This window comes from Megalops cyprinoides, chromosome 13 (assembly GCF_013368585.1).
Source record: "Megalops cyprinoides isolate fMegCyp1 chromosome 13, fMegCyp1.pri, whole genome shotgun sequence".
In the NCBI taxonomy this organism is placed as follows: Eukaryota; Metazoa; Chordata; class Actinopteri; order Elopiformes; family Megalopidae; genus Megalops; species Megalops cyprinoides.
Genome location: NC_050595.1, coordinates 9,589,794 through 9,813,489, shown reverse-complemented (window position 1 = coordinate 9,813,489; position 223,696 = coordinate 9,589,794). Strand labels below are relative to the sequence as shown.

Below are 223,696 nucleotides of genomic sequence, written 5' to 3'. Positions count from 1 at the left end.
CAGCCCCTCCCAAAGATTCAGATACAATCTTAAATAAACCTCTTTGTTGTTACACAAGTATTACCGCAATGCATTCGTGAACTTCTGTAGGATGTTGGAGTAGATGAATTTTCAAAACAATGAATTGGCTTGTCGCATCAAAAAGTGCGCAATTATAAAACTCATGAACCGCAAAGTATAGGAACTGTGTGTAAATGCTATGGAAAAAGAACATCCCCATGGGCAGCGCTGCGGTGTTTGTTACAGTAAGAGGTGAAAACATTTTTTCGCGGAGAGAAAAGCAATTGTTCAATCAAGTAAAGTGCCACTTATTTGCAACGTCACGTGCTGGGGTTTGTCATTATGAAATGCGTTCGTCTGGGTCAGATCTGCATTGCTTATGCGCAGGTCTGTAGATTTGTATATTATGTGTCCTGCCTTACTACTGGAGTGAGTGTATACTTTATACTAACACATGATATACATATCAAAGGACCTGCGCAGAACGGACGCAGATCCGCGAACTATGCAATCGCAGGGTTCTTGGAACATAACTGCGAGCGTACGTGCGCATGCGTGGCCAATCGTGCTGCAGTAAGCCCAGTGAATGGAAACAGACTCACTTCGATTCCTGTTGGGAGATTTCGAGTAAGTAATAGTTCGGAAAACAATTGTGTTGTTTCATTGTACACGGTTTGTGCGATCGTACGAAGCTGCTTCCGTCGCTTTCTTACGCAGGTTTGTTCATTTTCTGTTTCGTACATCTACTTAAATTTAGCTTGCTCCTGCTGCCGTTCTGCCAGCTGGAATGATGACCTAACGTTAGCTATAGGCAGGCAGTGGCGTCGCAAATTTCTTTAGGTACACATCGTCTCGTCAGTATACTTTAGAAAGCTACAAAATATTTTTTAAATATCAAATTCCGCCTAAATGCACGCATCGACGCAATTGTTTTAGAGGTTTCGTTTGAATCGTTTCGTGCTGATGCCATTTGTCAGCAGCCATCCTCGCTTGAATCGCCTGCGTATTTGTTTTGAACACGCAGCCTTTTTTAAGCTGCCACGCCTCCTATACCATTATAAATAACAAGTTGCGAGCGTGTTTGGTGTTGTTTAATCTTCTTGTTTGTTTGTTTGTTTATTGTATGAGCCGTGTAGAGAAGCGCAGGTCAACTTGTTAAATACCTTGCTGCCAGCTGACTTTTCGCACCTGATCTTGACCGAAAGGCATAGCGCGCCGTCGAACCAGCTGTCCAGTCTGACGCGTTTGTGTCATCCCCCGCACCGTGCACTCGCCCGCTCGGAGGTCTCTGCCGTGCCCGACCCTGCACGGGCAGCAGCGACACCGAGGAGTCTTCGTCTGTACTGGGTACAGTACAGTGGTATTGATTGCAGAACAAAAAGGAGGGCGTGGATAAATAACAATTGCAATAGTAATTATCATAAGCTTCCCTTCACCGCTTTATTTTTGGGTAATCTGGGTTCAGGTGATTTGGAGATCACCGATTAGTAAAATTCTGTTGGAGCAAGACCGGTGCCTGCTGTCGAGGTAAATTTTAAAACTTGTTTTGAACGAGACCGCGGAGTAATTGCAGTTATATGAGTAGTGCAAATTGCAAGTCACCATCTGAAGCAAGCCACCCTGCCATGAAAGGGTGTGACTGTGTTGAAGTCGAGTTGTTCTGAGATAAATCAGAGACAGATTGTGAGATAGCTCAGTTACGCACACTGGCTTGGTGTGGTATTATAGGTCACCTGTGTTTCCAGTCATGGTTGGAAGTAGGACGCTGTCACCCCAGAATCCAGTTCTCATGGTCCTGAAATGACACTCTAGTTAAGAGGGAGAGTGATGTCCCTGCAGAAGCTGTATCATTACTGCATGGTGCGTCAGTGCCGTAACAGTCATTACTGCAGTCAGAAGGTTAGTTGTATGACTCACCATGCTGTTTTTTCCTGTGGGCTTGCTTTTGGAGGCATGCCCAGTTTTTTTTTTTTTTTTTTTTTTTTAATCGGGAGTCTCTGCTTGGAGTTTACTTCCTCCAGAATGTTATTTGGTCATTTTTCTTTCGGCCAGATCGGCCTTGTCCCTGTCCCGCATACACGCAGAGGCCAGCGGGATCATCTCACAGGCTTATCTTGGGAGTCCGGCCGCTGTGGCAGCGACCACTTCGGTGACAGCATGTGACACGCAGAAGAGGGGGGGAGGAGCAGGCCCACGCTGAGCCCTGCGGAGCGATTGCTGCACTCTTCGGTGCTGTGTGAAGGAAAATTTGATTGACTGACAGGTGCAATGCACAGTAACTGTGAAGCGGGGCGGGGGGGTATTTTTATACAGGGGTGCAAAGAATGGACGAGGAGCTCCCTGCTTCTTCTGTGAAGTGTGTCATTTGTCTGGTGGGGGGTAGAGCGCCAAATAAGATTTCCATCGGAGGGGGGAGGTGGAAAGGGGGGCAAATTACATAACACTACAGTCATGTGTCACACTCGAGCGAGCATCATGGAGGACTGCTTTTAATCCTGAAAAGAGATTCTATTTTAGGAAGCAGAACCGAAGTAAATATTCGCTCACAGGATGGTTGGTCTGACATGCTGAGGGGTCTCCGTGATTTCATCTGTGCACTGCTTTGGTCTTAATCAGCAGGGATTGTTATCACCACTTCTATTAATATCACCGACGGTAACAGTTTGTCATCATCACAAAGCATTTCTGCCAACATTTCCGTCATATGCAGACAAGAACATTTCAGACTTACAGGATATGCGCTCTGCGTAGTCTGGTGAAAAATCTTCAGTATTACTCCTTTTTGCCATTTGGATCTGACTTCGGAAGAGACTGAAATGCTGAAGAAACAATGCTTAATGCGCTGTGATTCTGGAAACCTTGTGGAAAAAATGTCGCTGGTTTCTCAGTTTTCTATTGTGCATAGTCCTGTGTCAGTGTGTGATTCACAGTGACGGGAAGAAGGAATTGCTAGCATTTAGGATTGTTGATAATTTGATGAGCAGGGCTTCAGTTTCTTGTCACTGTTCACTGTAGGAGGCTGGCTGGACTGGCATCATGGACAAACATTAAGATTTGATTACCTGACAATTGTAGACACTAGGTGTCTGGACTGTCTGTCCACAGCCTGCATGTCCACAGGGCATGTTGGTCTGACGTTCGGACATGTTTTTTAGGGACACTACGCACTACACTGCCCTGGTTCATTTGCACCTCTAGCCCAACCCACTTGGCCCTCATTGGTCATGTTTTACTGCTTCTCTCGTCCTGTCCAGTGCTGCATCCCTTGTTGTTGAAAAGAACATGCAAAGAACACCACCAGGAAGTTGCATTTAAAGAGACGGAGAAAATTCCTAACAAATCACTGATCACGCTTGAAACGTGTAGTACAGTGTTGGGGGTCTTTAACAGTTGATTTGAAAAATGTGTTTAAAATCTGAAAAATGTTGCTACAGCCCTTATTAGAAGTTAAAATTACAGTGTTGGTGGTGTTAGAATATATTGTAGACAATTAAATGCAATATCCATCGATTGCACTATCCTTTTCCACCCCAGAATCTAAGATCTGGGGTGTCCGGTGGTGGGTTGGTAAAACAGAATGGTGCACCAAAATATCTCTGATGGACACAAGGCCCACTCTGGTTATCACTGGATATCATCCTGGTGCAGTGCATTCTGGGACTGTGCTCTCTTGTGAGGGTTTGACTGGCTTTCCACACAAATATAGTCCTGTTCATCCAGTCTCTCTGCTGAAGTAGTAGTGTAAGGACCCAGTGATTTTTATTTTTGTCCATCAGCAAAGATACTGGGATAACAAGATATTGATCTCCCTTGTTTTTCAGCAGGACCCGTGACAGCTTTCAGAGATTGGTGTCCGGCAAAGTGCTTTCCGGAATGACAGCTTTGTCTAAGATACTGCTTGCCTGCAGTATCCAGTCGCTCTCCTCTCTGAGAGTGCCTGCGCTGGCCCCAGGCGTGTGATTCAGAAAGCGGGGGTGGACTGGGGAGGGGGGTGTTGCATTTGGGTAGTTCTCCTGCTCAGGGAGGCGGAAATTCTGTGGCTCATGCACTCTGATGTGAACACCGGAGAACGTGGAGATTTACAGAGGGCATCTGAAGGTCTCCCCGGGAGGGGGGTAGCGCATCGGGTGAGGCTGGGATTCCGCAGTGAAGGCAGCGGCGTGAGCGTGTGGTTTTTTTTTGTGAAGCTCAATTTGCAATATGGAAATAACTGTGCGAGTACAACCTGGCGTTCTGCCGGTCTAGTGAGACTCCTCGGGCTAGAGGGGGACGTCATGATGTCACCGCTGATCTCATCGCTCATTAATATATCATCTTTTTTTGGTATTTTTTGGTATACTTTGTTTTTTTCCCCCCTTTTCCCACCCAGCTGGGAATTGGCTGTTGTAGTACACAAGACTCAGCTTGTCAAACATCCTTTGTGCTCACGCAGGAGTGCTGAAGCAAGATAAAGGCAGTCCTCTCATGCACTCACACACAGCCAATGACTGTTACATTGCACAGTGAAGTGCAGTGAAGGGAACACCGATTGGAGGATAGGCCCGTGTCAGCTGACGGGATCTCAGTGATTTGGCAGTGCCAGCAATTTCTGCCACTACTGGCTCACGGGTGTTGGCGGGAAATAACACAACTCGGTCTCCAACAGGGGTCTGAGCTGTAGGACACAGCAGGTGGAATAAGCACTTTAACTAGCCGAGGCTCTTCGGAGCCCATATATGTGTTTTTTTTTTTTTTTTTGTAGGACTTACCTGGATGTCCAATGTGCTGATTAAAAAAAAACGGAATGCAGTTGCAGTTATATTTTTCAGTGCTTGGGAATCCTCAGAGTTCCCTCAGTATTTCTGTCTCCCTTCGGTCTGTGTGTCTGTTCACACACAGCCTCAATGCTGTGTTATATAACTGGCCTTTCATTACCGATTCCATCACCAGAAGTTCATCCACCGCCTTTCATCTGGAAGATAAGGAAACATGCACTTCCACCGTGTGTCCAGAGCGTCTTTGAGATCGCATTGCGAATCTCAGTTGTTGCAGCAAAGTGCACCTTTTTACTGGTGGAGTCTGATTCTTTTGGTGACTCATTCCATGCCAGATGGTCAAAGAGGTTTCGACACCAACCAGAGCCTCTCGGTATCAGATAGTATTAAATGATGAAAGAGGCATCCCCCATTATTGTGAAAATGTTGAATGGTTATGCGGATAAATATAAGTTAGTTTTGATTCAGTCAGCCATCTATGTTTTCTGTAAAAATCATTTCAAAACTGTGGATCAGATTTGGACTTGCAGTGGTTCTAAAAGTATTTAAGGGCCCAAGGAATCCAAGTCAACAGCCAAAACCTTTAATGCACATTTAGAGCCAAAAGCCTCTAAACTAATTTTTAAGCCTCTAAACCACATAATTTTAACATGTAATTGAACAGCATTTAATTTAATTTTTCTGTGTCTGACAAGTAGTACTGAGCTGTACTGCTCAAATATAACTCTAAAGACACGCTTGATGGTTTGCATCTAAAATTGTGAGTCATTTTTTAGTGTCAAGAGATTGCATTCACTAAATCCATTATCTTTCAGATAACCACCCCCAGGCATCGCCATCTAGTGGACAAATGTGGTTACAATATAAGTGGATGTTTTCAAAGAATGAGACCACAAAATCTATTAAATATAATTTACAAGAACATCATAAACAAAAATAACCAACGATGACCAACGATGACCAAATGAAATTACTTTGAGATATGCAACCAATCAAAATTCTCACAAAGGGATGGGGGACACCTTTTTCATCAGGTTGCACCCTCTAATATAGTGGCAGCAAGTTCTGAGATGGTGGGTGTTGGGCCCGAGTTTTCTGAGATGGATTGACCCTGGTGGATTTACAGAGTGAGTAGATCAGGAGTCATCCATTCAAACCATGCACTGAACCAAAGCATTGTGGGATGCCAGGGATTTAATCTTGGTGCTTAACATCTCTGGCATAGGTCAGCAAGATAACCAAGCCTTGGAAAAAATTGTTGCTATTTTTGTACAGCTGAAATAGACACAGCTGGACATGATGAAATCTGTGAAGAAGTGCACACATGACTAGCCAGATTTTTGCAATATGTTTGTGTAAAACAAGAAATGTCGTTGCAACATGTCATTAGAACCAGCGTTTGCCAATCTTCGCTTGTAAAATTGTTGTGGTATTAGCTTTTGTGCATCTGTGTGCCTGTGTGTGTTTCATCTGTCCAGTACGTATTTCATCAGTACCAGTGTTTCGTGTTGTCTCTGTAAACGTTAAGAATATGTTTTTGTTCACCCTTGCCAGGGGTTTAAACCACAGTGCCATTTAATTATGAGCAGCAAATTCATGAAGTAATTCAAGATATGTGCATAGAAAGGCATCCCAAGGTTAGCTTCCCCTCTGCCCCTCTGCACAATACAAAAAGTCAGACCAAAAAGCATTCTGCTTGATAAGGTTGGTGCCATTACAAAGCTCTGGATGTCAGGTAATCATGTGGTTATTTAATTGCATGCAGTGTTTAGTTTGCTGTGGAATGAATCTCTAATATTGAAAGCCTCCAGAATTAGACAAGGCTGTTCAGATCCTTGCCGTACATGGAGGGAAGGTGTTTTTGAGATACTCAGGAATGAGGGGAGTTCCTCAAATGCTGTATTGCACCAATGACAGACTCAGTCCTCAAAGGGAGTTTCATCATTACACATTACTGTCATTGAGATGTGTAATAAGGGAAATAAATGTAAGAATGTAGATGTTTTTGTGGACCTCTGCAGCGTGGGAACAGAAATTGCAGCTGGAAAACAGAGGTGCTGCCTGGAGTGAATTTTCCTATAAGATTTGCAAATGGTGATGGAGACGATGCAACGGCGCCCCCTTGTGTTTCTGGATGCAGATGCGCTCTGGGCAGTGAACCGGGCTGTGCAGCAGTGGACAACTTGAGTGACAGCTCGTCCTTCCCGCTCCTGACGCCAGCATGGAGGTCGAGGCGGTTGCCGTGGGGAACCTGATTGACTTTGATGTGCCGCCATGCGCCGAGGAGACGGGCCCCCCGGCCGTAGCTCCCGGTGGGACGGACTTCCATACAGACTCCGCCCCCCTCCTCCCAGAGCCCATGGCCCCCACCCACAGCTTGGACAACCCCGGCGACGGGGGAGACCGGGGCAACGACAGCGAGGCCACGGAGTCCGCGGACAGCGACAACGAGGGAACCGAGTCGCCCTCCCATCCCAAGAGCTCCTCCCGCCGCTCCTCCTCCTCGTCCAATCACAGCGCGGAGGAGGGCGGGGCCGAAGTGGCGGAGTGTCGGGAATTCATGAAGGCCTATGTGGAGAAGGTGTTCCACGGCAGGTACGGCAGAGCTGAGGACAGCCAGGGCCGCTGGGGAGGGGTCCAATGGGTGTGTTGGGGTCAGGTCCCTGTCTTCCCTCCTCTCTGAGCATTTCCCCTTTCTCTTTCTCACAGGGAGGAGTTTGAACCAGAGGAGAAGGCTCGCTTTGGAGAGCTGTGCAGTGGAGAAAACGCAAAGGGCAGGGAGTGGTTCGCCAAGTACGTCAGCGCACAGGTATGCCCACACTCTGTGCTACTAGCAAGTACCTCTGTGCAGGGGTACTTCAGAGTAGGTGAACCAACACAAAAAAATCACAGTACAGGTACTTCAGAGCAGGTGAATTGGCACAAAGAATCACAGTACAGGTACTCCAGAGCAGGTGAATTGGCACAAAGAATCACAGTACAGGGCACCCCAGAGCAGGTGAACCAGCACAAAGAATCACAGTTCAAGTACAGACTAGATGGGTTCGAGCAAACGGAAGTGAGAGCACAGGTGCAATAACCAGGTAGGTTGGAGCTCAGGTAAATGACAATCTGTTGTTCTTTGCAGCGCTGCAACTCCAAGTGCGTTTCAGAGCAGACCTTCTACAGGCTGGTCCAGTCCTTTGCTGTTGTTCTCTTTGAGTAAGTTTCAAAATTGTATTCCTCTTTTTCCTTCTTCAGTGATTTAGGTTTATTTGAAGGCATCTGTTGGGGAGGAGTGTTAATTTGTACATATTGTGCCCGGCGTCTGATGTATTGCATGGCTGGAACTTACACAATGCTTGAATCTCCATTTCCCGCAGACTTGCACAATCTGTTGCTTGCAGGTTTTTTTGTGGGCTCTAGGCCAGGCCAGGGAATGCATGTCTCTCAGTGATGTGTGGAGCTCAGTCAGTATGGATGGTGGGTGATGTCAGCCCTGTGTTTTTTGTAGGTGTTACCAGATGGACGATTACAGTCCGGCCAAGAACCTCATGACCATGTGCTTCACCTACTACTACATAGGTAGGATCTGTTCCAGTACTGACTATGCAAGAACCGTTTCAGCCCAAACCAGCTGCACTGACTCATCCAGGCATGCAGGGCTTAGGACTGCTGTCATCATTACTATTGCATAATGAAGGCTTTTACTTGTGGGAGCTTGCAAGTCTGTAGTCAAGGTTGGTGTGTGTGCTTCTTATCTGTATGTGTCTGTGTGTGTGTGTGTGTGTGTGTGTGTGTGTGTGTGTGTGTGTGTGTGTGTGTGTGTGTGTGTGTGTGTGCGCGCGTGTGTGTGTGTGGTCCACATGCATGCGCCTGCATGGCCGCATGTTGATAAGCCCCTCCTCTGGACCTCAGGCAGGTCCCAGCTGTCACCCACAGAGCTGCTGGAGCGGCCCACAGGCGGCATCGACTCCTACCTGCGCAGCGCCAACACCTGGCTGTCGGGCAAGAAGGACATCGCCGAGCGCCTGCTGAAGAACACCTCCGCCAAGACCGACGTCAAAGGCTTCTTCGGGGGCCTGGAGAGCAAACTGAGGGGCCCTTCTGCGCGCAAGAGCGGGTGAGCGTCTCACTTCCTCTGCGCTTCCTGTTTCATACCACAGGGTGGAGGCAGGAGTACTTGCCCGACTGTATCTATCAGCAAGCACGCTTTCTTTAGATGCAGCTGTTGTCGCTGATGTTATATTTATTCTTTTGGAACAATAGTAGAGGCTTCTGCCAGGATGATGAAGCTGTTTGTTTATTTGTGTTTGTTCTCTGTTGAAGATAGAAGCTCATCTACCTTTGAGCATCTCTCACGGTCTCTTCTCTCTTTCCCGTTCAGAGATTCGGAGAACCCTGCCGAAGAAAAGCCCAAAACGCCTGGTACATGCCTGCATCTACAGTGTGTCTTGCTCCTCCTGTTAACTCTCATGCATCTGACCTTACCTGTTCGCTCACCTATTCCTGACTCCTGTGCCTGACTACCTGGGCCTGGCACTGTCTGGATACTCTGCCTGTACCTGTACCTGATTTTCTGTGTTTACTCACCCATACACGATCACTCACCTGTACTTAACCTGTACCAGTTCGGTCAACTGTACCTGACTGCATGTGTTTACTCACCTGTACCTAATTGCTTCTGCTTATTCACATGCAGTGTCCCCTGAGTGTCCTGAAGAAAATAAAGGAGAGAAGATCTACCTATACACACACCTGAAGCAGCAGCCTATCTGGTAGGAGACATTCTCTAGATAAAACTTCGGACAATAATATTAACAGATAAAGACATGGTGGCTGTATTTTACCTCTAAAGGGGACATGTTGATCCTCAGTAGTGTCTGATGTCTCTGTGATGTTTCTGTGACAGGCACACCCTGAGGTTTTGGAATGCAGCATTTTTTGACGCTGTCCACTGCGAGAGAAAAAAGAGGTCACCCACAACGAGGTGAGTGTTATGCCAGGTCAGACTCTGCTCTCATGTAGATGCCTATACCTTATGGTTATTGATACGTTACCTTCCCTTTGAGCACAACTCTTTTCATTTTAAAAAAAACACAAGCTTTTTCTGTGTTGTAATCAGAACAAGGAATGAATATTGTCTGTCTGTGAGTGGTAGAGAGCTGTGTTTGTGAATGTGTGTATGTTTGAATGTGTATGTGTTTGAGAGGGGATAGTGTGTGTGTGTGTGTGTGTGTGTGTGTGTGTGTGTGTGTGTGTGTGTGTGTGTGTGTGTGTGTGTGCGTGTGCGTGCGTGCGTGTGTGAGTGTGGGAGCGTGTGACACATGGAGATTAATAATATACAGGCTGTCTCAATGCAGTTTACATGCTCTATTGTTAAACTTCTGCTGCCATCAGCTTCTTTTCCTCGTTCCTGTTCTCCTGATCTCTTCCTCATACTTTGCATGCATCTTTAATCCTTTGTTTCCCTGTGCCCTGCTGCCTCGCAGGCCGACGGCCGAGGAAGAGAAAGATGAGAGGTCTGTCCTTCATTACGTTTGCTCCCCATGATCCCTGATAGAGGGAGGGAGAGAGAGGGGGTTGACAGTTATTTTGTTATGTAATCCATTTTTTGTGCAGTTCCTATCATTGTAAATGATCACTTGTAGCTGTGTATTTGTTCTCTTGTATTATTACTATTGTTCTTCGCCCTATTGCATCTGCAAGACAAATGTGTGTTTGTCATGGCAAAATGCTAATTAAAGAGGTAGTGAGAGAAAAGGAAGGGTGAAAGTGAGACTGAACGTTTGGTGGGGGGGGGGGGGATTTATGGGTTATGGAGGAGTATTTTTTAAATTATGTGTGTAGTGAGTGTACATTGTGTGTAGAGAAGACTGACAGCATGCAGACAGATGGGGAGCTGTTGATTGGGACGGAGCTGTCCTCTGAGCAGAACGGTTCCTTTTCAACATCTGCCTGTTTGTCAGTGTTAGAACAGTCTGCAGCCCTGGAAGCTTGTGCCACATGATGTTGAAATTGAATTTTTGCTCCATGCAGAGAACATTTGGTAGTTCTGCTGCTGCCGACTGAACAGCTGTAGCAGGACCTGGCTCTGCTAAAGCAGTCCTGTCAAACCTGGGCCTTTGCAGTGAACCTAAAAAAAGGTTTCCTTAAAAATACCTTAGTGATCAGACAAACTTGATCTTCCAGAAAAAAATAGTTTTGTCTTCCATAGATATTGGGAATAAAAGTCACTTGTACATCTCTCTATTACCTCATACAAATATGAAGTCGTTCTGGTCACAGTGGCATCCTTTGTAAGCATTGAAATATTTAGGAAAGTATGGGTCCAGTGAACTCAAACAGCAGTACTTACTGAATGAACTTATATCAGTGTGAAAGTCTCGCCTGTGAAAATAGCTAATTGTGGTTCGTTCATTTTGCAACACTTCTGCTGTTGAATACCACTGAATCATAGGCTTAGAAATATTCAGTAATTTCTAATTTTTTGTATGAATATAATTTAAAAATGGTCGGGTCAACTGAATGGCCATGAATGCATATATAATGTAATTCAGCCGAAGGAGGCTTGTAAGAAGGATCTGGCATGGAGGTTGGTTGTTTTTGACAGTCATCACTACAAGCATGACACGATCCAAACCAAGATTTGCTTGCATCAGTTCATTCAGAATAACAGTGGCTGTGGCATTGTTTGTTCATACCAGAATTGCACACAATCTCATGGTGGGTCTGTGGGTTGGTCCATGAGGCTGTTGGTGGATTCCTACCATTACAGAGTGTAAATGGCCAAGATACGCAACAGAAATTAAACCGAGCTGGATCACACACTGCAGGGAGAAAGTTGCATTGCCATTGGTGGTGTATGTAACGCAACTGTGGTTTTTGAACCCAGTCAAAATCGCCATAGGCATGAAAGGCATGTAGGAGTGGAGGGCGAAAGCTAGGAGGTTGCTCTGTGTCTGGGGAAGTCAGTGAGGAGTGGGGATATCAAGACTCTTCATAATCACTATGTTTGTGCATTAAATTGCTGTGCATAACACAGTGATCCAAGGTTGGCCAGGGGACTGGGAAACAATGAGACATCACAGGAAATAATGAAAGAATTAGGCAATTGTGCATTTATTCATCATAACCCTCCTTGCTCAGACAGAGTCATCTGGGGCCTTGAGCTGGTGTTCAGTGACCTGTGGTTAAACTCCTTATAGCTAAGCTGTTGTTTTAGCACAATTACAGTTGCTGAGTTACTGAAGCATTAAAACAGAAAGGACTGCCAGTTGCATGATGGGTATTCCCTCACTACGGCCCAGTGCATGATGGGTTTTCCCTTCTCACAGCCCAGTGCATGATGGTTATAGTCTATTGCATGGTGCTGGATATTAATCATTTATCAAAAGTCAAATGCCCCTTTTGGCATGTATATATTTGTGTTGTTATCACAAAGAGGCAAAAACACCAAGTCTGCTCCAGCACCTTCTTCTGCAACTGTGCATGCATGCATGCACATTTGTGTGCTTAGGTGTTGTACCCCTCAGGTCAGGCTCCTCTTTGGACCCATTTAACTAAGTATCCATGCCTACTGTTCAAATATTCTTTTTATGTTCTGGCTGGCACAGATGCGTCACAGCTTGGGGATTTTGCACTTGCATTCTGTCACCACCAGGTGGCAGTTTCGTACAGGAACAGCTGAAATGTGCGGGCTGCCCTGACCGGCTCTATACTTTGTTTCCATGAATATCCATTTAAAGAGATGGGTTTGTTTTTTGTGCCCTGAATGCACACTGTCTTCTGATTGGTGTAAACTCCTGATGAGGTCTAAATGTGACCCGTTCAGACCAATGGTAGATGCGTACATGTTGTTTGGGAAGAGCAACATGCTTGATCTAGATCAGAATTTCTGTCTGTAGTCTAAACCACACAAAGACATAAGACAAGTAGGATTTGCACATTAAACCTCAAAGAAGAAACGTCATTTATACTGAAATAAAAATGTGTCATTATAATGACTTTGGGTCCAAGGCTGGTCTTCCATCCGAAACCTTTTTGTTGTCCCTATACGTGTTTTGCCTTATGTGGTGAAAAAAAGTGTGTAATACATTTACATAAATGGCACTGTTCTGGTGGTTGTGAACAGTTGCTGATATTTGTTTTAATCCCCATAGACACTGCCATATTTCCAGTCTATGTATGGTATTTCACTCAGTTCCACAGCTGTTCTCTCTCTATCAGCTTTCTGTCTCTATAATAGTAAATGCTGTACTAGTGAATGTACATAACACAGTGTGTACATGCACAGTTTGTTCACTGTATTTGATGTGGGTGATGTGATCCTGCAGTCAAATCAGTGGAGATACCATCTGTGAATGTGTGACTCCGGACAGCTCATTGTTAAGGCTGTTGCTAAGGGAGATAGGACAGCGCTGTTCAGATGCGGTGCTCAGTAGAAACTGTGTGCGTGTAGTAGATCAGGGAGCCTTTGGCTGTCGTGATGGTGGCTGACCACTGACCTCTGGCTTCATTCATTTTTCCCAGGGAGAAATGGTGTCACATGACCCAGGAGGAAAAAGATGACAGTTCTAGATTCAATGAGAACATCACTTTTGGCCAGCTGGGGTGAGTAGGGGAAGCCAGGGTTTCAATTCTGTCTAGTATTAACATATCAAAACACAGATGAGCCAAAACATTATGACCACTCACAGGTGAACCGCATAACATTGATCTCCTAACAAGGGCACATGTCAAGGTCTGGGTAGATTAGATGGTAAGCGAACAACCAGTTCACATAGTCAGCGTGTTGGATGGAGGGGAAATGGGCAGGAGTAAAGACCTGAAAAACTTTGACAAGGGCCAAATTGTGATAGCCAGACGACTGGGTCAGAGCATGTGTGAAACGGCAAGGCTTGTGGGGTGCTCCCGGTCAGCAGCGGAAAGCAACACAATGGGCACGCGAATGTCGGAACTGGACCTTGAAGCAGTGGAAGAAGGTTGTCTGGTCCGATGAGTCCCTCTTTCTTTTAGATCACGTGGATGGCCGTGTACGTGTGCGCCGTTTACCTGGGGGGCTTATGGCACCAGGATGCATTGTGGGAAGACAACAAGCCGGTGGAGGGAGTGTGATTCTCTGGGCAATGTTCTGCTGGGAAACCCTGGGTGCGGCCACTCATGTGAACGTCAGTTTGACATGTGCCACCTACCTAAACATTGTTGCAGACCAGGTATTCCCTGATGGCAGTGGCCTCTTTCAGCAGGATATTGCGCCCTGCCACACTGCACACATTGTTCGGAAATGGTTTGAGGAACATGATGAAGTGTTCACGGTGTTGCCCTGGCCTCCAAATTCTCCAGATCTCAGTCTGATTGAGCATCTGTGGGATGTACTGGACTGACAAGTCCGATCCACAGCAGCTCCACCTCGCAACTTGCATGACTTGAAGGATCTCCTGCTAATGTTTTGGTGCCAGATACCACAGAACACCTTCAGGGGTCTTGTAGAGTCCATGCCTCGGCGCGTTGGCACTGTTTTGGCGGCACACGGAGGACCAAAAGCATATTAGGCAGGTGGTCATAATGTTTTGGCTCATTATTGTGTGTGTGTGTGTACAAATTTATGAATGTTAAAGATCTGTGTATGATTAGTCATGGTGGTCTTTAAAGGTAGTGTTTGTGTGAGAGAGGAAAATAATAGTTTGTTACATTGTGCATGGGCCTGTCTGTCTGTCTGGTGTGTGTGTGTGTGTCTGTGTACTAGTTATTTTAAGAAGAGTTGTCAGTATGTGTGTGCTGGTGTGGCTTTATAGGTTGCTATGGTAAAAAGAATATGTGTCGGTTACTCTTATGTGTGTATGTGTGTTTGCAGGACGTTCACACACAACATGCTGGCCTTTGGACTCAGCAAGAAGCTCTGCAATGATTTCCTGAAGAAGCAGGCAGTCATTGGAAATCTGAATGAAGGTAGCACACCCCTTCTCAATTATAGTCAGATGAAATGACTCCCTTGCATTTATGACCCATGAAATGGCTCATTTACGTTTATAATGGCTTGTTTTTTATGTTGGCTGTGCTAACCTGAATTACTTTAATCTCTTTTACTTTCCCTTCACTTGTTACCCTCATTATGGTTTGAACTTTATATACTTAATTACTGCATGAGAAATGATAAAGGGAGAAGGGAGGCAGGGATACTCATAAGCCTTGTCACTGGTAGATTTTTGATAATGCAGGAAATCAACATTAGGGGGTTACTTGACACCCTAAAATTAATTCTCTGGCATGCATTATTCATATCACTTTTTGATACCATTTACTGATTCTGTACAAGTATGTTAAAAGTATAGCTATGTTGAAAAGGTGTGTTAGATGTAGAGGTTTTTAACCCTTTCTGTTTCTCTTTCCCAGAACAATACAAGCTGCTCAGCGACCACATCGAGCAGATGGCTGCAGAGTGAGGCAGGCCCGGCCCTGCTTGACCTCCCGCAGCCTCCTGACCCGCGTATCCCGCCATGCTCCTCCTCCGCCCACCGTTTCTCTCGCACGTCCTCATCCCCCCAGCAGGCCTCTGTCACAGCCACGCACAGCTCCAGCTCCTGGGGGGGCCCACAGGATCTGCGTGTTTCAGTTCTGTTCCAGCTTTTATCTGTGCTCACGCTTTGGGTGTCGTCTGCCCTGGTGTCGTACATGTCAGTCCGCCGTTGAGTGAAACTGTAAAAGCCGCAGAACCCTGGTGCCCCAAGACTGGGGTTGTGCATCTCTGCTCTATCAGATACCCCCCAATGTCTTTGCACCTTCAAAATGTTACCCCCCCCCCCCCCCCCCCACCCCGACACATCCTTCTTTTGCCTCTGTAATTCCATCCATCACTACTATCTCACCAGTCCCTTGCTCTCTCACAAAGAAGCATCTGTGGGATTCCGGTAACAAATGCATTTTAAAAAAGAGGTTCCAACACAAGCAGCGTGTCCGTCCATTCCCAATAGGGACCTTTGTATTGGTAGAGGGAGGTCATTATCCTCCCGCGCTGTATTGTGCTCTGACAGGCATATTCGAGTCACTTTCAATTTTCACTGATATCAAATATTCTCACCTGTATGCTACCAGGGGATGTGTGAAAATCACTCCATTCTGCTCAAAAGTGCCTTTGAATTGTAAGAAGGTACTTCTACGTGGAGTATTTTAAATGCAAGTCTCAGTGTTAAGGATGGATCAGTTTTTCTATTCCTGTCTGGCAGGTGAAAACACATCTGAAACAGTGGAACAATGAGCCCTGTCTCTTGTGAAGGCAGGCAGTCCCCCTCCATTTGAATGACAGCTAATTCACTCCAGCGGTTAGATCTGGGTGAAGTGCAGGCACTCCAGCATAATTACCCTGGAAGGAAAGCCCCATGCCATCCCGTAGAGTAGTTTTTGTTGTGTATTGTGAAATGTGTATGTGTTTTTGTGTCTGTGGTAGATTTCCTCAGAGTAAAGTGTAATGCTGTGCAAATGGGGCATGATGCTTTGTAGAGCATGGATGTTGTACTTGCAGAAATCAGGCCACCAGGGGGCAGTCACGTCAGTTGCCCATTTCAGTGGGGTTGAACTTTCAAATTAGTCTGTAGCTTTCAATCTGATATCAAATTCATTTTGGCAACACTGTTTGCTTTCCTGTCCATGCAAACTGAAGGCACTTAGACTCTACATATGTATGTTATTTATGTTTTTGTGTGTGAATTTAAATATAATGAATATTTGCCCTGATGGCTTGCTCTGGCAATATTTTGGTGGGTAAAAGGGAACACCAGTTTGTTTACTGGTTAATTTATTATCAATAATGAATTGATTTGTACTAATCTGTTGTACCTGTTCATATATATATATATTTGTATATTATTTATGTGTGCAGGGTCTTGTTCTCGTTGCCTTTTGTTTTCATATCATATTTGTGCTGTGGAATGATTCTGTGACTGTTGATGAATCCTGGGTGTTGATTCTTGTTGTGTTGTGTTGATTTGTCCATTCAAGGTGCCATTTTGGATAGGACTCTGGTGAATCTGATGCACGTTTAATCATACATAACTTAGTTATTCTATCTCTATGGCGTGAACTCAGAATACAGGAAATATAAAACCATAGATGTATCAAATCAATAGGTATGACATTCTGTTCTCCTGACCGCTGTATTAGCAATAGATACTGCCGTGCTGCGGTAATAACCCAAAGTGCCCACAGTTTTCCTGTGTAAACCTTAGTGACGTGCTACAAGAGACTGTAGATGTGTATTATGTGTACAGTGTGTATTTTACAGTAGGTGTTACTCTTAATGTGTTGTAGTGCATAGATGTACACTGTAGCTGTAGCATTAAGCTGTGTGCTCTGTAGTTGTACTGTGTAGATGTGTACTGTGTTGTGTTAATGTGTTGTAGCTGTGGTGTGTTCCATTCCTCTGTACTTGGCCTCAGTATGTGGATCTCTTTCCCTGGGCAGTCCTCTCAACGTTGCCCCTTTGCCTTGTTGTCAAGGGAAGGCCCATTATGTTGTTTCCATCCCCTTGGCCTATCCCCTTGTTGTGTTTGTTTTCTATTGGAAAACCTGTCCTTTGTCTTGTCAAGCAAAGACCCGCCCCCTGGTCTTGTTGCAGTAGGACATCCCACCCTGCAGTGGGCAGTATTGTACTGTTTGGGTTGTAACACTGCAGAGGTAATTTGTCACTGCTCTTTCCTGCATCATGTGATAACTCGGAGTGCTGTAGTGACCTCTGCATGGAGGGTCAGCCAAGTTTAAAGCAAACCATGATCATAAAGATGTATTTTTGTGTGTCAGCATTAAAGCAAGTTTTAGAGACATTCACGTGTTGAAATAAAAATATTTTGTAACATGAGAAGGTCTTTTGAATAGTTATTCTGTGTTATACAAGACCAACTGTGCAAAAGTGTGTGCTCATTTTAGTTTGACTGTTATGTGGTGGTGATTTGTGTGTGTGTTTTTAAATGAGAGTGCTTTGTGAGAGTGTCTATGGCATAATTGTATGTGTGAGACACTGAGTGTGTATTGTGGGAGTGTGAAAAATATTGTGAGAGTGGTGTAACTATTAATGTGTGAGTGCTGGTGTGTTGAGTGTGTGTGTGTGTGTGTGTGTGTGTGTGCGTGCTCGCGCATTTTGAGTGTATTTTAGCATCTCTGTGTATTGTGTGAGAGTGTGTGCTATCTATGTGGTAGCATTATTGTGTGAGCCTGCATGTGTATTATGTGACAGTGTTATTATATGAGTGTGTGTGTTATGTGACAGTCTTATTGTGTGTGCATGTATGAGTCTGTCTGTTATGTGACAGTGTTATTGTACAAGAGTGTGTCCGTTATGTGACAGTGTTGTTGTGCGAGAGTGTGAATGTGTGTTGTGTGACAGTGTTATTGTATGAGGGTGTGAGTGTGTGTCTGTTATGTGACAGTCTTATTGTATGAGAGTGTGAGTTTGTGTTTGTTATGTTCCAGTGTTATGGTATGAGTGTGTGATTGTGTGTGTTATGTGACAGTGTTATTATATGAGAGTGTGTGTGTTGGTATTATTGAGTTAGAATGGTGGGCTCTAGCTGCTTTCTTGGTATCCTCTGAGGGAGGTTGTGGTTGGGGTCATGTTTCCTGTGGTGGATGCAGTCTTGACGCTTACAAGGTAGGTCTGGATGGGAGGCAGCAAGCCAAGAGTAATGGACCCTGGGACACCCTCTTTAACACTCACAGACACTCATTCACTCACACAAATGCACACTCAAACACACGCACGCACACACTTCTGTCTCCCAACCTGCAGCAGACATACTGCAGTGATGGACCCAGAGCTGATTCTCCCAATCTTCCTCAAAACTCTTTGTTTCCACACGCTGTGAACTGTCTGTGTCACAGTTACCTGCTAGAAAGGACAAAGGGAAATAACTGACCACCAGGGGGAGGAGTCTCCGTATTCCACCCTGAGGGTGGCGGAGTGAGAATTCTGTTACTCTAAAGCTCACCATTAATCACACGCAGGGAGAAATGGCGTGACTAATGGGAGCAGGGCAGTGTGGCTAATGGGAGGTCAGGAGTGCAACTGTATGGCAGCGAGAGGACAGCTTGAATTAATTCCCATATTTGCATATGTAGTCGTGTGTTTGCTTGTGTGTGTGTGTGTGTGTGTGTGTGTGTGTGTGTGTGTGCGCACGTATATGGAATGATAATGTCCCCTTCACTCAGAATTGAGCACGGTCTGAGAAGCCAGATATCTCAATACAGTGCACACTAACATGATGAGGAAAAAATAATGCTAAAACCCTCCAAAGCCAGATAGGAGTTCCCTCTCCAGAGACTTGTGCTGTAGGTACGTCCACCTGTATCGAAACTTGGCAAATTGAGATTTAAGCAGGCGAGCGTGGCTGAGCCGTTCATACATTTTAAGCCTGCTTTACACTCCCTGTGTGAAAACTTGTCCATCCCTGTCTGTCTCTCCCAGATAATTCTTTTCCTGTGACAGCACATACTCCTGTGAAACTGGGTCTATTACCTCCCCAGGTAATTTTGGTTACCTGTGCCCAGCCTGCACTTCACTGTTTCGTGGCAGTGGCTTAGTGTCTTACCATGTGGTTGCAGGGTGGTGATAGTGTGGTGCAGTGGTAAAGAGCAGCAGGGCTTGTTACCCAAAGATTGATAGTTCAGTTTCCAGGAGGTCTACTGCCTTTGTAAATTTGAAGAAGGCACTTTACTCAAATTGCCTCTCTAAATATCCAGCTGTTCAAATGGAGAACATGTTAAAATTGTAAGCTGTGCGAGTTGGTCTGGATGAGTGTCTGCTAAGTTAATTTAATAGTCGTGTATGGCTTGTATCAAAGTTAGTACAGGATAGCTGATGTTTTTACTGACCATGATGCCTACCCCTTGCATGCCAAGTTGAATCCATCTAACCCTAACTTATCATAACAAGGATCAGAGTGACTGAGGGAATAGTATTTCACAGTTTATTATTGCAAATTTATATTTTAATATTCTGTCTGTGCTTTGGAGTCCAGGGTGTGGTTTTTGCCTTGGGGGTGTTTGCGTTAGCCAGGGTGTCATTCCTGCCCCTTGCGCTAGTCTGTGTGCCAGAGTGTTTGTCCTCTGACAATGATTATTTAAACAGTTTAATCCACGTCTGTAATCATGTTACAGTCTATTACTGTATGTGTTATTATGACAAATATACTGGAAACCTGTTTGCATAACATTCAGTCCACAGGACAAAAAAGAAAGTTGTGGAAGTCAAGTGCTGCCTACTACATTGTGGTGTTCACGCTGAGTCCAGTCACTTCTAACTATATCGTAATTCCCTGTATAAAAGGAAAAGTCTGGAATGCTGAAGAATGATGCATATAAGGTTTGACGTGGGCATGAATGATTGTGTGTGTGTGCGCATGTGTGCGCGTGTGTGCGCGCGTGTGTGCGTGTCTGTCCCTCTTGGCCGTGTGATGCCAGTGTGATCGGGCTGTACTCTGGCGGATAATGATGTGTTTAAAGCTTAGCGCCAGGAAACACAACCTGATTAGTGGCTAATCTTCCTCACGGCATGGACATCAATCTTCATCACTGCCCCGCCCTGCTCTGCGCTGAGTGCAGATTTGGACAGCCGAGCTCCGTTTATACAGAGGGTGAAAACATATAATAAACATGTAGATTAAATCCTTTTTAACTCGGTGCTTTAAATGACATTATCTGATGATGAAACGTGATTGCTCTTGAAAAGAGAGCGATGGCACCCTCCAGATTTGCTTGGTTTTCTTCACTCTGTGTGAACCTCACTGCACCATTCACAGCTCTTTCACCCAGCTTGAAACCTGAGTATATACGTTTGAGCTCTGGTCTTTACCTGAACGCAACACACCTACCTGACAGCCACCATTTCAGCCATATGATACAACTTACCAGAGATCCTCCAGGTGTGACATCAGAAAGTGACACGCACTTACAGGAGAACATCATGGTTATGTTTTTACACCACAGCAACAACAGGAGCACAAAGTACAGGTTACATTTTACGGTCATGGTGAAGATCGTAGAGCAACACAAGAGCCAGCTGGAGAGTAGGCTTGTCTGGTTGTTATAATTAAAAACTCATGTCAGCTGTTTACAGATCGGTATTGTTCCCTTGCGTTTGAAGTAAAAGGAGCTGTTGGACAGAGAAGACAGCAGCTTGACTGTGTGTTTGTGTGTGTGTGTGTGTGTGTGTGTGTGTTAGAGAGAGAGAGAGAGAGGTAGCGTGTTTTAAGAGGGAAGTCTAGATTTAGGAGTCTGATTCTAAAAAGAAGTTTTGAAGAGAAAATGGCCCCAGAGATTCCATCTATCCTTCATGTGGCAAAGCCACAGAAGATTGTTAGACCGCTTATCTGCAGAGAGATACTGATTGTACGGAAACAATGATTCAAACTTTCCAGCTCCTGGGATAAGTGAGAAGGAAATGGTTTTGATGATGCCCACAAAAAATCCCAAATGTCCCTTGTCTCGCTACTGAGGTACGGCTCTGTGAAGGCGTGAAAGATAGCAATGTAAGAAACAGACATACCACAACTTTAGAAAATATACTTACTATTTTGATGATGATGATGGTGATGATGATGATGATTATGACAATGATAAAGTTTATTTTTCTATTTTTATCTGTTCATAAAATCATATTCCATGTATCACATTTTGCCCTATTCACAGGGGCCTGTCACTGCACTATGACAAAAATCTGAAAAAAGGACGTCAAGTAAAGCCTTGATAAGGATAAATACAAAAGCATTATAATTCCTTGTTAATATAATAATTGGATTTATCTATATCTGTCTTTTCTCACCACCTGAAGAGTAATAAGATTCCTTTTTTTCAGGGTTTGGGTTGTCTATACTTGAATAATCTGCATCTTCAGCCATAATAAACCTTTGTAAAGGGGCGTAAGCATACTGATAACTCTTCTTCTCATTGGTTGCAGAGGTTGAGTTGCTGTATTATGCGTAGACAGGGAGAACTCAGGGGACCACAGATATAGAATTACCAGATCAGATCCATCTGCTGAGTAACAGTCAAGTGTATTCTACAGTAGTAACTATGCATAGTTGTAAAGGTATGTTCAGTCTGATGTCGCTGATTTTGCCTGTGTTCATTTAGCCTATTAGTGAGTGTGTGTAATGGACTCAACGCAATGAGGGCACATCTGTAAAAGCAGCCACCCCCCCTCTTTTTTTCCTCCCAGCTTTTTCGAGGGTGACGTTTTATTTACAGTTCGGACCAAAGGACCGTATACACAGGAAATGCTTGCGACAGAATTCTTCTCCTCAAACGGTGGGAAGTTTATTTATTTTCATACACATTCCTGATTCGCACTCCGTGGGTCACATTTCGGGGCTGAGCGGGGCCCTAGTCCTAAATTTAGCATTCACAGAAAGTCGGGAGGCCTCCCTCTCTTCATAATGAAGAGGGAATTGTATGTAGTATGTTGCGCGTCAAAACGGATCCCTCCAGGATCTATCCAACCAGTTACATGCATTTCTTGGGATACAGGTATTATTTATGACAAAAATGAATTTGTTAATTTAATGTAATAGCCTATAACACGTTTTTCACATAATGCCATGGAAGCTCTCTCGTGATTACAGTGCCTCTCTCTCGTGATTACAGCAGCTGCATTGACCGCTCAGCTATTTGGGGTTGTGGCATCATGAATAATCATTGAGTGAATGTGCAAATGATATGGCATTTTCATTAAAATAATGTCTGTCTGTGACTGATTTAACACAAAATCCTTTGTTGAGCAGAATGCCAGGTACCTTTTAAAGGCACACTATAAAAAACATTTTGCAATGTGTCAGTCAGGGGACTCTGTCCAGTTGCAAAGCAGTACAGCCTCAACCTTTGCAAAACAAAAACCAAGGAAGGGATATTGGGTAAATACACAGTTTGTCATTTATTTCAACTTGTAATAAAAACATACAGTGATGTTATAACATCAGGACGGGGAAGGATCATTAGATTACCTTTTGAGTAGTCTGCCTGCTTTTGGTTTATTTACGTAAATGTCTTGTCTGTATGTTTCCCTCATAATTCATGGTTCAAATATCAAAGGCTCTTCAATGTATATTAGTGCTGTTTCTTTGTCAGTTTCATTTGATTCAACTGATTTGTTGTCTTTAATAACATAAGTACAAATCAAGGAATAATATTTAATATGAGCATTCATATTACTGTTATGAAGACTACACACATTACAATTACACCCATTTGGATACTTGGATGAAGACTAAAACCAGCAATACATCAGGCATTTATTATGACATCAACATCAATATTTGAGTACTTACAAACATATACATATTATCTTTTTATTCTGAGTGTTTATGATTTCATAAATATTATATTTTCTGCCTTGGGTGTTCATGAATACACACATCAACTACCTGTTGGATATTTTATAAGTACACGGGTAAATATAATGCTCAAAGGCAGCCACCTTCCACACACAGTGCCAACTCACAACTAAGGGGATGATTTCACTTCCAGAAATGATACATCTGAATTCACCATATTCATCAGGATTTCAGGATGACCTTTACAGCCCCTTTGCAACATTATTAACAGAAGCAAGATCCATATTTCCTAAAGTTGTGGGCAAGTTCCTGGGAGAGCTGCTGCTGTGTCATCACAACCCTGAATTCACTGCCAATGTACTGTTGGTTGAATCCATTTTCAGTTTTGGTATGTTCTCTCCCTGTTTAATGTACAAATTCTATTTTCCAGGTTAACTTATTATTGTGTTTGGCTTCATTAATTACCCTAATTTCAAAAATTAAGCTTTTTTAACCGAATTTACGGCATTATTTTTGATGTTTTAATATTTTCAAAGTGCTTCTAACATGCTCCTATGTTATTTAAAGGCTCTTTTCATCTCAGATTTTTACCTTTTGCTATAAAGCACATTTAACCATGGAAGATTTCTGTTTTGGACAAGTATATTTCTAGCATTACAAAAACAAAACAAAACTGTTTGGAAACCCACAACTATTTCTTCCAACTACTGAGTTTTGGCAAAACCTTATTCCAGTGTAAAGCCTGCAGTTTTTTAAGCATAGTTTCATGGCAGTTCAGTTCATTTTTATACACTGCATTGTTTTTCCTTTCAGCCACTAAGACACCAGTTTTTGGTGAGATTTATGGTTCCTCATGTTACATTATGATCCATCAGTCCACCAACCATGTGATTTCATAATTGTTTCCAAGCTTGATGTGAAATGTTCAGTTGATTTAAGTTCTGTATGAAGATTTTGTCATTTTTGTGAGTCTTTTTACTAATTGACCCAAATTGAAAACTGCTGTTTTTTGATCTGGCCACTTTATGTTAAATTCACTCCCAAAAGGATGAGTTTACATTCTTTAAGGATATTGCACAGATGTTCATAAAAGATTGTTTAAAGGATCATCACTGATATGATTAAACAACAGTTCAGCTTTATTTATTTTATTGGGGGTGGGGGTGGTGTAACATTCAGCCAATACATTCCAATTCATTCTTCAATGAGAATAGGATTTATTTGCATTTCATATTTTCCTTTTACATTCATAAAGCACCTACTACCTCTACCTTCAGTTCTGTTCTTTTAATAATGATGGACATGTTTATAAACATAATGTTCATGTTTCTGACAGGTCAGAACAACATGTGATGGCACAAGACACACATTCCAAAAATAATTCAAGGATATTAAGTAACATTATGTTGTTTGACTTGAAAACTGTACAAACAAGCTTTTATTTCTGGGGATGTACTTTATTTCTTCTGTATGTGCCCTTTTCAGAACAGCTTACATAGTTTATACGTTTACATATCATCCATGGATACAATTACCGATTAAGCTAACGGTTCAGAACTCAGAATCTACCAAATTAGAGGCTGCTATCTTAAAATTGCTTTGATCAGCCAACGAACCATGCTGTATTGCTGGTAATTTGCTCTGTCTTTATCTGGGCTATACATGGAGCAAAACAATTGCATTATATCTGCATTTCATCTGAAGGACAGTGACGGATTTCTCAGATGCACTGCAACAAAAGCAAAAGTCCAGAGAAAGGCAACGTGTTGCAGTTTGGACCTCGGACCATAACCTGTAATTTAGTGTAAAATCAGGGCTAAAAACATTAACTGATAGCATGAACAATCAGTCATGGCCCAGACCTTTTTATTTATTTTATTACTTTTTTATTTTTATTACACAGCAACTCATCCTTACCCTAAGGATTGGTAATAAGAAATCAGCTCTGATCATGAACGCAACATGACAGCACTCAATACAAGCAAGGTCCGTTATGAACATTATTTAATAATAATGAACATTATTATTCAACGAATCGACTGGGAATTTTTCATCCATTTCCTTTTTCATTTATTGGAGGTGCAGTGCCTTCTCTGGGTATGTGAGCGACAGGTAAGGGCAAAGAGTGAACCCCATTTGACACAGGTGTGGTCCGCATGTGCCTATCATCATTGAAGCATTAAACTCGTAGCTGCCGGTCGCAAAGCCCCGCGCTGAGCTTTGATTACCCCTTTTCGACAAGATGCTCTCTATGCTGAAACGTTTGGAGCTGTCGGTGGCTTTAGCAGTGGCAGCTTCGATAGCCTCCTTTGGTCTTGCTACGCGGATGGGTAAGTTGGCTGTACTACCTGAGACAGTCGAAGAAGGTCCGTCTCCTGCTGTCTCCTCGGCCATGGACCTGCTGCACGGGAAAGGAGAAGCTCCTGAAAGACAGGCAGTGTCTTCACAGGAAACACCAGCCTTCGCCGAGTGGGATCTCGGACCGCAGCGCGCTTCACAGGAGCACGACCTTTGCCTGTTCTGCGCAAAAGCGAGGGGTGGGAGACAAAGGTCCTGAGGAGTCAGAGTCGGGTGTGGAACCGTCACTCGCTGCTCCAGCCAGTTCTCATTCAACTCTGAGAGATTTGGTTTTGCAGTTGTGTCATTTTGTTCATTCTTGCCCGGCTCATCGGATGACTCCCTTCCTGCTTTTGCGTGGAGGTCAGCGGCTGGCTTAGGACTAGGAGAAGGCACAGAGAGGGGGGCTGTGCTCCTCTTGTGGCCGGGTTTGCCCTCAGCAGACTCCTGGGTTTTGGACTTTCTCTTCCTGCGCCTGTAGTTCCCGTTCTCGAACATGTCCAGGCACTTGGTGTCCAATGTCCAGTAGCTGCCTTTCCCTGGCCTGCCCTTCTCTCTGGGCACCTTAATGAAGCAGTCATTGAGGGAGAGGTTGTGGCGGATAGAGTTCTGCCAGCCCTGCTTGTTGTCGTGGTAGAAGGGGAATCGTTCCATGATGAACTGATAGATGCCGCTCAGCGTTACGCGCTGGTCTGGCGCGCTCTTGATGGCCATGGCGATGAGCGCAATGTAGCTGTAGGGCGGCTTCTGCGGGGGCTCCTGTCGACTCGAAGCGAATCCCAAAGCGGGAAGAACGCCCCTGCTGTCACCTCCATACAAGTATATCAGGGAGGAGTTGGAGAGATTCAGAGCCGGCGGAGGTACTCCCAGCTGCTGCGCTTGACTGCTGTAAAGGCTCATTACGGTGAAGTCTCCACTTTGCGCTACGGTTTGGCCGTGAAGCTGGCCGGTTTCAAGCTCAGCCTGCAGCAAAAGAAACGCCACGACTCTCTCGTCCTCTCCGCAGTGTCTGTGTCGGTTCCCACAGTATCACTGCCTCAAGAGTCTAAAAAAGTTAAATATTGTGGGTTTGCAATTTTGTGTTGACTTAGCTCTAGAAAATAAATTGCCCGTGATAAACACTCGTTGTGTTCTCAGCCCACCCACATTAATTAAAATTTCATTGCAGAGCGCCATACTCTCTCTCCGCATGTCCCTGCTCACCAGCCAATGGTGTGCTTGGTTATGCCTTCATTTGTTTATAGAATTAGTCTGTTGATAAGTCTGCCCACCCAAGTCGAATCAAGCTGTGTTTATTTGGAAAAATTTCCGGGCACCCAATACATAAACGCACTGATCTGATGTTTGAAATATCACGTCCACCCCTCACGCTGAAAGTTGCTCGCACAGAGAGAACCAGCAGACGCGGCAGAGTCCCATCTAGGAGTTGCTGCGAGTTACTTGAAAAGAAAACAAAGCATACATAACAAAATAATTTCAATCATTACTTTAGATATATGTTGTGACAATCTCCTCTTGTTACTAAAATTAAGAATTATTAAAAAAATGTGGTCTTTTACCCTAAATGTTATGCTCATCGCGTTTTTATTTGCTGTTATCATTATGTAAACAAGGCAGATAAATACAAACAATTTAACGTGTGGAAGATTTATTTACATAAGATTTTGATCAACATTTATACTTCATTTCATTTTAGGTTAGATTATATTTCGTTACTTTGTGTTGTCCACAAAAATTTGCTTTGCATCAGACATGCATCTCCATTTAGTAGTCTCGCACATTAAAACAACATACAAAAGTGTACACATATAAATGCATATAAAAATTGTAGCTGTCGTCTATATTTCAAAGAAGCTGTTACAGAAATATTCAATTAAGCGTTCAGAATATCTGGATATAATTCGCTTATGCTTTAATACCTATAGACCTCGTAGTTTGGGATTGGTTATAAATGCAGAGTTCAGTTTTATCTCACACATACAGCAAGCATTTCCATAAAGGGGGATTTGGCAGGATGTGAAGATAAATTGTATTATTTGTAATGTGCGCCTGTTGCTTTATATTATGTATTTTCCTGTTTATATAGCAGGGAGGGATTATAACAACTTCACAAGTGCACACAGCTGGCTCGTGCTTACATTACCAGTTTGGAAGGCATAAGCTCATGGGTTTTCTGAATTTGACTTTTTTCCACTGGCTGCGGTTCATTCGGAAATAACCAAACAAAACGAAGAACAAACGTCCACGTCACCCATGCAGCGCGAGGCCACGGAACCATCCAGTTTTATAATTCAGTCTGTTTCGTGCAGAGAGCTCCGCGTGGGCCGGCGTTGCTTCTCGTCCGTAGGTATTCTGCGTGGTAAATGCACTGAGTCATCCAAAAAGGGACTTTTGTACTAACAACCAGCCAGCACACATGCAGGGTCTTGTGTACTAATTGGAATACAGCCTTTTCAGTGAACCAGGGAGGTATTGCCTCCTCAATACCGAGAGAATGAAAGAAAAGACCAACAAAGTGACAGAGGAGCGAAAATAAATCCTCCTGCACTTCAACAAAATATCACAACTGCACAACATGTCAAAGGAAGACCTTACTGCATTTGCCCCGATGTAGGCTAAGGCTGGATCTTTTCCTCCAAGAACACATGGCTTAAAAATGCGACTCACCCTACTTCACTGATATTATTCGAAATTATTAAAAACTAATGCTAAATCTTAAAAGATTACAGCATTGGCCAAAGCTTTTACTTTTCTGCGTAAAGTATGCAATCAGCTGTTGCAATGTTTAGCTAGCATAATGGCGTAAAAGGAATACTTGCAGTATATCAGTGTAGGCCTATATTCACATGATGATAATAATAAATTGTAGAATATATTGTAGAATTAATCCCTACAGCCAGGACATAGTTGAATGACTATTTCCTTCAGACCTTAAGAAGTCGGTAATTTGTGTAATTATTTGTTATTATTTTCCTATATTACTTTTACGTCATTCATCCCCGCTAATAGTTGCGTTGCCCTTACGTTGCCGCAACGTAATTTAATGACCAAACATACGTTGCTACAAAAGTGAAAGGTGCCATTTCGTAACGGCAACGTAATTTTGTGACGTTGCCAGCCCGTAACCTCGACGTCCTAGCGACCATATAATAGGCCTGCCCAGCTAACACAGTCACGTTGCCCTTACGTTGCTGCAACGTATTTTAATGACCATAACCTCGACGTCCTGGCGACCATATTTCATCCTGGCAACATTCTTAATTACATCTGCTTGTACTGGGGCGGATCTGCATGCTCTGCAGACCTCATTTGCCCAAAAGGCTATGCTACCTTAGGAGGACAAATATTTTTGTCTGATGCATACCCTACGCTAATCATAAAAGAGGCATTATCTCCACCATGTCACAGTCAACAATTTTATTTTCAATAAATTTCAATATTGGACATAGGCTTTTTGTTCAGGCCCTGCTCCAGCTCCTTGCTGTCAATGAAGCACAAAAAATAGGTGAGTGTCATTTCCTATGAACATCAATGGGCTTAACCAGTAGGCTATGTTAATTTCAGTCTGAGAAAACAACTGGACATTTTAAGTGAACAAAGTAAGCACAATATTAGGCCTACAATAAAATGCTTAATTGCTTACTAGTATCAAAATGAAGCTGCACGCGTGCATGTGTAAGATATAGTTTATGGCTTAAGTTTACTTTAGTATTATGCAGACACCTACCACTCTTTTCCGGAACTCCAGCACCTTAAGGCGCTCCTCAAGTTCTTGAGTTCTTCTGAGTAGAAAGAGAGCCCAATTTTGAAACACTAATACTAGACAGATGTTCATTGCATTTTCCTGTTGTGGTTTTTGTTGAGTTGTACACTACCCGTTCATAATTCCAATAAAACAGCCATTTAGACAGATGTATGACATGCCTCGAGTTGCAAATGAATGACGTGACATTGCCTGTGTTTATAAGGGCTGGGATGCAACATTTAATATAAAAGCTAGATTGAAATTCATGTAGCCTACATGTAGGTGTCCCCTGCACCTTCCGTCATTTCCGGAAATTTACTCCGACCAGGGTACGAAGTCGCGGCAACGTTATTCGCAGTACCAAATGATAACGTTTGCAAGTGATCAAGGGACGACGTCACGGCAACGTAATCCAGGGTACCATGAAATAACGTCTGCAACTGATCAATGTACTGCGTCCCGACGACGTTATTCGCGGGACCAAATGGCTTATTTTTTAAGGCCATATATTACCGAATATCATCAATAATGAATGTCTGACATGTATGTAAGCAATAGTTTAACACTCCACTTCTGTTAGCCTAGTTGGAAAATGTAGTTATGTTGTCAGATTTGCTTGGCATTTGGCAGCTGATCGGTTGGCAAATCAAAACACTGATAGTTAGGATTTCTGATGCCTCATGTTATAGAAAATCAACATTTGGTGTCAAGAACGTTTCCATGGCATATATTGCATACCCCAAACATCAAATCTACATTAAAATTTTATCATCGCATTTGCCAAACCTGGTGACCCGGTGTCCTGAAATGTGGGTGCACACTGGATAATGGTATAGCTAGTTAATGTGAGAGCCGTATTGTAGATATAAAGAGTCTAGATATAGAAAAAGAAAACTGTTGAGCCCCTGTCACCTGGAGGTACCAGTTAAAATTCTGAATTAGGCTATAGTACGATCATTTCATAAATGTGAAAGTAGCCTACAACTAATGTGAATTTAACCGTTTAAAGCTGTGGCTAAAATCTATAGCTCTATATCAATTAAAAGGACATTGTGAAACTTGAACGTCGGTAGCAGATCAACCTTGTTGATGACATTTGCAATTGTATAGCAATGTCTCCCTCTCGTGGACAAGCCTAAGCTCGGTTTGGGGTGGTAATGAAACTTAAAATGTATATGTACTGCTGTGCATTACGTCTGTACGTCTCAACATCTGAATGTTTTATTTATATGTATGAATGTATACAACTGCCACTGACAATGAGTAGGCTCTGCATCAGTGCTGAAACCACATTGTCTAACTGCTGTACATTCTGCCAAATTTAAACCATTGTTGATATTTGTCTCTATAGAAATATATTCTCAAAGCACGGACTCGGTATCGGTTTAAAATTGTCTGCCAGAGTGGTCGGATTCAACATAAGGACCGGTTAAACTGATACTGGACCGTCACCTGAGAAAAGTGCAAACGTTGGCGAGTCGTGATGAATTCAACGTCATCAACAGTTTATTTACATCCTCCCTTAGCATGTGGTGCTTCTGGTCGCTGAAAAATGACGTCTGAACTGGAGAAGCGGGCGGGGCCAGTACATTGAAAAGGAGTGCTGCCTATATGCCATGTTTTCTGTCCACGCCTGACATTCCTGTTCTTTCGGGGTGACAGTCATGTTCATTGGAGCAGTGGAATGAAGAAGCATAATGCCTTGTCTGTAATTTGTGAGATCGATAGTCAGTTGTAGCTAAATTTCTTGATGATATGCAAGAACCAATAGCTTGACAGCGAAAACAAGCCAGCCTGGCAGGGAATGTGAATTAAAACACGTTGATGCCGCTTGCAAGTTAGCTTGATAGCATACCGGCGTAAACAATAGCTCAGCTGATGTTATCTAACATTAGCTAGTCATCTTAATAGTTGTTTGCTGTCCATTTATTGCTAATAGTTTGGCAGGGGACAGACAGATCTTCACATCTATATTCTTCATTTGTATATATCTACATATCTCACTGGTTTGGCCGATGACATCTGCATTTTCCCAGATTTAACGACATAGCTTGCGAACTAGTCCGTTGTAGCTATGATGTCAGGTTCTGGGCCAGCAGCAGCTAACGCAGGTTCCGTGGTTTCGGACCCTCAGCATTCACGGAAATTGCTCCGTGCCCTTCGTTCTTTCTGGCAAGAGCAGTGTTTCCAAGATGCGGTTCTTGTTGTCGATGGTGAAGAGATTCCTGTCCAGAAAAACGTACTGGCTGCGGCCAGCCCATACATCAGGTAAGTGCTTGTCTGGAGTTTGTTATGTTGACAGCTAATGAACAAAACCTGAGTAGTTTCACACATGTATTGTCCGAATGTTAATGGGTCACCCAACTGAACACCTTACTGTTTCGTTGGTAACTAGATTGTGATATTTCAGTAGACTTTGAACTTGTCTTTAACCCCTGGTAAATCGCGAACGGTGTATTTGTCAATCTAGACTTGGGCTGAGTGTTGGAACAATTACACATATAAACAAACAGAAGAACTGTTTCCATCTTATCTGGCTAGCTTGATGACGCTTAACGTTCACACTGAACCGTTTGCCAACATGCCGGGTTTCTCAGGTCTTCGACAAGTTCCTGCTCGTACACGGGCCCTTTAGCAGTACTCTGGAGGCACTTTGTGGGTGTGGTTCCGGCTCCCGCCCTGCTGTCTCACCTAGTTGTCTGCCTCTGTAGCTGTTTTGCAGCCTGTAAACCAATAGCATACACACCTGTGACAGGGTTCACAGGGTGTCTGGAACATGCAGATCTTGACGTTTCTGCTTCTGGCCTGGGTTCACCTGTAGATAGGTGTGTGTTTGGATGTGTGTTCTCCAGCACCTATAAAGCTCCTCCAAAGTCGTATATATTTTTTTCTGACAGATATTATGGGTGCGCTGCCCCCCAGGGAGCTCAGCGGAGCACTTTTGTCACTCTCCCATTACTGGAGAAACAGCCCCAGTCTGTATGATGTTATGCTCAGACATCTGACTGGTTCATGGGTTTGGAATCCCCCCCCCCCCCAACTGAAATCACTGGATGATCAGCTTGAGCTCCCAGTGCTGAGAGTGGGTCGTAACGTCAGGATATAGGCACCAGTGTTCTATTTTACATCACTGACACACCATGCAAAAGTGATTCTAGGGTGATCAGACCACAATGGGCAAAAATTCAGATGGATGCAAAAGATTGTGGTGTTTTTGGGAGGTAGGGATGTCAGAGCAATCATATTTATAGTCCCTAATTACTAATGACTTATTAGTAATTACTAAGTAATTGATATTTTTCAAAAATATTTGATTGTACAATAAACTGTATGGACTATAAATACTCTTAAAAGGTATTGTAATAAAACAAGCAGAAAAAATTGTAAGAAGAGGGATAATATGAACCATCAAATGAATAAAAGCATTGTGCTCAGTTTGTATCCTAAAAAGGAAAAACATGCAACATATTTACATATTGAAGGAGTACTTGAGTCCTACCTAAAAGGGTAGCAAAGGCATTGCTGAAAATACACTACAGTCTTTACAGAGTGAAGTAGGCTAAAAAGAATATGCTTTGAGGGTTTCATCCTAATGTAAACAGCAGCACAAAATGCATTCCAATTACACCTCTGCCAGTACATGGAACAGATGCACTTAAATCACAATTGTCCTGATTTTATTGGGACATCCGGGCACCATAGCTGTTTCTTCGAGTATCTCTAGCACAACCTAGCAGCACTAACTCCCTGTATTCTTTAGACCACTCCCCCTAGTGGCCACCTCTTACATCTACAATCTTAAATCTGATACAGTGTGGAAAAACTAATGTTCCATGTTGTAGTTAGTTTAAATGACCTGTGAATAAAGATTGTGACCATTCTTAATTAGCTATCTGTCTGTTTGAAGGACAAAACTCAACTACAACCCCCCGAAGGAAGATGGCTCTGTCTACACTATCGAACTGCAGGGAATCTCTGTCCCCATAATGAAGCAGATCGTGGACTATATCTTCAGTGGAGAGGTGTGGGTGTGTGAGAGAGAGAGTGTCTGTGTTAGAGCAGTGATGTTTTTGTTTACCTGAATGCCTTTAAAATGTCCGTCACCCTTCACCATTAATTATGTAACTGATTCAATATAACTGAATGTAATGTAATGTAAATGATTCATTGATAGCAGCTTTGAGGATCATACTACCATGGTTCCACTGCCCTCAGCTTATAAATGGTTTTCTTTAATCCTTGAACATTGTGGAAAAATAGTCCATTTACATCATTTATCCATTTATCATACGCTCTACCTAAAGTGACTTACACAAGTGCATACAAGTTCAGGCTAAGAGCAGAGATGACGCTAAATCAAGTTTCACAATCTGACTGTGTGAATCATAACATGATGTCATATTCTACTGTGTAGGTGCAAGAGCAAGTGATAGGATATAGCAATTGTGTTTGAGGATATAGCTTGAATCCATAGAGTTCAGTGTTAATTGAGCTCTAAACATTCATGTTAATATACAAGAGTATTAGCAAAAATATATAGCTGTTTACACAAAACCTTTTTGTATATTTTCCCCCAGAATTGTAACAGATTGATATTAGGAAAGTGAATGGGGAAAAGGAGGGTGCTGGATCCATGGAAGTGTAGTCTTCACATATTGGCTTTGGAGGTGACGTCACGCTTCTTTTAGCATAGTGGCGGCAGTGTAGCACAGGAGCAGGACTCGTAACCAAAAGGCTGCTGGTTCGATTCCCTGCTAGGGTACTGCTGTTGTATCCTTGTGCAAGGTATTTAACCCAGAATTGCCTCGGTAAATATCCAGCTGTATAAATGGGTTACGTGTAAGAAAATCTTAACCTATGTAAGTCACTCTGGATAAGAGTGTCTGCTAAATGCCAATAATGTAATGTAGTTTATGTGTTGTTGTTGGTTAGCAGATGGCCCCACCCCTCTGGAAAGAGGTGGATTGGGGTTATAGAGGCTGGGTTTTCAGAGGCCCGCTGGCCTAGAGCATGTCTGTCTCTGTCTGCGTAGATCACTCTGAGCGAGGACACCATTCAGGATGTGGTGCAGGCTGCCGACCTGCTCCTGATGACGGACCTGAAGTCGCTGTGCTGCCAGTTCCTGGAGAGCTGCATCACGGCGGAGAACTGCATCGGGATCCGCCTCTTCTCGCTGCACTACTGCCTGCACCACGTGCACCACGCCGCCACCGACTTCCTGCAGACGCACTTCCGCGACGTGGCCGCCACCGAGGAGTTCCTGGAGCTGCCCCCCGAGCGGCTGCGCGAGCTGCTGGCCATGGAGAAGCTCAACGTGGGCAACGAGAAGCACGTGCTGGAGGCCGTGGTGCGCTGGCTCGCCCACGACCTGGAGGCGCGGAGGGTGAGAGCCGGGGGACTGCCGGGACAGTCCTACTGTGTCCCGTCATCCCCCTAACAGTGTCTGTCTGCACCCCACCCCTAAACACTTCCATACTGTGTGCCTAACCCTGCCACTGTGTTCCCCCCCCCCCGAGCATCCTAACCTCCCTCCTTGTCCACATATCAGATGCAGTGGTCGTCTTCCTACATGCACTGGAAGTGATGACATGATTGTGGGTGTCATAGTCAGTCAAAGGCCGGTGCACAGTTGTTGTTTTTTGGTTTTTAATTGGTACGCTCACTTTTTCATCTCTTGTGATAACTGTAATTTTGTTATTCTCACCTTGTGTCCTGACATACATGTGCATTACTAACTTATTTAGTATTTTAGAGAGACCACAGACTTGTACTATACAGTGACTCAGTCTTATGCACACTCTGCAGCAGGTGTCTGTTTTTCTTCCAGGTGCACATGAAGGAAGTGATGTCGTCGGTGTGGGTGCAGGGGCTGGACCCAGGGTACCTGCGGGAGCAGATGCTGGGGGACCCCCTGATGAGGGAGGTGATCAGGGAGTGCTGCCACGCCCCACTGGGCGGGGCCCAGCAGCAAGGCGAGGCCCTGCTAGCTTCCTTCAAACCCCGTGGCTACTCCGAGTGCATCGTCACCGTCGGGGGAGAGGACAGGGCGTGAGTGTCATCATGGGGGAAGGGTGTGGGCATTACTTTATAGGGCCTTCACTCCAGCAGCCACAGAGCATGCACTTTACTTGGCAGACAAATGCATAGCATTGTAGCCCCATTTATGTCTTGGTCTGAAAATGGTAGCATTATTTTGGTTTTGGCCTGCTACTACACAGAGAAGGTATTTGTGATTCAGCTTCAGGCGTTGCCTCCCCATGATAGGATGACCTTTCTGAGAGTGACTGTTAGTGTGTGGGTGTGAGTATTTCTGTGCACGGAGGGGGGATGTAGAGATTAAGGAATTATAAGGCAGCTCTTAAGGGCTTAAGTGAGTGTGGGAAAGTGAAACAGTGGGAATGAGAGAGTGGGGTTAGTTATTCAAATTGCATGCTGGATAATTAAATTTCAGTGTATGACTAATATGATCTCATTAACTTTAATTGAGTTTATTTAATTGCACTGCATTTAACAGACCTGAAATGGATATAAATATCATGGATATGGAATCAAAAGACATCTTCTAAGTTAACTGTAAAGTTGGTGAATGTTTGCGAGGTTTTTTTTAATTTCACTCTGGGTCTCCTGCCTACCTGTTTCTTTGCATACGTGCTAGAACAGGTCTGACAAGCCACGGTAATGCAGATGATGCTGGCATATTAGTAGCACAAGTGAAATATTTCAGGAAGCCAGCCAGATACCTCAAAGAACCCTTATGGTTGCAGCTAAGCCAGGGGAGACAGTAACAACCTGTCCCTGAACTTGATCTAGGTGAAACTGGGTCAAATTTGTATAAATGTATTCACAACCAAGTATCTTCAGACTCAGAGAATTAGAACATGGGAATGTATCTGAATAACATATAGAAATGATCAAAATACATTTGTGAATACATTTAAATGTTTCAAAAAAATATTTGACACACACAGCTTCACAAAGTGTTTGATTTCAGGGATGTACTTGAAAATGCCTTCAGTTATTCTCAATAGCTGGAAACAACTGGAACATTTATCATTCTGAATGGAAAAGATGGAAATCTGTACAATGTTTTCACCATATTCACAGTCATTTGTAAGTCATGTTAGTTGTGTTACGCCTCAAAATCATGAGTTTCAAAGAGATTGTCTGAGTGAGCATATTACAATAATTAATATGTGAAAACTAAATGTGAAAGTATTAGCTTGTTGTTTTGAATTCACCTTTCAAACTAGCCTTAAAGCCCTTGAAATGTAATTGATTTGAAATATATTCTTAAATGTATAGTACCAGTAAAAACTTTGGACACACCTTAATAAGATAATGGGAAACATGCATTCAAAGACATTTTGATCTAAAGAGTTATGCATAAATGGTTGAAATTTGTTTCTAATGCATGAACCTCACTATTGAACTCTGATAAATGTAGAAATGATGTAAATGTACTATTTTTCTACAGTATTTGTCTATGTATGAATTTCTTTCTAGAAAAAAAAACATTCTTTGGCTACTTTGAAGAATCTACTGTATAAAATAGCTTTGAATTGCTTAACATTTTTTTGGTCACTGAATAATTTCAGTTGTGTAAGTACATAAATACTTCAAATTCAAAACTTTTATGTCAGCATTGTATTTGAAAGTGCTTTTAATGAATCTAAAAAAGTTCTTTCAAGTGGCATATGTATTTGACTCAAACCTGGCGTGAGCGGCCGATCACGATGTAGGTCGTGTTCAGATGGGGTGGTCAGCGTGCTTCTCATTTCCTGTTTCCTGCTCAGCACCCGGAAGCCCTCGGCAGTGACACGCTGCATGTGTCCGCTCTACGACCCAAACCGGCAGCTGTGGATCGAGCTGGAGCCCATGAGTGTGGGCCGGACCGGGCATGGGGTGGTGGCGGCGGGTCAGTACCAGAACCATTATTTCACACCCAGCACAGCAGAAAGAGCTGTTCATCCTGGGGGGAGTACTGTCATGTGACTTTGATGTGGAGTTTTTGTATTATTATTATTATTATTATTATTAACCTTTATTTATTTAGGTGAATCCCATTGAGATAGAGATCTCATTTTCAAGAGAGACCTGATGTATATAAATAAAAATAAAAACAAAATAAAAACATTCATGGACAAATAATCTCAAAAGAATTTACAGTATGAATTAGTTAACAAATGACAATAGAAAAATGCAATATTGTGATAAAATGACACATAAAGGAAATTTAAAACACGTAAAATGCCAAATTAAAAGCACATGACATCATTCAAATTCAGACTAATTGGTTGTGATACTCATCCACAAAAAAGACAATAGGATTTACCTATCTTTGATGTGTTTTACTCTGAATTCCACTTGTGCAATTTAAATGTTTGATTTTTCCAGTCCGAATGTTGGTGAAAGAGGCACTTCTTAAAAGGCATCATGGGCCGTATCCAAACGGCCTGGGTCGACCTTCAACTGTTTGACCTGTCTGTGTTTGTTCAAAGCTGAACTTGACTTGGCATTTGTAAGTGAAGCTGTTAATATTTGTGCACATGAATGAGAAAGAGAATCGTGCCAAAAAACTGTAAGTGCAGCACGAGAGTTGCATCAGCTCACAATAACACTCATAACACTCGTAACACTCACACCGTGCATAATTACAACTTTATAAAGACTTGTAATATATGTTTCTGTACTTGGGTAGTATCACGTCTTGCAAACATCACACATATACCAGAAAAAACATCTACAGTGAGGTGCCCTATAGGGCATTTTCCATGCTTTCTAGCCTGACACCCAGCCCATCACCCCCCACCACCCCTCTACATCAGAGCATGAAAGCATACCCCTGAACCAAGTCTTGTTGCACAACAAGAAACAAGAAAATTACAACAATCCTCACAGTAGCCTCAGTGTGATGGTGGAGCTTGCCCTCAGGAGCCTGAAGATGAGGTGGAAAATTTAGCAACAATAGCCAGAGGTTAACCACCAGGTCTTTCCAGTTCATTCTCATTCCACTGTAACAGCTGCCTGCCGTGCTCCCTGTAGTGTCTGTGAAAAGGCAGTCGAGGACAGCTTGTGGAATGCACAAGTTGTCCTTCATATTCACACCCTGGGGGAGAGGCAGTGTAGAATCTACCTGTGCTCACAGTGCCTGGGGGAGCTCTTTGTTCCTGGTACTCAAAAGCAGGTGCCTATAACTTTTATTTCTCTGAACCCGGTGATGTGAAGATTAAGATTTTTACTGAAGATAAGTTTTTTTTCACTGATGTTGACTTGCACAGTGTTGCATGACCAAATTTACTGTCCTGTGATGCAATGATGTTTTGATCTTTCTTTACATTTTATTGCATTTAAAATGAACAACCAGAAAGCTTAGGTTCAAAGATGTAAGGTAGATGTCAGATTGTATATAAAGTTAACACAGCATGTGGCATAGTGGCAAGGAGCAGGACTCATAACGGAAAAGCTACCGGTTCGACTCCCCACAGGGGCACTGCTGCTGTACCCTTGGGCAAGGTACTTAACCCACAATTGCCTCAGTAAATATCCTGCTGTGTAAATGGATAATATTGTAAAAACGTGTAATAGTTGCTCTGGATAAGAACGTCTGCTAAATGCCAATAATGTAATGTAACGTATTTCAGCGTACGAGCTACCTGAGTGGTCACATAATGTAGGTAGTGCATGAAGATGTACACCTCAAACTGTACATTCCACATATAGTTACATCCACCCCCTGCTACCAGGGGAATTTAGTGCATCTCCCAGCACCATACCTTTCCAGCTATCTGCTCTCAGCACAATACAGCCATTTCAGCCCCTGTCCCAAAATGAGTCCCACAGTTTGGATCAACCTTGACCGGCCACATTATCCTCTAATTACTGCTGCATTCAGTTGTCTTTTCCATCTCACATGGACGTCATGCTTTGTTCTTCAGCAATACATGGCAGTCTTGTTTCTTACAGTCTGCTTTTGCATCTATAAGGAGAGTCCATTGGGCTGGAAGTGATGAAGTCATTTGCTCACTAGGTCAAACACAGTGGAGGAAGAAGAAGTATCTGTCTGTGTCAAAAGATGCACATATTCGCTAGGGCCTTAGATACATTTGAAAGGCCTTTTCACACCCTTTGCCAATTTCTTAATTTAGTTAAATTAGCATCATTTCTGTCTTAAAAATCTTTTTTCTTGTAATGTCATGTTAAATCAGTTTCCCATAGCTTATTTCAAATGAATTTTGTCTTGATGTATATTACAGCATATTTAAGATGGATTTACACGGGGCTTGTGATGTTGTGTATCTCCGTGTTTCCCAACCCTGCTCCTGGAGGCACACTGTCCTGCATATCTTCTATGTATCCTTCCTGCTTGACAAAATCAGGTGTGCTCAGCTAATCAAAAGTGCCACTGATGAGTTCAGTCAGGTAGGTAGAGCAGGGATAGATAGAAGATATGCAGGACGGTGTGCCTTCAGGAGCAGGGTTGGGAAACGCTGGTGTATCTGATGTATGTGCACTTACAGAAAAGGCTTTGTATAGTAATAACATAACTTTGTCCACTGGGTGGTACCACTGAGCTCACAGTGCTGCGTTCTTACTGTGGTGGATCTAGGATTTCCTTTCAGTGACCAAAGTCTGGGCTGGGCTCTGGAGTTTGTCTTTTGTTTACTCCTAACCAATCAGACATTTGACATGCTGTCTTCTGTCCAATCAGAGGGTTTCCTCTTTGTTGTGGGCGGAATGGATGAGAACAAGACTATCCTGAGTAGCGGGGAGAGATACGACCCTGACACTAACACCTGGAGCCCTATCCCCCCTATGAGCCAGGTAGAATTTTCCTTTGATGTACTCATCCAGTAAACCAGGTAACAATATATATCCCCCTTTGTAGGCAAATCACCAAACAATCCTAACACAAAGCACACCGGTGGAATAAAGCATACACGCCAACCAGTCCCAATTATTCCTCACTGTCAATCTTATCATTATATTACAATCAGTGAGCAGAAAATAAACACGCCTCCACCCCCTCGCTCTACTTTATTTCCTGTGAGTCAGAGGAGGTCATTAGTCTCTCTGTTTCAGACCTTTAAACCAGTATCAACATTAGCAGTTAGGTAAACTAATATCCACACCAGCAGACAAAGCATTTTTAAATCTGCCTTCCTCTTTAAGTGTGCGACTGCATGGTGTCATAGTGTGGGCGTGATACGTAGGTATGCAGTTTCCTGTAATCGCTAGCTGGTGTCAGTATCATGCAGGTTCATGTGATCACAAGCAGGTGGCAGTATTGTATCATATTCTTGCATTTGCCTGCAGGTGGCAGTGTTCTGTAGGTGCCATGATTGCAAGTAGGAGCAGCGTTCCATTGTTTTGTTTTTGTTTTGTTTTCTTTTTCGTGGGGCAGGCACGGCAGAACTTTGGTATTACAGAACTGGATGGCCTAATCTATGTGCTGGGTGGAGAGGATGGAGAGACAGAGCTACTCACCATGGAAGTGTATGACCCTCACACCAAGACCTGGACCACCCAGGGCAGCATGACCATGGTCCGCAAGGTTAGACACACATACTAGTGCCTGCCACATACACACTGTACACACACCACACATATAAATACACTGGCTCCCTCCACCACGTGTTAATCCCCATTTTTGGTATAGATTGGCTGCTATGCCACCATGAACAAGAAGATCTACGCCATGGGCGGGGGCTCCTACGGGAAGTTGTATGACTCAGTGGAGTGTTATGACCCCAAGACCCAGCAGTGGACAGCACTCTGCCCACTGAAGGAGAGGAGGTATAATTACACTCGCTGTGAATTACTCAAACGGTTCATGTTTAACATCTTTAGCCAGTAACGTATGGAATGACAATAAGGAGAAAGTGGGGCGTTTGGACGAAGGCTGTGGTATTGTTGTCTCAGGTTTGGGGCAGTGGCGTGCGGGGTGGGCCAGGAGCTGTACGTGTTCGGGGGCGTGAGGAGCCGAGACTCGGACAACCCAGAGTCCAGCCAGATGACCACATGCAAGTCGGAGTTCTACCATGACGAGCTGAAAAGGTCAGAGGGCGGTGTGGGCCTGCTTCACGGCATCACTGATATGGCATTATGATACTGTGGTTAGGTACAGTAACAGTGACAGTCATATGAGCACAATCAAGCATGCTCACATGCGGTAACATCGAGAGACTCCACACTTTCCCACGATTAACAGTACAGTCGTATCAGTTTGAAAATGAGGCTTAAAACACTTGCTCTCTATGATTGCACCTTCAGCATACCAGTGGATACCATAATTCTGTTCAGAGGAAATTACCCAAGAAAAATGGGATAGGGGCTGTTGATGTCATAATAAATGGAAGCATAATGATGGGATAGGTTTTTGAGGTGTGATAATGAAATGGAAGGAGGGAATAAAGGCTGATGATGCCACAACTAAAACGGGAGCACAATGATGTAATAGGGGCCTGAGATTCCATAATAAAATGGTAGGATGAAATAGAACCTGATGATTATGTAGTTCAGTGAAGTCAGATGGATGTAATAGCAGCCGTGCTGTGGACATTCTGTCAGTGCCATTGTTTGTTTGTACTGGAAATTGCACAAAATTCTAAATATTTGGTCCACATTCTTAATTTGTCTTTACCTTGCTTAAACATTGTTTCTCTTTACTTCCTGTTGCCCTGTCTTGCCTTTGGCCTTGCCCCCCACTTGTCTTGTCCTCTTTGAGGGTACAGGTGGATGCTCCTGGATGACCAGAACCTCTGTGTTCCAACGAGTTCCTCCTTCGTTTATGGAGCCGTTCCCATCGGAGCCAGTATCTACGTGGTGGGAGATCTGGACACCGGTAAGTAAAAATGACTGTCTCACTGGCTGACTGAACCTCCACAGTGACTCCCCCCTCCCGTTCCACGATCCCTCCACCAGCCCCCATGTCATCCCCATAACCCCCCCATCACATGCCACCAGCCTCCAACAGAAGGACATTTTGCTGCTGTTTTCTTATCAGGAGTTTTGCACCAGTTTGTCCCAGGCACAATGCTGGGAAAGTCTGCCCGTTCCCGTGACATGAATCAGGTGGTAAAAATGCAGTCATTCTCATGTTTTATGCATTGACGTGTGACAGCCATGTGTGCCCTAAATGGTCAGAATGAAGTAACCGTGGGTCTCCTGAATGGGATGTGTGGTGACGAGCGCTTCCTTTTTTATATATATTCACACGCGCTGTGGCACCCGGTCTTGTGTAGTCATGCAGGAACATGAATTTTTCACATCTTTCCTCGTCGTTTCCTCTTGTGTTCATCGGTATTTCAGCAACTTGCGTGTGAGACCCATCGCATCTGGATTATAACAGTTTCGCAAAATTTCCCTGTTGCATCCGGTGAGCTGGTTGCAAGATATTAATAGATGTTGGATGAAAATGACGGCACCGTTGATTTGAAAGTAGCTTTTTACATTACGTTATGTTACATTACATTTATTTAGCAGATGCTCTTATCCAGAGGAACTTACAGCACAATAGAGCTTAAGTGTGTAAGCTAACAACACTACCAGGCCAGTGAGTGTGAGCATAACACTATTCAAGCCCTACCACAAGTTAATTTGTGCAATCTGACTAGACAAGGAAGACCAAGGATACTATCATACATCTGTCATGAGATCACAGAATCCAAAACACATCACAATACTACACATAAAATAAACAGCAAGTACTACAATTAGCAGGTGTTAGGGGGCAGGGATTGAGGTGGACCTGAGATGTAGTCTGAAGAGGTGAGTCTTCAGTCTGCATCGGAAGATGGCCAGTGATTCTGCAGTCCTGACCCCCGTGGGCAATTCATTCCACCACTGCAACTTCACAACTTCAGGCAGGGGTCATGATAGAGATCATGTTTTGATTGTGTTTTTTTGAAGAATTTTTGTGGTTTTTTATTTTTATAAAAAAAAGAAGTCTGGGAATTCGTTTCCTCTTATATGTAGGCCTACTTGCTATGACTCTTCACTCTTGACGCTGTATGTGACTGTCCCAGCTGGTATTGGCCGTGACTGTGACTGACTCTCCCTGCAGGTACCAGCTATGATTATGTGCGAGAGTTCCGGCGCAGCTCGGGAACCTGGCACCGCACCAAGCCTATGCTGCCCTCTGACCTCTGCAGGACTGGCTGCGCAGCGCTGCGCATCGCCAACTGCAAGCTGTTCCGGCTGCAGCTGCAACAGGGCCTGTTTCGAATCCGTGTCCCATCCACGTAAGGAACCCACCCTGTTCCAATCCAGCATCCTCCCCATCTCTAGTGACCCCCCCCCAATCCCCCACAACCCCCACACCCCCCCACACCTTTAAGTTGGTCTTATCCGTTGCCATGGGAACACGTAGAATCATGGGACATGAGGAATTGAATGCTGGACCCGAAGATTGGACCTGCCTATTTAAATGGATCTTGCAGCAGTATAAATAGCTGGCCTTTGAAGATGTGTTTTGGCACTGTCTGTCTTGCTGCTCCCCTGCTGGTGGTTTTGGGTCATGATGTGTAAGGGATTTTATGCCTTTTTAGCAGCAGGTCTCCGATGCCTCATTCCATTATTAACACTAATGTTGTTTTATATTATTGCCTCTCCAGAGGCCCCCAGTGTATCCTCTGTATTTACGGCTCCTGGGGGAACATTATAAGTGGTGGGAGTAAAACAATGTAGCTTTTGGGTGGGAGAAACAGGTTTACACCATTTAGAAGACACATTTTTTTAACATTTATGCAATGCCACACTCAACTATGACTGTTCCTATTAGAGAGTTCAAAGGTCAGCATCTCTAAAGGTTAGAATATCAGGGAGAGAAGACAAGTACATAACATGTGACTTACTTACCAGTCAGTGCACATACGTTCTCACAAACACACACATGCTATGCACACACAGACATTAAAACAGACACAGACATCACATAGTATATAACTCACTCATATTTAAGTGCCCTGACACCACACAGATTACAGTACTCATGCACTCTCTGTAGCACCGCATAGACTGCACCAGTGATGGGAGAGTAGAGTTTCACAAAACTCTAAACCACGGTGCAACCGGTGAAGCCGGTTGTGTCGTTAACGATGAACTCGTTTGAACTGCTGAAATCAGTTCGGTCTCCGCAGTGAACGGCTCCAGATGGCACAGTCAGTCATTAATGAGGTGTTATCTGAGACGGTCAGATCTGGGTTAAACGCTTTGTCAAGCCTCTCTTTGCCCATCACTCGATAATAGCACATGCCACAATCTGCAACACCACAGGCATTACAGCAGACTGACCACCTCTCCCCCAAGGAGCTGATGTGTGTGCTGGACTGTGCCCCCATGGTTGTTTCTGTGCCTCAGTGAGAGTTGGGACTACAGGAGGTGTTGGGGGGGTGGGGGCGGGGGGGGGGGGGGGGGGTAACAGTGACACCTCCGTTGTTGTCCGCTAAAGCAACATTTTAACCTGTGTCTCTGTATGGGACTGAATTAAACAAACTGCTGTATCTCTGCTTATCTGTGTGAACAAAAGAGTGCTTTTAAACAGATCAAAAACAAGAACTTGTTTCGGTTTCCTTCCCTTTGGTCAGTGCTGTATACTCACGTCACCCTCGGGATCGTTGCAACCAAGAGAATCGAAGCCTGCTTCTCTTTGCACAAGATAATTAAGGATGTGGCGGGTTAATGGCCTGAACGCTCTGGGATAAGTCTTTAACCAATGAGGTGTTCATGAAGGATCTGAAGTTAGGGTACTGGGTCTCAAGTGGCTTCACTATATACTACCTGTATCCCATTAACTACTGATCAGTAGGGCCGACACTGTGTGTGTGTGTGCGTGCGCGCGGGTGTATGTTTGTCTGTGTGTGATGAGAATAAGCTGTGTGGGTACAGTTAAACAGCACGGCAGTCGTGGGATTAGAACTACAGGATTACTGTGGATTATCGGGACAGAGTTAATGCTGCTCTCGTGACGGGAGGTAATTCAATCAGTGCTCCGTGGCTGAACATAGATAATCAGCCAGGGATGGGGAACTGGGCAAACTGGGAACTCTGGAAGAGTGCAGAATTTGAAGCACGGGGGAACAGCGTGGAGTCTGAAGAGTTACACTCCAGGGGGGCACCAGAATGATGTTATCTCTTGTCCCTTCACACGTTAACTTGTTCCTGCGGTCAAAAAGAAAGATTGGCTATGTTCCAAGGTACTTGCATGCTAGCTAGCACGTGTAAACTTACGGAAGTTTGTGGCTGCCATGTTATGTTAAATTTTAAACATTTAAAAAATATTTTCTTCCACACCTGCGTATTTGGTGGTACATACGTGGCAGCATGCATGGAAGTACAGGCTACGAAGCACATGATGTGAGAGGAAGCAGTTTGGTACACAGACATGATTTGAAGGAAGCTTGTTTGGACTGCATGGACATGCACTGTCAACAGTGCCCTCAGGTTACTTCTTAAAACAAACTGTTGAAAATCACCATGTGTGGATTTAAACACAAGAAAGACCTGTTCACAAGATCAGCAACAGGGTTCAATGGATCTGTTGGTTGTTAAATTTATTGCCATATTAGAGTGAAGAATTTCAAAACAGAATTGTCTACAGTAGAAATAAAGAAACCCCTGCTTGTGCATTCAAAACAGTTGTGCATTTGAAGACAAGCAACGTTTCTTTGGCTTTTTGCCGGGGGGGTGTGATTGTCAACACAGTTAAGGGTGAAAGAGCCCCCCTGCTCCTGTCATTTTGTAGCCACAGGGTCAGAGGTCATAGTTAAACAGGGTTCAGCAACTTCAGATGCCATAGGTCAGAACAGTTCTGCTCTGCCCGTTCTCTCTCAACCCCCAGTCAAAAGACTGGACCTCGTACTGCAATAAGATAGCACACCAGCTGCAGAAATTGCAAAACCTGTGATTCAAGCTTCACATTTTGTTGGTCGATGGTGGGTTTCTGTACAGGTGAGTGTAAGTGAATGTGTTGGTTGTTGGTGTGTATGTTTGTACATGAACATGTGTTCTGCTCCTTTGACCACGACAGAAGCATAAGACTCTGAGTCTCTCTCTTCAATCACCCAACTTCAGCTGTGGAGAGAGTGTTCCTCCTTTCTTTGTCGACCAAGCAGCCTCTGTATTTAACAACACATAATGTCACCCTTCTCCACACTGCTAGGATTGTGTCAAACCTTTTTGGGGGCAGACACAGGAAAGCAGCAATCCTCCTCACCGGCGACCTGGACCCCCTCACCATACAGTGTGCAAGCAACGCCGATCCTTTTGTCAACAGATAGGGAGAGATATGACACAGTACGAAGACAGTAAACGGTGCGCCCTCACTCTCCCTCTCTCTCTCTCTCTCTCTCTTTGTGTGTTGAGACCGCATTTCCCTATCGCACAGTCAGACAGTACAGCAAGACGCACAGTGCATCCGCTCGGCTCCCCATTGACGTCACTGTGGTATCACATGAACGAGCCAGGACCAATCCGAGACGCGCAACCAAAGTGCCTGGTTTCTTCATGAAGATAGAGGAAAAGAGAAAAGGGAACCGTGCCAATGAGCTGCTAAAGACCAAAAAACGCCACAAAGACACACGTCGGCCTCGGATTCTTTTTAAACATAATACCGCTTTTAATGATCAGAATCCTGGATTAAAACGTCGCGGGGATTGGCGTAAAGGATATCGCAATGGCCCGTTCATATTAAATAGCTCGTGTCGGGGGGAGCGGAGCGCGGAGAGGAAGAGACATTTCTGGGGAAATTGTGCGCAGAGATAGTAGAGCAGCTACCCCATATCCTCTCTCTCATTCCCCATCCCGGAATCCTCTCCATTCGTCACTTCATGGCTTTTCTCGATGTCTCCCCCCGTCCATATATTTTTAACCGTATTGAATAAAACATTTGAGGTCGTGCCGTGCTAACTAGGTTGGGTTTGCATTAGCCGTGGTTCTTTTCTTTTATCTAAAAAAATCCCAACACGCCTGCTTTTGATACATAATTACAACGGCGGCGTTCGTCTCGCTGTCGGTACGGTTAAATATGGATTTCAACAGCAGCGGAGGGGGCAACGATCTCCACAACAATCAGTACCACCAGTCGGAGGAGAGCAAGCCTTTACTGGGGGAGATGTCTACGCCGACGCCGCCGGAGGGGAACAATAATATTAAGATGGGCGCCGGGCCGTGTCGGAGAACCCTGCACCACTCCAGCAGCGGAATGCGCTACAAGCTTCTTCAGGAGGGAGACATTCAGGTGTGCGTGGTCAAGCACCCCCGCACCTTCCTCAGCAAGATCCTCACCTCCAAATTCTTGCGGAGATGGGAGCCCCACCACCTCACCCTGACGGACTGCAGCCTCGCCTCGGCCACGGTGAGCTCCCCCTATCAAGGACTGTTATCTCTGTAGCTAACGTTAGCGACCTAGCCATGTTTGAAATATGGATCACATTGTAAAACGTATTATCCGTTCCCGATGCTGTTGTCTACTCGGGTTATTGTAGTGCGTTTATTGTTATCGTTTCGGTTTGTTAATTTGAGCACACTGTATACAAAAATGTGTCCGTTTTTTTCCCGTTTCTAATTTGGTGAGCTGGCTACGTGTAGCTAGCCAGCTAGCTACAGTGTCGCGCTGTTGTTTCCTTCTGTGTAATTACACCTACACACAGCTGACGGCTGGTTGAAGACACCATTAGCTCGCTGGCTTCATCTCATTAACTTGTATCAAAACGTGGTTTGCATAGCCTCATATCGTTTGTGTTAAAATGGCTTAATATAAATCTAATTGATATTTGGAACTAGAAACAACTACAGACCGCGATTGCGTTGAAAGACTTGGTTTTGGTGTTGTGCGTTGAATCTGTATTGTTTTGTGCGGGGTGCTGAGAAGGAAGACATTTTCTACATCGGTGAGACGTGGTATTGACCAGGCCTGGTCGATTTCACTAGTGGAGAAATTAATTTTAAACGACCGTAGCTCAAAACGCGCAACACATAACAATATTATTCCGAAGGATATCGAAACACACTCAACATGGGTTTATTTAGCCTGCCAATCAAGTGAAATGTGTTGCGCTCACCAGCTACCAATCAAGAATGTCACTCACAAGAACACAGAATTGATAAGGAAAAGGTTCAGAGGTCAAGTGAGACACACCCATGTTAGGTTATTATTTTTTATTTTTGCATTTAGCAAGCTGTGTTATCTGCCACACCTGCCAGTGTCCGTGCACTGTTTTTTTTGGTATGATCTTTGTGCCGGAGACTGCAGCGTGGCCTTTCGAAACAGACCAGTGTAAATTTAAATTGACACGTAAAATATGTTGGTGAACACGTCGCCTACGTGTGGTTCAGGGCCCTGGGTGGGTGACTCGTAGAGGAGAGGTCCGTAGTGGGTATGGTGTGGCCACTGGCGACTTCAGAGGGAACTTCACGGTGGTCACTTGTATGAGCATGCAGTGTTTGTAGTGCTCAATAACTTGGTGTTAAAACGAGTAAGTACGCCTAGTGGGTTGCAGGAAAGGTTCAAATTAACTGAAGAGCAACTGCCGGTGGTTATGCTATATCTCATCTTTAAAATGAAACCTATTTTACTGGACGTGACAGCATTCATTGTCACTCAGATGGTGCATAAATTTGCGTCGCTCACCATTTACTTAATTATCAGTCTTTATTTACAGGTGTCTTTATTCCATTATTTTAAACCAAGAAGGTAACAGGTACGTAAATAAGCAAATTCAGGGGTACCACAAAATACAACAAATGCCCTTTACCTGTAAGTGCATTTTTCATACGTCTTTCAAATGTAACATCCACAGTATAGTCTTTAGCTAACAGTTCAAAGCGATGTCCACTTAAAAATGCAGTCAGTTACATCGATTCTCATAATAGAAAATGGCTAAGTAGCTTACTTCACCAAAAGAAAGTCTTTCAAAAATCATGGCTATATGAGCATAAAAGCTCTCTGCAACCTGATCACATCATTTCTGATCAGAGGTACGCCAACTGAAAGCGAATGACGAGACAAAGTCTTTCCAGAATGTCCAGGACAGGACGCTTACTTTTTGTCATTTCGCAGACGCAGAGAGACTTTCAGAGGAAAGGGGGAAAGCGTGTCTAAAAAGGTATAAAGGCGTCTGTAAATTAAGTTTACCTATTCGTAGTTTAATTCCAATTAGTTTAGGAATAGCAGACCACAGCCGCGGCAACGACTGACAGTGTATTTTTAATGAATATCCATGTGCTACAGAAGGCACCTCTTGGTTCAACGAAGCTTCCTGTTCGCATTGCTCATGTAGCGTTTGGGAGAACCAAAGGAAGGAGTAGCCTGTTGCTTTCTGGGGTCAGTAAAGAAAAGCCAGAAAAGGTAGCCCCTTACATGTGATATTGTGCGCATTACAATTAAAAGATGTATGCATTTTCCATAAAATGGTTAAAATTTTATCTGACTTGCCATATTAATTAACCGAAATGGTAAAGTCCAGCCTTTGCGCCCTCCTGTAGCCAGTCTTGCTGACTGGACAAGCAGACCCAATGATAGTGTTATCAATCAACCAGTCAATAAAATTAAACGTTTTATTTCGCATTTTACCATGGGATTGTCTTACAGAGCATCGTGCGTTTACCAGAGGGAGTCAAAACACCAAAAGACCTTGTATAATTTGCATGGCCATTTAAGAACCTGTGTTTTAGATTTTAATGTGTTAATTTGGTCTGTTAGCTCAGTGAGTGGTGTCACCGGTGCTGTGCTGTGCTCTGCTCGTTATCACACTCACACCTTGTTTAACTAACAATCGAAGTGCGCCGATTTCGGATTGATTCCGATGAAAGGTTAAATGCCCTGTCCGTCCGTGATGCTGGATTTATATTTATACAATGTAGACCTACGTTGTGACATAAGTTGCGACTCAAAAGTAGGTCCGACGTGAGTCGATGAACAATGCATGTGGTGAAACTACGACGCAGAAGACCAAGTCAGTGCAGTCTTAATCGGTGCACCCACAGAGCATATACAGACATTTTGCAAAACTAGACAGATATTGAACAGAATATTTTGTTGTCCAATGTATATTCTAACATGGATCATAAGAACAGGTTGTAATGAGTCCCTTGTGTGATGTGCGGGTGCGATGTCCCAGCGTGAGGCAGTTAATTGCAGTCTTATATCCAGTTTACTAACATACATTTTTTCATTGTTAACAAGTAGGCTACTCATCTAAACAGCCTTTAATTTGATTTCTTTGCTGGTTTGACTTTTGTCTGAAACCCATTTGACAACAGAACAACACCGTGGTGCAAGCTGATCATTTTTTATCTCACCACTTTACAGAGCAAATACTGTTGTAAGCAGTTCCTTACCGGAGTCAGTCTATACCACCACCTGTTTCCTTTGTGGGGCAAGGAATTTTGCTAAAGCTATAAGCATCCACAGTTTCCTTGGTTAATGTTTCAGAAGTGTTTGCACTGTCCACAATGCTGGCAGAAAACAGACCCGGGTAGCTAAATGTTAAATGAATATTTGTGTTTAATGTAGCTACTGTAGCCAGGTGATTGAGTGGACAGTACTGTGCAGTATTCTTCCTAAGTCATTTGTGGGGACATTGGACAGTCTCCAGTCGGTCATGACTGTCAGTGCTATGAGTCAATGGACAGTAACTGACTGCAACTCACTGGTCAAACATACCAAGCAAGGTTTTGACCATGGTTAGGAATATACTTTGAAACAGAAGCAAATGTGGAATGTATTGTCTGCTTATTGGTCAATGATTCTGAAAGGGAAAACAAGACTAGTGTGCAGTCTCTTATCCACAAAATGAGACCGTGTCGAGACTGAATTTACACCCTTTCACCTATAGCTACAGCCATGGTTACTCTTCCGGGCATTCTGACTTCATTTTAAAAAAATAGGTCCATCGAATGTAGTCTATTAGGGTAAACGTACCTGTTAAGCTCACCAAAATCTACATTGAAACATTTTTAGAGCACAAGACATTGATTTCAGCAGAAGTGAAATCAATTGCCTTGTAGACTGTAAAGGGTGGTAGACTTTGACCTGCTGCATTGCCTGTAATACACAGTTATTTGCTTTCTACCACTCCCCCCTTTGTTTTGGTAGACGTTTTTTGTACCTTTTGGGGCAAGGACCCTCTCTGAGGCAGGATCTGTCATGAAGCCTGCTTCATCCACATTTTATACGTTTTGTGGTTTGTCATGTAGTTGTGCGTCATCCAGTGTTTTCCCAAGAACTTCATTGAACCAGTGGTCAAGAATGGCAGTTTCGTTCATCGCCTTGGCCCTTGACTCACGAAATAGCTTAGTTTTTCTGACCGTCAACTTGGGATGGTCTCTCATAAATCTCTGGAACCAGTTGCGACGGGGCCCCCCAAGTGTAAAAGGTGTGTCCAGATCATTCACCTGCACATACTCTTGCACCAGATCTAAAAGATCAGATCTGGTGAATCCCCAGCCCCATTGGGAAAGGACCTACACAGAGAAGAAATTAAATAAATAAATACACTTCAATACACACACAGATATATTCAGGCCTATATATTAGTATCAATGATCAGTACCTATTGTATAAACTGACTTAATAGACCCAGTCTGTCAGTTCAGTTTGTCTTACTTTAACCTAGCCTACCTGAAGACAACCTGAGATCTCCCTTTCTATCTCTGCACTCAGGTAGACACCCTGCCTTTGATGCGCCTCAACACTGATGTGCTCCTTTACTCTCTGGGTCAGAGCTTTTCTGTCTACTCTGAACTTCCTGGACAGATATGACAGGTTTCTGATGGCTCCCTCTTCGTATAGATGACATGCCTCTTTCATCTTTCGGCATGAGCTATAGTTCCGCCTCGATTTTGTCATCTTAAGGCTGCAGAAATAATTCATTAATAATTTTTAAAGATTAACTTAAAGTGACAACCATCAGTGAATGTTTAAAGTCTGTTTATGAAATATTTACATAGACGTTCAATGTAAATGATCTTAAAGGGAGCATATTGAGCTTAATTGGATTAAAAATATAATATGAAATTTTAAGTACAGTATTTTACAACATAAATGATCTAGGTTATAGATCAAGTTTGTACATTACTTTAATATTTTAATATGAATAAACAATATTGATAATGTCTATTAAATGATACTTTTTCTTGTTGATGTCACATTGACGCTCTCTGGTATTTATAGTACTGTACCCTCTAAGCTCACCTTACAATAATATGAATTCTTTAAAAATTACAGCAATCTACAACTATTGACCATCAATAAACTGGAAATTTATGGTATTATGGATTTTAAAATACAAGCCAGTAATACCTGTGATGTAATATATTGGTGTAGCACACAATCTTATATGGCTAGTATGCTAACTATGTACTGTAGCACCTGTGCTATGTCTCTAAAACAGTCTTTTGATTTAACTGTAACTATTTCCCACATCCAAGTTCCAAGTTATACTATGCATAGTTCTAAACATTAATCTCTTAATTTTGCAATAAGTAGTGATACTTGCCCAAAGTAAAGGTTAAAACGTCTAAAAAAAAAATGTGAAAATGTGTGTTTACGGGACTCCTCTTCTGGTCAAAGTTTTCAGACAGCTTTCAAAATGGCCGCCAGCAAGTGTGAACACATGTACCCATATCTGAGTATGCAATTATCTGATTAGTTTAAAATTACAGGAGGTATGTAGTAACAAACACATTAATTGGTTAAGACATCAAATAGGATAATGCATTTTTTTTTAAGTAACTTGAGCTCAAAGATGGTAGTGTACTTAATGGGTACGTGAGCTTAATAAATGTTTACCCTATATTACTGTATGAAGGAAAGGCAAACTGCTATTATTGTAGCATTCTCTGAAATTCTATCTCTCCATTCCAAGGGCAGCAAGAATAATTTGGAACTTAGTAGAGTTCCTCATGAGCTAGGTTAATATTTAATTTGTTCCATTAGGAACAATTTTGAGGGTCTTATCAAATATGTTTTACCCTACTATACAACAGGTTGTTTCTCACTGAATGGTTGCAGAAGTGATAATCGATTGATTATAGATAATAAAAATAAGTTTGTATGATTTTGTACTTTGATACATTTCTTGCATTGTTTCTTTTTAGTGCCATCACTTAGGTGATCACAGCAACATGGTGTTTTGAAAAAAACTATAAAGGAAGCTATAAAGGAAGTTGAATTTTCACAGTAGACACATAAGAAACAAACTCAGAAATATCGGTGTTGGAATCGAAGTGTGTGGAGGTGGTTGTGAAATTATCAGCTGTCAGTATAGCCCATGAAAGTCTCCACTGGTGCAGCACTACCTAAACAGCTTGTATCTGTGGATCTGTTATTCAGCAAACCAAGCAGCACTCCCACAGTAGATTTAATCAGAACATGCATTGAATGCAGGACTTTCTGCAACGCTTCATTTGTGACAATCTTAATGGGGCTTAGAGCACATTCACTTCTGGCATTGGGATTCTAATCTTTTGCCCTCTGTGTGATGTAGCTGTGAACAAGCGATAATTATCAAGTTATATGATACATTTGTTTGGTTTCACATTGGTCAAGTGCTCTCTGTTCGCTGTTCTTTTTGCATGACATGTATCAGGTCTGACCGTACAACTTGTAAAAACAGTTCCTATTACTGCGATAATTTGCATGGTCTCCATTTGCAGGAGCAAAATTCCTAATTACTTACTTGTCAGTTATTCTAACAATTCAAGTGATATGTCAAGGCAGAGATACATGGATGGAAAGGGGGAGCTACCTAGGCAACTTTAATAGCTAGCTAGCCAGCCTAGGTAGCTAGTTAAGTAGCTAACTACATACATGTAGCAGGGTCTGATCATTTAGATAACTAGGCAGCTAGCTGACTCACTATTTATGTGTACCTACCTGAGTTAGTCGCCTAGCTAGCTGCATTTTTGATTTGCCACAAAGTTTCATGAGTTGAATAAATGGTTATGTCTACTTTTGCAGGTTTTTTTTATCGGTGTATTCAGTTGATCTTGCTTAAAGAGCACAAATTCTTTCTTGCCAAGTACAACCCTTTTTTTATACAGAGCTAAAATTATGGAAATTATGGAACTGGTACCTCTTTTCCATTATGGGATTCAAAAAGTCTTGGTTCATGCTGAGCATTTGCTGAGTCTTGTCGCTTACATGGTGCTGTTTCACTGCCAGTTCTGCCCACAGTCTCAGGCCCAAAGGCCATGAGTGGGCACAACTCAGTGACATCACAAATATTTTCAAAATGCTTGTTGTCATCTAAATTTGTCCAGTTATTATCAATATGTGTGCTGACGCCATGGAAATCCTGCAATAAAGCTCTTCTGCACCTTGATTTTTATCAAAGCTTTCTGCAACACTTTTTGCAAGCCACATATGCATCACAATTGTTTAGTTCCCGTTTGCAACCCTATAGCAGTCTGTGCAGAGTAAAGGTGTGAATTCAGGGAAAAGCCCTCCATGTTTACATCGCTCTTTATTATATGTTGTCAGTTTTGTTTTCTCTGTGTCACTATTTCCATTAGTCGGCTAGTAACTCCTCCCAGATCCCTGATCCTTGGTCCCATGGTGGAGATGCATATAGTGATTAACAGGTAGGCTTCTCCCAGTGATGCACACCTTGGGATGGCCAGAGTACACCATGGCAAGCCAATGGAAAAAGAATATTCACTTGTTCATTGGTGTGCAGTTACAAAGATCTGCGTAACTTTTATACATGAATAAAATAGATAGACTATATATGCAAAAATTCTAGCGTTTACGCCTTTATTCTGAGGCTGAACTTCTAAACTAACAAACAGTAACATATCTGTATTGGGGGAAAGTGGAATTGTAGGAGTATCCCCTGCAGCCATTACTTTTTTTCTTGACAGCTTTATTGGAGGATCTGATATGTAACTTGCCACGTACCATGAGGAGTGTGGACTACAATACTTCCTGCCCGGAATGTGTTTGCTACAGAATTTGCTTGCTAATCCACTTCTTCGGGATTTGAATGCCTCCCATTCACTTGGGTTTCACGTCAAACCCCAGCATTCGCACCCACTGGAATTCAGGCGGCATGCGTGAAAGCAATCTTAATGTACCAAAACTAACAGATTTGGACTGTAGTCTTTCCCCCAAAAAAATCAAATCTCATTGTAGGCAAAATCTGTTAAATAAATTTAAAGTGTTTAATGCATATGATAGTGGAATGGTTTAACACAGATACATATACAAAATTTGAGGATATAAAGGCACTTTTCAATTTATATGATCCCTCTGAATGCATTCTGGTCTGTCAAGGTTTGTACTGTACAAAAGCACCCATAAATATGCACATTAACCCCATAATATGTATTTAACAGATTTTTGCTATGAATACATCCTTATTCTTTTGGTCATAATATCTGTTCTATTAAATTTAAGTGTGGAAGATTTTCAGTCCGTATGTGTTAGCTTTGGTACATTAAATCTTGTGAAGTGTTTTTCACAGTAGGCATTTTAGACTGTCCCCTGAGTGCAGATTTCATGATGCTCTTTGCGTTCTGTAGCATTCGATGAAATGTCATTCATTTTAATATGAGTCAGTGAAAACCGCAGTTACTCAAATCATTTTCTAAACTTCTATACCTGTTACCTCCGTTTTGTAGACTTTGTTTTACTGAAGTGCGGTTAAAAATGCAAAGATGTTTTTTTTTGTTTGTTTTTTTTTTTTTGCACTGCTGGTATATGGGAATTGTGTGGAAATGGGCGCTTCCTGGCTTCTCATTCGACAAAGGTTTAAGAAAAAGTAACCTTGGTTAATCCTGGTTTGGTCACACTGAGAATTGGGTTGGAGGGTGAGCCACAGGGACTGCTTTGAGCCCTGGGTGAGATGTACCTGGGAGGTCATGGTAACGCAACAAAAAACCACCATGATGAGGCTTAGCTGAAGCCGAGCTAGTGTAAACATGGCATTTGTGTGCTTGCAGAAGTGCAGTGTTTGATGTCGATTGAGTTACAGGAGCGATACTCCACCTGCTTTGAATTTGTACATATGGTCTTTTCAGGTAAGTCATGCCCACATTAGAGTTCAGATTAATGTAAATTTGCCCTACAGCCCTACAGTGTCACTGTCCAAGAGTGGGAGACATACAGACTTTTTTTTTTTTGGGGGGGGGGGGGGGGGGGGGGTTGGTGGTGGTTAGATTTTAAGACAAGATTTCTTGGTGTAAGATAAGTTTTGGTTTTACTTCCATTTCACACAGAAACATGCCCTAAAAAGTCAAGATTTTTCTAAAACTTGAACAGTTTGCTAGAATGTTTAGCTTGACTTTTTAGTTGGGTATACTTCACTCTTTCCAATTTCTGTACACAAAGGCTCTCGCTGTATGATGTGTATAACAACACAAACCCTGGCTATCCACCACAAAGTAGGCCGATTAGTCAGATAGCTGGTGTCATATTCTGTTGCCGAGCGCGCATTGCCAGTTTCTGTTGCATTTGGACTGTGTGGCTAGGTGATGAAGGGCTGAAAAATGATATGAATGAAAGATAAAAGCTCTGATTCAGCCTTTCCAAAACATAAACCATGGCCCACCCAGTATTGAAAATGTACGTCACGATTGCATAACCCACAGAGCCAGTATGTGAACGTTAAACTTCCTGTTTCTTATCCCCAACAAAGGACACGTGCGACAAAAACCCTGTTTCAGCACGGAGAAGAGATTAGAGCTTGTTATGTGAGGAACAGGGTGCAAAGTTTGGTGTGATCTCTGCTTTTCATCAAATGTCTTCAGCTTTTTTTTTTCTTCTTCAAGAGGTCACACCCGCAAAAAGGGAGTCAGTCATGACTAAGCTGACAGTTTGTTTCGATATTGCTCAGAGTCTACAAAGAGAAGCTGAACAGCTTTACCCCCCCCCCCCAAAAAAAAAACATCAGTTGTTTATACATGTTTAAACCATTTGAAGAAGATATGTCTATCTTTAAAAAAAAAGAGAAAAACGTTTTGTACACAGCTACTTCCATCTAACCTGAGCTAGTTGACCTGATTGTCCAGACCCTTGGTTTTGGGTGTCATTGGCTCAGCACAGTAGAGGTGTTCATTGAGGGCTAAAACATGCCCCTGTGGATGGCTCACAACAGCTGCAGAAACACGGACATGGCCCTCCGCTGTGCCGACGTCACTCTGTCAACACAGATACAAAACAGCAGGTTTCAACTCGCCACGGCCAGCTTTATTGCCCTTACAGGTTTTGTGCTGTGTTGCCGAAAAAGATAAGTGTATTTGGTTCTAGGTATTCTAAAGGAAGTTTCACTTAGATTGGCTGATGAGGCTGGTTTCCCATGGTAACATCCATCTCTAAACCCGCCCCCCCCCCCCCCCCCCCCCCCAAACTCCTCACCCGAGATTGTGTGGTCAGTTAAGGTCTTATTTGTTATTTACTGCTCTCACATACTGGTTCCTCATTGGTTAGGAGGTCAGAGATAGATGATGGTAATATCAGATCGGCCTGGTTCCTCCAGATTTTGTTGCAGCAAGGAGTAACACAAAAAGTCTCTTTCACTAAGTGTATGTAAAGATGACTTGATGAAAATTATCAATACTGTCCTTACAGTTGATCATTTCAAGTCACTTCAGTGGGGGGAAAACCTGCACTGTGGAAAGACTGTGGATAGACTTGTTCTGTCAACAGATGAAGGAAAAGAAAATTTTTAAAACTAGGAAAATCCAGGGCAAGTGCTTGGTTATTTGTACTTGTACTGTACCGAGCTTTTATAGGCCCAAGTCAGCCTTGAAAGGGCTCTTGACTGAATATGTACGTGGTACATCCAGCATAACACTTTCCATAGTTTTTTATTTCCAATGCAAAGTGACCAAAAACTTCATGCATTTTAAGCTTCAGTTCAAAATCCATGGTAAATTATAACTGCATAACAACATAAAGATGTTTTTTTTCCCCAGAGAACAGCTCTAGGGGCCCTTTAGCAATTCATGAAGTGATTGTAATTGTCACTCTTACCTTTTGGTTTGAACAGTGGCATTCATGCCATACGAACTAAAAACACACCTGTTTAAGTAAACTGCCATGGAATTCATGTTTATGTTTACAAATTTGTGCTTGCTGCATATTGTGTATGCTTACCATGAGACGCATTCAATCCAGAGGTGAGTTAGGCCCAGAGAAGAAGTAAGCAGGAGGGTGGAGTTGCACCACACCAGCGTGTGTCTTGAGGTCGAGGTAAGAAAAAGAAACCAACAACAAAGAGTTAAAAAGAGAAGTCCAGCATCTGCTGCCTTGTACTTGTTGATGACGCGACTATCATGTCCGCTGCGGGAAGTGTATGTGGTAACCGCAGGAAAAAGGCTGACGTGCCTTACAGCTAGAATGTTTTTTTTTTTTTTTTTTTTTTTTTTTTTTTCTGCTGAGAATTTCTTTAGTCCTATAACTGGGTCTTACGTGGTGGGTATGAGTGGAACTTTTTCTTGAATTGATATGTTTCTAGACGTTCATTCATTCTCCCCATAGTGCAGTACTGATGACCTGAAACACATCACTTTGCCATGTAACTGACTCAACAGTGTCATTAAGGTTTCAGATGGAACTGGAAAAAAAAACAAAACCCCACCGCACCTCATATGCAACCTGGGCTGTACCGCAGGGACATCTACAGCGGGAAGCTAACGGCCGCGAGCGATCCGTACACAGCGGTAATCATGTGAAACGGCAGGACGAGCTCGTCCGGAGCTTTAATGAGCATGTGCGATGCTGAGATTAGCCGCGTGTGTCTTACGTGGGGTCCCACGGCGCGCCCGCGCCAACATGTTTATCTCCGCTGATTGCTCTCGGTGGCAAAGGGCTTTCTCAGAAACAACGACAGTTGGCGCAGAGTGTCGAAATAGCTGTGGGGAAGATGGGTACTCAGCTGACTGTGCGTTACAGACCATAGGAAGTCGAGGGGCTATGCGTGCTTGCATGTGTTTATGCTGCAGACTCCACACCCTGACTGCAAGTTGAGAACATTTTTCACTCTCTGGCATGTACAGACTGTTTGATTGCACAATAAACAAAATGTTTAATTTATCAGAAAGGGTAAATACACTCTTCCAAACAGACACACACACACTAACCCATGTCTCTTCTCTCTCTCCCCCCCTCGCTCTCTCACTCTCTCTCTGTCTGTGTACACTGGCAAAATGGCACGATCATACAACAGTTTCAGCATTGTGATTCAAAAACGTACTTCTACCGCAGCTCGGCGCACTGTCGTCTCCATCTGTTTGCACACTATGTTATTTGTATTTGTACGGACAGCAAATAGCTCCAAGCACGCGAGCACATGGAGGGCAAACTGGCGGGTAGTTTCCTCATGACCCCGGGGCTCACATGACTCAAGCCCTTCTGTGAGAAAGATGTCTTAAACGCGGGCGTGAATCATTCACGAGCGTCTCCTGTCGCAAGACGTCGTGAGGTCGGTGTGCGAGAGACCGCGTGAAAACGGACGCGCGCGCGGACTCGGCCTCTTTACTTCTCAGAACGTCATGAAACGATTCCACATCCAAACTGCCAGAAGCGTGGCTCTTCGTCCACCGCCCTCGAACCCTCGGACTCTCCCACATTCACAGCCAGTGCAGCCTCCTCCCACCGGCGGGAGGAAGAGAGAGCTCTCTGTGTGTGTCTTGCGTGTGCGCTGGTAAGGGCACCGTTTCGTCCTGTTTGCGCTGGCACACTTGGAGACATTACTTTGCTGCACTGTTTGCGTCCTCTTGCTCATAACCTCGTGTCCGTCTGTCTTGCTCGCTTGAATTTGCGGAATTGTACGCATTCATGACTGGCATATGAACGTGTGCTCAGCTGTCTGAAACGCAGTTTGCGCGTTGCACAGGGTGGCATCTGGTTCAGAGCAGGGGTTTTGTCTTCACAGGTGAAACGGAGGCCTCAAATGTGTTTGTGGTTGCGTCGCGCTTGTGTTGTCAAGGCGTCGTTGGAGACGCCTTTTATCTTGCACAGCTCTACGAAATTTGAGTTTCCATTCCATTCTGAGTTTACCGTTCGTTGCTGTGACGGGGTGCTAGAGCTATATGGAAATGTGAGAATCTTTGTGTTTGTCTTGGTGTGATCAGCTGCACTGAGGTAATGACTTTCCTGAACATGGTGAATTTTCTCATTCAGTCTGGCTGTCTGTCTCTTTGTCTGTCACAAATGAGCATTTGCTCATCTCTTGCTTTCCTTGACAACGAAGCAGCATTGGGGGGAGGGGGGGGCATTGACCAGGGTTACTGTGGTAACTGTGCAGGATGTTGTTTCTATGACAACATGTGGTGGTGTTTTGAATGCTCTCATCTTCTGATATTCACAATTTAGCATTTCTGTTTTGTTTTGTTTTGTTAGGGTTGCAGCATTACTGGTGTGTGTGTGTGTGCGTGCCTGCATGCCTGCCTGCGTGTATGCATACAAGCTTAAGAGAGAGGGAGAGACACTTAAGGTTTACCCTGGTGCTCAATGTTTTAATCCACTTACAATGAGAAATCAAGATGGTGACACTTTTTTTTTTCTCCCCCCTCTTCCCTTCCTCTTGCCTCATCCATATTGTTTACCACAGAGCATCGTGAGCTATGGAGCCATGTGAAGCAAGAGGGAGGGCCAAGTCTGCTGTTTTGTGACAGAGTCAGAGACAGGATGGCTAGTCTGTAGCAGAGGGAGGGACGGGATTGGGTGTTGTGTAGCAGAGGGAGGGACAGGATTGGGTGTTGTGTAGCGGGGGGAGGGACGGGATTGGGTGTTGTGTAGTGGGGGGAGGGACGGGATTGAGTGTTGTGTAGCAGAGGCAGGGACGGAGGGGCTGTTGTCTCACGGGGGGTGACAGTGATGTTGTTGCTGTGTAGTAGGGGGAGAGACAGGGCTCTGCCTGTTTACTGTGGGCTGCATGTGACCTGTAGTAAATCAGCCAATGCTGGAGGTGAAAGCTGCCCATTATTCTTCTCCTTGAGGAGTTTAGACCAAGAATGAAAACTGCCAGAATGATTACAGATTATTTCAGTTAGGTTTTCTTAATCGAAAGAAATGAGCTACAAAGGGCACACACACATACACGTACATATATACGTATGTGTATGAGTGTGTGTATGTATGTATGTATGTCTACATATATACACACACTAACACACAGAGGAAGACAAGACATCTATCACATACAGAAGCTGTCAGATCAATATTATCATGCAGCTCATGGACTGGATAGTGGAAACGCATTGCTCAGGGGTGTAACAGTACCTTACAGTGGAGATAACAGACCCTGTGTGGTGTGTTCTGAATATTTGTTAATTTACTCAACACTGCAGTAATATGGCTCCAGTTTTCTCCACCATGACAGAGAAGTAAAGCAATAATGTTCAGATTTTGTGTATTGTAGGTTTGTCCCGCAGTTGTCTTAAGACTGAAGAGGTGTGTTATTGATCATGGTGTAGGCATTGCAGAGGTCCCTAGTTAATCTTTTTTTTTTTTTTTTTTTAAAGGAAAAAGACACATTGCAACAAAAGGAGTGATGTGCTGTTGTAGCAATTGAGATAGCAGTTTATTTTATTATTACTTCATATCACTGCAAAATCCTAAGCCTAAGTGGTTAGATAGAAGATAGAAGTCAACATCCATAAAAAGTCGTGTTCGGAGTGCTTTGGCTGAGCCAGTCTCATCAGGACCGGTGACACAGTTGGAGGGGTCAGGGGAGTGCTGGCCGAAGCGCTGTGGGGACGAGCAGAGCCGCTCGTGTGTTCTCAGCTTACAGCCACTGGCCGGCAGCTAGCGAGGGGCTCCACTCTCCATTTCGAAATCGGTGCCGCACAGATTCACTGAACCTCAAGTCATCTGGACGGGCCTTCCCGCTCGCCAAGCTCTCCAAATCACAGGCTGCTGTAAAGATCTGTGAATTTGCACAGAATCTGCATACCCATCACTCCAAGTAGTTTTTTTTCCTGGGTCCTATGCCAGGAAAAAGACGTGAGTAATTTTTGCCATGATGGCGTTAACCTAGAAAAAAAAACAGAAAACATAATGATTTATTTGGAACTCGCTGCTTCCAGCTGAACTGATTTTATCGGTAGGAACGCTGCCTTGTTGTAGTTAAAGTACCAGCTTTTTGCCCCCGTCCCAGAATTCATGTGAATTCATTCTTCAGCCCACAAGCCAAGGTTTCAAGACGCCGGTTTCAGTCTGACCAAGGTTCCCAGCGCGATGACGGTTCGGTTTTTATAGATACGCTGCCCAGATTACTTGAGATGCGTCACGGTGGTTTTGCTTTCCACTCCGTCATAACTAATCCCGTCAGTTTGAAAAGCAGCTAAGGGTTCATAGTTCGTCCAAATTTTAAACATTGATCCAAAACAAATGACCACTTGCGGTATTTTGCCTACCAACGCCAGCCTGGCTGTTGGTCACCAATTTTGTTTTACTTCCTGGCTTTTGTGCTGTGTGATGCTCTTAAACATAATATATTTGGAATGCATCCCATTGCGGTAATTCATTGTTTTTATTTCTTCTGAAACAGTTATTACCATGGTTACCCTCACCGAAAACAACTTATTCAATTATTAAAAAATGAAGGAAAAAAATTCATAAAAGTTCAGGAATGTTCTCAAGTTGACATCAGAATTGCTTGTTTTCAGGCTGTGTGTGTATGTGTGTGTGTGTGTGGACATGTAAATGTCAACGTGATTTCTCTCTCCTGTACGCACACGGTGCAGAGTGTGTTTGCTGTATAGCTGATGCGCACATATCATGTGGATACATGTCTATGTCGTCAGTGAGGACATCACTGTAACTGTAACACGTAATGTCTCTCTGTCCCCAGCCCACAGGGTACATGGAGACCGCTCTCTCCTACAGCACCATAGAGGACGTGCAGCTGCTGTCCTGGGACAACGCCCCGAAATACTGTCTGCAGCTCAGCTTTCCTGGGGGGACTGTCCTGCTGCAGGTTTGGGTGCCGCCCGGTTAGACATGCGTACACACAGAGGCTGACCTCACACACACACACACACACACACACACGCACACTCGCACATATGTCCACACACATTTCAACACAGATTCTGTGTGAGTGGTGTACACTTAAGTGACTGACCAACCCTGTATCTTATCTGAAAATCTCTCTTCCTTCCTCTCTCCCTATCTCTTTCTCTCTCCCTCTCCCTCTCTTTCTCACTCTCAGGCAGCCAACAGCTATCTGCGAGACCAGTGGTTTCACTCTCTGCAGTGGAAGGTAATACTTTCGTAATAGCCATTGGGGGCATTGTTTTTGCGTTTATTGTGGTTGAGCTTGTGCCGGGTGTTGACAGAGCAACGTGTGTGTGTGTGGGTTCAATGTGCCCACAGAAAAAGATCTACAAATACCGGAAGGTCCTGAATAACCCGAGCCGTTGGGAGGTGGCCCTGAAGGAGATCCGGGCCCTCGTGGACATGGCACTGACCTCTCCCCTGCAGGACGACTCCATCCACCAGGCCCCACTTCTCATCATCTCCACCCTGTTGGCTGAGGTATTGGGGTGGGAGGGGGTGTCAATGGAGGTGGAAGAAGGGGGTGTGGTCACACCTGTACTTAGGGGGCGGGGGATGGGGGCAGCAGTGTAGCGTAGTGGTAAGGAACAGGACTCGTAAGCAAAAGGTTGCTGGTTCAATTCCCCGCTGAGGCACTGCCGTTGTTCCCTTGGGGAAGGTACTTAATCTAGAATTGCCTCAATTAATATCCAGCTGTATAAATGGGTAACATGTAAAAAAAAAATCACCTGTGTAAGTCACTCTGGATAAGAGTGTTAGCTACATGTCAATAATGTAATGTAATGTAATATCAGTGTCCTTTTGATTGAGGTACAGTGTGGTGTAGCCACATCTGCAAATGACTGGCTTAGATATAGGGTATGTATGATGTCTGACACTGAGCTGTTGAGGGTCTTGTTTTTAATTCATGTATGTTTCACCTTCTTCTCTCTAGAATACCAATCTGAGTGCCCAGGAGCATGAGAACATTATTGTGGTGAGTGTGCATGAGTGTACATACATGTGTGTCTGTGTCAGTGCTCTCTTCTCGTCAGGATGATGGTGAATTTGTGTGAATCATATCCAGTAATCCTCACTTGACCGTGTGTCTGTCTGTCACCAGGCCATCGCCCCCTTGCTGGAGAATAACCACCCTCCCCCTGACCTGTGCGAATTCTTCTGCAAGGTAACCGTGACGAGGCCCACACCCATGTCACCTGCCACCTCAGCATCACCCTTTGTCCATGCGGTGGCAGAAGCAGTAGTAGTATTGACAATCCATTGCGTCATTAATATTGCTCGTATCAAGTGTGAGTAGTATTTGTTGGAAGTGTCGGAAGTTGAGGTTTCGTCATCGATCATTGTTTTCCCAGTTGGCTAACAGTGGGTGAGTCACCACATAGGGTCATACATTGACAGTTACGTCAAGATGATTATGCAATGTTTCGAGAACTGACCCTTCTCAAAATCTGTGATTTGTTCAGTTGCATGTATGACGTACATTTATCCCGTATTTCCATCTGCTCAGACACCAGTTCAGGAGAGTTGCATCGGCTCTAGACATTGTAGGTTTTTCAAAAAGTTCTTTCAAGGGCATTTTTTGTCTCCCTTGACTTATTTTCCAGAGCTATTTTTGGCATTTTGGGGGCATCTATTCCCCTGCCGTGCCATGCAAATAAAATAGGTTATAGCTGCAAATATCAGACAAGAGAACCACAGATATATTTTACCATGTGGCTACGCATATCTACTATGAATGAGCAGAAACATTAAGATTACTTTCAGGGTTAAGACTGACTCATAAAATCTTACACTTCAGTCATTCTCAGTGCTTTAACTGGTTCATCCACGTGCCTGATGTCAGAAAACTCAGTATAAGTACAGCAGGACTGGGACAAAATATTAAACTATCCATAGGTATCAATAACTTTCTGTGACGTGTAGCAAAATACACATATCAATATTTTTAAAAAGTCAAGATCTTAAGAATGTAACAATGACAGGTACCCAAACAGGCTGGTCATTGTATGTGTATACTAGAGTGTATCTAGCCCTGTTTCAAGCCTCATCTTGGGCATTCATAGGGTCTCAGCTTCTGCTATATATCCTGGTAACCATGCATTAAATTTAAAATACTTTTTATAACTAAAGGAACCTGTCAGCTCCAAAAGCTAATGACATTGAGTGTGAAAAAGCTTTTTATTTCAGAGATGTACTTTTTGGTGTGCAAGGGCGTCTCCTGTTGTGCAAGGGCAACGCAGAGTATTTTTCTGAGCTTTTGCCGAGGTTTGTCAACAAAATAAGGTCTTGTCTAAAACCAAAGAATGTGGATTCGCTTCTGTTCCTGCTCAAAAATAACCGTGCGCCAGCTAGCCCGCCTGTTTACGGTTCTGTTTGTTTATGACCCGCGCTTGCCACCGGCTTTTTCATTTCAGCACAGAATAAGTTTGCAGATGGTTAACGTAATGCTGGATTTTGTGACTTTTTACTTACAGCGCATTTCATTTTAATACCTTTTTCAAATATAAAAAATGCATATACCTGCCAATGGAGGTATGTGGAGATAGTTTGTATTATAAAGTTTATTGGACACATTGGATAGCTGGGCTTGGAAAATCACACTGGAACTGAAGTTCCTTTAAGGGTAATGTTACATTAATCTTCATTTAAAAAGAATGGGGAGTATGTACGTAGTTAAAGTTTTATTGACTATCTTCAGTGTTGCGCCATACCCATGCAAATACATACGAGCTAAACCTTGGATAACACTATGAACATTTATTAAAAAGAAATGCAGAAGGAATTGCCCTCCCAGTCTTAACTATTTGTATATAATTTAAATAATCTTACTGGTATAAAAAAAAATCATTAAAATAAAGAATTGCTGGTCCAAAGTTAGTTTAGGACCATAAAGTGTATTTATTGTACCTAATAAAACCTAAGTACTTTTTCTATCAGCAGGTTTCTGTCAAACAGTCTGGTATTGGGCTGTTTCAGTCCGATGAAATAGCCCAGACCATGTCCTCTGTATGTGTTTCCATCACTGGCTCCAGAATCCTTCTCCGCTGACGATTAATGGAATAGTAGATTAGTGGAACTCTAGTCTTCCTCATTACCTAAGGAGCTGAACTTATAACATACCAAATTATTTTTTACATGTTTTTTTTTTTTTATGGTACACAGCTCTGCTTTGAGGTGAGCGCTGCACCCGTTTCTCACCTGTAGATTTTCACGGTGTGTGTGTGTCCGTTTGTGTCCGCAGCACTGCAGAGAGCGTCCGCGCTCCATGGTCGTGATCGAAGTGTTCACCCCTGTGGTCCAGAGAATCCTCAAACACAACATGGTGAGTGTTCTTGCACTGAGCGCTCAGTGTTGAGAGTGAGTGCCCAGCAAGCAATGTTTAGGTTCAGTTTTCAGACCTGGTGTTGAGTCGCTGCTCTTTGGACTTGCTCTCTGTTTTTCATACTGTATCTCTCCATCTCTCTATCTCTCTGTCTCTCAGGATTTTGGGAAATGCCCTCGACTCCGTCTCTTCACCCAGGAGTACATCCTGGCCCTCAACGAGCTCAACGCTGGCATGGAGGTGGTCAAAAAGTTCGTACACAGGTGAGTGACATGGAGGCTAAACGCATTACGTTATATTCACTTAGCAGACGCTCTTATCCAGAGCAACTTCCAGCTCAAGAGAAGAGAAGTGTATGCGTTCAAGTTAAATGAGCAACAGTGTCAGACCAGGTTAACAACACTCCAACAGATGTAGTGAGTGTGAGTATAACAGTATTTAATTTACTACCATACATCAGTCACTAGATCACAGAATCCAAAACACATCATGATGTTGCATATAAAATAAATAGCAAGCAACACACAAACATCCATACCCACACTGTGTGTTACCACAGATATTCTATGATGACCAGATACTCAGCTCCAGCATTCCTTCCCTCCCCTGTCTAGGAGGTTTCCTTTGTCTGCATTCCTTGTTATGGATGAACTGTTTCAGACCACACCCCTTCACTAATGCTCATAACGAACCAGCTATGCATGTATAGTACCAGTCAAAAGTTTAGACACACTTTTCTTTCTGTTTCTTTCTATTTTTACCATTTCCACATTTTAGGATAATAGTAAAGACATCAAAACTATGAAACAACACAAATGGAATTATTATTATTGTAATGGAATTATTACTAGTTTTGATTTGTTTATAACAATAATATCTTATATTTTAGATTTCCTCTGAATAGCCCGAAATATTTTTAATTAATTCTTTGGAAAGGCAAATTCAATTAGGCAATTCATACATAGGCATCAACTTCGCAATTTATATTTGTCTGAGAAACACATTTCAAGCATTCATGCATATGTCTTTAGATCAAAATGTCTTTGAATGCGTGTTTCCCATTGTGTTAATCAGGTGCTTTTGACTGGTACTGAAGCTTCAGCAATGGCAGATACAGAATTTTAAATGTGATACGCATCAGGCTATCCGTACTGTCCAGGCCATGTGTAGAAAATCTGTGGCATCACTCTGGGTTTTCTTGTGCATGTGGGCTACACTGTGCGTCCAATTGCAGGCCACGTAATTCGTATCTTTGTGTCCCAGCATGCATGGGCCAACAGGACAGTGCCCGCACCCCCGCGTCCTTCCCAACCTGGTGGCCGTCTGCCTGGCTGCCATCTACTCCTGCTACGAGGAATTCATCAACAGGTGAGTCTCTCCACGCAGCCTCTGTACACCTGTTTTACAGGTAAAGTCCGCGTACACCTGCTTCACAGGTCTGTGCGGTCCTGCGGCACACTTTGAGTCTCTGTGCATGTGCTGCACAGTTGAGCCGTTTCTTGTCAGGTGAGCTCAGCAGGTAATTCAGGCTCCAGGAGACGACATTAAGGTTGTCAGGACTCTAGTGTGTCAAGTTTAATGGTGCATCATTTACTTATTACATCTTCCCCTGCTTCTCGGTGCCATGGGGCCTGTGCACGACCTGGGAGGAACTTCTAATTTCAGTGTTAATAAAGCCTTCGTCATACCTGCCCCACGGGGGGGGGGGGGGATCTCCCTCTGGGCCCCTGACATCTTGGAAGGATGTATGTGGAAGCACTTCCTGACCTTCTAGAATCACAGCAGATTCTGTTCTACAGAACTCCAGAATTGCTGTTAAATAAGGATGCCGTTTGATCAGTCTCAGGCAAACTTGTGGATGATTACTCCAAATAGGCAATTGTGATTACTCTAAATGGGCATTCATTCTGACTGAGTAATCCTGTAATGAGGGCTTGATGCCATGATGTAATCTCTTTCTTCCACCCGCCCTCCCCAGCCGGGACAACTCCCCCAGTCTGAAGGAGATCAGGAACGGCTGCCAGCAACAGAGTGACAGGAAGCCCCCTCTGCCTCTGCGCCTGCTCCGCCCGGATCCGCCCACGCCCCCACCCCTGCCGCTTTCCCCGCCCCCCTCCTTGCCGGTCTCCCCGCCTCCCTCGCTGCCCCTTTCCCCGCCCCCCTCCATCGTCAACTCCAGCGAGATCCTGGTGGAGCTGGAGCGTAACAACAACACTGCCAACAGCAAGCTGAAGGGCCCAGCGGGGGGCGACAGCGAGCCCAACCTGATCGACTGCCTGCTGGTCAGCCCCAACCTCAGCGCCCTGTCCATCCAGCTGCCGGCCCAGGCTGACCGCGTGCTGGGCTGCTTCGCCCTCATCCTCAAAATGCTGTGAGCGCCCCCTACCGGTCACACCGTCACTGCTTCTCTCTTTTTCCACCCTCTGTCCCTCTCTTTGGGTCAGTGGTTACACAGTGCAGTGCAAGCCAATGCATTTATATTTGTTTTCTGTTTCATTATAGTGATCATAAATAGTATTCTCTGTATGTCTCTCTCTCTCACCTTCTATCTCCCTTCCTCTCTATTTCTCTTCAGGTCTGACTATGATGACTGGAGACCCGCCCTGGCTAGCCTTCTGCAACCAATCCCCTTCCCGAAAGAGTGAGTCCCCTCCCCGCTCCTTCTCCATCCCCGCCTCCTCCCGCAGAGGGAGGGGCCAGGGATCGTGTTGTTTTCATTGTGTCTTTAATTGGCCTAATCAGTGGCTGGCAGAATGGGTTCCAGTGTTTGCTCTGGAGAAGCCGGGATTAGAAAAGGGGGCCTGCTGGGTGTCTGTTTTGCTGGGTGGAGGTCCCCGAGGGGGGGCATGTGTGAGGGAGGCAGGGAGTCTCGGTGACGTGGGTGCGCGGCCGAGGAGCCCTGAGGGTGGGGCATGGGTGGGTGCCGCCGCCCCTCGGGGACAGCGAGTAATTGGCTCTTCAAGCCACGGGGCTCATTACTGCTCACCTGCGGGGCACCGCTGATGTCACGCACCCAGTTCACCTGGAGCTCACCTGCACAACGAGGCCAATCTCGAAAGAGCAACAACAGAAAGACTGAACTCCCACAGCTCCCAGAACAGACGCTGTAATCCGCCTCCCCGGCCATCTGTCTGCGTTCGTGTGTCTGTCTGTGGTTGTTTGCGAGCGTCTGCGTCTGTAATAGTGATTGTGTGTGTCAGAGTGAGAGATGGAATCATGCACTCATCCCTCTCTCTACTCTCTCCCCCCCTTTTCTCTCCAGGGCCCTCGCACATGCCAAATTCACCAAGTAAGTCTCCTCGTTCTCACTACTCTTTATTGGGACAGGGTCAGTGGAGACTGTTTATTGCTAGATAGATCCCTCTAACTCCGCATACCTTCCAGTCCCAAATGGTTCTTCTGACAACCATTCCTCATGAATATTAATGACAATATTAATGGAAACATATTTTGGCTCTAGAATGATGAAACTTCTGCAATAGTTGTGAACAACAGCTGAGAAACAGTTGTTGCAGTAAGTCGGGGCAAAATAAATGACGTTATTGCTGCTTATGAATGCTCATAAGCAGCAATAACTTCTGTCACCAGGGCATTTTAGGCCCAGTAATGCAGGGAGAGAACTTTCAGCATGTGAGGTTAGCCAGTCCTTCATTCACTTAATACTGCTGCAGTTAATCAGTCGTTGCAGTGGAGTCAGTGTGTGGGTTTCAGTACGCAGGGGTCAGGAAAGGGGCTTTACTCCAGCTGCGTCAGCGCTCCACCTCACTCTGCCTCTGTCTCTGTCTGTCTGTCCAGGGAGCTGAAGTACGTCATTCAAAGGTTTGCGGAGGACCCCAGACAAGAGGTGAGCCAGTGAGCGTGTGTGACTGTCTGACAGTGTATGTATACGTGTGTGTGTGTGTGTGTGTGTGTGTGTGTGTGTGTGTGTGTGTGTGTGTGTGTGTGTGTGTGTGTGTGTGTGTGTGTGTGTGTGAAAGAGACTGTCTGGCAATGTATGTGTTTGTGTCTGTGTGACTGTGTGTCTGTGACCGTGTGTATGTGACAATGTGTCTGTGATACTGTGTGTGTGTGTGACTGTGTTTGTGTGCGCACGCCTGTGTGTGAGTGCGTGCGTGCGCACACGCACATGCCTCTGTGTGTGCGTGCCTGTACGACAGCGTGTGACCGTGCGATACGTGCGCGCGTGTCCCGGACAGAGATCCCGGGAATTCCCGCTTTGTCACTGGAACCAGGGAAACGGCGTTGGTGTGTGTCCCGGGACCTCACCACACAGCGGGAGGCAGAACAGGGTGCACAGCAGCACCGAGTCTCGCCCCACTCGAGCTACACAGACCAGAGAGATTTGCTTTTGCGTCTGTGGCTCACAACAGTGGTTTACACTTCCGGCATGAAATCACCCCATGTTTTTTTTTTTTTTTTTTTTCTCCCTGGATTTCTGGGTTTAGCTTAAAAGCAGCTCTGTGACATCATGGGCTATAGTGGATGTCGGAGAATACACGTATATGTATGTAATATAGAGTGCGTTGCTGTGGTGAATGGAGAGACCCTCCCTCCCTGGGTGATTGTGATGTGAGTGCAGATTTTGCCCTTCCTTTTAGAGGGAGTCAATCCAGCTAAATATCACTGGGCTTCTGATGATCTAACTGCGTGCACACAGTGACGTGTTTGTATCGTGCAGTCGGTTCTGAATCATCGCCTCCACTTCCAAGGAATGGGAGTGTCTCCCGAGTGATGCAGTCAGCTCTGACGACGTGCTTTGGCTCTGCGCTGAAGTGTGGGATTTGCGCGATGAAAGATATTACACCAGAAACGAGTCCCATTTTTTTGCATCTGAGTGGAATTCCGCTGAAAGGAGCACTTCCGAAGGCTCCGGGAATCCCCCTGCTTCAGAGAGGGGGCATGAATTTCCCTGGCATTGAAAAGTGCTATGTAGTTGGGAAAATCTGAATCCCTTTTTTTAAAGTAAGGTGACTAAAGTGAGATGACTAATGGGTGCGTACATGTACGTGTAGGGATGTGTAACCCAGGTGTGTTTGTGTCTGTGTCTGTGTGTTACTCAGGTGAGTGAGTGTGTGTAATTCATGTGTCTGTGTGTGGGTGTGTAACTCAGGTATGTGTGTGTGTTTGTGTTACTCGTCTGTGTGTATGGGTGTGTAACTCGGGTATGTGTGTTTGTGTGGGTGTGTAACTCTGGTGTGTGTGTGTGTGTGTGTGGGTATGTAACTCTGGTCTGTGTGTGTGTGTGTGTGTGTGTGTGTGTGTGTGGGTATGTAACTCTGGTGTGTGTGTGTGTGTGTGTGTGTGTGTGTGTGTGGGTATGGGTATGTAACTCTGGTGTGTGTGTTTGTGTTGCAGGTCCACTCCTGTCTCCTAAGCGTGCGCTCGGGGAAGGATGGCTGGTTCCAGCTCTACAGCCCAGGGGGCGTGGCCTGTGATGATGACGGAGAGCTCTTCGCCAGCATGGTGTGGATTACTCCTCCCTCTCCCCTTACCCAGAACGCACCCTGCCCTCCCCCAGGGGGCCAGCATGTGCAGTGTCATGACCCCTCAGCCCCTCTGAGTCCTGCAGCTGCTGATTCAGATGTCTCTCTGCAGGTCTCCTCATGCTCGTCTCTCTTCCTCTCTCCCCAGGTGCACATCCTGATGGGCTCCTGCTACAAGACTAAGAAGTTCCTGCTGTCTTTGGCAGAGAACAAGCTGGGCCCCTGCATGCTGCTGGCACTGCGGGCCAACCAGACCATGGTGGAGGTGTGTGTGTGTGTGTGTTTGGTTGAGTGTTTGTGTCTAAAACAGCGTAACAGTGCTCTTTTGTGAATGGTGTTTTGTGCGAATGATGGATTCTGTAACTATGTGGTCTGCTCTGTGCTTTTAGATCCTGTGCCTGATGCTGGAATATAACATCATCGAGAATAAAGACACGCAGCTGCAGATCATCTCCACTCTCGAGAGCACTCAGGTTGGCCGGAGCATGTACGAGCAGCTGTGTGACCGCCAGAGAGAGCTGAAGGAGCTGGTGAGACCCCAGCTACACAACTCATCTGCACAATCAAAACATTCGCACAACACATCTACACAATCAAAACACTCACACAGCACATCTGCATGATCAAAACATTCGCACAACTCATCTACACAATCAAAACATTCGCACAACACATCTACACAATCAAAACACTCACACAGCACATCTGCATGATCAAAACATTCGCACAACTCATCTGCACAATCAAAACATTCGCACAACACATCTACACAATCAAAACACTCACACAGCACATCTGCATGATCAAAACATTCGCACAACTCATCTACACAATCAAAACATTCGCACAACACATCTACACAATCAAAACACTCACACAGCACATCTGCATGATCAAAACATTCGCACAACTCATCTACACAATCAAAACATTCGCACAACACATCTACACAATCAAAACACTCACACAGCACATCTACACAATCAAAACACTCACACAGCACATCTGTACAATCAAAACATTCACACAACATGTCTACGCATAAGATAATGGTGAGAGAGCAGTGACCAACAGACACATTCACATTTAAAGTGCATCCAAAACCAGGCAAACGAGCAAAGTCACAAGGTCGTGAACATAAAGATTCTGTCTTGTTTAGTATCCTTCTAGTGTGGGTGCCCTTTTAACTTGCATAAGCCACACTGCTGCCACCTGCTGGTTGAATGTGGTGATGTATGGTTCTGAGTCTGTCTCTCTCTTTCTCTCAGCAAAGAAAAGGAGGCCCCACTCGGCTCACACTTCCCTCCAAGTCCACTGTGAGTGTCTTTACCGCCAGCCACCACACTGACTGTTTCTGTGTTGAAAAGTCTGCTTAACCACATCACTCTCCTCTCCACCAAGTACAGGAAATAGAGCTGGCAGGAAAGAAAAGCAGTTGGGCAGGAAAGAAAAGCAGTTGGCTTTTATTAAAGTTGTAAAACTAGAACTTCATTAGGATTCATTAGAGTGGTGGCAATAAACTTTTATTTGCTGTTGTGTTCTCACCATCTCTGATCTGTTCCTTCTCCTTGTCCCTTTTTCACCTTCCTTCCCCCATATTCCTCTGTCCCTTGGACCCTCTGTCCCCTCTCTCTGTCCCCCTCTGGCTTTAGGATGCCGACCTGGCTCGGCTTCTCAGCTCCGGCTCCTTTGGCAATCTGGAGAACCTGAGTCTGGCCTTCACCAACGTTACCAGTGCCTGTGCCGAACAGCTCATCAAACTGCCCTCTCTCAAGCAGCTCAACCTGTGGTCCACTCAGGTAGGTCTGACACCGTGCTCCCCAAACTGGGGCCTCTGCTCCACCCATGCTATGCTACAGTGCAGGTTGTATTATATTTTTAAGCCTTCCTCTAATCACTGATAGCATGCATGCCTTCAAGTTCGTACCTGCTAGTTAGAGACGTTGGCCACGTGGATAGGATGGTATACGGGGCTTGTTAATTAGGCCAAGCCATCCAGATGATGAAAAGATTAGTGGATTTGGCCCATCCAGACAGTAAAAGAAGCTTCAAACCACAACTGGGGAATTCATATTCACCTCAAGCAATGAACACGGAATTCTCTGGGCAAAATGTGTAATGTAATCTGGTCTAATGTAAGTGGGAAGTCAGTGGCTAAGGGCGTACCACCACACATTCAGGGAAGCAGGGCTGGTAATAACACCTGCAGTGTGTACCAATTTGAGTCATTCCAGGTTTCACGAGAATGAACCGTAATCAGTACACTGACCTTCTGATGAGACCAGAAATGACTCAAATCGCTATGCATTTGGAGTGCTGTGCTCATCCCTTCAGGGAAGGGTTCATCACTGTCATCACCAGGGGTTTATGTAGATTGTTTTTTGATTTCTTACAGTAAACCATGAGTCATCATGAGAAGCCATAGTCTGTTCACATGCACATGCACACTCTTGACACACCGGTGCTGACCCATGTTGACTTGCTGTCCTGTTCTCGGTCTCATTCCCCCCTCTTTCTCTCTCTCTCAGTTTGGGGATGCAGGGCTGCGGTTGCTCTCTGAACACCTGGCCTGTCTGCAGGTGTTGAACCTGTGTGAGACGCCCGTCACAGACGCAGGCCTGCTGGCCCTCAGCTGTAAGAGCCGCACACAACATTCTGTTTACAGCACCCCTGCTACACAGCACCCTGACACAACACCCCTGCTACACAACACCCCTGCTACACAACACCCCTGCTACACAACACCCCTGCTACACAACACCCCTGCTACACAACACCCTGACACACAGCACCCTGCTACACAACACCCCTGCTACACAACACCCCTGCTACACAACACCCCTGCTACACAACACCCCTGCTACACAGCACCCTGACACACAGCACCCTGACACACAACACCCCTACTACACAGCACCCTGACACACAGCACCCTGATACAGCACCCCTGCTACACAGCACCCTGACACAACACCCCTGCTACACAGCACCCTGATACAGCACCCCTGCTACACAGCACCCCTGCTACACAGCACCCCTGCTACACAGCACCCCTGCTACACAACACCCCTGCTACACAACACCCCTGCTACACAACACCTCTGCTACACAGCACCCTGACACACAACACCCCTGCTACACAGCACCCTGACACACAGCACCCTGATACAACACCCCTGCTACACAGCACCCTGACACAACACCCCTGCTACACAGCACCCTGACACAACACCCCTGCAACACAACACCGTTTACCACATTCCTGTAACATAACACCCTGCTTGTGACAGCCCTGCAACCCTACACACCATTTACAACTCCCCTTACACAACACTTCTGCCACACAACACCTCTGCAACACAACACCCTCTTTACCACATCCCCATAACACAACACTCTTCCCTTACACAATTCCCCTGCCATGCAACACCTGGTTTAGAATGCCCCCACCGCACATTCCACCTTACACAACCCCCCAATTACTCAATACCCCAATCACGAACATACCTTACACAACTTCCCAACTACCCAATACCCTGTTTACAACACCTCCACCACACAACACCCCCACTATACAAAACCCATTACACAACTCCCCAATCACTCACTACCTTATGTACAACACACCTTACACAACTTCAGCTACCAAATACCCCATTTACAACACCTCCCCATTACATCACTTCCCCACTACACAATACCCTTACCACATAGTATCGCTAACATGAGTCTCCCACAGCACAGCCCCCCTGAAGCATGTCCCCAATTATATAACACTCCTTACAACACAAACTCGCTTAACAACACTGATACACGGCACCTTACTATGTAAAACAAATACACTTCACTGATCCAGAACAGCCACACACAAACACTGCTGCTGATAAATGAGTATATACCCACAGGGTGTGTCTGTGTTTACAGTGTGATTGAGGGTGCGTATATAGTGACAGTTTTTCTAGAAGTGTGTATTGAGGGCGTGCCTTTGTCTGTGTTTTGTAGCAATTTCTGTGCTTGCAGTGCGTCTGTTTGTGTATGTAATGTTGATGTTCTGCTGTGTGTAGTAATAAGATCATTATAATAGTGTTATGGTTCGCGTGTGTAGTGATGGTGTGTTGGCAGTGCGTACATTACCGTGTAATGATGGGCGGTGTGCCTCTCATAGCCATGAAGAGCCTGTGCAGCCTGAACATGAACAGCACCAAACTCTCCGCTGACACCTATGAGGACCTCAAGGTGGGTCTTCCTTCGAGCCCTCCCTCCTGTCAGTCAAACCCTCTTCTTACTGAACCTCTGACCACCTTCCCTCCTGTCACTCAAACATTCACTGCAGTCACTCAAAACCTCCCTAAAGCCATGTAAGGCCTCATGGTTGGACTCTGTAAGGTGGGTATGTGGAGGAAGAGTGTGCAGTTCAAGTGCTAAGCATTTGTTTGTGCCTCTCTTCTCTCTTTTACCTGGACATTTTTGATGTAAACATGTCACCTAAGGTGTAAAGTGAAGAGAGAGCGTTATTTGAATAACTGGCAGAATCCAGTTTTCATTTGCATGATTTTATATGGCTGTCACGGTTTCCTTATATCTCTTTCTATCTCTTGCTCTGGCCTTCCTCTTTTTGTTTTGCCTCAGTCTCCTTCACCTTTTTCCTCTCCCTTTTCCCCCTTACAGGCAAAGCTGCCCAATCTGAAGGAAGTGGATGTTCGCTATACAGAGGCCTGGTAATCTAATAAACCTATGACATCTTACCACCACCAGGACCCTCTGTCATCATCCCCACAATAGGACCTTATGACTTCATACCACAACCAGGACCCTCTGACATCATCCCAGCACCAGTAACCCTATGATATCATCCCGACACCAAGACCTTCTTTCTAGTGAGAACCCCTAAAAGGCGCCTCTGCAGAGAGCAGTTTAAAAAGTACGGTTTTGGGTTTTTTGCGAGTGATCCACTCCTTTCTCACTGACCTTCGAGCTCTGACCTCCAACCCTCACTGCTCTCATAGTGTGGTGGAGCACGCTCGGAACAGGACGACAGACTGTGGATTCTACACGTTCTCTTCCCCCCCCCCCCACGTCATTTTCTGAGGAACGTTTGTGTTAAAAACACACCTCTTTCCCTCATTAAGGGTTCTTATGTCATGAGGAGCACCATATCTGAGGAACCTGGAAAACTGTGATCGAGTCCTGGTACAACATGAATATTGTTTCAAATGAGAGCATTTCACTTTGACATACGGTGAACCATAATGAGTTTAGATTTTTGTCAGGTGTGCGACTTTAGACGTCATCTTTCTCCTGAGTAGGATTTCAGCATTTTCAGATTTTTACCCTCAAGATCCAAGTCCTGTATACAGGTTTTCAGCATGGATGAAGTACTAAAAGTGTACTTACAGTAAAGTTAACTGAGAACATAAAGTGCTTTAGTGCGTTTGAGGTTTCATGGATAAAGTTCCACTTAAGGCATAAGAAGCTTTAGTGACATACTGTGTCCCCCTCCTCTCCCTCTCTCTCTCTCGCCGTCTTTGTCAATTTTTATTGACTTGAATGAACATATTTTTCCAGACATCTCTGCTTTCATATACTGTGTGTTTATATATAGAATATATATTCTCTTTATGACATTTTTCATCTAAAGTCAGACATTCTGCTCAGCAGCCTAACATAAGTGTGAGAGGAAAATGATTTTTATGTTTTGTTTTTGTTTTTGTCCTTTTTTCTAAAAAAATTGTTTCATTTCCCATGTACATAAAGTTACCCCCCCATATTTAAGAAAATGTTTGTGTAGGAGGTGGTCTGGTACTGCCTTGTATTTATGACTTTCTTTCTCCCTCTTTCTTTCTCTCTCATTGGTTACAGTCTGTGGAAACTTTGCCCACAAGCACTGCAGAGTCATGACTTCAATGTATGTCTCTTCTCTGATTGGCCATTTCAGTCTGTGTATCTTTTCTCTGATTGGCTGCCCTGTGACTAACAGGAAAATCACAGGTCTGGGGGAGGGCAGGAAAACGCGCAGACAGAGGAAGTTGTTCCTCTCAGAATTCAGTCAAGACCAAACTTGTTTTTCATCTTTATTGTATACACTTTTTATATACATATATCATGTGTATATAAATGTATAAATATAATGTATATAATTTCCCTCTTTCTCCCTCCGTGGGAGACAGCTGTTGCCTTCATCTTCAGGATGCGTGTGTTTGTGCGCGTGCGTGTCTGTCTACGCGCAAGTGTGTGCATTTTCACAGCAAGTGCACTGTAATTACCTTTCAACTGTTACTGTACTTCAACTGCTCTATCTTTTTTGATCTTTTAACGGTTTGATTTGATCATTTCAGTCAGATATCGTCGCTTGTGTTTTTTGCATGTACATCGGCTTACGTTTTTTTTTTCCTGTTTGTTTGTTTAATTTGAGAATTTTTACTCTAAGGAGAGGAGCGAGGGAAGGGTCAGATCACTAGTTTCGGAAGCAGCCTCTTGTCAGGCTGACCGCGGGTCGCCATGCATTTGGGGTGACACTATGTGTGTGTGCGTGTGTGAGTGTGCGTGCGTGTGTGTGTAACAGAGTACACATGTTCTTTACTGTACACCTGTAATGGAAGAAACTGTGTCTATAATATGAGCGTTGTATATGTGTTACGCACATCAGAAATGGTTACTGTTGTGTGTGTGTATACATACCCACATGCACCCACTAGCGAAATCCTGTTTCGTCAAGAGGAGACTCTTTCCAAGGAATTTGACTGCGTTGGTGTTTTACGCCACAGTCATTTCCAGTGTAATTTGACCACAATAACAGTTATTGGGGGGGAGGGGGGGTCTTAAATTCCTCTGGTTTTTAAGCATTTCAAAGACAGTTTTTATACAGCCAATGTAATGAGGAGAAAGGAGGGATGGGTTTTTTATTACAGTAAATGAAAAGAAATGTAATTGTTAAAAAAAAAATTCTTTAGTCTATCTGCTGTATCTAACCTGTGGAGCTGAAAGTGCAGTCCTTCGGTTTCTCTTTCTCTCTCTCTTCTCTGTCCGTCCTCTCCTCTTTATTGGAGTAAAAACAGCAGAATTCTCGTTTTTTATTATTATTATTATTATTGCTATAATTATTATTATTATAAATATTATTTCTGTTATCTGAAGTGTCACTGAGTGGGTTCAAGTCTTAATGTGGGGCTGTGAGGCCCCCCCTCCCCCCCTCCCCTCCCCGCTGTCTGCTCCCACCCCCCTGCCCGGCGCGACCGTTTGACAGATTTTTCAGAGCGTTCCTAACGTGTGCGTGTGCATTTCCTGCACATATGCTTCTGCGGCCACTCCTCCTGCTGTTCTGTGACTGCAGTCAGAAAAGACAGATTAAGACCTTAAGGAAAAAAAAAGATAACAGGGGAATATAAGAAGACTGCGATGTGAAATAATTTCAAGCGAAATAAATGGTCTGTGAATATGTTTAACATGTGCATCCTTGCATCCTTATTTGGAGTGGACTGTGAGCTTTCTCTTACTCTCTCTCTCCCCCTCTTTTCTTCTGTTCATTAAAACAGGATAGGGCTGCAGACCAAACAAACATGGCATTAAAATGTAGACTGCCTTTGCAGCCATGTTTGAAACTCTGTAAAATAAGATGGTTATAAACATCTGCAGATGGTCAAAATGGATCTTCCCTCCAGAACAGATGTTCTCACTTTGCAAATAACCTTACACAATCATACCAAATATCAAGAGGAAAAAAATCTCTCTAGTTTTTTAGAAAAAAAAAGAAAAAAAAAAACGATTTTGGCTCTTGATTAATAATTCATGACTGGCCTCAAGTGACTCGGACTGTTATGCAAGATTGACATTACCTTCTCTTTATTCAGAGAGGAGAATGTCAAACTTGGTGAAGAATGTAGCCATAGCGTTTATGGACTATGTTGGTGATAATTTCTTGTCAAATTATATATTGCTGGCTATAAACACTGCAGGCAGTGAGTAACTACACCGGCTTAGTTTAGCTCTCAACTTGCCACTGCCACACAGACATTTGCTCCATAAGCAAAGAGAATTGGGCTGTGTTGTGTTTTACTTCCACAGTTGCTGATCACACTTGTGTTCAAACCTGTGCAAAAAAAATTATAAATCTACAAAATTTTCTTTTTTTTTCCTAAATGCATTTATATATAATGGTAATTTGCAGTTGATGCTTAGTACACATTACCATTATCTATGACCCCATTGTAAACATTAACTAAAATTTTACACAGTCATCAACTACAGCTTTATAGAATCATTAACTAAGATTACACAATCATTAACCACGGATGAAAAGGCCATGCACATCCACTTCAATTTTTCTCATGTATTAAAACTCCCCAAGACACGCCTAATGGTCTTACTGACTGATGAAATGTTTTGACCACCATAAATCATTTTCATGAAGATTTAACAATATAAATAAACAATTTTCATGAAATAGAAAATGTTTGATTTTTTTTTAGTTCATAAGAATACACTGCAGTAATCCTTTGCAATATTTCTTGCATATTTTAAGAACATACCAACTCATGAAAATCTTACAAGGTCATATTCTAACCAAACTTATTAAAGTTGCCTAAAAGACAAAATGTTCTTGAAAAATTACGGATCCAGCAATCGCTGTTATGGCATGGGGTTTTTCCTGAGTCAAACTGTTACATGGACCATGGGCCACGGATTCATGTCAAATGAGTGAATGTAATACAGTAGCAAATTGGAGCGCCTGTTCCATGGGGAACCCCTGGATGGGGAGACTGAGGTGAGGAACACGATGGCCTGTTCACCCACTCACTCCCATTTGCAGACTAAAATGTGTCTCCTGAGGTGAGGCGTAACGTTGCTAGGTAACCCACTCACTCCGATTTGTAAGGTAAAATATGTGTTAGCTGGCCTTTTTTGTTTCCATTGGAATTTTTACATGCATTTTTGTTATCCTGTCCTGTGAAGCCATTTCTTGAGGGCATTACAGTGCCTTTAAAGACTACTGATTAACAGAAATAATATATTGCCATGTATTTATGCCTTCTTCCCTTTACACGTTTTTGGGATCACTAATTGTTAGTTAGGCTGGTCTCACTGCCGCAGCTTCTGCGGTCGTGCAGAAGGTCTGAAGCAAGGTAAAGGCCATCCTTTGGTGCACCTGCATGCAGCCAATGGCTATTTTCTGCATCACAATTCACACAGTGCACCACAGTGACATGGGCTCCAACTGGATGACAGGTGCTTCTCTGCTGATGTCATCAATGCAACTCATGGGTGCCTGATGATTCACAGGGTGCCTGAGAGCAGTGACATGAGGAACCCCTGGGGAACCTACTTCCCCCATCCCTTGCGGAACAAACTGCTCCACTGTAAGCCCCAGGTCAGCAAATAACCTGGCTGGTTTTGAACCCAGGCCAAGCCAACACTCAAGACAAGTGCCTTGTCAACTGAACCAGTTGGGAGCCCCATATTTGCTATAGTTTAACCTATTACACACAGACACCACAACTGTATGATAGTTTGATGTCACCTGTAACGCCTTACATTCAAAAACCAACAAAACACACCTTTTAAATGACCACATGTGATTGAGACATATGTGATTAAAACATACCAAATAAGAATATATTTGAATATATTAAGTTTTACTTCAAATACACGACATAAAGGTAAAAAAAAAAAATATCTTGGCAGTAGGGCCCAAATGACTGGGGGTGGGTGGATTTCAGTGGCAGCTCACGTCCCAAATACATTCCGAGTTCATCACATCTTTATTTAATCCAGTTTTGCTTTAACATTCGAAATGGGAGCAATTCTGCAGCAGGAGAGGAGGAACCACCACGAACGTAAAATACAAAATACACGCAAATAACCCAAAAAAAGGTACAGCATGCACATGCGTAAGTCATCCGCCTTAACCGTGATAAGCTACACAGCAGAACTGGTCCTAGATCAGCACTTACAGGCAACTTTTGCCTGAAGCCAGTATCATCAGGAGCAGAGGAGCAGGAGGAAGGGGGGTGTGTAGGGAATGAGGCGTGATAACAGTCGGGCTCACGAGTAGAACTTGCTGTTGTTGATCTTCTTCTCCTTCATCCTGAAAGCAGAGAATACAAGATGACTGCAGCCCTTTTCCACTAATGCATGGATTTCTCTCAGCGTCATCCTACCGCTTTAGCCCCGTACACCTGGTGTTCCGGCCACTCACTTCTGTTTGCAGGTGTCCTGGATCTTGTGCAGCTGCCTCTCGTTGGTGCTGAACTCCCGCATGAGGTCGTCGCGGAGGTGAGGCGGGGCGGAGCGCTGCAGGTTGCTGTGGGTGTCGTACAGGAAGAGCTCGTTGCTCAGCTCCGCCTGCCTCTTGCGCAGCTGGTTGAAGGACGAGTAGAGCTCCTCCTCCGCTTTCTGAGCAAATCAAAACGACATTGGCATCACGCTACTGATATCACCATTCATGCACACTTCAGAGATACAAGCTACTGATATCACCATCCACATGCTATGGAGATACCAGCCACTGGCATAACAGTTCACACAGACTACAGAGACACCAGTTACTGGTAGTCATCAAAACATTCAATGGAAATACTGATAACTGCTGATATCACAATGTTATGAAGACATCAGCTGCTGGTATCACCATTCATGCAAGCAACAGAGATATCTGTTCATATTGCCATTTATAAACATTCAGCAAAGATGTCGAGTATATAATATGTTCATATGTCTTTATAGTTTAATCTATAATCTACTAATACAGCTATTAGCATTCCCATTGACAAACACATCCAAGCAACTAAAATTATTTCTTTTCAGGGCGACTCAGGAATAGGTCTCTTAAGGGACAGGCAGACTGGGGGGCATGCCCCAATTTCACGAGGCCACGCCCATCTTACCTCCACCTTCTCCACTTCGATGTAGACCAGCAGAGACGCCAGCTCAATGCTCTCACTGAATCCATTCTTCAAAGGAACTGAGCGGTACCCTGGGAAAAGAGGTGAGGGGTTTTGCATAAGTCTCTATGCTTGTGTGTGTGTTTCTTTCACCCCTGAATAGAGGGAAAGCTCAAGATGTTCATGTAAATATAGATAACTATGTAAAGGCACTAATTATGTGTGTGTGCGTGTGTCTGTGTGTGTGTGTGTATGTTACTCTCACCTGAACGGAGGCCCTTGACTGGGAAGGTTGCCTGTGCAAGAAAGTTTGGGTCTGAGAACATGTCTTCCTCATTGACCACAAAGCGCAGGAAGGTCAGCTCTGGCTCGTAAACCATGAACTGAACTGGTTCAGGAGGCGCGGGCCACACTGGATTTAGTCCATTGTCATCTAATGAGTCACACAGAAGAGACAGGAGTATATATGCAACACACATACTGAGTTACACACACAAGCTGACATACGCACCGGAATTTGCAACAATGACTTGCAACAGAGTGGCAAATATGTTGGAGGCAGTCCAGACCAGATTTCAGTGTGAATTACACAGTATAACATGGTCTTTAGAGAGCCACTAGTGTGTAGATAATAGTGGCATACAGGTGTTTTCCATTGCATACGTGGCATGCCCCCCCCATCCCTGGCTTACGTCGGACAACAGTCTTGAATTTACTATCCTCCGTGTGGAGTCCGCAAAGCTCTATCTCCACAAAGGGGCTGGCAATGCTCCGGCCTGGCTTGGGTAGATGCCTGGCCGCAATCACCTGCAGGGGGCAGCAGAGGTCATGTGTTCGGTCAGCATTGGTCAGGATCCGGCATTTCACACATCCTGAAATACTTTTAAATAGTTTAGATAGTGTTTATCGACCCAGTGCCTCCCCGGTTGATGGCAGAACAGGAAGCATTTTGAGCAAAACTGACAAACACGCAAAACATTATTCAACATGGCAAATTAAACATGTTCAATATGTTCAACATGCTAATGATAATAGCTAATCTGTAAATCTGTGGTCTGGAATGTTATTGTTCCATTATTACATGACGTATTAACCATTATACATTATCGCTCGACAGATTGGTAAGCGGGCAGGCAGAGACTCATCTTTAAACTTCATAAGCACGGTAAAGGCTCTCTGAGTGTTGGTTTTCGCTGAGGGGTCCACTGGTCAGTGAGGTAGAGCAGAGGAGGGTCGGGGCCTTACCCTGACAGTGATGATGAATTTCACCTTCTTCTTGTCCTGCTGTGGGAAGGGGTCGTAGCTGTCGGTGCGCATCATCTCTGGCTGCAGAACGTACCCCGTGTGTCCGTTCAGGTTGAAGAGGGCGCTATTCAGCTGCATGTATTTATCTGAGGAGGGCAAAGGCACACACATGTATTACATTATTGTCATTTAGCTGATGCTCTTACAGAGAGACACTTACACAGGTGACAATTTTATCCATTCACACAGCTGGATATTTACTGAGGCAATTATAGGTTAAGTACCTTTCCCAAGGGTACAACAGCAGTGCCCCGGTGGGGACGTCAACCCAGCAACCTTTCGGATAAAAGCACTCCTTACCACTACACCACACTGCTACCCACATATCAATCACACCACAGCCCCCATACAGCCACACAACTCTCACAACAACACAATTAAGCATGACACCCTGACTCATGCAAATACATGCACAGACCAGCCCTGGGCCACAGTGAGGCCCGTTTCCCTGTGTAAGTAATGCTCCTGACAGAGGCGCAGTGAGACTCACCGCCGGTCTGGAAGTTGAGCGCCACCATGTGGCAGCCACAGACCCACAGCGGGTAGGGGTCGTAGTTGGAAGAGTCCACGCGCTGGCCCTTGGGGTAGATGCGGCTCAGCGCCTTGCGGTTGTACCTGAGGAACTCCTGCGCCCTGGCCCGCGTTGCTGGTGCCTTGTTCTCCACAAACGACCGGATTTCTTTGTAGCTGTATGTGTCTGAGGAAACACAGGCGGGCCAGTCAGAAAACACTGTGTGCACGTTAGTCTGTTTGTTTCTCTCTGTGTGTAAAGAGGATTGCTGGCAGTGGTATTTAGTGAGGCATAAATTGCTGAGCTTGGCAATGTTATATGTTGAACAAGGTGATGAGTATGTTTTGAGGTGTCAGGTACAGTGCAGAGTATTGAGTGTCGTGCAGTATGTTTTGAATGTAGTGTAGGGTGTTCAGTATAGCACAGTGGTGCAGGGTGTTGAGTATAGCAGTGCTGAGCACGGCACTGGGTGTTGAGTATACCTCGGATTGTTCAGTGTAATGCAGGTTGCTCAGTATAGCGCAGTGTTGAGTGCGGTGCAATGTGTTCAGTATAGTGCAGCGTTGAGTGCGGTGTAATGTGTTCAGCATAGCACAGATTGCTGAGCGTGGCAAAGCGTGTTGAGTGAAAAGTCGACCGCAAGCCGAACCGAAGTAGTCCTTCTCTTTGCTGCGGGGCTGGCAGTACACCACCAACTCGGACATCTCGATTGCCACCAGGTCCTTCTTCTCGTTCTCTTTGTTTTGTATAGTCTGAGGTGGGGAGACAACTTCCTGTCAGCCAGGCATCCCTTTTTGTCGCACTGACGTCACACAACAACACTACACAACAACCCATAACTGGACACAAGCCTTCGTTTAACCATGAGCTCACGTTCTTTGGCTACTCACTGGACATCATCAACCTAGCTGTGTTAAACCATCACGGAGAAAAGTACACCACATTCACTCTTTGTGTAGCAAAAAAAGGCAACAGAAAAGGCAAGATCCAGAGCGTTGGGGGGAAGTGACGCGACTGGCCTGGAACTGTTTGTTGATCTCCCGCTGGGTGGCGTCCCACGCCACCCGGTGCCACTCGAACAGGTCCTCCACGGTGTCGGTGGCGATGTCGAAGGGCAGCGTGTTCTCGTCCTCCTTCATCTGCAGCGTCAGCACGTAGGACATGCCGTTCTTCGCCTGCGGAACCCTCACTGCGCAGAGGCGGCCGGAGGGCGCAGGGGACAGGGGGGCGTGAGGACAACGCAGGCCATTCCCTCTGTGAGCGTGCTCAACTTCAACATTCAACATTCAACATTCTCTCATTCCGTGCGTGCTGCTTAGTTTTGCCAAAATAGTGTATCACCTTACAGGACACTGTGAAAGTGCTGTACAGCACATCAAGCGCTGAAGGCCTGCTTTACCCTGCTACATAGTGTATATACAGCATATTTGGAAGTTGTTCTGGTTAAGAGCATCTGCTAAATGATGTAATGTAATGTAATGTAATATAGTGTATGTGTAGTAATGTACACATTACGTTACATTTTTGGTATTTAGCAGATGCTTTTATCCAGGGCAACTTACATAGGTTACAATTTTTACATATTTAGTGTTTATAAAGCTGGATATTTACTCAGGCAATTCTGGGGTAAGTACCTTACCCAAGGGTGCAGCAGCAGTGCCCCAGCAGGGAATTTAAACTAGAAACCTTTCGGTTACAAGCCCTGCTCCTTACTACTATGTTACACTGCTGCATAGATGTGTAGTGCAGTATAGTGTAGTGCAGTGTATCACATTACAGGACGCTGTAAAAGTTCTGTACTGCATATGAAGCTCTGAAGTCAGCCTGCTTTAACATGCTGTGTACGTAGTCTATTCAGAGTGTAGTGTATATGGTGCATGTGTAGTATGCACACAAAGTGTGTGGCGGCATAGCGATTTCTCACCAACATTGCACTTGCAGAGCTCAACCACACCCTTGCAGAGGTCACCCAGGGGGTTGTCCTCTATCACCTGTAACAAACACACTTTAGTCTAAACACACATTACATTCCATTCATTTAGCACACACTCTTATCCAGACTTCCAGCACAATAAGTGTATCCAAGCTGAATGACCACGCTAATAACACTCGCAAACCGGTGAGTGAGAGTGTAACACTATTCAAGCTCTACCACAAGTTAACTTGTGCAACCTGACTAGACAAGGGAAGCCAAGTACACTACCAATACTATACACACCTTCTCTCCGTCTCACTCACACAGTACTTCAGGTTTTAAAATATACAGTTGCAAACAGACACACGTGTTCTTCAGTTTTACCTGGTCTCTTGGCTCCGCCTTCTTGCTATTAGACACCTCCTCCACATAGTTGGCAGGGAAGAAGAGCTGCACCTTCCCACCATAATCCCCCTTCCACCTGTAGGGGGCAGCAGAGAGGTGTCAAACAGTAGCTGTGGGTGCTGGTTGGTCAGCTGGGTCTGGATGTGCTGTAGTCTCACCAGCCACTGCTGTCTTTGGACACGTTGTGGATCAGGGCGCCCTTGGCGAAGCTGAGTTCATCATTCCTCATTGCTCTGTAGTCATATAGTGCTTTCACAGTGCTCTGAGGCTATAGAACACACACACATACACACACACACACACACACACACACACACACACACACACACACACAAAACACAAAACACTTCATCAGGAGTCATTCCTCAGACACAGTGTTCCCGGTGAACAGCAACACAGCAGTATAATACCCCCATATCCATCTCACCAGTGGCCATCCCCTCCAGCCACCCAACAAACTGTGGATTTAAGTGTTGAACTAATGGAGATTTTCATACACAAACCTTCATTTGTTTCTTTTTCACTATCTGTTCAGTCTGATGCTGTCTGACTCTAGACTGCCCCTTCGTAGCCTCTGGGAATAATTTTCCAGCTTTTTCCTGGTTCTTTCTGGGTTTGCTGGTGCTTTCATTCACTCTGGACAACAAGCTTCGTTATGGTGCTTTGTTACAAGAGAACTGTAAGAATGCACTATAAGCATCTTGATTTTATGAGATATTGATTGATTACATCAGTATTCTTCAAACACACTGGACTTGGGCTATGATACTCACTCATATGTATGTCGATTCTGTGTCTATATCTGGACATACATGTGGTATATGGAACTAATCTGCATTATATACAGCAGTGAACAGCAAGAGGGTTACGTGTTATGCTGTGTTATGATTATGGCGAAGAGCAAGGCTCAGAGTACATACCATAGACGGCTCGATCTCATTGGGTTCCACGTACATCTTCACATCATAGATACAGGTGGAGTCTCTTTCCTGCATGGAGAAGTTACCAAATCATTACCCACAAGCTCAAGTCATACACACACCACCTATCATCACCCTCCACTCTTAGGCCCCGGGTCTGGCTCACCGCACTGAACCGTTTCACCAGCTCCTCCGTGACCGGGTAGCGCAGCTTGATCTTGCGGTAGAGGGGCTTCTTGCGGAAGTAGTTGACCAGCTCTACCAGGCTCTCGAACTCGGTGGAGGAGCCCAGGACAAACATGGAGCCCTCCTTCTGGATACGGCAGTGCTTCACCTTACCATCGCCCCTGAGTCACAAAACAGGACAGAGGAACTGATTGCTTCCACCCCCAGGGAAAAGGAACACCCACAAAGAGGTGTAGGGCAAGGGCAAGTGAGGGAGGCCACTGGGATTTGAAGGGGTGGGGTAGAGCAAGGCAAAAGGGGCGGAGCTGCACCTGAAGGTGATGGCGAAGGAATCACTGGTCTCTCTCTGGCGGATAAGGAAGGCTCCATCACGAGGCACTCTCATCACCATCTCCTCCGCCTCCCCTCTGCTGAGGTTACTGTAGAACCAGCTGTGGAAGAGACCGAGAGATCAACACATGCATACACACACACACACACACACACACACACAGTCACACCTGCACAGATATACATACATGCATGCACACCTGCATGTACATACACACATGCAAGTATATATACCAGGTCACCAATCACCTTTGGTTGTGGGTACCAGCCACAATTTGTTGGCAATAACAACATACTGACATTATCAACACACTGACTTGACAGTAAATCACTTCAAGCCAGTGTGTTACCCAAAAAGAAAGCCTCATTTTCCTCTTTGTATGAACTCTTTTGGGTTTTTAGATATCGACTCGTCAAGGACAGTGGGCTATTTGAATAATTTCCATGACTTTACCATGACTTTGCAGGATTACCAAGGACCGTGGGAACCCTTGTAAACAGAATCAATGCACCAAAGATATTGCAAAGTATAAGATCTTTAATTACGCTTTGAATGAATTTCTGTAATCTGAACTTTCAGATCCTAAATTCTTTCATTCGTAGTTCATCAACTGTAGATCAGATGACAGAGTATATAATCCCAGTCTTTCCTTATCTCACATTCTCTGAGGAAGTCAGTACTTGATGCATTTACCAGTTAAAAAAGCTTAAATATTTTTGAGCTGATTGCATTTCATCAAAGTGAAATGTGACAGAAATGACCCCAGGTTTAAGTGCTCTTTACCCTTGGGCTTGTCCATCAGCTTCTGTCATTTTTATTTGAAATCACTCCACCGTATGGTGAAACACAAAATGGTAACGAAACACGACTGGTTGTCTGAGCTGTAATACACACACACACACACGCACACACACACACACTAAAAACTCAAACACACAAACTGAAGTGCATTAAAATGCAGCATTTGTGTTTACTACTGTGTGGCACGCACTTTTCGGAGAGGTGCGGGTTGGGGCGCGGCACAGCGTCGGTGAGCCGCAGGTCAAACTCCAGGCAGCGCAACGGGTTCTGTCGGTAATGCTCAATGAGCGCGTACACGCTGGAGAAGTGCAGGTTCTCCGTCAGGAAGTAGACCGCGTGCCCGCCCTCCTGCGACGAGCGGATCCGGCAGTGCTGCACTCTTCCCCCACGCCTGTGGGAGGCAACACGCATTTATTACCCAAATACTCTCACAACACCCACCCAGCACCATCCTAATACACCTGTAATAACACATACCCACCATCATGTTAATAAACACATAACTTTCTCCTCATATCACTCTATTACACCCAAAATACCAACCCTACATTACACTTATACATATAAATACCCACCCAACATCACCCTAATGAACATGTAACATCCATTCACCCTACCAGACATATCCTACACCACATTATGCTAATACACCCAAATACCCACCCATTGTCACCCTGATACATTACATTATTACATTATTGTCATTTAGCAAATTCAGAGTGACTTCGATAGGTTACAACTTTACATGTTAATCATTTATACAGCTGGATATTTACTGAGGCAATTCTGGGTTCAGTACGTTGCCCAAGGGTACAGCAGCAGAGCCTGAACAGGGGACTGAACCTGCAATCTTTTGGTTATAAGTGCTGCTCCTTACCACTATGCCAAACTGCTGCATATTCACAATACCCACGTAGTCTTACCCCAGTAACCCCAAAACACCCACCCAACCTCACCCTAATCCAGCCATGTCACCCCCGAGTCATCCTTTGAATGTACTCAAACTCCCATAACACCCTCACGTCAGTGATCAGGGGATTAAAGAGGAGATGGGTGGGACGAAGGGGGGGGGGGGTAAGGTACCAGAAGGAGAGGGTGAAATCCGTGACGAAGGTGTCGCTCTCCCGCACCAGGAAGGTGCCGTCGCGGCCCCCGGACTCAGCGCAGAACTCCTGCAGCAGGCGCTCCGCTGTCTGCCTGCCCTCAGACATGCGCCCGTGGAACCAGGGCTCGCGGTAATGCAGCTCCGTCGGCCTCATACCCTGCACAGAGAGAGGGAAAAGGGAGACAGGTACGGCGAGGGTGGGGTGATTAGATAAGTGTTGCTGCAATATGTTACTCCTCCCTCTCCTAAGACACAGGTTACATTATATTATATTATTGGCATTTAGCAGATGCTCTTATCCAGAGAAACTTACTCAGGTGAGTTTTTTTTTTACATGTTATCCATTCAGAGAGGAGGATATTTACAGAGGCAATTCTGGGTTCAGCACTCAGCAAGGGTACAGCAGCAGTGCCCCAGTGGGGACTTGAACCAGCAACCTTTTGGTTAGAAGCCCTGCTCCCTACCACTACATTGCCACCCCCACACACTATGCACCCTCTTCTAACAAGCAACAATCTCCTCCCTCTCCTCCTCTAAGAGACAGATATCCCTCTCTCCCTTTTAGAGCCAGACAAACCTACTCCTCCTATAAGAGTTGGAGTCCTCCCATACTCACCTTCCTGGGCTCTTCCTCCTCCTCCTCGTATTCTTCAGCGTAGTAGAGCTTATCGTCTGCGATCATGCAGTAGTGCCGGTTCCATTGCTGTGAGCAGGCGCAACAATCAGAAACCAGCAGAGCAGCATCCCCACACACCCCGTGATCTCCCAACCCCAGAAGACACAGAGCCCACACCCTATCACACACAGGTACCTGACCATAAACTATAATAAGCTGAGCTGAAGGGAGCTGGATGCAATACACTCCCACAAATACACTCCCTGTGACTTTAGGTCTGAGGGTCTTTGACTGCCAGGACTAAGGATAGTTGGTCTTCTTAATATGTACAGTCCACCTCCAGCTGATTGGTCCTTGTGCTAACCTTTGCTACAGGCATTAAGCAAACCAGTGAAAATGGTACCCAAAGCTCTCCCACTGCGCTGCTCAAACGACAGAGAGAGAGATAACAGGACATGCAAGAGCTGTACCTCATCCACTGGATCCCAGATGTAAAGGTCTCCCTGCTTCTCCGTGTTCCGTAGGTCTCCTCGGCCAAAGGTGTCATCCATCCTGCTAAGGCTGTCCCCCATGCTCAGTTTCTTGTGCTGCACAGAAACAAGCCACAGCAGCGGGTGAGCATGGAGCAGGTTAAGGAGCAGGACTCGTAACCGAAAGGTTGCCGGCTCGATCCCCGCTGGGACACTGCTGCTGTACCCTTGGGCAAGGTACTTAACCCACAACTGCCTCAGTAAATGTATACACATTCTTCACAGAGTAACTGTCAGGGCTTACATTCTTCACAGAGACTAAACACATGCAGAAGGTTAGGTAAGAGACTGCACAACTGTGTACATGACAGCGAGAGTCTATACTACATGGAGACTATACGGAGAACACAGAGACAGAACAGGTGACCACAGAGTGAGACACTTTGTTTTGTGATTTGTTTTGTCTTCTATACTCCTTACTTGGAGGACAGAGTGTCAAAGAGGACCAGCACCTTAATTTTGATGGTACAAACACATTACAACTAGCTGTCTTGAATTCCTGCTAGCTACTACTTATACACTCTGTCCCGCTACCCTGCCAGGAAGTCCGTGACCTGTCGCCTCCCCATACTCACACTTCCCTCTGTCCCACCACTGGCTAACCCTTCCCACTCCAGCCTGACCCCCCCCCCCCCCCCCCACCTCAAGCCCCGCCCCAAACTCCACCTCACCTTAATGATGATCTTGCCCTTGAGCTGCGTCGGGGAGGGCAGCTGGTCGGCGATGAGCTCGACGGGGTCCATGAGCAGCTTGTCCCCGAACACCTCTCTGAAGATACGAGCCATCTGCCTCTGCTGCTCAATGCAGCAGTGCTCCTCGATGGACAGCACCAGGGGGTAACTGGCAACGCAACAACAGCAGCCATGTTTGACTGAATCAACTGCCTGGTTCAGTGGAATCACAAATCACATGCTAATGTTGGTTTCTGTTAAATGCGGTCAGTCTTTGTTTTGCTTCAGAAACTGAGTGTAGTGTAGTGGGCAGCACTGTAGCATTGTGGTAAGGAGCTGGGCTCTCGTTAGGGCACTGCTGCTGTACCCTTGGGAAACATACTTAACTATTTACTGAATTGCTTCAGTAAATATCCAGCTGTATAAATAGGTAACATGTACAAAACTGTAACCAATGTAAGTGTGTGTGATGATGGGCACACTCACTCAGATGCCACAAAGGCATGGTCATTGATGGCCTTCACCACATCCTCAAACTTGATCCTGGTGGTTCTGGTCCAGCCGTGATAGATTATTGGTTCTCCTGGTCCATCCCAGCAGTCCACTGTACCACCACAAAAAACAGGAATAAGAGTCTGATCAGAAGTGTTCCAGCTAAAAACTGAATTGTATGTCATTTAGATAACAGCAAGCTTCTAATTTAATAATGTGAGACTTCTAAAAAAGTGAAACTAAATTATCAGGAATTGCTTCTAATTCCATGCTGTGACTCTAGTACAGTAGACATGGGCAGGTGTTAACTGTGTAGTTGGGGATGTTGTAGTGGGGTGCAGGTTTTTGGTGCTCATGAGGAGACTGTGGGGGTGTCAGAGGGCGGGGCAACACTAACACTCAATGCAGCGGCAGCCCAGACGCAAGCAGCGGACATATGCCTCTGTGGACGACTCGCTTCTCAGCTGGTCTCCTGTCAAGTATCTGCAGGAAACGTATCATCATCACACACAAGCTACAGGAAACACATCATCACCACACACAAGCAACAGGAAACACATCATCATCAGATGCAACATACAGGAAACATATCATCATCATTGCATGCAAGCTACAAGAAACATGTCATCATCACACAAAAGCTACAGGAAACACATCATCATCAAATGCAACTTACAGGAAACATCATCATCACACGCAGCTACAGGAAACAAATCATCATCATTGCATGCAAGCTACAAGAAACATGTCATCATCACTCTCAAGCTACAAAAACTTTATGATCATTGTCAAACATTGTCAAAGGCTACAGAAAACCAGCACCACCTGCAACCAAAGTAAATAAATCATAATCAAGCCCAAATTTCAAGAAAAACATCTTCACACTCAAGTGACAGGAACTGTGTCATCATCAAACACAAGCTACAGGAAATATGTCATCATCACACACAAGCTACAGTAAATGTATTATCACCATACACAAGCCAGAAAAGGAAATTCTTTTCTGGCTTCTTTTCTTTTCTACAAAAGCTTCAGTAAATCTGCCATCCTTGTACACAAGCTACTGTACAAGACGCCATAACATCAAAGCTACAGGAGAGGCATCAATGACTAACTGAAGCTGCCGGAAATGCCATATCATTACACACAAGCTGCAGTGAATGCTTCACTACACCGGCAGGAAATACAAGAAATAAAAATCACTGTCAAGCACAAAGAACATGAAATGATATGTTATTCATACGCAACCTCCATCATGATCACACACACACACACCATGGGAAGTCCTTCGTCTTTATATGCAGGCTACAGGATGAGCGTAATCAGCAGAGTTCTGTATATGTATAACTTCACCCTCAAGATAAGCGGTCTGTTGTTCGTTGCTATGTAGCAGTACTGACGTGTTGTGTGAAGAGTTGATCCAGTAGTGCGACAGCGGGTTGTTCATGTCCAGGTTGCAGACCTCTGAGAACTTCTCATCCCAGATAGAGTTCTCCTTGGAGAAGAGGAAACTGAGGAACTACAGAAAGACAAGAGACGAAGGCACGGTTAGTCACAAAAAAAAAAACACACATACCTTACACATCACAGGACAAATACAGCACCAGTCAAAAGTTTGGACCCACCTGATTAAGATAATAGGAAACATGCAATCAAAGACATTTTGATCTAAAGACTTATGCTTAAATGCTTGAAATCTGTTTCTTAGACAAACATAAATTGTAAAGTTGATGCCTATTTGTGAATTTGAATAAAAAATCATTTTTTAAATATTTTGGCAATTTTGAAGAATCTAAAATATAAGATGGTTTTAATTTGTCTATAACACCTTTATTGTCACTGCATAATTCCATTTGTGTTATTTCATAGTTTGATGTCTTTACTATTATTCTAAAATGTGGAAAATAGTACCAACAAAGAAAGTGTGTCCAAACATTTGACTGGTACTGTTTATGCACACACAAATGCAACATGCAGACTCATGCTCTACACACAAAAGCACACTCTACAGACAGCTATACGGGCACATACTCTACACAAATGCAAATATAAACACACACTCTACACACAGATAAAAACACACAATACTGTACACAAAGAAATGACACAGACACAATCAGGCAACTTGTGACAAATGAACACACACACACCTCGCTGACTGTGAACTCAGGGTCGTTTGTCTTCCTCATTGTGTCATCAATAAAGTTGGTCATCAGCTCCCTCACCTGGTTCAGGTCATTTGCCCAGGATTCCTAAGAGACAGGGAGGGAGGGGGAGAGAGGGAGAGAGAGAGAGAGAGAGAGAACGAGAGAGAGCGAGAGAGGGAGCGAGAGAGCGAGAGAGGGAGGGGGAGAGAGAGAGAGCGGGAGAGAGAGAGAGAAGCAGGAGTCATAGTTCAAGGGGAGAAAGTTATACAGCAGCAATGGAAATTGAAAACAACACTGATTACAATAGAATGAAACTTTTCTCTAAACACAGTTACATTTTTGTTAGTGTGGAAGGTGTGTTATGAGCAACTAATTCTTATGACCCAAATTGCTAACAGTATTTAATAACAGTATTAAATCTCCACCTTTATATACTCCCATAAACTTTTATGACACATCTCTATAGTAAATTGGTCTGCTCAATAAGATTCCATAAAAGGACAGGAAAGGATATTTTTAAAAGGAGTGTTCTACTATCCCAAACTAGCATGTTATTTCTTCAGACTAAATTAAGATTTTATGAACTGCAGAGTGATTAAACTTTTGAATGACTTAATCTAACTTCTGTCTTCTGCCACATACCTTATATCATTTTTCAAAGTTCTGTTTCATACAACTGATACAGTTTAAAAAAAATAACTAAACAGTAGTTATTGGTTAAATGCATTGATTACAAGCTAATTACATATATATTCAACAGGAGCCTTGAAAATCCAGTTAGTGGACCTGTAATTATTATTTTAGCCATATAGCTGATTCTACTGGCAAGTGATATATTTCTGTGAAAAGCTTTCTCAGCTACAAGCGGAATGTGCTGACACAGTATGGCTGTCTCTTCGACATCTTTGACTGCAAAGGAAAACACTCGTACCATTTAGACTGTCCACATGGTGGCACTCATATTTTCCTTCTACGCTTTGCCTGTGTTTTCTAGATCATTCACTGACCGAAAGGATGTCAGTGCACACACACACACAGTTATGCTGAGCATAATGTCCAATGTTGCTTAGCACAGCAGCATATGTGTGTACTGAGATCAGTTCAAGGGTGAACAAAACTATTTTAGCTTTGTTCTCACTGCTCTAGTAACCTGATGCATCTCTCTAAAATACCAGTAACACCGTACTACACATTAGTACTGCACTGCAAGTACATTAAGAGAGAGTGAAGAGATGCAAATCGTGTGCTACGGAGAAGAAAAAATTACAGTTGGAGGTTATTGTCAGAGTTGAGTAATTAAATTGTGTCACATTGTTCTGTATGTTCACATTAATAAAAGCTGAATCCCTCTAATTAATGGGGAGAAGAATGATCCTTCTAGGTTTTGAAGAAACAGAAGACTAGCATAGACAACAGGTAGTGCAAAATGATATCAACTGATGTCATTGTGGTGATCAGAACTCACACATAAAGGGAATGCCATTGAGCACGATATCAGAATCCATAATCAAAATGTAGATTTCTTGTCAGATTGCATAAATAATGCCATCAAAACAATCATTTTTCCCCTCATCAAAAGTCACCAGAATTGAGCATTTAGAAGCTATTAAAAACTATGATAAGGGCTTCTTGTTTAATGTGCTGATTGATTGATTGATTGATTAACTTTTGTTGCTAGACAGAGTATGTGTTCTTACCTTTTGCTGATAGAGAAGAAACCGCTGGAAGTCGTAGAGGAGCACAGCAGAGGAATCGGGCTTATCTGTGTTACTGAAATTGAATTACACAGCTGTAAATCCACATATTCCCAGTGCTCGCACAGCTATGAAACTACACAACTACACTGTGCACAAATATAAAACAGCATGACTATAGTATAGAGTTATAAAATTGCACAACTAAAGTACACGCAAACACAAAATAACACAATTACTGTACACACCAGTATAAATCAACACAACAGTACACAGACTAATAAAACTACATAGCCACATCACACTCACAGATATAAAACTACAGTACTGCAGTACAAACTATATGATTACAAATCTAAGCAATGAATGTACACAAATAGCTCTAACTGTAGTGCTCACAGAGAGAAAAATAAACTCACCCCATGATGAAAGCACAGGATTCCTTCTTGAACTCCTCCAGAATCTGAAATTACAGATGTTTGAACCAATTAAAAACAAACAAAAACACACAACACACAAACATTTTGGAGACAAGAGGGCGTCCCACTTACGCTCTTCTGATTTTCAAACATTAGGATATTGTAGAATTTGTGGAACTGCTCGAAATCCAGGACATCTTTCCTTGCTCCAATCTCCTGGAGAAGAAACAGATGACATTTTCAGGCCTCTGCTCCCAAACAGACACAAACAAATATTTTGACAGAGCAGAGAAGACAGGACATAGCTAGAAGCTATGCTAAGCTACATTCATTTAAAACTCCCTGGGACTCAACACATCCTATACTTTAGAGCAGAGGGAGGGAGGGAGTGAGTGTGTGTGTGTGTGTGTGTGTGTGTGTGTGTGTGTGTGTGTGTGTGTGTGTGTGTGTGTGTGTGTGTGTGTGTGTGTTGCATAACCACAAACAGTTTCATATGGTTGCCTTGGGCTGTACATTTTTGGAGAGAAATGTCAGCTTGTCCTCTTTCTATGGTTTAAGGTGCGATGGAGTCATCACATTGTCTGGCAAACCAGAACCCAATTTCCGGGGTGAGCTCATTGCAAAAATACACAAGCACCATCTCTGCAACTTTTGGCATAAAACAAATGGGAGCTTCACTGCCTCCCTGCCAAACAAATGGGTCCTCCTTTTCATCAATCACTGCCTCATGTGGATATAATGTCAAAGCCGAGAGGACTGTCTGGAGTCTTGCTTTTAAGGGGTGGCTGTACACTATTCACTCCCCCTTCCTCTACACTGACGCTCACTGTCTGAATGCCCTTTCCTCATTTGAGGGCTTCCTTACCTCTGGCCTCGGCAATCAGAATTAGGTCATCATGGAAGCGAGGCTCTAGTATCATGACCAGTGTCACTAGCTAGGCAAATGTTTTCACTCTTGCTCTGTTACCCCTTGCTTTCAATCACTGCATATTCTTTACAACTTAAAAATTGCTCTTAGCTAGGGTTCTTGTAACCAGCATGCAAATTGACAGTTCACTGTTTTATCTCTGATATCAAAATCCTATCAACCGATGACATCAAGTATTACAGTTCCCGATATGATTGCTAGTAAGGCGACATCAGAGAGGATTGGTGTAGGACGGAAGTAGACGGGGTGAGTACAAGTAAAAGAAGGGATCAGTACCGCAAACCTGTCCTTCAGGAAACGTGCATTAGGGACCTTCAGGTTGACCTGTGGCAGCAGAGACTTCAGCTCCTTCATAGTGACACTGCAGAGTGAGAAAGAGGAGGGGAAGAATCAGGGTAGAGGGGCGCAAACTGACAAAAAGCAAGACCATGGTGGGAGGGATGGAGGCGCAGGATTAGAACAGAGGGGGCTGAATTAGGATGGTGGAGAGAAATACCTGTTCTTCTTTGTCTGACTGATGGAGTACATCTGTTTTCTCAACCAGCTGAGGGAGACAGATATAGCCAACATCAGTGCGTGTGGTTTTTTTTTTCGCATGCTTATGTGGGTTCTTCTGTGTGTCTGAATGTGTGGCACCTCTCGATGATGTCAGGGGTGGGGGCCTCCAGTGTCTCCTGTCTCAGCAGCTCCAGACCAATCAGCCATTTCTCTGCATCTTCCACTGTGTCAGCTGTCAATCAATATTACATCACATTATTACTTATTTTCCTTTACGGATGCTCTTGTTCAGAATGACTTACATTTTATACGTGACCCAGGACTGTGGGATTTGAACGTACGAACTTCTTCTTAGAAGCACGGTTTCTGTCAGTGTCGTAACACTGCCATCAAATGTGGCTGAATGTACACACAGACAGACAGACACACACACACACACACACACGCACACACACACATACGCACCTCCAAGGCTCAGGGTGTTGAGAACGAACTGGGACCCGTAAAAGATGGTGAAGCAGGTTTTGTCGTCGTGTCTGTCCTTGCAGTCCTTACAACGATCAAAATCCTTGGAATTCCTCCCCGGGCGCACCTCCCGAATCTCATGCAGATCCACTGCAGCACAGAGCACAGTCAGTACAGCACAGAGCACAGTCAGTACAACACAGAGCACAGTCAGTACAACACAGAGCACAGTCAGTACAGCACAGAGCACAGTCAGTACAACACAGAGCACAGTCAGTACAACACAGAGCACAGTCAGTACAGCACAGAGCACAGTCAGTACAACACAGAGCACAGTCAGTATAACACAGAGCACAGTCACTACAGCACAGAGCACAGTCAGTATAACACAGAGCACAGTCACTACAACACAGAGCACAGTCAGTACAACACAGAGCACAGTCACTACAGCACAGAGCACAGTCAGTACAACACAGAGCACAGTCAGTACAACACAGAGCACAGTCACTACAGCACAGAGCACAGTCAGTATAACACAGAGCACAGTCAGTATAACACAGAACACAGTCACTACAGCACAGAACACAGTCAGTACAACACAGAGCACAGTCAGTACAACACAGAGCACAGTCAGTATAACACAGAGCACAGTCAGTACAACACAGAGCACAGTCAGTACAACACAGAGCACAGTCACTACAGCACAGAACACAGTCAGTATAACCCAAACCACAATTGCTGGCAACAGCATCCACCTCAATCTTTTTATAAATTTAACTCATCGAGTAGAAGGATGGTGCAGATAGAAACACAATTATTTAGGTTAAGTTTAAACAGCTATCAAGTATTAAAGGTGTTATAATGAATAATATCATTGTCTGTAATCAATGCAAATGAGCTGTAAGCAATGTTGACTCTAGACTTGCTTGGTGGACCAAAAGACTGAACATTTCAAGTCATATTTTACCTTTTTTTGACTGGAAAGTAAACTATTTAAAGACTATGATTAACATATTTTAACAAGGAAAGCATACATGTGCTTTCAAAATGAACAAAATTGAAATGAAATTTGTTCTAATATGCATATCAGAATGATCATAATTAAATGTATCCCTCAGTCACCTACCCATGAGAACTTTTTGAAAATCAAACAATTAGCAAAAGAAATAGCAAAAGAAACTTAAATAATTAATAGTGGTAAAGAGGCAGATACAGCACTGTCAGCCTATAGAGATATGAACCGAAATATGAACCCCCCCCCCCCCCCCCCCCCCCCCCCCACACACACACACACACACACACACATACACACACACACACACACACACACACACACACACACACACACACACACGTCTTATGATGACAAAATGATGGCTCCATGCCTTCATGGCCTTGGAGAATTGTGATGAAAAATTAAGTCTTAGCCTGACGCTGCAGGAAGGTATACCCATCTCCCTGGGGTCAGGCATTTTGCCCGGTACTGACCCAGTACTGACAAAAGCATATGACATCTCTCCTGAAAGCAAGGTAGACATAGGTACAGATATAGGAAGTGTGATTGCATGTACATACACACACACACACACACACACACACACATACACACATATATACAGAAAAGAGAATAAAGGAAAAGCCGTTTTTCTGGCCTCCATCAGCATACGCTTGACAGTTCAACTGCAGAATCTTGTGTGAAACATGAAAAAAATCAGGCATTTGCGAGAGCCAGCAGACAGAACAGCAACCACTGAACGGCAGAAGGGGGCCACTTCAAACAGAAACCAAGCTGAAAGTTAGGAGATGGTCAAAATGTGTTTTCCCCCATAAGTGATGTCAGCCATTGTCAACACAAACTAGGCCACCACAATAACATGACAAGACAAGCACTTAAAACTTGAGAAGGAAATACTCGCCAACTTACAGTTTCGCAGTTGCAGTATGTATTCAGACAAAAAAATGCTTTACACCCAACACAGATATTTATTCCTACATGCATCACTGAATACACACATTTTCACAGTTTATTTTCATAATTAATATAATATTTGTATTTATGGTTGGGAAAAACCCTTTCATTTCAGTGCTGTGTGGAAGACAGTGAAATCCAGTATCGAATCAAGTATATTTATTCATGGTCTAGTGCTTGCTATTATAAGATAAAGGTTATGACATCTCTATTTTAAGAAAACTATGTAATAACAATAATAATGTAATAATACTAATGTAATCATATTAAAATTGCATACACTCTGAAGCTCATTAGCCCAATTAGAGTATCATCACATAGCCAACTTAAAATGTGAATAGGCCACAGACCTTAGCAAACAACTTGCATCTACAACTAATCATGACTGTTGTCGAGGCTACCACCTAATCACATATACTTTTTGTGTAATCATGTGTATCATGTGTTTTTATGCAATCATCAGTCTCACAAAATAATAATTGCTATTTGCGGAGTTGGCTCTAACATTCTCTTGTCATATGTCATTGTGCAAGCCCAGCAACACACCTGTTATGGTTATAGCCTGAATCATGAATTTAGTAGCCCCCTTCTGACTTGGAATGTAGTTGTTGTAATCATATCATTATTTTTGAGATAAGGATGTCAACTGAGACTTGGCACACACACTTGGCACACACACACTGTGCAACACAGCTTATGGGTCAATTTTCGCATCGACTTATAGTACTGTACTGTATAACATTATACCTCCACAGCAGAATTGCACAGCACAGCTCAGATGACTGATTTGCATTTGATTACAGTACTTTATTTGCATTTGGTGAACACAGTGTGTCCTAAACATATACAAATATATAGCAGGCTTATTTTGCAACAGCGTAACATAAACTCGGTGTGCGTCACCAAACTTTCAAACTTTTTACTTTGCAAATATTTTTCAGCAAACAAGGCATGAAACCAAAGCCTGCCAGATGCGAATGTCATGCAACAGAACACAGCCAGCCAAAAATGTAAAATTGCTTTGATTGGTGACTAAGAATTGGCATGCAACCCACGCACTGAAGTCAATGTCCTGTGACAGTTCCGGTCCAAGAGCTCAGCACTTACCCATCCATGTGCTGAAAAAGTGTACTCTTAATTAATGCCGGTTAATAAGGAGACAAGATCACAAGCGTGCAATATCTTCAGAGATGAAATTTATAAAGACTTTTACTTGTTCCTTGTGGCATAACTCGTCTAACCTTCAGGATAATACATAGTCATTAATTATACATTTAATTATACATAATGCTGTAATACAGCCAGGCATAGTGTAGCACTGGGGAAATTTAAGGGGGGATTTTTGTCCCACGGCTGGAGCTGTCATGCAGCATCACCTGTTGTTCCTATGTGTCTACTCTCATTCCAAATAAGAGAAGCGGTGATAAATGTTCACTTGCTGTCATTCAGTCATTCAGAGTGTTCATACTTGGGGCTTCATTCTATCCCCTTATTAGTCCCAACTGGTTTGATACTTTTGATGTAATTTGCTGATAAATTTGTGTCAATATAGACCCTGAGTCTAAAATTCTTAATATACACGTTGTGTCTTCCTACCAGTATGTCCTTTCAATTAAACAACAGCTATTTGAAGGCATGAAATATTGACTGCTAAAATTAGTATGTCCAAATGAATAACAGTACAAGTACCACAGTGCAATTCACCATCAGGCGATAAGCCACGCCCTCCTGATGCTCTCTGTGTAACTTGTATGCACCAACGTGAGAACGAGGGTGTCAAGAGCAGAGTGATGAGGGGACCCTGACCAATCTACCCACCACTATCTTTGGAAGAATGTCATTTTGATCTGCAGATGTAGGCTCCTGGCCATTGACAGCAAATGACACACCCAAGTTCGAACCCGTGCTGTAGAACTCTCAGCTTGCACTTGGACTTCTACTGCCTCAGCCACTCAGGAGCTACTTCCTTTGCAGTCCTGTTCAAATGCAATCCCTTTTATTAATCTTTGGATTCTACGCAAGTGCCAATTTTGAATCTATGTTGAGATAGTGCCTGCAATTTCCAAATATTTTAGTTCAATAATGGGTCACACAAAAGGTACGTGGTCAAATGCTTTTTGAACATTGAAATATGTAATGTCATAAACCAGGTATGAGCAAAACATTTTCACCAAAAATCTGTGGAATTGTGAAGCAAGACTGTGTAAGGGGCTGACACATGTTCGAATGTGGTCACTTGTGTCCTCTACGCACTGTCTTGTAGTTGTTTTTTGTAAGTTGCTCTGGAAAAGAGAGACAAATTACTCAATGTAAATGTAATGCATTACATTACATACATTGGGCAGCAGTGTAGCAGAGTGGTAAGGACCATGGCTCATAACCAAAACAGTTGCTGGTTCGTCTGCTAAATGCCAATATTGCAATGTAATGCATTATCTCTTTCTGCACAGTCCAAGCTAACCAAACGATTGTAACGAACTATATTGTTAACAAACTATTCCATAATACTGTGTTATTCCAGGAATGACTCTTTTCTCATATCCTACGTGATATATTTCAACATTAGGCATTCAATGAATGTTAAGACTAATTGCCCTGAAATTCCCTGTATTAATGTGCGATTATGGAGTGGTACTATACTTCCTTGTTTCCCATCTTCTGGAAGGTTTCCCTTTTTAAACTGCAAACTGAAGAGCAATTTGAGCTAATCATTACAGAATATGTCAGAAATGTCTTTAAGTCCTGGACATGTGCCATCAGGGCCTGCTGATGTATTAATATTCTTCCCTGTCTGTTTACTGGCGAGGTCACTCTATCAGTCTGGTTATAATAGGAAGCTATTTACTGGACAAATGTAACTTAGCTCTTCTCTTTTCCCAGGAGAAAGAAAGATAGACACACAAACCCACACACAACAGGAAGCAGCTTTGCTGAAAGGAAGTGTCGTTGAAGTGTAAACGTGTTCTCTCTCTCTCCCTCTCTCTCTCTCTGACATAATTTGCATTTCACCTCAAAACTACACACTCTTGCTGCGTTCATCTACCCGCAGTGACACTGACTGTACGTCCCAACCCTGACTGTATCTCCCCACACTGACTGTATCTCAGCACACACTGACTGCATCTCCTAACACCGATTGTATCTCTGAACACTGACAGTATTTCTAAACCCTGACTGTATCTCCCCAAAGGAGGCGCCGACTGTGATGCTGAAGGCATTGTGTTGGTATGAATTCAATACCTGTTATATCTCCACAATTATGTTTCAGATTAAGTATTGTGGCATGGACGGCACTTTTGAAATATTGTAACATATTACCTAGATGTGCTAGCTGAAAAAATCAGCAGACGTTGATTTCATAAAAAACAGTCCTCAGTTGCAACACATCTGTACTTACGTCAACTTTTCTGTGTTGAACTGGCCAGTCTATAGTTCAGCATTCAACGTACACACAACATGTAAACACACACACACTCATGTACATGTAATTTGAGACTTGTGACCTGAATGAGGGACAATGATCATTGGTTTATCGGGGGCTTTGCGGTTCTCCTACTGCATAGCATAAAAGAGCATTAGTGAGCAAACAGGCTCTTCAGGGTATACCTTGGACCACAGCACTACTGCACCGAGCTACAGCGAAGAACACACGAATTTGAAATAGAGCAAACGACCACAGCCAGGTAGACTGCATGCTCCTACCCCAGATAGTAGCAAAGAGATAAATGGAATAATGCAGAGAAAGAAACAGAGAGAGGTGTTCATAAAGAAGAAGAGACACATCATAAAGTACATGAAGGAAGTGTGCTGGTTCAAACGTAATGTAACCTAACAGGTATGGCAGAAATACCTCACTGCAGTGCAAATACCCTCCTGAACTGAACAGGGGCTCACTCAGCTGACTCTTAACCCCCAGAATCTATCACCAGATTCTACAGCCACACACAAGATAGTGTTGTACAGGACAGGCTTGCGCACACAGACACCCAAAAGCTAAAACCAGCTCATTTTGCCATGTCACAGTGACAAAATTACTTTTGGTTGTGTGAGTTTGTAAATAGCTGCTGTGGGTAAAATGTGCAAAGACATCCCAAACTGACAACTCCACAGTGCTACACGCTCATTGAGCCTAATATTTACTTATCCAGGGCTTGGAACGCCTGTGCCGGGGCTTTCTCACTATCTTCTCAACATTGCCCAGTAAAATATGCTTAAGTAGCAAGGAATGTATATGAGGTAGGTAAGAGACACAGAGCCTGTACACAAGACTGCAGGGCACTAGGTATTCATGACTAGATTCTAAAACTAACTCGAAAAACTCAAATCAGGTCTCTGTTTCTGCCGTAGAAAAAAACTATATCCTTCTCTCTTTATCGCCACAGCAGTCTGCTTGGTTCAGGGACACTTCTTTATGCCAAGTGAATCCATAAAATAACTCAAATCCACTCATTAAAACAACTGCTAACCTACTCACAAACTTACTGTCCTACTCACACTATACTACTTACACACCAATTGCATTTTCTACGCACTGTTTTGAGTGAATTTTCAGAACATTGGGTAGGGTGGGGGAAGACAGGAGCTGGAGAAGGGTTGGTTGAGGTGTGGACCGAAATTAGAACCTATTTGAGTCGGGTGTCAAGGGGTTTAGGGGAGGAGCACAGCACTTTTGTATGGAGATTTGTGTTGAAGGATGGCAGTTTTATATGGAGTTTATATGGGAGTTTATAAGAGGTGGTCTGAGGAGAGCTTGGACAGAATGTCCAGTAGAGGTGTATTCGCTATATGACACATGTTTCAGAAAGCACTCTAAAACAGAAATCATAAGGAACTGAACATCCGGTTGCAAACCACTCCTAATATGACAGAAAGTACACCTGTCTTCAGTAGGCAGCTTCAGAAATACCTGTTCATACTGATTAATATCAATAAAATATATGAGCTATCAATGTATAGCTACATTTAATTTGAAATTTAATCCAACTGTGTATGTACACTACACTAGACGTAAAAATAATAAATGTGGTGTTGAATGTCCTCTGTAGCATCAAAGTACGTAGTGCAACAGGTCTATTTGTAAAGCGCTGCCAATTCTAGAGTTTATTCTGTCATCATTATTATGTTTTGCATCTTCCCCTTTTTCAGTCAATTTTAGTAATTCAGGTTTCCAATTATGCATTTAAACTCATCCCCACTCCATTGACAACCACTGAACCGATGATTAATGTGGGGGAAGTACATGCAATCCTCTGATACACACGCTTGGCTACCGCAACTGTTTTTCACATGGTGGGCACTTAACTGTTTGAGCCCCACAGTGCATCAGGAGGCAAATGCCATTGAAGAAGAGGCGCATCCTCCCCCATCCACAGGAGCTCATGTGAGTCCCTGGGTGTCAAAGGTGGAGCAGGGTGGGGGGGGGCTTGGCTGACTTCCCCACCCCTGTCCCCTGCGCAACAAAGCCGGTTTGTTCTGCTGATATGGGCTCCTGTTCATTCTTGGCAAATGGCATGGCGTGTTTCAAACTCGGGCCATTGGCCCAGGCTGAAAGAAGCAATACTGCCATCTGAACCACTCAGGAGCCCCATTCTGTAGTTATGATTATCTAAACTGGTGCGCTGTAAATCCCCCATCAATGGCAGCCACTGTGAAGGTTTTGAGCCAAACCTCTTTGTCATCTTCATATGCCAATGAAACAAAACTACTTTCAACAGGTGTTGCAAAAATGCTACGGTTTCTAGTGAAGTGCCTGCTCATGAGTAAAACACTCACAGCGTTCTCAAAACAATCCAGCTACTGAATGAACCCCTGTTTTAGACAGGAAACAAGCTGGCTACAGGCAAGGAACTCACAGACGCCATCCGTCTTGTCCGCGGTACGAGTCCAGGCCACTTGTCTGGTCTCCATGATGACCTGCACAGTCAGACGCTCCGGCTTCTGCCTGAACACGGTCATCACGATTCCCATCTCCAGGTCCCGCTTGATAAGGCTCTTCTTGTACTCCGTCAGCTCCCCCTGCTGCCTGCGGAATGCCATCGCTGCTCCGTTGGACAGGACGCACACCTGGGGGTAAGTGCATGGGGCAAAACGTTACACAACTGCTCACAGGAATGCTTGATCATGTGGCGGAAAATATTTAATCCAGCACTAGATTGAAACTCCCAAAACCATCACTCTGTTGAATTTATCCCTGCTGCACATTCCCTGTACATCTACGTCTTACCATAAGTACATGGTACCAGGAAAGAATCAGAGGTTAAGGGAAACAAAACACCGTGGAAATCACACTGTGGAAGATTCATAACCCTGGTGATAATGATGATGATGATGATGATGATTGTGTTGATAATGATGATGATGAATTTGGTAATAAACTGGATTCTTTCCAGTCATTATACCAGTGTGTTGGTGAGAGCGGGGATTACATGTTGTCAGGCTCAGCAGTGCTTTCATTATGAGATCGCAACAGAGAAATGGCAAGAGGCAAACAAGATTGCATTTGACAAAGAGTGTGAGGGTGGCAGAGTGAGAGAGAGCACATGTGTCAGTTCTTGTTACCAGCACCCTCCAGTCTTTATTTACATTGTAAATGAGCAGTAGCAGCAGTGGGTTGTGGGATTAACAGTCGGTCAGCAGTAGTGAAGCATTAACTCAGAAATAGTTCAATATTCTCACTGCAGGAACCTTTGCTCTCAACTGGTGCTGTCCCCTGGAGATTACACGCACGCACACGTGCACACACACACACACACACACACACACACACCATTCTCCAGTCTTGCTACAGAAATCTTTGGCCCTGTCTCCCCAAAGTCTCCATAATTCTGTTCAAATTATAGTGGTGGTTTCACGTTCACCGTGAAAAGTCGCAACATTTCTGACACTACAGTACTGTTGCACAATTATTCTACATACTGCATCTCCCAGGATGACTGTAGCCCCACTTAGGTGAGTAGCCGACTTATCTGGAAGTAACTGGATTCAGTGACTTTCACAAATTCAGTGCTTGTAAATTTGCCCTGGGTGCTCATTTGAACTTTCCGGCGTCATCATAATTACCGAAGGATGTTTTAAGTTAAAGGATGAATCTCCACATATTATATCCTGTGAAACTATCTGCTCTGCTGCTCGAATCTACGTAACACGGACGCAAACTTCGTGGCTGCACGCGCACACACTTAAAACTCTTTCCTCCGAAGTTTGTCATCAGTGACTCTGATAATGAAATGACTCTCGCCACTTTAAACAACGAATGCACCCCCCGGTGAGTAAACAATTTTGAATTTGCCATAAAGCAAAGAATGTTGACCTCCACCCCGACTGCTTTTTGTCACACAGGTCCATGCGCGCGTCCCCACCCCGAGGTAAATACATAAATCAATATATAATTGTCCATTTAATTTGAAAACTCACCCGCTATCAGAAAAACGTCGATTTCCACGCCGCGAGACTGTCTTCCAAGTCGCCTACTTCATGGTTTTAAAGCCGGATTAAATAAAATTGGTAAAATAGCGGGTGTGTGCCCAGCTGCAGTGGTCAGTTCCTCTATTCGCTGTGTACGAGGAAGTAAACTTAGCAAGTATTGTAAGAATAGCAGTAATAAAAGATCCGGAAGTAGCGATGGTATCTATGCAAAGTCCCTAAGGGCGCGACAGAAGCAGGCGGCTCAACAGAATGGTGCGTTTAAACACGGGACAGGCAAAACCATACATTTACGTTTTAAAATCGTGGGACATAAACAGTATCTCTCTCCAAGACAAAGGAGGGGTAACCTGCGCGCACATTAGTGTCCCAAGTCAGGTGAACCATCGGACATTGTCACTGGCCTTAAACCGTCGCCTCGGGTCATTTCTCTTTGTGTCAAATACACTGGAGATGGAAATTGAAAGCACCTGCAGCCCAACCAGAAGAAACCACGCGACAAACGGAAGAGAAAGTTTATTCTAGCGCGGCGTCGACAGCACCACGTTTTATGTTTCTGCTGATGAAAAGTTATAGCTGCAGTCAAGTGCTGTTTGTGCAATTTTGTTCGCACGAAGTACATTTAAGTAAATTAAATCCAGTTTTGGTGCCAAAAATTTTGCCATTGCCCAAGATCAATGAAGTACGTTTTATACATTTATATATAGAATCATTCATGATGAAGATAGAAATACCGGAAAGCGTGGTCGGTGAAACTTAAGACCGAAAATTTGTTTCTAAAAATGTAGTTTCATAAAAATGCTATTTAAGAGCTATTGGCCAATATAAAATGTATTTTCTCGAGGAAATAATACTTGAATAATACGTGCTGTGTCTTAAGCACGTATTATTCAAGGATATTTACATGAATTTATTTATATCAGTTGGCTGCCCCTTGCCCAAGGAAAACAGCTTCTTCATGGAATTTAACCCGATGATTTGCATAGTCAGCGTCACCTTCCCCTCAATTTGCATCTGGTTGGGTTGAGCTGGTCTCAGTTTTCAATGAAAGAAAAAACGCGCATGGAAAACGGTCCTTCTATTATAGGCTCGGCATCGGCTTTATATCGGCTCAATCTTTCAAAATGGAAACTGCCGAAAGAACATTTTGCTTTAAATCGTTAGCTAATCCAGCAACAGGTTGAACTAATACCGAGTATCAAGTAACAGGATTCTTTGGGCCTGTATAATAAACTCTTGACACTAGATTTGATGCTTGTGATCAAAGTACTTGACTGTGTCCAGTACCAGTATACAGCTGTAGTTTTTTTTAGCATTGTTTCACCAGTCAAGTCTGGCAAGCACTGAAATTCACCCTGACCAGCGTTCAACAGTGAGTCTTGCCCAGTCACTCTTGACAAGCCACAGATCTGAACAGAATGAGGTATGGTCGTGGCGCTGATGACAATACACAATTCCCATGAGAGAAGCCTTCATTCTCTGGCTCCGTTTTTACAGAGCGACAGTGCACGGGTCCCTCTGCTTTTGTGTTGGTCGACGTAGTGTAGGTATGGAATACCACCAGAGCCTCACACACTGGTGATATACATTCCAGTGGTTGGACAAAAACTGCTGGTGGAAGAACATTGCTTGTAGTTGTTGTGGTGTATTCTACACATAATCCCGTAGTTGCTTACACTTGATAGCCTTCTTTCCCGATTCAATACGAATTGGCATCAGCCAGAATATTTAGAGAGTGTCTATTTAAAGATTGTCAGCAGAACCTAACCGACTGTGCCACCAGAGACTCTCCACCGATGTATGCCTTCAGCTTTAGAGTGGTTGGGTTTGTCCCCAAAAGACAAGCGTACACTGGGGAGCAGCCTTGTACCCGCAGGTGGAATGCTGCCTATCATATGTGAGCATCACAAGAGTTCTGACATAGATTGTATCAGGATAGCCAGAGTTATTTTCCAGTGACTCTCTCCATTGTGTTTAGCTAAACGGAGTGCCTGTCTGCTGGCTTACATGGGCCTTTTGGGCTAAATATACATTTGACGCCTGATCTCAAATCAATGCCATCATCTGCCCACCTTATTTTGAGTGCTTCTATTTCTTAAGCTCCCCAGTTCAGTCCCCCGATTATGGGATTTTTTTTTTTGCTCGTTTGCTACTGTTACACATCAGTAAAGAAGAGGGGGAAAAGACGAACACGCACATCCTCATTGTTAACTTCCTGTTCTCGCTGTTGCTATCGTGATAATACATGGTCTGGTGTCAGTCTCTCGGTGGGAGGTACTTCCTGTTAAAATGCGGGCTGACTCTGGAGCACTCTTCAGCGCTGCGTCCGGAAGCGTGCCAGATCAGTGCCACACACCATGCTCACACATTAGCCAGCTCAGAGCAGGTTCCTCTGGAGGGTCACAGAGGGCTGTGCATGGAAATGGCCCAGAGACCACTTTGCAGATGATCCCTAATGATCTCTGTCATGACCTCTGTGAGTTCCAGTTCCATTATGTTCCATGTTCCTCTATAGACACACACATACACCACCCATACATGCACGCATGCACGCACGCGCACACACACATATGCAAACATGCACACACACACACAAGCACACACACACACACGTACACGCACACACACACACACGCACAGAATGCATGCAGACACACCACCTCACAGAATTCCAGCACGGGCAGTCCGGAGCGACTGAGAAATGTTGCATTGTCCATAGTGCCAAGGCCTCTTGTGAATCTGTTAACGGGTCTGACAATGCAGCATTCACTCTCCCTATGTATTCTCTCTGCCTCTCTCCAGAAAGTGAAGAGTGGCTTTATTGCCCACTTCTCAATGAATTGAACTTGTGCTGCCAAAGAATGCGAGAAATGATAGGATGTGACATCATCTTGGTCTTAGCTGGCACCACACGAAAACATTTGCTGTTGATTTCTCCGCATGAGTCTAAAAACATGCAATTGTTTTTCAAAAGAATGAGAAGTAAAGGTGGCATTTTTGAGGGAGGTGACGTAAATCTACAATCCATCAATCACCACAGCTCTAAAGTAGTTCAAATAACATTTAGAATACTTACATGTGCATTTTTTTATATTAGAGAACCACATACCCTTGTGAAAGTTATTTGAAATGATATCGCCAGGCTAAACTTCTCACTACAGAGACTCTTCAGTCTTCATCACCCTGAGTTATCAGCATGTTGCTGATCTTGCAGCTGCTCAGAGCTTGCCACTTTGTTGCGCAACATTCTGCATGACCTCAATATGTGATACCCTTTAAATTTCAGGCAGAATTCTGGTATTGATGAGGGGCTGTATTATGAATCATTTTACCCGCGTGTTAAGAGTGTGCAAGTAATTTCTTTTTTTGTATGCTAAGCACCTTTTACTCACCTGCATGCATTCTGATTTTGAGTGTACAAGTCTCAGTGAAAGAGATGCACATTATGAGTAGAGTTTCATTCTGAAGTGGATATTTCACCTCCCTATTCTCCATTGCTGTTGCGTGCAGTTCTCAGACTACTGTATGAAGTGTGAACAGATATAGAAAAAAGTGATCAAGTCCCTCAAAAATGGTAACAGATGTGTCACCTGTATGCCATTTATTTCTGCATTCTGTATTGTTATTAAAGATTAGCTCTGAATTGCATTATGTTTCATTTGTCTTATATATTGTGACCTTTTTTATTTTGCTTTATGTCATTATAAATACTGTGTCAGAAAATGTAAGAATATGCCAATATGCCCTGTAATTAGCCTTATTGATATTTCAAAGCATCAAATACAATACTGAACCCCAAGATCCCACCCGACCCTGCTGTAACAGGTGGAGGATGGATCTCCTTAAAGGATCGAGGAGAGCAGGTAGGCTTGGCCTGGGGATGCAGAACCTTAATCATCAGTTGTTTTACTCAGCAGCAATCGGACTGCCGACAGATGCTGCTGATTGGGCTCTTGTGTACTGTTACGTTATGGTCGAGGTATCACCTCAGTTCAATCACCTTCAAATTTCTGAGATGAGATCGCGTGACCAAAGTCACGACTCCTGCACTGCTCCCCGGCAAAAGAGCGCTGTCAGGGTAGCTAAGTGGAGTAATTCCACATACTTCCTGGTTCCCAAAAAGGATGGTGGACTCTGTCCTATAATGGACCTACGGTGTCTCAACTATTATGTAAAAACCTTCCCCTTCAAGATTTTAAATTAAAGCGCAGCTTGGAGAATGTGCAAGAGGGAGAGTAAAAGCTGTACATTTCTACATACCAATCTGTCCAGGGCACTGGCAGTTTTTACACTTTGCCTTCAGGATTGAGGCCTTCTGATTCTCAGTTGTCCCTATAGGGTCTCTAATGATGCTAAAACATGTTCACCCAGTGCCTGGGAGCCTTCTTTCACCTGGAAGGGGTAAAAATCCTCCTCTCTTTCTCGGAGAAATGACTGATCTGCACTCATTCATGTAAACATGCTGTTGCAGATGTGAATTGAGTTGTGACAGTGTCCTCCGCCTAGGCCTCATGATCACCATGAGGAAGAGCAAGTGAAGCCCCGCTCAGAAGACCCAGATCATTGATTTTATCCTCAGTTTTTTTTTTACCGTGAAGGAGTCCCTTACACCCCAGAGAACCAAGAGCATTCCTCCCCTCCTTGAACAGTTCCAGGAGAGGAGGTTGTCGGGAATGAAGCTGGCTGCCATCTTTGTGGCTCCTCTGTGTTTCCTCTGGGTTGAGGACACATCCACAACTTTTTCCCCTCTCACAACTCAGGGTTGTATGTCTGTCTCTTTTATTTTTTTTTGATAACTTTTCTTCAGCACAAGCAGGAACAGACTTGTGTAGATGGACAGCACCTGTGTGCCATGCTTTTGAAAAAGGTTTGGTGTATCTGTAACTGTATACATTTTAGAAGAATGAGGAGACACTTGAGTGGTTGATCATATCATGAATATTGGCATGGATAGGGAATTGCAGAGACTCCAGTTTGCTGCATATTGTAACAACACTCCCTTGCTGTGCCAGCATTCATGATAATATTCATGCTATACAACAAATAAAACAGCCTTTTGTGCTGTATCGTTATTAGTAAACACACTAATCTCTTAAGTAATGACTAATGTTAGATAGAGCTATTGTCTTTAGTAATACAGGTAAAACAGGTTTTACAGAGTGGGTACAACTATCCTGACATCAGCTAATGAAGCAACATAGAGACAATTATTTGAAACATAAAAAGTTTGGAATCATGTAGCCAACAAGTATCTCAAAGAATTTGTTAAATTAGTAAGCCATCACCACATTTATGTCTGCACATCTGAAATTTGCATCTCTTTTTTGTACAGACAAGATCACAAGCACATGGGAAATAATGTTACTAGAGTGGTAATCTGTTTTGTCATCACATCTGCAATACTTAAGCTCTACACACAAAATTTCATCATAAACCAAGGGGAGCAGTCTTAGACAATGTCTTCAAGGCAATTCGTTTTTGATGGAATCAAGTGATGCAAAAGCCATTATTTTTACTTGTTTTTATATAAATATGTTTACTTCTGAGTACAGTATGATGTATGTCAGGAGGGTGAAAATCTTTTAGTGTACTTTTAAGAGACACTAAGCTGATAATCAAACTTCAGTTACTTCCTGAAAAAGACCAACACGCCTCTATCACCTCCTAGTGGTTTTTACAGAGAGGCTAACGATAAACTGACATTACATTGACTGAGCAACTCCAGGGAAAACACGGAGACCGCGCGAGAGAGGTGCTGTCCAAGTGATAAGGAGAAATAAAAAAAATGCGATGTAATGTTGCCAATAGAGAAAGAGCTAACTGTGCAGGGAAAATGAGCTGAGCAGCCACTGTGAGCTAAGAGAAGATGAAAAAGAGGTGCATTTCCTTCTGTCTTGCTCTAAATATTGTCAGATAAGCCACACATACTTCCCTAAATTCACCCGACTGATGACGCAATTTCCACCAATACTTGACCATGAGAAGTTGCAGATCCTGCCAGAGGAGGCGAGATGACAAGAGTTGGTGGTAAATGTCAGAAACTGACCTCTCAAATTACGTTTTATAAATAAAAAAAAAAACTTTTGTTAATAAACAGTTTATTATTAACACTAAATTAATAGAGGTCATCACTGGTAGTGAATGTACATATACAGATGTCTCAATATATATTTCTCTCTCCCTAATATTTGCTGTGGATTCTACATTCTAGTTCTTTTTCAGAACTGTTTAGGCTATATCATTATGTTTTTTATTCCCTTTTTTATAATGTAGTGTTTAGAGAGAGGAGGGGGAGAGGGAGGGAGGGTATGTCTTATGTCTTCACACCCCAACATACTTTGGCAAGAATAGATTGCTCCTGTCATAAAGACAGTTTGAATGCCTTAATCCTTGAAGTCAAAACCATAAATCCTGTCGCTACTAGCAAACGTATGTTAAAGACAGGTTTGCAATTATAACTTATGATCACGGGATTCGGTGTTTGAGCTCTTTTGGGCCGAGAAGGGAAAGAGAGCACCGCCCTCTATTGGCAGGGAGACGTTTTTTGATGATACAACTATGACTTTAAAAAAGCATGAAAAATAAAACTAGAATTTTTTAGATGCCCTTATGGCCCTTAAAAACGTATGGCGTTCCTACGACACTTATAAAAACTGCACTTGTCCATAAATATAATTTAGTTATTTTTTGGTTTTGCATTTTAAGTTAAAATTGTATTCGTTTATTACGTTTCTATATTGTACGTTTTTATAATGTGAAGGTTTATAAATGAGAACGAGGCAAAGACCACTGAAAAAGATCGAATATAATGTCAGGGGTTTGAGCGGTTCTGAGCAATTCTGGAGTTTCAGGTGTGCTGCGTGCCTCTGTCAGTTCCATTACTGGCCAGATGAGGGCGCAAGGCGACAGGGCAGCAGGCGGAGAAGACGCCTTATGGGTATTTCCCTGAAACAGCAGGCGATGAAAAGCGCCTTTTAAGGGCATGAGATTAGCGGTGTGCGTGATCTGGGTGTGTTATCACCGCGGGCGCAGTGCGCCGACTGCTCCCGTCACTCCTAAAGGCGATGTGACGTTACTTCTACCTCTTACGCTCATCCGCAATAAGAGCTGATTTGAACTTTCATTTTATATTTCCTCAACAGTGGTAAAATAGCAATTTCTTGTCACTAACATGTTATAAACAGCTAGTTGTGTAACCACAAGATGCTGCAAAATAATCTTATTTTGAAAAGTATTGGTTTAGGGGCATTACTCTAACCGCCACTTCGATCGCAGAACATTGATTGGTTGAAATGATGTAATAATTGTTCCGACGCAGTATTCGTTGCTCTAGATAAAGGGCGACTGCCCCGTGAATTAATACCTCATAAGGGCTGTGGCACTGTAGGTTGGTTATGATGTCATTATGTTTTGCCATAAGAAGCCTTTGCACCAACATTTGCATTTAGTTGTGAAGTCAGCTTAAATTTTGAGATGAGGGGAGAAAGCCGTTTGGTTGGTGCTGGTGCTCCTGTGTGTGTGTGTGTGTGTGTGTGTGTGTGTGTGTGTGTGTGTGTGTGTGTGTGTGTGTGTGTGTGTGTGTGTGTGTGTGTGCGTGTGTGTGTGTGTGTGTGTGTGTGTGTGTGGATGGGAGGGGTTGCAAGTTAAAGCTTGCACCATACCAGTCAATGCCAAACAGCCTACCTGACTGGCCTATGTCCCACTGTGTGCCTGTTGAAGACATGAAACCATGGTGGCTCTGAGGTGCAAAACAAAAACACAAGGAAAATGTAAAAATAAATGCTTGCTGTCAGATACGAAACACAGAAACAAAACCCTGAGGCTCTGAGGTGCAAAACAAACAAACAAAAAAGTAACCTCCACAAACAAAAACTTGCTGCTGTGGTATGAAATACAAATACAAAAGACTACTCATTTGGGATATTGCATCACACTGATCCCAGTATCATCAAATTCTCAGCGCAGCCTGCATTGGTTAATTGAAGAGTAGGTACCTACACCGCCCACTTTTCGTGCTGCAAATTTTGGTGAATGATTGTTCTGCTTTAGTCAGATAAAAGAGCAGAATCTGGACATTTTTGCTTCTTGTTTAGTAAGTGACAAGGTGGGTAATGACCGTGTCACTTCTTCATAATGGGTGTCCGTTGTGCCTAAATTCAAAGGTACTGGGAATGGTATGACAAAATTCCTTCGTGAGAAATCATTCAAGATTGTGTTTTGCACTTTAAGGTGGGAAGTTTTTGTTTTTGCATTTCACGTATGAGGGACGCAAGTACTTGTGTTTGTGTTTTCTTTTAGTATCTGTGCTTTTGCCCCTCGGAGCCACTGTTAGAAACACCGCAGAAGGCCGCGCTTTCCCTGATCGACTCCTCTTGGATGATATATCATGCTGAACCTGCACAACTCAGAGACACCTCACTCTGCTGACATCAACCTGACTGCTCTCTCTCTGAGTCAGGTCTTCCGTCCCATAACAAAAAATCAGATTGTCTTTTTTTTTTCTGTGTCAAGGTGGGCAGCGAACTCTCCGTAAAAGGCATTGCTGAGCTGGTCGGTGTTTGCGCGTCTCTGTGGGTTTGTCTGCGTGTTGAGACACGAACCTCCCTCTCTCTCGTGTCTCCTCTTCGCTTCTGCCCTTCCCCCACAGCCGTATATGGTGAAAGTCTCCCTGCTGAGTGGCGGTTCAGGAAATGGTGTATTCTTCATGCTGTGTTTTTGAGGAAGTGAAAAGATGAGTTGTGAGATGATTTTGGTGTGTGGCACTGCGTAGGGGTGCTAACTCTATTCTCGGGCACACTTAGTTACAGTCACGCAATGTGTTGGGTCCTCAGTGACAGAGACCCCGCCACCACCACACACGCATGCATGCACTCCTTTGCTGTGTTGTCATATAATTATGATAGCAGAAATAATTAAAAAAGACCCATATGACTTAAGTATTATTTACTATAATCATCTACTTTCTTCATGAACCATTATTTGAAAGTGCTGCTTCGTGCTTTAAAGTTGTAAGCTGCCTTTCTTCTTTTGTTTTGCCCCTACTGTAGACTGCACTGCTGTGGGCCCATCCCACATTGCATTGGGATGCAGCATCCCAACCAACAACCTGAACAGGAAAGATCATATATCTGCCACTCAGTCACTAAGAAGCACTTACTGTACCAGCACAGGCCACTTCCTCCGCCACTTCCTGTCAGGCTGTGCTGCCAGCTCAGGCCACTGCCTGCTCGGGAGAGTTCCTTTGCAAGAAAGTTTCGTTCTCTTCATCCTCTCTCTCACCCTCTCTCAAACACACACACTCACTCACTCAAACATATATATAAGAGGTCTTTGTGGACCGAATGATGTCATCGCTTCATCATGTTATGAGCAAATGATGTCAGCAGCCAGCCTCTGAGAGCAGAGTCACAGCTCCTCCATGATGCGGCTCTCAGACTCCACACCCTGTATTTAGTCTTCTGGAAAAGGGAAAGCCATTCACTTCAGCCCCACTTTGTTTAGGGGCTTATGGGTAGTGTAGAAATTTACGACCTCATAACCACTCTTGTGTTTCAGACACTCTCAGTCAGATGACATATTCTTCTGACCTTTTGTCAGCGACCTTTCATCTCATCCTGCAACATGTAAATAACAAGCAGTAACTATCTAACTGGGGTCGCTGATCCATGGAGAAGAGACTTTGGAACAAGCTTAATTAAACACAATGTGACAAGTATGAGAGATAGGCATAGGGTAGAGGAGGCGAGACAGAGAGAAGGGAAGCTCCAGAGTCCTTAACCTAGACTGCTTCAGAGACTCTTTTCAGGACTCTTTTTACAATAAGTATCACTTCTGCTTTTGTTTGAGCAATCATTAGAGCAAAGCTTCCTCCTCGTCACACAGTGTCCTCTACCACTCCACTCACAATGCACTCTGGGTTCCCATAGACTTCAGGCATCTCAATAGACAGCCTCTCTGAAGGACCCCTTTTGCCTGTCTGCTTCCCTCTCCCATAAATTTGCATGACAGTTCACCCCCGCTCTGCCCAACCCAACTGACAGACCAAAACTACTCTGCCTCCTCTAAACAAGACAAACCTATTCATGTTCGTATCTAACTGTTTTAATAGACCCTCTCTCTCACTCCATAACTGTGTGAAAACTGGTCAAACCTCATAAAAGCAGACAGCAGGAGGCTTATGGATTACAGTCATTAGGCAGTCAAGTTTACATCTGATAAGAAAACTGTGGGAGGAGAGAAAGGAGTGAGGATGGAGGCAGTGGGAGCGGGGGTGGGGGGTGTTGTTATTGACAAGACTCGGAGAAGTGCAGCTCGTCCAGGGAGCTGTGATTGGCTGGGTCTAATAGTAGTGGTGGCCATGGCGACAGAGACCCCCTTTAAGCCCCAGTCATTGTGCGTGTTCCAGCGCATTGCCCAGTCCTCCCGATGCTCCTGGGTTACCAGCATTCCCAGTGTCTCCAGACCCCCGTAATGGCGCAGTGCACTCACTGATGCAGAGTAACATTCACTCTGCACATTCCTCTTACAGAGGAAGAAAAACTTAAATGAATACACGACCACCCCCCAGGACAGATAACACACACACACACACAAACAATAAGCAGACATAGATACTGCGGAGGTTGAAAAAAAGTTTATTCTGAAATAATATGAGATGAATGGTGCCCTTGGGCCACCATGATCTTTTCCCACTACATTTCTCAAAACACAGTAAACCAAGGGTAAATTCTACAAGGAAAGAAATTTAACTTTTTTTTAAAAACATTCCTTTTGGGTTTCCATCTGAAAGAAAGACATAGGCTACACTAGAGATAGACTGTGCTGGACTCTGCTGACTGACAGGGTAGTGAGCACCGCCCTGTACAGCTGTGTAAACAGGAAGGTAAAATGCTTTGTAGGCTGCAGACGGGAAGACCGTCCGAATCCGGGCACCTGTATGGGTGACAGCCACAGCCAATCACAGTGCAGCGTACCAGCGCACAGACCTCCCTCTGCACCCCTCTCTCTCCGGGAGATTAAGGCAGTAACCACTGGGAGGGGAGGGGGGCAGGGGTTGGAGGAGCCGCCAGTGCAGCAGACTGACTGCCACTCCAGGGGTGTGTTGACACACTACAGCCTCAACAGGACGAGACAGATGACATCCAATCGGGAATATCAAAATCCCGTTAAGGTGGCAGTGCAGAAACACACCCCGGCTCCAGGAGAGAGTGTGCGTAGTCGATTTCACACTGGCAGCGGAGAGAGGTGTGCGCTAGTTCTGAATGTGTGACAGAGGGGCATCACCCCTTACCCCTCTTCCCCCTGTTCCCCCAGGCTGTGGTGAAATGTAACCCCGCCCCCCCTCTCCCACCCCGCACCCGTAGAGAAGCCCCTTTCCCTGCTCTACTCCGCCTGGGCGTCGTAGTTGGCCCCGCCCGCTTTCTTCAGCTCCTCGCGGATGTAGTCCTCCTCCAGCTCGCGTGCATCGCTGATCATGAACTCCTTCGCAAAGTTCTGCAGGAGAGCACAGGGCAGCGTGTCAAAACTGTGCGTGTGTGCGTGTGCGTGCATGCCTGTGTGTGTGTGTGTGAGTGAGTGTGAGTGTGTATGTGTGTCTGTGCGTGTTTGTGTGCGCGTGCGTGCTTGCGTGTGTGTCTGTGTGTGTTTGTGTGCGTAGGCATGTGCGTGTGTGCATGTGTGTGTGTGTGTGTGTGAGTGAGTGTGAGTGTGTGTGCGTGTTTGTGTGCGCGTGCGTGCTTGCGTGTGTGTCTGTGTGTGTTTGTGTGCGTAGGCATGTGCGTGTGTACATGTGTGTGTGTGTGTGTGTGGTGGTGGGGGGAATTTCGGGTGTGCATGTGTGAGTGAGTGTGCATGTGTGTGCTTCTGAACATGGGAGTCAAGACGGTGTGTCCAACATAATCACTCAAGTGACAAAAACCCATGATAAGCCATATCAATGTAAAATACCACAACAACATAAATATGGTTAATTACTTTAATTATACATATACATTATAATTTTTATTTAAATCATCATTTGTGTTTTGAACAAAAAAAACAATTTAAAAGGGAAACATATTTAAGAGTATCACCTCACTGGATGATGACAGATAGTTTTGCAAGCATTAGCAGTTAGCTAAACCACAAGCCAGTTTTCTTTCAAAACTACATTTCAGCTGTACTTCCAAATTACGCAGCATGCAAGTTAAATTCCACCCACGTGCATCAGACTGGTTATTACTTCAATCACAGAAGCTGGGCAGGTGTATGCAAGTGCACACACATACAAAGCAGAGCTGCTCTGTCTGCTCAGAGTCCTGCAATGGACTGAGGTGTCTATGGAGCAAATGCAGATTCACACATGCATGGGTGTGGGTGTGCATGAGAGATAGGTGTGGAAAGACAGACTGCAATGAAAATGAAAAAGAATGAAATGAAAAGTAAGAGGGGGAAGCAGAGAGAGAGAGAGGGGTACAGAAAGACAGGCATGGAAACAGAGCCCCATTGTGTTAGAAGTGTCCGTGGTAATTCCCGTGACATAGCTATTCAGCACAGCCACACACAGAACAGTGCTTGTGTGTGTGTGTGTGTGTATATATATGTGTGTGTTTGTGAGTGGGGGTAGGTGTGTTTGTGTGTGTGTGTTTGTGAGGGGGGGGGGGGGGTGGTATTTGTTTGTGTGTGTGTGTGTGAGAGAGAGAGAGAGAGAGAGAGAGACACACACACAGAGAAAGAGGGGGAAGGGGTGTTTACGTGTGCCTGTATATGTGTGTGAGGACAAAGTGTTTGTGTATGTAGTTGTGTGCGGGTGTTTGTATGTTTGTATGTGTGTGTTTGTGTGCTCGTAAGAGTGCGTGAGGCTCACCTGTACGATGTCTTTCACTAGCGTCTTGTCAGTGCTGATCTTGGCTCGCTGCAGTCCGCTCACATTCTCGCCAATCCAGGTGATGAGGGTGAACTTGGCCCGCTTGCTCATGGCATCGCCCGTCGTGATCCGCACAAAGCCGAAGAGACGTGCGTCATCTGAGAAGAGACCGAGGGACAGCTGTCAGTCGCTTGTTTTTTTTTTTTTTAGCGGTCCGTCTTCGCCGAGATTTCCGCCCTGACGTTGAGGATCTCCGGACCGCCAGTGGAGCGAGGCGCATCGGGAGGGATAAATGGGCTTGTGGGAGTTTGTGTGAGGCTGAGGTAAGCGGTGTGAATACGGGAGTCGTCAGGAGGTTAGGGCCTCGCTACTGGGCAGCTTTGGCTACACTCCAGTTCCAAACAAGAAAAAAAAAAAACAGGGAGAGAGGGAGGAAAGGAGGAGGTATTCAGGTCAGCGCTCCCAATCAAAAGGACTGAAATTAGTGTCCCACACTGGAGTTGAGCAGCCTACAGAATGATCTTCTCTCTCACTCTGTTTCACACATACATACATACACACACACACACACACACACACGCATGCAGACACACATCATCAGATATATGCACACCCCCAGAGACACGTACACCATCACAAATAGACATATATATGCTCAAATAAAATAAAAATCATAGAAACACAATCAGACTAGCAAAATCAGACTACAGACTATCAAAAAACCACCATCATAAACACACACACACACACTCATAATAGCTGCATATAACAGTGAGAAAAATAAGGAAGACATTGAGTAAATTCATGTAGCCCAGCCAGAGGGACGTGCCCCTCCCTTAACCTGTTGCCTTCTGAATGCTACTGGCGTCACCAGTCTGATAAGGCCAATCCTACCCCTACTGCACCAGCCCTTGGTGAAGTGGCTCCACTTCAAAGCTGGACGTTAATCAAACATTAATCTCTGTTAATGAATTAAAGTGTGTGTACATTACTCAACATGAAGGTGACTGCCACTTCTAGCCTCTACATTTCCTTTTCAGGACCGCACGCACGTCACCTGACTCAACCAGGAAACACCTCCTCATTCAGCTCTCGATCAGGACTCAGTTTCTTCCTCCTCCTTGCCATGTGCGTCTCTGAAATACTCCCTACACTCACTTCCTCTTTGCCCTCTCACCCCGCTGTTCTCTTTGTGCTAACCGACACCATGGAGAACTATACCGAGAGTGTCGCGCAGCAACACACCAACTTTCAACATTTCAGATTCAGGAGAAAAATTCTGTGCCTGCATTATTGTGCAACTTTCTTTGTGCAGGGCGATGTGGAAGCAGCTCCATGAAAGTGAAAGCAAATTCCAAATGTGAGCACCATGAAACAGCTCGACTTCTACGTTTTTTTTACTTTTGACATCCTCATCGGTGTCATGCATCTAATGATGCACATCTGCCTTTTGTCTGAGAAGAAAATTATCCATATATTTATTCTTTTTTTTTATTCAGTCTTAACAGTGTGGTCATTCTGCTTCTTTGTAATTGCTTATTTAGATATTTATCTCTATACCTACATATCTTATCTATATCTATGTATCTATATCTATATATTTACAAAATTCCTAACCCTTTTTTAAATTAATATGTACTGGCCTCTAGGCAGGTCCTGCAAACTGTTTGAATTTATTTACTTGTTTATTAATTACTTTCTTATTTAGTCTGACAAATATATTTATATACTTTTAAATGTACTATTGTATTAATTTGCTTGTTGCTTTGTCTCCTTTCCTTGTGCCTGGTTTGTTTTTTATTTTTATTTTTGTCTCATTTGCCTGTATCTGTTGTTCTTGTTCAATGCAAAATTCCAACAGAGATTTAAAAAAAAAAACTGAGGTACATCATGTTGCAACACAGGATGCTCAGGGCCCAAATCCTCTCATCACATCCTGTCTGAAGACAAGGGACAGCTAAAGCGAGGAGGCGGGTTGATGGGCCAATGAGAGCGACGCATCCAAATTGGGCAGGATACCCACGAGGGAGGACAACCCTGCAGCTCTCACCTCATTTTTCTGACCGAACAGCAATTGATTTCTGCTCACATGCACAAATCAGCACATTTCACTTCTGCTGGTCAGATCGCGATGTTGTTTTTAACAGAACATACAGAACTTGCATGAAACTGGAACTACATGCCCCTACATCCAACAGGAAAAGACAAGACATTTCAAATCTGTAAAGATAGTTCTCTAGTAACCCCACCCCCCCAGTATTGGTGCGAGACACCAGGGACTGGCTGCAGCCACGCCCAGCTGTGACTAGCGGGGGTGAGAGAGAACTAGAAACTGAGCTTGTACAATCAGACTTTGCTCAGGAAGTCATTCCAATTCCACAGAAGTGGGATGTGTAAAAGGTGCGCTTGTCGGGGCAATAGCTTCTGTCAGACTGAATGCCAGCCATTTAGATAAGGCACCTTGGAATGCGACAGTCTATGGTGGTACATTTCAGTCAGACGCACACTTCGCCGCCGTGTTGCCTTTATGCTCACGATCTGCGGGATGTATATCATTAATATTTTTTCTATATCCCCGTGTTAATTAAATAACTATAATAATTAAGATTTTAGGGGTCATGAAGTGAGAACTATAGGCCTAGGTAAACAAGGTAGCTTGCTAACTACACTTGGCTAAGACTGAGTGACCATTATCATCTACACGAAACGCACTGAATTTGCCTACTTTGCTCATTGATTGTATAATTCAAGCAATGTGAAGATGCAGATCGCCCTCTTCATTGTTACAAAGCTTAGTGTAATAATCCAAAGCCCGGATCCCTGTAAACTCCAAACAGCCCTGTCAAAAACCATTGTTAATAATAATAATACTCTGTGGAGGAAAAGGTTGTTAGCAGATTAGCGCCCTGGCACCGCGCGTTACACGTCCGGAACAGCTACAGGGAATGACACGCATACTAAAATAAAACCTCAAATTCGCTGCTAATCGCTCTATTCTAAGCCTTACTGTAACTGCTTCCAACTCGTGAACCGCAGGGGTAAGTCTACATGCGCATATCAGAAATACACATTTTGGGGCGAAATGGTCAGCACAGATACGCCATTAATATTCAGACGACTTGGCAGTGAAGTTCCGTTTGCCTCATTCCCAGGGGTATTCGTTGAACGCGTCCATCACCCGAACAATGCAGAACCGACGAAGATCAAAAGAAACAATGGGGCAAAGTCATGTATGCTATATGCAGACCTGTTCAATATCGAGATTGTACATAATTCATTTGTAAATTGCAGACATCAAATATTGTTATATTCTGCAGTCTTACCTGTACACTGTCTCTTAAACTCCTCGTAATCGGTCCCCTGTCCCCCAGGCACAATCGTGGAGCCGTCATACTTAAAGGAAGCCCTTTAACAACAAGCAATATGTCATAAAATCTTCGTGAGATACACAGAAACCCAATATCAATATGCACATAACTGTTGCCCCCGACTGTCACATTTCGCTTGGACGCGCAATTAGGTCCGAGTTCCACCCGCCGGGTTAACAGTATTGTAGCCTACTGTTTATGCGGAGTCCGGGACGGATCCGCAGCTCTTCAGGGTAGCAACACATTTAGAGACCGAGTAAAATCAAACATCTATGATCTGGGTCGGAGCTTGTCTGGTGTGTTTTCAGCGTAACATATAACATCACGTTTGAAATGACGTTATTTGATTCAGATACACTGAGTAATGAATGAACACAGTGGTTTAAAAAAACCAGCTCCCCCAGCGCCAAACTACGACCAACATAATTAACATGACAAAACATACACCTTAATTAGCATGACAATAAACACATAGCACAATTTACATGATACACTAATAAACACTCACCAGTTAATGTCTGTGTTATCGTCTCTGACGAGATTGTAGGCTTCTCTGCAAGCTTCCTTATCAATTCGCGTTGCCATTTTGTCGTGGAGGTTCAAGCAGTGAAACAAATGAAGGAGAAATGCGAGGAAAAAAAACACGCACGAGGTAAAATAATAAGTCCTGTAAAGCTGAAAGAGAAGGAAGAGTCCCTAATTCCACAAACCGGAGGACGATTTGTGCAATAAACGGTAGCGTTATAGTCTGTACCGTTGAACCGTAGGGGACGGGGGAGACTGCACTCAGGAAACGCAGAGCAGGGAGTCTTTTCTCAGTGATCAGAAAAAGCGGATCTTCTTGCAGTTCTATTCATTTCCTATAGCCGGCTTTTGGGCGTTGGTGATTATTCGTCAATCAGGTTGCCGTACGAGAGAAACGGGGCCCCACGAGACGGAATTCACCTCCTCCTAATGGTAAACCAGGGGATAAAGACAAATTAAATCCGCCCTCTTCTATTGTTGAGATTTGCCTAGGTTCGCCTGCCACTTACTGGACGATCGTTGCACTGCAATGTCTGTTTCCTCGAATAATATTACACAGTCTGGTAGTAATAAATAAATTATTAACATAAAGGGTAACAGAAACAATAAGCCGTGGCCCTTGTGAAAACACTAGGATGTTCATAGCATAGTAACAGGTGACTCTTGTCGCGGAAAAAATCTTAAACGCAAATGTTTTTGGTGCAACAATTGTTTGTTTGTTTGTGTGTGTGTGTGTGTGTGTAAGACTGGACAGGTTGTGCCCACTGGCGCCCACTCGTTTATTTCTGCATCATATGTCACTGGGAGTGTCGTCCAATCAAATGAGAGTGCAGTGTCCATTACGTGAGAAGAGAGAAGGAACATGGTCCTTTTCGTGGCTGCGCACCCCCCAGAGAGCAGCCATATGTTTCTCAGATGAGCGACCAAGAAAAATATCGAGCTTAATCAATGGAAGTGTATTTCTTCCCTTTCAAATGAGCCATGTTTATGAAAACGTGTTACTGAAAGTTAGTCGTAGACGAGTGATTTCAGAATGGGATAAAGCGCATCAGAATCAGACATCATTATACTAGTTACTAGCCAAACACTGCAAAATATAAAATTATTCATTTGAAATGAAGTGATTAAGTAGTGCAGTAGGTCTAACGGGTTTTCTTTTAACATAACCGCACCCCATAACAGGTCTGAGGTCACATTGAGACTGATCCAGTGGTTAGACAGCAACGCTACTTTTTTGGGGATGCACTTACAAAGTCTGGATGTGGTCTTCACCCAGGACAAAGGAATGCACTTTTGCAAGACTGAGTTGACTGGATTTAGAGATATTGAAACGGCTTTGAGAGTTACGCCTTTCTTCGAAATCCAGTCAGCAGATATTTTGTCAACATTACAGTATGCTCTAATAATATGGAACTTCTAAAACTATGACGTAATGTGACTGATGATGGTGAGTGTTGCGTGTGTGAATTCTACATGGCAACATTGACAACATTGAGTTCCGGTGATTGTATTTTAGGCTGAATAACACAAGGACGTAAGTTACATGTATATAGGCTACATTGTACATTGCTGCGCGACAGAGGTAAATGGTATGTTTAAATCAGTCTTAGAAACTGTGATGGCATGGTTCCCATAGATACCATCCCATTAGTGTACCTACAGATACTTGTTAGATAGAATGCATTTCTCGGTCACAGTAGTTGTGGAATATACTGGGGATAAACCGGGGGGTTTAAATAGCTCTTAATGCAATAGCTTTACAAGATAACGTTAATTAAGATTTGGACAGCTATGTGTTAGCAGAGTAACATGCCCCCACAACGCTGCACGCGCTCCGATTGGCAGACCTGCTTGTCAGTCAACGCGACACTTCCTGGATCAAATCATGGCTGCGGAAAACGGATGGGTGAATGCCCAGAAACTGCTGGAGACGAAAGCAGTATAATACCTTCGCGACCGGCGATGCTTTGGTAAATGCGCACAGTAATCTGTTGTTTAACTTCTGTGGTGAGCACAGCAATGGCGAACTAAGGAATGCGGAATGGGTAGCTTGAGGATGCATCGCCGTTGAATGAAAGATGCTCTAGACTCAAGACTGTTCATTAATATAGCTAGCTACACATTGTCATATTAATTTCAGCTGTTTGTTATGTTAAGCGATAGATTCTGTTATTTATGATTTCCCACTGCTGTTTTTATGCTGTTCCGGTTACTCGGATATGCCCTTGAGTTTACATGCGAACATGCGAATACATGTCCGGGTAGATACGTAGTGTTTAATGGGGAACATCTGAAAGTTGTGGGGATGGGATGTCGTCCGGGAAAGTCATTATGTATGCACTTTATACACACTGTCGGCATTACTCAGCAAATATGTTTAGCTAGCGTACTGCACTGTTTCAGAATTCAAATGGTAATTTAAACATGGCTAGTTGTTCGCGCATCGGCAGCCGAGGTATCACTAGTCAGTTACAGTCAAAAATGGAAAAGATCAATAAGTTTGTTGTTACGTGATGGTCCTAGCTATATAACAATAAGCCGAAAGTAGAGCCGGAGTGCCGCTCTGTTTTGCTTCAGAACTTGCTGTGCTGTTCGCCCCGCAGTCTGACCCCCCCAACCCCCACTGTCACGTGAGTGACCCATGCGCTTTGTGTGTTCTGCTGTGACAGATCCTGTTGGAGCAAGAGCACAGGATGGAGGGTGGGAGGCAAAGTCGCGTGTCCCGCCCACAGCGGATCAGTGAGTCATCAAAGGTCAGCTTTAACGGCACTGCAGCTGCCTCTCTGGCAGCAACCCAGAACTGACCGACACTCAGCACTGTCTCAGCACTGTCTTACACAGATCAATACTGACCAACACTAAGCACTGTTAGCACTCATCAGTACTGACCCCCCTCCCCAACTACCACCACAGACCAATAATAACTACTGTCTAACACTTACCAGAACTGATCAACACCCAGCACTGTTTAACACTGATTAGTACTGACCTACATCTGACTTAAACTCACACTGTGGACCTGTCTCTTAGGTGCATTATGTCACCTTTCTCTCAGGTATATTGTATTACTTGTCTCTCTTGTGTGCTATGCTACCTGTTATTCAGGTGGCATGTGCTACCTGGTTCTCAGGTTTCTTGTGTTACTTCTTTCTCATGTGTGCTGTGCTGCCTGGTTAACAGGTGCGCTGCACTGCGCCTTTATCGGCTGTGCGCCGCCTGGTCCTCAGGTGTGCTGTGCTACCTGTTTCTCAGGTGTACCGCTGGGGGGAGCAGGCTAGCTGGGTGCTGCAGGGCCTGAACGAGCAGCGGCAGCGGGGCCAGCTATGCGACGTGGTGCTGGTGGCGGACGAGCAGCGCGTGCCGGCCCACCGCGCACTTCTGGCCGTGTCCAGCCCCTACTTCCAGGCCATGTTCACGCTGGGCATGCGTGAGGAGCGGCAGGCCGAGGTGGAGCTGGTGGGCGCCTCCTACGTGGGCCTGAAGGCGGTGGTGGACTTCCTGTACAGCGGCGAGCTGCCGCTGGACGGAGGCAACATCGACTACGTGCTGGAGACGGCCCACCTGCTGCAGGTGTGGCGGGCTGTGGACTTCTGCTGCCAGTACCTGGAGAAGGAGGTGAGCGAGGAGAACTACCTTTACCTGCAGGAGCTGGCCGTGCTGTACAGCCTGGAGCGGCTGGACGCCTTCATCGACCGCTTCATCCTGGAACGCTTCGCCACGCTCTCCTTCACGCCCGAGTTCCTGCGTGACGTGCGGCTGCCCAAGCTCATCGCCTACCTGTCGAGCGCCGAGGTGCAGCACGAGAGCGAGCAGGCCCTGCTGCAGGCCGCCCTGCAGTGGCTGAGCCAGCGGCCCGACCGGCCGGAGCACGCCCGCCAGCTGCTCTCCCACATCCGCTTCCCGCTGATCCCGCCGGGCGACCTGGAGGGCCGCGTGCTGCCGGCCGTGCGCTCGCTGCTGCCGCCGGAGGCGGGCTGCGAGGCGCTGGTGGAGGAGGCGCTGGCGTACCACGCCCGGCCCAGCGCGCAGCCGCTGCTGCAGACGGGCCGCTCGGCGCTGCGCGGCGGCGTGGAGCGCCTCCTGCTGGTGGGCGGAGAGGTGTCGGAGCGGGGCGAGGAGCTGAGCTCGGAGGTGCGCTGGCTGGACGGGGACAGGGCGTGGGTGGTGGAGACGCACCTCCCCGCCTGCCGGAGCCACCACTGCGTGGCCGTGCTCGGTGGGTTCATCTTCACCGCCGGCGGGAGCTCGTCCCGCGACAACGGGGGCGACGCCGCCAGCAACCTGCTGTACCGCTACGACCCCCGCACCAACCAGTGGATCAAGGTAGCGCACACCCTCGCCTTTATGCACTCCCCCATCCCACCGTTTTTGGGTATTATTGTCACAGGGACTGTTGTTCTAGAAATTTACACCCCATCCTGTCATCTTCTCTCCCCAGGGTGCGCCCATGAACCAGAGGCGTGTGGATTTCTACTTAGGGGTGATAGAGGACTGTCTGATTGCTGTTGGGGGGCGCAATGATAACGGGGCTCTGTCGTCCGTGGAGATATATCGCCCACTGGAGGACGCTTGGGCTTACGTAGCGGGGCTGCCCAGGTAAGAGCTGGCCAGGTAACGCCCCGCCATGTGGTCCCATGATACCCACATTCCTGTATAACTCAATCCTGGTCCTCGGGACACATTACATTACATTAGATGCATTTAGCATCCAGAGCAGCTTTCAGCACAATACAACATAAGTGTATCCATTCAGTTACACTTCAGTTACAGAATGAGCAACAGTGTCAGACCAGGCTAACAACACTCCCAGACCACTGAGAGTGAGCATAACACTATTCGAGTCCTGGTCCTTCGAGACCAGAAGTGAACTTGTACAGTCTGACGGGAGCCAAGTATGTTACGATACAACAGTCCCTAGAACACAGAATCCAAAATACGTCACAGTACTACATGTAAGATAAACATCAAATACTAAACTGTACCACAGTCAGGAGACAAGTTACACTGCATTATGTTACGTTACATCCTTTACAAGTGCAAAAAGATGGGAAATGCAGATGAGCAGTCAGTCGGCCAGCTTAGTAAATAGAGGTCAGCTGTAATGACAAATCATGCAGAGGGAGTAACCAGACAATGCTGCTCTACTGCAGCCAGGCCTCCAGCACAGCTGGTCCCCCCTTTCCTGTCTGTCCATCGGTCTTAATGTCACTGTGTACCCTGTTTGTCTGTTCCCCTGGTCTTTCCTCTCTGCTTCTCCATCACACCTCATCTTGTCACCTCTTTCCCTCTGTCCAGGTTCACTTACGGTCATGCCGGCACCCTGCACAGGGGCCTGGTGTACATCTCGGGGGGGCACGATTACCAGATCGGGCCGTACAGGCGGGACGTGTTGAGCTACGACCCGCGGGCCGACGCTTGGGCGGAGCGCCGGGCGATGGGCGTCGCCCGCGGGTGGCACTGCATGACGTCGCTGCACGAGCTGATCTACGCCATGGGCGGCAGCGACGACCGCGAGAACAGCATGGAGCGCTTCGACATCCTGGCCGTGGAGGCCTTCGACCCCAGGACCGAGCAGTGGACTCGCCTGGCCCCCCTCCTGCAGCCCAACAGCGAGGCGGGCGTGGCCGTGTGGGAGGGCCGCATCTACGTCCTGGGCGGGTACAGCTGGGAGAACATGGCGTTCTCGCGCGGGATGCAGGTGTTCGAGCCGGAGAAGGGCCAGTGGGCGAGGGGGCCGAACCTCCCCAAACGCATCGCGGGGGTGTCGGCATGCGTGTGCACAGTTAAACCCCGCCCCTGCAGCCCTGACAGGAAGAAGGCGGGGCACAGAGGGAAGCATGTGCAGACTCTCCCCCAGGGGAGGGTCAGGTGACTGTGGGGGAGGAGGGTTGGCTTCAGGAGCTGTGCTGTAGGGGAACAGATTGATGGGTCATGCTTATTGCCAAAAGCACAAAAGGGACTGTCCTCCTCTCTGCTGGTTTCCCTCAGGTGGAAGTGAGACCACAGTTGAGTCTTGTTCTGCTCAGTGTCGCTATTAAAGCTCATGTGTTTCTCTCCAAGAAGCATCTAGTCGGGAGTTAGCTGAGGGCTCTTTGTGAGTGTGTGTGCGTGTCTTTGTGCATGTGAGTGTGCACGTGTATATATTGTATGAGCATACGAGTCTGTGTGTGTGTGTGTGTGTGTGTGTGTTTGCATGCACGTGCATGAGACAGGAAACAGATGACTGCAGGTTCAGCAGAGGCTTGTTTTATTGAAGTGTTCATGGTAAGTTTTTCAGGGTCAGACATATTAATGAACACGATCGTGGGGAAGAAAACGGTGGTGATGCTGATGATGGAAGGAAGGTTATTCCCTGTTCTCTGTTACATCAGAAGGGATGTGTTCTTAGGTCTAGCACCTTTTTCTGCCTCGCTCCTTCTCCCAGGTGCCACACTTCCAGCTTTCTGCACACTCTCACGGGAAGGGGTAGTAGGGGTGAGATTTCAGCCTGCAGGTTCAGATGCAAACAGCACAGGTAGATTCGTTTTCAGTCGGTTTGCCCAGTGAGAAGAGTCCAGCACATATGCTCATTTATGAAGGGACAAACAAAGCCACAGATGGGCTGTGTTGTGGTAGGAGTAGATTTGTTGTCCTGTTAGTAATATGTGTGTGTGTGTGTGTGTGTGTGAGAGAGAGAAAGCAGAACCAGCGTACGAGTCAAGGACGCAGGCCTTCCATCCTCGGTTCAGTCCTCGCAGCGCCCTGAAGTCCTCCTCATCCAGAGAGAAGTCAAAGATCTGCCATGACAGAAACACCACCCATTCAGCCAGCCAAATAAATAACAGGGATCTCATCCATCCATTCACCCTGTAACCCAAACACTAAGGATTTCTCAAAATTCACTGTCTGAAACCTCTGATTTCTCAACCTCCAGACACCTCAGATGGAGTCTCTGTAAGATCTTTCCTAAGTCTACATGTAAAGCCGTACTTAAGTCGTATATTACCAGTTAATTGCTAGAGCTGCTTTAGGTCCAGTTGCACCACATATGCTCAGGGAAGAACAGAACGGCAAATTGAGTGCAAGAGTTGTTTACCACTATGACGGCTGCAGAGAATGGCAAATTACCATCTCGGGAGCAGTCAGGATTTGGAATTCAGTATCGTAGATCCCCTGCATTTCCCTATAGAAGTTTATATCCTTAATAGAATATGGAAACATTCTGGATTATCACAGTAACTGTCTTGTTACCACCTTTATAACTTTGGAATTAAATAACCACTTTTATTTAGGTGTGCAAGGTATACGTTTAGCAATACATGTCAGCAAATTCATAATCACATGGTAAAATACTGCATAAATAACTTGAAGAATATTTATATTTATAACATGTACACGTAGACCTATTAAATTCACTGTTCTAGAAAAGCTTGTCATTCAAACTGGGTTAAGGCAGGACCACACTAACGTAGTGCTTAAGAGACACCGCGGTGGGAGTGCTAAAGATAGCCCACGCTAAGGCCCGTTGTGGAAGCACTGAAAGGAGACTCCAGCGTAGAGGTCAGTGCAGGTGAGTGTAAAGTGCCCTGGGCAGGGCAGTAGCCTCACCTTGGTGTTCTCCAGGATGTGGTTGGGTTTAACACTCTTGGGGATAACTGCAATACCCTGCTGTACGTGATACCGCAACAGGACCTGAAACATACACACCCTCACCTTAAACACCTTGCACACAAAAACAGTTCAGGCTTTGCTGCTGTAACAAGATCGTTCAGATGTTGCCAAATCACTATAGTTATAGGCAATACTATTATACACTAAGCAGCTGTTTTATATATAAAACACACATGCTAACAGTAATCTCAGACCTGCGCGGGGCTCCGTCTGTGCTTCTTGGCCACAGTCTGAACAACGGGATCCTCCAGCAGCTTCTCCGGGTCAGTGGCCCCACGATGGCTGAGGGAATGAAGGGTGTAGAGTATTTATTGGGGTGTAGATTCATGGGGGTGGGGGGGTGGGGGGGAGTATAGGTTTGGGGTGCCGATTTGGTATATGTGAGTGCATGTTCAAGGTGTGGGGTGAAGATTGTACAAAAAGTAAATTCTGGGTGTGGGATGTAGGTATGAGGTTTAAGTTTGGGGTTTGAGGTACAGGTTCTGAGCACATTGATTAAATACTCACAGCTCCGGGGGTCTTCCTGGGGAACCGAAAGGGCTGTAGGCAGTGAGGGCAATGTTCCTTTCCCGACAAAACTGAATCAGCTCTGACTGAACCAGGTAGGGGTGCAGCTCCACCTGTGGGTTGGTCACAGAATGAGCAGGGTTCTCTGAGCCGGGGGAGGGGGGGGGGGGGGGGGGGGGGGGGGGGGGGGGGTTTCTGTTTTCACTTATTCTTAATGGACCACAGTCTGTCCTCTCCTCTTGCGAAAACTGTGAAATGGTATTCTACAGGAAGCACACCTGCAGTGAAGTGTCTCAGATTGCAAAAGGGCTCACATTTCAGACTGATAAAACACACAGACACGTGTGTGCACACGCCCAGACACAAGCTACCAACAGTTAGTATCAACTGTTAGTATCAAGATGTGCAAAATGTCAACTGTTGCCCCGGGTTTAGAAAGTGAGCCCCCAAGTGTGTGTGCCTAGCAACAAATTACAATCTCACTGAAAAGTAGCTTTTGTTGGTTGTTGGTATAAAGACAACATGGTCAGAATAACACAGATACACAAAACTAGAATAGCGCAAAACTAAGTAGATAGCTATTTGGACCACACAAGTCTTATTCAAATAGCATTTTAGTGTCTTAGCAAACCTTTATCAATAATTGAATGGTTTGGCTAGCTAAGTAGCTATTGCTTGCAGTTCAGCTGTGTAAGTAGCTTGGTTGCTGGCTAAAATGTTCATCACACCTTGCTGTTATGCCAAATACAATGCGAATAACCAATAAGAGTAAGAGATGAGGTTTAGGGGCCTGGTCAGAGAAAGATGTGTTGAGGGTGTGTGGTTTAGGGGGTTCAGGGTGTAGGAGGTATGGTATTCAGGGTATAGGGTGGGATGTGATGGAGGTGTATGTTGCAGGGGGTATTGGGTGCATAAGGTCAGATGTGACTAGCGTGTATGGGGTATAGGGTAATACGGTATACGAGGTATAGAATAAGATGCAAGGAGGGTTTAGGAGGCATATGGTAAGAAGTTAGAAGGTAGTAGGGGGTATTGGGCAACCTGTGAGGGGTATGTAGGGGATAAGGAATAAGACATGAGGAGGGTGTTATCCCTGTAGTACCTGGTTGACCGCAGGAGGAACCTTGGCCACAGACAGCAGCCTCTCAAGCTGAGGAATGTTGAAATTGGAAACACCAATACTCTTCACCCGACCTGAGGCCTGCAGAGCCTCCATCTCCTGCAACACATAGCAGCACACACGCTACACTACACACAATACCTGACACTGCAACACATAAGCTGTATAACACACATACTACACAACACTGCAAAGCCTCCATCTCCAGGACCACACATGGACACACTACTGGACACATGGAGAAAATATTATCTATTCATCCAAGCAGGATTTTTTCTCACATAACTGTGAGGTGACCACGTGGGTGAGATTCTTCACCTCAATATACTCAAAAGAGTATGGCCCAGATACAGAACAAAAGCACGTGGTCTTTTAACCCTTTCGTGCATGCGGTCACAGATTAGAATGTTCTGGCTAACGTTAGCTTTGAGGAAACAGTGATTTAATGTTACAAAGTATGGCAAATGTGGCGGTGAAAACTCTGAGAAGCTTGGTAATGCTAATGAAAACATAACGAACCATGTAACGTAACACATGCCCTACACAGCATAAATTAAGTCACATATGAAAGGGATACATTTAAGTAAAGAATTCAAGCATGTTTGTGGTGTTTTTTTCTTTCTTACACATTTCTTTTCATTAATTTCAGCAACTATCAAAAAAAAGTAGCACTCGCTAAAACTAGTTACTGAAAGTGACAAGCATACCCCTCCCAATGTCTACTAATCTCTCCCATCTAATATAACTAGCATTGCTCCTCTGCTGTGTTCTCTGAACTGATGAAGATGGCTGTTTTGTTACCCTCCACACATCCACGTAGTCAATGTCTGTGCTGAGAATTTTACCGTCTTTCATGGGAAAGAGCTCATCCTCTACTTTCTGGAAGAGGAAAGGAAAAGCCTGCATTAGAATCACAGCAGGAAAGAGACAGCAAGTGTGCAATCTTTGTGCGTGAGAGAGTGTGTGTATGTGTGCATTTGTGTGTGTGCCTGGGTGAGAGTGTATGCTTGTACGTGTGCAGGCGCGCGCGAGCGCGTGTGTATGTGTATGTGTGTGTGTGTGTGTGTGTGTGTGTGTGTGTGCATGCGTGCATGCGCACACATATATGTATGTGCATGTTTGTGTGAAAATAAGTCTGTGTTACCTGCAGTGCCACAGGAAAGTGTATGAGGTACAGATCCAGCTGCTCCAGCTGCAGGTCTTTCAGGGACTTGCTGAGACACAGTGGCACATCCGAGGGGGCATGGTGCGTACACCACAACTGCACACACAACATAGGCCCATCATTGGTCAATTCATCTGTCCGTCAACAAGCCACATGGCCGGTCAGCCAACCCAAAACCAGAAACACCACACGCACACCCACCTTGCTCACGATGAACATGTCCTGCCGGCGAATGATGCCCTGCTTCATCTTGGACTGCAGGGCGCGCCCCAGCTCCACTTCATTGCGGTAGCTGTAAGCTGTATCTATGTGGCGGTAACCAGCGGCAATCGCGGCCTCAACTGCACCCTGCAACACCTCTGCAGTGGTGGTCTGTTCAACACACAGCAACAATAACCACCACAGCAATAACCAAGCAATAATCACCAATCACAGTCAATACACAGAAACAGTATTCATCCATTTAATCAATACACAGCAACAGTAATGACCAATATGCCAAAAAAACAGTGACTTCAGTCATGGTACAAAATGGCAAACGCCGCTCCTGCACTGCTGTAATCTGTAAACGTGCTCTTCATATTGACTCTGCTGTGGACATGGCCTGTCTCATAACCGGTTTGTGGAGCAGAGGGTAAGGTGCAGGATAATAAAATCTGTGTGTGTACAGGGAGAAATCAGAGAGCTCATACCTTGGTTATTAGGTATATATATGAACTCACAGATATATATATATATATATATATATATATATATATATATATATATATATATATATATATATATATAGATAGATAGATAGATTGGGGGACGACGACATTGATTGCCATTTGTTGTTAGTATTAACAGCTCTTGTGTAGTAGTGCATATCATACTGGTCCAAAGTCTTTCACATAGTCATACACTCCATTAGACGGGGCGGAAGTCAGATAGAAGTTCCACTAAGTCAGCAGAACTACATTGATGGGGCAAGAATGTCATGCAAAGCAAACCACTCTGTATGTTGAATTCTACCAGCAAAAATTACGCACTCACAGACAAACACCAGATTACGTGTGTAAAACAGCACTATACTGAAATGCAATTAGTGAAAAAAGAGCCCTGTGATTGTAAGTGCACCTCAGAAACCAAGTTCCTCAGATATAGGATTAAGGCACCAAAAAGCCATCTTACATGTAACACGTGCTAGGCAGCACTCCTAACACACACCACACACAACTCTTAGACCTGCATAACAAACACATAACACTAACCAGTCTCAGTCCACTAACCCAAAACTAGCACTTAACATACTCTCTCCTGGTCTGTCCTAGCCTTAGGGGCACTGAGTCCTGTCTCTCTGCCCATTATCAACAAATGGAAATATGAGTATAAAAACTGTATGCATACGTTTTTTTTTTACATTTTCGTTGTCCATCATTACTCATGTAACAATTACTGCATATTGGCTAGGCAAGTGTTTCTTTTACTGATCTATCAATAACGCATAAGGTTTGGCAGCAAGTGTAAATATGCGAGTTGCGTCAATGAAGCACAGAGGAATGAAATGGTGAGGGAAAAGAGAGAGGGAGGTAGAGGGCGAGAGAGGGGGGAAAACGGGAGAGGGACAGTATGCAAACCTTCCAGGTTCCCAGGCCTAAGAGGGGCATGCGCGTGCCGTCACTCAGCCGGACGGTCCGGTCGAAGGCACTGCTTTCCTCCATGCGGAGTGTCAGCAGAGCACAGGACTGGAAAGTGAGTCAACACCAGGACTGAGCACCAGGCAGTCATGTATCTCTATCTATCTATCTGTCTTCCTTCTGCTTCTCCGTCTGTTGCGCTTTCTTTTGCTCTCTCCTTCTCTCTTCCTGGTTAATCATTGAACCCTGAGCCCTGTAATCTGAGTGCGTGTGTGTGAATGTGCATAAGTGTGTGTGAGGGTGTTTGTGTGTGTGTCTGTGTGAGTGTGTTTGTAATTGTGTGTGTGTGTGTGTCTGTCTGTGTGTGTGTGTGTGTGTGTGTTTACTATGTTTGCATATTTATATATACACCGAAGGCTGGTTTTCACTTCTGAGAAAAGTGACCTTTGCCTCTCAGCCATTGTTCAGCCACCCCTGCGGCATGACCTTCAAAGGTAAATGCAGGACAAACAGACTGTTTGGTAAATAAGATGACAAAGTGGTCATTCTTTTAGCCAGATCAACCTGTAATATTTCTTTTAGTGTACTGGCACGTGCCAGTTAATAAAGGACGTCTTTATTCCTTATTTCATAATTATCATTATTAAAACTATCTCTGAGTTAGTTGATGTGTCAGTTACCAAACCAAACTATAAAGTCAACCTCATAACAGTATTCCCTCCATAAAAAAAGTTTTATTACAAAAAAGAAAAAAAAATCAACCTATCTTACCATCTAATACAAACTACTGACACCTGCCACTTAAAACTGCAGACTTGCTGCATTAGACATAAAAAGTAAATTACTGAATAAGTAATATAATCTATGTTGCCTTCCTTAATAGACACAGGGTGTAGACTGGGTTTGCTGTGGGCATAGAGTGCAGTGTGTGGAGTTTACCTCAATTCAAACTGCAGAAATCGTGCGCAGCTGCAATTGAAACTCACAGCCACTGAGGGGCATTGTGGTTCTAGTAGTCCGTCTTCTCTTACTAGTAGTGATTTTGTGTATTTTACCGGCTCGTGTATAGAACAGTCCACTGAGCATGTGCAAAAAAAGGGTACATGTGTATGGATTTCAGAATTGGGGAAAATAGAGTTTAGTTCTGGGTTGAATTAGACGATTTGTAGTGCTAAATTCATGCAAAATAAATAAAGCACCATGTGTGATAATGACCCTAAAATTCGCAGTGTTTCTAAATTCAGTGATTTCAAGTGTCCAATACAGAACACAAGTCACTTTATTGCTGTACACATGTTGATCATAAAACCACCTTTATGATTTGATGGGATACAATGTGGAAAAACCGAAACCTGTGCTGAAACCTTTATTCAAGCAACAAACATGCTGTCATACGTAGACGATGCATATTTCAAAATGTACAGCTCGACAGCCATACACAGTTCGTAATGGATATAACAGTGCAGAAGCTGGTCTCTTAGAAGTGTGTACCTGTGTCTCTGTATGGTCTTGGATCCGCCCCCAAGACCGCCTTCCTCGTGATAAGGTATGCTGCCAGACCGCCGCCGTTGAATCTCCTCTGGTCTGCCAAATCTGAAACAATGGCCCGTGACAGGAGTGCGCCAACTGCATTCTTCGCAAAGCTCGATTTTCAGGATTCGGTCATGCGAGCGGCATTCCACGTTGCACGGAATTCCGTGAGACCAGTCGGTACTGGCGTTGCGCTAAGGGTGAAGATAGCGACGTGAAGGCGAACCTCTGATTTAACATGAGACAGTGAGAAAGCGAAAACTCCAAAGCGGAATTTCTGCGTGTTGAGGAAGCAGATAATAATGCTGGGTTTCTATTTCTGCTTATCCTGCGTTTTTTTATGTTTCCTGTGTGAAATGTTCCACCTGAACCCAATAACGCAGCAGTTACATTCACGATTACAGTGTTACAGTGGTTACAAGAGAGTTTAATATCACGACCCGTGGCGGGGTAATGAACAACCACCACTTCAAATGCCCTTTCAAACTGTAATTTCGCGTTTTCAGAGTTAAGATGAAATTGTAAAAATAAATGACCATGCCTCATAAAAGATGTCTCTTTCGCACCGCACTTGTTATCTTTATTCTGAGGCTAAATCCCCTTGATTGGTTCAATTCTAGTAAAACGTAAATCAACACCTGAGTACAACTGATCGGAAGGAGGGATTACATTGCGATGAAAAAGTAATTGCATGCATTGTGTTCAAGTCCGGTGAACAGTGCCAAACACGCGTAACCAGGGTTGCGCTCTCAACGGTTGGCCTCAAAAGGAGGTTATCTGAGGGCCATGTCGGTGAGATCGAATGGGGCTCCAGTCAAACGTTACCAAAGCCGAAACACACTACTTTGATTCTTCGACATACTAGAAAGACCATAGCACAATTATAAAGTCAGAAAGCGCTAAGAGCCTAATTGTGATCAGACCGCAAAAAGAACCACAGCGCAGGTGTGTGCCACCTTTCGTGAGATCATGATAGCCAGGTCTGCAGTATGCATGGCATCGCTTCTCAAGTGTCCAGACACGCCTCTCTCGTGATTCTACTTTACAGCTCCCCTGCCCCGGCAGACTGGTTCAGGACCGACAGCGCAAGGTTTTGTCAGTGTTGGTGGAAACCGAGCACGTGCCTCCCTTAACTTGATAAGAGTGTTTCTTCCCAATCGACGGCGTTTCTCACGCGAGGTCCGCCTGCACTGCAGTATAATACGGGCAACTTGCAGCAGCAGTACGTAGTGCACGGTGCTTTCGGGCTGCAGCGCGGGGACGGTACGTCGGCGTCATGGGTGAGCCAGAATCGCATGGATTATTGTTGTTTCTTCTTATCTGAAAATGAGAGTTAGTCAGTACAGAAACTACGGTTAATGTCCGCTAAGTAGTTATATTGGTGTTATCATTATAATTTGTACGTTTAGCCTTATCGCTAGAGCTTTGCGACAAGTACATTAATTATGTGCACAACGAAACAGGCTTTCGCTTTGGGGCAGGGCATTACAAACAAATACATATATCATGATTATTGACCGCACTTATAGTATGGAATTTAATATTTGATTGGAGAGGTCGCATTCCGCGGGTTCTGGTAGTTTCATTAGCACGGGTGTTTAAACTCCTTAATTCAATAAGTGGAGGGATTGGGCCGCACCTTGGGTCAGATGTCCGACGGTACTTTTTCCCCAAGTGCACAAGTCATCCAAAGTATATCTAAGCTCGCAAAATGACCCTACGTTCAGAAGGGGAAAATTCCAAACTGCTGAAGTACTGCATTTTTTGTGTCTTTTCAGCTCATGGCAATACTGTGCAAAAGGTGCAAAGTGCAAGTGTTTTTGCACAGTTTTGCACAATGTGGGAAATAAAAATATGTACTTTTTACAGTTCTTTGGAAACTTTCCCTTCTGAACTCAAGGCCATTTTGTGTGTTTGTATAGACCTCGGAATGTAAATAGCAAATTTCATTGGGGGTAAGTGATTGTGCAGCATGACCAACAGTTTCTTTTTTCGGATGATGGGGAGTCAGGAAAGGCTCGCTAATGACGGGAAGAATGGGCGGAAATTAATACCGGGTCCGAGGTCTCTGAAGCGCCAGACTTTCACCGTCTCCCCTCGCGCCCCCATTCCTCCCCTGGGACTCTTATCTGCATACCTTTTGTTCAATGGAGTCTGTACTAACAAGACGTGTATATCAAAAGGATTTAATGACTGAACTGCTATGGAGTCCTGGCAGCCAAACATACCAAAAATCACAAACCGCATCTAACAGTGCAAACAACGGATGGTGGGAAAGCTCGTGCGTGTTGCTTTTGTGCAGAAAAACGGTTAGCTTGTCAGGTGCACCCTGCAGGGTGAACACGGCTCACTGAAACCTCAGACCCCCATTGCCTGTTTCTGGGGCTGTCGTGTGTAGTCTGTCCAGCCTTCTCCACATGGTCACATGGGATTAAATCTCTGCCATCTCGGCCAGACATTTTTGCCATTCCTCTTAAGATCTGCTTGTGTTGCTGTAGGATACCACTGATGTGCAGGCATGACATTGATCTTCAGAAATATGTTTGCCTTTCAGAATGGCCATTATTTACTAAGCATTGTACCTGCTGCCAATATTTTACATAAACGGTAAAATAACAGTTAAAAAAGTTGTAAATTTTAAATAAAAGTTAACAAAAAACAATTGTAATTCATGAGTATCAAAAAATGAAACTACAAAATTGTTTTCAGATGGGGGTAGCCTGTTCTACCTGTGTCACAACTCCAGGAGGATATGGGGATGTAAAAACTGACACTCTGTTTTAAGCTTATCCATTTCTGTGTCTGTTTGTGTGTGTGTGTGTGTGTGTAGCTGGAAGGAACGTGCTCATCGTTTACGCCCATCAGAGTCCTGCCTCCTTCAACGCAGCGGTGCGGGACGTGGCGGTGGAGGTGCTGGAGCAGCAGGGCTGCCGGGTCGTCGTGTCCGACCTCTACGCCATGAACTTCAGAGCCTCTGCCACCAGCCAGGACATCAAGGGTACAGTGGCCACATCACAGACATGCATGCACGTCGCACACACACACACATACACACACATATACACATACACACAAGTGCACATAAACACGCATACAGAAACACACACACGCGCGCACACACACACACACAGACACACATACACATGCACACACGCACACACATGCACAAATACATGCACACACACACACGCACACACACAGCTGCTCAGACACACACGCACACACACAAGCGCACACAAACACACATACAGAAACACACACAGATACACAGACACTCACGCGTGCATACACAGACACACACACACATACACGTGCACACAAACACACATACAGAAACACACACACAGATGTACACGCACAGACACACACACACACACACAGCTTTCTCTTGCTGTAAGTCAGTGTTGCCCCTGTGTTCTCAGGTGAGCTGAAGAACCCAGAGCATTTCCACTACGGGAATGAGACTATGTTGGCTTGGCAGGAGGGACGGCTGAGTGATGACATCACACAGGAGCATCGCAAGGTGGAGGAGGCCGAGCTCATCATCTTCCAGGTCAGAGGTCACAACCAATTGACTTCTCTTATGGGAATATGTCTTGTCTTTGCATCCTATCCTGTCCTATCTCAACTGTCCTACTCTCAAGTCTGTCTCACCTGTTTGGCTGTCACCTGTGTCCTGTTTGTATCAGTAATACACATGTATGCGTCCTGTCTTTCTCTCATAAATGAATCTCTGTGTGTGCGTCTCATTTCTTTCTCACCTGTGTATATGTCTCATTTGTTTCTCTCACCTGTTGTGTCTCTCCTGCATACTTGTTTTACTTGAGTGCTTGCCTCCCTATTTACATCCTTGCACTATGGGTGTGTCAACCTCTTCTCTCCCCTCTTTCACCTCTACAGTTCCCCATGTATTGGTTCAGTGTACCTGCTATCCTAAAGGGTTGGCTGGACAGAGTGCTGACCCAGGGTTTCGCTTTCTCTTTGGAAAAGATGTACAACAATGGCATCTTCAAGGTCAGTATCCCTCACCCTGACCCCAAATGGTGCCTCTGAAGAATCTTATAGCACCTTATAGTGTACGGAGAGATCAGGAGGGACCATAAAACATAGTGAAACAGAAGGTCATATTTAATACTGTAGATTGGACTCATTGAACTAGTCTTATCAGATACCTAACCTTATCGCTTTTGACGGCATCAAATATTTACTGGCCAACTAAGGTAAACATACTGTCAGATGCAATAAGATTAAAAGAGGCTGGCTAATGTGTATTTTATGAATGCAGTGTTAACCAATGCAGTTGAGATTTCAGTGAGAAGTCATGCAGAAATGCAGTTTCTGGTGCATTTTAAAATTGGTAAACACCACCTTCGTTTTGCCTTGCATTTATTTATTATCGGTTGAATGACATTGTAAAGGAGCTGATGGAAGGGGTGGGGATGGAGGGTTGGAATCAGATCGCAAAGATCGAGGGGAGGTGTGAGGGTGTGGCACACAGACGAAGAATGAGGGTGTGGCATGTGTGGGAACGTGTGAGGGTGTGATGCCATTGTCTGTAAGCAGATGGCGTACATTGTACACTAGTCTGTCTGAGAGTTTAGGAACTTGAATGTACATTTTTCTGCTTCCTCTCAAAAATAGTTTCCTAACTGCGTGTATCTGCAAATCCGAAGCCCTTCTTCAACAAGAAAAGCAAGCCTGCAGTGGTTTCAGTTTCTAGAATGTCACGCTTTTAGGAGATACTGATACAAAAGATGGAATTTGCTATTTACAATGTAGAGTGACTATGGCAACAATAACTATTTATCTTGAGGTGGCAGCATATGGAAGCCAAACTATGTATTTTTCCTGTTAGTACTCTGCAGACTCAAACAAATTGTTAGTACTCTGCAGACTGCAAACAAATTAGCACAGCGACTGCATGTTCTCGAGGGAGACAATTGATGTGCCTCCCATGCAACAGGTTCTTTTTCCTGTCAGAGTGGTGAGGCTTATCATCAGGCACTAGGGGGAGCTCTGGTTATAATAATACCTCATTCAGGGACTCCATTGAGAATGAGCAAAAAGAAATGTGGATGCAGTACTAGCCACCAGGGGGTGCTGTCAACACTGAAACAAAATGTATATCACATATTTAGAATTTTTAATATTTTCAGCCAACATCAATTTTTTTCCACAATTCAATCACATTTTAAGTATCAAAACTCACAGGAGTGCAGCATTTAGCAGTGAATTTTCATGTTTTCGCTGTAGGAGGACAATTGTTTTGGACCCCTTAAGCTTTTCTGAATGGAGAGAGGTCCCATTCTAAACCTTTGCTTTTGAGCAAAGTTTAAACATCTCCTTTGTGTGTGTGTGTGTATGTGTGTGTGGTTAATGAGTTCATTATTCCTCCAGCATAAGAAAGCAATGCTGTCATTCTCTACGGGAGCGCCGGAGAGCATGTTCCTTCCTGACGGAATCAACGGGGACATAAACGTAACTCTGTGGCCCCTGCAGGTGAGCGGGTAAAGGGTTATGCTTGGAGCACACAGTATGATTCTTGAAAATTGTGAGGGTGCAATGAGTGAGCGCAACACACCTAAGGCTACTGTAAAATAAGTGGAATCAGGGCTAACACACAACATGTGTTTTGAAATCAGGGAGTCATGGTATATGTCCCTAACTATATCCTAGCCAACTACAGCCAGGCCATACTGTAACTGTATCCAAGCCATACAACTATATCAGCTATTGTTACCTACAGATCAATGCTGTTGCTCTATAATACGGTGAAGTTAAGCTGTCCAGTGAGTTGCAATTGTCTTTCATTTATGATTCTGGCACCTCTGACTTGTCCAGCGTAACATTTATTTAAGATATTTAAATTCTTTTTTTCTCTCTCGCTCTCTGCAGAATGGTGTGCTGCACTTCTGTGGGTTCCAGGTCTTGGCCCCTCAGATTTTCTGGTCGCCAACTTTCAGCCCCCCGCAGGTGCGAGAGGCCATGCTGGGGGCGTGGCGGGCGAGACTGGGAGGGCTGTGGGAGGAGACACCCCTGACCTTTGCCCCCTCTGAGTATTTCGACCTGAGCTTCCAGGGGGGGTTCCGTCTCCGCTCAGAGGTGAAGGAGGAGCGTGGTGAGCACCCTTATGGCATCACTACGGGACATCACTTGGGGAAACCCCTCCCCCCCAACAACCAGACAAAGGCCACGCCCCCCAACGACAAAAACCAGCCTAAGCATTGAAAGCCACATGCTTCACACACACACACACACACACACACACACACACACACAAACTACCCCGTACTTCCCTGTGAAGACTTTTCAGGCACACATACCTGTGATGATAAGTTGCTGGAATTTTGATGGTGACATCACAAAAAAAACCATGGGGACTAGAAAGTCAAATGTAGAGCTATCTCTTTGTTAGCTACCTTGATAGCTTTTTAACATTATTAATAATTATCAACCTAGTTTACTAGCTAACTGCAGTGACAGTGGCAGTTGGCTACCTGAGGTAACAAGGCACCAAACAAGTTGAGAGTGATTGCTAGTTACCTACCTAACAATAGTTACAGAAACAACTAGTAGCTGTGGTTGTCTTAAGAAATATACCAGTAGTCAGATACAATGGGATTTGTATTACCTATAAATTATACCTCTTAGACTAGTCTGTCTAGTGGATGTGAAACTTAACTTACAGTACAACTTTATTAATGTAAATAAACTTGGAGGTATTTTCAAATATCACCTACTGTTTTTACTAAGCCTAAATACTATATGGATACCTTAAAACATAGTAATGTTTAATATTTAAAACTGATCATGACTTTGAATATGGCCACAAAAGATTTTATGATGTTGTGTTGCCATATTAGGCTATATGCACAAGGCATCATGGGAACTTCTGCGCACATTTATATTTTCATCATTTAACAGACACTCTTGCAAGTCTTTTCCAGAGAGACTTGCAAAGTGCATCTTTTATAAACTTCACATTATTACATAAAACACTACTAACAATATTACTAATGTTTACTTTTTTGAATGTTTACAAATAGATAGTGAGATAGTGAAGTGGTAGAGGGGAGATATGGAGAAATTCCGGGCAGAGGAGATGAGTAAACCTGTACCACCACCCTGTCCAGATAGAGGGAGCATCTGGGTGAAGGTGTACGTGACGGAAGGGGCATAGTTCGCTACATTAGGTTAACAATAGGTAATGACCTGACGGGGCCTCCCTCAGTGGACTCCCACAGATAGACTTCCTTGTCTTTGTATAACTTTGTATGACGGAGTCTACACCTGATGAGGCTGAGAGACCGGGCTGCCGTTTTAGCATGGAAACATGCGGTAAATACTCTGCCCAGCTAACAAGCAGGTGGGCAGCCAGCTGATACGGGGAAGCTGAAAGCGATTACCACTTAAATGCACCCTGGAAATGATAAAACTACTGGAAACATGAACAAACACGTGGATGTATAAAAAATAATAAAACGACGCACGAGCACAAAGCTCACATAATTTCACATAAATGCACTCCGTCTCTCTCTTACTCTCCGACCTTGCTGTTTCTCCTTCTGTAAATTAATAATTTTGTATGTAAAATTGTTTAATAGATGTATTATGTATTTGTGTAGTATGTGCCTTGATCCACAGTGACCTGCAGTACTTACAGTTTAAGCATAAAGTATGTGGTGAATAAGTGTAAAGTAGTAGGTGTGTGTATCTGTATGTGTATATGTGTGAACATTCACTGATAAATACTGTAACATAACACTCCACCAAAGATATCTAAACACGATCAGAATGCAAACTGTGGACCACCACTAACTGCCTCCTTCACTATCTACATTTTCAGTGGAGCAGGCACACATGCTGTGCCGTTTGCACTTTACTTCACCTGACAAATAACCACTCGATTCGGAAGATTTTCCAACTTGTTTGGATGTTTATTTCAACATTACAATAAAATAAACAATAACAACATTTGGTATGACACAAATGATAAATTGTGGTTTTAATATCAGTTTGGAAAAGCCAAAATGACTGAGCATATGGTCAGGTATAATGAATGAATGGGATATACGGAATACATTGCATTATTTTGAAAGTGAAGTCCACCTTCCAACATTTTTAAAAGTCTCTACTGATAATTTAAATACATAAAAGAGTGTATTTGCAAAGGGCATGTCTACAGGCAGGGTGATCATCCGGAACAGACAAGTGTCTGTATCTGGGGCCTCTCGTTCCTTTTCTACTTGCATGCCAAGACATGTCTGGGCAGTTTTAATGCAAATGGAAACAGTTGCTTCCATGTTTGGCAGAGTATGAATCTTCATTATAGGACCAAGGACCTATGGGGAGCTACTGCTTACATTACACTCCTGGCTGAAGCCTGAAAGCCAGAAACAGACTAAAGAGAGCAATGTTAACACGGAAGACTCGGAAGAGCTTCTATGCCCTCACACTTTTGCTGAAACACAGTCACTGCATCTCGGTGATTCAGGTTCTGTTGCCATAGTTGCCATAGATGCAAGTTGGTGCAGAAGTATTCCGCTGTATGCTGCCTGTGGTCTTAAGCCCAGAGATATAGTACAGGGCCAAAAGTTACAGGTTACAGGGCCAAAAATGAAACGGTTGATTGATAGTGGAGACTTTTTCTGAATTTCATTTCGTGGGCATGCAAGCAGAAAAGGGGAATCAGTGTTGGTGGGATTTGCGCTGCCTGGATAAGTCTTGGCCTTAAGCCCATTCATGGAGCACATATGCACAGGAAGGACAGAACTTTAGACCCTGGCTTTATAGGCCAAATGGGGCTTAAGTGAAATTAGGAATGTTACCACGGTAACTAAGGATAGACATGATACAGCAAAAGCATATAAATACAGGCAGAATTTATTTAGTTTTTTGTAAAAGTTATAAAAATATAAATAGATCAGGACCCGTATTCATAAACCGCCACAAAGTAACTCTTGAGAATGGGCTTTAGTTTTGTAACAAGCCAAGTTGCACCTAGATGTGTGTTCATGAAGGCACTGTGAGTAAGGAATAATTAGAACAAACTCTCGGATAAATAAAAGCATGCCTAAGACTGCTACAACCAAATCTGTGATTGCCATGCAACTGCAAGCTGATGTTGCACTCCAGATACAGATGCATATAGAATACCATTTTTTACCATTAATCTTCCGCAAGAAAAGTTGTAAATTCCTCCCAATCAGCTGTGAGGAACAGCATCGTGAGAACATTACCATCCCCCTAGACAGAGCCCCTCACTATTCATTCATGCATTGACATCACACACATAATTTCATCCTTGTAAAATCTGCAAACTTGTTGCAGTCAGAAGGAAGCTGCTGAGCTGTCTGAAAGTTCCTCCAGTCCATTAGGAGTCCTCATTCTCCTTAGGATCTTAGGATCCAAAATACTTTACAAATTACATACTTGATTGTTTCTTGTCTCCAGTTTTACTCTTATTCTTAGAAATTATTCAGGCGAGAATGTTTGGATAATGAAGAGGAACCTCTACCTCCCACAGTCTATCCTACCTTTGTCACTATAGGGCAAAGCTACGAAGTTCTCCCCTTCCCCTCCCATCTTTTGTCCTCCTCCACCACATCTCTCTCCCTCCCTCCCGCTTTGCTTTCTCTCCCCATCACTGGTCCGGATCACTGGTGTCTTGGGTGTCCGGTGTGTAGTGAGTCTCGCAGAACTCTCGGATCCGGCTGCAGGCCTCCACCATCATGTCCTCCGGTACAGTCACCACAATCCGGAAAAAGTTGGGGTACTCGAAGGCCTGCGTGACAAGGGGAAGTGGGGTACAGTCAGGGATCTGTAAAAGAGCACTGAGCTTTCCTATGCAGCGGGTAAACAGAAAGGGATAGTAGCCAAAGCAGCAGTGTGGATTAGATCTGACTGACCTAATTTAATTGACTGATTGACTAACTGACTCATTGACGATTGATTGACTTATTGATTGATTGTGTGAGAGAGTGAGTCAGTGAATCAGTGAGTGAGTGAGTGAGTGAGAGATTTAGGGAAGTGCTATACCGTGGCAGGGAGGCAGAAGACAGACTGCTCTGTCACTAGGCGCTCAGTGAATTCCACATCATTACGGAACTCAGGAAAGTGCTCCATCTCAATCCCCACCTGAAAACACATGCAGGCACACATGGACACACACACTTGAGTCAAAGCGCCAGTGCATATACACTGAATTTACTTCTAACCATACAGCAGTCCTGGTATAACACAGACTCAGCTGTCTCCTACTACATTTTACATTTACATTTATTTATGTAGTAGACGCTTTTATCCAAAGCGACTTACAAAAGTGCATACAGTAAGTATAGCGACAGTACGGGGACAGGATGTGTACAGTTCCACAATGAGACAGTTCTCAGCTGAGAGCAAGGTCTGTTTGAGGACACAGTACTATCAGATTTGTACAACTACTACAGTGCAAGAGAATGATGGGTCATCATATTTGCACATTTGCAGCGGGGACATGGCCTCCAGCACTACAACTCAGAAGACGTTGACACTCACCATCAGGTACATGGCTCCAGAGGGCCTCACTGGAGTCAGACCAGGAATAGAGGACAATGCAGAGAAACAAAGCTCCGAGTTAGACTGAGAGTGAAAGAGACAGAGAGGGGAAGAGAGGGGGAAAAGGGAAAAGGGAAGAAGAGATATTTAACATTTAAGAGCAAGATCCCATACATGAATCCCTATTTAACATTTAAAGCAAGATCCCATGTATGAATCCCTCCCCCCTCAACCTGACCCCTGATCCTACAGACCTTCAGGAAGTTTACGGTGCTATCAAGGAACTCCTTGGGCGTGCTGTTCAGAATGGTCTCTAGCGCCCCCTGGACAATGGTGCAAGGACCTAGAATGCGCTGGCTCAGCTTCACTAGACCCTCCCGGATCTGTGAGAGAGAGAATGATAAAGAAAGAGAAATCAACTAAAGAAAACCATAGGTGTGTGTGTGAATGTAAGTATGTATGAGAGTACGTTACATGAGTGTGTATGAGCGTGACTGTGTTAAATGTGTGTGTGTGTGTGTGTGTGTGTGTGTATGGTGAGTGGGTGTGTGTATGGATGTGTTATATTAGTGTTTGTGAGTGTGTAAATGTAAGTGCATGTGTTATATGAGTGTGTGTATGGATGTGCTATATGAGAGTTTGTGCATGTGTAAATATGTGTGCATGTGTTATATGAGTGTGTGTGTGTGTGTGTATGTGGTGTGTCAGTATGTATATGGGTGTGTTATATGACTGTTTGCGTGTGTAAATGTGTGTGTGTGTCTGTGTTATATGAATGTACATGTTACTGCAGGTATGAGGATAGGCTCACCTCTGACCCAAATGCCTGGTTCCGATCATGGATGAGGATCCAGCCCATCCTCCAGCCTGGGACCAGCCAGCGCTTGGCCAGTCCGCCACATGACAGGATTGGCACATCACTGCTGAGGGGTGCCATATAGTGGCAGCTGTAGCCTGGAAACACCTGAAGAGACACCTGTTCATTACACACTACATAGCACATTACACAGAACACTGTAATATACAGAACACTGCAGAACCCTACAGACATCACTGACCAATGTGGAATACAACAGAGCAATATGGAGCACTGGCATTTACTACAGAGCATCACAGAACGGTGTAGAACGCTCCAGAAGACTGAGCACAGCAAAACATTGCAGAACGTTAAGGCACAGCACAGAACACTGCGAATTATTACACAACACTAAAGAATTCATAGCGCACAGGCACACGGAGGCATTACTGTCTGTTAAGCTTTAATATCTCATCTTTAAATGTGGGAAAATTTATCCCATGAACAGTCAAGCTTTCAGCACAGGTGTGCTGGATATATGGACCAGATGGTCAGCTCAATGTGCCTGATGTTGAAAATTCTGCTTCTGCCATTGTTGAAGCTGCAGGTGCTAGTTGTGAACATTCTCTACGGGGCCTAGTATAGATCAGAACATCCATAGACAGCACAGGAACGCAAACAGCACCAGAAGCTACTATTACCGACCGGAACCGGAACCTCCTCAAAACAGGGCAGAAGGAACACTGAAGTTGAACGTCTGGTCAGGGTACTGTCTGTGGTGTCAAGGACAGAAGTGAGTTTGAAATAATATGGAGGCTGAGAACAGAGAGAGGGAGCAAAAGGAGGATGAGAAAGGAGGAGGCAGCGGGGAGAGGAGAATGCAGGAGGAGCGCTGAGTCACTCCGGAACCTGGTTTGAATTAGAGCCCGAAACCATGAAGAGAGGCGTGGGGATCCGCCCACCTCAAAAGGCCTGTCTGATTGGCTGGAGCTGACTAACTGACAGCTGGGAGAGCGAAAACCTCAAGCCTCAAAAACATGTAACCGCAGAGGGGCCTGAGGCCTGTGCGCCCGCCCCCCTCTGCCTGCACAGCTTCAGCACCAGAGAGGGACAGCAGCCAATCCCCCCATCTCCTGTGCTAACCCCACCCTGCCTGGCTCTGAAAGCTCATAATCACCTACACTTCCATAAAAAGGGGGTCTGTCAAACACCCCCCCCCCCAAACCCAACCCCCATGCCCTTCAAAATGCTCCATCCCACCCCACCCTGTCAGTACCCAATCAGCTTCCCTGTCAGAAAAAGGGGGCTTTTCTACCCCCCCTATCCCACTAAACCCCCCCCCCCCAAAGCCATTGATGCTAATCACTAGCACATGCAGGAGAAATGCAAAGTCATTCTGCTCCATGTCTGCAGCACTGTGAGAAACCTGCTAAAGAGCACCCAGAATCTCCACCCTCCCCAGCTTTCAGCTATCCCTATCTAACCCAGCTACAGCTTCAAACCCTGTATGAGATAATGTATTACGCCAAAACTTGGATTCCATCCCACCTGACCCTGAGCAGCACCATGCTCCCTGACCCAATCTAAACTCCGCTCTCCAGGTTAAGATAAACTGTAAATACAGAATTTCTTCCTCCCATTTAATTCGTCAGAGTCAGATTCTGTTCCTTTCTCTCCGCATTTCTTGAACTCTCTCCCTCGCTTTGTATCTTTCTTTCTGTCTGCATCTTCCCCTGAATCTCTTTCTGTCTCGCTCCTTTTCATTTATTGCTCACCATGTCTCCATAGATCTCGTCAGCCAGGATGGGGGTGCAGTGTTTGGATGCAACTGGAGCCACGCAGAGAGAGAGAGTGAGAGAGTCAAGGTCAGAGAGTTGAATGGTATGCCAGACAATTCTTATTCTTGTTGCAACACATTAAATTCCCGAGTCAGTAAATGTCCATAGCTGTGAAATACATTCACCACTAAAAACTATTGAATGCATAGCATAGTCAAATAGCATGTACAAATCCTGGTCCTTAAGATGCTTCTAACCAAAGAGTTAGACTTCAGCAATGTGTGTAGAAGTTTAACGTACTACATAAGGTATGGGAAAAATACACTGCGTGTTGTAGGCCGCGGGTGGCTGGGTGTGTCAGGAGCACTCACCTGCGAGGATGTCTTGCAGGTGCTCCTTGCTGTAGACAGAGCCGCAGGGGTTGGAGGGGTTGTTGACGATTAAACACGCCGTTTTCTCGTCAATCAGAGACTCCAGGTGCTCCAGGTCAATCTCCCAGGACTTCTCTGGCTGCAGCAGAGACCAACCACCATGTGACCCCTCACTGACCAATCACTGACCTCCTGCCTCTTTGAGCTCTGACTGTGCTGCAGAAAAGCCATGCCTCACCTCCCTTATCAATGCAACATTCAGTGGTAAATTGGACTCACATTCACACATATCAAAAACTACACTACAGCTACACTACACTGATGAGAACTTCAGAGTACAGTGTATGCATCCCTGCATCCACCAAACTGCACATGTAAACCCTTTCACATGTCATGCACCAGCATAGGAATTAGCTAATGCTGTGAATGACAGCCTGATGAAATGCTGTTGCTGATGATGTTTTGTGATGCTTTATTTGCTGTGGTCTCCATTCTCTCTTCGCTTTTACTGACTTTCCCCGGGTAATCGAAAGGATTTGCTTCTTAGTGTTTATGTGTGTGTGAGAGTCAGTGTGTTTGTGTGTGAGGTAGTCAGTGTGCACACTTGTGTGTGTGTGCATGTGTGTGAGTTTGAGTATGTCCACATTAAAGTGTCTGGTGAGCTTTTGGGGGGGGGGAGGGAGACACAGAACATGCCTCTGTGGGTAATAGGAGCCAGATGTATCCTGGTTAGCAGAGCACACCACAGCAAATTCTGCTCAAAGAAGTGTGTGCATTTTCAACCAATCACATCCATTCTCATCTCACCCGCCTCTTCCCACCTCCTCTCCTCCCTCTCCCTCTTTCTTGTCCTTGTCTGCCTTCTCTATCCCTCTGTCTTACCTGCAGGTTGTACAGTTTGACCTGGATTCCCAGGGACACAGCGAGTGTCTTGTAGAGAGAGAACCCGGGGCAGGGCACCAAGATGTTGTCTCCTGGGTTACAGAGCACACTGATGCACAACTCAATGGCCTGGCTACAGCCACTGGTCAGGATCACATCCTACAAGGCACAGATAGAGACAGAGAGATAGTGACCACACATGAATTGAGCTGAGTGACCCGTGACTCCAAGTGCAGTGACCTCAACATGCTGCAGTTCACAGTCAAAGACACCTTTTCCAGGACCATCATTCTGGTTTTATAGGGGGTCATAATGGAGAAAGTGGAGTGATGTCAAATGGGGTATGGGGGAAAATGGAATGCATGTAGGAATGTTGCAGCAGACACACCTTGCCTTCCAGTGGAGCTTCAGGACAGCTGTAGAAGTTTGCCACCGCTTCTCTGCTCTGCAGATAACCTGTCAAACAGTGAGTGAAGGTTTTAAGTTCTAAATCTGTTACACCCATTAGGACAGACTAACAGAATGGATAGCTGAACTGGCTGACAGATGGGTGGACAGATAGGCAGACATGCCAGAACATTTGCAGCACACAGAAGGAAAGGTTTCGGCCTGAACAGAATGGTTCCTGATCACTGTGAATCAGAAGCCAGTAGATTTTATTCATGCTTTGCTTATATCCCAGAGACCTAATTGCCCACTCCCTGCTTTGCCCCAGTCCACGTCTCTCACCTACTGAGGGTGCGTAGCCATTGTACCGGTGTGAGTCAATGGCATCCTTCATTGCTTGCAGAATTCTCTCATCTGTGGGCAAGTTCCCGAAAACAGTGGGGTCTCCTGAAGAAGAGAGGGAGAGAGGGAGGACATTACCCAGTGAGCCAAGGACAGATCATCTGTTGGCTTTACTGAGGACTTATTATGTGGATGCATATTTGTAGCCCTTGCTGTTGAGCTGTCTAGATGACATTAAGCTTGGCATGTTATCCAGCTTCCTCATGCTGAGTTCCAGGGAAAAACCTGGACTGATGCTGAGTGGTCCATGCCTATATATCGAAATGTCACTCATTCAGTGTCTATTACCTTTCATAAAATGGATGCAAATTATAATTGGATTATCACGTCAAAATTCATGCAAGATCTTCTTTTTTCATCTCAGAGCTCTGGTAAAAATCACTCACGTGCTTGATGAGAGCACCCCCTATACTTTTATCCATGCATTTATTTTTTCACATCTTGATTCCATTCTTCTTTCATTCTTTGTGGTCTGTTAATATTCATTCACTGGTCTGTAATCTAGTCAATCATTTTATATGATTTACATTGGGCCCAGATTTCTTGAATCTTGTACATGAAATAACATAAATTTATTCATGGTGCAACCATGTAGGTCTTGACTGATCTCATACTACCATAATGCGTACCTTACAAAACAAAGAAACCAGACTATTGACTATCATCAGAACCCACCAGAGGACTGTTGATAATTGATATTTCAGTAAATAGGATCCCTCCATATTGAGCTCTTTGCCAAGGTCAATCAGAGATTCTTTATAAATTATTTACTTATTTAGACTTGGATATTTTTTAAATCATAGCTCAAAACCTGTATTTTTGGCAGAACACTTGACCCTTGCTCCTAAGGTCCTATAGGGTTAAACGCACTGTATACACGTATTATATTGTTTTGTTAGTGGTCTCATGTGGAATGACAAAAATGTGGGCATGTGGGTGTCTGTATGTATGTGTGCAGTCTTACCAATGGACAGGGCGATCATCGCCTTGTCTGGATTGGGCGTCAGCTTCATGCCGTCCACGATGGCGCGGATGGGGTTCAGGGTGTTCTTGGACATTTCCGAGGCCCGGATGTTCCATCGTGGCTTCCGAGTCCTCATTTCGGCCTTATTAACGCTGCCCTTCTTATTGACGTGACGGACACCGTTGCTTTGAACTCCATTCCCATTAGTATGGATCATATACGACTTGCTCTCCATGCTACAAACGCAGCTAAAGAATGAGCTGCGTGGGTGGAAAGACAGCAATTTTTAACCATTTTCAAAACTTTTTTCTTCCAAAACGCTCATTCACGAAAGAAAACGTTGCATCCGAGCCGACTTAAGCCTTTCGTAAGTTAGATCGGTAAGGTGCTTTGTCCCAATGCATGACGTTCGCAAAAATTCATTTGCTCAAAATGTCGTGTTTTACAGTACATTATAGTCTACTTGTTATAAACACAGTGTTATTGAAACAAGATAGGCTAGTCTTGCTATGACTCAGTGTTCACATCACACGTATAAACCCATCAAATGATAACTTCAAATTGTACGCAAAGATAACTGGGCTACTTCTGCGATTTATTTTAAAAATATTATGAGAATAAATTGAACACCAGTCAAAATCTCAAAAATAACGAAAGGGGAAACAAAACGACTTCGCGAGTGTCAATTTTAAGAAATGGTTACGTGAAATTGGCAGAAAAAGATGCAGGCATTAAAGCAATTCATATTCAGATGGTAAATAAATAAAACGCCATCGAACCAGGGACATTTGCATGAAGATAAATTCTGAAGACGAAGAGAAATTCTGTAGTTTAAAAACTTTTTCCACTTATCACATGCACTGCCCTGCAGATGAATGATTCCCCCGCTCATTGTGCCGCGCGCATCATGTGTGGGAGAAAGTCAAGGTATTCTACAATGTCTCTTCAAATCGGTGAAGAACACACAAATTACACAAAATAAAGTATATCTATGTGGATGTGGATGTAGACTTTATTTACGAAAAGAGACTCTTTATTTTAAGATAGATAATTGCATAGTAACCACATCAACAATCAACTTTTTAATAAAAAACTTACACATATCGTGTATCAACAACGCACCCACAACTATACCAGGGTTTAAGATTCATTTAAGAATAAAAGAGTAGCCAATATTCACATTTACCACCTTTATATTAGTTTAAATCTATTATATTATATAAGACACGTTGGGTCATATTAAAATATTTAAAAGACCAAAACACATCTTTTTGTTTGGCAGATTAAAATAAACGAATACATCTCCTGCATACAAATAATGCCGGTTTAGGGCCAATCTGCTATCTAAAGGTACAAATAAAAAGTAAAAGTAAAAAGAGGAAAACAAATACCTTGTAAAATCTCAGCTGTGTCCCAGCTCAAAAAGAGGAGTTGTATATCTGAATGCACAAAAATGATTAGAATCTCTTTAACAGTCTCCCTTTATAACAACCCCCCAAATATGGGTGTCGTATTTTACCCGTTTTTTTCATTGGCGGAGACAGAGGGCCGCTCCATACACCCCTGTTACATCATTCCCAAAATCTAAAACTCTCGAAGTAAGCGCATCTAAATACCATGCAATACCATAGTGGACTATAGGCTCTGTCTCGCTACCTTCGCTTTCCCCGCGCGTAAAAACGCAGACCTCGAATTGCTATCCGAGGACCTGCGGTGTTTCCCGTCAATTTCACTGTATGCTGTTATATATTTCCCATATGCTATTCATCGAAAGGGCACATTTAACATTTATTACCCAAGCGTCCCGTTAAAACGACCTGAGTCTTACACCTCTAAGAGGTTATTTGTTTGGACAGGGCTTCGTTCATTTTCAAAGATGAATTTGCTTATTTCAGGGAACAGAAGATTTTGACATCAGACACCAGTCCCAGAGATGGGGACCAGAAAATTATTTCCAGTCTTTCCCCAGAACAAAGACCGGGGACAGCTCGCTGCCACGCTAATTCTCTTCATTTTACAATTATGTGCACGAAAACGAAACACATCTGCAAATCGTAATTGTGGATGTTTGTCTGCGTATTCTGAGACTCCAGAAATGCTTGGAGGATATGTTGAACGATATGTATTCTAAAATGGGAACAGCCACATGCTGTTGTTAAAATCTGGTATGGATTACATGTCGAAACGTATATGATTCATATAAAAACAACATCACGAGACCATTTCGTACGTGCATCCCATGTACAAATCGTCTATGACGATTTTGGTACAACCTGTCCTGGCAGCGCAAACAGTGGTTGTGGATTTGGCATCTGCTCCTCCTCATGTGAAATGAATAATCAGTGATAATGACGTTAACAAAATAGCTAACCTCACCATCTTTTCACCGAATCATTCACAACCACAACCACGTTACATATAATGTTTGAGTGAATGTAAATACTGAATTCAACGAATTTTAAGTTTATAATTTCTAATCCCTCCGCTCAATATGACACGGGGTACAATTTATGAAGCTTATTGTGCGATCCAACAAGAAAATTGTGCGTCTCCAACCACAGTTAACCTGTAAAATTACTGGTGGCATGAAAAAAAAAAGTTGCCATGTAATAGAACAAACACGTAACGGTAGGTGAATGTGAACTTTTCCCCTCGGAGCTAAGTTAGACATTCGGTTACTCCATGGCAAATCAATATAGTGATATTGATTAGAGAACCCCACACATCCAACACTTTCTGTGCGTCACCGAAAGTCACCAATACTGACTAAACCGTTTCAGAGTAGTCACGGTAACCTGTCATTTATTTCCCTGACTCAATACAATGTCACTATTACGTTGTAGTTAATGTCATCATGTAAAATAGAATGAAATTACCTGCCAAACCCCCTTTTCATTTTGTATGTATATATTTCAGCACCATTACCTCAATCACTATCAAAGTGTAGCACCCACCTGGGGTATGCATGGCAGCCATTTTGCACCAGAACACTGACCACATGTCAGCTAAGGCCGAGATTGAAAGAATCACTCAACCAATCTAATGAAAGGATTATTCACACAGAGACATAGACACACAGAGACACAAATCACTAAACATGAAAGGACATCAAGGGTACCTTGAGCCATACACTGTCTGGTACAGGATGTTTGAGCTGGGACCAAGATGCATAAATCTGTCGTCATTTTATGTTCAGCTCTCAACACTTAAGACACCTGAAACATCAACCTTAACTCCCATTTGTGTCATTTCACCCATTGGTTGTATTTATTGTCTGCGATTGCACTGAGAAACATTATTGATTTGAGCACCAAAATGGTTTGGCAACTATGAGGTTTGGTTTGGTCTTTGCACTGTTCATTTACTGTTCATGTGTAAAAAACATGAGTGGAAAAAAACATGACGCAACAGGGAGAAGGGCACTACACTTTGTTCAGATATGCCGGGGACATGTACTCACAACATCAAAAAATAAATAACTTATGTATAAAACTCCCACAGTGATCCAATACACACAAAGTTAACCTTGAACCTTGAACTCCACCCCCTCCCCATCCACCCGAGGCCCCTCCCCCGTGACACCTCACTGGTTGATATGTGCTCTCCACACCCCTCTCTAACCAGTGACATCCTTCTCCCTACACCAGCTCCCCACCCTCACTTCACTTCAGACACACCCCTCATCCCTCACTCCTCCAAACATCCCCCTCTTCTTTCCTCTCCACTGTCCCAGCCTCAGCTGCTCCAGGCAGAAGTTGCACATACATGCTGATCTAGGACCAGTTTTGTTGTTTACCTTATAATGGTTAAGGTTAGAACTGAGGTTAGGGAATCTGTTCCTAGATCAGCACCTGTGGGAAGCTTCTACCTTGAATACCCCAGGCCCATCAGCCTGCTGTCTCTGAGAATCTTCTGCTGTCCTGTGGGGCCTCTGTCACCATGTGTCTCTCCCCACCTCCTAAAACAACTGTTTTTCCCCTATACTCTTTGAAAGCAGTCTGTTCATAGAAATTCTCTCATTTGCTCTGCTCTGCTGGTGGAATGCACCTCCATCCTGTTCCCAGACTACCCCTGGACTCTACTTCCTGCCCCAGTAGGGATTGTACTCTGGGTCTGAATCTTCAGAGTCCAATTCTGAGTAAGAAGAGTCTGATTGAGAGGAATCTGCGAATAGGGCAGACATGGCAAAAACATCTTCCTCCTCCTCTGGTCTCTCTGCAGATGGAGCTCTGGACCTACCCATTCCTGTGGCCCTTCGGCACTCTGCCGGGGTAAGTCTTCTGAGTCGCACAGAGGGCTGTAGGATTTGGGACTGGATCAGAAGCAGCTGACTCTCCAGGGAAATCCTCACCCCGATCCTCCTCATCTCTCTCCTTTCAGGGCAACCAGCTATGTCTCCACCCTGCTCCAGGTTGGGTCTGGGGGCTGGATTCTGATGGGGGAGGGTCACTAGGCGGGCCAAGGGGAGTGGGGGTTCCTGGTGTAGCTCAATTGCACCCTGACCCCTGACCTCCTCAGAGGACTCAGCTAGGATGCCTATATCCTGACCCTCCACCTCCTCAGAGCACTCCTCCAAAATATTCCTTACCCATCTCTGGTGTTTGGAGCACAGCTGCAATGGAAACTCCTCCCGGCCATGCTCCTCTGCATCTGCGCTTTCCTGGCTCTGCCCTCCTGGTGGTGGGCTGTCCCTGCTGGGGCTTTGCTCTGCCCCACTGCCCTGCTCCTCTACAAACGACTCCACAGACAACACTGGCGTGGATGTGGTCCTATCCCCTTCACACCACATCCATCTGCCCTGGGATGTACTAGACCCTGTGCTTTCAGTCTGGTCTGCAGGGGGCGCTGTCCAGTTGGGTCTTTCCTCTGGTTCCATGAGGGTTTGTGACCTCCACTCCCCCAAAGCTGGCCCTCTGCACTGAACAGAGCCATATGTGGGTGGGGAGAGATGTCTGGGGCTGGAGTGGGTACAAGTGGCAATCTGAGCTGCAGGAATCAGAGAAACAATCACTCTGCATGTGCATGTATGTAGCAAAAGGCATAGGTATATCATAGATATATATGTATATTTACATTACATTATTGCCATTTAGCAGACACTCTTATCCAGAGTGAGTAACATATGCTATACATTATCCATTTATACAGCTGGATATTTACTGAACCAGCTGTGGGTTAGGTGCCTTGCCCAAGGGTACATCAGCAGTGCCCCAGCGGGTAATCGAACTGTCAACCTTTTGGTGACAAGCCTTGCTCCTTACCACTATGCTACACTGCTGCCCCAGTGTGTATTTAGGTCTCTGTATTTTTGTTCCCAGGTCATGATATGTAACATTGAGCAGATTGGAGTTTCTCCTGTTTAGTAAGATCCAGGTTCAATGGTAAAACAGCAGAAGGCTCCTGACTCACCACACAGCAGGAGTCTCCTCAGAGCTTCAGGAACACGTTCAGGGCCACAGTTCAGCACTTCCGCCAGCAACTGTTCCCCTTCCACAAGGGGGCGCTCTCCCCTCAAAATCTGAACACATGTAAAGAACAAACTTGAACGCATGCATGTGTAGGGCTTTGTTTAAACTGGGTCTCAGGAGCACAGTACCCCCCTACTATCTCCAAGCACCCCATTGCCAAAATCTCAATGTATGATTTTACAGACTTATTCTTGCAAATCAATCCACATAATTACTTGTTAAAAACATTTCTCTAACAATACCAAAATTGTAGCTTCTTGTCAAAGTGCCTCAGCTCCAAACAAGAGGAGGCAGATCACCCCCACCCAGTGCTTACTGCCACTATGACTCTTTTTCAAATTTCTGCGAAACAGCCAGATACAGACAACACATACACACACCGCACACACCTGGTCTATGTGTGTGGTTGGTGGCAAAGCCCCCTCTAGCTGCTGCAGGTAGTGGAAGAGTCTTTCCTCTAGTTTCTGGGCGTACTTCTCCCCATACTGCTCCTCCATTCGCTCCTATAAAACACTGAGAATTAGCACACTGCTCAAACATAAACTCATCAAACTACAGGTTTTGACTGGGTCTAAGGCCAACAGACCAGTGTTAGGGCGACACACGCTCTGTCAGTGAATGAGCAGGAAACACAATTGCTATGATGTTTGCTTTGTTCTTAACTCCTGAATGAAAACATGGCATATTCTTATATAGGGCCCGCATATAGGGCCATAAAGAGGGAGACGAAACTACGGACGGTGTGAAGTCGGAGTGTATTCTTACTCTGATGTAAGCCTCGCGAGCATCATTCCCAAAAACCAGCCTCTCGGCCAGTTGCTTGAACTCATGATGGCTTTTCCTCATCATGTTAAGGTCCCTTTGGCTCTGTGGAAGGAGAAGTGAGAGACAGGGACATTTAATGCACCCTATACTCTATTCAAAAACAACAATTAACACACTATACGCCACACAAAAATTATTTTCCATAAACTCTGCACTCCACACAAATAATATTTGACTCACACTGTGCTCCATACAAGCAACATGTATGTCATTCCATGCTCCACACAATTACACTGCAAACAAGTAACATTAATTTAATTTAAGCTTGGCACAAACACATAAATCACTCCATACTCATCGCAAAAAATAATTCTATACTCAAGCCAGGCTCGTTGATTCATTTTACTTTTAATTCATCGTATAATCTACCTGAATGTTCACCTGACCATAAAGGCCAGTGTTGGGGTACTACTGCTGTTCAGTGGCAGTGCCCCAACAGGGCATTGAACCAGCAACCTTTTGGTTACGAATGTGCTCCTTACTACTACGCTACACTGCCACCCTTGTTCAGTACCTATGGCTCACTGCAGTATTTTGAATGGCATCCTGGGCTACTTTATGAAATAACAAAACTCAGTGTAAGTAGCTGGTCAGACGTACACAATTTTCCCACCAGCTTCACATGGACCAATCAGTTAGCGAGCCTTTGGCATAACCAACCATACACTTTCCACAGGAATAATTTTCTAAATTCCCTTTTGAACAAATCTAAAATTACTGTCAAGATCCATCTATAAATTTTAATTGATGAGGCTGTGAGAGGTTAAACTGACAGTGCTTGAATTAGTTCCTCCTGAATAATCAATAAGCCACTGGCTAATTTATAAGAGGAGTTCAAATACCCCCTGGAAGAGAGACACAGAGTCTGCTCTCTGCTGCCCCCTGGTGAAGAGACAAAACATGTACTTACACATCCTTGATACAGAGGCAGGCTTCTGGGGAAGAAACGCTTTATCTTTGTGATGATACAGACCATGCCCTGGTTCTCGTTTAACATCCACATGATGATCTGGACCAGAACCAGTACAAATTACAAATATGAACACAGTTGCTCACCTTTCACACAAAGCATTTAACAACTTTTCAACCTCTGTCCATCATCATAACATTGTAAAAATTCTGCAAGCTCCACGCTATCTGGAAAGGGTCTGTCACACATCTAAAATTTGAATCAATTATTTACTTACAGCACAACTGTAATTTGATATGCTTCACCAGAAATCATTTTAAACTTTTACAGGTGTAAGCAGGTAACCATGACTGTTCAGTTGTTTGGCCATTCCAGTCACCCAGGTGACATGCAAAAGTTAGCAATTTTGTAAACTGCAGATGGGTATCACATTACCTGTGAACAGAGGGAGCCATCCAGATAATTTAAAGATCAGTGAATCTTTGCAGCATCTGCACAGCATGGTTTCACAAAACAAAAAAAACAAACAAACCTTTGGACAATAGAGGCAGAAACTTACAATGGTTTTGAGTCCAAACATGACTTTCATGTGTTGGGTGGGGGTAACTAGCTGTGGCAGCAGTTTATAGGTGACCTCCAGTAGCTCCAGCATGCTCTCAAAGTGTTTGATGTCTCTGGCCTTCACCACAGACCATGCCTCTGCTGCTGCTACGCGAAGGCTACACGGCTCTGCAACAGTGAGTGACTGCAATTCATCTTGCCCCCACATGGGCGGTGCCACAGCTGAGAGAACAAGGAAAAGTATATTGTGCATAATATAAAGGAAGTAGTTTGTTAGTTAGTTTCAGGCAGACATTGAGTGGAAGTGCTGAAATTGGGCAAGACTCCCAAACCACAATTCAGAACTTAACCATTATAAGGTACACAGGAAAACTGCTGCTAGATCAGGCCTTACAGTCAACTTCTGCCAGGAGCTGATTCGTTAGCTATGAGCAAAGGTTTTAAAATCTGATAATAGGTGCTGCTAAAATTTTAATATGTAGATGAAGTACTAGACTCGTTTTTCAATTAGTGTATCTATTTACCTAAATATATTCAAATTAATTTCATATCATACATATTTTGGGATGCATACAATACTTAACATTAAAGTTAACTCTCTCTCTAGGATGAGAAAGGAAAGGAGGAAAGCTACCGACAGCATATAGGAAAATACAGATATTTGAAGCAGTGTGCCGCCAGTACCCTCTACAATGTCCATTATTCGGTGTCTCCAGGCGTATTCTATAATCCACGCAGCAAGTGTAGGAATCTGCGAAGCGCACCTGATTTCCATCGGCTTCAAAGATATCCTTCTGTGCATCCCTTCGACACAAATCAATAAATTACGTTCCATTACATTTAAACGCCTCCCTACCGAATGTTTTACGTCATGTGTAGCTAAATAATGACGCCCCACAGTCATATATTAGCCATCTCATCTTCCCGCAGTTTGCTCCAATTGGCTAGCGCACAAGAACATGTTGTGGCAAGCCCCCCATCACGTGATCGAAGTAAGGTCAGGAAGTGGTACTGTATGTCAGCCATTTTAGGTGAGTCAGAGGTCACGTTTTAATAACACCGAGGGTGCTCAGGATAAAAATAATCTTTTTATACTGAAGAAGTGCCATCACACCACGGTGATTATTGGTAAGCGGCCGTCACGAGAACAACGATGCAAAGTATCGTCGATGGCAGCGAGCTAACCAGCTAGCTGTCGCTCTCTAAAGAAGTCACATTGAGATCTCCTGTTAGCAGGACAACGGTGACTGGAGTAGCAAGTTAGCTGGGTAGCTAGCTGCCAAGAAAGCATGGTAACGTTAGATAGTAACTGGCAAATTAACCAGATTACTGTGCACCTACATGCATTGCTTTGTGACTGTGTAATCTCAATCTAGTGAAAACCTGACATATCCGTTTAACATTATTCAGTCGTTAAAGGAAGGACAGCTGTAGCCAGTTTGTAAACTGGCGAGAGAGATCGACTGCAGATGTAAAAGTAGTGAAATCAGTGATCGGGAAAGCACATTACCAATCGCAGGTAGCTAAATACTATTTTTTGACGTCATGTGTCTACGGAGCTGCTGGGAGATGGAACTATGCTCATGAATGTGGTCACGACGGCTGGAGGAATGAAACGATAGATAAAACATGGCAAAACCTAGCTGTATTGTAGGATTACTTTTAATTTTGCTTTACGACCAAAAAATTAAACAGGTACTTGCAGTCCAAAGCTATTGTATAAACACACACTTGGTCAGGTTTGGTGGATCACTTGGTTTATTTGGGTTATTCTTTTAGTCTGGGTATATCTCTGACATTTTGTCAAATGACAAAACGATTTGCAGATGAGAAGGCTGATGAATGCTTGAAGAAATACAGTCCTAAGGTCTTCCTGACGGTTGATCATTATTAAAATAAATTGTATCACTGAACAGCTGACTGCAGAGAACTGTTTTCTCGGTCAGGCCATGAAAGCATACCTTTACCTGTGGAGTTGGTTATGTGCAGAGAGGAGACCTCACCCTCTGACCACTTTGATCCTCTCCTGTAGGTGGTTCGGAGCTGAAGGTGGGGCTGTGACCACACCCAGCCATGAACAGGACCCTGTGGGCCTGCACCCGGCTACCTTGGGCCTTGAGGAGATGCACTGTCACGCTCCCTGGCACCTGCGCTGCCCCCCGGTGGCGTACCTCCGCTCTCTCCGTCCTCCCTAGGACACACTCCTCTGACGTCAAGGTGCGCTCCTACCTGCAGTACCTGAAGCGGAAGATCCGGTCGCCCCCGACGCCGCCCTACAGCCACGTGTGCCAGGTGGGCGACCCGGTGCTGCGCGGGCGGGCGGCGGAGGTGGACCCGGCAGCGGTGCGTGGGGCCGAGGTGCAGCGGGTGATCGCCACGCTGGTGAAGGTGATGCGGCGGCTGGAGTGCGTGGGCCTGAGTGCCCCGCAGATCGGCGTCCCGCTGCGCATCCTGGCGCTGGAGTACCCCGAGCGCATGCTGCAGGACAGCTCGCCCGCCGCCCGGGAGGCCCGGGGCCTGGCGCCCATCCCGCTGCGCGTCTTCATCAACCCCCGGCTGCGCGTCTGCGACGGCCGCACCGCCACCTTCCTGGAGGCCTGCGAGAGCATCTCCGGCTTCTCTGCCTGCGTGCCACGCTACCTCTCCGTGGAGGTCACAGGTGAGTGAGCTGGGTGACACCTCATCCAGTAATGAATACAGCCTCATCCATGCACTCTTTTAGATGCCCTCACATGATTCACGAAAAAAAGACATAACCATTCATGAAGAATATGTAGGCTGAAGTATCTTATTAAGATGCAAGTCGTTCTTCAGTGTGAACTGACAAGGAAAAACAAAATTTAAGAGCAACAAAATCTGACTTTAAAGTTGGGGAGTGTGTACTTATCCTTGCGGTGACCGTGTCAGTCAGTCAACTGCAAACAGTTATCACTCCCAGTTAGGTTTTTCATGTTCTAGTATCGAATTCCAGTCCATCATCCGACGTTGTGTCTTGTAGAGATTGCAGGTACAACCTCTCCCCTGTCTATAGCTTTGGTAGTTACTGTTACCCATTAGCTTTTATTGTATCTGTGTTGTACTATTGCTACAATCATATAAAACATACTTCATATTAACTTAGCACTTTGCTGTGAGTTGATATGTAATGAATTCATATTTACATTTACATTTACATTTATTTATTTAGCAGACGCTTTTATCCAAAGTGACTTACAAAAGTGCATACAGTATCTTATCTTAGGCATTCCACATTAGAACCAGAACTTGCTCTCAGTTTTCCTCCATGTTCCAAATGTGTGTTAAATGCATTTTCGCAGGGCTGAATGAGAAGGCAGAAACGGTTACCTGGCAGGTGAGTGGCTGGCCGGCGCGGATCCTGCAGCACGAGATGGATCACCTGGATGGAGTTCTGTACATCGACCGCATGGACAGCCTCACCTTCACCAACATACACTGGGCAGAGCATAACGAGTGACCGCATGGACCACGTGGTCACCGATACCTTTCCCAACATACACTGGGCAGAGCATAATAAATGATCCCATGGACCACACGGTCAGCAGCACATTTACCAGCATAAGCTGGGAAGAAGACTATAAGGACTGTGTGATCATCTGCACCTTCACCAACATCCAATAGGTGGCACACAATGAGGGTCAGCCTCAACCACACAGTCAGCATACTGGACTGAGTATGAATGAGCCATTAGTACAGCAAGAGGAATCCACCTTATCCCAAGACCATCAAACTGTTTTTGTTTGCGATGCCATGATTGCTTTGAATGTTTCTGTGCCCGAATGAATGAAAAATACATCACAAATCTAGGCAGCTCCAGGGCTGAGGGTTTGTGTGTGTTCTTGTAAAGGCAACCTGTGTGTTTGCTCACCGTAAAGACTTTGTGAGGGGTGGTGAATTGCTACCGTTGAAAAGATGGAAAAAAATACATCAAAATACAGACAACCTATTATTGCAGCATTCATCTTTACTTCTAAAATCTCACATCCCTGACCGTGGTGCGCTAGGTAAATGGTGTTGAATTTTTTTGTACTTACTTTTCCACACTCAGTTTTAATATCCACCATTTGAGGAGGCTGCGCAGTCTATGTCAATTCAATGCATTCTTCATGACAGAGGGAGAGACAGTGGCTTTTGGTGGACTTCACAACACACCTGCCCTCAGAAAGAGAAGTTCAGAGGTCACCACTGTAAGGAGTGTTCCAGTCCATTACGAACAAGTTAAGGAGTCCTGTTGATGAGTGCTACATTCCCTGTTCCTCCAGAATCTACATTCACATTTAGCTTTACACAGGAGCTTAGAGGTACTCATCGTCCAGAATATCTCATGGCAAGAACTTTGGCACTTTTGGCAAGTGTAATCGAGATTGAAATATGCTATGTTGCATAATTTATAGGGCTGTTTTGTGTTGCATAAAAAAGCAGGGCGGTGATCTGTTAATTAGTGAAGTAGCCATGCCAACATTATAGTTATTTGAGAACTGCCAGGAAGCAGTTTGCTAACCACATTTCTTATGAGCAAGCTTGGTATGATTTCATATGCTGCCTCAATCCCTGTCTGATCTTGTTAAAAACTGTCCCAGAGTTTTCATCAAAATTCCATATTGAACAAATCACTTTTCATCAACACGAAATGGGTGGAACATCATTTATTTGTCATTGTATGTTTACTAGCAACAAGTTGAACCAGTCAGCATACATTAGTATGGAGCACAGCAGCATGAAATGGAGATTCCAGTGACGGATCACTTTTTCAGAGCACTGTGAAACTGCAAAATGCTCTCATGCAGATTTTGATTCAGTTCTTAAAGCCTTCACACTACAATTGAAAAAACAGTTCCAAATTCATCCACCAAGAATGTCTGTGTAACTTTATGTCATATCCTGTAAAGCTCAGCTCAATCTTCTGGCCTACAGAAGATTAAACATGGTTGATTTATTTCCCCCAGCTGTTGAATTTGTTCTAGACTTGTTCCCTCATTGTTCTGGACAGGACTTTTGCAGGTGATTTGAGTTTTAGTTTAAGTTTTAGCCTAAGGCCAAGCAGATCACATAGCCTTTGATCGTCCTGTAAATATCCTGCCACACAGACAGACACACAGTCCCACAGCCCCACTTGCCCACAACAGGTATCCCATAACCCCCATCTCCCTGTACCACATATTTCACATTCTGCGAAAGAGGGCTCTTTGGTACATAAAGCCAAATTTTTACATGATTAATCAAACTCGTATCTCCCATTTAAAACACAGGTTTATTGAAAATGAACTATTGTAGAAGGAACACTAGGGTAGTCAGCCAGTTTCCTGCTCTTCTCACAGACATTTAACAGGTAACAGTGTGTGTGAGAGGAGAGTCAGCTTTTCACTTTTTCCTGTCCTGGTGTTGACTGGTGTGTATGTAGCTCCAGTGCTGAACGGGGGTGTGGGATCACACCTCTGAGGAGATAGGACGAGGCTGGCCGCAGACACAGTAAAGCGGGTCTCTGTACCAGCAGTCCTTGCAGCATTCAGTACCACAGTACCAACACAGGATTTGTGGAGTGTTTCGGCAGCCCTGCTTGGCTGTGCACCCACCGAGCCGGTTGACTTCATGTCGCTTCTGGCACAACCTCCCATCGTGGCAGTCGAGAGAGTGGAAGACCCTGCATGTGTGGCAGGCCAGCTCTGATAGGGCAGATAGGGCAAATGCACACTTGTGCAGGGTGAAGGGCTCTGGGCGGTGGCTGGCTCCGGCAGGCAAGCTTGTAGAGGTGAAGCAGGATGAAGCTCCTGGCAATGAGACATTGCTCTTCCCAGACTTGGTCTTTTCCAAGAAACTGGCCCCATCCTGCAGTGTCGTTGAAGCCTTTCCCTCTCTCTCATGCGGGTCTGTATCACTGACAAGGCAGGTACTATGTCCAGCCATCCTACACCTTTCCAGTATGTGGCAGTCTGTGTGGATCATCTGGCACTGCTCGCACTTATAGTTAAACAGAGCAGAGGTATTGAAACAGTGACAGAGCTGACTCTGCCCCTGTGACATGCCTGCTCTGGCATCTCCAGAGATCTTGGAGTCATTTCGTAACCCACCTGCTCCCCGGGGGTGCTCAGCCGACTCGCGGCTAGCCCCTGACCCCGCAGAGCTAGTCCCAGTCAGCTCATAGTTCAGTATAGAAACGCAGACCCCCTTTTTTTGTGTGGCAGTACTGCTGCCCCCTGCAGCCTGAAAGGAGTCACTGCAGAACTTATTTGAATTCTCTTTGTAGTATGAGACTATGGAAGTCTCCGCCAGTCCTTCTGCCCCTCTCTCCCCGTTGCACGCTTGCCCCTCTGCAGTGTAGAGGTCCAGGTCTCCCTCCAGAGGTGACATCTTGTCTTCTCTATACCCTCGCCTCGTTACTTCCACCTTCCCCTGCAGGTTCTCCAGTGCCCTCCGCAAGCTGTGGCCCTTCTGCCTCTCCTCCACCAGGTGGCGCTCCACAAGCACTCCCCCACCCAAAGTCGCAGCGGCTGATGACAGCATTTGACATTCGCACCGCGCAGCAAAGAATGCACACGCAAAGCCGAGCAGGGTGGCTGGTGGGAGGAGTGGGGCTAACAGCTCCAACTCCTCCCCCGTAATCCGGTATCCCAGCAACCCAAACAGGTTGTCCACCTGTTGCTTCGAGAACGCTGGCCTGATCAGGTGTGTGAACATGCCTGAGAACATCTGGAGAGAAAGAGACAGAGGGAGGTTTCATAAAGGCAAGAACACCACCAAATGCATAGAGTAACTCATTTAAACCTTAAATATAATGACATTTTGAAAGAATACACACACAGACAAACCCGTCAGGGAAACAGAAGAAACCCTCAATCAAAACCAGCTCTAGGACAACTCTGAAAACATTAAGCAATTTAGCCATACTTAAATTACTTAATCTAGTATTGAGTTCTGATGAGTGTCAACAGTAATCTGTTTAGATTATAATATATTCTACAAATACAAAGTGTAGACTAATATGTATAGATTATGATATAATCTATAGGTATAAAATCTAAATTATAATTAAATGTATGTGCACAAACAGTAGATGTGCAGTGAGAATTGGCAACAAAAGACAGAGAACTTCAACTAGGGACATAGCGTGAGGCAGGGCTGCAGTCTGGGTCCAGTGCTGTTCAATATTTATATAAAGTCAGTGGTGCAGTCGGAAACAGAATGCAGCTCCTGGCCTTAAACTACATTACACAGAAGTTAAATGTCTGGTTTACGCAGATGACCTGGTTTGGCTGTCCCCAACAGAACAAGGCAGAATCCGGCTCAATTTTGAGGAGTACTGACCTGCACCCTGGTAGTAAACTTGTAGAAGACAACGGTAATAATCATAGAAAACATACAAACACATTACCCTTTACTGTAGGCAGACGTGCCCTGGTAAACAGGTCTTGAAGTTGACTATTTAAATAACCCATATTAACATACACCAGGCTCAGGCCAGCTCTGATTTCATTCCATCACGCATCACAATAAACCACACTATGCTGCAATCGTGGCATATCTCTGTCAGAGAAACAATGCGGTGATTGTTGCTGACCAAGTACAGGTTCTGAGACCACAGCCTGGGCATTGACAATGGCTGATACAAAAATCATCATTGCTAAAGGGGGAAAAGCTATAGGGTGACTGTGAGAGGGGCAAGCTGAGACAGAGGTGGGCTTCTTCATTCACAGTGGAAAAACACTTCAAACTAAGGAATTCTATATTTTGCTGAATTTCAGTGATGCCTCCTCCCCCTTCACTGGTGGAGGGACTCGCAGCACCACTGGCTGCTTGGTATGTGGCAGCGTGCCACAGCCCAGGGGACAATGTGGGCAACTAGGGCATCCTAAAATGGATCATTACAGATGCCATCATCATTACTCTTATTGCAACTGCTGTTAACATCCCTACAATTATTGCCATTATCATTATAGAGGAAGAGGGAGAAGAAGAGAAGGGTTTTTAAGGGCTATTAAAAGCAATACAGATTTGTATGCTTCATACATAAACAGAAAATTTGGCAGCTGCATGAAATGACAATGCACCCATTAGCCTTCACTGCACTATAGGGTATGTTTAACATGCAAAAAAACATTTCAGAATGCAGAACTGCAGTGGCAGATTTTGACTGTCTAATGCAGGGGTTTTTAATCCTGACCCAGTGGGACTCAATGTGTCTGCAGGCTTTTGCTCCTATTGTGCTAAAATAATGCACTTTGATTAGGCTGTGAATTGATACTGATCTGGATCTGAACACTTCTTCATCTGCTACATGCAATTTGAAAAAAAAAAAGTATGACATTGGAGGAGTGTAAAAAATACAAATTTTTTCAACTTTTTTTTACAGCTTTGTTCCATTAAGCTTAACTGAGACAGAATTCCCATATGTAAAGGCCAGGTATTAAAAAAAAAAAACAAGCACTTAGAATAAATTTAACCCTATGATCAAGGTTCATAGCTGCCTGTGTCAACCGTCAACAGAGCCTACAAGTTGACTTTGTACCGCAGCTTGCAAAAAATACTGATTCGTGAATTATAACTGTAACATGGTTCACATCACATCATGGTTCACATCCATATACAAGTACACAGTAGAGCTGAAATAACATTTCCCTGGAACCCATGGTGCTATATTCAGTGACTGAATGTGGCACCATGGGTCCCAGGGAAAGGTTATTTCAACCCTACTGTATACTTGTATATGGATAGGCTGACAATAAAATCTCTCTTGACTCTTGATCAACACACAGACACACACACACACACTCACATAGACACACCTTTATAACTCTGTACTCCTTCCTCCAGGGACACAGGTACAGGTTGAGGGCGGCTCGCTCCAGAACTTCAAAGGCCTTGGCGAGCATCCCCAGCCCCGGAGACATGGTGGGCGAAGCGAGCCCCCCTGTAGAGTGGCCCCAGCTGGGCGGAGCCTGGAGCGAGGCCTCCATCACAGCCAGGGGCTGCAGGCCCAGGGGGGCGTGAACGTTCTGGGCGTCTCCCTCCCTCAGAAGCCTCTCCAACACCTCGCAGAGCGCCGCATCCTGGCACACAAGGTCCCCATCTCCCTGCACTACCCTCCGTTCCAGGCTGACCCGGTAATCCTCACACACTCCCCCACTGCTGGGTCTCCCCAATGTGTTCATCCTGGTTAACACAAAATAGAAAGGAGGGGGGGGGGGGGGGGGGTAAGAGGAGAGTACAGCACACAAACAGGACAGATAGCAACCCAGAGACTACCTGAGATTCACAGGTGAGCAACAAGACAGAGACATGAACTTCTCCTATGCTGTCAGATCAGCTCAATACCCCCCAAGACATTTCTACTTCAATAACATTTATTTTATGTATTTCTCAGCAGTAAATTATTGCTTTTGAAAGTGTTTTGAAAGTTATCTGTTTGTTTCAAAATGTCTTCAAATATGGCCTAAAAATTACACAAAACAAAAGGCGTTCTTTTAAAAGGACAACGCACGAGTTAAATCCTCTCTCCTTCAGTACCAGGAGGCGAAAATTCCCCACCGTCTGCTCAAAGTCATCGGCTCTACAGCGCCGCTGAAGAGCCTGCCACAAAACAGCTGGGCACGTGAAAGTGAAAGTAGCAAATAAACACAAAAATTCACTTTAATATCCTTTGCCATTAATAAACTGACTTGAATTGGTATTATATACATCGTTGATATCGTTGGCACTGTCGTCACTGCTGTATAGCTATATTTTGTTAGGCTGTCTTGGTAAAGTTATATTGTTAGCGCGTTAGCAAGCTAGCTACGAGCAACGCATGTGGCTACAACATAAACATTTGAAAAGTGTCAAAAACGTACCTAAGTAAAAAAAAACGTATGACCTGGGCCTTTCCCTGTGTCACTTGCTCCGTTGACTTCACGCAAGATTTCGATCTTCACTGTTCAGCTGACTCACTGGAGACTGGATCCGAAACTTCACCGATGAAACCCAATATACTTGCTAGCTAGAGCTATTCTTGACTTCTGACCCAAGCTTGTTTCAATGGCTAAAATCTGCTATCTGATTTTTATGTCAACAGAATCTTGTTAATTTGTTTGTTTCCTTTTAAGGATTTTCAACCAGACAAACTTGAGATATCTAGCGAAACTTGCTAGCGAGCTACCAAACTCCAGCGAGCGACACTTCCTAATCGTTCACCAACAGTAGGCTGCTTTTAGTGACGTAGGGGGGGGGGGGGGGGGGGGGGGGTACCGGATTACTTCACGGTTTTTAAAGATGAAGTATTATTAACAACCTGAAGATATACATTCATGGGGAAAAATCATTTTTACAAAAAATATTTGACTCAATGGATGAAATCCAACAAGTGAAAACAAAATCAAGGCCAATTCAGCCAGTTTGAATATATCACATCTGGCAACTTCTCTGGACGACAGTTCAGCAACATTTCCTGACACGTGCAATACTGTTTGGGAATGTAAGTAGTGTTTGAACGCACCCAGGCCCGGTGCTATGGGGGTACTTAGGGGTGCACTGCACGGCCAGACGGACCTCAGTGCACCCCGGCTGTCTCCTTATATCCCGATGTCTACATAGTGTTTATGACTTTTTGTGCACCTCCGTGGATTGCAATTTCACCCCCTGTATTTTCTCCTGGCGCCGAGCCTGTAAGCACCCACAAACGAATACAACCCCGAAATTGCTGGGAATGGGTGTATTAGTACCACAGAAATTAGGATGACAGTTGTTTCTGTACGGTTGTCACGACACGCTTTCATTTGTTGTTTCTTAATATTTTACTTTTGTGTTAAAAGTTAATTACGTCCCAGACGGAATGTTTTTAGCATTTTAGATACTTCTAAGTGAAGTCATTAGGGTTTTTTTTTATCGTATTACGGTACTCTTTACAATACTTATTAATTTGATCCCCACAAAATAAATCGCGTGACTACTGCAACAATGCAATGTTCTGCTACAGGACTGTCGTACTCCTGCAACACCACTGGGTGGCGATAAAGGCGTTCATGTGTATTTCTGGACAGCAATTACACATTTCACACGTGCTTATTTACTTATTTCAGCGAGATTTATCGGTGTATGTAAATTCTTACTTTCTGGTGTGTGCGTGGTATACTGCAATGCAGTCAAAGTTTATTGGATAAATTGAAATCAAGTGGAAAATGAAATGGAACGAGGTGCTCCTTTGATGCGTTGTGACAGCAATAAAGCATTGAACAATATTCTCTATCTCGATCTGGACTTTCCTCCCCCTATGTTTCCTCACGACTTCACAGCATGCTGTTCCATATGTCTTTTTTATTTTTATTTATTTATTTTTTTTAATCGGAGGAACTCAAGAGAGAGAGGGCATATTCGTAATTTGCAACACATGTCGATATTATTACGGGGAAATATCCTGTCATCCACCTGCTACTCTTGTGTGCAAAAGTAAGTTTTGAAATTCCAGTACTATAGATATTTAGATTATTAAATACACGCTCTGCGCAATCTGTGGAGAAGCGTGTTGTGTCCTTACCTGATGTGGGCGGGGTTTGGGTGACTGTCAGTGACACAAGGGCGTGACTTTAGCGCTTGCAATCCATTTAAAGCGCCGGACGCACCACGTTCACAATGTTCATCCCGCACAAACTTTAGCGTCCGCGCGCATCTATAAGTGTCTGCCCTATTGCTCTTATTCCATAACGACTTAGACCTCTGGAATTTGTCGAGATGTCAAATTCGGACCGAGTGGTGTTAGCGCTTGGCGGAGCTGGCACTGTGGGTTCCGGAATAGTGAAAGCGTTTCTGGATAGAGGTAAGGAGGAGATGGGGTGAGGCAGAGGGCACCGGAGTTCATACCGGCACGGCGCAGTATACTCAACCATAAAAGTGTACCAATGCATATTTTATATTGGTAATGGTACCATCTGTATGTCTGACGTGTCTTCATTTGTTCAGCTATTAATCATAAATCATTATGGGTGAAAACTGGCACTCCATAAGTACATGCCAACTTATATGCCAGGTATGCAACTGTCGTCACTGCGTCTGTATTTTAGATGTGAACAACTTTCAATTGTTCTGTATTCACCAAGGTAACACTATACCCTCAGCTTAGTTGGGTGTTCTGCGCATTGCGTGCGGCGGATTGCGCGGGCGGAGGGCAGTGCCCTGTGTGTTTCTGGGTTCGATGTAACCTGGGAATGAACTGCTCTTCATAAAAAGATGCTGGGTCATCACCGAGCCCGAGGCGAAGAGAACGGTGGGTGAGGGCGAGGGCAGGACAAGGCAGATTGACTCCGTTTTGCATTCGTGAAGTAAGCATTTATGAATCGTTCAGACAGGCCTAGTGCGAATATTTGGATAGAAGGTCTCTCTCAGACTTCAGTTGTACTGGCAGTAATCGCTGTCTAGTTGGTCTGAAATAATTTATTAAAAAAACACCTGTCAGTTATTGATACACAAATATCTTTTGTACCGCACAGAAGGTATAATATTAAAGCATGCGTTTAAAAAGGAATCCAGAATGAGCATTCGATTCCTAGGTCCAAGATTTTTTGATAAGGCGTGAAAACTGTCTCTTTGTGCCTGACAACGGACAACGCGTCAAAAAATTAATAGAGGCGCTTTGATTCCTAACGTTGCTAGAACAGAACATGTCACCCCAAGACTGCACTTTGAAGTAGTCAACAAATGCATACATTCAGTTATAAAAACTCCTTGTAAAAGCATCTCCGCATCTTGCGCGTACAGCTTCGAGCTGTATTTGTTACCTAATTTTTTACCTAATCTCTGTGTGGGTCTAATTTTAAATTTTAAATTTTACATTTGCCATGCATGCTGCCTGATATTCGTGGCTTTTAGGCGGTGTGACATGTGTGTATCTCCTAATGAAAATCTAATGGGAGAAGAAGTCTCAAGGAGAGTGAGTCTTATATTAGAGAAACACATCGCAATGTTCAGGTTTTTCAGCAAGAAAATTGTGCAGCCGCAGGGCAATCGACACAGAAAGATTCAAATTACTCTTGATGATTTGCGGTTATGTTTAAATTCTTCGTTTTCCCCTGTGGCCATTCAAATTGCACGTTTTTTTTCAGATATGAGTATAGCTCATTTAGTTGAACGTATGTGCATGTGATAAGTAGATATGTAACATATGTGTGCTTATTGATGTGTTTAGGCTTCAGGGTTGTGGTCATCTCCAGAGACAGTAACAGACTAGAGAAGCTGAAGGGCTTTGTCTCCCCGTCCACCAAAGACAGACTTATCACACTGGTGGGGAATGTAGGTAAGAGAGACCGCCCTTTTGCACACAGACACATGCATACACACTCCCTCTTCTAGCGATATTGTTCATTCCTAAATGTAAAGTATACATGAGAGCTGGCTCCAAACATGGAGCTGGAAACATGTTTTTCATTGTGACAAAAAAAGTCCCTCTCTGTCTACATCTCTCTCATCCTCCTTGCTGCATTGTTCTATCTATCTCTCCATCCCTCTCTCTCCCTCTCTGTCTCTCAGGTTCGGAGGAGGAGGTGGAGGCAGCGAAGCAGGCTGTGCTGAAAGCTGTGGGGAAGGTGACGGACATTGTGTCCTCTCTGGGGTTCAGCTGGTGGCAGGGCGGACCGCCCCACACTCAGACCCTCAAAGAACTGCACTGGGTGAGTTCTCAGCCAGTCGTATCTCCTCATCCTCGTAACGCTCACACATCCACAGCTCCTCCTCTTCCTCTCACAAGGAAACTTCACAGGTGTGATTTCTCCCGTGATTTATTTTCTCTCTCTCTCCTTCCTTACCCACTTTTCTCTGCTCCTCCCCATCCACACTCTTCCCTTCTCCCCCTTTCTTCCTCACTCCTTCCTTCCTTTTCGTTCTCTATTTCCTCTCCACACTCCTACTACAGGTGCTGGAGACTCTGATTCTTAGCACCTTTGTGTCTTGGAAAGCCTTTTTTCCTCTGGTGAGAGATGACCCCAACAGCACCTACACCTTCATCACAGGTCAGTTCAGCAGTACCTCTGTTCAACTTCTTAATGCTACATGACTCGCCATATGACCGTATATCAAAGTTCTGTAGCTCTGTAGAGCTCTGTAGTGATTGAAGAGGTGATTTGACATGTTGTGTTGTAGGGGGTGCTGGTGAGAAGTTGTTGATGCCGGGGACGGGGTTCCTGACAGTGGGTGCGGCTAGCGCGCTGGCGTTCTGCCAAGTGCTGCGGGAGGAGTACCCGGATGTACCCTGCAAATTCAACCAGGTGAGTCCCAAACCCAAAATGGCAACATCTGCAATGCCTGCATACAGGTCAACTGCATCACCTGCATACCTCCATCTTTAACCTTCAGCCCTGCTGCTAGACCTTTCTTATGGCTCATCCCCCTCTCACACACACACACACACACACACACACACACACGCACACACTCACAAACATAAACACTCGCACACAAACACACATGGGAACACTTCATTATCTTAATTGGTAACACACCTTGTGAGAGATTAGTTTACCAGTGGATGCTGTTTTGTGGAAAGTGGTCATTGCACGGTGTTATCATCGGAACCGCCTCTTCCATTTCAGGTGAAGATCAACACAGGCGTGGCTCCCCCAGAACGCATGGCCCCTGGCTACCTGAACCACGTGGATCTGGGAGAGGCAGTGGCCGCGCTGGTGGAGAGAAGGACCAGCTCACACACTGTCTTCACCGTGAATTCCCCCGCTGACCTCAAAACCATTCTCCTGGAGGACAATATGTAGATCCCCCCTGCCACACCCTCAGCTCCTCAAGGCCAACTTAAAAACCCTGCTTTTTTGGGGGGGTAAATGAAAAGACCTTTCCCCCATTGCCCAGCACTGCACTACAATGCCATAAACACCCTGGCCCCGCTCTCCTGACACCACCCTCCCTGGCTCCGTACAGAACTCCGCCCACAGGGGCAGCCAATTATATCATCAGCCTGCAGAGTTAGAATTGTTTTATGACGATGTATCTCCACACCTAGCACAGTGGAATCATGGGAAATGAGTCTCAAGTCTTCAGTAAAGAGACCTGATCTGAAGTGGTGTTTATGTGGATCAAAGGTTGTACCGGCCAACATTAAATCTGGGTGCCAATTCTAGCTGTTAAGTGGACAAGGCTGTGTTCGGCAGGCATGACAATGTGGAAGAATCTAATGAATTAGAAGAACACAGAAAGCACTAGAGATTGAATTAACCAAGGTTCTGACAAACAAAAGGCATTCAAATTAAAAGGAACAAAGTTGCACACAATTAATCTCCAATGTAAATTTAGTCTTTTACTCTTTAGCGTTTCGTCACTACTCTGCCTTCAGCAGGGAGATGTTTTCACAACTGAAATTAACCATTTTTAAACCACAACACAGGTAAATCACAATTAATTTGCATATTGAAATAATTAATGCATACCTGTATAGTACGCTCATCGTATCTGCCTGAAGATAGTACTGTATTGAGAAAAATTGACAATGACATCATGAGGTTAGATAAGTGTTGGCTGCCCTTGAATTGGCCACGGCTGCTTACAGACACGGTATGTTGAATACTCCTGTAGTGGTCTTCCTGTAGCAGCTCCTAAGAATCAACAGTTGTCCAATTCCTGCAACCAAACCCTCAGATTCAGCAGTGAAGCGTTTTCACCTTCCAGCCACTGTGAGAACAAAGCTTTTGGTTCCTGGCTGGATCTCCTCAGTGAGGCCCTGCCATGCTCATAAGCATAGAAATGCACCCGAAATCACTTTACCCCTAAAACCCAGGTGCATGTGATCAGTTGTAGTTTCATATTACGCCCCAACACGGTTCTCCAGTCAGTGATGTAACCTCTCCCTGCTTTCTTCCGCTGATGGTACAGTTGTTATTTTATACTCGTTTGCATGTCTCAATAAAAGCCATTTGCAAGGAAAGAAAGAAGGTTTGTGTGGTCCCTCACTCACGAATTAAGCTGTAATGTTTTCAGCATGTTGCCCTTGTTGAAGCCGGTGCTGTCAGCGCCAACATAAAACATGTCCATTCAGGAACACGACGGCAGTGTGCCTAGACCGGTGACTCCAGGAGTGTGTGTGTGTTTTTGGCACATTTATGCGCGTGTGTCTTCGGCCACACTGTGATTTGAAGAAGGTGAGAGGGGTGGTGGTGGTGGGGGTGCAACTAGTGGGCAAGTGAGTGTTGAGTGGCGCAGTTAGCGGGTGAGCAAGTGGGTGGGCGTTGCGTGGTAGCTATGTAAATAAACCAAAGTTCCCACCACTGTGTCCCAGGGTTGGAATAGGTTGGTTGGGGGGGGGGGGGGGGGGTAGCGTGACTCCTTGTCCTAACAGCCCATCTTATCTGTATCTAATTATGCAGCCTGACCCTAAAACAACACGGGCAGAAGTGGAGTATTGAGCACGGAGTGGAGGGGGTATTGTCCAAAGCCAGAAATGCTGAACTGATAGGAGAAAAACCGAACAGAGAGGCCTCTTTGTTCTCCTGTGTTTATTGTTCCATCTGTTATTTGTGTATGTAGATGGCATATTTGCCATGCCTATAAAACAACCTGAATCGAATAGTAACCACACAGGCGCACACAAAGACCTTCTATAGCAAGGGGGCAGAAATGAGGAGGGTGGGGGGTACGGGAGGGGCTGTTAGTTGGTTTTGTGTAATTGTGTCAGCTCACGGCCCAATTAGGCCAGATTCGAAAAAACAACAGGAGGTCCTCACCATCCGTGACCCCCGTCTCTCTCTCTCACACACACAGGCGCGTGCGAGCACACACACACAGTACACACATCACTGCTCTCTTTCTCACACATGTAGTCGCATCTCTCCGCTCTGCCCCAATTCAAACCTATAACAAAGACTCAAGCATCAGTGTGTGAGTGTGAGAGGAGGACAGAGAAACGTGGAGGTATGTGAGTGGCAAGGGGAGATGTACTTCCAGACAGCTTAGACTTTATTGAAAAGATTTAGCAGGAATGACAACATTTTCACCAATGCAGGAGCCCTTCATGAGATAACCTTAGGACTGTTGCTGCCATGAGAGTAGTCATTACATGAGAGATTGTAGCTCTGAATCACACAGAGCAAGCATCCGTGCTGGACTGGTCAGGTGGTAGGCAAGGTAAATACGTGGAGAGGTATAGGGTGGGAGCCAGGAGGATCAGGGCCTCGGAGAGCGGGAGAACAGGCCAGCATAACTGGGTCAATATCAACCACAACCACAACTGGGTGGTTCCAGGCAGCAGCAATATGCGCCACATAACCTCTGTGGCACAAGAAGTGAAACTCCTGCCCTTTGCAGACAATCTGGCTCCACAGATCAGGCAATGAGGGCTACAGAGGAACCTGACAGTTTTGGAAGAGTTGTGGCCCTGGCAGTGCATATTAAAATAAACCAAAAAGATGACATTCCAGAAAGGGGATGTCTTTCTCAAGAAGTCAAGTCGCTTCGCTCTCCGACACTCCCTGAAGCCCACATGCCTGGACCTGACAGCGAATGCTTCAAGAAGCCGTCACTTGGCAGTAAATGCACTACTGTCATATAATAAAGGTAAAAGGCCACTTCATATTGTAATTTTTTTTTTTTTTTGCGTGGACAAAATATTATAGCCCTCAATGTCATGCAATGACAAAATTGTAGTTTTTTATTTTTAAATCTGTGAATACATATTTCAATTCAGCAGAGCACGCAAAAGCACACCTACAGGACAGAGTAAGGCCCTTAATCCACACAAGCTCAGGCCCTGTTTGGGGAGGGGTCACACCTGACTCTGGCCTGATACAGTCACAGAACCCATCCTGTCAGTAACCATGGAGATCAGAGCTCCAGCACAGTCAAACAGAGGATGTGGCTGCCAGTCTGGGTTTGATTAAATGTTGGAGCGCTCCGGTCTCCTCAAAACACAGAGCTCATTCCAGTATTTGAATACTGACACTGACAAATGTGAGAGTTCAGCAACCAGGAACTTGTCCTTCTCAGGGAAAGGTCTTTGTACATACGCGTACGTGTGTGTCCATGCATGGGTGAGTGTGAGTCAGTGAAAGTGTGTGTGTGTGAGAAAGAGTGCCTGTGATTGAGTGTGTGTGTGTTTAAGAATCTGTGAGCGAGACCTGTCTCTTCACTACCATTCCTAACTTCCTACAGTTATATGTACAGAAACTGCAGAAATATCAGCAGAATATATATAATGCTATGTTGTTTTTAGTATATTTATTTAGTTTATCATGGTATGGTCCATAAATTCTGTAACTTGGTCAGGGCTTGCCAATTAAGCTTGTTAAATCAACCTAAGTAAAATTAAGAGTGTGTGTCTGGGTAAATATGCTTGTTTGTGTGTGTGTGTGGATGAGTGTGTATGAAAGTTTGTGTTTGTGTGCGTGTGTGTGTGTGAATGTGTATGAAAGTGTGAGTTTGTGTGTGTGTGTGCGTGTGTGTGAATGTGTATGAAAGTGTGAGTTTGTGTGTGTGTGTGTGTGTGTGTGAGTGTATGAAAGTGTGAGTTTGTGTGTGTGTGTGTGTGAATGTGTATGAAAGTGTGAGTTTGTGTGTGTGTGTGTGTGTGTGTGTGAATGTGTATGAAAGTGTGAGTTTGTGTGTGTGTGTGTGTGTGTGTGTGGTCTCAGTGGACTGACCCTGGCACTGCTCCTATTCTGCAGACAGGAAGAGAGCAGGGATCACCACGCTCACTGTAATTAAAAACGCCTCAATGGCTCATGTTTTTGGAAGCTGGTGACAGACGCTCGTTCGCTCCAGCACTTTGTCACATCCGCAGCCAGCACTGAAGTCAGAGAAGCAGAGCAGAGGCTCAGCTCACGCAATGTGCCGCGGAGCTGGCCCGCACACACACACGAAGAAACACACACTCTGAAAACACACACGCTCAACAGCACACACTGACACATTCACTAACACGCTGACACACATACACCAACACGCAGATTAAAAAAACAGTCACTCGCTCAGACAGACATACACTCACTAAGTCAAACACACTCACGCACACACTCACACAGACAACAACATTAAAAAATGCGCACTCGCTGAAACACTCAAACACACACACACACACACACACACACACACACGCTGTCTCTCTCTCTCTCATGAAACACACAAACAGAGAAACACTCACTAACAAAGCTGCACACAGAAAGGTTCACAAACACAAACTCACTAACTCAAACACCCTGGGAAACACACTCACATGCAAAACTGCAAACTGGACTGGCACATCGGCACACCTATCAGTTAATCATTTCACTGCCACGTGTCCCAGTGAAGGATGGTGGATCCCTGTGCATTCATCACTGGAAATTCATGAAACCATGGAAGAAATGGGGCGTGGTTGGGAGGGAGGGAGGGCGTGTCTGCAGTCAGGTTAATCTGTGTTCAGAGGTGAAGAGCCACTGCAAGGGGATGATAAAGTACCACTTCCCTCCCTTTCTTTCAGATTCCTGTAACAGAAAGAAGAAGACAGATAAGGGGGTAGGTAGAATAAGAAAGAAGGCAAATAAACAAGAGAGGTAGAGGAGAAGCAAGAGACAGAGGGAGAGAGATTGATGGAGACTGAGAGAGCGCGCGGGCAAGTGAGCGAAGGAGGGCGGAGGTTGTCCTGGGGGAGATCGCTGCAACAAGGAATCACAAACTCCTGTTAACTCTGAGTGACCTTCAGCTAATGAGACCAAGACACGAGAGCAGCAGCGGCCAGTGTGCTCCACGCACCCGAGAGCATGTGGGTATGCACGTGTTCTTCCCAGAGCCCGGAGTCTGTGTGTGTGTGTGCTTACCAACACTGATGCGTCTCCCCGCTCGCTCCGTATCTTCCTCTAATCTCCTCAGACCGGTGACCTCACGCATCAAAACCCGAGTGTCCTTCCCCTCCCCTCCCCTCCCCCCCCCCCCCCCCCCCCCCCCCCACCACGTCCCCGTTCGACCCTCTCTTCCAAACCGCCGGGCTACGCAAACTTCCAGCGGGATTTTATTTTTATTTTTATAGAAACTAAAAACCAAAACCAGAATTCCTCTCAGCTGCCAGGGTAACAGGCTGTAAAACATGCCGGTTTTCCTGAGATAAACAGAGGTCTGGGGTGCGGTCGGCTCAGACACGCAAGGAGGCGCTGGGGGCGGGAGATTAGTCACAGGGCCTGAAGAGCCTCGCAGCGTTGCTACAGGGCTGGGACTGGACCCCATTTCCACTGCCGCTGCAGGGCCGGGACTGGACCTTACTACCACCACCGCTGCATGGGTGGAAGTGGGCTCTGATAGCACTGCTCGAGCAGGTGCGGGACTGGATCTCAATAACACTGCTGCAGTGTGGGTGGGACTGGAACCTGACACCACTGCTGCGGCAGGATGGGGGGTGGGCTGGATTCAAGGTTAAGCGCATGCCTCCAGGGATGTGCGTGTGGGTTTTCAGTTTGTTTGTTTTGTTCATCTCATATGCGTGTCTGCGTGTGTCTGTGTGTGTGTGTGTGTGTGTGTGTGTGTGCAAACAGACAATTAGCGTACTAAGACTGTATTAAAACATGAATACCGTATATAGTGCAAGATCGACAATACACACGGTTCCTCACAAGGATGCCAATACACACAGACACACAGACACACACACACGCACACACACGCACACACACACACACACACACACAATGTCCTAGTGAATTCACGAAAGAAAACTGGAGAAGGGCTCAACAGGAATTCCTCTGATGTTTCTTAAAATGTCCCTTTTTTAAAAGATCTGCCCCTCGGTTCAGTATTTGCACTGATTGTGCAAATCCTTATAAAGTGGTTTAAATATTCATTAAATGCATAAAGCAGAGAGGAAAAGAGAGAAGATAAGAAAGAAAGGACAGGGGAGAGAGAGAGAGAGAGAGAGAGAGACCTCAATTTTAGTGAGAACAGGCTGTGCTCACACTGCTACCAACAAGAGGTGGCGACACAGCTGATCTTTCCCTTTTGTCTTTCATTTAAACTTGTGAATTTGTTGTTGTTTAAATCAGCCCTGTAATGTTTGCTGTAAAAGTGTTTTTGTTTTGGAAAAAAACGTTTGCCACACTAATAAACCCACTTACACTGAACTTAACTGAGAGAGGGAATCCCCATTACAGAAAAATCTGTTTCTTCATCATGACGAAGTGATGTCTGTCACGCAAAAGTGTACAATATAAACAAGATGGAGATGCTGCTTGTAGTACAAGAATATGCCGGTCTGTGATACACTCCTGTGCCATCTATAGTACAGGGTCTATAAACACACTTACTCATACTTACATTTTTTTCTCTCTCTTTCTGTCTCTCTAACACACACACACACACACACACACACACACACACTCACTCTTTCACTCTCTTTCTCTCATGGCCAAACACACACAGTGCAACATTCAATTCTTCATATGGAGTGAAGATATGAACTAGGTGTGAGAAAGAAACAGAGTCCACATACTGTAGCCCAGGCCACTGCAGAGCTAAAATCTGTGTGCATGCAGTTTCTGATATATATCCAAATAAAGGAATTTTCCCAGAATTTAAATTCTGGAATCGTTCTAAACACAAAATGCTAATTAGCATCCCATTTTACAATTACAAGTTGCTTCTTGCAACTCATCCTTGCACACATGAACAACTAGCCACAGGTACAGGTTTTGTTGCAACCAAAAAAGCAATCATCCCATTTATAGTAAGTAAATTATGAAAACATAGGTACATACTATACATGCAAGTCGAGTGTTAAAGTCAGTATAAACAAGTTGTGAAACTTGACTCAGACTGTGTGTGGTCAATTGGTAAAAGACTATATTAAGCATGAAGAGAGTAGATGGTCCAAAGCAGATAATACACTTGAGTTCTCAAAGTACAGACACACACACACACACACACACACACACACACACAAACGCACACTTTCATACACATTCATACACACACACACCCACCCACCCACACGCACGCATGCACATACGCACGCAAGCATGCACACACGCACACACACACATTTTCCACTGAAGTGTGTGATGAAATTAAAATTTGTATATTGTGTGGCAAACAGAATGTAAATGGTTTTTATGTGCAGAAATATGACCTTTTAAAATTGCTAGCCCCTCTGGTCTCAGCAAGTCCATAGCTAGAGTAATTGCATATGAATTGCCCTTAATACGCATTAAATGCATAACACAGAAATAAGAAAAAAAATTGTGCCAAACCAGTAGCTGGGCACTGCCATCACAAGAGATTTTGTTCCTTCCGAAAGAGCATTTAAGGGAAAAAGACCTCAGAGCGACTTCAGAGCGACTTTCTCAAACGCAGGAGGAAAAATCTGTTTTGACATTCTAATCTAACCACTCATGCACACAGTCTAGGATTTCAAACTCAGAGCTAAAAGAAAAAAGTGATTTGGGGAGAGAAGACAAAAAACGGGAGAGGCATTTCTGAAACCTCACATAATCGCCGTCAGCTCCCTCAAGATTATGGTGTTCCTGAAATGTGTCACTACTGCCAAAGCAATAAGTTCCATCTCACAATGATTGACTGAACTCTGTGTGCCAGGATACAGCAGAGTAGAGGAGGCAGAAAGCAGAAAGACAGAAGCAGAGATGGGCATATGCCCCCCTTCCCCCTCCTAAATTAAAAGCATTCACCCTAGAGAGACCTGAGAGCATGTTTTATGGGGAGCCGTTTTTTCACCGACTTCAAGAGAGCAATTTCCATCCCTGGAGTGTCACAGGTGCCTGAGGGGGAAGTTGATTAGTGACATACTGTAGGAAGCTTTTGTGGGTCTGACAGGAAGCAGGTGTGAGTTTCACAGGAACTTGATGTGGCTTTTAGGGGAAATTTAGTTCATTATGTAAAAATTGATCATTTAAAATAATATTTTTAGTTGGACATTTTACAGACTACATTGCATGAACACAGCTCATTTCCCAGTGAGATGTGGCTTTGTGTTTTTTCAAATCTGACCCCCTTTTGAACTGGTTAATTCAAGGCAATACATCAAATAAAAAATGATTGTTAATGCCTGACTAACTTTACCCAAAGACAGACTCGCATTCCCTTCTGAAAAATCAACCAGCCCCCCTCCACTGCTCTTAGTCACTCAACCTCCCACAGCTCCAAGACAGACCCTCGGTGAGCTCCAGACAAAGCGACCCACTTTGAGAGCCGACCTGCTCAGGGCACTCGGTGGGGGGGCAGTGTGTCTAGGCGAGACCCCTGCTGCGCCTGGCCAGAATGAGGCCTATCCAGTCTGACATGAAGCAAGCAGGAAGGCAGGAGGTCTTCCACCACATCGGAAGTTATTCAGGAACATTCACACACACACACAGGCACACACAGATACACACCCATGCCCACGCGTTCAGACACACACACACACACACACACACACACACACACACACACATACATACACACTCATAACTGGGGACTCAGGTTGGGCTTGTGCTTTAGGTGCTTGTGAGAGACCACCTCTGACCTATTAGCAAGCCCAGCGAGCTGCTGATGAGTGAGGGTCTCACCTTTCCACACCCGCCTCTGCTGCGGAGACAGCAGTCTCTGCGCATCCCAGTCACTTCAGGCCCAGCCGATTTATTCGTGCTGAAACTACACAACAGCACAACCCCAAAGCTGCCAGGCGTGGCCCTTTGAGACAGCCTCACTTTCATCTGGAAGGACAGCTCCCTCTGTCTGCGGGCCTTCCTGCAGACATGTTACAAAGGAAGTCAAACAGAGAGGGGAGTTTCAGACAGACAGACAGACAGACAGGCAGGCAAACAGGCTTCTAGGCAAGAGAGAGTACCAGGCAGCAAGAGGGGCAGGTGAGAGCTGTACCAGGTGTGACTACCTTTGAAAGCCAGTCCAGCAATATGATATGCAGCTATGCCTGAGTTGCAGGCAGACTGGAATCTCCATGGAAAATAAAGTTTACTGCATTTGGCACCAGGGCCCGAGATCTCATTAAGACATAGATACTATGCGTTTCAAGTTGAGTGTGAAAGCGAGCACTTTCAGCTCAATGGTGCCATCCACTGGACAAATTGAAATTCAATTCTTCAGTTAATATTGTACTCCTAATTTCAAACCCAAAACTTTCTCTCTCAAAGACACAGTTGAAGTTGTATCAAGTAAGGTAGAACTTTTCTATGCGCCTAGACTTGCCATTCCACACTGCTGCCTTGACCACTACTTAAGGGACCTAGGTTGTACACTATTTCTAATTTAACATTAGCATTTAACATTAAGCATTTTTAGCACGTTACCTGAGTTATACATTTCAGCCTGTGAGAATGCATGTGTATGAGAGAGAGGGGGAGGTCTAGGCACCATCTTTGAGCCACAAAGATAACACCCCTCCCACACTCCTTTCTTCTGAAACCTATTTAAAAGTGACAGGGAGCGGGAGTGAACATCATTTGCTGAAATAGCGGTCACCTGATGTGAAAGCTGTCTCAGGGCCGCGTTCGTGAGCGACGGCGAGGTGGAGGGTGCGAGTGACACCGCCGCTGGCACCGGATTCGGCAGACGGGTCAGGAGACAAACAGATCAATGCGCATCCACTGCCCGCGGGGCTCGCGTTTCCCTCCGCAGGCCTGTCAGGTCGATTCATTTAAGCTGAACAGCAGCAGCAGTTCCATAACGCTGTCTGTGTGACGTGCTAGCCACTGTGAGGGTCACAGCAGTGGGGGTGGGTATGGGAAGGGGACCGCAGTGCAGTAGAGGGCAAAGAGAACACGTCAAACTGGACATCATGGCCCAATCTCTCACCACATAGATCATGGGTATATAAATGTTTTTATACACATTTGGTTTCATTACTTTGAAATTTTGAATAATCTAATGAATAATAATGAATAATCTAATACAATCTAATACATACACAATATGTTTCTCAAACCTCTCCTGGAGTACCCCTTGTCCTGCATGTTTTACATCTCTCCCTGCTCCAACACAGCTGATTCAAATGATCAGTTTGTTATTAAGCAGCTTCAGGAGTTCATAACGAGTTGATCATTTGAATCAGCTGTGTTGGAGCAGGGAGAGATCTAAAACATGCAGGACAAGGGGTACTCCAGGAGAGGTTTGAGAAACACTGATCTAATACTCTTTTTTCCTCAATCAACACACTTAACACAGTGTTGCAAAATACAGCCACCAGGTGTCACTGTTGTCATTTACAGCTGAAATACAGCAAGTGACCCCAGAGAGAAGGAAAGGAAAGGGGTGATGTAGGACATGAGAGGGGCAAAGGGGCCCTCCTGTAGGGTATGTCTGGGTCCTCAGTCCTCATTCATCTTATGGGAAACACACTTAAAGGAAGTGAAAAGGAAAGGACCTCATTAAAGTTTGATCCAAATTTCACCTCATTCATTATTTATGGTTTCCCTTTTGTGCTTCTCACCGCAGAGCAGGAAGTGTAAATACCGCAGTTGTTGCTCCATTCACCTGGAACACACTGACACTTGGGGCAGACACGCTTACCTGGGGACAGGTGAAATGAGAAGGATGAGTCTGCGTTGCCCTTACTAACAACAGTGTGTGTGTGTGTGTGTGTGTGTGTGCGTATCAAAACACAAGTGTATCTCTGCACGAGTACATAGAACTCTGAACTGCATCATGACATCATTGAGGGCCACTGTGAGAAGCTGTAAGTCTCAAATGCTCCATAACTCAGAACATAGAGAAGTAAATGGAAACACAGTCTACTGCCCAACTTCAGCCAATAAAGCCGAATCCACCCACAGCAGCAGGCTAACATGGGATTTACACAGAAACCCTCAGTATGGCACCAGGCCCAGATCCTCACCTGCTCTTTGCTAACATATGTGAATGTTAGGCTGGGATCTGAGCTGCTAAGCAGCTGCTCTCATACCCACATGCTGCATTTCCTTTCAGGCATGCCTAAAATGTAGAAATTGCTGGAAATCAAACATGGCTGACCCTTCCATTGCAAAGTCTGAGCAATATAAAGGAGCACTGCTTCAGCACAAACTGGCGGTGCTAATTAAAATGCATTCATCACGTAGAAAATTGAAGAGGGGGGAACTGTAATTTTACAACGCAACACTTGGTACAGCTACCAAATTTCCCTGCTGGCTAATTAACATTACAGCGATTCCCATAAACGTACATAACACTTTTGCATTTTAATTAATTGCACTTTGTAATAGTTGAAATGGGAGGTCATTCGAAACAGTCATGCCTAAAATGCACACTGGGAATCGCAGTTCTCCTCTCTTAGACTGAGCTGGCTGTAGTGAAGTTACACCTCTGCCCTGTAGGGGGGAATGATGAGATTCTGGGAAATAATTTGTTAGAGCCCTAGTAGATATCCCCAGTAGATTTTGTTTGTAGCAGCATATATATTTTTGAAGTGGGTGTTAGTCTAATTTAGCTGGAGGATTATCACTACTAATCTGTCATGTTCTTGGCATTTGGGCCAGTGAGTACATCCTGGTCATTTAGACCAGGTGGCACAAGCAGAAGTGGCTTTATTCACGCAGTCAGTAAAACTTTGTGACACAACAGCTCACTGTTACAACACAGGGCTGCAGCTACCACGTCCTTTATTTGTGTGAGTAAAGCCAGGTCTGCTTGTGCCAGCTGGTTTTTTTATGACCAGGCTGCGCTCACTGGCCCAAATGGACTGAATGTAACAGATTAACAGAGTTAATCCTCCGGCTAAATTAGATTAATACCCACCTCAAAATCAAAGCTGCAGCAAACAAAATCAGCAAACAATGGTCCATGGGGGCCATACAAACTTGCTGCCCTTTTAAGCAAACTCAAATGCTGTTGAACACTAAATCTAGAAAGGAAACAGGAAATACCGCGCTGCTTGATATCAGAACCACTTCCTCTTCCTGGCGTCCTTCAGGCCTCCCTCGTAACGCAGACTCACTGCGCTTGTGCATTATCCAACTGTCACATCCGTATGTTCTGTGGACCGTTCCTCTTCGCCCTCATGCAAACTCTGTCCACTTATCTCTCTCCCACACGCAAACAGACATCACATTCTCTCGCTCCCACACGCAAATACAGCTAGCTCTCTCTCGCTCCCAAAAGCAAACACACATCACTCTCATTCTCTCTCGTTCCCCCACACGTGAACACTGACCACACTCCCAAATGCAAACACATGTACATTTATTAATTTGACAGACACTCCTACACGAGGTGACTTAAAAAACCAAGGTACAGCTCGCACCACATTCACTCACTCATTCCAGTATGCAAATACTCTTTCACTCACTGTTAGACTCTGACCCCCTGCTAGACTCAACAACAAGTCAAAGAACCCGAGGACCCTGCCCTTCTCTACACAGAATCACTCTCAGCAGTACTCACTGGCAACATACGCACAAACACAAGCTACACAAACGTGTAAAAAGCCCCCAGAGAAAAACTGCATTCATATAAATTAGTTCCAGGATGGCAAATTAATTTGGAACAGAAGGCTCCTTTCTTAAAACAATTAACTAGCTGTACGTTGTAAATTAGCCTCCGACATAGACATTTTGTCTCACTTTGTAAAGGAAGAAAAAATGGTCTTCATGACAGTACTGTGCAAAAGTCTTAGGCTACTCTTCTGTCTGCCAAACAAGGAAGTGACCTTTAAGTACTGTTTATCAGATGCAGACAGCTTTTTCAGTCCTCCACTGCATTTTCTGTCTTGGAATTACCCAGTTTCTTCACATTTCTTTACGACATCGTGAACACCAGATTAAAAATCTGGTTAGCCTATTGCTCACTGAAAATGGCCTTGGTGATGCTATGATTTTATGTCCATCTAACTGTGTTACATTGCATTACGTTCATTTAGCAGGCGCTCTCATCCAGAGCGACTTCCAGCACAAAAGAACAGAAGTGCATCCATTCAAGTTGAATGAGCAAGTGCTTAGTCATTTCCAAACCCCTCCTCAAGGCAACGCGGCCATTCCATGCATTTGTTAAATTCCACCACCAGCACACCTGGTTCGGCTGATCAGAACTTCAGGTGCTCCGGTGGTGGAATTTAACAAACACAAAACATGGAATAGAACTGCACGTACAATGGCTGCGGTGCCTCGAAAGAAAGGCCAAGGAACCTTGTATTAATGTTTAATTGTATTTATTCTAATGTTAAATGTTAAATAGTGTTTTTTCTCCAGGCAAATAAACACAATGCCCAGATAAATAACGTTAAACATAATTTTCTCGGGTGGTCTAAGACTTTTGCACAGTATTGTATATATTCCTGAATTTGGAATCAGACTACGCTATGATGTTTTAAGTGCAGACATTTGTTCAAAATGAAAGTAAAACTACTTCCAGCATATAATTTTGCTAGCATTTTCTGTCTTGTGATCTTGATAGCAGCCTTATTTTTTAAAATAGAAATGGCCTGACGAGGTACCAGAATACTGGAGAATGAGTCAATATTACACATGGTTAATTGGCAGGCCTAATTTGCCTATTTGGAACACAAGTGAATAACAAAAAGCAACAGCACCAAAATAGAAAAGTGTTTGTTTTGATAAAAGATGAAAACTTTCCATATCATAGATTACACATGGCTGTGATCTTGGCGGATTGCTTATCAGCGTGAACGCACTCAAATGCAAATACCCCCTGGATTTTGCTCACTTGACGCTGACTCTTTGTGCTGTAACCTCCTCTAATTAGCACACTGTTCCAGTTGAATCTTTTCAAAGCTTTTATTTTAATCTCTTTTTCACAGTCAGTATTCAAGTACATTGAACCTCCTTTTAGTCCTGAAACACCCGAGCACAATCCCACTTCCCAGTGCCACTTCTGGAACGCACAGAGCTGTAAACATAATACAAATATTAATCATTTCATTTAGAAAAAACTGGCAGTCTGGTAGAAAAATATCTCAGCATTTCTCTCCTTGTGTATATTTACACAGGGCACGTCTCAGTAGAAATGAAGAAAAAAGGACTCAGAAAAGGAGAAAAAGGCCTTTGGTTTCAAGACAAAAAAATACTTTCTTCACTGTTCAGTGTACAGTGTGTGTATACCAGTGTGCAGTGTGTACGCGGGTGTTGGGCACAGGTTTGAGTCAGTACAATCGGCCATTGGCTCGTCAGACGTCCGTCAGGGCAGCGGGGCGGAGCCTGCGGTGGGCGAAGTGGGCGAGGACGAGGAGGAGCATCTCGGAGGTGCTGCTGAGCGCCACGATGAAGGGCGCCTGTGAGGCGAAGTCGGCCTCCACCCGGCGGAAGGACAGCTGCATGACAGCCAGCGCCAGGAGGCTGTTCTGCACCCCGACCTCGATGCTGACCGTCCTGCGGTGGGGCGTGGCCAGCCCCGCCCCCCACGCCATGCCATAGCCCAGCAGCAGGCCGAAGAGCGGCACGCTGGCGCCCGCCGCCACAATCGGCGGCCGCACGTCCGCCAGGATGGACGCCCCCATCTGGTAGGCCATGAAGATGCCGCCCACGATGAGCACGAAGCTGAAGGGGCGGATCAGGGCCAGCAGGGCACGGGTGAGGCCCGGGAGGCGCAGCTTCACCAGCATGCCCAGCGAGATGGGGATGGCGATGAAGAGGAGGGTGCCCAGGATCTTGATGAAGGGCACGTGCAAGGCGGCGTGGACGCCCAGAAGGCGCCCATAGAGCGCCGAGGACAGCGGCATCATGGCCGCCGCGACCACCGTGGAGACTAGCGTCATGGAAATGGCCAGCGTGACATCCCCACCCAGCAGCAGGCTGTAGAGGTAGCCACCCCCGCCCCCCGGGGCGGAGCAGGTGATGACCAGCCCGAGAGACAGCGGCGTGGGCAGGGAGGCCAGCCTGGACAGGCAGTAGGCGTACAGAGGCATGACCAGAAACTGCCCGGCCACACCCAACAGCACAGGCACAGGGCGCCGCCCCAGGGTCCGCAGCACCTCCACCTCCACCTTGCAGCCAAAGGCACACTTGTTGATGAAGATGAGCGGCAGCAAGGCAAACAGGACCGGGTTCTCGGAGAAGTGGGACAGCCCCCCGGACTGGACGCGCCGGGCCGCCGGGTCGTCGCTGTCCGGGGACACTCTGATGGAGTAGTCGGACCGCTCCTCCACCACAACAGGCCCGGAGTCCTGGTCCAGGTCGAGGAGCTGGATGAGTAGCCGCGCGCGCCCCGCCACGCCCGACCTGATGCCGATGACGTAGCTCCTCACCGGCCCCTCGCGCCCGCTGTCGCTCACGTTGAGGATGGACAGAACCTCCGGGTCCAGGGAGCGCACATTCACCGTCTGCCTCCAGCTCTCCCTGCCTTTCCGCCCCGCGGCGCTCCGGTACTGGCTGGAGATTACAATCACTCCCTTGGTGTTCTCGGGAAATTCAAATTCCTGCGAGGTCCCGTCCCCGATATTTATGTACCTTCTGTCGCCGTCGGCCGTCATGTTGTTGTCATTTGACAGAGTCCTGTCCGCTGCTGGCGTCTGCCGGTCCACTCCTCTCGTTACCGAGAAGAGACAACCGAATGCTAAAAGCGTCCTCATCATTGTGACGGACGGGAGACGGAAAGGGCGCCGTAAAGACATGCTTCAGCCCGTCTTCTCCCTCCCCACGACGTCTCCTTCGGTCTCCCCTTTCACCCAACACGAGAAGCACATAAATTCTCCGATACAATCACTACAATACTGACCGCGCCCGGCGGAGTTCCTCCGATGTCCATTTAGCGAGGTGGCTAGCTAGCTACACTAGCGTTCTCTTTAACGTTACCGGGGAGTTCCGACGTCACACGCCCCATCCGAATCACAGCCGCCTGAAATTTTCGAAATGAAAAAAAAAAATCCCCCCCGTTTGAATCGATTTGACCTGGTTCCTCCTTTTCTCTTCCGGGCAGAGCGACAACGTCCCCTGATTGCGGCGAGCCGGGGCTCGCTGCTCTTTCCGCCTGGTTGAGTGTTTACTGCCTGCCTGTGTCTCTCTCCCTCCTCTCGCTTTCTCTCATTCACTCCATAAACGCTTTCCTTATCCAATCAGAGGCGCCCTGGGCATTAACTCTTTCGGTCCTTGCCCGAAACCGCCGCGACGTCACATGAGGAGCATGACATAGCGGAATGATGTCTCTCCGGATGTAACGCACAGCTACAGACCCAAAACAGCACAGAGCGTATTTGAACATGTACCCTACTTGCCGAGCGAATGCCGAAGGGCACCAGGGCGTACCTGGAATGCAAACTGCAGTTTAAAAACAGATAGTACAAAGGTCAATGTAATTCATGGTCGTATATCAGTAGAGGTTATTGTAGCAAAGGTTTTTCGTGATCAGTAGAACGTGTTCATCCAGATCCAGTACAAAAACTCATTGTTGTGGGTTTATGAAGCACGGGACCATTAATGCAAAATTACTCAGACAGACTTATTTAAAGTATTTCAGGTCTGGCTAATACCCATCGGAAGTGAGGTGGGGGGTGGGGGGTGATGGATCAAAGTTCATTTCAGGCTGTGCAGTGTCCTCTACGCTTCAGTAGTCGCCACACTTTCATTGATCTTTTGTCAGCACCAGCTCATATGTACCTCCTTAATAATGCATAAGATACAACTACCCTGAGCAACAAACATGCATTTGAAGGGGATCCATTTCCAAATCCCTTCCAGCAATCATTTAAGTGTTTCTAATATAGTAAATAGAATAAAGAAAAAATGATTACACCATCAGCTTCATTGATTCCAACCTGAAATGAAACAAAAAATCAATAATAAGCCAATGGTGTAAGGGGTCTGATGCAAAAGTGAAGAATTTCTTGAGTAGCCTGGACTTATATGCAGAAATGAGTGATCCAAACTTCAACTGGGCCAGGGTCTCTGCAAATCATTCTTCATTAGAGAGATTTATAAGCATCAATTGTAGTTTCCAAACTGTAGTCTAAATAACAAGCACAAATTGCACATCAATATACTTACAATTAGTTTGGTGACATGAGTTTTGGTGTCTTTCAGTAGATCAGGGCGCTATCTGCAGGCTCAGGAAATCAGAATCACATCCTGGTGATTGAGTTTGATGTTGTTGTGATTAGTGCAGGATTACTGATGGATATTTCCCCTTGTAGGGCTGAAATCAGCAAGTAATGCAACAGAAGCGAAACCAGTCAAACCTGTGTGATCACACAGCAAAGATTAGGCCACGAGGCAGCAGTGGGTGTGGTGTGGAAAGTCCCATAGGCCAGAACTTCTCTTCTGTTATTGTTATTACTCCAAGTAAAAACCAAGAGTTGTTAGAGGATTTAACTATTTGATACATGGCATGAAACTTCATTTTTTATCAGAGTCCTCCTTTAAGGAATGTGTGAATTGAGAAATGAAAGAATTAAACTTTTCAAACTAAACTAAACTAATCAAAGAAATTAAACAATTGTTACATGATGAGAATTTCTAATTCTATAAATTGATTAAACTCTGTATAACTGCTGTTAGAATTTATGAGAAAGTGACAGTGTTTTCAAAAACATCAGTCCTTAATAAAAGTGCAAACTCAGAAAGGCCTTGTATACATGGTCTGTACACATTTTTTAGTGCAAGCGTTACATCGATCCACTAATCTTTTACAATGTGGATGAGTCATGCCTGTATTCTTTTAGCCAATCCAAATGATGTAAAGATTAGTGTATCTGCCCGGTGCCCACTCCGAACTGACGCCCATGAACAAGCAGAATGATCTATTTCACAGTGGCCTGCTTTCTGGCATGACTCAGATTGTGGTTCCTGCAAAAACCAGGAGCAGATTTCTCCCCACCAGTCTCCTGATCCAGAACTGCCGTGACATTCAGCAAATCTCCAGGGGCCACCTACCAAAGGGTTCACCTGTACCTGCGGTGATCTTAAGCTCATTTTCTTGTCTGAAGACATCACCTCGGGGACTTTTTTAGGGGATTGTTCATTACCGGCTAATCAAAGCACATAATTAATTACGTATAACACTGTGGATCCAGAGGGGTTAAGGCTTTACGAATAGAGACCTAAATATGAAGATTACAGTACACAAGGGTGTTTTTAGCTCTGACCTTAACAATGATGCAGGATCAGACTATCCAGCCTAATTGTGCCTAACGACTCCAATCATTATGTGACCACAGTGTTTTGTTCAGGTCAACCACAGTCTCAATCTCAATCTCAAATCTTTAACAGAAAAGTGCTGTGCCAAGTAAAACACGTGGACACCTGTGCAGGTACCAAGAAACCTCTCCATCTCAACACTGGTATCAAAGTGTTCAATTTCAGTATACAAACATACAAACATCTAAAACATCAAGATACCTTTGATTCTAAAGAACCACTCCAAGAGTGAGAAAAAAAGTATGAAATAAAAATGTGAATAAGTCACAAACTGTGGCAGACTGTGGAAGGGTGACGTGATATCTGTGACCCCATGGCAACAGCACTGACCTTGTCTGTCCATAAATCTGGTCATAACAGACTTTGGCCTCTATTCATGTCTCTGTTCACTCAGGCAAAATCCCGTTCTAACGGCATGAGCATATACATATTTAAATAAAACAAGAAAATCAATGTTTTCATGCAGTAAAAATCAGATCAGACGTCATTTCCTGGAATGATGAGTCAGACTGGCCTGACAAACCTTTAAAAAGATGACAATAATACTACTAATAATATTGATTCAATTTCAATTATGAGTTAGTGCCTCCTTTCAAAGATATTTTATAAGTAAGCTCCAAACTCAGCACTTTGAAAGGTGATTCACCTGTTCTGGGAGTGGAGCTGCCTGAAAACACCAGCAGATATCAGAGTAATCAGGACAAACACCCTCCTGCCAATCTTTTCTTACTGGCATACACAAACCGATCAGGAAGAGGGTGACTTGAAGAGAAGTACATTTGAAGTGTGCAATCTAAAATTACCAAAGACATGTGATAAAGGGGGACCAGCATGTTATAAAGTGGGGGAGCTGTTGTTTTTTAATTAACATAGGAAGCTTGATTAAAAGTGGTGGCACTTGAAAATGACAGGATCTAACAAAGCAGTGTTTCAGATTATGCTTGGGGGAACATATATGCAGCAGTTGTTCTGCAGAAAAGCCACTAAACCTTAAATTGGATATGGTAGCATCCAATACTAAAAGGCTGCCTGTTACTGGATCTACACATTCAGAGCAGGCCTACATTGTACTGTTGTTGTTGATGTTATCATTTCTATTGTTCCTGCCAGGTGATATGTGTTAACAAGGCCGATGTCAAGCCCTGGCCTAGTCTATTTCTCTACTTTGTTAAAGAGCTCAGTGTGTGGGTTTTGTGTGTGAACTGTATCTTTCAGTAGCTGTCAAGATAGCTGTTGTGAGGTTCCTGTAACCATCATAAGGACAACAGTGACTACTGAGAAGGCCTTGGAGTTGGGACAGTCTGTCATCGACTGCACATCCCCAACCCCCCCACCCTACCCTGTCGTCCTCCGCACTGCTTTCACACCTTTCAGCAGCCTGGCTTCACCAGAAAATATTCAAGGCAAAGGCAGGACAAATGCAGTTCTGTGTCCCTTACTGCGCGATCCCAGCAAATGACTCATCTTTCCCGGCAGTATATTCATCAGCAGTTGTATTTTAAATGGCTTTTGATTCCGCCTCTTTTTTTTAAAAAGTGTTTTCTGAAAGGACAAAATAAGTATGAGAAAGAGAGAGAAATGTAACTTAATGTAATGTAGTGTAGTCTTATGTTTTTGTGCTTTAAATGCTTTGGCAACTCGTGCTGTGTAACACCGGGCACGCTAATGAGGCCAGTTTCAATCCTTGGAGAGGCATAACGGCAGTGCTGAAATGGGAGAAGAGGTCCAAAAGAGGGGTAGGGCTCTCCCAGTCTGAGGAGCAGAGCAGAAATCACAGCTCATGCTGTCACCACGGCCCATTTCACATCAGCTGTCTGACTCATTACCAGTATGGAGAGAGCCATCCTTACCGATTCAGCTCCATGAGGCAGCCAACTGGAAAACAGCAGGAACGCTATAAATCTGGGTGTTTGTGTGTCTGTGTGAGAGAGAGGGACCGCGTGTGTGTGTGAGGGTGCAGTTAGGAAAGTATGCGGAGATGTGTGCGTGAGAGTGTGTTTGTGTGTATACGTGTATACACATGCAAGAGTCTAGGTCTGTGCACGCGAATGAGAATGCATGGGGTAGTGGGATAGCTAGTGCTCTGTCTCCTGGGAGCAGGTGGAGCTCTCCAGCAGAGATTAGACCCTACAGACGTGTTACCAGTGTGGTGGCAAAGCTTATTCAGGTATCCATCACCCGGGGGGGGTGTTAGGTCACATTTCCTCTAAGAATGTGAAGAGTGCAGGGTGGAGAAAACACAGAGAAAGAGAGGAATAAAAGGAGTGAGAGAAAAAAAAATCAGGAACTGAATCAGTGAAAGACATATGATCTCGAAGATAAGCTAGAGGACGCAATGTACAGCTCTGCTCAGGGGACTTGATCCTCTATTGTTGTGTCTGGAGGGACCTGGAAAACTTCTTCCTCATAGCACTCCCAGGGCAGGGGGGTCCAGGTTGTAGCCCTGTGTCTCAGACTGGTCTGTGACAGCTGACACCTTCTGCAGTCCCACAGAGCTCTGTACAGTGGTCACCTGTGCTACTTTCTCTGTAACTGTGAGCCAAACAAACAATAAGGAAAAAGTGAGGGGTGCAGTGTGCCTGTGGGATAGTGTGAGTGCATTACAGGATGATGATGAACTCATCCCCGTTGTGGTGACTGTGTTGTCGACCTCAGAGGTGATGCCACTGAAAATAGATGTCGTGCATAGCTGGTTCTGTCCCTCATCATTCTTACAAGTAGCATTCTGCGTTTAAATTCAAATAAACTCAACATTCCCTAGACAAATACATACACAACATACATAAAGTAATCACACACAAAATAACATTTACACACTGTAATCTCTCTCTCTCTCTCTCTCTCTCTCTCACTCACTCACACACACACACACACACACACACACACAGGAGAACATAAATTTATTCACTGTAATCTCTCTCAACACACACGCAGATCCACACAGTCCGCTTTTTTCTGTTGCAGTACCTTAAAACAAACACACATGCATACAAGTCGGAGCGACACGGTGAAGAAGTGAATAATGTGAGAGAACACACAGTCAGAAGCATGAGTGCAACTCACAGCCTGTTGGTTGCTGCCACCTACTGGTAAATATATCACACTGCACTCCAGAGCTCCAGCTCCGTATCATAGTCCACTCCGCAGTCCCTTTCCCGTTGCTGTGCTAGCATCAACGCGTGCCCTGGACTACTTGGCATAGTCCAGCTTTCACACCCCGACGTTGCCATACCGTGCACTCGCCTGACTCTGCTGCGCGCAGCATTTCCAGTTTTTCACACCCTTACATATTTCAGTTATATTCCAAGAATGAGAAAGATGTAATTTCCCTCTTTTCTCCCTCTTACTTCTTGGATGCAACGAAACATAAGTCTCAGTCAAAGAACTAGTTGTACGACTCATCTTTTTCATTGTTATTGTTTTTCCCACCCCCCAAATCAAATTGGCATTGCAACTAGATGATTGTGAAATCTCAAAACGTTAGCATGATGGATGAAGTTTTTCAATTGCCATGTATCATGAACCTGGCCAGCAATATATTTATGAATATATTTTGATCAATTCCTAAGTAGAGTGATCAACAATACAATGTAGTAACAAAAATGCATTATCATAAACCTCATCATTTAAATTATGCCACTTCAGCCTTAATTTTTGTAAACAGCCTTGAAACAGTTTCTCTGGGAAAGAAAAAAAAACACACATTGTAATTGTGACAATGTAAATGAGTTTTCCATGTGCACTGTGGCTATTTGTGTCCAGTTGCTCATTTTTTGAATCTTTGGCTGGCTTCGTGGTGACCGTGAAGACTTTTTTGTATACCAGACCCATGAAAATAAAACATTAAGCAGGGATGTGTATATACTCTTTGGTAAGGCATAAGCTTTGTTGTAAGAGAAACGTTTTAGCTTTCAAAGAGAAACACCTTCACTTTAAAAGTGAAATAACATTGAAACAGTATTGTGCATTACTGGTATAATGAGTAAATAGTTAGCTCACATCTTTATGTACAGTTTTGTACATAAAGAAAACTCAGAACATTTTAATTCAATAGATGGCACTTTTCCATATCATCCAAAATAAACTGCATGTCTGACAATTTCTGAAAACCAAGTGCATATGAAGATAATCATAACTGCGGCCATATGGAGCTGATAAAGCATAAAGATCTTGCATAAATGTCTGAAATCACTCTCTCAATCTCTCAATGATTTGTTGGTTGCTGCATTTTATTGTGTATTGTTACAAAACATGAAATGCCTTCATTATACTGCATTCCAGGGATAGAACATGCCTTCATTTTTTTCTCGAAAAAATCAACTTATGTATTCCAGTTTTTTTGCAGGACTCCACTCCAACTGAATTTCCATAGTGTTATTTGGTTATTGAGATTATGCAATTCCGTTTACTCCTGTCACTGTTCCCTTTACCGATTCCACTGTTCCAGTGCGTCAGAGAGAGAGAGAGAGAGAGAGAGAGAGAGAGAGAGAGAGAGAGAGAGAGAGAGACGCAGGAGAGGGTGGGGGAGCACGCTGAGAGAGAGAGAGCAGAGACGAGCAGCGGCCAGAGACAGAGACACTGGCTGAGCAGGGCGAGGGCCCTGGCGCGCATGCCATTGAAGCCGGACTCATATGGGATTTGTGGTGAGCAAGCATGCGGAGGATGCAGGTAAGCGATCGGGATGGTTACTTATTGCGGCAGTGATCAACGCTAAGTAGACTTCGCGTTACACTTTGGAGAGAATCTAACAGCATTAAGCTTGGTTCTCAACTCTAAACTACATATACAGTACCGGGAAATTATTCAGCCGTTTCGAACTAACAACAATTATTGTGGACCAAAGGAGACAGTAGAGGACTGCCATACGTAATTCATAACATGTTTTATGCTTAACATTGCATGGCGCAATTTGTATGGTAGACTATTGAAGTCTAAAGTTTTCTTTAACCGATGCTGCTTCTAATTTTCCAACTGATCAATCCATAGTAAAATGCTCTTTGTTTTGCTATGAAAGAGACTAGTTACAGAAAATATGAAAAGCACCCCGATATAATTGCGAAGTGAAATTAAGTATAGTTCTACAAAGCCTTACAATAACATACGTGTCGCCATGCTTAGGAAAGCACATATGACATAATATTTACAAAATGAATCTCATTTTTTTGTGTGTAACTTAGTGGTGGAAACAACCACCGCACCCACGACACCGACGACACTCCCGCCTCTGGGTACCGATTCGCCAACCTCTTCGGTGGTCTCAAACCGCCCTCCACCCCCTGCCATTATAATCACCACGCCTTCCAGCGAGAGCCTCCTGTCACTATCATCGCCGAGAAAGAGCGTCGAGGAGGCAGTTAAAGAATCCAGACCCAAAAAGGTTCCGATAATGGTTGGACGAGGACCAATCACAAGTAACTGACGCACAATGACCCACTGGAGGTGAGATTTACAAGCTTGCCCGTGGTATAACGTCATTAATTATAGCTTCCAAGTCAACAGTATTTGACATTTTTGGAAGTCTTCCAATACACACAGATCTACATGTCAAATTCCCTACATTAGCATTTTAAAACATTTTAAAACAGTGCCAAATAGATGACCAGTTGTTCCTCTCAGTAATATGTGTTCATGGTTCAACGAATGTCAAAATTGGCACTGTACACGGTGTGATCCTTTGATCTGGAGAACATCGTGTCCAGAAAATGACATGTCCCTGCGCACAACTAATTCAATCATGTCTTGAAGACAAAAACATATATAGATATTAGAAATACCCAGTACACTCAGTACACTTCCTTAGACACTGGACTTTTATTTCTAAAATGGAAACTATGCAGATTTCTAGGAATGACTTTCCTTGTCCAAACATACGCGCGTGCTTTGCACCTGTTGACGCACGTTGAACGTCGTTGGAGCAACCTGCTTAACCAATTCATTATCTTATTGATGTGTGCCAGGTTAAGCAGGTCCACTGCAGGCCACCCACGCAGTCGCGTCACCCGCTCAATTAGCCATTGGCCGTGACAATTATTTCCGTGTCACTGTGGCTATTAAAAGCTAATCTGTTTGGAAAGGCCCAGCGGAAAGCCTCGGATAAAACCAATGGGTAGAGGACAGATAGTACGGGGAATACCTCAAGCAGGGTTTAATCTTTCACCCCCAATAAAGGGAGATAGACTGTGCAGTGGGGACACAGTGACATTGAACTCATTTCATCTAATTATCATTATTGTACATTTGCATAAATAAATAAATAAATAATATATATATATATATATATATATATATATATATATATAGAGAGAGAGAGAGAGAGAGAGAGAGAGAGACAGACAGACACACACACACACATGCACACACACTTGCACATATAATCACATATACACATACACACACACATATATATATATATACATATATATACTGTAATTTTGCATTTAGAACAATTGCACTCTGACACACACTTAATCCTGAGGTTCCTGTACACACCTGTCCACTGAGACACCTGTATGTCTGCGTACCTGTAAATTGTGACGCCTCTATATGTACGCCCCTGTTCACCAAGACTTGACATACCTTTGTCTACTCTTCAGACTGAGCTGCAGCTCTTAAGAGGGAGAGCGTGGTCTTGGAAAACGGTGGAAAATAAACCCCGCGGTGCCTTTCATCCCACCTGGATCATCTACGCCACTGAAGCAACCAGTCCCATATTTGGATGAGCACAACTCTGCTCTCTGCTTTGGTGAAATGCAGTGGATTGTGATTGGTCAGTCTGGCGCTCCTGTTCCAACGGCTGAAAACCCAGCTGTGAAACATGTTGGTCACAGGCATTACTGAACTTTATGTCATCTGGATGGACACAATTAATTTAACACATCATTATAATATAGACATTAGTTCGTCTGTACAGTGCCTGCTCTAAACTGTTGCCTATCGATAACTAGATGATATTGGAAAGGTGTTGGATAAGTTTCTAAGTGTACCGAGCTGAATCAATTGATCAGTTGTTAGAAGGAGAACACCTCTCCACCCATAAAAGGGCTATACTCAATGTTTTAAGGATAATTATTCAAACATTTTGGTACACTACCTTCAGTACCATTAGTGAAAAGGTATTGGCTGTCCTTACATACTGTAGCTAGCTCATGTCAGCAAAAGTGTTCATCAGAGAGGAATTGCCAATCAATGTTTCTATTTTAAGGAAGGCTATTTACAACTTCTTGACTCCCAAGGGCAAAATGAATTTCAAAAAAAGTGAATGAAACTCGCATTTCCTAAGATCACACTTAAAAATGGTGCATGGTATCACAGATTAAATATTTCACTTTAATCTATCCCACAGTTCAATAATGTTAAGATGCTTCCTAAAAATATTGGCATAGAAACAATGGCAAATAACAACTACAAAGAAACACATAAGTGTTCCTTGCAACAATGTGTGGACAAATACTAAATGCAGGCTATGATTTTCCTACCTCAGGAACAGTAGTACTTTTGACCTGATGGTAGTTCAAATATTGCTGATAACAATACTTGCCTTTCACTTCATGGCACATTTGTTCTGAAATGCTCTGGAGGGTTTTGTGTGGGAACATTGATAATTGCTTTGGAATCACAGCCCACCAGTCATGTGCAAGTGCTGCAGGTGTTCCAATCCTGTATTCTACTTTGCACGTGAGAAAAAGAGAAATAGCACTGAAAGCAAAGAGCACCAGAAAAAAAAATGTTATTAAAATGCAATGATCTTTTGTCATATAGAAATAATGTAGACATTTGTTCAGAACTATATAGTGTGCTGACTTAATCCCACCATGGCACCTAATAGAGTGATGATCAGGGGGATCTAATCTGTAGAGACGTAAGACATGTTGGACCCTTTGTCTGTTTTCCTGTGTTGAAATTAATTAGTATTGACATTCAACAAGTCAGAGCACTTCATCACCAGGTACAACCTCTCTAAGGAGCTGCCGAAGTGCTTATGTCAGCAGTCAAAGTTACCAGTATGTATAACTGTCAGTCATGCATTTTCAAATAAACATAAAATGATTGCAAACATATTTTATCAATATTCAAAAGAATATACTTAGTGTTTTTTTCTGAAACACAATGAAACAGGTTGATCTTTATGATCAGTATAAAACTGTAAAGTAAAATATTTCACTCAGAGTATGAAACTGGATTTATTCAGCTGAAACTGATCTGTTCTAGATGTATATGACATGGAGCATGGCCAGAATGACCACAGAGGGTGTTTGATTCCAGAGATGGTTTGGTTCATGTTAACCTGTAAAGCTCAATAAACTGCCTTTTTCTAAGATGGATACCTCTGTATGGAAGGCTTACTTAGGTTTGAGGGTGGGAGGATAATGCTGTGACCACAATGCTGGTTAAACATGCATGTTTTCATGTTGCAATCATACAGCCAAGGTCAGTGATCAATAGGACCACTACACCATGTTTGGAGCGCAGTTCCACTAAGGATTTTAGCTGTGGTGATACTCCTGCAGATTTTCTTATGAAACAATGAGCAAATGTAAAACACTTCCCAAGTGCTACAGTTGAAAAAAAAATGCAGTGATGTAGCCTTAGCAATTTGGGCTGATCCCCCCCCACACACACACACAAGCACACACAGACACACACACCACTAGGGAGAGGGGTGATCTATCTAATGTTCCCTCTAATTTACAGATGCACATTCATACCGACACCCGTTTTGGGTTGCCATGGGAACTATGACCGAGAACAAAGGAAGAGCGATTTCAAATCTAAGCAGGGTCTCTGACAAAGAGAGCCCCACAGGGAGACCAACAAAAAGAAAGACAACAGAGTCCTCACTTTTTTTAGAATTCAATGGGGTTTAATAGGTTCAGGCAAACCTGGCCGTCACGGCGACGGGCATATTCCGTACCGTCTCCAAGGAGACCAGACCAACAAACATCGCAGTTAGACTGTACGGCTCAATGTATAGAGATACCAAGAAGACGACGGTAATCGAAAACAAATAATCGTTCTTGGAGAAAAGATGCGCAATTGTATTTGCAGCTCAGTATCATTCCACACAATGTCTTACGCTACAGAGAGACAGATAAGTGCATTTTTAACCCCTTCTCCTTCATAGCCATATGGCCTGTGAGGCCGTTTCAGACAAAGACTGCAACCCAAAACCCATCGTCATGACAAGCCCTGCAGTAACCCTTCCAAGCCATCACAAAGAGGGCCGATGAGTCAGGGTGAGCATTTGCACTTCTAATTCCTTTTGGTGATAAATAAAATCCAAAAAAATAAATAAAAACGGACAGTTAGATGAGTAACACTGCAGGCAACATGACTGCGACAGAACTAGAGTGACTGTGAAAGAGTTATGCTGATTAATTGATACTCAGTTATCAAGAAAACTCCATACTGCCCTACTCCGAACTAGTGTTTTAACGGAAAGGTCTGTCGAATGCACGTGGGCACACACTCCCCCACGCGCTTGCGCGTACACGTCCGCGCACGCGTACGCACGTATGTACAATCACACACTTATTTCGAGAAGCTCTTTCCACCCCGCTGTCCTCCAAAATAAACAAAGCACATTAACAAGCAGCAATACAAACAGGAGTCCTTTCGGTCTGAGGGACGCTTAGAACACTGTCCGGTCAGAGACAAACACAACATAAAGTAGAGCGCTCCTTCGGTCCTGCCAGCGCAGGGTAGTGTAGACGGTCCGGATTAGAGGTGGGGGGAGTTGTGTGGGTGGGGCTGTGGGCGGTACGTTTCTGGCCCCGCCCTGCTTAGCCCTCCTGTCCAAAGTCCTCAGTGAATTTCTTGACCTTCAGCAGGTCTTCTGTGTTCACCGTGGGTCGGGTGGTGGCCAGCGAGCGGAGCATGTCAGACTGGGGAACGCACACGCAAGGACAAACGCGCACACAAAAACACACACACAATTTAGAACACAGGGGCGATTTTTGTGTGACAAGTGTGTGAGACTGTGAATGCATGTGAATGTGTGCGTGTATATGCGATTATGTGTGCAAGTGTGTGTGCGTGTGTATGTGGTTGTGCAGGTGTGTGATTCTCACCATGCACACAATGGGCTCCAGCAGTTTGTCACCGGGTACATCCATCCAGGTCATCTCCATGGCATCAGGATCACCAGGGGAGCAAGGGGTAAGAAGGTCATCCACCAGCACCGAACTGTTGCTACGGGACGGCCCCCTGACCTGGGAGGGGTAGATTAAAACTTGCAAATGCAGTAACAGTACAACTGCTCCAATACATACCTAGAAAAACATAAAACACTGTTTTTTGTTTGTGTGTGGGTGTGTGGGTGTGTGTGTGTGTGCGATTTACCTTCTTGAAGTGCGTGGCAGACTGCACCTTCCTCACGGGCTGCATCAGAGCATCTCTCACGATGATGCTGATGTCAGCGCCTGAGTATCCGTCGGTCTTGCGGGCGAGTTCACGCAGGTCACTCTCGCTCAGGCTGTGGGGGGTGTTGCCCAGATGCAGACGAAACATCTGTGCCCGGGCCGGTTCCTCCGGGAGGGGGATGTAGATGCGCTTCTCGAACCTGGAGCCACAACAGACTGGTCAGACTGCTGTGGCTCCAGACTACTTAAATCTGCTAACGGGTAGCCACCCTTCCCCACAATCGTAAATCAACTACCCATAACCCCAACAAGCCTAATTAAAACATAAAAACATGTGCTGACAAACCCAGTCAAGTACACAACTTAAAAACAAAAAACAATGCCATCAATTAACCTAACCTTTAATCTACTTTTATAATCTCCCTATTTTGCCACAGTCACATTGTGCCCCCACCCCTGCCGCCCTCAGACCCTGGTGGTGACCCCTGACCTCCTGCGGATGGCAGCGTCCAGGACCCAGGGGATGTTGGTTGCTCCCAGAACCAGGATCCCATCATTGTTGTTGCCCACACCTGTCAATCAGACAGCGGCATAGAGTGAGGCCACACCCACAGCTCAGAGCCCATCAGTCTGAAGCCCTGTCATTGGAGGACTAGCAATGGGAGGAGTCTCCGGCGTTTTCACCAGGGCGGTAACGGCAGCGCCCTCACCCTGCATCTGCACGAGGAACTCGGTCTTGATGCGGCGCGCCGCCTCGCTCTCGTTCTCGTTCCTGGAGCCGCACAGGGAGTCCACCTCGTCGATGAAGATGATGGAGGGCTTGTGCTGTCGGGCCAGTTCAAACAGGTTCTTCACCAGTCTGAGATAGAGGGAAGGAGGGGAGGAAAGCAGGAGGGAGCGGGAGAGAAAGGAGGAAAGAGGGAGAACGAGAAAAGGAAGGCAGCGGAAAGAAAAGGGGTTGGAAGAAGAGGGAAGTTTGGGAGGAAGAGGAAGGGAGAAAGAGGACGAGGTTGAGAAAGAGTAAGAGAGAGAAAAAAACAGTGCAGAACCATGACCCCGACAGAGACAGACATCAGCACATGGAAAATATGGACAGGACAGAGCAGCGGGTCAAGCTTCTTACTTCTCACTCTCTCCCAGCCACTTGGACATCAGGTCAGAGGACGAGATGGAGAAGAAGGTGGAGTTGTTGGCCTCGGTGGCAACGGCCTTGGCCAGGTAGGACTTCCCTGTCCCGGGAGGGCCGAAGAGCAGAATCCCCCGCCAAGGGGTGCGCTTTCCTGAGACACACACACACCGACGTCACACACTTATGCACACAATGAAACTTGAGATGGAACAACAATGTGGAATCTTGGAGGTGTGTGGACATGTCTCACCTGTGGCCAGGTATTTGGGAATGTGTCTCCACTGTGAAAAAGTGTGTTGGAGCATGTGCTTCTGTGAATAACTGCAGGGTCGTGCTGTACCTTTGATAAGGTGTACAGGACTGTGTGTCACCTGTAAGACCATGTGTGGGGGGTGTGTTACTTGTGAGAAGGTGTGTAGGGCGTGCCTCACCTGTGAAAAGGTGTGGAAATTTGATGGGCAGGATAACTGCTTCCTTCAGGGCCTCCTTGGCACCTTCTAGTCCAGCCACATCGCTCCACCTGACATTGGGCTTCTCCATCACAATGGCACCTGAAAGCGGAGAAGAATCCTCCATAACTCGTGTCACTTCCAAACACTGTCTATTTGCACCTACCACAGAGTCATACTCCGCCTGCACTACCACTGAGTCTCACACTCTACCTGCACAACCAATGAGTCCCACACTCCACCTGCACAACCACTGAGTCCCACACTCTACCTGCACAACCACTGAGTCTCACCCTCTACCTGCACAACCACTGAGTCTCACCCTCTACCTGCACAACCACTGAGTCTCACACTCTACCTGCACAACCACTGAGTCTCACCCTCTACCTGCACTACCACTGAGTCACACTCTACTTACACCAGCAGACCCATTCCGTCTGCACTACCAAAGGGTCACACATTCATTCTCTATCTGATTTAACGCTCTACCTGTTCTAGCAGTCACAGTCCACCAGCGGTAGTGGCAGAGATGCGGGACACACCACAAAATAGATATTGCGAGGGACAGACACACAGACAGACATCGAACTTACCCATCAGCTGCTCCTGGAGTTTTTTTCTCTCAGGGTTTTCGCCCTCACTGTCACTGTCACTCCTGAAACAAACACACACACACGGGCGCACACACACACACAGGCGCACACACACACACACACACACACAGGCACACACGGGCACACACGGGCACACACGGGCACACACACAAGCACACACAAGCACACATAGTGTCAGACCACCACATTCAATGTTCTCCTGCTCCAACAAACAACTCTGAGCTGACAACTCCAAAACATAATTATTTCAGAAAGATTCCTCCATGCTCTGGCCTGGTGAGTGCATGTTTCTGAGGCTTTGTGTGTGTATGCATGTGTCAGCATGATAATGCGGGTGTATATACAGTATGTACATGAGTGGCAGGCTCTGTACCCCTTGTCATTGCTCTGTGCCTCCTTCACGGGTTTCTTCCCCTGTTTGTCCTTGTTCTTCAGGTAGTCCTTGAGCTTCTCCGCCCTGTCCAGGTACTGCACACATTTCCCTCGGATACTTTCCTTGGCCTTGTCGCTGTGTGCCTCATCTGGTGAGTGACAAGACAAAGATAAAACCTACGCTGGAGGCTACTCTGGAGCTTGCATCAGACGGCTCATGTAAACACAGCATAACAACAAGATCGTCTTTAATTTATCTCAGACGGGTATGCACCTACGTGGCTCAACCTTCTCAAGGTTTACAGCAATATAAAAGCTAATTCGTTTAAATGCTGCGTTCTCAGCGGAAAAAAACGCGTCAATACATGATTTCTCTTCTCGCAGGAGCATTTGCGTTGATTGGCTGAAGGCATGTTTTATTTACGATCTTCAACAGTTTCCAGTGCGCACTTTGTGCAACGAGAACACCAGCTTCACCCAGTTCTGGCTAACTATAATCACACAGTAATATTTATAATAATTCTTCATGTCCGTAACTACTGTAAGAATGTGAAATTCCAGACTTACACTTGATGGCATGCAGGAAATACTCCACCGCGTGTTGGTACAGACGCAGCGCCTCTTCATAGTTCTTCGCCTTGTCCTCTTCTGTGGCTTTGGTCACCAGATCGATCGCTTTCTACATAACCAGAGAGAGAGAGACCAAGAAGACGTCGACATTTCTTCAAAACACCCCACTGACATATTTCTCCATAATCTGCGACACCCAACATATGTGTCGATCTTGATATAATATATAACAAAGTAGCAAGCTAGCTAATCAACGTTAACAGCGAGTACAGCAAGCGTGTATTAAAGCCAACTAGCTACCCGTTCACTCCCAGCTATAAGGTAGCTATCTTCACGTTAGATTCGCCGTCTCTGACACGCTCGGTATCTTCCTATCTATGACAACTTAGCTAGCAAGAACTTACTAGGCCCGAATCAATACTGACACTTCCAAATGTACTGAATAGCGAGTCTACCAACTCGACGTTAGCTAATCATCTATATTCTACTACATGACAATCTAGAAAAGCATGTAAAGAATAATGAATGTGATGACGGATAAAATAGGATTCATGCCGCATAAGAAATACTCATTAAATCAAAATTGAAAACGCAACGAGAGCAATTAGTTGGTACTAGCAGTACAGTCGCAGTTAGCTTGGATGCGAGCAAGTTATGATTTTAGTTACCAACAGACACATTTCCATTGAACAGTAAGTTACCATAAACAATAAACTGAGCTACCAGAGGCGTTTCGTAAAGCTGGGATCTACACAGCTAGCTTTCTCGTTTCAGCTGTTGACATGCCGCAATCAGACTAACGCTAGCTAGCTACCATCTAGATATTGATAGAGATGGCAGCGTATTGAATTACTTGCATTTCCCTTCAGAGATCGCTGCACAGATATGATTTACTTTACGGTGTCATGTTGATCCATTCACGCTGGTGCTCAGCGAAGCTAAACTAGCTAATGACAGTTCTTGCTTATAATGGAACCAGCTCGCTAGCAAAGAGATTATATTGACTTCGTCTCGGCGACCTGTAATGTTGACGTTGTCATTTCATCTCACGCCCTTATGCAATGCTTCTCCAAAGTGCCAGTACAGGACCTCTAATATTCCAACGCCCCGTAGAAAAAAAAGAGATCTACTGAATGACTGTTTTGATTTTAAGTCCTCACGTAAACAAGAGTCTCGGACAATGGAGGAAACGGAAGACGTGTTGAAAATTGGCGAAAAACAAAGAGGGACTGCGGCGGCACTAATGTAATCGTATCCTTGTGCTCTCACAGAGCTACTGCCACCTAGCGGTTTGCTGAAGGCAAAAGCACGTATATTACCGATTCAGATAAAAGACGGGCAGTTAATACATCCACAGTTTGAAGTATGGGAAATCCTTCCAACAAAGTTCCACTCAAAGAGGGCCTTACAAACACCCAGGGCTCTCTATTTATAACTGAGATGTAGCCTACAGTGCAGCTGTAAATTGATGTGGTTTCTGTGTTTATTAAATCCAGAGTCAAATACAGAGCAGTCTGAGTAAAACGCACACTATCAAAACAAGACACAAAATCACAAGAGGTAAAAGTAATAGTTTATTCATACAAGATATTTACATGAGAATATAACATAAATGAGGCATATGTTTTTATATATCTGAAGAGTGCGCATTAAGAGAAAAATACATTTGTATGAATCAGGTCTGCAGGAGCGCATCCCCTATGATTGTGGAAAACGCAAGCTGCCACAAATATCAAACTTTGGTTCATAAAGGCTTTCATGAATCTTAAAACTACGCTTAACCAAGACATTCTCACTCCACAACAAAAACACCTTTCATATAAAACAGTCAGAGTATGACAGTTTGGCTGGTTTCCTGTGCCTTGGAAGCTCGATTGATTGTTGAGATACATTCACGGGTGCCGTGGTCCGGACCGGTGGAAAACCCGGATAGTGGTACTGTCCACGGTCACTCAGGACAGCTCAGACCTACGGTATAGCACAAGGGTGACCGCATCACTGAACCGCTCAGGACCACGTTAGCAACGTTTGAGTTTTTCCTAAGGATTCAACCGTGAGTCTAAATGGAGAAGCAAAAAAATGATTGTCGCAAAAATACAAGTGCATTTTCAGCAGAAGCACAACACACTGTAAAGAGTCCACATTTTTTCCTTTACAGTGCTGTTCATCTCGGCTGGAGTGTTAGCCTACCAAAGCTGTAACTGCAGTATCCCACCTGGGTGCTGAACCCATTTCCTGGGTAACCAGATGTGGAACCACAATGTCATACTTTGACCTGGCCTTGGACAGCACTTCGGGAGCAAGTCACGGTGTTTTGAAGAAAGCTAAAAAAAGACTGCATTGCTGAATCTATCCATTCTGATAGGAAAAACAATACTATTCACTTCAAGTTGCATTTAGCTACCTGCATCTGAAAACTACTAACTTTTCTCTGAAAAAATAAAAACATTACTAAGTCTTTGCAGCTGGGGCACAGGGAGTTACATTTTGCAATGTTTAGGGCATTTAAGTGTAAATGTTTTTTTCTTACTTTATAACAGGAAGTGCTTTCAAATGACTGAATGCCATAAAAATGCTACATAAGTACAATTTCAGCCCAACAATGTCCATTTCAATGCATCTATGTACAACAGTAAATGCTGATAAATTCTGATAAAAGCTTGACATAATTTGAGTTGAATCCTCTTTGGAGAAAGCAAGGATATCCTTTGACTTCTCTGAGTTAAAGGGAACAGGGAACCCTGGGATCTCGGTCAATACCAAGTATAGTAATGTACCAAACCTGGGACGGACCCTGCAGAGAACAAGCTCTTTTTGACTCAAAAGGCGACATTTCTCTGTAATGAACAACATAATGACACATTTCACCACTGTGGGGGCACATAAAATATTCCACAGGTTCAGTCATAGACCTGAAGGGGGCAGTGCTGTCCTCAGAGGAAGCCACAAATGTGTATAAAATGTGTAGTTACCTCTGCTGACGCTGGGTGGAGCAGTTTTTTACGACCACTCCTGTGTGTCTGTCAGTTTATCTATGCACAGGCTGACTGGTTAAAAGTTTAGGACAGATTTGGGTGAACCCTTGTGAAACAACTGGCTTTGGGACAAGGGAAAAATTATGAGTTTTTAAGGCTGTTGAAGCCACTGTTAAGGCAGAGATATGCTCTCTACCAAGTGCCGCTCAGGTTGAAACACGAATCGACCTGCATTGACATGTTTAAATATAGCAAAGTGGGACTGTGTTCTGAGAAAACGCTGAAAGTCTTTTAATTGCCCTTCCTTTGTTTGCCTTTAGGGTAGTGGAAAAGAGCACTGGTCTCTGTAAAAATATACAGCAATTTGATCAATTGTCATTGAGATGAGAGACTACGGGTACAGAAGAGAGAAACCTGCTGGGTGTTAAGGGATGGCTTGGTTTGGAGAGGGAGGGTTGTGTGCAGGCTGTGCGCGTGCAGCAATATGAGTGAAGCTCTGATTTTCTCCCCGCGTTATCACGGTTTCGGTTCTGATCCCCTCACTGTTCCAGTAAGCCCTGAGCCCTCTTCCACAGTACAGTCTTAGTCAAGCAGAACATTGAATACAAGCAAAGGAACTGAAGCACAGAAACAAAGAATAAAATATACAGGATTATTACTATTATTGTGCATATTGTTCAAAGCTTTTTTTGTTTTAAAACTATGGCCTCTTGACTCGACACATGACAAAATCCGAGTCTTCTTTTTTTTTTTCCTTAACTAAATATAAAAGGCACATGTGGTTATCCTGATCAAAACAGGAATTATGGGTAATGTGTAAGAGAGGCGTGGCCTGACACTTCACACGTGACTGTGGGGGTTGGGGGGTGAGGGTTGTGATATGTGACACCCCGAGCCCCTTCCTCACGTCAGCAGCCCCAGGCGTGTCAGTTTGGCTGACAGGAAGGAATGAAGCACAAACACCACTGGCTTGGGATTTGAGTGCAGATCAAACACCTGTCCCGGGAGACAGAGAGTGGGAGAAGGGGAGAGGGAAAAAAAAGAGAAAGAATAGGAGAAAAAGAAGCTGTCATTATTACTCAGTTGATAATACAAGCCACTCCGGCACAGAGATGGCTTCAGGTAGCTTCAGATATTACATTACATTATTAGCATTTAGCAGATGCTCTTATCCAGAGATACTTACAGAGTTACATTTTTTTACACGTTACTCATATACAGTTTTTTTACTGAGGTATTTACTTTATATTTTACTGTATTTACTGAGATATTTACTGAGGCAATTATGGATAAAGTACCTTGCCCAAGGGTACAACAGCAGGGCCCTAGCGAGGAAAAAAGCAGCAACCTTTCGGTTAAAAGTCCTGCTCCTTACCGCTATGCTACACTGCTGCCCCTATACTAGTGAGTACTAGTGCAGAATTGAGAGAGTGGGAGAAAGCTAAATAATTACAGTCTGGTATTTTGCCCCTTTCCCTCTTCCCAGCCTGACCACAGCGTGCACTGCCGTACCATCTCCCCCTCCGGACCCCCGAAGTCCAGGTAGAGGTTGCGGATTCCGTCGTCGGCCGACATCTTCAGCTTCTCGAAGGGGTAGCGGAAGAGAACAGCACCCCCCGGCAGGTCCCCGGGTTCCCGCGTCACAGTGAAGCCCTTCTCATAGTGCAGCGTGAGGCGAACATCCTGTCTGTTCAGCACACAGCCTGAGGAGGGGGGGCACAAGGCAGACTGTCACCTGAGAGGTGTGTGTGTGTGTGTGTGTGTGCGTGCGTGCATGTGTGTGTCTGAGAGAGAAAGAGAAAGAGAGATGGAAAACATGCTCTGATGGAGTCACTGCTTTTGCTAAAATCCAGCAGAGGGAAACTGCTTCCTCACATACAGCAGTGCATTATGGGAAAAAAAGAAGAATACAGCCTTCAGACCTCACAGCCACTTACACTCTTACGCACATGCTTATGCTCACACACTCTCATACACTCTCTCTCCCCCACACGGTCCCTTCCGCGCCCTCTCTCGCTCACCAATGGACACCTCCTTGATGAGCTCGGCCGCGGCGTTACCCCCCTGGACCAGCGCGCGGGTCCAGGTGGACAGGTCCCAGTGGGTCTCCACCCGGAACACGTGCGACTCGATGCCCTGCGCGGTGCCCGTCCGCGTGGCGAACACCAGATCCGCGCCCAGCGCCGGGGAGCTGCGGGCGCTGCCCGAGTGCACCAGCCTGCAGAGAGCGCCGGGAGGGAAGCAGCGACATTACATCACATCACATGACATCACATTACATCATTTTCATTCAGCAGACACTCGTATCCAGAGCGACTTACATAGGTTACAATTTCACCCATTTATACAGCAGGATATACACTGAGGCAATTGTGGGTTAAGTACCTTGCCCAAGGGTTGAACAGCAGTGCCCTGGTGGGGAACTGAACTAGCAACCTTTTGGTTACAAGCCCTGTTCCTTTCCAGCTCACCACACCGCTACCCCAGGAAGCAGGAGTCTGCATGTGGATCTCTCACTGCTTATTACGCACTCCTGTTAAACCTTTATCGTTGTTGTAATAATAACTCAGCAGCCACACCACCCTGCAACGCTTTCCTGCCTAATGGCTGAAGCTAAGCTGGGATGGCTAAATTCCCTAGTGGTCTCTTTCAATCAGGCCATCTAATAACTTCAACTGACTGATTAATTCCCTTCCGACAAACAATTCCCTCTCCCAGGTCATCATTGCAAAAAAGAAAAAATATAAATAAAAATTTATAAAAATAAAAATTAATCCTAACTTTCACCTCTCACTTTGTCACTAAATTACAAAATAATGACAGCTATCACAAAACTGTCACTGTAACAGGTGAAATGTTAGACAGCAATAATCTACCATTTTTCATGAATGTTGCTTCTGTTGTGTTCCACTCACTCAGAGAGTGTGGACAGAACTGCACAGAGTCAGAGTGTGGATATGCGACTCTTACCTGGTAGCCAGGAGTGGGTGTGTCACCAGGGGATTGGCCCAGGCCTCCCGGGTCCAGGGCACTGAGTCGAACAGCAGGATGTCCTTATCGGTCAGCGCCATGACGACAGGCCGGTACTGGTGCCGCCCTCCGTCCAACTGAACCTGCTCACAGAGAGTCAGTCAGTCTGTGTGGGTATTTGTGTGTTTGTTAGTGTGTGGCTACATCCAAATACAACCGACCAAGTTCTGCTGTCATCATTCCAGGGCTTTGCCTTGTGATGGAGCAAACAAACACACAGGACTGTCACAAAACCATGGCAACAGCAGTGTGGTGGCATCTGGAAACCACGCTAACAATGCTGATGCTATTCACATTATTAAGTGCTTAAGTTCATTCTCCTTTTACATTTATTTCGCTCATACCTTCATACATTTTAACAATGTGGATACGGTGATAGGCAGGTCAATTTCTTTTTTATAATCTTCTGTTACAAATTTGAAATTGCGAATTAACAGTGTTTTGAAGCCATGACTAAGACTCATTACTAAATACTAATCTGAAAATGAATCTAAAACAATTTTTTAAAATTGTGCCCTCTCCCAGATTATTGCAAAATGATATATTCTTTAACTCTTGACAGATTCTGCTTGCCAACCAGGTAGATATCAGGGTGATTCAGATTAGTTTGGGCCTCGAAATCAAGCCCAGAAGTAGTCTGCCATGTCACTTTCTGTTCACTTCTAAACAAAATTTTCCACCTTTTCTCTCAATCCTAATCCTCTGTTTGTGTGCGTGAGAAAAATTTGTTCATACAGTTCAGTATATGTTGTGGTCAATCTGGTCAATAAGTGATATACACTGAAAGTGAAAGTTGAAAGTGAAAGGTAATCAGTCTGGATCGGAACACCCTTAAACATGCGACTGTGCGCCATTTTCAGGGGAAGTGCTGAGGGCAAGTGAGCGAAAATGTCGATTGGGATGCAGAGTGTGTGTGTGTGTAATGCCCTCTGGACCCAAAGGAAGTGGTTAAGACAATAGCAGCTTCCTGTTGTTTTAACAGAACTTCCTGTCTCCGTCTGGCCCAGTGCCTGTTACACACAACAGAGCACCACAAACACTGCACTGCAACACAGTTTTGAACTGTTCTGAATGCTAGTAGTCCAACAATTAATAGTAACAGACAGGACAAGAAAAGACCTGTGTGTTCTGTACCTAACATTTCTCCTCCAGTATGTAGACAATATGTGTGTGTGAGAAAGTGTGTGTGTACCTGCTCTGCCAGCCAGCCAATGTGTCTGAGTGGTCGCTGTGTGCTGGCGCTGATGTGGGCCAGGGTTTGAGGCAGCAGCGCCGCTATGTTTGTGTGGATGGCGCTGAACCAGGAGTGAGCGCTGGGTCCATCCTTACAGCGCAGAACCAGCGTGTGCCGCCCGTCAGGGGAGAGCAGCTCCAGCAGCCTGGGGGAACAGACCATCATTATTGTCGTCGTCATCATCATCAGCATCTTCATCATTGTCATCATCATCATCTCCATCATCCTCACCACCATCCCAATCTTCACTCCTCTCCAGCATTATCATCAAAATCATCAGCATCACGGTCATCTTCATCACCACCATCATCATTACCATCACTGTCTTCAACCTAATCATTTTGTCATCATCATTTTCATCATCCTCACCACCATCCTAATCATTATCCTCTACAACATTATCATTAAAATCTACAGCGTTGCCATCATCACCATCTTCATCACCATCGTCATCACTATCACCACCATCATCACAATTATTACAATCATTATCATCTGTATCAATATCACAATAAATACCTCCATCATCAAAACCCCAGAGATCAGCATTTGGATACCTTTAACGATAAAAAGTATAGTTATGTTCAAAATGAGTCCTATGAGAAATGAAGGAGAGCTGATCAGTAAACAATGAGCCAAAAAAGGCCCAGAAAACTAAGCACAACCCACGCTTCAAATCAAACAGGAAAACACAACACACCCCAAACAACAACCTCCCTCCCAAAGTGTCTTCTGCTAAAACACACACACAAACACACAAACACACACACACACACACATACACACACGAGACCTGTTCTCCTCACCTGTTCTCCAGGTCTGGCATGGTCAGGTTCCTACTGATGAAACACATCTTCAGAGGAATGATCTTCCTGTCCTTGGCCCCGCCTGCAAAGTGGTCCTTCCTGTCCTTGGGCCCGCCCCCACAATGTTTGGGAGATCCTGAGTCCTCGCTCCCGCTAAGGCTGGGGGACTGCGGCCGCCCGCCGTCCCGCACCCCGTCCCACGGCAGGTCAGCCACCAAGGAGGGCTTCTTCAGGAGCGGGGACACCTCCCTGATGTACTTCACTGAGGGGGGGGGGGGGGGGTGCAGGTGAAGGGAGAAAGAGAGAGAGAGAGAGAGAGAGAGAGAGAGACAGAGACAGATTAAGAAAGAGACAGTAATAGAAGGAGACGGGGGGGGGGGGAGCGACAGAGAGATCACTCTTCCTGTTCTATTAATCATTTATCATTAGTACTTTGGCAGGACTGGAGTTAGTGAGGTCATGTTAGGGCAGGTGTAGGGGGGTGGGGGGGTGGGGGGGGGGGCAGATAACAAAAGAATGAACCCGGACTGAACTGAGACAAACTTTGCGGTGACATCACAGGGCTAACAAGCATCACATAGCAGAGCGGGGACAGGATAGGGGCTGAGGAAAGGGACCGGAGCAGTCAGTCTGTTCCACTTTTACAATGCTTGTACTGTGTTTTATAATTAAAATAATTAAGCCTTGGGGTTTAGAATACAGAGCATTCAGCACATTCCCCTCCCTAACAAAAAAAAGCACAAAACTCACAAAAGGAGAGACAACACTAATGGCTTGTTCTCAGTGGCCTCATTCAAGTCTATTTAGCCTGTACTCTGTGTGCTCAGAACAGTTCAGAAATGGTTTGTACCTTTTTGTTGAATTTCCACAGGGATACCTAACCTTGGATACCTCAGGGCAGCAGGTCAATTACCCCTGACTTTTCCCATGTTTACATATGTCTGTGCTGAAGGTACCCTGAAAACCACCGAAATGTGGAAACTAAAGGAGAGGAAAAGATCTGGGTACATTATCTGCATACACTTGACAGCTATTCTGGGTTTTTGTTACCATACAGATTTTGCTTCATTTTAGTTGGCAGCAATGAAATCACACAAAACTGGAAATTGGGTGCAGTTCCATGACAGTAAGTTGGTTTGAAAGGACATCAAAGGCTTATCATTGGCTTGCTTAATGCTTCGTTAATGTTAGCCAGGGTAATTAGCTTGGAAGTGACATTGGTATACACCATTAAAGTTCACCATTTGCATGTAGTAGAAAAAAGGTCATGAACTGAAAGCTGTCACACCACACTCAAGTCTCTATTCTGGAAGGAGAGCAGCTGTTTTTCAGTAGCTCTTTGCATTCTAATCAACTGGGACAGTCTCATTCATCATCACAGAAAAATGAGATAATTCAATAATAATACATAATACGGCAATAATGTTTCTATCAGTAATTAGAAAAAAATGGTATTGCAAAGACACGCCTGCATTTTCGGGGACGCATGCAAGAACAAAAACATTCCACAAAAAACCCTGCCAATTTCCACTGAAGCCACTTTGCCCACGTGGAGTATCACACAGGAAAAAAAAACATGACCCCGTTCGGGTGTAACTGCAAACCCACTCAGAGAGGAAGGAAACGCAAAACCCACAGGGTGTGAGAGAGAGAGAGAGAGAGAGAGAGAGACAGAGGGGACCAAAAACCCCCACGGTGACAGACGTGACGCGGTGCCCACAGATCGAGCTGGTTAGAAGGAGAGAAACAGACTAGGCCAGAGTTTAACATCTGCCCTATGAATGTGCAACACTCAGTGGGAACAAAACATCAAGCAACAAGGTCAAAATGTAGGGGTGTTGTCAAAGTGTAGGCCCAGCACCAGTAAACCTTCAAGCATTACACGCTATAATACCCAACTTAAAGTATCCCGTAGCTTTTCTGCAGAACAGCTGTGCTGTGTATGAGCTTTAGTATTTGCCTAAACCCCCATCTATCAGAGATCCTCAGCGAGGGTGTACTGTTACACACACTGGCTTTCATAACCCATTCGTCATCCCCGATCACGTCCAACAATGACATCATCTCTTCAGAATGGGCTTCTAACTACGAGGACCCACCCAGAGCCCGAACACCCAGAGTTTGTGCGCGCGTGTGTGTATGCATGGGAGTAATTCAGTCTGAATGAACGTATTAATAGACGAAGGAATGAACACATACTTTATTAATATGCCCTGAGTAAACAGCCGCCAAGCAAATATGGGCTTACAGTGGGTCTGATTTTTATCCCCAGTGGGGCCATGTTTTTATGATCAGTTACATCCTTCTGTAGAAGTCCGGATGTCAGTAGTGGAACAGACAGAGCAGTAATAAAGGCATTTGCTTCCTTACACGCAGTCCTGTCATCCCTTTCAAAGTGACCCCAGGTGGAAGGGCCCCCAAACAGAGCCGGGCAGCAGCAGCCTGGGCGTGTCTGGGTCAGAGGTGCCTCGAGGTAAATAAGCAGACCCCACCCCCCACCCCCATCCCCTCCCCTCCCCACGTCGTCCCAGCTCTGTCTCAAGACCTCTCTAGAGCCATCCTGTCCGTCATTGTTCCATTTCTGTTTAATTAGGGCAGCACTCACAGGACCGAGAGGGAGGGAGGGAGGGAGGGGGGTGGCAGGGGTGCTGCAGTACTGCCCTTCCCATAAGCCCCTGCAGAATCCCACTGCGGTTTCCCTCCACTCAGCACAGTGACACAGCCCCCTCCCCCACCCCCGCCCCCCATACAGGCCGCTGCCAGGCCTTAATGAGAACATTGTGTCGGCCCAGAAAGCCCACAGCTTTTCCACAGAGACATAGGACACTTTAAACAGATAGTATGCAATGTGTTGAGGTGGCCGGTGGGGAAATTTTAACCCTCCACCCAGGCCAGACACGAACACACACCCCAGCTCCGCCCTAGGCCCCGTCACCCTGTGATTGGTCCCCATCTCTGTCCCCATAGGTTGGCCATTTAGCTCCAGCCTGCCAAATACAATTTCCCCATTGTACAAAACAGACACAACCTGCCAAACTCAAGTCCCCCCATTGTACAAAACAGATGGAACCTGCCAAATACAAGTCCCCCTCATTGCATGACACAGAGAGCCTGCCAAGTACAGTCCACCCACTGCATCACGTACACAACCATCCATGTCTGGCGACACAGCGCCACCCACTGCTGTGACTGCTCTCTAAAAGAATAGCCTGAGGGCAAATAAACAGGCCTTCCGCTCTGTTTGGGTGTGGACATGCAAGTGACGGACAAACCCTCTCTAACCTCACAGGAAGATGTAGCCCTTTGCCCCCCCCCCAATACAAAAGATAACAAGAAACAGCTGAACGCACAAATAGGTGGTCAAGCAGTGCACAGGAAAAAGCCCATAAGGAAAAGCCCTACCAATGAGCATGCTTGCTACAGAGGGGATCACCACCTCAAGACTGCATCCCAGCTTGGATTCACACACACACTCTGTTAAGGCCTGATTTTTGACACACAGCTCCTGTTTAAGCCTAATTTAGGACACACAGGCCTTGTTTAGGCTGAATCAGTGATTCACAACACACACAGGCCTTGTTTAGGCTGATTCAGTGATTCAAAACACACACAGGCCTTGTTTAGGCTTGATTCATTGATTTGGTACATAAACTTCCTGCACCAATCTAATTCAGGGCATATAGACCCTGTTATGCCTGATTCAGGGCACTGTTAAGGCCTTACTCCAGTCACAAAGTTCTGGTTTAGGCCCAATTCAGGGCACATATATCATGTTTAGCCCTGATTCGGGGCACACAGTCTGTGCTTAGTCCTGATTGATTGAACACACGTACCCTGTTTAGGCTTAATCGAGGCCTTAACTCTATTTAAACCCGATTCTGGAGACACAGAGCCCGTTTAAGACCAATTCAGGATACACAGGCATTGTTTTAGCCTGCTACAGGACACACAGGCTTAGCTTGAGTCCCAGATTGGCCGCATGAGAGCCAGATCACACAGTCCAAGTTAAAACACAGATCATTAAATGTCATGTGTCTTCACAGTGTGATATTTGTTATGCATGTGATTTTATTATCACTAACTTGATGAAAACTCTTTTGTATGCAAATTATTGTGCTTTGCACTAACTATGCACTGCATAGCCTTTTGAGATGCACTGCACATGACAGGCATAAAATTAAGGTTATTATGACTATAACCTGTTTGGGTGCAACTTTACATATAAACCTAATGTGATATCCAGAGGCACCAGTGTGTGCCAAGGTTAGAGGTCTAGGACTCATCTATGAGCTCTTCACTAGGGTGCTACACTTACATTTTGCATGCAAAACTCCAGCTGTTAAGAGCAGGCAAAAAATGGCCGAGATTTTAAAAAAAATTGGCATGAATTGCATCAAAGACCTTGCAAATGCTTGCAGCCAAATGTTAGAAGAAAAATAATGACACAGAATTGGTTTTGAATCATATACCTATATATTTGCGGATTTCTACGTAATTGCCTCTGTGTGTGTCCGTATGTCGGGGAGGTTGATGAGGGAAAGAGGGAGGCTGTTTGGATCTACATGATCCCGCTGTATTTCAAACATCACTCCAGTTGCATCACGCTGAGGTATGTGTCACTTGCGGAATAAACAATTATGGAGTCCTCCGCTAGCAAACACGAAAGCTAAACGTGTTTAAGACTAACAAACAGTGTCGCGCAGCCGAGAGATTCCTTCTACAAATGTGCACTCGCCTCTTTCGGACGTATCTTGGGAAGGAGGGTGGTGCTGATTAAATTTGTTTAAATTATTGTCTTGTGATATTCAGTGTAGCCATGTGCTAATAATATTACAGTTACATCGAAACATTATAGCTCGCTGATCGAAATAAAAATGAGGACAAGATGTCTGCGGCGCAAAAAATGTCTTATTGCGAAATCTTCTTTTGACTTATAAAGAGAAAATTGGTAGCATACGTCACATGCTACTTCCCAAAAAAACACCCTGCTGACAAACATAAAAATTCACTCTGGGTAAAGACCATAATCACACAAACCGCTGGTGCTGGCCATTCAAAGTCAATTGTTGCCACAAAGTTTCCGTTTTGTTTCCGAGCCCCCGGGCGTGAAACCAAGCGTTACCTGTCACTCGGTTTTTGAAGGCTAGTGTTCCCTGCGCCAAAGTAACCTCAGATGCGACACTAGTACTGATGACTAAGTGAGTGCTTTACTAAATCCTAACATATGTGCTACTTTAAATGACACAAACTTCGCTGCACCCCTCCTCTCTTCAAGTGCATCCACAATTACCCATTGAATTTTACTGTAACGCGCTATTCGAAAAAGATCTCCAATTTTCCCCTCTCCACAATAACCACTGGAATCTGTGGGTTACTAGCTAGTTGCTGTAAAAAAGTTTTGAGACATATTCAATTTCCAGTTTTGCTGACTGCAGCTATCCACTATTATCGACTACTGTTTTAGTTTAAATTAAATCACGAAAGTACATTAATTATTATAATACATTTGCATAGGCCTACTTACTGTAAATACGGCAGTAGTAGCCGTAGACTATTTACGGTAGCTACTCTATTTCTGAGAAACGGGCAAAAACGCAACGCAAGACCGCTGCCAAGAAGTGGAGCTCCAAACTTACGGTATGTCAGTCCAACCCCGGCCTGTGTAAATCCCCGTGATTGAGTTAGAGAGCTTACCCTCCAGTGTCACCTCCTTGCCGGCCTTTTTAAGCGCTTGCACCGCCAGGTCGTGTGTCGCTTCTCGGAGATCATTCCCGTTGACAGACAGAATGGCATCGCCGACCCGGAGAGCCCGGCTCTGGTCCGCTGCGAGTCCCGGGAAGATCTTGGAGATCAGGATAGGCATTCGGTTCTCCCTTCCTCCCTTTATGCTGATGCCCAGTCCTCCGGACTCCTGTTTGACAACTCGAACTTTCCTCACCGCCTCCGACACGTTACTCTCGGGGCTGATGTTCGTCTCGCCGTGCCTCGAACTGAAGCTAGATCCAGGACTGCCGTAGCTGGACGCCGGACTGCCGAAGTCAGAGTTCGTCCCGTTATCATGGGCCAGTCTGCCCGAACCGGGGCTACCGAACGCATAACTACTGTCATACTGACCCCGACCGACCCCACTGCGGGCCGGGCTGCCGCTCCGTCTCAGTGCACCGTGGTTCGGGTGTTGCTGTGGGTTAGGGGACTGGCTGCGGTTGGGATTTCCCGGTACCATTCCCGGGTCGTTCCCGTTTGGGACTCCATTTCGCAGGCCCGACTGGGAGTTGTATTCCACATTACCCCCCGGTCCGCTTATCTCCGATTCGGCTGTTAAAGTTAGAGTTTCACGGCCCAATTCGGCCGTAACCCGAACCCAGCGGTCCCGGAGCAAAAGATCCAACTGTCCGTTTTTGTCCGCTCGAGTCCAGACTGCCATACTGGTACTCCGACACGGGCTTCAAACTAAACTCATTCTCAACTTTTAGCTAATCTACCTCTTTTTTGGAGTGCGCACCAGCACCACACTAAGCCTCGACACACCCACATAGGCTACGCACATAATTTAGAAAAAAATGGAATGAGAGAAAAAGAAACACTTTCCAAACGAGGGAGGGAAAACAACTATGGATATTAACTTATTTATTCATGAAGGAAATCTGAGCGGACGCGACAGCGAAGAAACTAAAAAAAAGTGGGGGGACGTCGGAGCCGGATGACGATGTCAACCAATGGGAGAGTCTCAGATGAATTATTCATTAGGGAGGCGGACTGCTTGGAGTGGAATGCGCTTATTTAAGGA

At 44.7% G+C, this 223,696-nt stretch overlaps 16 protein-coding genes and 1 long non-coding RNA gene across 19 annotated transcripts; 8 read left to right on the top strand and 9 right to left on the bottom strand.

Moving 5' to 3' along the window:
* The first annotated feature begins 552 nt into the window (after positions 1-552).
* kiaa0513 (KIAA0513 ortholog) lies at positions 553-17,542 on the top strand. 2 transcript variants are annotated; one of them, XM_036544259.1, is made up of 13 exons: positions 553-627; positions 6,895-7,349; positions 7,464-7,563; positions 7,882-7,955; positions 8,248-8,318; positions 8,652-8,856; positions 9,121-9,161; positions 9,436-9,511; positions 9,646-9,723; positions 10,226-10,255; positions 13,266-13,346; positions 14,590-14,684; positions 15,129-17,542. In XM_036544259.1, exons 2-13 carry the CDS (start codon positions 6,976-6,978, stop codon positions 15,176-15,178), a joined length of 1,275 nt encoding a protein of 424 aa, XP_036400152.1. In that variant the 5' UTR covers positions 553-627; positions 6,895-6,975; the 3' UTR covers positions 15,179-17,542. The 2 variants fall into 2 exon arrangements, with proteins under 2 accessions (XP_036400152.1, XP_036400151.1); XM_036544258.1 differs by lacking the exon at positions 10,226-10,255.
* Positions 17,543-24,500: 6,958 nt separating this feature from the next.
* On the bottom strand, positions 24,501-26,423 carry foxl1 (forkhead box L1). Its single transcript, XM_036544371.1, has one exon. The coding sequence runs from the start codon at positions 26,285-26,287 to the stop codon at positions 25,121-25,123; it is 1,167 nt and encodes a 388-aa protein (XP_036400264.1). The 5' UTR covers positions 26,288-26,423; the 3' UTR covers positions 24,501-25,120.
* A 4,318-nt stretch (positions 26,424-30,741) lies between these two features.
* gan (gigaxonin) lies at positions 30,742-43,448 on the top strand. Its single transcript, XM_036544602.1, has 11 exons — positions 30,742-31,400; positions 33,040-33,154; positions 34,165-34,515; positions 34,960-35,180; positions 36,926-37,047; positions 39,841-39,953; positions 40,534-40,683; positions 40,789-40,925; positions 41,052-41,186; positions 41,864-41,973; positions 43,195-43,448. Exons 1-11 carry the CDS (start codon positions 31,207-31,209, stop codon positions 43,374-43,376), a joined length of 1,830 nt encoding a protein of 609 aa, XP_036400495.1. The 5' UTR covers positions 30,742-31,206; the 3' UTR covers positions 43,377-43,448.
* Positions 43,449-46,536: 3,088 nt separating this feature from the next.
* On the top strand, positions 46,537-79,508 carry LOC118787896 (c-Maf inducing protein). The gene is made up of 21 exons (XM_036543651.1): positions 46,537-47,484; positions 62,930-63,055; positions 63,290-63,340; positions 63,454-63,615; positions 64,070-64,111; positions 64,238-64,300; positions 66,377-66,457; positions 66,617-66,720; positions 67,721-67,825; positions 68,436-68,828; positions 69,033-69,098; positions 69,720-69,746; positions 70,253-70,301; positions 71,813-71,920; positions 72,089-72,205; positions 72,330-72,470; positions 73,209-73,256; positions 73,593-73,739; positions 74,469-74,574; positions 76,106-76,176; positions 76,609-79,508. Exons 1-21 carry the CDS (start codon positions 47,155-47,157, stop codon positions 76,660-76,662), a joined length of 2,391 nt encoding a protein of 796 aa, XP_036399544.1. The 5' UTR covers positions 46,537-47,154; the 3' UTR covers positions 76,663-79,508.
* A 2,111-nt stretch (positions 79,509-81,619) lies between these two features.
* On the bottom strand, positions 81,620-106,783 carry plcg2 (phospholipase C, gamma 2). The gene is made up of 32 exons (XM_036543547.1): positions 106,578-106,783; positions 98,757-98,906; positions 98,430-98,523; positions 98,290-98,337; positions 98,070-98,154; positions 96,998-97,081; positions 96,866-96,909; positions 96,450-96,522; positions 94,756-94,857; positions 94,006-94,124; positions 93,003-93,088; positions 92,600-92,717; positions 92,114-92,282; positions 91,383-91,499; positions 90,913-90,999; positions 90,275-90,453; positions 89,382-89,582; positions 88,371-88,490; positions 88,040-88,220; positions 87,874-87,942; positions 87,112-87,221; positions 86,933-87,029; positions 86,558-86,624; positions 85,653-85,822; positions 85,283-85,385; positions 84,613-84,819; positions 84,063-84,208; positions 83,510-83,624; positions 83,083-83,250; positions 82,821-82,909; positions 82,133-82,329; positions 81,620-82,021 (listed from the first exon to the last, which is right to left on the bottom strand). Exons 1-32 carry the CDS (start codon positions 106,759-106,761, stop codon positions 81,979-81,981), a joined length of 3,822 nt encoding a protein of 1,273 aa, XP_036399440.1. The 5' UTR covers positions 106,762-106,783; the 3' UTR covers positions 81,620-81,978.
* Positions 106,784-118,766: 11,983 nt separating this feature from the next.
* cotl1 (coactosin-like F-actin binding protein 1) lies at positions 118,767-125,578 on the bottom strand. The gene is made up of 4 exons (XM_036544527.1): positions 124,868-125,578; positions 124,315-124,397; positions 120,992-121,149; positions 118,767-119,640 (listed from the first exon to the last, which is right to left on the bottom strand). The coding sequence occupies exons 1-4, from the start codon at positions 124,942-124,944 to the stop codon at positions 119,530-119,532; spliced, it is 429 nt and encodes a 142-aa protein (XP_036400420.1). The 5' UTR covers positions 124,945-125,578; the 3' UTR covers positions 118,767-119,529.
* A 1,176-nt stretch (positions 125,579-126,754) lies between these two features.
* Positions 126,755-130,836, top strand: klhl36 (kelch-like family member 36). The gene is made up of 5 exons (XM_036544103.1): positions 126,755-126,854; positions 127,554-127,637; positions 128,137-129,207; positions 129,323-129,480; positions 130,180-130,836. The coding sequence occupies exons 1-5, from the start codon at positions 126,795-126,797 to the stop codon at positions 130,754-130,756; spliced, it is 1,950 nt and encodes a 649-aa protein (XP_036399996.1). The 5' UTR covers positions 126,755-126,794; the 3' UTR covers positions 130,757-130,836.
* Positions 130,837-131,130: 294 nt separating this feature from the next.
* zgc:56622 (uncharacterized protein LOC326033 homolog) lies at positions 131,131-137,264 on the bottom strand. Its single transcript, XM_036543557.1, has 10 exons — positions 136,946-137,264; positions 135,528-135,698; positions 135,306-135,422; positions 134,963-135,040; positions 134,144-134,260; positions 133,042-133,154; positions 132,729-132,816; positions 132,472-132,555; positions 131,578-131,660; positions 131,131-131,371 (listed from the first exon to the last, which is right to left on the bottom strand). The coding sequence occupies exons 1-10, from the start codon at positions 137,027-137,029 to the stop codon at positions 131,338-131,340; spliced, it is 969 nt and encodes a 322-aa protein (XP_036399450.1). The 5' UTR covers positions 137,030-137,264; the 3' UTR covers positions 131,131-131,337.
* Positions 137,265-139,556: 2,292 nt separating this feature from the next.
* On the top strand, positions 139,557-144,751 carry nqo1 (NAD(P)H dehydrogenase, quinone 1). Its single transcript, XM_036543558.1, has 6 exons — positions 139,557-139,755; positions 141,306-141,473; positions 141,898-142,028; positions 142,376-142,489; positions 143,873-143,974; positions 144,371-144,751. The coding sequence occupies exons 1-6, from the start codon at positions 139,752-139,754 to the stop codon at positions 144,701-144,703; spliced, it is 852 nt and encodes a 283-aa protein (XP_036399451.1). The 5' UTR covers positions 139,557-139,751; the 3' UTR covers positions 144,704-144,751.
* Positions 144,752-146,391: 1,640 nt separating this feature from the next.
* tat (tyrosine aminotransferase) lies at positions 146,392-156,069 on the bottom strand. Its single transcript, XM_036544420.1, has 12 exons — positions 155,983-156,069; positions 154,592-154,851; positions 153,568-153,672; positions 153,227-153,294; positions 152,839-152,997; positions 151,957-152,095; positions 151,583-151,635; positions 149,823-149,975; positions 149,266-149,394; positions 149,012-149,095; positions 148,514-148,612; positions 146,392-148,259 (listed from the first exon to the last, which is right to left on the bottom strand). Exons 2-12 carry the CDS (start codon positions 154,824-154,826, stop codon positions 148,119-148,121), a joined length of 1,365 nt encoding a protein of 454 aa, XP_036400313.1. The 5' UTR covers positions 154,827-154,851; positions 155,983-156,069; the 3' UTR covers positions 146,392-148,118.
* A 7,327-nt stretch (positions 156,070-163,396) lies between these two features.
* pdf (peptide deformylase, mitochondrial) lies at positions 163,397-166,306 on the top strand. 2 transcript variants are annotated; one of them, XM_036544444.1, is made up of 3 exons: positions 163,397-163,483; positions 164,388-165,014; positions 165,673-166,306. In XM_036544444.1, exons 2-3 carry the CDS (start codon positions 164,429-164,431, stop codon positions 165,828-165,830), a joined length of 744 nt encoding a protein of 247 aa, XP_036400337.1. In that variant the 5' UTR covers positions 163,397-163,483; positions 164,388-164,428; the 3' UTR covers positions 165,831-166,306. The 2 variants fall into 2 exon arrangements, with proteins under 2 accessions (XP_036400337.1, XP_036400338.1); XM_036544445.1 differs by lacking the exon at positions 163,397-163,483 and adding an exon at positions 163,598-163,647.
* Positions 166,307-167,011: 705 nt separating this feature from the next.
* spata2l (spermatogenesis associated 2-like) lies at positions 167,012-171,519 on the bottom strand. The gene is made up of 2 exons (XM_036544231.1): positions 171,154-171,519; positions 167,012-169,060 (listed from the first exon to the last, which is right to left on the bottom strand). Exons 1-2 carry the CDS (start codon positions 171,517-171,519, stop codon positions 167,801-167,803), a joined length of 1,626 nt encoding a protein of 541 aa, XP_036400124.1. The 3' UTR covers positions 167,012-167,800.
* Positions 171,520-174,002: 2,483 nt separating this feature from the next.
* si:dkey-238o13.4 (uncharacterized protein LOC560780 homolog) lies at positions 174,003-177,683 on the top strand. Its single transcript, XM_036544470.1, has 6 exons — positions 174,003-174,155; positions 175,521-175,628; positions 175,862-176,001; positions 176,244-176,340; positions 176,471-176,595; positions 176,920-177,683. Exons 1-6 carry the CDS (start codon positions 174,071-174,073, stop codon positions 177,094-177,096), a joined length of 732 nt encoding a protein of 243 aa, XP_036400363.1. The 5' UTR covers positions 174,003-174,070; the 3' UTR covers positions 177,097-177,683.
* Positions 177,684-190,339: 12,656 nt separating this feature from the next.
* Positions 190,340-193,444, bottom strand: slc10a3 (solute carrier family 10 member 3). The gene has a single exon (XM_036543831.1). It carries the CDS (start codon positions 192,852-192,854, stop codon positions 191,412-191,414), a length of 1,443 nt encoding a protein of 480 aa, XP_036399724.1. The 5' UTR covers positions 192,855-193,444; the 3' UTR covers positions 190,340-191,411.
* Positions 193,445-199,935: 6,491 nt separating this feature from the next.
* On the top strand, positions 199,936-202,041 carry LOC118787879. The gene is made up of 3 exons (XR_005005396.1): positions 199,936-200,040; positions 200,550-200,811; positions 201,966-202,041. It is a non-coding gene; the product is annotated as an uncharacterized LOC118787879 (long non-coding RNA).
* A 2,191-nt stretch (positions 202,042-204,232) lies between these two features.
* Positions 204,233-210,067, bottom strand: vps4a (vacuolar protein sorting 4 homolog A). The gene is made up of 11 exons (XM_036543613.1): positions 209,884-210,067; positions 208,862-208,973; positions 208,296-208,443; positions 207,902-207,963; positions 207,291-207,410; positions 206,854-207,010; positions 206,441-206,589; positions 206,221-206,302; positions 205,711-205,930; positions 205,440-205,580; positions 204,233-205,253 (listed from the first exon to the last, which is right to left on the bottom strand). The coding sequence occupies exons 1-11, from the start codon at positions 209,902-209,904 to the stop codon at positions 205,152-205,154; spliced, it is 1,314 nt and encodes a 437-aa protein (XP_036399506.1). The 5' UTR covers positions 209,905-210,067; the 3' UTR covers positions 204,233-205,151.
* Positions 210,068-210,486: 419 nt separating this feature from the next.
* On the bottom strand, positions 210,487-223,485 carry sntb2 (syntrophin, beta 2). The gene is made up of 7 exons (XM_036543476.1): positions 222,604-223,485; positions 216,910-217,171; positions 216,062-216,248; positions 214,810-214,952; positions 213,861-214,057; positions 213,352-213,542; positions 210,487-212,835 (listed from the first exon to the last, which is right to left on the bottom strand). The coding sequence occupies exons 1-7, from the start codon at positions 223,331-223,333 to the stop codon at positions 212,743-212,745; spliced, it is 1,803 nt and encodes a 600-aa protein (XP_036399369.1). The 5' UTR covers positions 223,334-223,485; the 3' UTR covers positions 210,487-212,742.
* Positions 223,486-223,696: the final 211 nt, after the last annotated feature.

Coding starts and splice junctions, on each gene's coding strand:
- plcg2 (XM_036543547.1), bottom strand. CDS start 106,761: ATGGCATTCCGCAGGCAGCAGGGGGAGCTGACGGAGTACAAGAAGAGC. Junction 93,089..94,005: donor ATCAACTCTTCACACAACAC/GTCAGTACTGCT, acceptor CGTTTCCTGCAG/ATACTTGACAGGAGACCAGC. Junction 87,030..87,111: donor TCCAAAGACAGCAGTGGCTG/GTGAGACTACAG, acceptor TGCCCCCTACAG/GTGGAAGGGGGATTATGGTG.
- kiaa0513 (XM_036544259.1), top strand. CDS start 6,976: ATGGAGGTCGAGGCGGTTGCCGTGGGGAACCTGATTGACTTTGATGTG. Junction 8,319..8,651: donor CTTCACCTACTACTACATAG/GTAGGATCTGTT, acceptor TCTGGACCTCAG/GCAGGTCCCAGCTGTCACCC. Junction 13,347..14,589: donor ATCACTTTTGGCCAGCTGGG/GTGAGTAGGGGA, acceptor GTGTGTTTGCAG/GACGTTCACACACAACATGC.
- tat (XM_036544420.1), bottom strand. CDS start 154,826: ATGGAGAGCAAGTCGTATATGATCCATACTAATGGGAATGGAGTTCAA. Junction 153,295..153,567: donor TGGCTACGCACCCTCAGTAG/GTGAGAGACGTG, acceptor ACTGTTTGACAG/GTTATCTGCAGAGCAGAGAA. Junction 152,096..152,838: donor TCAAACTGTACAACCTGCAG/GTAAGACAGAGG, acceptor TCTCTGCTGCAG/CCAGAGAAGTCCTGGGAGAT.
- klhl36 (XM_036544103.1), top strand. CDS start 126,795: ATGCCCAGAAACTGCTGGAGACGAAAGCAGTATAATACCTTCGCGACC. Junction 126,855..127,553: donor TCGCGACCGGCGATGCTTTG/GTAAATGCGCAC, acceptor CTGCTGTGACAG/ATCCTGTTGGAGCAAGAGCA. Junction 129,208..129,322: donor GCACCAACCAGTGGATCAAG/GTAGCGCACACC, acceptor TTCTCTCCCCAG/GGTGCGCCCATGAACCAGAG.
- slc10a3 (XM_036543831.1), bottom strand. CDS start 192,854: ATGTCTTTACGGCGCCCTTTCCGTCTCCCGTCCGTCACAATGATGAGG.
- cotl1 (XM_036544527.1), bottom strand. CDS start 124,944: ATGGCAACGCGAATTGATAAGGAAGCTTGCAGAGAAGCCTACAATCTC. Junction 124,398..124,867: donor GATAACACAGACATTAACTG/GTGAGTGTTTAT, acceptor TTGTTGTTAAAG/GGCTTCCTTTAAGTATGACG. Junction 121,150..124,314: donor GTTTAAGAGACAGTGTACAG/GTAAGACTGCAG, acceptor GTCTCTTCTCAG/ATGACGCACGTCTCTTCGGC.
- gan (XM_036544602.1), top strand. CDS start 31,207: ATGATGTCAGGTTCTGGGCCAGCAGCAGCTAACGCAGGTTCCGTGGTT. Junction 33,155..34,164: donor ACTATATCTTCAGTGGAGAG/GTGTGGGTGTGT, acceptor CTGTCTGCGTAG/ATCACTCTGAGCGAGGACAC. Junction 39,954..40,533: donor CTATCCCCCCTATGAGCCAG/GTAGAATTTTCC, acceptor TTCGTGGGGCAG/GCACGGCAGAACTTTGGTAT.
- si:dkey-238o13.4 (XM_036544470.1), top strand. CDS start 174,071: ATGTCAAATTCGGACCGAGTGGTGTTAGCGCTTGGCGGAGCTGGCACT. Junction 176,341..176,470: donor CACCTACACCTTCATCACAG/GTCAGTTCAGCA, acceptor GTTGTGTTGTAG/GGGGTGCTGGTGAGAAGTTG. Junction 176,596..176,919: donor TACCCTGCAAATTCAACCAG/GTGAGTCCCAAA, acceptor CTTCCATTTCAG/GTGAAGATCAACACAGGCGT.
- foxl1 (XM_036544371.1), bottom strand. CDS start 26,287: ATGAGCCTTTACAGCAGTCAAGCGCAGCAGCTGGGAGTACCTCCGCCG.
- vps4a (XM_036543613.1), bottom strand. CDS start 209,904: ATGACAACGTCAACATTACAG. Junction 208,444..208,861: donor TTTCCTGCATGCCATCAAGT/GTAAGTCTGGAA, acceptor GTCACTCACCAG/ATGAGGCACACAGCGACAAG. Junction 205,931..206,220: donor GACGCTGCCATCCGCAGGAG/GTCAGGGGTCAC, acceptor TTGTGGCTCCAG/GTTCGAGAAGCGCATCTACA.
- pdf (XM_036544444.1), top strand. CDS start 164,429: ATGAACAGGACCCTGTGGGCCTGCACCCGGCTACCTTGGGCCTTGAGG. Junction 165,015..165,672: donor CCTCTCCGTGGAGGTCACAG/GTGAGTGAGCTG, acceptor GCATTTTCGCAG/GGCTGAATGAGAAGGCAGAA.
- LOC118787896 (XM_036543651.1), top strand. CDS start 47,155: ATGGATTTCAACAGCAGCGGAGGGGGCAACGATCTCCACAACAATCAG. Junction 64,301..66,376: donor TGTGCGAATTCTTCTGCAAG/GTAACCGTGACG, acceptor TTGTGTCCGCAG/CACTGCAGAGAGCGTCCGCG. Junction 69,099..69,719: donor CCAATCCCCTTCCCGAAAGA/GTGAGTCCCCTC, acceptor TTTTCTCTCCAG/GGCCCTCGCACATGCCAAAT.
- sntb2 (XM_036543476.1), bottom strand. CDS start 223,333: ATGGCAGTCTGGACTCGAGCGGACAAAAACGGACAGTTGGATCTTTTG. Junction 214,953..216,061: donor TTGGCTGGCTGGCAGAGCAG/GTACACACACAC, acceptor CTCTGTGAGCAG/GTTCAGTTGGACGGAGGGCG. Junction 213,543..213,860: donor CATCAAGGAGGTGTCCATTG/GTGAGCGAGAGA, acceptor CCCCCTCCTCAG/GCTGTGTGCTGAACAGACAG.
- zgc:56622 (XM_036543557.1), bottom strand. CDS start 137,029: ATGGAGGAAAGCAGTGCCTTCGACCGGACCGTCCGGCTGAGTGACGGC. Junction 132,556..132,728: donor ACAGACGGAGCCCCGCGCAG/GTCTGAGATTAC, acceptor TGTATGTTTCAG/GTCCTGTTGCGGTATCACGT. Junction 131,661..132,471: donor ACATCCTGGAGAACACCAAG/GTGAGGCTACTG, acceptor CTGTCATGGCAG/ATCTTTGACTTCTCTCTGGA.
- spata2l (XM_036544231.1), bottom strand. CDS start 171,519: ATGAACACATTGGGGAGACCCAGCAGTGGGGGAGTGTGTGAGGATTAC. Junction 169,061..171,153: donor AGGAGTACAGAGTTATAAAG/GTGTGTCTATGT, acceptor CTTTCTCTCCAG/ATGTTCTCAGGCATGTTCAC.
- nqo1 (XM_036543558.1), top strand. Junction 141,474..141,897: donor CACCAGCCAGGACATCAAGG/GTACAGTGGCCA, acceptor CTGTGTTCTCAG/GTGAGCTGAAGAACCCAGAG. Junction 142,029..142,375: donor CCGAGCTCATCATCTTCCAG/GTCAGAGGTCAC, acceptor TCACCTCTACAG/TTCCCCATGTATTGGTTCAG.